General features: G+C 37.8%; 20 protein-coding genes and 2 long non-coding RNA genes across 27 annotated transcripts; 9 read left to right on the top strand and 13 right to left on the bottom strand.

Annotated features, from left to right (window-relative positions):
- Positions 1-16,128: 16,128 nt before the first annotated feature.
- Positions 16,129-19,021, bottom strand: LOC116299807 (uncharacterized). The gene is made up of 2 exons (XR_004197519.2): positions 18,833-19,021; positions 16,129-16,565 (listed from the first exon to the last, which is right to left on the bottom strand). It is a non-coding gene; the product is annotated as an uncharacterized LOC116299807 (long non-coding RNA).
- A 12,696-nt stretch (positions 19,022-31,717) lies between these two features.
- Positions 31,718-43,912, top strand: LOC116299795 (next to BRCA1 gene 1 protein). The gene is made up of 16 exons (XM_031708503.2): positions 31,718-31,952; positions 32,068-32,133; positions 32,215-32,233; positions 33,174-33,196; positions 33,752-33,850; positions 34,280-35,449; positions 36,557-36,677; positions 37,332-37,398; positions 38,014-38,343; positions 38,466-38,541; positions 39,080-39,139; positions 39,568-39,701; positions 40,174-40,256; positions 40,455-40,817; positions 41,252-41,934; positions 42,381-43,912. The coding sequence occupies exons 1-16, from the start codon at positions 31,857-31,859 to the stop codon at positions 42,567-42,569; spliced, it is 3,579 nt and encodes a 1,192-aa protein (XP_031564363.2). The 5' UTR covers positions 31,718-31,856; the 3' UTR covers positions 42,570-43,912.
- A 1,752-nt stretch (positions 43,913-45,664) lies between these two features.
- On the top strand, positions 45,665-55,139 carry LOC116299802 (vesicle transport protein USE1). Its single transcript, XM_031708509.2, has 8 exons — positions 45,665-45,788; positions 49,111-49,160; positions 49,561-49,639; positions 50,043-50,205; positions 50,886-50,922; positions 51,318-51,480; positions 52,481-52,603; positions 52,683-55,139. Exons 1-8 carry the CDS (start codon positions 45,675-45,677, stop codon positions 52,752-52,754), a joined length of 801 nt encoding a protein of 266 aa, XP_031564369.1. The 5' UTR covers positions 45,665-45,674; the 3' UTR covers positions 52,755-55,139.
- Positions 54,666-56,014, bottom strand: LOC116299803 (uncharacterized). The gene has a single exon (XM_031708512.2). The coding sequence runs from the start codon at positions 55,788-55,790 to the stop codon at positions 55,359-55,361; it is 432 nt and encodes a 143-aa protein (XP_031564372.2). The 5' UTR covers positions 55,791-56,014; the 3' UTR covers positions 54,666-55,358.
- Positions 56,015-58,406: 2,392 nt separating this feature from the next.
- On the bottom strand, positions 58,407-67,503 carry LOC116299800 (activin receptor type-1). Its single transcript, XM_031708507.2, has 5 exons — positions 67,354-67,503; positions 63,746-64,027; positions 61,560-62,513; positions 60,945-61,075; positions 58,407-60,276 (listed from the first exon to the last, which is right to left on the bottom strand). The coding sequence occupies exons 1-5, from the start codon at positions 67,418-67,420 to the stop codon at positions 60,058-60,060; spliced, it is 1,653 nt and encodes a 550-aa protein (XP_031564367.2). The 5' UTR covers positions 67,421-67,503; the 3' UTR covers positions 58,407-60,057.
- Positions 67,504-69,871: 2,368 nt separating this feature from the next.
- LOC148909143 (uncharacterized) lies at positions 69,872-78,149 on the top strand. Its single transcript, XM_089034027.1, has 7 exons — positions 69,872-69,989; positions 70,909-71,052; positions 74,213-74,290; positions 75,248-75,356; positions 75,663-75,987; positions 76,584-76,805; positions 77,901-78,149. Exons 1-7 carry the CDS (start codon positions 69,872-69,874, stop codon positions 78,147-78,149), a joined length of 1,245 nt encoding a protein of 414 aa, XP_088890153.1.
- LOC116299805 (small integral membrane protein 15) lies at positions 76,541-82,131 on the bottom strand. Of its 2 annotated transcripts, XM_089034688.1 has the most exons (4): positions 82,009-82,131; positions 81,320-81,418; positions 80,247-80,311; positions 76,541-76,742 (listed from the first exon to the last, which is right to left on the bottom strand). In XM_089034688.1, exons 1-3 carry the CDS (start codon positions 82,106-82,108, stop codon positions 80,259-80,261), a joined length of 252 nt encoding a protein of 83 aa, XP_088890814.1. In that variant the 5' UTR covers positions 82,109-82,131; the 3' UTR covers positions 76,541-76,742; positions 80,247-80,258. The 2 variants fall into 2 exon arrangements, with proteins under 2 accessions (XP_088890814.1, XP_031564374.1); XM_031708514.2 differs by lacking the exon at positions 76,541-76,742 and having other exon boundaries at positions 78,747-80,311.
- Positions 82,132-85,784: 3,653 nt separating this feature from the next.
- LOC116299794 (E3 ubiquitin-protein ligase NRDP1) lies at positions 85,785-87,829 on the bottom strand. The gene is made up of 2 exons (XM_031708502.2): positions 87,713-87,829; positions 85,785-87,099 (listed from the first exon to the last, which is right to left on the bottom strand). Exon 2 carries the CDS (start codon positions 87,090-87,092, stop codon positions 86,121-86,123), a length of 972 nt encoding a protein of 323 aa, XP_031564362.2. The 5' UTR covers positions 87,093-87,099; positions 87,713-87,829; the 3' UTR covers positions 85,785-86,120.
- Positions 87,830-91,739: 3,910 nt separating this feature from the next.
- On the bottom strand, positions 91,740-92,661 carry LOC116299804 (E3 ubiquitin-protein ligase NRDP1). The gene is made up of 2 exons (XM_031708513.2): positions 92,502-92,661; positions 91,740-92,391 (listed from the first exon to the last, which is right to left on the bottom strand). Exons 1-2 carry the CDS (start codon positions 92,549-92,551, stop codon positions 91,818-91,820), a joined length of 624 nt encoding a protein of 207 aa, XP_031564373.2. The 5' UTR covers positions 92,552-92,661; the 3' UTR covers positions 91,740-91,817.
- Positions 92,662-97,164: 4,503 nt separating this feature from the next.
- Positions 97,165-115,435, top strand: LOC116299796 (uncharacterized; the record flags this gene model as incomplete). Its single annotated transcript, XM_089034028.1, has 12 exons — positions 97,165-97,303; positions 97,661-97,891; positions 99,081-99,404; positions 100,437-100,690; positions 101,554-101,713; positions 102,237-102,335; positions 102,957-103,161; positions 103,640-103,980; positions 110,237-110,493; positions 110,937-111,057; positions 112,863-113,093; positions 115,350-115,435. Coding segments are annotated over 12 exons (2,448 nt in total), but the record flags the coding sequence as incomplete, so codon positions are not given.
- LOC148909144 (uncharacterized) lies at positions 104,248-109,575 on the bottom strand. The gene has a single exon (XM_089033578.1). The coding sequence runs from the start codon at positions 109,010-109,012 to the stop codon at positions 104,519-104,521; it is 4,494 nt and encodes a 1,497-aa protein (XP_088889704.1). The 5' UTR covers positions 109,013-109,575; the 3' UTR covers positions 104,248-104,518.
- Positions 115,436-120,569: 5,134 nt separating the features above from the next.
- On the bottom strand, positions 120,570-126,716 carry LOC148909145 (uncharacterized). Its single transcript, XM_089034029.1, has 6 exons — positions 126,645-126,716; positions 126,511-126,555; positions 126,377-126,421; positions 126,243-126,287; positions 121,011-125,943; positions 120,570-120,610 (listed from the first exon to the last, which is right to left on the bottom strand). The coding sequence occupies exons 1-6, from the start codon at positions 126,714-126,716 to the stop codon at positions 120,570-120,572; spliced, it is 5,181 nt and encodes a 1,726-aa protein (XP_088890155.1).
- A 559-nt stretch (positions 126,717-127,275) lies between these two features.
- LOC116304639 (uncharacterized) lies at positions 127,276-128,497 on the bottom strand. The gene is made up of 3 exons (XR_016120414.1): positions 128,408-128,497; positions 127,457-127,501; positions 127,276-127,338 (listed from the first exon to the last, which is right to left on the bottom strand). It is a non-coding gene; the product is annotated as an uncharacterized LOC116304639 (long non-coding RNA).
- Positions 128,498-129,433: 936 nt separating this feature from the next.
- LOC116304632 (uncharacterized) lies at positions 129,434-133,422 on the bottom strand. 2 transcript variants are annotated; one of them, XM_089033602.1, is made up of 7 exons: positions 133,201-133,422; positions 132,197-132,330; positions 131,837-131,990; positions 130,856-130,916; positions 130,466-130,618; positions 129,790-129,960; positions 129,434-129,697 (listed from the first exon to the last, which is right to left on the bottom strand). In XM_089033602.1, exons 1-5 carry the CDS (start codon positions 133,364-133,366, stop codon positions 130,576-130,578), a joined length of 558 nt encoding a protein of 185 aa, XP_088889728.1. In that variant the 5' UTR covers positions 133,367-133,422; the 3' UTR covers positions 129,434-129,697; positions 129,790-129,960; positions 130,466-130,575. The 2 variants fall into 2 exon arrangements, with proteins under 2 accessions (XP_088889728.1, XP_088889727.1); XM_089033601.1 differs by lacking the exons at positions 129,434-129,697; positions 129,790-129,960; positions 130,466-130,618; positions 130,856-130,916 and having other exon boundaries at positions 131,045-131,990.
- A 209-nt stretch (positions 133,423-133,631) lies between these two features.
- Positions 133,632-162,922, top strand: LOC116293281 (uncharacterized). The gene is made up of 12 exons (XM_089033755.1): positions 133,632-133,821; positions 142,555-142,790; positions 143,852-144,094; positions 144,567-144,800; positions 145,127-146,703; positions 149,235-149,319; positions 151,196-151,474; positions 153,829-154,071; positions 155,212-155,445; positions 157,698-158,210; positions 158,675-159,176; positions 159,965-162,922. The coding sequence occupies exons 2-12, from the start codon at positions 142,586-142,588 to the stop codon at positions 160,032-160,034; spliced, it is 4,185 nt and encodes a 1,394-aa protein (XP_088889881.1). The 5' UTR covers positions 133,632-133,821; positions 142,555-142,585; the 3' UTR covers positions 160,035-162,922.
- Positions 162,923-166,571: 3,649 nt separating this feature from the next.
- On the bottom strand, positions 166,572-181,016 carry LOC116304635 (uncharacterized). 2 transcript variants are annotated; one of them, XM_089034615.1, is made up of 23 exons: positions 180,874-181,015; positions 179,423-179,479; positions 179,312-179,350; positions 178,743-178,819; positions 178,486-178,529; positions 178,310-178,359; positions 177,832-177,915; positions 176,880-176,954; positions 175,091-175,174; positions 174,091-174,178; positions 173,633-173,695; positions 173,254-173,291; positions 172,956-173,054; positions 172,488-172,570; positions 171,782-171,866; positions 171,399-171,437; positions 170,666-170,785; positions 169,577-169,639; positions 168,862-168,933; positions 168,335-168,388; positions 167,948-167,997; positions 167,634-167,850; positions 166,572-167,262 (listed from the first exon to the last, which is right to left on the bottom strand). In XM_089034615.1, exons 1-23 carry the CDS (start codon positions 180,898-180,900, stop codon positions 167,134-167,136), a joined length of 1,737 nt encoding a protein of 578 aa, XP_088890741.1. In that variant the 5' UTR covers positions 180,901-181,015; the 3' UTR covers positions 166,572-167,133. The 2 variants fall into 2 exon arrangements, with proteins under 2 accessions (XP_088890741.1, XP_088890740.1); XM_089034614.1 differs by having other exon boundaries at positions 166,572-167,850; positions 180,874-181,016.
- Positions 181,017-181,109: 93 nt separating this feature from the next.
- On the top strand, positions 181,110-230,974 carry LOC116304640 (putative aarF domain-containing protein kinase 5). Of its 2 annotated transcripts, none has more exons than XM_089034528.1 (15): positions 181,110-181,438; positions 182,291-182,354; positions 182,627-182,803; positions 184,369-184,392; positions 184,985-185,137; positions 185,983-186,096; positions 186,627-186,758; positions 204,257-204,340; positions 205,278-205,359; positions 206,172-206,250; positions 225,681-225,772; positions 226,115-226,298; positions 226,594-226,668; positions 227,624-227,719; positions 228,404-230,974. In XM_089034528.1, exons 1-15 carry the CDS (start codon positions 181,167-181,169, stop codon positions 228,675-228,677), a joined length of 1,902 nt encoding a protein of 633 aa, XP_088890654.1. In that variant the 5' UTR covers positions 181,110-181,166; the 3' UTR covers positions 228,678-230,974. The 2 variants fall into 2 exon arrangements, with proteins under 2 accessions (XP_088890654.1, XP_031570259.2); XM_031714399.2 differs by having other exon boundaries at positions 184,997-185,137.
- Positions 207,256-208,167, top strand: LOC148909146 (adenosine receptor A3-like). Its single transcript, XM_089033579.1, has one exon. It carries the CDS (start codon positions 207,256-207,258, stop codon positions 208,165-208,167), a length of 912 nt encoding a protein of 303 aa, XP_088889705.1.
- Positions 209,902-210,813, top strand: LOC148909147 (allatostatin-A receptor-like). The gene has a single exon (XM_089033580.1). It carries the CDS (start codon positions 209,902-209,904, stop codon positions 210,811-210,813), a length of 912 nt encoding a protein of 303 aa, XP_088889706.1.
- LOC148909148 (uncharacterized) lies at positions 214,649-216,691 on the top strand. The gene is made up of 2 exons (XM_089034438.1): positions 214,649-215,073; positions 215,397-216,691. The coding sequence occupies exons 1-2, from the start codon at positions 214,859-214,861 to the stop codon at positions 215,812-215,814; spliced, it is 633 nt and encodes a 210-aa protein (XP_088890564.1). The 5' UTR covers positions 214,649-214,858; the 3' UTR covers positions 215,815-216,691.
- On the bottom strand, positions 216,639-219,521 carry LOC148909149 (THAP domain-containing protein 2-like). Of its 2 annotated transcripts, none has more exons than XM_089034437.1 (2): positions 219,130-219,521; positions 216,639-218,719 (listed from the first exon to the last, which is right to left on the bottom strand). In XM_089034437.1, the coding sequence occupies exons 1-2, from the start codon at positions 219,457-219,459 to the stop codon at positions 218,468-218,470; spliced, it is 582 nt and encodes a 193-aa protein (XP_088890563.1). In that variant the 5' UTR covers positions 219,460-219,521; the 3' UTR covers positions 216,639-218,467. The 2 variants fall into 2 exon arrangements, with proteins under 2 accessions (XP_088890563.1, XP_088890562.1); XM_089034436.1 differs by having other exon boundaries at positions 219,130-219,518.
- Positions 230,975-237,234: 6,260 nt separating the features above from the next.
- LOC116304633 (forkhead box protein O-like) lies at positions 237,235-238,804 on the bottom strand. The gene is made up of 3 exons (XM_031714393.2): positions 238,725-238,804; positions 238,110-238,373; positions 237,235-237,655 (listed from the first exon to the last, which is right to left on the bottom strand). Exons 1-3 carry the CDS (start codon positions 238,797-238,799, stop codon positions 237,308-237,310), a joined length of 687 nt encoding a protein of 228 aa, XP_031570253.2. The 5' UTR covers positions 238,800-238,804; the 3' UTR covers positions 237,235-237,307.
- Positions 238,805-242,614: the final 3,810 nt, after the last annotated feature.

Here is a 242,614-nt window from a genome sequence, read left to right on the forward strand (position 1 = left end):
AATGCAGTCAGCCACAGATCTTTGTAGGTGGTGTACAGGTCATAGTTGTTTAAGTCTAAGAGGGATTCCCCGGCGAACTTTACGCGCATCTTAGAAACAATGTTGCGACCAAGGTTGTTAACGATAATCCTTTCATCTGTGGGGCTTGACTGCACCGCTAGGTCGAACCTTAAAGCCAGGGTACCAGGAACCAATACTAGGTTATCCGTTAGGCGGGGCACGCCTACATACAGCGTCTCACCTGGCTTAGCGCTAGAAGGCGTGAATGTAACCCGGTGAAAGGTGCGTTCTGCTTTCAGTCCGCCAACCTGCTTAGGTAATACGTTGGGGTTTAACTTTGAGCTTATCATATATAATGGAAGTAGAAGGTGATTTTGATCCCCTTACCGAAGAAGGTCAAGTCGACATTAACGACGAAGAATACGACGCATGGACTAAAGGCGCGGAAACCGACCCCCTAATCTACGACATGGCTCTAGAAAACAAGTATGGTAATAGATGGAAAAGCTTCAAGGCCGCCTTGAATCGCATGTGGCAATCAAAAAACCACGGCAGCCCCGTCCCTGAGTACTTGGAGCTTCAAAACATAGAGCAGCCTGAGGCAGCCGCGCGGGAAATTGTAGAGTGGGCAACGCAAGAGCTAACGCAGCGCTATTCCCACTTCGAGGCCGACGACGTAAGGCTCACAGAACGCGGAAACAAAGTCCTCATAAGCGTCCAAGACTTGAGATTTCCTGACAAAGACCGCTGGACGAAACCGCAACCCCTTTTCGACGACAATGGTGAAGTTAGGGGTGACGTGGCAAGATTAAAAGGCTTTCAACTAGCTACCCGAAGCGCGTTAGAAAGGTTGGCAGCCTTGAATGAAAAGGTTGCGTTAGAAACACGCGTCGAGGAACTGCAAGAAACGTTGGAAGAAAGGGAGGCAGATTACATGAGGCAAAACCGACTACTTCTCGATGCTCAAAAGAGAGAAGTTGATGACAAAACCCAAAGAATAATAGAAATTAGAGGACAAAGAGACAATGCCCTACGCGATAGAGACCAAGCCCAAAGGGCTTTCGACCTCACCTTACAGGAGTTAGACCTGACAAAAGAGGAAGCTAAAAACTTGCATATCACCATATCCGGCTCTTTGGAGGAACGGCGGCAGTTGGTTGCCGAAATCAACACTAAAGAGGAGCAAATCCGGCAAAGAGATCAGGCTATCGAAGACCTGGAGGGGCAAATAGAGCGGCAGCAAGAAGTAATCGAGGACCAAACTCGTACCGAGGAAGAAAGGGAAGCAGCTCAAAAGGAAGTGGAGGCCCTTGAAATACGCCTTGCGGAATTGCGGGCTCAAAAGGAAAACCTGGAAAAAGAGCTGGGGCTTACCACCAAGGAAAAGGTAAAAAGAGCCCTTTTGAAGTATGGCGTTCCGCTGGCGTTTGCGGTCGCTATTAGCACCGTAGTAGGAGTTATCCTATCCGCGCTTAAGGCTACAGGCGCGGGCGTAAAGAAATTAGGCAATGGGCTGACGGACTTGGGAAAAAAGATGGCGGCCGGTCTTCCTGGGCTGCTGGGTTCGGTTGTTTCCTTGGCACTTAGGGCCGGCGGAGAACTGCTAAAGTTTGTGGGTAACAACATTTGGATCTTGGTCGTCGCTATTGGGGTGGTATTCTTGAAGAAGATGAAGGGCTAATCTTATCCTTGTGTATTACTGGGGGCTTATCGTCGTCGGGTACCCGAGGTGTTCTCGACTTGGGATAAGTAAAGATAGTATTCGCGCCGCCTTGATAATGTGGAACTAGCGGCAGCACGCTCATGGTGCTAATGGGCTTAAGATTCCAAATAGCATCCGGCGTAGGTTCGGTTGCCTTACCCGCAGCATTCATTCGGACAATGCTGGGCTTGGCGCTGGAGGCAGTGGCATCGCTGGGGCGAATCTGAAGCTTCGCATATTGACAATTGGCTATCATGTGAAAAGTTAATGGTACTAGGTCTTCGAAGCTATATAGGTTAATCTCAGATGAAAAATGGGTTGGGTGCCTATTATTATTTTTCGTCCTGTAAGGCAACAATGGGGTGTTGGTCTCGTCAACAATCCTAAATCCAATATTACATGAATACCGCTCCGACATACTAATAGTGCATACGATTAATCCTAGCCCCCCAACATCCACCCACAGTCCGGTGTCGTACCACTCGTCGCCCGTGTAGTCCTTTTCCTCTAGGTAATGAAGAAACCAGTCCTCTTTCGTGTGTGGGTTCATATATTTAAAGACTAAGCACCGTAAGAGTGCTAATGGTCGCGTGGTTAAAAGGCTTATCTCTTTGATCCTCTATGCTATTCACGCAAACGCGCCCAGTATCGTCTACACGCATTTGCAGCTTTACCTTCCCATGGCAATCAGCAACCATGTGTAAAGTCCAAGTCGTAAGATTCTCAGCACTGCTGGGGTACGGCTCTACGGAGAAATGCACAGGCTCCCTGTTGTTCGTCTTCACGCGCATAGGCTGCAGTACGCCATTCTCATCCAGGAACCTAAAGCCGACGTTGGCATGGCTCTCTGTGCCAATGCAAATAGTACAAAGGATTAACTTCTTTCCCGAGTAGTTCAAATTCACGGACATGCCCTCAACGTCGACCCAAGATGCCTGGGTGTATTTTTTCTCGCCTGTGTAAGTCGTATAAACACAATCTACTCCAGCTACGTAGGGGTTATTCATCGCCATATATAATAGCTCAGACCAATGCTTGCAGCTGCTAAGCCGGCCTTTAGTAAGTTATGGTCATATTCCTCAGGTATCGCAGGCAGGACCTTCTTCGATGGTTTCTTAACTACGGGTAGCTTCGTTTCGTGTGACTTTTTTGGCTTCTCTACGAAGTGAGGAATGTTCCTAAGAGTGTCAGAGTTCACGTCATTCGCCCCAAACTTCATATCCTTAGTAGCTCGCTGCAGTTTATTGTTGTATCCTACTACAGAACCAGTATTTATAGATAAATTACTAGGCATTAACCAACAACCCGGGGCTACTGCATAGTCCAACCTCGCCTTAGAATTTTGTATGGCTAGTTGGTAACGCTGTACGCCCTTGCTAATGTCACCCTCCAAGATTGAACTTTCGAATAAGATCAAGGCTTCGGCTCGCGTTTCTTCTGCGGCGCCAGTATTTCCGATTATGCTGGATCGGGTGTTTACCTGAGCTCCAAGGATAGAATACACGTAAGCTTCTATGCTGCGGTTTAAACGGGCAAGGCCGGCTTTGGTTAGTCCTTTACCTTCTGGGGGTATGAAATTAAGATATTGCTTTGTTTGCTCGTCGTTGGTAATTTTGATAATCAGTGGATTAGCCCCTGCATACTTACCACCCTCGTCTTTGAACAGAGGTCCGTCTCTGACTTCCTTAGTGGTCTTAGCGTTTGGTTCAAAGAAGGTGCTACTGTCGTGAGTTTCTTTGTGATACCCAGTGTTCCATCGTAGATTCAACGCATGAACTTCCTTATCACTTAGCTCGTGTCCACCAATCCCCCAATAAACCCAAATATGCCCCAGACCATTGTTAGCGCCGGCAGTGCATCGGAAATCCTTCCCTACAACGTCAAACTCCTTACAAAGTCTGTCATAAGCCGGCACGCTGTATTTATTATCTCTTGGATAAAACGTGGCATCTCCCGGCAGCGCAATAACACCCATTTCATGCAGTATTCTTCTAACCGTGAAGTGAAAATGAAACATAAATATTGAATTCTTCATCAAGCTTGCGCTTACACCACAGCCGCTAGTGGCACACCAAACTGCAAAGTTTAGTTGCTGCGGCCAATAACGCATGTTAGGACCGCTTAACCATTCATGAGATTCCTTAGCGGTGGTATGAACAATGGGCACGTTTTTGAAGATATCTCGCACCTTTAACAGAAAGGAATGATCGTTAGAGACCCGCATGTTCAACATTAGGTCCAAACTTGGGTGTTCATCAAATGACATCGCGGGTATTGGATAAGTACTGGTACCAAGCAATAATTCCTTTGACCAACTGGGTTCAACATGCGTTGGCGCTGGCGTTGGCTTATGCATTGGCGAATGCTTCAGTTGATCGTCTATTTGATTAACCAGCGTAGGCTTCAAATCCTCGTTGCTGTACATCCTAGAGCCGTTATAGTAAATACCATCGGGTCTTCTTTCGAACTTACTGGGGTCTGCATGTGGAAACATCTTCCTAAATGCTCTCCAATTCCAGTAATCCCGGTTGTCGTGATGTGGCTGCTCCTCAATATCATTCCCAAAAGCGTCGTATATTAGTATATATAATGGATGTTATACCATCAGCACCTCCACTTTATCCTGAACTTCCTAAGGAACCTAACGAATTAAACGCTGAAAACTTTAGGCTCAACAAAGCAAATTTAATCCTGGCTTACTTGGAAGGGCAGGCAAAACACTACGAAAAAGTTAGGAAGAAATACGTCAGAGCCCGTAGCACGCTACATAAGATTGCGATAACTTCAGGATCCATATCTGTTGTGTTAACGGGCTCCGGCGTTGCTACTTCGCTTACTGGGCCGGGAATAATCGTTGGAGTTCCTTTGGCCAGCGTTGGGGCAGCCTGTGGTATTATTTCGGCTGTTGCTACGGGCATTATGAAACAGTTGTCAAGCAAAATATCAAAACACGACACGACAATAGCTCTGTCAAGGGCTAAAGTAAATACGATCACTGACCTTGTCTCAAAGGCTTTGCGTGACAGAAAGATAGACGACGTAGAATTCTCGCTTATCTTAGCCGAAGAGGAAAAGTACGAGAAATTAAAGACTGACATAAGGAATAAAAAAACAGTCGTAAGAGATCTTTCCGAGGAATCTCGCAAAAAGATCTATCAAGAAGCGAAAGAAGAGCTTCAAAGAAAGCTTGCTCAGTAAACACCTGCTTCGAAAAGAGCGTGACGGGATTCTATTTACATATCGAACGTCAGTCTAGAAATTATGCAGATTAAATATAATAATTTTCACATACATAAGCGTCCAGATGTGTCTGGCGTTCGCTCGTGATCGTGGGACTTTGGAGCTGGGGAGGCCTAAAGTCCCGAGTTCGAGCCTCGCTGTAGACGCATTTGGACCGGTTGCTGTGAGTGAAAAAAAAAAAAAAAGCCTCCCCACACTCACAGCAACCGTGGGGGGAGGGGTAGAAAGTGCGATTCAACCCCGCGATGGGGGGTTTCGCGATTGGAAAAGTCAGGGGGTGTCTCGGGACGCTGTCCGGAGTTCACCCTCTGGTGGGTCGTAAGAAAGATATATGTGTACGTACTAGAGGGCCTCTGGCGCGGGATGAAATAAGCCCCGTAAGCCCAAAATGCAAAAAACCCCACTGGGGATAGCTTGGTGTTCTGCGCGATGCATTCCCCAGTGGGGTTTCTGGCAAAATAAACGCCAGTTTTGCATTTTTATTTTCTCGGAATCCATCCTAACAGGGGGTGGTTGGGGTCTATTTTGTAAAATATTTCGTAAATTACATCAGGATAATAAGGAATATCCTTATTCAGCCGACAAAACATCCACTCGGCTTTTGTCATATCAGAAACCTCGGGAATAGACTTACCGGTAATTTCAGACAAAAGATAGGGAATAGCTTTGTAATATTTCCCTAGCTTTAATTTTTTCAACGTTTTCCGTAGACTTTGTGGGGTTGGCTCTTCTAAATGGTCTATGATTTTCTTCCTTACTTCGTCGCTTAAATATATCGGATGTAAACCTTGGATATGACTCATCCAGTCTCGGAAGTATTTTATTCTTTTGTATGGGGTCTTCTTACGACCTCCATTGGCGTAATATTGCTCTTTGGTAGCATTTGGTACGGCATTACGAATATTCTTACCACATTCGTAACACTGTGCTGACGTGTCGTCTTCTATTTGCATTTTCTTGTCACAACAAATATACTTATTTGGTTTAGTAGGTACAAACTTGGGTTTCAAGCACTTTACACAGAAATCATAAACAAACTCTTTACAATCTTCGCACTCCATATATAGACTAACATATTTGCGCTGTTGCCCCCAACCACACTTGGAGTGGGTTGTTTCCGTAGGTGGATTTTTGACGCGGGTCTTACCCCGTGTTGAGATTGCGCTGGAACCCCCATTCCCTATACTACTTCAAAGATTGAATAGAAATCTTAATAAAAGATTTCAGAATTGATTATCCTTACGAAAGTGATCAATTAGTAGATAACTGAGTGTCACTGTGACTGGAATTCTCGGTTGAAAGAAACGTGGTTTTGCTCAATTTGACAGCCAGAAAATATGGCAGCGAAGTTGAATGTTTCGTCTTGCTTCGAGAAGATATTTTGTGGAGCTGAAGAGCTATCGCTGGAAAAAGTTTGAAGCTGCTGACTGTTTCCTCGAAATAGTTGTATTCCTTATCGGGCGCGGTGCATTTAAATCATGAGAAAGCACGTCGCTGAACAACCGAAGCTGTCCTGACGAAGGACGTGTGGGGCCGTGTTGTAGCTCCTGAGGGAATTCTCTTTGCGGTGACCAACGAGAGATTGTCATGATATTACGATCAGAAAGACCTGCATGAGACCATAGGGTTATGCCTGTGGCCCTGACACAAGTCAAAATTTGGAACTTCGTCTTCAAAATACATTTTTGGGGGCGTTTTTTTCCTCGAAACAAAAACTGTAAATTTTTGAACTTGTACCGGGAAAACACGAAGGTTGTGACGTCACAACTGTGTTTACATACCCTCATGCAAACATGGCTATCAACCAATCACAGCGTGCGTACTATTTAATTTATTTTATAAATAATAATGATACTATAAATCTTAAAAGTGCTACTATAATCAAATTTTAATGTCTCCAATGTTAACTTTAACACATGATAAAGTACTTTACGAAAGAAGAAAACTGGCATTAGCCATCCAGTTTTTGTGAGCATTTTTGGTTCGAGCGACTGATTAAAGTTAAGTAATGCTAATTAGAAGGTTGATGACGTCATATTCTCAACACATTTTGCTTCAGAATAGATTACAGCATATCTCTAAGATATTGATAAAACACACTTCAAATAAGAAAGCTATGCTTATTTTCAATCTGGCCCTCTTAACTTAGTCAACTGACGTTTATCAGTTGTAGGCAACAGCAAGCTTTATGATGGATGTTACACGGCACTAGTCCTTAGGAAACTCGGATCTAGCAAAACGCCTTTCACCAGAAAAACCTGTGAAAAACACTGAGAAAGTGAAATCTAAAGCATGCTCTGGGCCGACCAACTTCAGGGCACTTTGAACTCACAGATTGAATTGCAATTTAGCTTGTTAGGTTTTGGAGGGAGCAAAACCAATGAACATGGAGAAAAACAACTCTACTCCACAAGTCATGCCGAGTCCAAGAATCGAAAATGGGCTAGGTTGATCTAATTTGCTAGTTTTCGTAACAAAACCCCGAGAAAGTTTGACAGTAAGTTACAGGTATACATCTGCCATGGAACCTGATTCACACATATTTCTGCCAAAATGATCACCGCGCGTATCAGGGCCCTCCTGATTTAAAATGGAAGATTTAAGTTTGCGTTTAGAATTGTTTGCAAAGAGTGGAAAATGATGATAATAAAGTACCTCCCTCCCCCAAATTCAACCTCAAACACAGTGGTTAAACAATTTAAGCATGTCCAGTGCTGTGTTTACTACATAGGTACTTCAGAAGAACGTAGTGCGCATGCGTCCATTTCAGTTTGTTTTCCAACAATTCAATTGAGAGAGTTTAGGTATAAAAAGTGGAAAACCAGTACTTCTTGTTTCCTTGATTTCCAGTGTTAAAGTCAAACTTTTACCTAAAATCTGAAATTTTTTTACAATGGATTGTATATCGCAAAGAAAATCCGGCCTCTTGAAATAAGCTGAACTGATTGTAGGAAACATCTAGGTACTTCACCAATTGCCTCACCGTATTACTTAGAAGAGCGCCGAATTTTGCGTTTTTTGTTAAGATGTTTGCTATTCTTGGAACAGCTTTTGCCATAAGTTGTGTTTGATTTACTGTTAAATTAATTTGCTAACATCATAAGCTTTAGAATTTGTTACATAATGTTTTTACTCAGTTCAAGCATATGGAATAAATAATAATAATCAGTAAACACAACAAACTAACCTGAACTAATGTCTTTTCCATCGAACCATCGTTGATATAGTCTTCGTATCTATAGCCTCTTTAGCTAGTTTGGCTCCTTACTTTGTCTTATGCATCTTTGAAGTAAATTATGCAGCACTATATTTAAAGAATCTCAAATATCTCATAATTAACTAGAAAGATTTTTTCAAAAATCCCTACAAATGGAGGCATCTAGTATATAATTATGTGGTACGAAGCATTTTAGTGTTGAACACTCTGCAAGGCTAAAATTGTCCCGGTGGGGGGGGGGGGGGTACTCCCCTATATTTGATATACGGGTATGTGCCGCCCTATAGGGTATGGTTTTTCGGCTTTTCAGTCTGGGGTAGGGTATCATTTTTTGACATTTTGTCTAGGATAGGGTATCATTTTAGTCTGGGATAGGGTTAACGATTTGGTCGTTTTTGTCTGGCGAATAGGCTACATAGGATAAAACACGTTTATGCACCAGTCCAAACGTGGAAGGTAGCGGTCAAGCGTGAGGGGGTCCAGCCACCTTAAGCATTCCGAATTTGAGGGTGAAAACCGAGTCGAGTTGGCCATTTTGGGGCTATTTTAGGGGGTGCTCTAGGTGACAAAACAGACACCATCTTGGAAATATTTCCCCTAAAACAGTTCCAAAATGCATTGCAATGCCAAATCAACCCAGTTTTTTTCTCGACCTCGGAACTTACATAGGAGGACAAAGATACGCTCGCAAAAGAAATGTTCAAAAATATCACAGCAATATAAAACGCCTGCTTATGTCTCTGCAATATTGTGGAAGCTGTACTCGAATAGCAAGGGAAATACTTAGCGTGTACGCTTCGTGTTCCTAAGCTTGCTTTTCATGTGCTCTACAGCATCCATCATGTTTATATCACAGTACAGTATACACTTTAAGATACTGCTATTCGCATTTAAGGCCATTCATGGTCTCGCGCCACCGTACATAAAAGAATTGATTTCAATCAAGAGTCAAGGCAACTACAATCTGTGTTCATCTACAGGAATATTGCTAGCTTATCCTAGTTTTCGCACACGGGCCACCTTAGGGGATAGAGCGTTTGTTGCAGCTGCGCCTGCACTTTGGAATGACCTTCCATTTGAATTGCGCGCAATAACTGATATTAACACATTTAAGCGTCATTTGAAAACTTTGTTTTTTAGCCTGGCATCCAATTAGGTGATTTGAAATATATTATGTAATCCAGAGAGCATCCACAAAGTTGGGACATGATATTATTTTATGTATATAGTTATATTTTTATGATTTTTATTGGTATTTCGTTTAGATTAGTTCCTAATATTATTATATATGTATGTATATATATGAGTGTGTGTGTATATGTGTATATATATATATATATATTATTATATATAATTTTGATTGTGATTACAATATTTATTTATATTATAATTTTAGTGAATTAGATTAGATTTATTTTATATCATATATATTGTAATGCGCTGCTGATAATTTTATTGAAGCAGCGCAATATAAGTCAATAAATTATTATTATTATTACAGAGACATGCACGTTTTATATTCCTAAATAGGAGTACTGGTCTGTTGTTTATACTTAAAGCTGGCCGATTATTTGATTACAGTTATCTTATTCTTCATTCTTGGAGTTCTACAGGCTTTAGATATGTGGATTAGGATGTAAGAATCAAGTATAGCGAGGCATTCTGTCCCCCTTTTCTTCCTGGAACTATCGTTTATGATACATATACTACCGTGCTCTGAATGGACGGAGTTTATACCAGAGATTTCCCCTCCTCCTAGCCTTGCTCTATTGTTTGTTTTCATTCAAAGGTAAAAGTTTTTTATCCGGGCATACTGCTCCATTGGCATTTGAGCTTTTGTTACACCATACCACTCGGGCAACACCTTTTGCGCAGTAGTCATGCGGAAAAAGATTTTATTTTATACATACTGAGATTTTCTTATCAAGTTCGCGACTTTTTTTAGCCAATCAGAAAAGCGAAACGATTTGTCACACGTGAAAAAAGCGTTTCGTCCAATCGCAAACCACTGTCGAAGCGAATCATGTTTTCGCGGTCATCGCGGGTAGCTTTGTCGAGCAGCTTTCAAATACTTTCAGTGTATTGTAGTTGTTCGTAGTTCAAATTAAACTTATCTAATCAAGAGCTAGGAGATATTTGTGAGGATGGCTGAACAATCAAGAAGATTTTGGTGTCTCTTGACAAATCTATAGGCAAGTTTATCGAAGACCAAAAAACAAAAAAACAAAAAAAAAAAAAAAAAAAAACAGAAACACTCTGGCAAAACACGAAGAGATGCAAGTTTGCTGACTGAATTTCTCAACTCCAAAAATGAAACGAGAAGAGTCGAGAAAATCCCGCCAGAAGAGCTTAATGGGTATATCAGTGAATTGCAGCACTATCTCAAACGAACAATAGAAAAACATGTCTTTGATTCTGAGTGGAAATACAACAAGTACGTCTATAGAAAAAAGGCCAGTTTACAAAGCAGTGGGCACCGAGTGCCGTGAATCTTCATTCATGAAAAGTTCAAGTTTCCCTGCATCAGGTCCATTCAGTGGAGCAGTTTTTCAATGAGGACAGTTTGACATGACAATAAAAACTTTAAACAAGTCGCCGACTTTCACCGATAACTCATTTAAATCAACAGAGTCAACACGTAGCTTCATGACGCATCAAGCGTGTGTTTGAATCGTCGAGACGAAGACAGCCCTCCGCTTTGACAAACTAAGTTTATAAGACTTCATTGAGCACTGATTTTGGTTGCTTATTTCGTTATTTTCTAAAGAACAGTTTCATATTTGCTTTAGAATTTAAACGCTTTGCTATTTACTTTGTACCAGATATGTTTTTTGATTTAAATAGTGATATTTTTACATGTAGCAAGCTTTTAGCTTTTCGGAGGAGAATTTTAAAATACAGCAGTTTTGTAGTTTTTTTAGAGAACCCATTAAAGGTGAATGAATAAAAACAACAAAATCTCAGTATGTATAAAATAAATAAATTACAGCATGGAAAGCGCTTTGTACGGGATTTTCCCACTCGTTAGTTTTGTATCTGAAATCTCACTCGTTCGCTTCGCTCACTCGTTCGATTTCAGATACTTCACCAACTCGTGCGAAAATCCCGTACGCGCGCGCTTTCCATGAAGTAATCTCCATATGCTCTGCTAAACGGGATTTGCGCAATGATTTTTGGTTGAATGATTTTGATTTTTGGAGCAAGGATATCAGTGACCAGTTTTGCGCAAGAAGCTGATGTTGCGTAAAATGCCAGCGAAACTATAAGAAAGAAACCATAATTTAAAGAAAAAAGATTTTAAGTTCTGCAACTCGAGCAAGTATTGATGGTTTTCAACCATCCCCAAGAGAATTAAATAACAAAAGGCACGGCGGCCATGTTGGAGGATATAACAGAAGAATTCATTGGTAATTCTTTTGTTAAGTTCCTCCAACATGGCCGTCGTGAAAACCATCAATTTGAAGCTAAATAAAAACTCTCCTACTGTAAATGGTTGTAAATCATGCGTCTGACATTTTGCTTTTACTTCTTGTGCAATATCGCTAAGCCAAAACTGTATAACCTATCCGGTGCTTTGCACTTTTAATATTATTATCACAAACATGCAGTTCTCACTGACCAGTTCACATTTGCATCGAGTCTGCAACAGCCGGTCATGACAAACACTCGCCTCCTCGCCTCCACTTTTATACTACTGTGAGGTTTCTTAAGTAATAATCGATGTTGATTCGCATCCCGGTTGTCTTTGAAATAGTAGTAGCCAAGATTTACGGTTGCAGTTGGGTCCATGTATTATTGCTTACTATCAATCACGTGACTTTTTTGGAGTTGACTGGGGGGCAATCAAGCGGTTAACTGAGGGGCAACTAGCGGATTCTAAGTCAAAACATATCAAAATAAGTCCTCAAACTATTGTATTTGACTATTTCTACGACATGAAACCAATAAACAAGAGATCAAAACGACCTCCAAGATTCTACAAGCCATCAAAAAAGAGCTATTACCGAAAGTGACGTCTATTGATAGCAAACTATTGTCGACCTCATTTTTAATTGTGAGACTCATCTGAAAGGAAAGAAAATTGATTGTGTTTACAACCTACTAACTACCTAAGCGTTCTTAAATCTTCTACTCTGTTATAGAGGAGTTTAACAACGGCTTAAATTCTAAATATTCTTATTTAAAAAAACAGTGTCTACTCGGTCTAGCTTACGCAATGATTGGGGACACTTCATTACTTACGCTTAGAGTTTGTGTTCGTTATGAAAATAAATAGTGACCAGTGACGCATCGTTAGTTCTTCTACCATCCTTCTGCTAGCCTTAGCTTGTGTTTTGCTTTTGAACTGAATATTAGTCAACGAATTACAAGATACCCTTACCGCCCGAAAAAGACTTGAATGCCTTAAGAAAAGACGCTACAGAGCCCAGTTTAAACGTGCTGAGTCCAAAAATTAGATCAAATTAAGAAAGAAAACCTTTTGAAATAAGTAGTGTTTTGCAATGCATTCAACATGAGAAAATTTCTAAGGTTTAGCACTGAATTGAGAGGTACCAACAAGCACTCGCACACAGAGAAAAAGATGACCTAAAAAATGTGCATTGTACGATGCATACACTTATTTCAATAAAGTTAGTCACCAAAAACCAAGAAAGCTTAGATCACTAAGCATCATGGGAAACTTTTCATATCAAAAAAGCATATATATACAAAGCTTTTTTTAATACAAATTGCAGCTCGATGATGCTCAGAAGAGGTGAGACTGTAACCGGTAAAAGATTCGCAAGTCCGTAAACCGTTATCAGGCCGTTGAACGTGTAAAATGAATCTACCCGTAATCCTGGTCGGCCTCAGCTTTATGGGTTTTCAGTTGACTAACTTTATCGAAATAAGTGTATTCCTTTTGTTAGTCAATGCCCATTGTTTAAATATATATCTTAGGGGAAGGGGAATGGGTTAGAAAATGGTGCAGCCCGATTATGCAGAGGTAGGCTACTTTGGTGAGTGGATTGTGATTTCTCATCCGGGAAGGGATATTTTTAAAATATTCAGTTTCGCAAAAAGGAAAATTTCGCGTATAAAATTCCAACATATTTCTACTTCTCGTAAATCATCGCAATTAAATTACGCGTAAACTTTTCAGAGCAATCACAACATGTAAATGTGCTTTACCTGTGCAAGGATTCTTTGAAGTGGTCTACTAACGCCTAAATTAGTTTAGTAATGAAATGCTTATGGTGTTATATGGTAATAAATCCTTCTCGTTTTTTTTTTTTTTTTTAGCCAGAGGCTTTTAGCGTGTGATTTCGAATATCGAATCGGAATTTGAAGTTCATTCTTGCGGAGGGTAGGAAGCCGGAAAACTTTGAAAAAAATTCTCAACTAAAAGTGCTGTGAAAAAAAACAACTCAGCTCCATATAACCCACAACAATGCATAAAGTAGCGCTGAGAGGTGGCGCAATAGCAGCGCGCAACATGCGTGCTTTCCTAATGCATGATAAAATTAATGAAATAATAAATACGATTTTTACACTCCTCTTCTTCATTTTGGGAGGGGGAGCCTGATTTTCACAAGCGACGCAAGCACAAGCGCAAGCATAAGAGGGATTATTTCATCGTGAAAATTGTCCAACGCAAGCATAAGCACAAGCGCAAGGACAAAAACAAGGATCAAAATTTGTCCTTTTCGTTGTGCTTGCGCTTATGCTTGCGTCGCTCGTGAAAATCAGGCTTTTAGAGTTTTGGATTCACATTTTTTTATTCCCGGCATTTTATTTTTATTATGACGGCAAACGTGACCACGTTTTCATCGTTTTCCTGTATTTTACTTTACCTTTTTCAAACTTTCTCCCACCAGTATTCTTTTGTTTTCTATACTACTTGTATTTTTCGCGATTCCTTTTCGGTAATTTATAACGTAATTTATCACTAATCAACGACCTCCAACGTTTGCAGTGCCAACGTAATTTTGAGAGTTTTAGAATATCGTTTACGACAAACGTGAAAAGTCAGCTGACCAGTGAAAACCTCTTTAAAATTAGTGAAAAAGAACCTCCAAGTAGTAGAGGAAAGAAAGAATATTTGTCTTTGATAAAAAAGTCAAAAGGTAAAGTGCAAATATAAGAAAACGATGAAAACGTAATCATGTTTGTCGTTTGAGGGAGGAAAAATCGTGAGTCTAAAACTCTCTAATCCGCAAAAAACAAAGCTCAAACCCAAATAAATTGACTGCACGCGTCCTTTCTTTTCAAAAAAACCCAAACCGTTCATTTCTCTGTGGGAGGCATCCAAACAACCGCGGTTAACTGTTGGTGCGGAGTACTCGTAGGTCGTTCATAAAACGCTCGAGGGGATAACAAGAGAAAACAAGCGAGAAACAGTGCCAGTTGAGGAATCTGTTTATCACCTGCCATTGTGATGTTCAGTACTAAGTCAGGTAAACGCCGATTTCATATTTATTTTATAGCCTAGAATTCAACTTTTCCGTTTTTTTGAGGTAACACAATTCATAAGGTACAGCACCCTTAGTGCAAGTATTCCGTATTTATCGGAACAAATACTTTTTCTTTTTTTTTCTGCGTTGCCTGAGTTGATATTGGTCAGTTCAGTACCGCCAGACGACCAAAATACGTCACTACCGGCTGTCTTCTGAATATCACATTATTTACCAGACGAAAAATGACAATTTTGATAGAGACCTAGCATGTGAAACCTGCAAAGCGTTTCCTTTGATATATTGAAGCAGTTGTATATTTGCGTGAATTCATTGACGTTTATATTTTAACATGTTCTCAATAGCCGCAATATAGACCAATATGCTAGCCCTGGAGGGATCTATATATGGTAGAGAAGAGAAGATATAAAAGCTAGCTTACAGAAAGTCAAGACTGTCTTCTTTTGAATGCGGTAAGGTTTCTGAAATAAATCATTCTTCGGATATTCACTTGCGCCTAAGATGGCCTCATGTAATTTTTGAAAAAACAAATAAAATCTGAACAAATATTACACTAAAGTACCTCTCTTAATACCCCACCCTGCTCCTCCTGTCTCTCTCCCTCACCTCTCCCTATGCGTTTTACTCTGACGAACAAATAAAGGTAAGAATATTTTTCTCTATCGTGCTCGTGTTTGTCTCTAAATCTCTTCAAGTCTATTGAGACAACGCCCTTATTAACGAGAAGCAAGATAACAGGTTATCATGACTTTTGAGATCATGTTAAGAATCCAAAACTAAATACAAAGAAAAAACTCAGTATTCCTTATATTATATGATTTGATTGTTAATTTAAAAGGAAAAACGATAGCTAGTGTCAACATTTGCCTATATAAATGTTATCAATGTGATCATCGCAAGCAGGCACGACTTAACAGAGCATGAAACAACAGGCGACAATTGGTAGTAGAGCTTTTACGTTCATATTAATGATCGACTACTTAAGTGGGTATCAGAACTTATCCAGCCTAAGTACAACATGTAGGCAATAGATGTTCAGGAAAAATACATTTGAATTGACGTGTGTGGCTCCACTCAGTTCGAGTTCCACTATGCAAATATGTTAGTCCAATATAATCGATATTGTTATTCATATCAATTTAGCACTCTACTTCTATAAAACACGGCAACCTGAAAACCCACATGCTTGACCTTTGAACCTTTAAACACAGTGCGTGCGTCTGAACATGGTTGTGTTATAAACGTTGTTTTTTAGGGACGGTTGGCCATAACTGAAATGAGCAGCTGAGCCGCACGCTGAAAGCCTCCATAAAAAAAGTAAAAGTACAGGTAGGATAAGGTAAGGTAAGAAAGTACGAATGTACTTGTAGTCGCACTTACTATCTGTTCATGACATAAGGGAAATAAGGCATTTTCATTGGCTGACAGAGGCTAGCTTTACGTTTTCTAGTACTAGTCAATATTGGGTTTGCTCTTCATTTCTCGCGCGCGCCGCACTGACTGATAAACTGATAAACTGTGCACTAATATAAGTGTATTAATTCTCCATGGAATCTGCTCACAATACATCATAAAAAAGTAATGTTAACTAATTTCACAGGTATTGGTCGAGTGGGTTTTATTACTTTGTCGTGTGTCTGTTTCAAGCACCATTTTCTACATTTTAAGGCGAAGTACGTAGATGCTAAGTATTATAATACGTAATTAGATTTCATTAACATTTCTAATTCCATTTCAACTTCCATAAAGGAAGTACATCTTCTATTTGTCATCAGTTGTATTAACTATTTTAACATCGGTGAACAATTCGCCATTTTTTTTCTGTTTCACTTTCATTCCAATTTTGATAAGACTAAGTGAACATCCATATATTTTGTCATTGTTTCAGTGTACATGGCTTGAGTTTTCATGAACAGTCTACCACTTAGTTACGTGCTTCTGGAATTACGAACTGAAATTGTAATAAAATAGAGTTATTCAAAAAAAGATTTATTCAAAAACTAATTTTTAAGATCAGTTTGCACATTGTGACGGTAGAATTTACAGAGCTTCTCTATTAGGGATATTTCGTTTATTGTGTTTTTATCGTGGAAATTATTTCTATTTTGTATTACTTAGTATATTGCTTTTATATTCACTTTTGCTATTATTACTATAGTGTATAATTCCTATAAGAAACTCAAATTCTTATAAGAATTATAGCAAAAGTTATGTACTGTTTAATAAACGAGCAGGAGTGTTTTTAGACCCGATAAAACACGATCTGCGAGTTTATTAAACGGCTTAAAAACTCCTGATGTATGTTCTCATACTGCACCGAATTCTTTACGAAATGAACCAAGTTTGATAGAGAAAATCCAAGTTAAAGTTTATGCAAATGAAGACGAATCTATATCAGATATAAAACCTCCTTCATGGTCATGATTTCTATTGTGTTTCCTTCATGAATTATTAATGAGTTTTTTAAATAAATAAATAAATATATATATATATATAACATCGCTTTACAAAAATTGTGACCGCTTCAAATATACAAAGACGTATATCAAGAGTATATCAAACATTATGGTATATCATTCTCTTTATATTTGTTTTTTCAGGAAGTTCTAGCGATAGTCAACTTAAATATATATATATATTTATATTATGATATAATATTTTTACCATCACTATTATCATGATCACCATTATTATAGTTACTACATAAGTGAGGGTAGGAAGAGATAACTAGCTAAAAACTAATGTGAAGGTAGGTAAGAAAAGTTGATGAAAGTACAGTTAGTAATGATTTTTGAAAATTCACACTGAAAGTATTGTATCAAGGATTATGCCTAGGTACACTTTAACATAGACGAGTGTATTCTAAGCCTTCGAGTCTACCTGTTAGTGAACGTTTTAGCTAGTGACAGTGTTGCATGATTTTCGTGCGAAGTACGTTGTCAACAAGTCAAGTGCCATCTTCAAGACTTACAATGATACAAACTCAGACGACTGCACGATTGATTTTAAGAGACGGCCTAGAACAAACGAAAAATTCATAGCTTGCACTGAATTCTATGGTAATTATTATTCTTAGCACGTACCGCGTGGTTGTGAGTCTTTACACTGGTCTTCAGTGTGTTTGCCACCGTTGTTCTATCCTACGCATTATATAGCTTAGTTTCAGTATTGATGCTCAAACTTTAAGGTGAGACAAATGATTTTTTTTCTCCATGGCCTTTTCATTTTTTTCTTTCTTCCTTTCTTCTTTACACCTTTCTCTCATAATTGCTTTATAGATTACTTTCTTTTCTTCATATTTTCTCGTTCTTTCTTCCTTTTTTACTTTGTTTTATCTTATATTCTTTCTCAGTTATCTTCTCTCTTTTCTTCCTTACTTCGTTTTTTTTTCTGTCTTTCTTTTTGATTCATCACTATCTTTCTCGTTCTTTGTCACGTGACAAAATCCTGGGAACTGAACAAAGACGAATAATTATATTGACATCCTATAGCAACTTCTAAGATAAAGCTGATAAACTGTAAAAAGGACAAATTTATAACAGAAAATGAATTTATCAATGGCACCCACAGTTAACAATAAAAACACAAAAAATGTGAAATACTTTAGGATACCGTTTACGCCGGATAAAAAGTATTGAAGGCGAAACCGAAAAAGAGACGGCAAAGCATAGAAAGTCTTTCGAATTAAGCCTCATTTACGGCAAACGTAAAAAGTCACAGAGTTACAAGCAAAAATCATTTAGAATTTGTGAAATGTGAAAGAATCGAAAACATCTTAGTAGATATGGTAGATAATTAAAAGAGTACTTTTCAGTTGGTGAGAAGGTTTGCAAGAGGCGAACTTGACTGAGAACGTGGTGATGTCTCCGATAAATTTTATATTAAACTTCTTTATCCAGTTTCTTCCAATGTTCAATTCAGTCTATTATTACTAAGATTCAGTAACAGGTTATCAGTGACCATGTTCCTGTTTTATATTTCAAGATGATAACTTAAAAATATTAGTTTGGTTTCGGGTTCATTTCATCGATCACGTAAAACGTCTTGCCCGGGTTGATCTAAGTCATGGCTGCATGAGCTCAAGAGACCATAGTCTCTTGCTGAGTTATATAGCTCACAGATGTAATAAGAATTTAGTTTATTGGGTTTTTCGGAGGGGAAAAATGGATCCGGAAAAAAACTTCGAACCAAGGGAGAAACCTAACAAACTGTACTCACATGTGATGCCGAGACCAAGAAACCGAACTCGACATCCAAGAGGTGAGGAGCGAGTGCATCCCCGGCGCTACATCACCCTTGATGTAACAAAAGACACACGATTTATCAAGGATCACATTATTCTGACAGGTGGTACACAGGAAACAAAACCACATTTCATCGGTTGAAGAAAATCCGTAACGATGCAAACATTTTAGCACGAGATTTAATTCAAGAACAATCGGTTGTAGTTCAGTTCTACTTTGATAACTTTTTGGCCGGCAATCAGCGCACGGAAAGTTGCATAAGTCGAAAAACTCATTCAGACCACTAAACCGACAACAACTATCGGGATATTTTCGAAAAAAGAATCTTTTTTCTTTGCAGATTGACCTTACGTCTACAAGTATATCCGGAGAATACCCCATTTTTGACAAGAGCAATTTTTTTCCAAAATGGACGAGCGAAAATGATTCGAAAACGCTACGTGCAAACAATAATGGAAAAAAAAGAATAAAAAAAAGTGCCGTTTAAAAAAATTTCCGGATACATGTGGACTGGACCTAAGAACAAAGAGTTATTGAATGGAATTTAAAAGTTATGCCAATTTGAATCTGGTTTCTAAAATTTCATCGTGGAACTAGCAGTACTGCTGTTTCTTACATAGCAACTAAACAAAACAGTTGACAGACCAATGCCATTTTGTATTGGCAACTAACAAGCATACTGTTGCATTGAAAAGGTTTAACTTTAAGTGTTAAATTTGCTAGCCAATTTACAGTTGAAGAGGCCAACGTCTGGTAATGAAGGCAAAGATATTAAATGACAAAGCTGGCTGAGCATTTATATAGTAAACTGATCGATCTTGCTCCATAATAGTATTAACTATGATTCAATGAAGAGGATCCAAAATTATTAGCAATCTCACGAAATCATCGTTATTTAATTCAAATAGTATTTCATATTAAATATTTCAGTATGAAACTCGTAAGCTGAAATCCACAATATCTATAAGAGTTTAATAATCAGAAACTGAAACTGATTAATAAAACATCTATGTGTGGGTGAATAGGATTTAAGATATGTGTAGTGATACATCCTAGGGCGTAGACAAGTGTTGAATGCATTTAGCAATGTTTTTGAGAACCGAATACTTTGATACTACTTTGAAAAGTGACTTGTCATGCTCAAGTGACGAAAAGGTTACAACTGGACTGTATGATTAAACTAAATCTGGAGAAGAATTTTGAACCTAATAATACATAAGTTTGACCGTGCAATGTATTGCCGTGCCGTAGTATAGTGCTGATTAGCACTCACCTTGATTCCTTGACTCGGGATCGCATGTGATAGAGTCGATATTTGTGTCTCACCAAAGCTTGATTCAAGAATTGTTTGAAAATTTGCGTCGCCCATCCGCAAAAACATCATCCTAAACGATTCCAGTTTGTTGTATGAGCTAACCGCGCCCCGACTTAAAAATCAGATCAGAGGCAGTTCCCGAACTAGGATACTTCATTTTAAAAATATTTTTCAACTTGGTAAAAAAAAAAAAAAAAAGAAAAAGAAAAAGAAAAAAAAAACAGTTATCACGAACATTCTTACATGGACCCAGAATATAATGTGCGCTAGATAAATAGAAAACGTTTTTTAAAGTGCACCTTAAATAATTGAAAGTTTAAAAGTTTCTAAATCTTTAATTTTCGAATATTCTAATACATTTTTGAAAGTGCTTGGTCGTTTTTTTAAATCACTTATTATAATAGCTCATGGTCTCTAAATCATTTTAAAACTCTCAATGGTGGTACTTTTCTCGGGACTCTTTCTTCAGACTCTTAATATATAGTAACTATCAGCATATTAAATTAATTGTATGAAATGGTATTTTGTTCAACAAATTGAGTAAAAATTCAAACTACGACCAAAGTGACTTCTTTTCAACAGTTAGTATTGTTTTTCACATCCTCGTGGTCTTAAAATGTTTTGTAACAATTAGGTGCTATCAAAATTTAGTATTCAAAAGGCGGCCTCTCTTGGGAACTCTACTGATCGGCTTGGAGAACCGACAATACAGGTGATTTCTTGTCAAATAACTCTAGTTTCATCATTTATAGTCGTCCAAAAAAATTTATCAATACCTTAAAATCCTCGGAGCTAAATACTTTGCAGTATTTCACAGTGTTTAGTGCTCGAGGGATTCTATTAAACTCCAGTGGTTACGACGACTTCTTACAGCCAAAGACACAGTTTTGTTTTTAAGGTGTTTTTGTGTGTGTGTGTGTGTTGTCTTGACAAAACCTGCCTTTGTTACCTTGAAGTTGTTGGTTTTGAACTCAATTGGTTGTCAAAAACAGCCACGTAAAAACCTCAAATCAGTGGAAATCAGGCTTATCAAGCCTCTACAAACAATTATATATAAACTTGATTTATTTTCAAATGATAGTTTTAATATCTTTTCGTTGTCTCAGTCTCAAAACGTTTTAGACCCAAATTCGACTTCACAGTGCTCACTGTTTTAACCCCCCGTGTGGCCGATATACCATTATGCAGGTCTTTTTATCCACAAAGTTAAAGAATGAACCACATTAAAATAAAAGTGCCTTACTTTTTAAACAATTATTTCCATTGCCATATACTGTGCTCGCGGCATCAGTCTCAGTAAGAAATGTAGCGAGATTGCATGGTTCAATATTATTTATTGATATTTAACCATGCAATCTCTGTTCCAGAAGATACAAAAAAGTCGAATCAAAAAAATAAATTTCATTACTATTCAAAGAACTAGAAGAGGTAACTAGCTAAAAACTAGTGTGAGCTGCATCGGTGTTTCTAATGAAACAGTAATGATAAAAGGGTAAATTATACACCGTGAAAAGATGAACAAACTTACTGACGTCGGAGTAAAAGAGAACGTCAGTTTTTTTCATCTTTTCACGGTGTATAATTTACCCTTTTATCATTACTATTCAAAGAACTGTAATGGCCTCCCGATGATTAAGTTGAATTCGGCTCCTTAAAGAAGTTAACAAGTCATCGCCGGCTACTCTTAGCAACTATATCAGGTTGCTGGTCAGTCCCAATGCGAACAATAGTGTACGTACGGCATGCATGTCGCACTATATGCATTCCAGTATACGCTGCGTGTAATCATAGCAATTTAAATAGATATCCACAATAACCATGCATGCACGTGGACTAGTCTACTTGGTTAGTATTCAAACCTTATTGTTTTTTCAACCTTTTGTTTTTGTTTTTTGTTTCTTTTCGAATATAATATTCTTTGGATATCATCACTGTCTTAACAATGGCCGTCATGTTGAATAGACTTGATTGTGTGCAATTAATTTAAATAATTCTTCTTATTTGTCGTGAGTAAATGTAACATCTTATTTTAGAGATTTGTGAAATTAAGGTTTAGGATTGACCAGTGTAATTATCTTTCTGGGGAAAAAAAAGAAAGAAAGAAAAGAAAGAAAATTTAAAAAAATATTATCAATCAGTTTGGACGATACTGAGACGTTAGATATTTTAAAAGCAGTAAACTAAAATACATTTTCCAAGTAAAGGAGTTTCAGTTTTTCCCCTCTGGTATACTAGAGCAACTAGAGCTCCTTTAACTGAAAACCACTAAAGTCTGGTTCTCACTATCCGGGCCCCGGCAACGCAAGCCGACGCAATTCTTAGTTCTGACTATATACTAAAAGAAGCGACGCAAGCTCAAAGGCAAACGCGTATAAGAATTTATTGTGTAGGCTTACGCTCGTGTTTACGTCGGTTTGCGTCGCCTGTGACACACCAGGCTAAAAGGAAATTCGAATTGTTTCCTATCAAGGAAAATAAATAAGTATTCGAAAGGTAAAACGAATTTTATAATTAATTCTGTTGATTTTGGACTGGTGTTTTATACAAACGCTAGGTAAAGCAGCCAATATGACTATTTTATTGTTGTATTATCTTTTTGATATAGAATTTAAGAAATTTTATTCTTATCTAGATTTTCCAGGCAATTTCTAATGTCCAGCTAGGTAACAGGCTTGGACAATGACTAAGATTGCTCAATCAAGTGTATTCGCGTGAAACTTATTATCACCTTTTTACTGTAACCCTATGCAACAAAGTTAGTTTTTCAATGTAATGCATGGTATTGTCTTCTGATAATGCAACACATGCATGCCACTATAAATACCTGGCTGCAATGACTGCAGTAGCATCAGTCGATCAAAGACAAACAAATCAGCAAAACTACCCAAAGATTCCTGAAGGATTTTATAGAACAGAAGAAAACAGGTAAAAACTTTTAGTATTTTTAATTTGGATTCAAGTTTTGGAAAAATTGCAAAAACTATTAAAGAAATCTTTGAGTGATAGAATCCACAATCATTAGAATTAGTTAAGGGTTTTTTTACTACTAAAGCACAAGTTATGTTTTTATTTCCTTTATAGTTTTCAAACTAAATTAAACTAAATTATATTATATTATTTCGAAAAAAAAAAAAAATTATAGACACCATCCTGCTTAACATGCATCTTTAAGCAATTTAATAATCTTTTCAAAAACATTTTGAGTATAGAATTTGATGCACTGACATTACATATACGTTTCGAATACTTGAGCTGTTCAGTTGCCATCGAATACTAGTCGAAAACTGAATAAGGTCAATATGGCATTAACCCTTGCGGACAAGGTACTATCAATTTATACTAGACTATTAGTAATTTGGCGTATTTTGCGAACTATTGATGATAATATCGAAAATGCGGTCAAAAATCTTTGTCGCCGAAGAAAACTATTTGTTGATCTGTAACCTTCAGTCCACGCCCATTTAATTCGAGCTCCGATCAAGAGACGCCCCAGAAATATTGATACTATCAAATTTTTCTATTCCTAAATATTAAACGTTGAGAAGTTAGGAAATTACAAATATATGTTTCAATACATATTTCGAAATTACTTCACTGAGTTGCAAAAAAAGGGAAGGATTCAGAATTATTATTTTTTATTCCTAAAGATTGAGTTTTCACGATGGAAAACTAGTTACAGTAAAGTTTATGTTTTGTTGATCTGGTTAAACTACAGCTAAGTAATGGTAGAGATTCTTAGATATTGGGGAATAAAAAGCTTTAGCATGCATCACTCACCTTTTGGTTCAAGTAAGAACTTCGTTAGTTTTCAGTCCGATTTTTCTCCCTTCGCAAAATGAAATTATATCACCTAAATTCCAATTTTATCATGAAACGAGGGCTTAAAGTTAATATATATATATATATATATATATATATATATTATAAAAGGACTTTTTTAAATTTAAAATGATTTACGTCAATTATTGAAAGTTGTCTTTTTCCATAAATCTATACAGCTCGGTCTCATTACATTAACTTCTTTTTATAATAACTAAAATCTGATCTTCTCTAAACCTTATTTCCACCGCTGACTTTCGAGAGTTCTACCGTAGCGAAAGGAGTCGTTTTTGGTCAGTTCTGTTTACTTCGTGCATTACAGAATAACCTATACTGATTTTAGTGTGTTTTAAACGATTTCTAACCCAGGGTGTCGTTTCTCACTAATCAACTTACGTACTTATGAGGGAATCTACTTGCGTGAAATTCCTTGATATTCATTTGTCTCATTGTTTAAATCTTTTTGTAGTATATTCATTATTGGTCTGATAAGAAGTTTATTAAATCCTGAAATTAGGGGGAAAAGAGGTTGCTGAACGTATGGGGAGTCAAAAAACACGAGCTATCGATTTACACCGTCTAATGCTTGGTTAGTTTAGATTTATTCCATGTGCTCAGTTATGATACGGCAGCAAGGTCCAAAGCTTGTTACTCAACGATCATTTTTCCGGTCAGTTAATTAAACCTCATATTCTAACCAATAAAACATCATTTTGCACACAAAATTATTTCTCCATGATAAAAACATTAGTAAATGTATCTAGTAAATGTATAATGTCCATTTTCACCGCTGTCAAACAACTAGATAAGTGGCTTCGGAACTGCATCCGCAAAAATGACTTGCGATACAAAAGACATCTAAGACAGCTGTAGAGGCAGTTACTGTACGATGCGCAAACAATGTTTGATTCGTAGATTTACTAGCTACGACCATAGCAACTGATCAGTTACAGGATCGGAATGAACTAACAAGCTATAGGTATGTCGACAGTGATCGTCTCTTAATAACTGGCAGAGCCAGCCTTTTCCGTAACAAAAAAAAAGTATTACTTAGTAAATAACCTTCGCTGACCTATCTAAGACCTTTAAGCTTTCTTTTTAGGGGGTTAGAATAATCAGGTTGATTCTTCGAATTTGCCACCCGATGAATAAGAAAGCCCGAATCATGTCAGTGTTCTATATAGCATTGTTTTTTGACCTTCGCATTTTCCAACCAAGCTCACACATGTCAGCTAAGATCAAAACTCATTGTTAGCGCCATGTGTCGTTAAGAGCATTCCTATTCTCCTTTCGTGGGAAAAGCTGCATTAGATTTAGTTTGAGCTGTCAGCCAATCAGCGAAGAGATTGCCACCTGCCGGCGACGCTGTGACGTCACAATCATAACAAACTAAGGCTGGATTTGCACAAGTGTTAACATTTAGATATATAAATTATATGAATTATAGCGCGTTTATTGATTGATTTATCAATCATCCTGTGATACGATTTCAATTGATTGCCCTTTGAAAGTTACTTTTGTTTCAATCAGAATTCTTGAAAGATATTTAGGTTTTTTTCTTCATCACACCGGATTAATCGATTCGATCAATTACTAACAGCATTGATAATAGTTAGCCTTTTAGGTTTTATCGCATACTTGAGATCTCTAGAGTTTAGCCGTTGCGTTGGGTATTTATCAACTTTTAACCTTACGGCAGCAGTTAATTTCCATGATCACTACTCATGTGCCAAGCGGTCCTAAAGGCTTGCTCGCACATTGAAATCGCCCTGCAGGACATCACCTAGTATTCTAGTTTTCATTGAGCATTGGTCATTAAAAAAGAAAAGCCACATTTCTGTATGAAATAAACCTTGGCCTTTTAAAAAAGTCAAGTCACGTGATGATCGCCTAGCCAATAGAATTCAAAGCGATACGTTTATGTTGTTATCGTCCTTCTTCCGTGCTGCAGTAGTAAGTAAAGCAAGAGCGATAGTAACTATCTTCAAACCTTAATATATCTTTACTGAATTCCTCATGAACGTTTACTGACTTTGTTTACCGCAAAACTTAAACATTTGGAGTTGAATGATATAATTTTGTACTTATCAACGGAAAGGTACATTTTTTAATTCTTTTTTGTTTACATATAGTAAGCCCTTTAATGCTCTTGAAAACTAAGAAGGTAAACTGTTTAAATAACTCTTGACATTTCAATTCATCACAGATTTTTACAAGACAACGAAATGAAAAGCTTTACAAGCGCTGAAGTTCCCGATGCAGATGACATAAGATTAAATTCCATCATTCTACACTCTCAAAGTCCAGTAGAGAAGACTTCACCCACTTCTTCGTCAGTGCAACCAGTCTTGCCCAAAAACAGTGCGTTTGACATTGAGGAAAGGCTAGCTAACTCTGAAAAAAATTCAAGAAAATCGCCTCCTTTGGACGTGCGTTTGAGACGACTGAGAGCAAATGACCGGGAAAGAAGGAGGATTCAATCCATAAATGGTGCAATGGAAGCCCTGAGGAGGGTTATACCAGACACCAAAAACGACCGCAAGGTCACTAAGTTACAATTGCTTAAACTAGCACAAAATTACATTCGATATCTATCAGGAATTCTGACGACAAATAACAATATGGTTCCTGCAACGATTCACCAGGAGACAGCCTACAGAGACCTTGGCTCTTTTAGTTTTACAAGCCCAACATGTGACTTGGTACAAGCTGATATTTGCTTCGCACAGTAATCACACCGCCAACTATCAACAACTGAAAACCATTCTGATGATATGTGCTAAAACTCATGATGGACTAAAAGTCTCAGTAAATGGTCAAAGCTGTGTCGTCTGGGGCACTTATTGTTGGTTTAAGTTAAACCTAGATTTAAAGATCGAACGCTTGCATCGAGCGTAAAGACAAATGTACATAACTATGTATATATGATATGTAGGTAATGGGACGGACAGTGTTTGAGGTTCATCTGTAGAAAGTTCGCGTGTAGGAAAAGCACATTGATCAGTTTTGTATACTATACTGCCCATCAAAGGTGGGCAGTCTCTGTATGGGGCTTTTGCTTACAATAGGACAAGGTCAGAACACTTTAAAGGTCAAAAATGGCGTATAGACCACTTATTTAGATAATTTAAGAAAATAAAAGTAAGGACCTTACTCTTTCCCATTAAGTCTTAAATGGATCAATGTATATATTTTTTCAATTTCCCTAGTATTTTCCTTTCATGGGAATCTGCACGTGAAGCCATGGAAGTGGCTTTTAGCTATTGTTTACAGAACTTACAAGGCATAGAAAACGTGGGTTATTGTTAAAATTGTATAGACCAATTGTCGTTTTATTACCGAGTCTACAGGCTCTTTACAAGGTTTATATATCTGATTAAGGACAGTACAGTCTTAAAGAATGGCTATGCTCGTGTGGGCTTAGGTGGTTTTGAATAGCACTTAAGCAATATTGGAAGGATTCCGGGCTTTAACTGAAAAACTGCCCAACATGTCAGCGTAAAAAAGTACACCAAAGTCAAAATACTATTAATTCAAACCTGAGCCCAACCAAGAAAAAAAAGGCAGTGTTGTGTTTACTAGATTGCGGTGGAGGCTGGGTGATCTGGCCGTTGGCCAACTGAGCCACGTGCAATTGTTCAATAACCGTTCGAGAATAGCACTGGGAGATCAGCTTAATCTGTGTATAGCAGAATATGCCTTAAGAATTGATTGTCGCTGTCCTACTTAGTAACTCGTGATACGACGGGATCGCGCAGACTAAACGTATAGCGCAGACTCAGACTAAACACTGTTAGTAATAAAGAACAGGATAATCTAATCCACGAGTGAGTTTGTTATTTTGTTTTGGACAATATTTTTTCCATATCAAAAGTGACGGTACTAATGTTATAGATAAAGACTAACTGAATTCTTAATTAATTCTGGTCTCTGTGCATGCTCTTTTTAATTCAATTTTTATGAACTAGAACAAACCAAAATGACACCGTACGTTAAAACACTGCAAAAGTAAATAAAAGCAAAAACAAGATAGGAAAATCAAATAGAAACATGTAAACTATACACCAAAAAGGGCAACGCGGTTTTTTCCCATTGTTTTTTAGAAAAGAATCGATTATTTAAGAACACTAAACTTAGCGTTAAAAACACTTTTGACAAATAGATAACAAAACCAATGGAAACTTGTAAACTAAAGCAATTAAAAGAGGGAGAGGGAGAGAAAAGAAACAAAAATAAAACTGGGGTTTCCGAGATAAAAAAATTGACAAACTTTTATTCAGGATAGGAAAACTCAGTGAGCCTAATTCAGTAGATACAGCGAATGAACGACTGAGAGAATGTGAAGTATTTTGAATTTAAGAGAAGAATTTTCCATATAAAGTTAAAAAAAAAAAATAGTATGTTTGTACTGTAAGCCGATAGCCCGCATTGTCATGGGCTGACTGAACGACCTATAAGTCCGCGTAACCGGTTAAACCTTAAGTGCTGTAGGTGCTTGTACCACTTTAATGTTTAAACCATAGTTAATGGAGCGGAATGGTTTGGAATCTCCATAGAACAAAGCTATTGTTTTGAGTTTGATGTTGATCCGTACCATCACGTGATACTGACGGTGCACAATGAACCAAAGCAAGTATGGCTAAAAATACTCATTTCCTTATTATTTTCATGTATGAACTTTTTGAAAGTGAAAACGTTCATACGATGACCACAAACTATGCGGATAAATATTTCCGCGCAGATACATGTACAGTTAAGTTGCTAGATGATAAATAAGAAAGCATGAAATAAGGCAATTTTCTTATCAATGAATAATTTGTATTAATCATATAGGATTAATTAACAAATAATATATATTTTAAAAGGTTTTTTTTAGGGAGAAAAACTCATATTTCCGAATACTATGAACAAACGGAGCAACTTTTCCTTCTCTGTGCACGGTCAACATCATATAACAATGGAACAAAATCGAGAACAATATAATAGGTTTCCCAACCATTCCGCTCCATTAATGCACCAGTCATTTGACATCCCCCGTACCCCCCCCCCCCCCCCCTTCCTGAGGCATACCCGGGGGCATATATAGTGGGGATTTCACCCTATTTTCACATATATTTGGTTCCCTGGTGGTCGGGGGAAAGCGCTTCAATTCACAGCTTCGGCTGCAACCCAGGGACTGACCGGGGACTGCACCTTTCCGTTTTGGGGACTGGGACAGAGTGAGCTCCTCCTGTGAGTTTACGTAGTCATAATGGATGAGACGAAGACGGTAAGATTTTGGGTCGTCCTTCACGAATTTGGAAGATGTGATCCTACACACTTGTAGGACAATAGAAAACAATGCCCTTTCCCCAACCCCGCCCCTAAACCTAACCAATCACAGGGGACGTTGCAAATTCGTAAATCCCAACCGAAGATTTTCATCGCATTTAATAATTATGTTTTTCTAAGCCATCGATCGGAAAATGGCTTTTCATTCTATTCTATGATAAAGAAAAAGACAGAAAAAGAAAAAGACAAACAAAAAGGGAAGCAAATAAGCTGGTACTAACTGGAATAAATATTGAACACTTAAATCTATTTCTTTGTCGGGGAACACATTTCTGTTGCAAAAGATATGAATTATCCAGTTGACATTAAAATAAACTGCTCAAAAGATGACGCGGGAACTTCACTTTTATTTTCTTCCCCGTGGGGCGGGAGTAATTCGGAAAGCAGCCAAGCGAGATGAGACCGTGCATGGTGCGAAAGAATTTAATGTTATGACAGTTTAGCAAACAATAGAATTATCAGAGCATAAAATCGTTGGGAAACGATCAATGTTTTCTGTATCTCCCGTTCGCTTTAGATCGCTTTAAATGAGTTCAATAGTCAATTTTGTGTAATATTAGTTTAAGTTCTAATTCTTATCCTGACGTAGTTTTGAGAGAAATTATCAGTGAATTTTAGAATAATGGAAGATCTAGTAAGATTGACTAGAAAACTACGATGAAAAGTGCGCATCAAATGTTTACCCCGTCTACTGCACTATACGTTTCCACAAAATCGCGTAAGTCGATTACCTTCAAAATATTCTTTTAAAACTAGATACAGAGTAAAACTAAATGAGCAATGACTTTTGTGAATATATAGCTCTGAAATATTAATTTCATCCATTGTTTAGTTTTGAAGTAGATTATGCACTATATTTAAATAAACTCAAATATCTCATAATTAACTAGATAGATTTTTTCAAAAATCCCTACAAATGGAGGCATCTAGTATATAATTATGTGGTACGAAGCATTTAAGTGTTGAACGCTCTGCAAGGCTAAAATTGCTCTCTAAACGAAAACAAATATTTCATCATAATCACGTGTTATGACGTCCTATCTCCTTAAAAACTGCATCAAACATTAATTCAATTTTTATGTGACTTATGTGCAAAAAATAATTGCAATCGGATAAAACACGTTTATGCACCAGCGTTCCAAACGTGGAAGGTCAAGGGTATCCAAGCAGTGAGCGCCAAAAACTATTTTCTTGAAGAAAGGCTGTTGTACAAGGCTAAAATCTTGTTATTCAGAAAGTTTAATTTGTTTGGAAATGAAGATATGACCGATGAAAGTGGAATCAAAGTGTTAACCCATTAAGCAAAAATTTTATAAAGCACGCGGGGGTTGGCAGAACACGAGAGAAGTGTTAGGAAAAGCACGACGCGTAGCTGAGTGCTTCTGGACACTTCTTGAGTAGTGTTCTACCAATCCCCAAGGGCTTTATAACGGCACACAGCACAGCAAGCAAGTTTTTTATTTCTTTTATGAAATACAAATTACAGTAACCGTTATTTTAGATAGGAATGACGCAACGGAAATTGCGCGCATGCAATGTGCTCTCATAAAGCACGCGCTCCAAGCCAATCAGAACGCGACATTCATAACAGTTATTTTATAATTTCCCATATATTTTCTATAAAAGAGCCAGACAAAGCAACATTTTAACACAAATGCAACAAAACTTCTTTGTACAATTGAAAATACCGCTTCAACAGGCATTTTATCATAGTACATCAGTTTCTAACTGTTTAAAAAAGGTTTTGTTAACCCAAAACGAAAATTGGGATCAAAACTCATATGAAAGTCTAGTTTTTGGCGCTTTTTGCCATCATTGCTCATTATTGAAAATAATTTCCTCTTAATTTATACGTACCTAACCGACCGCCGATAACACCTAGTGGACCACTTGGACTTAAAAAAGAGTACCCCCCCCCCCCCCCCCCCCCCCCCGATCAAAACTACAGTAAAGAAAGTAATTATAGAAAATAATGAAAATAGTATTCTTTTAAAATTAACGTCTTCCCATTAGCTCAAGAACTTGGGACTTGTGTTAATCCGCAATCATTAAATAACATTGACTCATACCGATACGTCATTTCATTCGATTGTTTCTCCCACATGACGCCGTCTTAATATAAACTTGTGATGATCGCAAGAATTAAACGACATTGACTGATAAGCATATATATGGCTGAATACGAATATACTTTAGTGCTGATTCAAAACTAAACTAAATTTTGAGAATGATAGAGTGTACTACGTGCTTGGATCGAGTTCTAAATTCGACTTCTGAGGAGTATGACACAATACACACGATGTTCACACGATGGGGTTCCTGTGGATGGAATTAATTTAAGACTTACGTCATAGCTTTATATTTCTGTGAATAACTACCGAAGCATTCTGGGAATGTTGTTGCGCAGGCAGGTAAAAGTGCTGAGTTGCAACTGTTAAATTTCGTTTGCTCAGTATATTCTACTTTTATATGACAAATCTCTTCGACTAAAACTAAAAGGTTAGTACTTTTAGTACTTGATAAAGTGACCAGGATGGACAGTGAAGTGAAAGTTAAGGCCAAATTCAAGGGGACAAGTCGTCGTTTTGGGATCCATTCGGGCATAACTTGGGAAACACTGTCTAGTAAAGTAAGTAAACACGAAATGTTTTCTTTGTTTTGCTCGTGCTTTCGATTTTGTTTCTTCGTCAAAAAATTACACTCATGAGCTGAAATGATTCTTATACGTGTTTTACTATGGATAGATATCCACTCTCTTCAACCTTGGCACAGATTTTCGTTTAAAATATTGTGACGACGAGAACGAATTGGTAAGCGGACTTAGCTTCCTTATAAGATTCAATATCAAATTTTTGATTATCTAATTTTCGTTTGGTTTGAACTCTTCCTAGGTCCTGATCAGCAGCCAAGGTTAGTTTCACAAACATTTTATTTATAGAATATGTTCTGATTATGTTTATAACCCCTAGCCCTGCAACTTGAAATCTTTCTAAACCAGAATAAATTGCAAGTTTGGGGGTGTAAGCACATTTGGCCAACGCAAGAAAATAGTAGCTAAAAGGTTAAATAATAGATAAGGGACGGACCACTAGATTTTTGAGAGGGGGGGGGGGGGGGGGATTGGGCAATTTATTTTGTGCAGGAATTTTTTTATGCCTCATGGCTCTGCAGGAATATCTTTTGGACATAATTTGGAAATTTTTTCTGGCACTTTTCTTATGCACGATTTGTTTTTCAATCTTTAAAGCTGTGCCCAAAATTTGCCCAACCCCCACCCCCAAAACAAAAATCTAATGGTCCGTTCCTAAATCAATTTTCAATTGATTGCAATGGAACATTGTAATGATAGTTGTGACTGCTTGCAACTACTGTACATACTTGCATGCCAATCACAGTATGTAGCTTTGCAAGCTGTCACGAATATGAAAAATAAACTTGAAATAGATGGTAAAATTCACTATAAATATGTTTGGTGACTCAACTTATGAACTGCTGCTAAAAAAACATATTGCTATGAGTATATTGGTGTTGGAGGAAAGATACTCTACATTTTTATTGAATATTTCATGTGTTAAGAGATGATATTTTTCTCAGCTAGTGTACCTTATTTTACAGGACCTTCTTGAAAATCACCTTAGTGAAGAAGCATCCTTTAAAACATTGAAATAAGAAATAACCATATATGAAAATTAAGATAAGATAGAATATACCAGTGAAATAAAAATTCTTACAAGCTTTTCATAGCTGCAGTAGTTTTTTGCTGACTCAGGTCATAATTACATGTATCAAAATATTGCATACAGAAAACTGATAATTATATTGTTTTCTTTCTATTCTTGAATTTTAATAGAAGAACTAGAAGAAGCACTAAAGGTTGGTGTATTTTATTGATATGCAACATTTGATGACTGTTTACAGCCATTCTTGATCACACTGCACCACTCTAGCAATTGTTTCTGTGGCGACGAACATTGTCGGAAAACACAAAGCTACTGTATAAGGGTACTTGCTTATAGAATGTCAACGCCTTGTGATTAACGGCCACCAAAATCTTCTTCATTGAGACAGAACAAACCGCTGGAGGGTGCATGTGATTGAGAATGGCTGTAATATTACTCACTGGATTGGCACAGGGGTTTTGTGTGACACACGATTTGGGCTAAGATATGTGTGTGAAACCAGTAAAATGTAAAGCATGATTTCTGAACTCCAGGTTGTTGTGATGCTTTTCAAAATGTGTGTGATTCGTGATTGATGGAATATTTAGTTTTTCAAAAGATTTAAACTCCATTAAAATCCATGATTAGCTGATGTGCCTCAAAATAATATGTGAGGTGCAAATCTTAGAAATATCGATTCCTGACTCACTGTATAAAGCATAGATAAATATATATATTTACTGTGTTTGTCTTATTTTATTTGTCTCAGGTATACCAAAAGAAGCAAAGGCTACTAAATCTGTTTGTTGAAGATTCTTCAGCTCCACAAACTACTGATAGCACCTTGTTAAACCTTGAGAACAGAAATGTAAGTTAATATCTTGTAAAGTTTGAATTTACAGTGTAGTGTCTGAATAAAGGTTGGCATAATTGTGCACTTGCCTCTTACCAATGGGACCCTAGGTTTGAACCTTGGACTTGGCATCACATTGGCAGTTTTTTCCTTTACAGTAGGTTCTCCAGTTTCCATCCCTGTCTACATCCTCTAAATAACATGCTAAATTTTAATTTGAACTATGTGTTAGCCAGTTGCCAGACTTTGAAGAGGTTGTTTCAGGGTTTTAGATAAAACTTGAATTTGAATGTTCCCCAATGAAACGTTCTCACCCTTTTCTTCATCATACTTCTTTCACCACTAGGTATACAGTACATGTAGCTCTGTCTAGGTAGCTTATTGTCAAACCTCAGTTTAATTACTCCAATTAGCATTAATTTTTTAAATCTCTGGTTTTTATAGCGGATTCATTACCAAGGAGAAAGTAAAGGCACAGATTCATGCTATGCTGCAGCTGCAACTTTAATTGCACCAGAGTTTTCTGCAATGAATGCAAGATTGCAATCTAAATGCAATGAAAAGGCCATGCAAACCAATAAACAAGCTGTCAGCAGTTATGATGAACAAGAAAGTCCAAGATCTGAGGGTTCAGCATTGATATCCATACAAGAAAAGAGTGTTCATACAGAGTATGTAGACTTTAAAGAAGTCATGGCACAGTCCAAGAGTAAAAGCCAAGCTGAATCAGCCAATACCAAGTTATCAAGTTTTGGAAAAGAGCAATCTAATCAACAGAATGCAAATGAAAATGTGACTTCTAGAGGATGGTTTGGTCACTTTGAAGACCAGCGACAAAAGCAACCATCCAACTATGGTAATGGCAAAACCAAGAAGAATAGAAAGAAGAAAGGGAGCTGTTATAGTGAACTTGCCAGTGCTGTGGCACCACAGCTTGCAACCCTTAATGTCAAAGTGCCCCAAAAGAAGACCAGAGAAGCTCTTGCAAGTGAAACTGATGACACAGATATTAGTGAACCAAGCGAACCCACCTCAAATGTGTCTGTTTTCAGTCCACCTCCAAAGATTTCTGGAGGAAGTTTGAATAGTTCCCCAGATCTTAATCAACAGCAAACAATCCAGGATGGACAACAGAGGAAGTTTAAGAGGCCAAGGTGCCCTAAGAGGCGTGGCAAGAAGAAAGGTTGTTATGCACAGGCTGCTCTTGATATAGCACCTCTCTATCATGCTATGAATGACAGATTGAAAGAGCAACAGCAACAACAGCAGGATTCTCAGGAAACTGTTTCCCTAAATGATGATTCTGAAGATCTGACTCCAGAAGACTCTCCTTCAAATGAGTCTTCCTTTGAGCCATTTGTTTTTGTGAACTCCCAAGACGGACAGCCATCACTGTCACCAACCTCAATGGAAACTCAGCAGACAGAGGTGGTTGATGACAATTCTAGAGAAGGTTTGCCAGATGATGTTGTGGAAGATGGCGCACTTGGTCACAGCTCCCAGCTACCAGAACAACAAGTGGATCTTGGATCTAGTGGAGATGACAGGGGAATGAAGGAAAATGTTGCTGAAAAGAAAGACATCAATGTAGTTGTGAAGGAAGTACTTGATAGAGTAAGTCACAATTAAGAATGTTACCTTCCAACACATTTTTGATTAATACTGATCAGTCAATTGTTGTCCAAGAGCCCTTGCATGTGACATCAAAGCAGCTCAATTTGAAGGACAAAACAAAAGAATTTCAATCTCCTGAGAATTGAAAACTTATTGTTGTGTCCTCCAAATTAAGCAGTATTCAGTCATTCTGCAAGAGGGTCTTAGGGTGCCTTGGCTTCTTATCAGTTGACACTTCACCAACACTCCATTGGCTGACAGACAGCTAATGATTGGCGAATAGTTGGTTGTGTGTCGATCAACATGTGCCAGCTTGTCACAAAAAAAGAGTTTTATTGAGATATTAATATTTTAAATCATAGAGGTGATATCATATTTATTATTTCAATAAAGCCAGTAAAAATGATGGAATGACATGTACATTGTACATGTAGAGAATTGTACTAGACAATGTTTTGTATGATGAATTGGATGTGAAATAAGAATGTTAAAGAAAAAAGCAAAGAAATACTTAATTTAATTTTATAGCATTCACCTTAGGCAGTATAACTTTAGGTATAACTGAGGTAAGATAGGTTAGACCTAGTGTCTTTGCACAGTCATGTGATGGCAGCCATGACAGGAGACAGGAACAATTAATTTTTTTAAAATTGATTCAGTGAGAAAGAATTCAGTTTTCCTGGGGAAAAAGGCTCTATTGTTGTGCCTTCTGTCATGGCTGCCATTTATGTGATGGTGCACAGCTTCTATACTATATATATAATTGGTTATATTTATAAAATATTTGAGATATAACTGTGCATGCTGATTGGCTAGCTACTGTGCTTATATCAGAGGAGAGAGGCAGCTGCACAAATTCATGGACAAATATTTTAATAATTAAAGCAACATAAAACAGCTTGCTTACGTCTCTGTACTGTGAGCTGTAGAGCACTCAAAAAGCAAGAGAAACACTTGCCTACACCTTGTGTTCCTAAGCTTTCTTCTCTTGTGCTCTAAGCCTCTAGCTCCCAGAGTGTTTATTTCACAGTACATAGACATGCTCACAAGTTTTATATCCCTTAAGTTATTGACTGAGAATTTGGCTCACAGTAGTTCATTTTTTAGTCCATGGACTTCATTGTGGAAAAAACTGCACAGCGTTTGCAACAGTTGGCCCTGAACCCATCAAAACAAGTTTCAAGTGATGAGGCTTCTTCATCCACTGACGTTGACGAGATATCTAAAGGTTACTGCAGCAACTTTGTTAATATTATAATGAAAGGATGAAAATTAAAAATTATGGATAAATAGCGCAGCGCAGTCGTGATGTTATAAAAATGAAGACAAAGGCGAAATTCGGACAAACAAACTTACAAGTTTTCTTTCAGCAGATAATTTTCACAGCCAATCGCAGTTGATCTTAGTTTACATGGGTTATTATTGTAACTTTAAGTAAAAATAATAAAATCGGTTCGTAAAATCTTCGTAGGGGATGTTTGTCCGAATCTTCAAGCTATTTTTAAAATCAGTGCGCTGCGCTGTTAGACTGAGAATGACACATTACCATAAATTTACTTCTGTAATAATAGGAAGCATGGGTGGTATAGCAGTGAGAGTGCTCACCTCTCACCAAGGCAACCTGGGTTTGTCACTCCCGTCTGCCTTTTCACAAGGTGGAATAAGATTTTGTTTATAGGGTATAGTAGTCCTTTCCTGATTTGCTTTAATTTTACACAAACAAAGACTCTGAAGCTTCAAGAATTCACTTTCATATTGTCTAGCTTTTTTGACATTTTTGCTTTTTTAGTTAGAATCTATTTGGCCAAGTCTAAAAGTTGTATCTTATAACTAAGATAGAAATAGGGTCACAATCTCAATAAAACTCTTTGTGCATTTTCAGTGTTGCACAGAGGAATAACATGTGATAATTGTGAGAATGAAATCCAAGGTATCAGATACAAGTGCTGGTAAGTTAGTTCTTCACTTGATTTTAAATTTCTCAATGATCATGTATAATGTCACACAAGTAAATTCATTAATTAACAAAGGATAAAATAAAAAAACCTCCCCTTTCAAGGTCCTAGCAAGGCCTGACAATAAATATAAAATAAAATAGTCAGAGTAATTCCTTCAGACAAGAGTAAAAACTCTTGAACGTGCTTGTAATTATCTGTTGATAGAGCATTAAAAATGTAGTTATACTTCAAGGTCATAGTATTGTTTCTAAAGATGTGATTTATTTTTCATGAAGCATTATTTTTCTTACAAAAAATAAACACCTTAGTATCGTTTCTGTTACAGAACTTCTTGGTGATGGGTGACCCAAACAGTTTCTGTGGTGTAGTTAAATATTAACATAACACATTGATTGTTCAATATTTTGAGCTCACAAAAAATCTGCAGAGTAATTGTTGAACGTGGGTGCAAATAATATCGAATAAGAAAATGTCATTGCTCAAGCTAAATTATCTATATCTTTAGTTAATACTCATACATTGACTAATTAAATTTACTAAATCGATGTTCAAACTGATTAAGGGAAATACATGTGATATAATCAGTTGTCCTTGGGTACTTTGCAGCAATTGCCGAGATTTTGATCTTTGTGAACCATGTGAGTCCAAGAATGGTAATCATGACATGGACCATGTCTTCTTGAAGTTGAAACTCCCAGCACCAGGAATAGGACGCAGGCATGGTGAAATGGTCCCTATCTTTAAGAGCTCTGTGTACAAGAAACCCCATGACAAAAAGCTGAAAAAGGCAGAGAAAAAAGCAGCAGATAAACAGTTAAAACAAGCCATAAAGGCACAGGAAAAAGAAAGGAAAAGAGAGGAGAGAAAAGAAAAGAAAGAAACAAGGAAGTCTGAACAACAACCAACTGACCCAAGAGCACAGAAAATGGCTAAAGTGTAAGTTTGTTCTTTTACAGTTTTTGCCAAGGAAACTATTTCTTGGTTACTCACAGTTATGATTTTTAAAAATCAAAAATATTCACATTGCTAATTTTGTCTTATTGTTAATATCTCAAAAGGTATGAGAAGCTCAAAATGGAGTATGTTCATGATGTTAGCTTCCCAGATGGCAGTGTCGTCTTTCCAGGACAAAAGGTAAATTCTGTTGCTGAGTATTTACAGTGAAACTACTCCAACCAACTCCACCTGAACAAATTTTCTACAAATTAGCTGATCAAAAGTGGCAATCTAAACAATAGAATTGCTATAAATTGGACAAATATCCATGAGCTCACTCGGTTTAGAAGACTGCATGCAGGCACCTTTGTTGTCCAATATAAACGTGCTGTTGCATAGCAACACGGTGATAAGATATAACAGTGTCAGCCTGATAATATTGTTGTCTGGAAGAAACAAACTGTAATCATAAAGACCGTGTTTTATACGGTTTCAAATTTGCTTTCCTGTCGTATTTGAAGTTATACTTTACTAATTTTCTTTTTGGTGACACAAATCACTATTTGACTATTGTACACTAACCAGTAATTTTGTGTTTCATGGGGTATAGTAAAATCACTACTGACAATAACTCTGTGCTATGTAAATAGGTTGTCATATTGAATAATGTAGGAATGCCTTGATGTATATGCTCTGACAGTGTATCATACGCTTACATATGGTATATCTCTTTCAGTTTCTCAAAACATGGGTCATTCAGAATACTGGCACAATTGCCTGGAACCAATGGATCAAGGTTTGTTCAATTTAAATGATTCTATCCAGTTCAGAAGTATGTCTTCAAACATGTTTTAAGTGCAATTAGTAAATTTTTTAAGGTATACTTTAATATTGCATCTGAGCCAAAATATCAGTGCTTCTTTTTTCTAATTGCTGGGCTTAACATTTATTATTTACTCCAAATGGGGGTCAAACACTGATCGCCATGTGCTGTCAACCAAAAAAAGAACATTCTGCATAAGACAGAGAATGAGCAATAATAAGCAACTGGTTAGCTTACATTTCATTGACAGAATACCCCCTCCCCTCCCCCCCCAAAAAGAAGAATCAAAATTAAAAATGGAGAAGCAGGTTTTTTTATGATTTTATTGTTAGAACAATGAGAGTGTTACATGCAGTTTTGGGTGCTAGGAGTCTTTACTTTTTTATTCCATTCCACAACAGTTGGAGTGCATCGAAGGAGACATCATGGTTACACCAGGAAAAGATCAAGGTCGTGTCCCACACCTTATGCCAGGGGAACAGGGAGAAGTATCGGTTGAATTCATTGCACCAGAACTACCAGGAACTTTTTCCAGGTACAGGTTCCAGCCGAATTGTACTCATATTTTGCAAATAGGAGGTTTACATTATTAATAATGTCATGGCAAGCATGTTAGATGCAGGAACAGTTATTTGTCACGCATGAATACGAATTGAATTATGATTACCAAGAACTTATTCCAGATAGTTTTAAATGCAGGAACAATTGAATTCTTATACATTGAGATACACATGGGTCTCCCTCTCATTTGTGCCCCCTTTTAAACGCATGTCCAATAATGTCTTTTAAATACCACGGGTGTAACGTATGCTATATTCCACCCAAATGAAATACCTTTTTTACACGTTATTCAATCAGATTTCTTTACCTTGAATGAAATGGTTGAACCAGTCATTGCAAGGACCAAAGGCTTTGAACCGGCAATAAGGGTTTTATTTCTTAGAACAATCGGCACTATTCGCCTAAATGACCTTTACCGTCATCTATTTTTCCACTTCCTTTTACAGCAAATGGCATCTCACCTACGGGTTACACACGTTTGGTCCTCACTTGTGGTGTGAGATACAAGTAGCAACACCAAGCAATGCAGGTATGGTATAAGAAAATATAAAGCATCATATGCAGAAAATACCTTGTAATGTTGCTACAAATTTTTATCCCGAGGGACAGGAATGGTTGAAGGTGGATAAAGAGAAGGAGAAAGAGAATTATTTAAACAACTTTCAGTACACAGTCCATAAATATATAAATTGTATTCACAAGCTAAACTTGAAATGGTCCTTTCTAGATAAAGAAAAACCAGCCCAATATGATCAAACGACCCTCGTCAATTCTGTTTTCGACAACGAGGCTCCACCAGTACCAAGTGTTGCTCTGGTTGAAGATACAAAGCTACAAGCATCATATCTTATCGAGGACGATGGTTCTGGTTCTGAGTACCTCAGCTCTGAAGAAATACCAGAAACACAGCAAGGCAGAGAGCTAATCAACGTAAGCTCAATGGAAGCTCAACAACGTCTGGACCTGGAGTGGGATGCTGGATGTGTATGTGATGTTGAGGTTTTGGACGCATCAGCTGATAATGAGGAATCTTTCAATCTGATCAGTTTTTCTGGTGCTGAGGACATGGCCAGATCCAACTACAGTGAAGGTACAAAAGTAATGTGATATACAGATAGTCCCTAAAAAACAAATATTTGGAGTAAAGTCATCTTATTACATCATCGTACCCATCAGAGCTCTGTTGGCTACTGAACAAAAGATATATATTTTTTTAGTGGTTGGAGAAATTTAAATGATACTGAATTTGACCAATCAAGCTAAAGGCGTAGACACACGGTGCAACATCGCACGGAATATTGCAGACAATGGTCCTGAGATAGGATTGCTTTCTTCTTCAGAAACATTGCGTGCAACAAACTGCGTCGTATTACGTGGCTCGCAAAATGGATTTCGAGCAATGTTGCACCGTGTGTCCGTAACTTTAATCAAATTCTGTCCTTTCCAAATAATTTAGTGCACGAAATTGCACTCCAAAATAATCCAAGGAATGAAAGGAGATTTTCGTGTTTTGTCTCCTCGTAGATTCAGATGATGAAGAAGACAGCGTTTCCTCCCTGGATGAATTCACGGTCCTTATTCCACCTTGTTTCCACCCAGACGTCCCTCTTTCCGCAGACCCCATGCCCGTGAAGGTTGAGTTATCCAAACGAAGCAGCAGCTTCAGTTCCAAGCTCCTTCCGGAATCTTTTGAACAGTACTTGAACCTCGATGATACCAATGAACCCTCTAGCTTGCCCATTATGTCCAGTTCAATAGCGAGCTTTGAGAACATGGCAAGGAATAGCAACGAGCCCACAAAGGTACAAAGCCCACCGGTGCTTGCCCCTGATGTTGACGCTGACCAAGGGGAAGAAACCCCGAGTGGACGTATCTCGCCAATCGAGCATTCAGTCCAGACATCAACACAAACCCCAGTATCAAGACATCCTCATATTACTCCAGAAGAAACTGTTCCACATCCTCTGACAGTTGCGGACAGGACTCATTTTGATGATGGAAGAACTAGTATTGGCGACAACCCAGTGCCTGCTAACGTAGTCTCTGGAGTCATTTCTTCTGCGATTGATGTTGTTACTAATGCAGGAAAAGTTGCCATTGCTACAGTGGACAATTTTATCGATGGCGCTGTTCAGGCATCGGCTACTTACGAGCCAGAAGAAAACTGTAACGTCACAATAGACAGACGATCTAACACCTCTTGCTTTGTAAGTATTGATGGTTTGAAACTATTCCCAAGAGAGTCAAAAGACATGGTGGCCATGTTGGTGGTGGTATTTTATAGGAAATCGAAGGGGTTCACGTGCGGTTTGAAAATCTTGATTTTACACTGCACTAGGGGTTTTTTCCCTTCAATAATAATAATAATATGACCAAAATATTTTAGATCAAAGATGCTTTGATTTTTTTCTCCTTTTTTGCACAGTGATTTAAAGGAATCCACAAGAAGCAGACCAATGACAATCGAGAATTTTTGATGGCCATATTGTTTATAATAAAAACCCAAATCACCACCAACGTGACTGCGGTGACTTAACTTGGAAACAAAAAAAAAAAAATTAAATTGATAAACTGCCCCCATTGATACCCTAAGACCTAACTCGGGGTAATTAACAGGCTATTTCATCTAACGTTGATTGTCGTCTCACCACAGGATGCCCCACCTCCACCTCTTGTTTCCCGCGCACCTGGGAACGATCTAATGTCTCGTTTAATTGAGATGGGATTTGCCGATCGTCGACTGAACGAGCAGCTGTTACGTAAGCATAATAACGACATCAGGGCGACAATTGATGAGTTATTAAGTCACACAGAAAATGAATGGTCTTCTCAGAGGCACTAAGCACCAGAGCAGCCATGGCGTACAGCACATTTTTGATTTTCGTAGTCTCATTCTCAACGGGATTTTTACGAGACCTTACAATATAGCGATAATTAATTGGATTGAAACTTCAATATACTTTTTTTGTAAATAGATGCATAGATAGGAAAAAGATTTGTACACTAGTACCCTAAATCTACTCTAAACTAACCTAGCCTAAATATATAGGCTCTACTAAGCAATCATAACCACGGTCAGTATAGAAGGTTATCCACTGATTATCCTACTCGTATTATTGCATTTGTAGATAATAGGTAATGAGTAGAACGAGTAGAATATGACAGAGGTCACTAAAACAGATAACGTTTAAAGGGGATGAACTGTGATTAACCTACTATATCGTTAAAACTATATGGAAATAAATGTAGATGTATGTATATACCTATTTCAAAAAACGTTTGTCGAATATCTGAAATCAGAAATCTGACACCGATTGGATTTGTGGGGGACTGCCTGTTTTCTTGCTAAAAAAGCAATATGCACTTACCCAGACAGTTTGCCAGCGCAGGTCATCGCTCGAAGTTAGTATATCAAGATATAACTTTTTGCGAACCACTAATTAAAACCACAAACAATTCACAGCTTATAACCCACAATTCCTTTCGGTCTCAGATTTCAGATCCCCGACCGACAAGGTTTTTTGAAATAGGTGTATAAGGGAAATGGATAAAATGTTAACAGGAACTGACTACACTCAGCTTTTACTCACATAGTAGCATCTTTGATGCTATTAAACAGGAAAATACCAAAAAAATTCCACATATAGGAATGAGCTTTTTTCTTCGTATCTTTTTAATCTTGTAGCTTGACGAGAAAGTGCCTTACATTTCTCTATCAACGAACGACGTAATGACATGCATTCTCTACTTTCCCATACCCAAAATACTTTGCGGCACTGGAGAGTAACCAGATCGAGGGAAAAATTGCACTTGCATGCTTTGCTGAAGGCTGATCCAGGGTGCTTAAAATACCAGTTTGATATCCATATAATGAAACATTTAAAAAACGGAGATGAAGGCTTGATGAAGTTTAAATTAAATTTTTAACGTATCTTTGTAAGTCGATACATTTTCTGTAACACCAAACCTCTTGATGTTCTGCACGCGTAAAATTAACTCGGAATCTTATAATCAGTATTCTTTAAAAAGATAACAGGAATAGTGTATATTCATTGAAAAAAAAATCATTTTGGGAACAGTTTTTCGATTCGGTTACCCCCAGAAAGCAAAGCATAATAGGCTGTGTAAAAGTAGAGAATTAATTATAAAGGACAAAAATGCATTAATAAAAAAAATATCAATTCGTGTTATAAAAAAGAATTCTTGAACTATTTAAGATAAAGTTAAAGATGTAACTCTCGTCTTTCTCTCCCCCCCCCCCCCCAATAAAGTCGGGACACGGTTTAAATCATTACAATGCTGTGTTGGAGTGTAAACAATGAATCCAGTGATTTTCGTCACTCAGTTTGCTGTATTCCTATTCCGAGTCGCAGGGATAAGCCCCCCTCTCCCCTATTTTTTTGTCAAGAATCTGACCACCTATTTTCTCTAGTTTGAGTTCCGTAATAAAGAACTGAGCAGACTGATTGGCCCCCATGACCACTTTCAAAAGTGCTCCGCCGTCCCTTCCACAAGAAGAACTCTACAAATAAAACGTATAGACAAAAAAGTCTCGAAATTTCATTCAGTTACTGTAACATCAGTGACATGCAAAGAAATCAGTGAAAAAATGAACTTGGGCTGAGTTGCTCCATGCGCACGCTATCTCCCATTGAATAATGCTTTGCTCAAATAGTGACAAAGAAATGCTCAATGTTTACTCAAGCTTTAAATATAAATATCGTAGGATGCATTTGCGACATTTTCATTTTGATACGTTTTCCCGCTGCCCCATGGTTAACCGGCTACCCCGCCCGGCCAAACCACTATGTATTATTGAAAATGTAAGCTAGATGAAATTGAAAGTGCTTGTGATTATAAAATCCGGGAATTCGAAAATGCCCCTCATTTAAAGTATTGTCCTAGGCACAGGGAGCCCAATTTAAATAATTATTTTAGAGGAAAAAAAATTCCCTTCATTACATTACACTGCAAGAAATATTCGTTTTAATTGGACATAAGAAAGTGAGCTTACTAATACGAGCGAATTCAGGGGCGGATCCAGGATTTTTTCAAAGGGGAGATTGTAGCTTTGATTGAGGTACTTGTTTGGCGGGAAAGTAGCACAGGGTTCCCAAACGGAAGTAGGTCTTATGAAAATGATTATTTGCTGCAGGCCGGAGCATGGTTGTTTCAGGCCCCACACACGGCGTATGGAAAAAAAAAAAAAAAAAAAAAAAAAAAAAAGCGAGGGAAATGTGTTCGGCACCCCTGTTTTAATAAAACTCGCGATGCTGTTGGTGTTGACAGGAAGAATAATAATACATAAATCACGATGGCTCTCATAGGGGGGTTGCAACCCCCAAAACCCACCCCTAGATCCGCCACTGACTTGCACTAAATAATACATTTTCTACATATCATAAAGACAACGTAGGTCACCAAAGTGAAGAACAAAAGCGCGCAAAAGAATTGTAATGTATTTTCGCTTGATTTTCCTATTCACTTGTAATTCCAGTGGCGGATCTAGGGATGGGTTTTGGGGGTTGCAACCCCCCCTATGAGAGCCATCGTGATTTATTTTCATGACAAAACCAACAGCATCGCGAGTTTTATTAAAACAGGGGTGCCGAACACATTTCACTCGCTTTTTTTTTCTATACGCCGTGTGTGGGACCTGAAACAACCATGCTCGCCTGCAGTAAATATCATTATCATAAGACCTACTTCCTTTTGGGAACCCTTGCTACTTTCCCGCCAAACAAGTACCTCAATCAATGCTACAATCTCCCCTTTGAAAAAATCCTGGATCCGCCCCTGAATTCGCTCGTATTAGTAAGCTCACTTTCTTATGTCCAATTAAAACGAATATTTCTTGCAGTGTAATGTAATGAAGGGAATTTTTTTTCCTCTAAAATGATTATTTTAAATTGGGCTCCCTGTGCCTAGGACAATAACCTGATCCAAGATGGCGCCTTATTCAAGGCTTGAGATTGATCTTGTTCGACTTTTAGATCGATGTGAATCAATGGCTCATGAACAGCAAAATCAAAAACAGGGATTAAATTGGAGACTAGAAAAGGTAATTATCTATTGCACCAGTCATTCCAAGTAGACGATTTCAGAATGTCGTGAATATTCAGTTGATAGACGCCACGTAGAAGTAGTTTTAGTTAAAAGATTAATAATGTTTTCACGATGATAAGTAAGGGACCGTTCATTTTTTATCGGGAGGGGGGGGGGGGGGGGGGGGGGCTGGTGGTTTGGAGAGGGGGGGCCACCCGAGGAAAATTGCCAAAAAAGGGGGGGCCAGGCACAACATGAGGCATTGAGAGGGGGGGCTACGCTTTTTATAAACATATTTTTCCTTAATAAATCTTTATTGCAGTCGATATAGAAATTAAAACAGGAACAATGTGCTATAAATGTGTAAAAATAAATATCTATAGTATATATTAATAACGAAAGTGATAAAGCTATATCAGCAGTCCATTAAAAGTCTTCCTCCTCACTCTCGCCATCTTCATCAGTGCCAGCACCATCGTCACCATCGCTGTATTCATTTTCATCAGTATCATCATTGACATTGTCCTCACTGTCATGTAAACCAACTTCAATATGGGCATCAGTATTTGAATTGGTGTCCTGCTCTTCAGGATAAAGGTGAGAGAAGACTTCATCCGCTATCTTTGTTCGTAAATTTGTGAGCAGTCTACTAGCAGCTGCATTTGTGAGGTGATTTGCAACTATTTGAGCAACACACTTTGCTTCTATGCCGCCTTTCACCGAAGCAATGTTTTCGACAGCAATGAATAGTTCGGGGACCTTGATGGATGGAGGGTAAGAAAAGAAGTTGGAGAGTTCAGCATCTATTGGATTTGATAATACAAATACTGTATACTCGCGTCAAGCCAAACGAAGTTGCCATTGGCAATGAAATCTCTGATTTGCTGTCAGAAGTCACAACAGACCTAGAAATTTTAAGAGATTGTATATCAGGTACAACAGAAGCTGGAAAACAACTATGGCAGAAATATGAGCCTTGTACAAACAAAGTTGAAAAATTCATGATGGAAATGGCATCACGTAACCTTCCAAGTACCCCCAAACCACGATTTCTTATGCGCACAGACAAAGGACCTGGTGTTTCGATTACAAATTTCGAGGTGAAGTTCCGAGATGCAGAACTGGCTAGGCTGTTCAATCTTGACTGGCAGATGAGGATTCATCTAGCAGTAAATGATCCATGTCCTGCTGAAAGAACTAATGCTTGTATAGGAGATGCAGTATCAGATGGAGGTTCCCTTCCTTTTAATAAATTCCAGCCACACCAGGAAATCAGCGAAAGTGATTTGGAGAATATATCATCAGAAGAAATCAAAGCTCTTGAAGAAGAATGTGTTGAGCGTAATGTTTGGTACTGTTGCCAAGAGGTTTGTGACAGAATTGATGAATCCCCAGCAGGACCCCATGGATACATGTCAGCTCATGTGACTCCAAGACCAGAATGTCAGTTCTTCTATAATACAAAATATCTCATGGAATACCACACAGCTGGATCGAAATCCGAATTGGTACCTGGGCACTGCTACTTTAGAAAAGTAGAGCTGTTCATTGAAAATCATTACGAGGATGGGGATAACTACAGGGAGTTCATTAAATGTTCAGACCTGCAGCAGTGTTCAACTTGCCAAACATGGGTCGGACCGTCAATCACCAAATGTCCAAGACCATACCCAGACTGGTCAGCCCTTCCAGATTACCACTATGTATCTTATAGCGAGACCCCAATTAAGAACAGAGATGTGGATTACTGGCAACCAAGGACACAACTGATAAAGTGGTTTGAAGACAAGAAAGTAGTGACAGCTGACCCTGACAGTGTTGCCACATTCGCAGATAAACTGATCGTCAAGCCAAAATTGGTGTTTGACTACCTTCAACACCTAGAAATTAAAGAATACAGAAAAGAAAAAAGAAAGCAAGAAAAGGCAGAAGCAAAACAAAAAGCTCAAGACAAAGAATACTGTAATTACGATTGGGACCAGCTAGTCCAGAATGTCGATGATCTTAAAAAGCTACGAGTGGCAGAGCTAAATAAATATTTGCTCCACCATGATCTTAACGACCACTTGAAGAAGAGGAAAGACGAGAAAGTGTTGGTTATTCAAAACCATCACCTACGCACAGAAAGTGAACCGGCCAGTAGCAGGATACATACTGAGGATGAAGACACAGATGCAGAAGAAGAAGAATCCGAATATGAAGATGTTGATCAAGATGATAATGATGAAGATGATAATGACGAAGTCGATGACTTAATTCTTGCAGTCATTGGCAATGACGATGACAAAGCATCCCCCAATGTTTCACGTTCTGGCAGAAAAATAGTGAATAGAAATGAATTGGATTATTTTTACTTTTAAAAACAATTTCAACAAATTAAACAATTTTCCTTTTTTTGCATTGCTTGATGATATAAAGTCATCCCTGTGTATTGCCTACATTCCTGGCCAAAGGCTGCAGACCACCTGATATTCTCAAGAATGATTTAGAACTCAAAGACAAAGAAACAAAAACTGTATATAGAGAACAATAGAATGACTCAACAGAATGGTACGATACTCTAACCGCTCGTGAACTGATTTAAGCGACGTCTGACGTTCATAATTACGACAACCGGTAAGAAACTTTATACTTATACCCTTCGACTATCTTTAACGAAAGTAGATAATGTAAACATGAACAATAAGATAATTCCAATAAGTCTGTCATATCCCCATCGGTGTGTTGGACAAAGTGTAAAAATTTAAAGTAGACAGCTGTTGTAGACAATAGGGACGTCAACAGGAAATGCAACACCATATATTTATCTGAAGTATGGAATCTAACAACAAAAAGTATGCGGAGATATCATAGTACTGAGGAGACAATGATCGATCAATTAGATATTAACCCTATTACAATGGCAGTCTTGAAATGTATATACTTTAGAATGTGAGTACTCCCTGTTACTTTCATTATCAATGTAACGTTACAATTACAGAACTCACTGAATTGTACACAAACATATATATGTATTTTTGAGGAATTGGTAGAGGGGGGGGGGGGGGGGGCATCTCAATGAAATATGAACGAGAGGGTGGGCCATACAAAAAATTTGTACCAAACTAGGCGGGCTATACATTTTTTTCTGAGAAAGCTCCAAAAACCACCAGCCCCCCCTCCCGATAAAAAATGAACGGTCCCTAAGATAACTAATAAAATGGATTTTGGAGGGAGATTAATGTATGAATAAATGGATTAGCACCTAATAAGAATATCCTTGTCAAAAATCATATTTTTAAAAAAGCTTATGAAATAAATCCTAAAGTTGAAATTAACAGTTTGCAATCTTCTTCTAGTATGTCTGTACTCTGCAGAATCAAATAATTGAGCTGTCTAAAGCCGAGAGGTAACTGCTCAAATAACAAATTTACTCTTATGCAACCGATCTATGCATTCCATGCCTTCCATGCATCCCATCCACATATCCTAGATCTAGCGTCATTGATCCATAAGTTATGCTTCCCTCAATCCATCCATCAATCTTCTGTCCCTCCATCCCTCCATCCATCTTTCCAGCCATCCATCCTTCCATCCGTCTGTCCATCCGTCCATCCTACCATCCATCCATCCATCCATCCCATATTATTCACCCATCTATTCATGCATCCATCCATGCATCCATCCATGCATCCATCCATGCATCCGTTCCATCCATCTATCCCATCTAACAATTGATAAATAAAACATTTGTAAAATATACTATAAGTCTTACGATACGTTTCTTTCCAATATTCTTTGTGGGATAGGAAACCAAATCAAGATACAATGAATGATTATACAAAGAGAATAAACTTTCTAAAAGGAATTATTGAGACTGAAAAAAAGGTGAGTCAGAAGATGAATACTTTAAAGAAACATTACACATCTTACAAGTAAGGGTAAAACAAGCAAACCTGTGCCCTTGGCATGATCATCACATAATCATTTTGTAATTTAGAAGTTGACTTCAAATTGCAAAGGGAGGGACTTAAAACTAGAACCAGAGAAAAAACTTCAAGCCATGTAAAATAATTAAAGCAACTCAATTAGCTTGAGAACCACGGATACTTTCACTTTTTTTACAGATAATTTAAAGGATTTAAAAAATCCTTACGACTATACCTATACTTTCCAAAAGCCAATCTGAAGCAAGCAAGCTAGTAAATAAACCCAAGATATTAACACTAAAAACCTTATATGTTAATCAAAAAGTCAAGTGAATGATTTGAGTCTGTGTTCTGTATCTTAGGGTTCTCTAACAGAAAAAGCTTTAGCAAGTCAGCAGTTACCAAGGCCTCTAAGCTCAATATCTGCTACGTCAAGAACAAACAAATCTCCAGCAGAAAAGGCACAAGAGTTGCACATTAAAACCAAGGCAAGAATTGAGAAGGAAATGAGAGAGGAACTGCTAGGTAAGAAGTTAGAAATTGCCCTATAACACTATGACGTTAAATCAAAACAATCTATTGTTTTAATGCTAAGGATCATGGTCGCCAGAGGGGGCAAAATAGCAGCAAAACGAATTAAATCACAATAAAAAATGGTTAATTAGATGGGGAAAGGTGATAACAGATAAATGTTGTACTAAATATCCCGAACAAAAGAAAATTTCACCTAAATTCCTATCATTCTTGCCCATGTAAACAAGCTGTGACATCATAATGTTATAGGCTAATTAATATACCTTGCTTGTTTCTCAATTCAGACAAGTGTCATTCCCTAGGTATTATTTCTTTGTTTAATGGCCACACATGAGAAGAGAGTAATATGGATGCAATTTAAAAAAAAAATCTTAAAGAGGATTGCATGGGATTTGAAATTATGTAAAACGTTATGCCCAAGCTAAAGATTTACGTATGATAAAGTATGTGTACTGCTGAGGTGCAGTAACTGCCTACTATTGAGATTTCAGTTTGAACGCATGAGTATCCCGGTGCCACTGAGATGTTATACCGATAATGTTAATATGGACCCTTTGACTGGAAGGGATTTTGTCCCTCTTAACCATATTTACTGTAGCTATCATTTTTACTATTTATTAAAAGCAATATTATTATTGCAATATAACAATGTTTTTCTTTCCATTTCTTAGGTTCAAAAAAAGATTCTCAAGGTCTAAGAAACAGGAGGTAAGATCAATGCCTTTGAGAAATAAGTTAATTTGTAGCATCCTGCCCTCATTAAAATTGTCCTCTTAATTTTATGAATGATGATATTACAGTGCTATTAAAATAGTGATTTAGTGCTTTCTCTTACCCCTGTTAGTTCAAGCCTAGGGCTGTGGGTTTAATTCCCCACTGAACCACATAATGTGAGTAGCCAATCCGAATGCACAATTTTTAGAATACCAGACCAGGGAAAAAATAATTTTTTTTATACAAACCTTTTGAAGGTTTAAAGATGCATAGATCTGCTATCAACATTAGATGAGACAAAATTAATTTAGTTGTTTGATACCAAATAATTTTTGTGTCTTCTTTAAATAAATTGGGAGCAAAATAGTCTGACTAAGATGTTGTTGCAGACCTGGAGAAGAAAGCACCAAAGAAGATGAGGAAAGCATCGATTCTGTCTTGCAGTATCATCAAAATATGCAAGAAAAGATTGCCGAGGACATGGTCAGGATGGCTCAGAGTTTGAAGCATACATCCATGATGGCTAGTAATATCATCAAGAAAGATCACAAGGTATTGAGTGATTAATATAAATTAAAACAATTACATTCCAGTTAAGGAGCAGTATGAGCATGAAAATATATGTTTGGGATGCACCTGACTGCATCTCCTTGTAGAGAGATTGCAGTAGATCTACAACCTTCAATACTCTGCAATAACCTTGCTCTCGACTGATGAAAGGCAGGGCACAGCTAACTTACGAATCAAATGCATTTGAAACAAGGTAGCTTGCGAGTAAAAAAACACTTTTGCCAATTAAGTAGGCAATCAAATCATGTGAGTTAAATTATAGAATTTTTCCAAAATATTGATATTTTTATGACAGTGGTAAACTGAACAGAAAATGACATTTTAGGACAATATCATGACAAAACTTGAAAAAGCTAGAGCCAATTCCATGCTACACCTAAGCCAAGGAAGGCAAAAATCATAGACTAAAACTTTTTTTTCACTTGTTTAAAAACACAGATTAAAAGGAAAAATCTTGGTGCCAATTTACATAAATAAACATCATAGATTATTTAAGCAAAATAGAGTACAAAACATAGCCGAGCTTAAAATGATGACCAGACATTGGACAATGTATGTATTGCCAGAACTAGGACCTGACTGGTCAAATTTTTGCCTAACTGGTCATTTTGACCAGAACTGTTTAGCCAGAAATGAGGTATGACTAAGCTAAAACTAATTTGGTTTGGAATCATGATCAGTGACTGATTGACTGTTATATTAAGCCCTGAGACACTAAATTTCATTTATATTTTATTCATCAATATTTTATTATTTATCATTATTAAAAGTGTGCAATAGAACTACACTATTTAGCACTAAATGGAACTAACTAAACAATAGAAAAACAATATAACTAGCATAATTTAGTGCTATTTAGTATTATTTAGGTGGTATATATATGCTTTTAGTGTTTGTGAGAGAATAAAAATTGCCAACTGCTTTTTAAGAAAGTACTGGTTTATTTGGAAAATATTTGAATTTGTCTTATTTTTCATTTCAGAAACTTGAAACATCAACTCGATTAGTAGACTCCAACTTTGTCAAGTTAAAGCAAGAATCTGATCGTATAGAAGAGATTACTAACAGACACTGTGCTTGTTGGATGTGGATTGCCCTGGCTATGGTAGTAATTGTATTTATAATGACTATATTATTTATAAGAGTGTTTCCTAAAAGGCAATAATAATTATTTATCCATTCAGATAACAGACACCTGGATATTGCGGACACCTCTTATATGTGACAGACAGACACTATCAAGGGCACATCTATAATACTGGCCATTCGGTGTCCCTATTATAGAGGTTCCGAAGTGTAACTTTGTAGAGAGCCTTGTAGTGCCTCTCTTGATCATGAGATCCATTAGTGACTGAATTGGTGGTAATAAATTATATTTTTTTAAGCGCTTCCAGGTACTTGTATTTAACATGCAGGGTGTTATGACTTTGTTGTTGCTGCTGTTTATTGTTTTCTGTTGTTGTTTTCTGTTCATTTGCTGTTGTTCTTATTGCTAGTGTCGTTGATGTTGCTTTTCACTCTGTTGTTTGTTGTTGTTGTTGCTGTCGTCATTTTTTTCTAGTGTATTCCATTATCTCGATGACCTAACAATAAATTATACACATCAAATATACAGAATGAATGAAAGAAAAGTAATGCAAAATGTCTCAAAGTCCTTAGAATGCCATATGCATAAATATACAATATTCATAAGAAAAATAGGCCCTTCTAGAGCAATGCTTAGATTCTATTGGACCTGCAAGTCATTTGCCTGTTAACGTCATTTACTACAGTAACCATAACCCCTTGCGCATTATCTTTTATCAGTTAATGAACGACTATTTTTGTATTATTCTCATGACGCATTGAAAATAAGAAAGAAAATTAGCACAGCATTTTGGTAGTGGTAGTAAAATGACGCCATCATGCAAATGGCTTTTTTGCAAGCTATATATATAGACCACTCGTAAATAGAGGCTACAGTTCATGCATATCATACAATTACCTGTTACCCTTATAGAGGCTTTGCACCATCACCTGCCGGTGCCCATAATACAGCGCTAGCTTGTACTGCCTGTAGTTAGATGGCAGAACAATATAATCCCTTTGCTCTCGGAATTTGAATTCTTGCTCATGAAAAACGATTGTATTGTTCCTGCCATCTAACAAGGCTGCCAGTGACGTGATGGTGAAAAGCCTCTATTGCGTCTCATTAATACCACTAGCATATTTATACCAGAATCGTTTTCATAGTTTCTTTTTTTGCCCATAACTGAATAGCATTATCTTGCGACTCCTATAACAAGGAGTTAAAACTATTAATCGTTTATTAGAAAGCAAATGATTCTGTCAAAACTCCTTCGCAAGGCGAAGCAACATTTATGTTGAATTTTTTGCTCCATGCAGTTAACCAACTAAATTTTTTTATTACAGCGCTTTTCAATAGACCTCCCCGGCTCTGACGTAATGTTGTCCCATTTCAGACCACGTGTCATTCCCTAGAGCATCATTTCTCGGTTGCACATGAGAAGACACATGAATATGGATACAACTCAAACAAAGAATATTATTCTCAAGGGAATGACACGTGGTGAAATGGGAAACATTACGCGGAGCCGGGAAATCGTTTTGGTGGACGCCAATCAAAGCGTTGACCAGCACTGTTGGAAAACGCAAAGCTTTATAAGGGCACGTGCCTGTGGAATGTCTTGGAAACGCATTGATTGACTTTCACCAAGACCTACTTCGTCACGATGGCAAATTGTACGATTTCACGTGTCTGATTGAGAAGCGCTGTAATATCGTACTAATTGACACTAATATTTTGTCTTGTTCATACAATGCAAAGTAGATTTCTAGAACGTTCTTTGAAATTGCATTAAGAATGTCTTGATAAATACACCGTTCTCGTAATGGCTGAATAGGGCACGAAAACGAGGTCACCCAATCATTAGTTCACAATACAAGATATAAAAAGACCGTTAAATGAGTTTATAATAGAAAAGTATAGAAAATTAACTCTCGCTTTGACCTGTATTCGCGCAATCCACCTTTATTCTGAATGAGCAGCCTTGCTCAGCCTTATAATGTGTATAATGTTAAAATTTCTGTCCTTCAACACATTACCATTGAATTCGAATTCATGAAAAATCAAGAATAATCGGGGACTTACAGCTACGAAGCGTTAGTTTAAAAAATGCAGTAACATTGAATTTAATGAATCGCATCGAGTTTCTATATTACAATAACATTGCCTTGTTTTACCCTATTTAGTATCAAACCTGCTTAATTTACTACGTTTCTCGTTGCATGCATTTGCCGTTATACAAGTTTTCATTTGATTTACGCCTAGTTTTTTCAACTTTGATTCTAAAGTTGAACAAGCAAAAAGCACACGCATGAAACCATGCAAACTTAATTAAATGTACGAAAATGTACAATGGACTGATAATAGAAACACATTTACTTGTCCAGAAAAACTTTCTACCATAACCTTCACATGCGTTGTTTTTGTAATTATTTTAGTTAATAACAATATATATTAATATTAATTAAACTGCTGGGATTTCTTTTCGGCCCGTTGCAAAGATGGCGGTATGCCACTTATTGCATCTGTCATTTCTCAAAAGCTGTACTTTAAGTAAACATTTTGTGTTTTTGTCGCTCCATCTTTTCTTTGTTCTAAAGCCTCGCACCAAAGGAATAATGGCGCACTTTTAGGTCCTTAAACGTCCTTAGACCGTATTAGCTTCGTTCTAAATCTCATCGATCTTGCTTGGGCGTGCGGACGTCCCGAAATGCGACAATGTCCCAATCATCATAAAGTGATTAAGCGCAAAAAAACGGCAGGACACCGGAATAAACGCGATCTAAATGCTGCATCACTTGGACATGCTCTTTCGTCTTTCTTCTGGCGAATACATCATGAGTAGTTCAATCATATCAAAGTCTTCAGTCAAATCCACTGGAGTACGGCCTTGGTGATCAGTCAGGTCAGGGTTAGCCCCTCTCTTCATCAGAAATTTAGCCATATCGAAGTTCCCTGTGTAGGCACAATGGTGAAGTGGTCGAAAGCCTTCATCATCCTGCATGTTAACATCAGCTCCAAGATTGACCAGGACACGTACACATTTTAGATTTCCATCTTTGACGAGTTGGTGTAATGCCGGGCCTGACTGATCTCCTCTGGAATTGATAATACCTTGGGGATCGACACTCGGACGTTTTAGGAAATGCGACATCTCGGAGGAGTCTCCATCTTTGACCATATCATGAAACACTAGCTCATGAGGAAACTTGACTCTGCGATCCATCTCGATCCACAACGTAAAAAAAAAAAGCCCGAAACTCTTCCGCAATTCAGAGAAAAAGTATCTGTAACACGCCGAAGTTTAATCTCCTTGCATGTGACGAAGAAAATGCTGTTTGATCCTATTCGATCAATCCACGATTTATCTGCTCCAGAGTCTCTTTGATCTGTTGATAATGAGGTGTTAACGGCTTTGTTCTTGAGAATCCCAGCAAGCGGCTACTCAGACTACTTTAATTATGTTACTGTAAACAAAGCTTGAGTTATCTTCAAACTATTGGTAGTTCAGGTCGGATGTTTGTTTTGCGATCAAACTACGTGATTGATAGGCCTTACTTTTTGCGTCAGCTGAGATAATACCTCTGTATTGATAAATGCGATCATCTCTGACGTAATCCACACCAGTGCGCTAGCTTCAAATGTACACAAATCGTTGCTATCTTAATTTTTCAACTCTGTCCTGTATGTGTTTTCAATGTTTCTTGTGATGCCTTTTCGAGATAACACTCGTGAACTTCAATTACTCCCATCAAAGTCACACAGACAGTGTTGAGTTTAGGCTCTTCAATCTTCAAAAAACAACGAAGATTGGAAATAGTTATTAAAAGCGCCAGAACTAATTTGTTTTGATAAAGAGAAATGATAACTTAAAATGACAAGTCGCATACCGAAGTTTTGGTCCGGTATTCAGTTGTTTTTTTTAGTTTATTAGCCCATGGCGAATAATTATGGTAAAAAGCCCTATAATCATCTATGATTCGCCCTCTCCTCCCCTCTGTTCTTCCCTTTTGTTTAATTTTCCATGAATTCTTTTCGACGTAAAAATCTTCAGATCAGTCCCTTTAAGCCCCGTTTACACTAGCGATTTTTGCTGCGATTTTTTTGCGATTTTGTCCTTAATAGATAATGGTAAAGAATTTACTTGTAAAGTTTATTTCAGGATACCAAGATTTTCCTAGACGAAAATCTCTTTAGAAGGGTGAGACAAAAGATTTCATATTTCCGAAAGTTGCCACAAAAATCGCAGCAAAAATCGCTAGTGTAAACGGGACTTTATAAAGGTGTAGTTTCGTTAAATTATGGTTCTGGTATTTTCATATATCTAACCCTCGTCCGTTAATTTGCACAACTCAGTCCGTGCTAACTGATTGACCAGAAGCCAAAACTCCAAACGTCTGAAACCATCTAGTTCTTGTAACTTTGAAATGGTGTAAAATAAAATATACTGCCATTATATATATCATCTGAAATATTCATTAGTTTAATTATTGCTAAACAAAACTTTACGTCATCACTGAAAAGCCATTAACGTAAGTTGGGCAGATTTTTGTTTGAGTGTGAAATCACACGGCTCTAAACACAATCGATCACGGTACGGTAATAACGATTACCTCAAATAACGCAAGATCCCTTTAAGACCAATATGCATTGTCAATGCGTTACGACAAAGTCGGTTCTATCGAAACAATCAAATGCTATGGACTAATTATTTAGCGGTCGTAGTCACGCTGCATGGTAGGGTTGACTTGATTAACTGTTCTGGTGATGTTCACTGGTTGCTACTCGTTCACATATAACTATGATGTGAACGAGTGCTAAAAAAATCTCACGTATGGAATTGAAGTTTGTTGAACCAACAAAGACACGGCACTGTTAGGGCCTTCTTAATATACAGGATTGCCTCGAAAATGTGGGAACTGAATAATAAAGATTGTAAAATTGTTTGTGGGGTGGTGCGTAACTCAAAATCATAGATCCGCCCACTTAAAGGGGTTTAAACCATTTTTCCATGTAGTCCTGTTAACAAAACTCCTTATATTTGTCAAGTATTTTTTCCTTGGCTCAATGGTTATTTATGATATCTTATAATCTAAGGTAAGAATGGACACGAAAACCTTTTAATATGATGTTATAAATCTACGCCTTTTAAATAAAAATGGGCGGAGTCCTTCATTTCCAATGTTTTGACTCAAAGATTACTCAATAGGTAAATACTGCCCTTCACTATCGAATCTACATTCAATGCAATCTCGTACCCAGAGCCCTTATTTCTTACTGCGCACGCTCGACGAAATAATTGGGCTCTGGAAAACTCCAAACCGGATGACCCAGATTCTGGGTTTCTCGCACATGCGCATTATGACAGACTAGGTAAATTCAAAATGGCAGGCGATGTTCAACGAGCATGTGAATTTGCGCTTGGAAAATTAGGTTTTGAAGATGGTTTTCAGTTAAATTAACTCCGAAAATATCTATTGGATGGACATCAATACAATTTCATTACAAAACCGGCAAAACTTTTGAAAAATCCAGCCCTACAGGCTTTTTTGGTGTACTTCATTAATTCGAGACGTCATCTTGTTTATTTTCCCTAGTACTGTAATTTTTACTTCCGGTATCTTCCTTTGTTCTCGAGAACCAATCACAGCACAGGAAATATTAGAGTTTTCCAGAGCCCAATTATTTCGTCGAGCATGCGCAGTAAGAAATGAGGGCTCTGGGTACGAGATCGCATTCAATGTATTTTCTTACACAAAAAAATACAATTTTTCTTTTAAAAAATCTATTTATTATTCCATCCTTATCTTTTGAACTTTGCTCAAGTTTACATATTGTGACATAGGACTTAATATTCTATATTTCAGTCGCTTGAATAATATGCGTTACATTTTAGCTTTTTTGTTGTTTTTTTTCTTTCGTTATTTTTCTACCAGATTAGTCTGCGTGGGGGTGGTATTCGTACTTATCACGTGTCCCATGCACTAGTCTATTCAGTGACTGTCCCGAGACAGTGTGGAGAATTAACGCAGAGAGACCGGATATTTAATGCACATTTAACATCGTGAAAGCACGGCTACAAGGGAAATTTAAGGCGTACTCCAACAGTTTAACTTTTTTAACAGAAACATAATTCAACAGCAAATTTGGCCACAATCAATACACACATATATACAAGTTCAGTTTGGTATAAGTCAAATCTTTCTGCGTCAAGTTTAGAGACTTTGAAAAGTCTGGCCAAGTTCTGTTATCCAGACAAGAATTTTTGATTAAGACTAAGTTTTGGAAGCAAAGACAAGGAGATTACGAACTTTGAAATGAATGACAAACGTCAAGTGACTCTTCTAAATGGCTTCCAGGAATTTAAACAATGTGATTGGTTGTAATAGCTTTCCTCGCGTTATTCACTACATTTTTAGGGCTACACGGTTGGATCAGTTGATTAAAAATTGATCTGTCGTGCGTGAAGTCGTCGGTTCAATCCCCAGCTACACTACAACTCTAGGTTAAACCTACACATAGTTAGACCGTCTCCTCTTCAGACACAAGGACGTTCATCAGCCTATCCCAAGTGAATGCACAATATACTAATCTGATATAATAATCTGGGTTTAGAAGTTACCTAGTGCAACCTTTGAAGTCCTCTACTGATAATCATCAATTTAAAGGGATAACAAGTGTTGCGCTTAGGAAAACTTCCACTCAGGTTATATGCTGATGTGAATATTGGCTGAAAGTCTTGATTTTGAATAAGGACACCGACCTGAGAAAAACGAGGGAAGCAACATTGATATATCTCTACTAACTATGATTGTGCGGGATGCAGTATGACCTTTACGCTGTCGGGCTGCAAGCAGCCTAGTCTAGATGAAACTCAAAAGCCTGCTAAAAGGTAGCGCACTCAGTACTGAGCAAAGCACGAGCACATCCACACATCAACCGTGTTTTTAAAGCCTGGTTCTCACTAGCGGAGCATGCCGACGGAACTCCAGCCCCCCACTATGAATAGAAGTGACGCAAGCGCAAACGCAAGACAACGGGATATTTTGTTCTTCATGCGTTGCTTTTCGCTTGTGCTTATGTTTGTGTCAACGTGCGTTTGCTCGTGAGAATCACCAGGTTTAAGTATCAAAGCGCTAGCCATTTGAGTCACATTCTAAGTTTCTCACTCATCGAAAATCTGTCTTGTCATCAAAATAGATGCACAAATGGTCTACTAGATCAATATTGATCTTAAGCCCTAGGATACCTAAACAGAAGTTCGATGTCTAATGCGCCCATGACATACGTTTATCTCTACCAGTTGCATTGTTTAGTCCTAAGACTTGTACTGTAGGATCTACAGTCCCGGTAAGGAAGTTTCCAGAAATTTGCTGAAATACCCAGTTTTACTGGTGAACTTGGTACTAATAACCTATTCTTGGAATGGGGTCCAAAAGAGTGTACGATACATATCCTCCTACATCTCCATCGGGATTAAAGCCCACGTGTCATCAAATCATTGGTAGAGTTTTGCTGTCTTCAGATTCGATGTGAATATTCACGTTATTTACGTCTTCGATAAGTGGGGTGCTGGTGTTAAGCGAGTCGTTTCTTGGCTTCAATGTATCCATTAACTTGGAGAGTGTTTTTTTCACCCTAAGTGCAGTCAGTCTGGCTGAAGGATTTTCATTCCAACACTCTCTGATAACCTTGGTCATGACATTCAGCACCTGGAAACAAAAGTATTCACCATATTTGAAATTGAAGTACTGATACCACATAACCTAAATATCTTTGAAATCTTTATCCTCGCCTCTACCATCGCTTAAACAGATTATTGCTTCAGACAGACCCTATCTCTACCCTCGAGACAGGGATTTTCCCCCTCTTTAATATCTTGGTATCTACAACTACCAGTCTCACCAGCAGCATTAAAAGAGGATCAAAACCACCCCCACCCCTTCAAAGCTTTAAGCAATCTCTACCACCGTTTTTGATTTATTTGTCACAACATCAAATCACTTAGCCTGGCATTGAAAAATAGTTGGACCCAGTCTTTTTTTCTTTCTTAAGTTTCCCAGAATTTATGGCACTATCTTGGCCCTACTTTGCCCTTGAACTTAAATAATGAAACTTTACCCAAGTTTCTGATGAACTTATTAACACTATACAGACTTTTCACCACTTTCCATACAGTGGTCCTTGGTCAAACACAAATCATTCAATCAAGGCTGAAAGGTTCAATTAATTTGAATAATCCTCTAAAACTACCTTGAATTTGAAGCATTGATTGAATGTTTTGAGTGACCAATGAACAGATGTGTGGAAGGTGGTGAATGTGTATTCATTGTCTAGTCCATTGACCCATTGAGTGTAGGTTGATTGATATCCCACATACCGGGTCTCCAATCCATCTATTTGGTAGAGAGGGTCTTTTGTTCTCTGTGACAACAACTTTCTTCATCTCCTCTACGGTTGGGTCATTATTGACCATGTCATAGAATGGAGGTTGGTATTCCTCAACTAAGCCTGTTGATTAAAGTAGACAAGTGATGAATGTCTAATGAGTAATATGCTGTCAAATTTTAAATGTGTATTTTTTAAATATTACACTGCACTTATTTAGTGTGGGGTCAGCTTGTAATTTCTAATGCAAACTGAACTTCTAATGAAAGTAACTCAGTGAAAGTATTCAGTTATTGGTGGTGGCAACAAGGGTGCAGTAGTAGTGCACTTTCCTCTCATCACTGGAGTAGACCTCTAGTTTGATTACTGTAATATTGCAAGAGAGGGATCAAAAAAAGAAGGGAAAAAAACAATTTCCACTCTCATGCAATGCCAAGTCCAGAAATGTAACCTAAGACACCAGAGGTAAGAAACAATTACACTCTTGCTACACCTACCCTCTGACGATAACGAATAACAACCATCTATATTTATTGATGGTAAACAGTTATCAATAATAAACTTTGCAGTGGCGCTCCAAATAAATTAATACTAATAACAAATATACCTCCAGAAACACATCTGCGGGATATCTCCCAAAGAACAAGTCCAAATGCATAAACATCTGCTCTCTTAAAGGAAGAAATACACTTTGTATAAAGTTTCTCTTCAAGTACTTCTGGTGCCATGTATCGACGTGTGCCTACACTGATCTTCGTGTTCTCGCCCATGTCAACACTGTCCTTCTGTCCTGAGTATAATACAGCAAGACCTAAGTCCCCAACTACGCAGGTATAATTGGACTTGACGAGAATGTTCTTTGATTTAATATCTCTGTGTGCAATAGCTGGTTTACTACCATTCCCATTTGTCCCATTCACAATTTCCGTGTGCAAGTGTGCTAGTCCACTTGACGCAGATAGGGCCAACCTTACCATTGTCTCGGCATCAAAGGTTGATCTATTTAAGAAATCATAAAGGGAGCCTAACTCATGGTAATGCATTATGAGCCACATGTAAGTGGTGGATTTGCGTGAGTGCACATCGGCAGCAATAAACCCCAAAATTGATTCATGACGTAACATTATAGTGTTGTAGATTTCAGTTTCTCTTTTCCATGATGCTTCCTCAGTACTGTTGAATATTTTCACAGCAACGTATTCACCCTGGTACTGGCCTTTCCACACTTCGCCATAACGTCCTTTTCCTATTGTCTCTATAAGCTGGGTTTCTCTAGCCACTGTTCGTTGAACCAGCAATGGTAACCCAGATCCACTTCCAGATGATATATCAATGAGATCTTGAAGTGTGCTACCTGGAGCTTTAAAGGCACAGTGGATATGCCCAACAGGTTCTGACTCATGTTGTGGTACTGCCTGGTGCCGTACATGGTATTTAATAAGTCTATGGAATATTATGTACACTACTATAATGCAAACGATTAATGCTGCAACTGGAGCACAGATACTTATTACTAAGAATTCTGTGTCATACTTTTTCTTGTGAGTGGTCTGTGGCTCACCTTGAAGCAAGGAAAAAAATCATAAGTTAGTTGGAATATCAATTATATACATTATTGATTATGTGATACTGAACAGCTACACAGCACTCAGAGCTTTCAATATTTTTTGGAGTAAGCAGTTATTCCCAAATAGTAGGGGGCAGTGGCACAGGCAGGGCCGGAAAGCCCTGCTATCTAGGGAGGTCTGGGGGCAAGCCCCCAAGAAAATTTTTAGATTTAGAACCTCAGAAATGTTACCACAGAATTTGAACAGTGATTTCTGAATTTTTTAATGCATTTTTATCAAATCTTTAAGCAGTTTATGTGAATTAAAAAACTAAATATTACCGTTTTCGCTAAATCGGAGCACTTGGGTTTTTGGCATTTTGGGGGATCATGGATATTTTCTGGAACTACACATTAAAAAAAAACTTACCAGGAACACCGCTGGTCTTAACTACCACAGGAAGCCCGTTATATTACCCAGAGACCTTTGCGCTCTAAAATCAAGATGGCAACTACTTGTTTCGAAAGATGTGTATGTGGCGGGTTTTGTTGCATCGAAACAAATAAAAATAAAGACGTTTCTGAAGAATTTTGAATCCACTGATGTTATTATATGTCTTTATTTGGTAATGAATGGATTTTTAGTCCCCTTTTTTATTAATTATGTGTACTATTAAGTATAAAATAGCCGGCAGTTTAGGCAGAAGTATACGGAGATAAATTGCCGGCTGCCGCCTTTTATTGAAAGCTCTGAGCACTGCAGTACACTTGCTTGAATAACAGACTAATTTACTCATATAAACTCCTTACAAACACCTCTGTATTACTTAAACTCAGGATCTAAAAATAACTGAGCAACTGTTGCCTTGTAATTCCATCTTAAAATATCAGTAACTCCCACGTCTTTGCACTTCCTCATCCATAACCAATAAAAGTTACTAATAAAAAGCCTCTGGGGTCATAAAGAAACACTGAAAGTGACTGCAACCTGGTACCTACGCTAAAGTTATACTAAGCAACTTTTATAAATTCATAACTCACTTTAAAGTGCCTATGAGTATTTGCTATATATTAATCATAAATCATGCCATTTTCCTTTATTTAACTTAAATAAGACATTTTAAAACTAAATGGGAAACTTATAGAATCCCTTTAAAATATTACTGTAAATACTATTTACGACATCAACTCTGTTCAAAGCTCCGAGTAAAGTATTGTTCAGTAAATATTACGAGTATAAAACTTACTTGGAGGGAAAGTTGGGTTGATGAGAGCATTACACTCATCCTTTTTGCAACAAACTGTGTAGTGCTGTCTTGACGACTTGTTTGATTTCCCCCAACATGTCATCTGATGATGAACATTGTTGTTGATACAGCCTTTCTTGATGACAGCAGGTTTACCAGATTCTTTAACCAGAGATGAAAAACATGCTATGGTAGACTGACACTTTTTGCCACCAGAGCATGTATTGCATATACAATTAAATGTGGACACACTTGTACTGTTGATTGCACTGGCTTTTACACCTGAAAATATAAAATCACAGACATGATGAATTATAGAAACATTACATATATATCCCAAGAAACATGTATTCACAATGTTGGCGTACTGTAGCAATAAAATCTAAAAAGGAAAGTTTTAGTAACTGTAAACTTCAATGTTACTGTTGAAGTTACCATATTAGTATATTCTCAAGACATGTGCCTCTTATAAATTGAAGTTAAATCAACAAAAGTAAAGTCAAAGAATAGATGCAAAATTTAATATATTTTTTATCTTTAAAAAAATGTTTAGGAGCTCTATATATTTTTTATTTTTTCAGACATGATTTTTAATATATACACTGTAAAATGACTTCCAAATGAGTATTTGGGAAGCATTGGTGGCATAGTGGATAATGAGAATGCTCTCCTCATACTACTGCTATCCTGGTTTGATTCTACATTTGTGAGCTGAGTTACTTATTAAATAAATAGATAAATCAAGTAGTATTTACACAGTAATATGCATACAGTAATTCATAAAGATAGTAATGCAAGTGATGAACTAATGTCCTCTTTTAATGGCTCAAGTTGATTAGTGACTGGTCTACCATTAACGTGGCCATCAAAGCCATTTGAAGGTCTAACCATTTGCAGATGTAATTACAAATTCAGCATTTAAACCTCCTTTATTTATTTACTGAATTTCCAAATCTTAAGAATAATAAGAACTTAGCCATTGAAGTATTAAAATATGTATCCTTAACTTTTTGTAAATGACTTGATGCAAAATGGATAAGAATATTGTTATCGTAATACAAAAAGTTTTTAAATGATTAGTTCAATACAAAAGAAAGCTCTTTTGGTTCTTTGTTTAGTCTATTGAGAATGGTTAACTAGAATTATAAGAGTGCTTGCTCAGCATTTTATATGTTTTAAAAGTCTTGAACCATTAAGATGTTATTAAAGATGTGAATTGAAACACATTTCACATATCTTTTGAACCATTTTAACCATTATTGAACTCTGACTTCAAGGTAAATATAGTTGTTAGGAACATTTTTGACTTTTAAGGTTAATATGTAGTGAATTAAAAAAAAAAAAAAAAAAGATGAAAATAAAAACAACAAGAACAACAAAGCTTTAAATGGACAGCACTAATTAAAACATTCTGGCTGATAACCTTGATCGTTTAAGATCAAATCTGATCAAATGTGAACAAAAATTTTGAACACCAAAGGGTTGAAAATAAAACTTTCCTTTGAAGTCTGAGAAAGGGTTTTTTCAATTGACCACAAATATGAGATATAGGCAGTATTATCAAGAGAATCATTTGTTTTGAATGTAAATTCCTTTGCAGGAGGCCAAAAAGTAGACACGAATTCATTATGTTTGTCAATGAGTTATATATTTTTTCAGAATTTAAACTAGTTCCGCCCTTTTTTGCTTGGGTTAAGAACAGCAGGCCAGAAAACATAAGAATTTAGAAACCTCATTAAAAAATTGAGAGCATATATGCTAAAATTTTGAGCTAGTCTTGACCAGTTACTTAAAATATGAGTTTTTAGGTACGATCGAACATAATAGATGAAAATATGTCATTTTCCTACTCTTTGTGACTTAGCTACTTGTGACTCAGGATTATTTCATTCTGTAAAATCACAAATAGCTTTTGTTTGACAAAGGTCTTAAAAACACAAAGAATTAGAGCCTATACATACGAATAATCACGAGCCTTGTCTGATATTACTTTTTTAATCTCTGGATGAACAATAATAGGCACAATTAATTCTTGACCAAGTTCCTTATATACAGCCTCTATTATGTGAAGGGCACATATGCGCACATAATTAGGTATACAGTTAGAACATTAATTTACTGTAGTTCATAATTTTTTTAGAATACGAAATTCGAAAATAAATTTTAATGTTTGAAGGGAAAACCAGAGTAACACCCCCAGTTGACAGGATAAAATCAGCTGTGAAAAGAAGAAAATAATAAGATAGCTACAAAAGCACAGATCAGGAAAAATATTTTCAAAACAGTTTTTCTTTGATTATTCTATTTTGTTTTGTACTCTTTGTGTGCTTATTCAAACTTGTATATTCATTAGACAAAAGTGTAAATAAAAAGTGGAACATGGATAAGAACTACACTGCAGTCAAAACACGTTTCTTTGAAGTATTGTCAAGCATGTAAAATTGGGTTTTGCCATCTGGGGTAATGTTTGACTAAAAGATACACATTGGTCGAAATAAATAACATCGTTAATGGAAAAAATCAACAATCTGTCCTGAAACTGACCAGACAAAATAAGAAAAATCAAATATGGAATGCAAAAGCAGTAATTGTAAAAATACTTCTAACCAACACACAATAAATTCCAAATTTCGGATTTAAACATTTGCAAAGCTAAGAAATTGTCTCAAAATTGACAGCGAACATAAACGTCTAGTCGTATGTGATAAGCTGTTCCCTCAGGAAGAATAAATTAAATCATTACCAAAATTTACAAATAATCAAAGATTTTAGAATAAGAAACCGAGGAATAAAATAAGTTCTTGGTTAAACGGCGGTATTATAACGGTGCATTATAGCGAAGCATGGATTGCTTTAAGTATGAGAGCTTGATCGATGTTAAGCTTATATTTTCAAGGCGCAAATTGTTTTAGGAATTAATCTTCCAAAATATATGAATTCTAAAAATAAAAATAGTTCAGTTAGAGGCCCAGCTAAACAATAAAAAGAAAAGGCTATGGTTCTGGTGCGCAAAATATTTAGAAAATGCGATCCTGATCGCTTATAATGTTTTAATGTGAAATACAGAGGACATAGATTTGAAAAAGTCAGCCAGACAGACTTCGAGTTTTCGTTTATATAATTAGTCAGAGCCTCTATGCATGAATTCTGTGATGAAACTGCTTGAAAGCGTCAAAATCAGTTTTATTCACACTTCGAAAAGAAAGGAGAAAAAAATGACCCTAAAGCATACTAATATTAGGGACAAAGCAAGGATAATATCGTAGTTAAGGGTTGCGTGCATAGAACTATGAACGTCGATCATTTGTTAATCAGTCAAAGCCAACATTTCTAGCTGCTTGGCGTGAATACCAACAACACTAAACTACCAAAAAAGTTTGAATTTTACGCTACGACAAGACGCAAGTAAGACTGTGAGGCCTTCGAAGATTATTTGAGCTTTCAGAAGCCTCTTGAGCCCAAACAAGGCAAGGATCTATAATGAACTTCTATAAAGAACGGCGCGACGTTTATAGTTTTGGGCTCCATGTAATTTCGATTCGTTCGCTGAAGTCTGTTCAATATGTCGAACAACGAAGCAAAATATCCCCAAAAGCACAAGAACATACCTTCTATAGGAGCTAAGGCAACACAGCATGCACAAATAAGGCAGAAAATAGCTTGGAAAGAAAGCATTTCCCGTTTTCTTTAGGTGTATCTTCACACTTTACTGTGTGTTCGACACCAAGTCGCCTGTGAGTTTAGGAACACAGGGCTCCAGACATTCTAATCACCTGTCTCGTGGACTCGTCGTGTTATCATCGTAAGCTACTCGGAAACCAGAATCCTTTCGGCAATCTATACAGAAAACGAGAAAAAGAAGTAGTAGGAGAAGAGGAATAGAAAGAAACAACAACAACAACAGCAACGAAACACAATAATTATCATTGAAACCAGTGATTTTTTTTCCTACGGATAATTCGCTATTTTTTGGAAGCTAAAATTTCGCCTGCATATTTCTCAAACTTCACGCATGAAAACGATGAAAATGGAATGAAAATGAAAATGAAAGCGATGACTCTTGAGCGGTATAGGAATATTTGGAATAAACCACTTTATCAGTGTTCCCATCTATGATATCACTAATGACAAGAACTGGTGGTGACGATGCTTTGTAAACTTGCGGCCGGTCGTCATATTATAGGCTGTTATCAGCAAAATATCATACTTCGTCACGTCGTTGCCATGCAATGGTTACGGGCTTCTTTAACTAAGGAAGAATAGTGTTTTGAAGAAAAAAAATAGACGAAAGAAGATTAAAATAGCAATACTAATGAGAACTGAAGAACGAAGAAGAAAAATAGCAGTTGTGACAGTAGTGTTGCTTGGCACTAAATGAAATCTGCCATAAAGCAATTCAGTGAGCGCCGCCGATACGATACCCCATAATGCAGGGATTTCATTGCAAGAATTAGAATTATTCTTATTTTGAAAATTTCACCATGAGTTTATTTAAACAGCTATACTTTAAGCTTCGGGTTCCAAAGCCTACATATAAACATTTGAATTGGCCTGGAGGAAGTAATTATTGAGTTTCCTCTCCAAACTGCACTGCAAAGTTGTTTACAGCGACATTGACTGCGAGCAGAGTATCCCCTTAACCTCCTCTACGGGTGACAGAAGGAAAGGAGAATATGAATACAACAAGGCTGAGTAAAAAATGTTCTAGTAAATTCGCTATCATAAAACTTTAGTTCAGCTGGATCGAATCTCATCAGTTGTGTGCGCCGTTAACGTTGGAGAGCCAAGAGTTCAGTGTTCATAAAATGAATCCAAACCGCTCCAGCTGCCTCATTTGGTATCTTCAGACTTCACCCTCGCATACCAGGTGTTTTATAACGACAGCAATTCACCACTTGATACTGAACCAATTGTTCATTGTTCAAGGACGCTGATGCATAGAATAAGCTCTTGACAAAAAAAGTACTTTACTTCAAACATTTATCTAGGACAGATTTGTTCAGCATATTTTGCAATTTTTATTGTCGTCCTAGTCGACTTGGTCAGAAGTCAACTTCTGACATAATAAATTTAGTTGTTTTTGTTTGGGCACAATGTTTTCCCATTTCAGACTCAAGTTATTCCTAGAGCATCATTTCTTTGTTTAACGGCATGAGAAGAAGCATGAATATGGATACAACTCAAACAAAGGAGCCTTATTCTCAAGAAAATGATACGTGAAGTAAAATGTGAAAAAGTTATGCCCGAAGTAGATTTGGTCTCCATAGTGATTTAGTACGTAATATTATAAACGCGTTTATAGTTTTTGTGCGCGAGGCTGGCATGGGTATATATTTCTAAAAGTTCGAGAATAAGGCGGAAAAAGGAATATTGACAAATACAAAGCTATGGCCTAAGTGTTTATTGCAATAAGCACTTAGTAGTAAAGAGAGAATGTTATAATATTTTCTGTTATAACGATACGACTCTAACCTCTGGGGTCGGATTCGGCATCCTTATTGAGTAGAGTTTGCCAGGTCTTTCCGGCAAAGCCTAAAAAGCTTAGATCCAATATTGATCTGTTCGTTAGCCATGCCCTTACTTTGATCAGCGCAGAGGTTCTTTCATGGTGTCGATAAAAGTTGAAAGCTTTTTTCAAAGGATTTGACATGACAGCTAGCATAGAGTTGTTATGACGGTAAGATAGCCACAGCGGAGGTCGTTCCGATCCGAGTATGAAGTACTCTTTGTCGAAAAGGGATTTTGCGCACGGCACTGTGCGATTTGTACCCTGGGCTCAGTGAATGATCTCGTAATTATGGATTTTTATGTCATACGAGAATTATTTTGAAGCAAACAGAAGGAAATCTCAGTTATCTTAGTTTTATTGTTCAGTGTGAGTAACACTGATATATGACGTACTTTTATGACATAGTACTATGACGTCATAATGACAACGTATGGTTAAAAATGAAATAATTAAAATCAGAAACGTACTGTTAGTGACGTTTCAGACGCACAGTGGAACACATCGCGCGCGCTTGTATAACAAGAATCCATACAATGCTTTGATGGATGTATGTAGACTGAAGAATGAATCCCCCCAAAAATGTCAGGCGTAATGCTTTTGCCCATGACTTCTTACATATGGGCAACACTGTAGTCGAAGAACCGTCCGGAAATTCCCTCCAATTACAAGATGAAGACGACTCCAATGAGTTTGTAACACAACTTGGAGTCACCGTTACAAACGATGTCGTCAACGGTAAACTGTAACGATTATCATTCTTAAACGTTTTTAATGTAGCGATTTAAATGCTGCTTCTGGATGAGGCTGGGCATGGTATCGTAAAGACTTTGTTGGCTACAAAGTCGTATTATATAAGCCTGTCCGGAATTGTTAAAATGCGCCACCTTTTATAAAGCAGTAATGATGAAAAGGTAAATTATACGCCGTGAAAAGATGAACAAACTTACTGACGTTTCGGACGCTAGTCCTTCGTCGGAGTAAAAAGAGAAAGAAGTGGTAGAAAGGAGTGTATATATGATAGAATAAGACAAAAGAAACCAATGAGAGCAAGGTAGGCAAGGAAACAAAAACAAACAATTAAAAGACAAAAGAAAAGGTTAGTTGAAAGTAAAGCTCTCATTAATCCCGTTGGGACTAAGAGTGCCCAATAGGTGAATAAGCCGCATTTCTTTGGTCTTGCGACAATCATTGTTGCCGTTAATCAAAGAAAGACCGAAAACAATGAAGTCAGAAAGAGAATGGTTAGCTAGATTAAAATGGCGGGAAACTGGTTTGGTGGGATCGTTATTGCGAATGTCATAAAGATGATTGCAAATGCGATCACCAAGACGGCGGCCAGTCTCGCCCACATACAAAAGATTACAGCGGGTACATTTAATACAATATACAACATTAGAAGTGGTACAAACAAAATGGTCAGTGATTTTAACAGTTGATTTAGGACCGACAACAGAAGTCTGTGATACGGGTATAAAGAAGCTAGAGGAGAATTGATTGAGGGATTACGGCAGTCCGCGAATGAAAAATATAGACCCTTATCGATCCCTGACCGAATGAAACAGAGTTTACTGAGAAAAAATAAAAAATAAACTGCAGAGGAATATATAACTGCAGATGTTTTTACCGTTTATAATTCTTTTCTCTGTAAATTTAGCGTTCAAAGAAGTATTCGACCTGTTTGACAGCAATGGAGGAGGCACGATAGACGCAGAAGAACTGGACCTTGCCTTGAGATCTGTTGACATCCAACTTTCACAGGAAGAAATTATTGATGTATTGACTACTATGGACAGAGATGGTTAGTAAAACGCATTTACTCTCTCCCCTGATTCAAGGGTTTGTCTCCGGTTTTTTTGTGCGGTTTTCTAGTCCTTGAAAATTTGTGACCTAAACTATAATGACGGCTGCGTAGGAGAGACTACAACACTAATATATATATTTAGGCACTGCCTAAAAGCGGAGCTCCAGTTACGGGAAGTCGCAGGGAGAAACAATTTGAATGAAACTGAAAGGTAAAAATAAGATCGAGGAAAAAATCTTCAATTATTTTTTATTCGAGATGAAGATAATTTCTCCCATACTAAAAACCATGCAGTTAAATCGAATCGAAATGCACTACACTGTTGTTGTTGTTGTTTTTTTTTGAATTTTGTACACAGCTCACCACCACCCCCAGGGGCTAGTTTTGTTCTTTGAAGATTCTTCGACTAAATTTTTCCAAGGCCCGACAGTTTTCGGGCTTTGAATCTCTTTTACTTAAAAAAAAACCCAAAGATAACTACAGATAATCCAATACAATATCAAGTTTAGTGAAATTTACCTCGGATGTCTTTCATTGAAATCGAAAATCTGGAGATTTAGGACAAATAAAGACCAAAAAACAGACTTGAAAACTGGTTAAGGTGAGCAAAAAATAAGGTTCACTTAATTAGGTCCTTTAAAGTTTTCCAAAAACAAAGCTTACATTCATTTAAACTTGACAAGAACAACTGAGACAAAATAGAAAATAATGCAAAAGGCAATGCAAAATACAAAATGACTAATTCCTTTGTCAGTAAATTGGCGTTTGTAAATGTTTTTGAATATTTTCTAGCTTTTGAAAGTGAAAGTCTAGGTCTTTATACAATAACATCTCTCAACAACATAAATTTAAGATCATTTTTATAACCATACTTAATCGAACACCTTAATAAACAGTTGAATATTTGGTAAAAAATTATATTTCATTCAATAATTAAATAAATTATCTGTAGAAAGATATAAAATTCTTGAATGAAAGTCTTCATTGATTGTTTTGCCGATGGGACCCCGCGATAGGAGGCGAACAAAGCTGCATTTTTTTTTTTGAACGAAAAACATACGATAGTTGGTTAAAACTCATCGTCTACATAAGTTTGGGGTTAGGTACCATTGTGCGAGCTGTGCGCATCAATTAGACTACGCCCTACCACGGTGGTAACCATGGCGACCGGGCCACAGCTCACCACCTGGTACCTGTCACACTGACCACTCAGTGGAATAATACTCACCTGGCTCCCACCAAATGAGGAGTGGGCGGGCGGGATAAAAAATGTTTTGCTGCACGCTCACAGCTAGCCTACTGTGCAGACGCTTTTAGTGTTGGCTCGTTCCTTTCCCTCCCCACAAAGGAATGAGCCGACTCTAAAAACGTCTGCACAGCAGTCTAGCTCACAGCCAAAGCTACCAAGACTGCTGGCAAAGCTGCCACTAGTCCTTAGCAAAAACGCGCCCCATCCCCCACCCCCACCCCCACCGCATATTATTGGGGTGGGTAGCCGCTGGCCGCTACGACTCGGCCGAGTTAACTTGCCTGAATTTCATTCATGCTCATTTAAAAACAATCGAATTGTTAAAGATTTACAAAGCTAAATAAAGGACAAATATTCGTTGTAATATGCTCTTCGTGTTATATTTCATCCAGCATTATAATAAATTAAGCTTATCTATAGAAATATAAAAACGTTTTGAGAGAAAGTCTTTGATTTGTCGATTCGTCGAGAAAAATGCTTGTCAAAAAAAAGCGATTGTTTGCTAAAAAGCACACACCTGAATTCTTGAAGAACACTTCTTGATCCACCTTTGACTACATAAAAGCATTTTTTAAATTGTTTTTGGTCTATAACTTGTCCTATAGCGATTTTTTCTTTGCATTTGAGAGCCCGACAATAGTGAGTAGGTTTGCTTTGACATCAAGCGGGATTCCTGTGTCGTGTACCAGATACTCTTCAATCAATAGGACGTTTGCACGATGGCGTCATTGACCTCTACTACCATACTCCCTTGCACGCTATCTTTTGTTCAGTTAATTAGCACCAATTGTCTTACTATTCTCATGAGGAAATACAAATTTAAATAACAAAGAAAATTCGCAAAGCATCTGGGTAGTGGGAGTCAAATGACGCCATCATGCAAACGTCCTATTTTCAATCAATACATAGTGATCAATAGACCCTTTCACGGTTTCCGACGCCATATTGCTCAGGAGGGGCAAAATTTAGACTCTTCCACAGTCTCTCGCTCGTCCGTTCCGTCTCCACGCTTAGAGACCGTAACGGTACAATGACCGAAATGACTTATTGGTCCCGAAAACTTGGACCCAGCGTGCTTTGGGAACCAAAATACTCGTCCACAGTCTCTCTCGTTTTCGCAGCCATCTTGAAAATATTGAAACGGACGAGCGAGAGACTGTGGAAGAGTCTAGGGCAAGATTACTAAGAAGCGACGGGGAAAGAGATACGCTTTTCGTTATATTTCCATTCTGAGGTAAATTTTCGAGACCAAACTTTGTCTGTAGACTGGAGAATCTTCTGTTCAACGTTTTGTGCTGATCGAGTCATTGTTGTCGAGGCAAGATTTTTTTACGGTCAAATTGAACCTAGTATGATCGCAAAACTCGCAAACCCCAAAGCCTCCGTCTCTCTGAGAACCAGTGTTATGTTGGCTCCATCGGCTCAAAAACAGCACACAAAACATTGAACCGAGGATTCTCCGTCTACAGAAAAAGTTTGATCTCGAAAATTTACCTCAGAATGGAATTTCAACGAAAAACGCATCTCTTTCCCCGTCGCTTCTTAGTAAACTTGCCCCCCAGCAATATATGGCGTCGGAAACCGTGAAAGCAGTAGCGTAGCGAGGGGGGGGGGGGGGGGGGGGGGGGGGGGCACGGGGGTGCCCCCCCCAAAATTAAAAAAAAAATTTTTTTTTGAAAAAAGAATAACAACAAAAAAAAAAAACATATTATCTTGAATTTTTGTTTGAGCGTTTATTTTTATTGGGGAGGAGTAATTTTTTATATTTTGGATCAATGCCCCCCCAGCTCCTAGGTCCTCGCTACGCCCCTGCGTGAAAGGGTCTATTTAAGTGCTGGATTGTTGTTACTGTTATTAATGATAGTATAAACAATTGCAAACGGTTTTATTTTTTCCCCTTGAAAATAGGAAATGGCGAGATTGACTTTGATGAATTTCTAAATCTGATGACCAACACAGAAAGATTTCTCGAAGGATTGGGACCAGGTATGGATCAGAAAATATAATTGTAAGAACTTTAGCTTTTTATTTAGATTGTATTTCTTGTTCAGTCCCATATCACACCCCCCCCCCCCCCCCCCCCCCCATCCACCACCTAATCAGTGGCATAGCGAGAGTATCAGAGATGGAGGGGCGAGCATGCGCGCTTTGGCGCAAAAATTCCTGGCCAAATCTACAGGTAGCCCGATCGGGAAAAAATAGAAAGAAAAAAAGGAATTAAAAGTCAAACTTTTAGGCCAGTCGTCGCTAGCTAAGCCCCCACGCTACGTATGCCCCCCCTGTCCGCGATACTAAAACCACATTCCTACTTCCGTGTAAGAGCTACCACATGTTTAGAGCGCATGCAGTAAAACCATGAAATAAGAACAAAGTTGATAATGAAAAATAGCGCTATTTAGTGAGAAATAGTATATTATTCTGCCTTAATCGTTGTTATTAATGAGATATGGATGCGCACTCTGACCGGAAACGAATCCAGCACGAAGTACTAAGGATGTGCTAGGGTCGACATCAACCCGGCTCAAACAGGGTGGGTGGGTGGGTGCCACACATAGTTTGGCTATCTTGTTCAACCACGCCAAAGCACGCGTCCTTTACTTAAATATCAGTTCCCAACCAATGAGCAACCTCTTCCAATCCCCCAGGGACCGGAAAGTACGTGGGAATGCTATTAATTATTATAATTGCGGCAGAATATTAATATCCAATGACTTTGCATAGCTGCTATATCCCAACCAGAACATTCATTACGCAAAAGACAAGTACACAAGAGACCATTTGTGTCTTTTTGTTAATGAATGTTCTGGTTGAGTGATAGCAACTATAAGTCACTGAAGAACTACTATTTGTCAGTATCATTTTTGTTTTTATTTCATGGTTTTACTGCATGCGCGCGCTTTAATCGTCGATTCTCTATATCTGTGCCAGATAATGCTCAACAAGAGGACGACAAAAAAAGTGCTCAATACCGCAGACGAGAAACGATGTTATTTGAAGCCTTGACAAATTTTATGAAAAAATCGGCTCTTCATTCCATCGACGAGATTGTTGGGTAATTAGTAACTGATTAGCCTGCGTAGCGGCCGAAATTGGGAAATGGGGGGGGGGGGGGGGGGGGGGGGAGGCACCTCCATAGGCCCCCCCACCCCTTCCCCCTCTCCCCCCAATTTGTGCCGCTACGCCGGCTATTACAGATATACAGTAGAACTACCATCTATTAAACAGCCAACCTCTTTTAAACGGCCAGCTACCTTCTATTAAACAGCCTTCCTTTATTTAGCGGCCAACGTCTACTGACATTGAATCTGCTTTGACTTTTAAAATTTAAATATGTTTTGGTTTTTGGGGGGGTTCACAGGTATTATCACACAAAGTACAAGCGTGCGCAAGCACCCCACGTTGTAGGACACTATGCAGCAGGGGCTAGAGTAATAGGACTGACAGAATTCCAGATGCGCAAGCACATGGAGTCACTCCGAGAGGCCAATCATGCTGTGGGACATGAAAATTCTCCATACGCTGAGCCCCTTCACATCGTTTTTCAACACATCCCAAAACAAAAGTCGAAGAAAAAGAGGTTACCTCCCCCCGGTAGAATTAGACTGAGGTTTAACACAACATGCTTTAATAATGGATTCCACCGGCCAGAGTCAGTGAAAAATACAACCGATATTAATGTTCAGGTGAGCAAAACTTTATGATAATAATATCTAATAATAATTATACTCATAAAGCGCACGTTAGCATAAAAATGTACATCTGCGCTGTTTACGAAAATATAAGCAAATATTAATAATAATAATAATAATAACAACAACAACAACAACAATAATAATAATAATAATCATTATCATCGTCATCATCATCGTCAGTCTGTTTTGGTTTTCTTACAAAAAAGTAAAATTCAATAAATGGCACTTATTCATTTATCTCACGACTGAGGGTCATTTGTAGAGGACCGCGACGTAAGTAAAATCCAATTTAATTTCTAGCCAGGGTGTCCCAGCCATTTTGTGTGAGAATGCAGCTTAGCTAGTTTCATTATTCACTAATGACGGTGGGATGGTCGGTGGGGTGTGTTTGCGCATGTAATTGTTGGAGTTCCATTTCGTCAAGATAAAACACCCTTATGATCTCTTGATATCGTATAAAATCGTTGAAAAATCATGCAGATCACATTTACCATCATAACTCCAGAAATTTCGAAAATCATTGAAGTAGCAATATTTATACAGTGATTTGTTTTACTGGTATCATTTTTTTGGTTTCCTGGCAACAGAATCGTGGTCACTCGCTACCTGTTCCTCTTACTCGTCTTCTTCCTTGCCCACCACCAGAGGAACGACAAATAAAGAAGTTTCGACGTTTAGGTTGGAAATCCCAAAGAATTCAACCATTCCCTGTAGAGCTGACGGTCAGATGTAAAAGGATGAATAATCTGCCAGGAAAATTAAACGCCAAAGTGATGACATTTGACTACCTCCCTGCTATCAGAGATAAGGTATGCTAAATATTTTGAAATCATTTTGAAGACAACAACAGCACTATATTCACGCAACAACAACAATAGCGCACAAAAACAACAACACCGCGCAACAAAAGCAGCAGTAGAGCGCAACAATAACAGTGCTAGTACTTGTAAGCAATACCAACAGCAACAGCAACTACGGTAACAGCAGCAGCAACGTAACAACAACGGCACCAAAAATACCTTCGTACATTTTTTTCAGAGATGGTAAAATAAAGCTCTTTATTATTATTGCAACAAAAGCGACAGCAACAAAAACAAGAGCGCACAACAACAACAAAAATTACAACAGCAACAATGCGCCAACACAACAAAAGCAACACAACAGCAACAGAAACAATAGCGCACAACAACAACAATAGCAAGAGCAACAATGCTGAAACACAACAAAAGCAAAACCAACAGCAACAAAAACAAGAGCGCACAAAAATAATAATAACAACAGCAACAATGCTCAAGCAGAACAAAAGCAACAGCAACAACGACAACAAATTAGCGCCCAACAACAAGAATAACAAGAGCAATAATGCTGAAACACAACAAAAGCAACGCCAACAAAAAAAAAAAACAACAAGAGCGCACAACAACAACAATAATAAAACGAACGAGTAAAACGAACGCGCAAAAACAAATAAACACAACGAAAGCAATAGCAACAAAAAACAATAATTACAACAGCAAGTACACTAAGTCTAGTAGTACTTTGTTGCTGTAGTAGATCATGCAAAACAATGAATGTTAATAACAAATAAGCAGCATGCTAATATCAAATATTTTGCATGAAAAGTCCAATTTGATCTGTGAGTTAGAGATGCTCTGAATTTTGTAGGTCAGTCCAAGAAATTAATTTGTTTCAATATTCCATAAAATTGGTCTTGTGTAAAATGTATCTATACTGACAACTTTGTGAAATTTACTGCCAAATATCAATAAAACAAGTTTTTCACTTCTTCAAACTCTTATAGCTCTAAAACGAAGTTGGTGAACCCCATTTATCTTTGTCATAAAATTAAGATACTACCAAAATCTACGACATGTTAATCAGAAAAAATGACTATCTTCTGGCAGGTCGCAAAGGTAAAGGAGGACTTTTTAGTGCATCTTCATGACCAAAAAAGAAAAGAAAGCCAACAGCATTGGAAAGAATTACAGAGTGACAACATCCAATCAGAGGCGCTGAAAAATAAATTTCGCATGGCATTTAACGCCTACACTCAGTTCTTGCAGATCGATGAATCTCAAACTCAAGGCAATGAGTACAAATCTAATGCTCAAAATAAACGTTCAAAATCTGTTTATAGAAAGAAATGTAAATAAGATTATAAGAAAGGAAAGAAGATCAAATTCTACAGTATGAGATAAGTCTCAAACTTTATACCAAAATTAATATTTAAGAGCTCAGTACGAAGTCCATAAATTGAGATATCAAAAATAAAAGATTGATTTGTGACTAGAGAATAAAAAGAGTGGAAACTTATTTTCTATATATTAACTTGACAATATTATAAAAGCATAACCCTGCTTCCAAAGGCTCTGGTGAAGTAATTTTCATTTGTGATTTTTAGCCACATAGTGGTGAGACTCTGTCATCAGAGACTCTGCAACCACAGTTGGAAATGAAAGGGTAACTCCTCATATGTAAGAACTCTGATCAATGCAACCCTTGGGATCAAAAGTTTCTCTAGAGGCTCCAGTCCTCATCCCTGTGCATTTATGTCTAACACTATTTATTTATCATTCCTGAAGTTACATTAGCCAAATACCCAATATGCACAAGCATAAATCTCTAGCACAAAGCACGAAGGGGATACTGAGTACTAACGCATTTTCCAACTCCTCTAAAAAATCATCTGATATTTTTCAATTTAACATTTTCTATGAAAATGTTTTACAACAGACACAAATAACGAAGTATTTTTTTCCCCAATAGTTCCTTTTATTTCGTTGTTCTATTTGTGCAGTATTTGATTCTCGAAAGTGCATTGTGAGCTTTTATACACATTGCGCTAATCACATTGCAAGATTGAAATATACACCTAATACATTCTTTTAAGCATCATGAAATCCCAATATTTATGACCAAAAGACAAAGACTTCTAAAGGATAAGACATAAAAAAGTGATTTGTCCTTTTTTTGCTAGTTCTCTTCTTTTTTCACTTGGTATGAGCCTTTGGATATCATATGTATTTTTCAACTAATTTGACCAGTAACACTCATTATTTGACCAGTAATCATGCCACTGGGTGATTGATCATCCATTATCTTAAGTCCTTTAAAACTACAATGCACTGTGATACATTTGTAACTATAAGACAGAAAAGATAACTAGCTAAAAACTAGTGTGAGCAGTGTCGGTGTTTCTAATGAAACAGTAATGATAAAAAGGTAAATTATACACCGTGAAACGAGTAAAAGAGAATTAAAGAGGTGGTAGAAAGACAGTTTAATTGTGGATTAGCCAAAATGATATGAAGATAGAAGTTTTTTTGTAATTCTTAAATTTTTCAGGAGAGCTATGACAAGATTAAGCCTATGTTTATGTTAATATCAATCAATAAACTTTATTGACAGCACGACATGCAAAAGTATGACCAGCCATAATGTATTATCATATACTTATGCACAAGCTTTTGTATGTTAAATTAACACATTTCAGTGCAAAGTTTGCTGGTTTTACCAAACAATATATGTAAAATCTCCTTTGGTAGCAAAAGCCTGGCATAGATGCGTGAGCATACATAAAATGTGGTCATATACTTTTGTTCAGCACATTAGGAGTGCGTGTTGACACTCAATAGCAGAGCTAACAAACATGTCCCCCTCTACATATTGATAATTTGAAAAGGTTTCCTTAAAGTGTATATGACACGAAAAAATTTTAATGTTAAGAATGTGTAGTTTATTGGCATTAATAAGAATATCACGGTTAAATTTGTTCCAAAAACGTATTTCTCTAGAAATTCAAAAAATTTTAGCACGAGTTGTGACGCCATTTTGTTTACAAGTCTCCAGATTTAGTTGCAAATACATGAAATATGTTTGAATATAGAATCTTAATTTCAAGTAGTACACTTTTCAATTTCCCAACATTGGAAGAGTACTACGTAAGCTATCAAATGAAGCTGACTAAAATATGTCTTTTGTTGTTAATTTATATGAATTACAATTTATATTTAGTACATTACTACTGAATCTAGAGTACGTGTCAACAAAATGACGTCACAAATTGGGATTAACTTTCGCAAATATCTCAAGAAATAAGCTTTTGAAACAAATTTTGTTACGATATATTTATTATTACTAACAAACTATACATTTTAAATGATGGAATGTTTTCGTGTCATATACACTTTAAACAAGGTTTTTAAAAAAAAAAAATAATTAGACAGATAACAAGGTCTTGATCTTCATACCATTGCAAGATCCTACTTGACTTTTAACTTTTTCTTTGTCTTTGCCATATTTGATTGTCGGGTAGCTATGTCACGATAAAGAAGAAAAAATGCTCTTGAATCTCTAGAAAAACTTTGATAGCTCAGCATGGGCATACCATCCAAATAACTTTATCCATTTTTTTATAGAGGAGGGGTTCAAAGAAAGCTACATGGTCTAGAGTATCATTTATGAATCAACAACCCTCTATCTCTTCAAAGGATTGGATATTGTTAGCCTACTCATGTTTGTTTGTTTTTTGGCACAGAATTTTGGGTTGAATTAAAAATACTAATTGACTGTGTAAGTGAGACTTCATGACCCTTAATTTCAGTCCTTGAGTTTATCTTAATAGCTGAAGTAGAGCTATTAATTCATGCTACAAACCAAGAATATATAAAATAAATTAAACCAAAAGAAACTGCAGTGATAAAAATAACAGCTTTGTGAGTGTTAGAAGTCGAGTATATGACATGAGTATATTTATCTTCTATAGATTCCCCTCTTATTAAAAGTGTAAGTCAATTTTACATGTAGCTTCCTAAAATGCTAGTCAACCAGAAATTGACAGAGCCATGCAACCTTTCTTTACATAGCTAAAGAAAAGCTAAACTCCATTGTGATACTTCCCAAAGATAAGACTTTGGATTGACAGGGAACATGATGAAAAGTGAGGCATTGGTGTAACCAGGATTTTCTGAAGTAGAGGCCCAAATTCAAAAATCTGCCAATTCCTTTGAGTCCCCAAAACCCTGAACCAAAACCAAAACAGCAATACATGTTATGAATTCTATGAATTCTAAAATAACCCTCCATTTTGTTGCCATGCAGGGGCAGTGGGGCCTGGCCCCCCTGGCTCCCCCCTGCCTATGCCCCTGGGCCGGGGAGGAATAGAACATTTTTTACCTCTAAATATTCACTTTTACAAACTTTCAAGTCTCCGTCAATCCCCAACCCTAATTAATAGCCCTTTTTGTTTCATTCTCCTAATTGTACTCAGCTTTGATTACACCTCAAAGTTATGAGAAAACACATGGAGAAAAAACTAACTCACCTTTCTTTTTCTTTTCTTTTTCTCTCTGTTCTATATGATGTGCTAGTTTCAGGGATAAGATCCCACAGATTACCATCAATGGAGTGAGAAACACAAATACTAAAAGTGAAAATGTATAATTCTTTAATTGAACTAAACATAATTAGCCAGCATTGTTGGTAACGTTACCTTGCATATAGGGGCGCCTTGCATATAGGGGCACTTTCCATAAAAGGCTATCAGTTGAATGATATATGATATGAATTATATACCGCTGCAAACTTATACATAGAATATATCGAAAAGACTGTGTGAATGTAAAAGATTGAAAAAAATCGAACTAGAAAATGTGCGATTTACGAGAGTTTATCGTGTTCATAATCTTGAAGACCGGTTTTAGCGAGAGTGTCTATAGCGATCACTGCCTATTAATTTAGCAATAAATCGTGAAAGCAATTCTAGCATTGTTCTTACATGCTCGTTTCCCAAATGTTTGGTAGATTCTTTGACAAAGTTCATTTATTCATTACCTCGCAGTGCAGTAATTTAAACAGAAATAATTTAACACTAACTTTTTAAACCTTAAAACAGTATTGCTGAAATTTGCCTTAGAAACCACCACCTAATCACTTTATCAAAAGCCCTATAGTATAATTATAAACTTACTCGTTGGAAAATAAAAATATATAAAGTGGAAAGGCTTATCTTACCATATATTAGGAAATCTTTGGGGTTAGTAGCTGCGTATTTTAGAAATTCTTCAAGCTGGTAGCTCCAACTCGAGTTGTTCGTACTAACTTTGTCCGCCATTTTGAATTGTAACACAGGAACCCCATAACCTAAATTAAATATTGTAACAAAGGAACCCCATGACCTAACAAAGGAAAAAAACTAGAAATAATATGGCTTTTGCTTAGTGTATTTTTTGATTAATACCAATTTCCTAGGTCGTAGTTTTTTTCTCCTTTGTGATTTGTTGTCACCCACTAGCGACTTATCCCTTTTATGCTATTTTGCCATATTTCAATTCTGTGTATATAATGTATTTTGTTATTTTCATGAGGAGAATGGCATGGACCGTAGCCCATAGTTTTTATACTGGGACATTCTTTGAATTGTGGTTGTCGTGATCTATTTCTCCAAAATTATAATCAATAATAATAAAAAGATATAACTAGCTAAAAACTAGTGTGAGCTGCGTCGGTGTTTCTAATGAAACAGTAATGATGAAAAGGTAAATTATACACCGTGAAAAGATGAACAAACTTACTGACGTTTCGGACGCTAGTCCTTCGTCGGAGTAAAAGAGAAAGAAGTGGTAGAAAGGAGTGTATATATGATAGAATAAGACAAAAGAAACCAATGAGAGCAAGGTAGGCAAGGAAACAAAAACAAACAATCAAAAGACAAAAGAAAAGGTTAGTTGAAAATAAAGCGTTCATTAATCCCGTTGGGACTAAGAGTGCCCAATAGGTGAATAAGCCGCATTTCTTTGGTCTTGCGACAATCATTGTTGCCGTTAAGCAAAGAAAGACCGAAAACAATGAAGTCAGAAAGAGAATGGTTAGCTAGATTAAAATGGCGGGAAACTGGTTTGGTGGGATCGTTATTGCGAATATCATAAAGATGATTGCAAATGCGATCACCAAGACGGCGGCCAGTCTCGCCCACATACAAAAGATTACAGCGGGTACATTTAATACAATATACAACATTAGAAGTGGTACAAACAAAATGGTCAGTGATTTTAACAGTTGATTTAGGACCGACAACAGAAGTGTGAGAGACTATGTGAGGACAAGTATAACAACGTTTACGAGAACAGCGAAAAGTACCAGGTTCTTTGTTAGAGGGAAGAATCCCTTGACCAAGAAAGAACGGAGATTACGATCACGTTTATAGGAAAAGAGAGGGCGGTTGTTGAAAATAGCAGAAGTGCGAGTATCAGAGTCAAGCAGAGAAAAGTTGCGGTTAACAATGGGTTTAATGGAAATGTTAATAGGATGATACGTAAGAGTGAAAGGAATGCGGTCATTAGAGGGACGAGTGTGAGGAGTGAGAGCGGTGGTACGATCAATAGTAGAAACTTTACGAATGGCGCGATCAATAACATGAGCAGGATAATTACGCTTAAGGAAGAAGGAACGCATCTCAGAACATTTAACAGAAAAATCAAGATCATCACTACACAAACGACGAAGACGAAGAAATTGCGAGAACGGAATAGCGTTAAGAGTGTGCTTAGGATGAGAAGACGAGTAGAGTAAATAAGAATGAGAGTCAGTAGGTTTGTAATGGACACTAGTGCTAAGACGGTCGTCATTAACACTAAGCAAGATGTCAAGGAAAGTGACTGATGTTTCACTAACCTCCCACGTAAAGTCTAAGGCAGGGTGAAAAGAGTTAACAAAAGAGATGAAAGAATCTAAGTCATTACGCGAACAAGAAGTAGCACCAATACAATCATCAATATACCGTCCAAAAAACTCAGGTTTAGGTCCAGTATATTGTTGAAAAACAAGGTTTTCGATATAACCAACAAACAAATTGGCATAACTAGGGCCCATCTTAGTACCCATAGCAACACCGTTTATCTGCCGATAATACCGACCACCGAAAGAAAAACAATTAAGAGTAAAGAACAAGTTCAGCTAAGCGTAACAAAGTGGGAGTGCTGGGCTCGAGGACAGGACGAAGATCGAAAAAATGCTGAAGAGCACGAAGGCCCTCATCATTAGGAATAACAGTATACAAAGATTTGACATCCATAGTAAACAAAAGCTTAGAAGAGTTTTCAGGAAAGCGAAAATCATTAAAAATACTAAGAGCGTGATTAGTATCCTTAATATAAGTAGGTAAAGACTGAACAATAGGCAGCATGAGAGAATCTAGATAGCTAGAGATGAGTTCGGTAGGACAACTACAAGCAGAAACAATAGGACGGCCAGGGTTGTTAGCTTTGTGAATCTTAGGAAGAAAATAGACGTGAGAAGTACGAGGAGTAATAACAAAAAGGTTTTTAGCAGTGGAGGGTAAAGAGCCATCAGAAATGAAAGAGTTAACAGTGTCTTTAACTAATTTTTGATTGTCAGGGGTAAGATCCTTATCCACTTCACAATAAAAATTAAATAATAAAAATTTCCATTAAACCCATTGTTAACCGCAACTTTTCTCTGCTTGACTCTGATACTCGCACTTCTGCTATTTTCAACAACCGCCCTCTCTTTTCCTATAAACGTGATCGTAATCTCCGTTCTTTCTTGGTCAAGGGAGTTCTTCCCTCTAACAAAGAACCTGGTACTTTTCGCTGTTCTCGTAAACGTTGTTATACTTGTCCTCACATAGTCTCTCACACTTCTGTTGTCGGTCCTAAATCAACTGTTAAAATCACTGACCATTTTGTTTGTACCACTTCTAATGTTGTATATTGTATTAAATGTACCCGCTGTAATCTTTTGTATGTGGGCGAGACTGGCCGCCGTCTTGGTGATCGCATTTGCAATCATCTTTATGATATTCGCAATAACGATCCCACCAAACCAGTTTCCCGCCATTTTAATCTAGCTAACCATTCTCTTTCTGACTTCATTGTTTTCGGTCTTTCTTTGCTTAACGGCAACAATGATTGTCGCAAGACCAAAGAAATGCGGCTTATTCACCTATTGGGCACTCTTAGTCCCAACGGGATTAATGAACGCTTTATTTTCAACTAACCTTTTCTTTTGTCTTTTGATTGTTTGTTTTTGTTTCCTTGCCTACCTTGCTCTCATTGGTTTCTTTTGTCTTATTCTATCATATATACACTCCTTTCTACCACTTCTTTCTCTTTTACTCCGACGAAGGACTAGCGTCCGAAACGTCAGTAAGTTTGTTCATCTTTTCACGGTGTATAATTTACCTTTTCATCAATAATAATAATTGTCAGGTGCCCTTATATTTAAGGTAAAGCACCAATTCCCTCCTCTTCACCCCATATTTCAGGCACCCTAATATATTGGGTAAAATTGTTTGGAGACCACCCCTCCCTTCATAGTTCAGGTGCCCCTTCACGTAAGGTAATGTATATTGTTTGGAAACGACCCCCCCTCCTCCTCACCCCTGAGGGCAGATGCCCCTACATATCAGGTAACTTTTTTTTAAGACCACCTTTGTAATAGTCACCCCCCCCCTTCCTGGTCTGCCCCTGCTATATATAAACTTATATTTTACAACCAACACTCCCAGTTCTGGGCTCTTCTGTGAGGTTTGCTTCACATGCACTACCACTACATTCTATATTTACAACACACACCTCACGTGTTGATTTTTATGGACAGTAAAACTGGAGAATCTGGAGAAAACCCTCCTGTTAAGGAAGACAAGAAATCAAACTCAACTCACAAAAAATTTAGTATAGACTGAGCTGGGACTTGAATTAAGACCACAGCGGGGAGAGGTAAACTATTATGCCATCCACCTACTTAATCCATGCAAAAATGGATGCAAATACTTTCTAATTTTGAACATTTATTGTTTTGAGGCATGGAAGAAACGTCTAATTGGTTAGTGCACTGAGTTTGAGGCCTGGGGCCTAAGAATTGTTGGTGTCCCACAGGAGAAACACCATTAATGGTTGGTTATATACAAAGTTGAAGGATAATTTAACTGACTTTCTATAACTAAAAAGCATGCAAACACAGGGTATTGGTATATTTTAAGGTACTGAAATTGTAACTTAGAACCTTGGTATTATTGGCTGCACATACCCCCCCCCCCCCCCTCAGGGTATGTGCAGCTAGTGCAGCTCTCTACTTCTTTCAGAGTTTTTTTGAAAATTCTGGTGTCATTCTATCCCATGTGCAAAAATCATAATAATACCAGGATCTAAAGTCAGAGCTTCTCCCATATGTTCATTTTCACAAGACATGATCACCACAGCTTGTTTTCCAGCAATGCGCCGACAGACATACTGTTCATACCTCCTTCTATTAAGCTGTCTAGTCTCAAGAGTGCTCAGCCCCGGTGGCCATCTCCGTTCGTGCGCATTCTCCATTAGTTCATTTATAATATTTGAAGGACAGCCACTGTCTGACAGAGCTCTTCTTATAACTGCTTGAAGAACTGCATCTGGGGTAGAAATCATGCCTCCCCATCTAGTAACTCTTGCTTGTTCTAAGCTTGAAACCCATTCCCGTAGTTCATCGCTGTCATGTGAAACAGATGGTCTTTGATTGTTGGGCAATGCAGGAAGAGCTTGTGGCATATTAATGACTCGCATAGCTCTCATCATGTCTTTGAGAACCCGAAGTTCTCGTTTTTGTTCATTAAGTTGCTGTCTTTGGTCATCAATTTGAGATTGAAGCTCAACTATTTTCAGATTTTGATTTTGGATTATTACATTCAGCTCTCGTACACAGTTATGCTGAACTAACTCATCAAATGGAACAACTAAACCACATCCTTTTTCACACTGGACAGGTCTTTTGGGGTTATGTTGACAATTGGATAAATGAGAATACAAGCCATCAAGTCTTACAATAGCCTCACATCCAAAAGAACTGTTATCACAGGTAATTAATAATTTAGATAATAGGTTCTTTAAGATCCTAGGAACTTGCTTAAGCTGTAATGGAGTTAGATTTCTTCTGTCTATTGGACAACTTTGTTGATGATTTAGCCATTCATGGATACAAGATGCACAAAATGCATGTTCACAAGCAGGGGCTTGAAGTGGATCTTCAAGGACGCCTCCACAAATGCTACACATCAGTTCTTCATCAACCTCTCCTTGGAATCTTCCTACATCATACCCCATCTTACCTCTGGTTGAAAAGAAGGAAAATAACTTTTTTTGATTCTACTCATGCCTCTAACGACTATTTTAAATAATGTGAACTATTTAAGAAAAATACATAATAAAATTTCTATAAAGCATTTAAGTTAAACGCAAGACAGAGTGAATATACAAACCGTAGCTAGAAGAAGAAAAAACATGTAAAATGCGAGAAAATTCTAGTTGACATTATACAAAGATCAAAGTTCTCATGTTCCATGCAACATCAACTACTTCTATTCAATTTGTTTGGTACTAAAAGTTGCGAATGACATCGAAATTTCAAGGAATTTTGTTATTATTTACGTTGCATTCGCGTTGCATAAAGTTCCCTCACTAAAAATAATTCGATCTTTGAAGATATAAGAGATCCATTATCGAAACTAAATTTAAAAAAAGGCAATGGAAAAAAATAGCAAGACTGCCAACGTTTGATGTCCAAGTTAAGTTTCAAAGGAAATTTAAAAAGTAAATAAATAAATGGGACATGCATGGTTGTTGCATGGTTGTGTCCCAAAAACACAAAAAAATTAGCGTTCACAAAAACACCAAGGTAAATAATCTAAACAAGTGGAAAATAATACTTCGTGATTCGTGCTTACCCAAGGAAATCCAAGAGGCATCAGGACTAAGGAATTAATGAGTTTAGGTATAATCAATCGGTGGACAAGGGAAATCCCGAGAAGTTTTCTTGGACATATTTTTTTCTTCATTTGCATTCGATTAGAAACAAATAAAGCTCGCTAACGATGATGGGAGATCTACCTCGCACGCATGATTGACACAGGGTTCCCAATGCTTATTTTTGTGGGTCCATGCCCATACTGAAGACTAAAACTCTTTGGATTGGCTCCAAATTGCGTACCGAGACACATAATAACAAAAAAAAAAAAAAAAAAACAACTTTAAACAAAGGAAATTTAAAAAAAATTTTGTAGCATTACTTATACCTTCCTTTATTTAGTACCTTTCTTGGGCTTCCTTTGTCCTGATCAAAACAGTATAACACAGGGCTCCCAATCTAAAATATATTTTTGACACAGGGATCTAAAGGAATCATGGGGAATATCGAAAAGCGGGAAGATTAAAACTTTATTCTTCAACGGCTATGGATTGCTTGGATATGAGTTATTTGTTAGTCCTTACCACCATAAGGTAAGTAGCTTTAGATGTTAGCAGGTATCAAGTGCATCTATCCTTTTGACCCTAATTATCTATTATCAATATTATTATTTATTACAATTTGTAGGTTTGTAGTACTTGAATTAAATCTTAGCACTAGGCCCCTTGGATGTTTTGTTTTCCTATTCCAGACCACATGCCATTCTCTAGTAGAGTATTCATTCTTTGTTAAATATTCTTTCCTATGCATGAGCAAACACATGCATATGGATACAACTCAAACAAATAATCTTATTCTCAAGGGATGACATGATATTTTAAATGTAAAACATCATGCCCAAGGTATTAAAAGAGATCTATTTACAGTGGTGCAAATTAAATGAGATCATTCTTATGATATAAAGTTAAACAGCTAGGCCATAGATTCAAAACAAGGCAATCAAGCTTAGGCCAATCAGAAGCAAGCAATGAAGTCAAGATTTGATTGTTCATCTGAAAAAATATCTAATATATTAACTTAAATGTTTTCAATAACTTGTGGGGATGAAATATTAACTGAGGTCAAAATGCAATTGGCTAGAGTTTTGATTTTTTTCTTGTGATTAATTGCTTACTTTATCAGGGGCTTAGGGAGGTGGGCATTGCTTAACTTTATCAGGGGCTTAGGCAGGTGGGCATTGCTTAATTTTATCAGAGGCTTAGGCAGGTGAGCATTGTTTAACTTTATCAGGGGCTTAGGCAGGTGGGCATTGCTTAACTTTATCAGGGGCTTAGGCAGATGGGCATTGCTTAACTTTATCAGGGGCTTAGGTAGGTGGGCAAGGGGGCCAGGGTGGCTTTTTAGAATTTATGAGTTGATTTTTTAAATTTTCTTTTTTTTCATTAAAAAATGAAGCGTAAAACTTAATGCAGGCTTCTTTAAGTTTTCATTTTTTATTTGGCATCTTAATTGGGAGCTCAATAAACAATAAGGCATTTTTTTGAATTTGGTCCTCCCTTCAGAAATTCCTGGCTATTCCCCTCTGCTTATTCTGTTATATCTCATTTTTGGCACTTTGAAGCATGGAAATTTTGCATATTATCATTATCATTATCATTATCATTATCATTATTTATTATTATTAGTTATTATTATGGCAAGTTTTATTTGTCTGTATATATCATGTTTACATTGACCAGCGGACTAAGTCTAGGCTGGTTAAGTTCATCATTTTTACGATCCTTTCTTCAGTTAATAGTCTCCCTTGCATCCGTTTTTAGTGTCGGTCGTCACGCAACGCTCCGTTGAGTGATGACCGACACTAAAAACGGTTGCGAGGGAGACTATTCAGTTAATGCATATTCATAAAACTTCTTGACCATATTAATGTTCTGGCTTAAAATCCATTTCTGGCATCGTAGTAGTGTCCAAGCAATTAGTTTCTTTATGTTCTATGTCGGGTTTATTGGGTTTATTTCTGGAGCTTTCTCAAGTTGAAAGGGTACATTCCATTGTATTTTTGCCTTTTCGTTTTGAAGTACTGCTGATGGTAGACTTTGTTGGTACCATGGCTTTCCATTATTGCTTTCTTGAAAGTTGTACTTTTCCAGCAAACACTGGTATATCGGTTTCAGCATTCTGTCGTGTCTGGTATATATTATTATTATTATCATTATTAAATTTATTATTACTAAATTTATTATTGTTATTATTATTATTATTATTATTGTTATTATTATTATTATTATTGTTATTATTATTATTATTATTGTTATTATTATTATTAAGATGGCCATCATCAAATGATCAGTTTATGATATGACCTATTCAAATATAATTAAAAAGCTGAAAAGACAATTTCAAAACATTAACATTATAACCATAAAAGTCTAAACCCCAGTTTTCAAGGAAGATTTACTATGACTTGATCACATTTATTACCATGCTATAAGTTATACACCAAATCTATATATGGTAAAATTGGTAAAAAATTATATGGTAAAATAGAAAAATGGCAAAAAAAGTAAATATAGTAATTAAGATATGCTAAAAGGTGCATTGGAATGCACGTCTGATGCTGGTAAGTTTATGTACAACATGATAAGATTTTTTGTGTGTCACATGAGAATGAGCACAGTTGGTGTGAGTGGCAATAATTACGCTTGTCACTCATAGAAGGAAACACTGCTTTCAACGAAAAATGTCAGTTTGAATGGACCAACTTAGTTGATGTAGTCTTCAGATAATCCTGGCAATAGTCCAAGTTTGCATTTTTGTGGGATTGCCAGCTCACTAGATACACCATGTGCTGACAAGGCCCAATACAGGCTGAAACAGCTTTCCACGGTTTCCCGTTGAGCTGGCTCATTTTTTTACGCAACTTGAAGTTGTAAAAGGCGTGTATGGCACTCTTCTTCAGTTGTTTCATCTAAGGCTCGTAATTTACCTTTTACGCATGCTCAAGTTTGCATTAGTAAACTTATTATTAACATCTCTGCTTATGTGCATCAAAATCCATTTCCTCTATTAAACACTACTACAAATGCATGCTACTCAAACATGATACACAAATGGTACACAAAAATCTCATCACATGATACATAACTCTGTCAACGCAAGATGTGCATTCCAACGAGTGTTTTACCACTCTTAGTGATCTCCATAGTACAGTGTATGGGCTTTACAAGGTTGACCTTTAAGGCATGCAGATCAGCCTTATATTGTATATATATACTATTACTTTAATTTTGCTCAGTTTATTATACTGATACTGATCATCAGTGATACTGATCATCAGTTTTTTATTATACATGTATTTACCTAAGAAAAGTATTTTCACAAAGTTCCTCGATCCAATCCAATCTCAATATAACAGAATTTTGCTTTACTGATTACAGAGACAACAAGTCACCGAACATTACTACGACTGACAACATTTTTTTACTAGAGTTCTCTTTGGGACACACTTTGTGAGTCATTAAATCAGGCATGAATAGTAATAATACTTAGGGAAAGTTCATTTTAATATGCGGGGGGGGGGGGGGGGGGTACCAAATTTTTTGGGGAAATTAAATTAAAACCACCCTCTTATATAGGCTTAGGAGAAATATTGTAAAGACAACCAAAGTGATCCTGATATTGATCGTAAGTCAATTGAAAGCTTGTTGAAACAAAGAATAAGGGATGTAGAATTTCAGACTTGGCTGGGTAATGTACACAATGATTCAAGAAAGAAACCCCAGCACAAGAGCAAATTAAGGACTTATCGCATCTATAAAACAAACTACGTACTTTTATGAAAATTACCTTAGTCACGAACTTTCCCTTATCATTTTAAAATACATTCACCTCTACCTACCGTAGGTTTCCAATCTTTATGTAGAAACTACTTTTTACCTTATTTAATGTAGCCAGTGGATAGCCAGTGAAGTATTCCTAGATCACCATTATCCACCATAGGGGGATAATATAAGCAAATAACAATGTTTTACTTCCGGTTTTAGGAATGAGTTAGTTAAACAACGCTATAAGATTTTAACCCTTTTTAATCATAACCTAGCGAATCATAACGGTAAAATATAAAATGCCATGAGAATTTTTGTCTTTTATTCGAGGAGTTCTTCTAGCATTTTTTCCTGTTTATTTGCCTCGTGCTTTATTTCTTGGGTCTTCTTTTCGACGTCAGCATATTTTCTCAAGACTCGGTCATTACAAAAATGATCCTTTAAAGATGAATATGGAAGTTCTTTGTTACAATCAGTGCATGATACCTTTCGTTCCGGATTCCACTCGCAACCAAACTGATGGTGAAGCATATTTTCCAGTAATATGACTTTTCTGCATTCTTCAAAGGAGCATTTTATACGCAGCTCGTTCAACAACGTCTTGAAGTTTAAACAGACATCATCAAGCTTATTTGCCTCAAATTCTTTTCGACAGAGGGGGCACTTTAAAGTTTGATAATTCGGGATTGCTAAGCTCTGTTGCTGTAGATTATTGCCTTGGTCGTTTTCAATATATGGTGTAGAATTCTTGATACAAAAATGGCAAAATACTTGGCCACAACAGGGTACTTTCTTTGGATTATTTAAAACACCTTTTCCCACTGGACATATGTATTCTTGCTTTATGTCATTCTCAAACCTCGATTCCTCGAAACAACCAGGTGAGTTGTTACAGCTGATTAAAAAAAAGGGAAAGAAATTAATGAAGAACAGATTGCCTAATGATTGAAAACGAAAGTGAAAACATTTGATGATGGCTAAAGGTATCTAATGTTTAATACGAACCCGTCGAATCTGTTGACAATATCTTCCTCGGAAGGAGTAGCAGAAGCCATGTCTTTTTACTGGGGCTTCGCTAGTAGCTTATCTTTGTGAATTTCAAGGCGATAATAGGTAACAAGTGCACTTACTCGGCTTTTTGAGATGTATCGTTGTGAGAAGTTGTTAGCTGGGGGTCCCTTGGGAGTGAAGCCTGGTACTGGTTAAGGACGGACCGTTTAATTTTTGATTCGGTGGGGTGGGGGTGTGAGGCAAAATCTCCAAACGCCAGCAAGCCTTTCATAATGAAATTTATGATGGGAATTGCATTTACAAACTTCTAGATTTTAATATTTTCTAGGAGGAGGAGGAGGAGGAGGGGGGGGGGGGGGGGGGTTGGGGTGGGGGGCATGCAGATGAACCCCCCTAGATTAAAAGGGGTCTCATGCCCCCTTCCCTGTCACGGATGCTTTTACAAAACTAAACCAACCACTTATTTGAAATTGTCAGACGATCGGATGATTTGTGCATCCAATGCGGCAAAACAGTTTTTTGTTTGTATTCTGGTATGAGATAGGAACAACGTACATCAGTGGGCACAAAACCACCACCGCCTCATTATCAACTCAGTATCAAACAGTCAAATAGTTGTGCCGTAAATAAGTATATAACGGCAGTATTTTTTCTAGCATAGTGAACATTGCATGACAGTGAATTACAGAAGTTTGCCTTGCGTGCGAAACTAGGTTTGGAGCCAGCTGCCTGAAAACGTGGCGTTTAATATTGAGTTGTATGCAGAACCATTCTTGTTTCCTCAAAATGTAGTGTTGTAACTGAGTTTGAGTTGTACGCATAACTAAAGTTTAAGTTCTACAAAAGAATTACAGCTTGAGTAGTATTGAATAGGTGAAGATGTGCGTCGGACCTAAGGTGAATTATTGCATATGTTGTAGATGTTGGTTGCGGTATGCAAAACAAGACTCTTTTTTAACCGCTTTATCTCATTAGGGGTGATGTCGAAAATTAGTAAATTTAACATTTGAGATTCCCCTCACCTCCTTCCATTATATTTTTTTATAAAATGACAAATTTCCTACTCTGTGTGTCAAATACGGAAAACTGTTCTATATTTCGTCAGTAAAAACAGGCCCAGCGTAGTGCAAGCACAAGGTTAATCTTTCCTTTTCCTTGTGTTGCTCTTGCGTTAATGGCTGCGCTTATAACTGCGCTTTTGGCTGCGTTTATGTCTGCATTCCTAGTGAAAACGAAGCTTTAAGGTGTTTGAGTTGGAGGCCCTAGGCACGTTGTGTTGCTAGGTTTCATTAATGTAAAAAGTGACTGCTGGATTATCTGCTAATAGGTTGGCCTTGATTTTGGCGAAGTCCAAACTAAAAGCTCCTTACCTAACTTTGGGAATGAGAATTAACAATACGTAGAATACTTTTGTACATTAGTGCTTGCATACCCCTTTTTATTTCTCTTTTATTTGTTTCCTCTGGATAATAAATTATTAATCGCAATTATAACCTTGGCGATGGAAGTTTCTAAATTTTCCTCTTTTTTTTTCCTTCTCAAATTAATTTCTTGAACAAAAAACCGGAAGAACTAAATGGCTTCAGGAAGCATTCTGATATCGTTGTGATTTTTTTTTAAAAAACATTGAACGTGTGTGTACGTACTCTTTGAAGATTCCAGAAATTACTGTAATGTCAATTCATCGCGTCATAAAATAATTGCTTATTAGTGTGTTTACTGCACTGGGCAGGAAAGGGGGAGGGAGGGAGGGAGGGGAGAGATAAGGGGTACGTCACTAAAATGTTTGGTACAGATTAAATAAAGCTAATATTTTTGAAGGGAATTGAGACTTCTGGAGAACAACCTTAGAAGCATACGGGGAAAAACCAAAGAAAAATTCAAAACACATTTGATGAAGGATCCAATATAATCTACATTTGATATCGGATTGCCTATTTTTAGGATTTGTAATAATATTCTTAACAGGGGGTAAGGAGTAAAAAAAATTTAAGATATTCAAATTCAGTTTATTAGGTATTCATACCACCTCAAAATGAAAGTTTTAATTACTCCGAAATGCTGTTATGATAAAGTCTTTATGGTATGTTGATTTTAATTTCATGTTAATATAAAGGATTATGAGTTTGTTTTCGTCGAGATTTTGCATAATAGAAGACTATGATAATGATAATAGCATCGTAATGTAAGATCCAAGATCCATCCATCCATCCATCCATCCATCCGTCCATCCATCCATCCGTCCGTCCGTCCGTCCGTCCGTCCGTCCGTCCGTCCGTCCGTCCGTCCATCCATCCATCCATCCATCCATCCATCCATCCATTCATCTTTCCTTTCAATTATCCTTTCTTCCATTATTCCTCTTTCCCTTCTTTCCATCCGTCCATTCTTTCTCCTCTTTCTATTCATCCTTTTTATTTTTCAATCTTTTTGAAAAACTAGCTAGGAGCAAATATCTCCTAAATTAAGCATCCTTTGGTCACAGCTCTTTCCATCAGCCCTGGATATTACTACTTCTAAATGTTAGAAGTCTTGCTTTCTGCGTGCATTTGAAAATAATCACAGCATCAGACCAACCCTATTTGGTTTAAGGAATAGTTCTCAAAACGAAAAACGTGCTGCGTCTGGTGTTTTGAATGAAAAAAACATTAAAAATTTATCTCTTTCTATTGGGCAGATTGTTATAATGATTCATTATTTACAACGTGACTATTCTCTTGAGCACAACTTGTACGAATAAACACGAAGTCAGTAGAAATACTTAAAAGCTACAAAGTTTATTGTAGGTACTTTGAACTTGGATAACGCAAACAAGACAGATCGAATAAGTATCAATCAAAGTTTGGACTTGTACAGCAATAACGAGCAAAAAAAAATCGGACTTTTTAAAGCTGGGATTGGCTGGAAACAAAATTGAGTCATTGACATTGGGATATTTTCGTAATTAAAAAGAAATAGAAAGAATAGAAAGAAATTCAACTTATGCGACAAAGTTATTTATTGAACACCTGGCTACGGGTGTGAGGTGCTTAAAACCGTTTTTATAAACCTTTAAAAGTGTTTTGCTTGGCGGTGGAAGAAATAGCATTTCGACACGTCTTTCAGATGGGATTGCGCTGCTTCCAATGACGAGAACGATCATGGCCAACCATAAGGTATAGATTTTTTAAAGATGCACTAATACCTCATTTGAATTTAAGTACGGCCAGAAAATATCTTTAAGAAACAAGTGTTTCGCCATAGCACCACTGAAAAAAGAAAGCAAAGCTATTTGGGTTCAACCTTTACAAAGAACCAAAAACCTCAGTTTTATTTTGCTAAAAAGAAAACTCCAAAACGTTTTCCTGCAAATAACGAAAATAACAACTTGGGAATGATTAGTCAGAAACTCATTCATTTTCGATTTGTCGCAAAATGACTAAATGGTTTTTCAGTCAGTTTTAAAAAGATTTTATCTTAACTCTAGCATTTACCTTTATATCATTTAACTTTTTTCATTTGTTATTTTTTGGACACTATCAAAATTTATGGGGAAAATGTTGTATTGATGTAATATATTTATTACACAAGCTTACACATTTAGGGTCGATATCCTAGTGATAAAGCCGTGAATAAAAACCATATCAGTAAAGTGATATGATATCACCTCACGGTAAACTGGAAACTCGAAATTTTGTCCTTTGATCAACCTTACTTGACGGGTTGACTAAGTTGACGGCATAGTTGACGGGGGGCAGATCTGTTGAATTGCTAAATTGCAATCTCATCGAGAATTGATTTTCTTTTTCGACTTTGAAATGACTTCTCTAGCTACAACATCATGATCATGATCATTATTATTACTATTATTAACATTACTATCACCACGAAACTCTCTGGCCTGTTTAATATCTTGCGCGTGGCGAGAGATGCGATTTCATCTTATTCAGAGAAAGCTGCTCCTTATTAGTAATGATGCGCATAAGATACCGAAAAAGATAACATTCATTTATTTTTATATTCGTAGATCCCTACGTGTATCTTGGTGTTTTTAAGTCTTTTCTTCTGCTGTGCCACAGCCGCCATTTCAATAGAAGAGATACCAATTGTTGAAGAGTGCCCAGGTGAGGGGAAAACATGATTTCATTTTACAAATTGCCCTATTTCACTATGACGTTAACAGCTTGATAAGGGGGACAGGATGACAAAGAACAATAAGAATTTGAACTAATTTTACTGCGCAGCTGAATTGATAGCGCGGTGTTTATCCTACATAATTTGCATAATATGCATAATTTGTTGACGACTATTCATTACTTTTCTAAGTTTCTAAAAAATGGAATTCTCAATATCAAAGAAATTTTAAATTTGTGGCTTTTTTGAGTTGCCCTTTTCAGCCTTTTTCGTTAGAATAAGCCGTGCCCTGATATAATTCAGCCCAGGATACGGAGTGGTTTCACTCGGACACAAAAACACGGACCCTCCCCCTCTCCCTCTCCCTGTCCCCTCAACTGGTCCCTCCAACCTCCGTATTTACTGCGTTTAACTGTACTTCTTTTAACTCTAACTCTGTTTTTCCTGCTGATGTGAAGGTGATAATCACTGGCCCTTGACTCAGATCGAAAGTGGAAAACTGAAAGACAGAGCCTTTCTTAAAGATGGCGTAGTATCCGGTGCCGGCGTCAACGATGAACTTGGCGTCCTATCTCTAAATGGCAGTGGCCACGTGATATTTGATGGCTTTGGGGAAGACTGTCTTACTAAACCTGACCGATGCCCAAATGGATTCACTTTGTCATTCTGGTTCAAATATGGAGGTATAAATAAAAAATATAACTTTTTGTTTTGTCTTCAAAAGTTCATAAAATTGTCGTAAAATGTGGGAGGTAATTGAACCACTGTCCTTGGAAAAAACCTCTACTTGTAATCGTTTATCTTGTTTCAACAGGATATTGTTTTTGCAATGCAACTGTAGAGATTGTTGTCGCATTGCCTGCATTAGCTCACTATACTCATCCTCGTCATCATCACCTTCATCTTGAACGTTTTGGTATTGCTGGCCGAGCGCCACTGAAACATTGCGGACAGTATCCTTCCATCTCGTCAAATAGATGATAGCCAATTAAAATTGTTTTAAACATTTTATTTATTGTAATACGTATTTTTTCCCGTAGGATTGATTTCCAGTATTCTGGGTTTGAATGCTACATATCACGCAGCACTTGATTCGTGGCTTTTACCCCTTGTCCCAAAGAAATCAAGATGGCTTCCGTGTTACCGGGCATCCCAGGACGGCTGGACCGGAGCAATTTTTCATCAGAAGTGCGATGGCAAGAGTTCAACTCTAACTATCATCAAAGTTCAAGATTTCGTGTTTGGAGGATATTTGTCTGAAACTTGGGGACGTAAGTAGCTCTAAATACCATCGAATGTTATCGATACTTTTAGTTATGCAGGGCATGGTAACTCACAGATAAAACCCTGAAACAACGTCTGGGCTGATAAAAGTTAAGGCAAGGCTAACTCACACTTTAAACCTTGAAACAACTTCTGGGCTGATAAAAGCCAAGGCACATCTTTTATAACTTATATGATTAAGCCCTGAATAAACCTCATTGTTAATGAAAGTCTAGAATAATTTTCTAAAAAAAATTAAATACTAGAAACAACGTCTGGGCTGATAAAAGTTAGGCAAGGCTAACCCACACTTTGAACAATGAAACAACTTCTGGGCTGATAAAAGTCAAGGCACATTTATTATAACTTATATGATTGAGCCCTGCTGAAAAAACTTCTGTGTTAATGAAAGTCTAAAATAATGTTTTAAAAATAATGAAATAGATAGTCGAATAGTTGGACGTATCTCTCACTTTTGTTGATATATGTTGATTTTTTGTTTTCGTTTTTGATTTTGTAATGCAGTTTGTCGTAAACTACCTGTTGTGCGTTAGCTCTCTTGTATATACTTATTTCAATAAAGTTAGTCACCAAAAACCTAGAAAGCTGTGATCGCTAAGAATCATGGGAAATATTTCTTATTCAACAAGTAAAGCTTTTGACACAAGCTGCAGTAGTTGAGGATGCTCAGAGGAGGTGAACTTGTAACTGGTAGAAGATCTCAAGTCTATCAACAGTTATCAAGCGATTGAAACATGTCATCATACCCATAACCCTTGTCGGTCTCAGCTTTTCAGGTGACTAACTTTATTGAAATAAGTATATTAATTATTATTCGTAACCTTTGCAAATATGTCTCGTAAAGTTGATAAAAAATTAATAAATTACTAAGTAAATAAATAAATAAATAAATAAATAAATAAATAAATGAATAAATAAATAAATAAATAAATAAATAAATAAATAAATTTAAAAAGTCATAGATCGAATGGGAATTTAGTGAGTTTTCGGAGGCAGAAAAACCGGAGAACTCTGAGTAAAACCCTTTAATCAAGGGATGTAATGCCAAGTTCAGGGATTAGGCCCGAGACCCCAAAGGTGAAAGGAGAGTTCACTACCGCTACTTACAACACCCTTGATTTCCTATTTCATTTAGGCAAATGCTCTATTGATAACCGTTATCTTTTCTCTCGGTAGCTTCAAAGAATGGTTCTATTGTTGACTCAAAGGCTTTTCTCTTTAGCCTAAATAACCCTAGAGGGACGGCTCCACGAAAGCTGACCCTAATCCAAAGTATGTTTGGTATAGTTAACACAGCAGCAACTACCACACCTACCTCGTTGCCAACATTTGGAGATAGTGACTTGGTGTTAAAGGATAACGCCAACACCGTTGCCCAATCGTATTCGTCCCCGGGTCAGAATTATAAGCTGGAGTCGGGTTTAGCCTCCGTGTCGCAGGATTTATTCACAGACACTAAATATTTTATTGTCGATGAGATTGAAGTGTTCTACAACGAAGGTAACATTTGTGATTTAGTTATTTTTTGTGATTTTTAAGACTTGGCCAATAAATGTTACACAAACATCATAAGGAAAACAAAAGAAAACAATGGGTATAGTGTCTGCTTCTACGTATTATGACTTTTGATACTATTTTTTTATGGGCCAAGTAAAATCAATCTGAGTTGGAGCCAGCCCGTACCGCTCGGAACGAGTTACATGATTGGATTAAAAAACAATAGATTGGTCATCCAAACAATGGCACTAAACCTAACCTTTACAAAAGCGGTAATGTACTTAGGGAGCAATGAAAATCCAGCTTTCGAGCGGTACTGGATTACTCCTGACTTGTATGCCGGATGTGATGATAGGAGGGAGAGGAGGGGCGGGGTCATTAGCTTAGCTGGTCGCAAAGGATAATAAACCCTTTTAGCTTGGGATTAATGTTTTCCCATGTCAGGCAACGTTCATTCTCTTGAGAATAAGATTCTTTGTTTCAGTTGTATCCACAACCCGTTAAACAAAGATTAAATAGTACTTCAGGAAGTGACGCCATGGTATAAAATGGGCAAAACATTACGCCCAAGCTTAAAAAAGGTCTATTGCTAACGTAGCAAGTTGTTAAGTAGAAGCTTTAATTATTTGTTGCTTTTATTTCACCGGATCTCTCTTTTTTATTTGAAACCCAAGCATAGGCAAAAAGTCAGGGTATTTTCTTGTCCCGTTGATGGGAAGAAAAAACGGCTGCTTCTATTAACATGTATATAACAGCGTCTGCGTATGATGCATATTCTTTTGATTGCGTTCCAAGTAAATCGCTGGCTTAATTTTCCGCTTACATGAACCTGATACGCTAGCTTTTTTTGTTTGAATATTCCAGGTGATTTCGTTTGTATCCGCCCGAACGAATTTTCTAGACAACAGCTAAACAACAGCTTTTACTCGAAAATAAATAAAATACTTGTAAACTTTTGCTATGATAATATGCATTATGCGCGCCTAATTAAATTCACCTGGATTTTATACTCTAAGATCAATATTTCATGTTTAGAGCTAACTACAGATCAAGCTTACATCTTAACCACTGGGGCCGAAAATCCAGAGACAACTGGTTTTGCAATCTTCCATAATCAAACCTTGTCAAACGGTTCAGGTGACATGGTGGTCAAACTCAGTACTGAAGCAAAAACCTGGACACTGAAGGCAACAGACAAGTCAAAAGATTTTAGACCCATGACCGTCACGTGGCATCCTACGCAAGGCTTGAAGCTCTATGAAAATACACAACTCATGGCATCCGGATTGGTATGCAATAACATTAGATTTTAATGCAATATTCCCTTGTTTGCTGTCAAACATCAGTGCTTGCACGAAAGGTGCCATTTGTTTTTGACAAAACTAGGGCTTGGCAGAATGAATGAAAGTTTGAATAACATATAGTCAGTTATTTTTTAAATTTGCATTGCATATCTGCCGGGTGAAAAATTGTATCGTTTTCCTCACCAATTTGATAAACAAATTTTTCAAGTGTTATAGTTAGCAGGTCGCTCGCGCGTCATTCTCTTGAGTATGATTTCTCTTGAGCATCATTTCTGTGTTCGCTAATAAGGCTCGGGTTCTTACATTAGAGAGTTTAAGCATCTCGTTTACGGCAAACGTGAAACTTCAGTTGACAAGTATTTTTCAAAATTTAAATGAATGAAAAAGAATCGAAAAATTTCCAAGTGGTAAATATATAAAACAATATTTGTCTTTGCTGGTATTTTTTTTGAAAAAGGGAAAGTGAGATGCAGGGAAACGATGAATACGTGGTCATATATATATACCGTTTGTAGGGAAGAAAAGCCTCATTGACGTTTAATCTAAAAACTTTGACTTGGAGGTTCTTTTTTCGGTGATTTTAATCAAGACTTTTTGTTTTGTCGATCTAGTACAGTCGTATTACTGAAGTTTACTGAAGTTCCATGTAAATTTAGGTGGGGAAACAGACGTGTCGACTATCGACTGTATTTGTGTGTTATGAGTAAATTAATATTAATAAGTAAATTAATAGAATAAAATAAAATAAACGACCGTAGGAAGAAAAGAAAAACATAAATTTTATATACAAAATATATCTATAAATTGTTATGCTAATATCGTGATAAGATTATTCCTTTATTTACAAGGCTGTACCTTCAAGTAATACAAATAAGAAAACAAGCATACTACTTGGCCATTCAGAGTCTACTTCCAACCCTCACTCTGGTCAAAATATCCAGATTCGTGCATTAGCAATATGGCGGACTGTTATCACTGTAAAGGATATGAATACATACAATAACGTTGGTAATGTTTTTTTTTTTCTTGGCATATTTTTCTATTTGTAATCGAATGACTAATATCGATCTCACTAATTTCTTTGATTCATATATACACCGGCATTCACTCATTTATTCACCGGCATTCACCCATCTATGCTTCCTTCATTTTTCATTCATCCACCCACCTGTTATCCATCCATCCATCCATCCATCCATCCATCCATCCATCCATCCATCCATCCATCCATCCATCCATCCATCCATCCATCCATCCATCCATCCATCCATCCATCCATCCATCCATCCATCCATGCCTCTTTTAATACGTTATTCTATCCATCCATTTATCCGACCAACCCGTGCCACTCAACCTTCGAACTATCTATACATCTACTATCCATCCTCCATCTAATAACCATCCATCCACCCTTACATCTATCTATACATCTATCCACCCTTACATACCACTCCCCACTGCTATATTCAAAAAGCTCAAAAATTTGATTAGAAAGTTAGGAATACTATGATTTTTTTTATACATCTTTTAGCTTGTGCTCCATTGACTGACGATGCAAGCAATAGCTTTAGTTGGAATCGAACAGTTTCCGGAACACCAACACCACTGACAGGGCCAAATACCGTTATCAGTAAGTTCTACCTTCCGGTTGAATGCAAGTGGTATCTGATGGTTAGTAGTGGATGCCAGTGATATCTGAGGGGTGACAGAAGATGCCATTGGTATCTTAGGAATGGTAGAGAATGCTAGTGTTATCTGATGGGTGGGAGAGGATGCCAGTGGTAACTGAGAGGTAGTAGATGATGCCAGTGGTATGTTATGGGTGGTAAAAGATGCCAGTGATAACAGAGGGGTGGTAGAGGATGCCAGTGGTATCTGAAGGTTGTTAGAAAATGCCCGTGATATCTGAGAGGTGGTAGTGGATGCCAGTGATGATGGAGGAGTGGTAGCGGACGCCAGTGGTAACTGAGGGGGTGGTAGAGGATGCGAATGGTATCTAAGAGGTGGTAGAACATTTTAGTGGCATCTGAGGGTTGGTAGAGGATACCAGTGATTACGGAAGGGTGGCAGAGGATGCCAGTGATAACGAAGGGGTTGTAGAGGATGGTATCTGAGGGGTGCCAGAGAACATAGGGGGTATCTGAGGAGTGGTAGAGAATTTCAGTGGTGATTTTTGTTATTTTTCCAATATTTTTGTAGTTTCTCGTTATGCAGCGTTTATCAACTTTATTGATTCTTTTGTTTCTTTCAGGTCCCGCAAGATGGTTTTCAAGTGACAATTATATTAATATTGCATCTCAGTCATGCTTTGCAACGGTTAAATTAAACCTTCCAAGTCTAAACGTGTTTACCGCCTGTTGGTGGTTCCGCCATGACTCAGCTGTATCCAAGTATTTGTTTGCAATTCGAAGTTCCTCAGGAATTCAATTGGATGTTGGTGCTGCAGCTACAACCACGTAAGTGGCTTTAAACCTATTCAGTCAGTGAAATACTTGAATATGAGCTTCAGGTTTTCCTTGCCAAACTAGAAGCACATGTAACCTGCTTCAAATAAATAAAATAGCTACAATTTCCCTCGGGTCTTAGGTAGACCTAGGTAAGATAGACAAGTACATGACCATTATAATTTGAGTAATCTCAGTATCAGAGTTTTGTTATGAGGGAAAACTATTTTCTGTAACGGCCTTGCGTGACAGGCTTTACCAGAAATTGTACTCGCCTTATTTAGGGGCGGTACGAGTAGCCTATATTCATCCAATCACAGCGAGTAGTTATGGTAACGGTAGGATACGATACGGCTAAAGTACAACTACAAATTTACTCCCGCAATAGTTTGTTTTATTTTGCAGTAGTGTTGCACGAAAGTTGCTCGCTTTATTTGCCCGTATTGATAGAATATTAAGAAGCTAATAATAGGTTATTTTACCTTTACAGGTGGCAGCACTTCTGCCTAAAACACACCTTCGAACAAAAGACTGGTTGCCATAAACAACTTTACTTGAATGGTCGGTCCACGTCCGATAATTCTTACACATCATCATGTCAAAGTATGGCTGGTCCTCCCATTACAGTTCTTATAGGACTTTATACGACCAAGACGTTTGATGGACTTTTAAGTAATTTCAAGCTCTGGGATCGTCATCTTAGCGCGTCGGAAATCTCACTAGTATCAAATGGTTGCTCCATGATAGCTGGGAATCTCATTGTCTGGGAAGTCCTCCTCAGCAAGTTTGAACCTCCAGTATCGATGGCCCGAGATGGTCTATGCAAAAGAGGTAAGCCAAATATTGACCTAGCTACGACTAAGTATTCCGGAACCACAAAACTCTTTCACCCTTTTATTAGTCCATGGGCCAGGCCCCCAAAAATAAGGTCTTCGGTAACAGTCAGGGGGACAAATGCTATCATACATTTTTGGAAAGCTTGCACCCTCTACTTTATGGTTTTCAGTGATAGCAATGTCAGAAGAGTAGCTTTAGTGCTGAAATCACGTGATATTATGACGTCACTCAATTAAAATCGAAATTTAGATAATACTAATATTCCAGCTATTCAAGTTTATTATAAGGCCTGAAATGTATATGCAATCATTTCAAAATGATAGACAAGGTATTCAGTAAGCTCAACATGAGCTACTCTAGGGAGTTTTAGAATATCGTAGTTACCATGGCAACAAGTTATTTTGTGATTTATGTGCTTTAAAGGGAAAGAATAGTTGGAAAATATATTTGATACATTTATATTGTTCTTCGCGTAGCCTATTTTTCAATATCAAACGTCTGACTCTATACAAACTTACTGTTAATGGCCTCTTTAATTGTCTTCATCATCCTCTTCTTCTTCTGAACATTCATCATCTTCGAGATCTTCATCTTCTACACGATTGTCACAGTCACGTAGTTTGCACATATCAGTGCACTTCAGGCCATTTATAATGCACATACAGCTTGATGGTTTACATGAGCGTGAGCAAGAGCAGGAAAGGAATTCTAGGACAGCTGTGGGGGCTGGTTCACCGCTCATCCATTTGATTACAAACTTGTTGTCTTCGTGAATCCACCCGTGTCCAATAGGTGATGGAACGTTAGGGCAGCCTTGCAGACTTCTTCTCCAGATGGCTGCTTGGTAGTTTGCACGTTGTGTATGGAGTTTTAAGCAGTCAGCGCAGGGCGGTAGCTGTTGCGATTCTAGTTTCCCTTTCTTCACACAGAATAATCTATAACGAAGCTCATTTACTTCTTTGGTTCCAGGATTGGAGCTGTACATTCTGCATGTGAATTCTTGTATCTTTGAGAACACGTCGTCTGTGAAATCCCACTGCATTCCAATTTGGTGAAATAGGTCTTGGTACAATTTGTTTGTTTTCAGCATTTTGAATGCAGCTAGTTTTCCTTTTCCCGCAAAAGCACTGACACTGTCACAGCCTGTAAAGGCGTGAAAACCGAGAAGAGACGTACATACCTGCGATCCTAACATTCGAGCTACATTTGAAATGTCAATGTACATTGTTCGAATCTTCTTGCCACATTTCACGTACGATGAGCATGGAATATAACTACTGAAAGCCAAACAGAGAACAAATACGTCGGTATCTTCTGAACTAATCACAACTGCTTCGTAGCCTGCCGATGCTGCATTTGCTGCATGGAATAGAACTCTTGTGTCAGCCTCTTCATGATTTGATCGAAGGTCCTCCCATTCTGCTGAACCTGATGAAGTGATTTCATAACAGTGGTCTTCTGTTGTTACAAAGATAGTCTTTGATTGTTCAGCTAATCTTTCCTGATACTTCTCCTTTCTCCATTCTTCTGAAATAAACTTAATAAGTTGGGACTTGTTTTTGGAACTTGCTAGAAATTTGGACCACTGACGAATCTTATGATCTGATTTGATGTTTTTAAACTCGTGTCCACTTTCAGAACCCCTCTTTTCTCTTTCGGCATTTTTGATCGATTCATCCTTGTAAACATCGAAGACAACATCGATACGTTCGCTTTCGTTTCCTTCATTTAGGATCATAGACATGAGACTTTCAGCTACGTCACCAAATGTCTTCTGGTCAACTTTCATTTTCTGAACAAAAAACATCCCATCAATAATTCGTGCACTTGGCTGTGGAATGGTATTTGCCGCTGGTATGTTCTTCTTCAGGTCGTTTAACAGAGATGATTTATTTGTTTTCCTTAACGATCCATCAGCAGATGCCAGAGACCAAGGTAGGGGTCCAAGTGGGTGACAAAGGACATCACTTATATTCAGCTTTCTGTTCTCAGCAATGATCAGCATCTGTGCAAATAAAGCTCTATCTGCCTTTATTATAACTTCCTTGCTTGTTCCTCCTCCGACTTTCATCTTCTTGGACAGATTTCCAAATGTTTTCAGTTGGAGCTTGGTCATTTTATCATAGAAATTAGACTTTGGTGGATTAGACTCCAGTCGGTTTTCTCTAAATGACTTGTATGCTTCCTCACCAAGAGCTTTGGCTTGAATCAAATCTTTGGCAATTTCTGGAGTCGCAAGTTTACCGGTAGATAAACAAACAAGATCCTGTTGATTACTGTTAAAAGGATTTATCCAGCTTTCTTCTAGCAATAAGAGTAATGCATTTACATCTGCTTCATCTTTTGCCATCCTACTTGGTTGAAGATCAGTGTGTTTTCTGCTTGCTGTGTTCAGATGAAGCATATCCTTAAGCTGACGCATAAATATGCTTCGAAATTCTGCAACTAAGTAGTACTTTCTCACAGCACCAGGTTTCAAGCTGAATCCCTTGGTTCCTCCAGCAGTCTGTGTATCTTTATTAACGGTTTCTTCAACGGTTTGATCTACGGGTATTCTTCCAAATGGATTGTCGTCACCAATCTGTACAGAAAAGCCACCGGCTCTAAAGTACTCTATTACATCTGGGTGATCTTCTTCGAGGTGGGACATTTCTAGCAAGTAAGCAGATAAATATCTGGCGTAATTTATATTGTCATACGCAAAGCACCACGAAACCATTCCCCTGATAGAAGAGATATGAAGCTCCCAGTTACCCTCTCTTGATGCTCTTAAAAGTCCCAGAAGGATCTCCATAATGTCAATATATGACATCCAAAATTCAGAGAGCTGACCATTATGCTTTCGTAGAAAGTCTATATACATGTCATAGAGCTTAACGAATTCAGCAAAACTAGAACTTCCCATTTGTTTATTGAACTCTGCCTCACAAACATTGTCGTAAAGTGTCTCAAGTCCATTGAAGAAAGCATCAACTTTCCTATTTGATTCCTTGTGGTTTTCCTCGATCCATGACCGAAAGCCTTTCCATATCAACCTCATAAGTGCTTCGTACATTAGTTTGTGGAATCTAACTGCACGGTTGTATCTACGGCCATCCATGACTCCTGAGACAGAACCTTCTGCTATCACACCTGCCTCGATGCATAGATCTCTAAGCCCAGCATCTTGAAAGCGTTTGCCAATGATAGACAGTAAGGTGCAAGCTGTATGGAACACTCCAATCCTTAGTACGATATCTTTAAATCGTTGGTCATGTTTCCATTGAATTTCAGTTGCTTTTGCGTACAACGCTTGGTCAAACACAAGGACGATACTTTTCAACTTGAGCTGGTTCTTTATCTTCAAAGATTGTACTAGTACTTCATGGACCGTTGCCATGTCTGTAGCAGGTGAGTTGATAGTTGGTAAATATCCTATGTTGTCTTTTGTGACTTCTACTTTATTGCGGATGGAAATGTTAAAACCAGTCCAGCTACTTGCTCTCTGTCTTTCTCTTGCATGGAGTCGTACTAAAATCCAAATCAGATTCTTCTTTCTTGCATTTGCCATCAATTCTTCAGAAGTGACTTCAACATATTTCCTTGCTCGAGGGCCACAACGATCTCCGGCGTTATATGGAGGAATCTCAGCGCGCTGCAGAGGCTCAATGCTTCTTTTCTTTGTTCTTGCAATCTCAAATTCTGGCTGTGCAGGAAGATTTGGACCAAAACGTCTGGCCTGAACGACAATACCATTTACTCGATGAGAAGTTCCTCCTCCAGATAACGTTTCTTCCAATCGATCAATGTTGTCCCAGCCAAGTGTTGTCTCAATATACGGCTGTATATCTTCGGGCAGCGGAACGTCATTGTTGGGCGTTGATGCCATTTTTTTAAGACAAAGTGCTGTGTTTATTTCCTCGACTTGCGAGTAGGCAATACCATGTCCGCATCTGTTTAACATCTGTATGACCTCAACATTGTTAGTCAAAGATTTGACTGCATAAGGTAGCAATATCTGTTTAGGGGGTTTCTCTTTTCCACCGCTCACACCATAAATAAGATCTTGTCCATAAGAACTGATTAGGCGCTCCAGTCGTTGAGGGTATTCAGTTGGAATCTCAGTATTCCCAGTCAAAACAGTGTAAAGAAAAGTCTTGAGTTCTTCCGGTATGTTTACTGCATTCTGACAGAGTTCTGAAGGTTTTGGAGGCCACGACACATCTGTATTGTTATTTGACAAAATACCATTCCGAATATATAGACTAGCTTCCTGAATTTGTTTGATCTTTGATGGCATAGTTATATCTTCTTGTTGTTGCGCAAGTTTTGCCAGTTCCTTAGCCAATTCACGTTTTGAGAGACTTTCAGGAATAACAAACAGCTTATTGTTGTCAAGAAGGTCCTCAAACTGCAAAAGACTGCCAAACTCAAATTCCAATTTTCTGCGGACGTATTTCTTGGTTGACTCAGTAATTTCGGTAACGCCCATTGAGTTCATGTGGAAAATTAGTAAGTTTCTAAGGTCAACCAACTTTATTAATCTTGGATTCTCTAGTAAAGAACGTATGAATTCGAAAAGCTTTTCGTAAGCTTGAGTCTCAATGTCCTTATACCAATCATCAACATCAACAACTTCATCCCCGTCTTGAAATTCATTTGAATTGCTCACTTTAGCAGGGCGAGTATAATCTCGATAGCATGAACGGTGGTAACAAGCTTCGGCGGCTACTAGTTCACGGCTTACGATGGCAATTATCTTAGTGTCATCTTTAGCAATAGCAGTTGTTCTAATGGAGTCATCAGCACGCAAATCTCTACACTGAATCAAACGCTCTCGATTTCTTGAAGATTTTAAATATTTACTTTTCTTTTCACAAAAAATGCATATCTCCTCGTATGTCCTACTCGAGCTTGATGGTTGTCTATTAGTTGCGTATCTCTTTTGCTCAGGCTCTTGCACATCATCAGCATCTTCAGTTGATCGAGAAAGGTTTTCAAGATCTCTTTTCAGAGTAAAAATACTTCGGCATTTTCTATGATACATAACGTTTGCCGGTATTTCTCCTTCGTTAGTATCCCTAGCCACATCAAGAATTGCTTTGTGATTACGAATTTCTGCAGCCTTTAGCAATGTTTTCCAAGATCCGAGGTCTTTGGGGGAAGTTAAATTTTGACTATTATCATCAGTACAATGAATAATACACTTTTTAAGATCTGTTGTACAAGAAAGAAAATCAAAAATGCTTTTACGTCTCTTTAAGGTATGTAAGGACTATAAAATCGACAAGACAAAGCTTCAAATCTGTTGAAAAAATGCAAATTCCGATTTCTAACATTGTTAGAAATATCTGTATTATCAGTATCTTCATTTTCGTAGTCTTTAAAAGTGTTTAATTGAGCTGATTTTGCTGAAAATTCTACTCTACTTACCACACAAATAGTCCGCCATCTTGAAAATTACCCAAAATGCTTTGCGGATCAGCAAATATATTTTCTTCCTTTTTTAATCATTTTTATAAGTAATTTCAAAGTAAGCCAGCTTTTAAATGTAATAATATATAGTAGCTCTATTGTTTTAACATGTGATAAATAAATATCGAGCTTAAAATCATGCAAAGCTATTTTTATAAATTAATCTATCCCAGCCTCGTTTTCATGCTAAATCGATATTTTTCAATAATTTGATGTTACAAAAAATGCCACAAAGCTACTCTTTTAGGAATGCTATCATATAAATTTTGAAACAACTTTAGGTGACCTTTAACCTGGCATAACTCACAATTTGTCCCCCTTAGTGTTACCATGGTCGAGCCCTGGCCCATGGACTATATATATATATATTTAAATTGAAACGATACACTTTTACGCCAAAATCTCCCTTACCCAGACAAAGTTGTGACCTCCACACCCTGCAAGGCATCATTGGTTATGATAAGCGGGGTTTTTTGAGGCATTTTGCAAGATTTTGTCCAAGATTGCAGTCGTTGGCAACTAAAGTGTTGGAGGCAAATAGGCAGGGGGTCTTGGGATTCCAGTGATCTCTTTTTTCTTTTTCCTTTGAGTATACAATATAAGTGCATGGGGGAAGGAGGGACTAAACCCCTTCCCTCCCCCCCCCCCTCCTCCACTCCACATGAAAGTATCAACATGGTCTGAAAGTACACAACAAACAACGAAGCTAAAAAGGTCTATTATAACTAACTCTTACGTTGTCTTGGTCGCGTAATTTGTGAAATAAATTGATTACATGTTGTGTTTTTTTAAATAGAAATTTCGTACATCGAATCATCTTACCCGCAGAAAAAAGGCCAAAATGTTCGTTTACTCACGTCTGAGTACGTTCCCGTCACAATCAACTGTCTTTACTTTCAATATAATTTCTACGGTAAGGATATCGGGAGGCTCAATGTATACTTACTTAAAGGCAACAGCCACGAATCACTTGTATGGTCACTAGCTGGAGATCAGGGCACAAATGAGTGGAGATCGGTTTACATACCCTTGAATAATACAGAAAAAACAAAGGTAAATATGTTTCTTTAATATTATTCTTCAGTTTCGCATTCTCCCGTTTAAATTAGTAACAGGTCATTTGTATCTTAGCATTTTTACTAACATTTTACTAATGTGTTCCTTGATAGCAGACAAAAATTCACAAATATCAATAGTAAAGAAAAGTAAAATGGTTTTAAAATAGCATCAAACTGTGCACATGATGGTTACAAGGCTGTATAGGGGGGATTCCTTCTCTTAGTTCATTTTCTCTTGGTCAAACCAATTTGTTCTAACGGCTGGTCCTCAAGTGGTTAGCGTCAGTTCCTAAAACTGGTTCGGGCCACGTTGGTCCAGTTTTAAGAACTGACGCATACCATTTAAGACCGATCGGTTCGAAAGTGCCCTAAGACTCGTTTATTCAGCTGTAAATAATCATTACGTGGATCTAATGATAGTGAAATCTTTTCCCACAGGTCATTTTTGAGGGTATTGTCGGTGATGGCTACCTTGGGGATTTATCGATTGGTAATGTTGCCTTGACAACTACAGATTCTTGTGAAGGGGGGACAGGCAAAAACTACATCGCTGTAACAGGCAAGAAATTTTATAAAACAGTCCAGCCTTGAACCAATCTCCTTTCGGAGCACGCTCCGTTAGGCCTCAAACACTTATACGGTGCAAAATTGTGCGCAAACATTGTAGAGGTAGACGCGCGGTGGCTTTTGTTTTCGCGCTGCTGCTTTAATGCGTATTCAGGCTTGAGGTTAAACCAGATTAATGCGCATGCGAACAAATCGTACAAACTATTTACAAAACAGAGAAATTTGAAGACTGAAACCAGTTGCACCCGTTTTAATACTAGTAACCTAAGTGTATCGACAAGGATCTAACAAATAGATCAGGCTTAGCTATGTTCTTTTTTCTGATAAGACACGACTGGAGCTGTAGGACACGAAAAAAGTTATAGAAATCACGAGCCGTAGGCGAGTGATTTCTATAACTTTTTGAGTGTTCTACAGCTTCAGGAGTGTTTTATCAGAGGACAGAACATAGCTAAGCCTGATCTATTCGCTTTATATAATAGATTTTTTACGAGAAAAATAGCGTAAAATTACAAAATAAAAGGTTTGTTTACAAATAGAGCGCGCGTCTGTCGTCAAAATCACGTAAACAAATTTGATCTATATGATGATTGGCTAAAAACTCGACACATGGCTATCTGATTGGTCCAGTTTTGACAGGTAATGACAGCTCTATGCAGGCTAGCATACAAATGGTTTATCGCATTTGTTCAACAGGAAAGGAGAATGTGCTCGTAAATCTTAAAAAAAGTCAAAGAAAACAAGCATTTAGCTGCTAGGAAAAAAGAAAATTTAAGTACTGAAGTGTTTGAAAAACATTTTCAATGTTCAGTTCGTTAAATGAACATTTAACCTGTGCAAACACTCAAGAAAACCAGCCTATGAACACTTTGAATGTACAAGGAGTCGAGAGACTGAAAAATATCTTGATCTTCGATCGAAACTGGAAGAAAGCTAGCAGTGCAGTACTTGGAAAACTGTTTTTTAGTTGATCCTGAACTGTAAGTGAGAACTTTGTGCCACTTGTCGTAGTATTTTGTATTCATAGTTTCGGGCTATTGGAAAACAAATTTCGGTAAAAACTTTACCGTAACGGAAGCGTAAAATTGCCGATGCTCGTTTGTAAAGTAAGCTTGAGTTTCTTACCACAGATTTGTTCATTCTTATACTATGAAAAATGTTTAAAATCATTTTTTTGACTTCTCTAACACCATCAAGGGTCAAGCAAAAAGAATGTTCTAGTTTAGCGAAATAAGGTATTTGTAATAGTTGCAGCACAAGCGAAAGAAAGCTTTACTCGTCGAAATGTAGTACGAATCAAATGTGCTTCAAAACGACGTATTTTCCTTTTTTAGAGGAAAGACATATTTTTAATAAAAATAAATAAATAACTTAAATTTAAAATGTCAAAATGCTTTAAATTGAAAACCGAATTCCTGTGACGTCATTTCTATGTTTAATTTTGTATAGAAAACATGGTTTTGACGTCATATCTATGTTTCTATACTCTGATAAAACATAGCTCTTCAGCCAATCAGAGCGCGCGTTCGTGAAAATCTATTATATAAATTTAGTTTTACAGTTATGAAATGGTTGCTTTTTTAACGCATACCCAGCCAAAATCAAAAACATTGCAATTGTTTCTCACGGGACGGTAATTTGAACTGTCGTGATTATTATTGTACTCTGCCACTAAGTAAGAGAGTTCGTAGTTTTGATTGACGATTGTAAAAAGAAATGTTAACGGACATCTGAATCGACAGCTAAATCTCCGAGTGTATAGCATTTAATTTTCTATTTTTGTATTTGATGTATTAGGAATAAGATCCAACATTATCGGGCATCTCGGAGACTACATGCAAGCGCTTCAAACATGGCTGGCATCTGCTGGACTACCCAGCTCATGGAAAACTTGTTATAGATTGTCTCGTACAGGATGGATCACTTCGAACGTTCTTCACAAAAACTGCGCAAATCGAGGGCCCACTATAACTATTATTCGACACTCAGATAACGTCTTCGGTGGAGTGTTTGACCAATCTTGGTCGGGTAAGTTATCAATTTTCGAGTTTTAGTTTTTGACTGTTATAATATCTCAATAATAATCTTTGTGTCGTGATATATTTTTTAACCTCACCTATTTTATTTACACACGATATAATGATAGAAATACAACAAGAACGCGAGAAATATATTTACAAACGAAAAGTAAAAGAAAGACAAAGTATTATTAAACAATTTGGAATCTGTAGATGTGTAGGTGGCTAAAGTAGGTCTTTTCGCACAAAAATGATATTGCAGTTGCACTGAAAAGTGTTGTTGCACTAGCCAATGCTTTATGTTTTATCTCATGTCTGCATCACTGATTTTGGCTGTATTATTTGTAAATATTTTGACACTTCAGCAAGGCTAAACTTGTTGCCGTAATGACTGCAAGTACTGATTAGAACTCGATTCTGCCTTCTTTAATTCACCGTTAGTTTTTGCAAAATTTACAAAGCAAGAGAATATTGAGACTAACCAAACTCTGATTAAATAAATCTATTCAAGGAGTGCTAAAGATCTGTCTAACCAGCATTACCGTTATGCATATATGAATACATAATTAATTCACCAGGCTGAAGTTAGCAGCCTGTTCAGCAGCCAGTTCGAAAATCGTACCAACCCATTTTTTTGCAAAGTAAACAGCATCATCTATCTCCAGACATTGTAAAAGATATGATATAACCATTTTCTATGCAAAAATTAACTTTTAACAAGCATTTTATGATAGACTATTTTCAATACATTTTTTGTCTGTCTGTCACACGATTTGACTTATCATCTGCTTACAGCCGACCGAATCCAAAAGCCCGACACTTGACAATAGTCCAGCCCCTAAAAGTAATATATGCTAGTGTTATTCCGACAGCTTAACGGTCCGGTCACAATAGTTAATTATTAACTTATTGACCATGATATTGCAAAATAAATAAATAAAAGAAAGTCAGATCCAGGGTGAAAACACATTCAAAATATTAATTGATACAATAGAAAAGTTTAAAACAAATAATCCTACATGAAAGTGAACTTATTAAACCGAAGCGTTTCAAGGCCCAGGTTCCTCGACACATTACCATAAAATCAGTGTTTTCTTGTTTACTAAAAAAATATGCCCAACAGTTGTAAGCATGGCAATATATGCGTCAATAAAGTTCAGTTCAATATTATCTCGAAAATTTATGTTTTAAAAACTCATAACGTGTGTCACATGGCAACATACACAATATATCGATCACGAAAAATCAAAGGTATAATGGGCCGGCCATAAACAAAACATAATCTAAAAGCGGATGTTTCGAGTAAACTCTTTCATAGACATAGATATGGAGCCCAGACTGCCTTTTTAGCTCTAACAATGGAAAACGATAAAAAAAAGACTAAATGATAAAGTGAGGTCAATAACTTGAAATACTATGCTTCCAAGTAAACCACCGCAACCAGACTTTCTTTCGCACTCTCTGTCCTCACTCTATAGCTGACACGTGATATCAGGGAAAACCTTAGTCTTGATGTTCACTATCGAGCTTTGTAGATGGGAAAACCGTACTCTTTGTGTTCACTATCGAGCTTTGTAGATGGGAAAACCGTACTCTTTATGTTCACTATCGATCTTTGTAGATGGGAAAACCGTACTCTTTATGTTCACTATCGACCTTTGTAGATGGGAAAACCACACCCATTATGTTCCTTATCGAGCTTTTAAGATGTGAAAACCGTTGTCTTTATGTTTACTACCGAGCTTTGTAGATGTGAAAACCGTACTCTTTATGTTCACTATCGAGCTTTGTAGATGGGAAAACCGTACTCTTTGTGTTCACTATCGAGCTTTGTAGATGGGACAACCGTTGTCTTTATACTCACTATCGAGCTTTGTAGATGGGAAAACCGTACTCTTTATGTTCACTATCGAGCTTTGTAGATGGGAAAACCGTACTCTTTATGTTCACTATCGAGCTTTGTAGATGGGAAAACCGTTGTCTTTATGTTCACTATCGAGCTTTGTAGATGGGAAAACCGTACTCTTTATGTTCACTATCGAGCTTTGTAGATGGGAAAACCGTACTCTTTATTTTCACTATCGAGCTTTGTAGATGGGACAACCGTACTCTTTGTGTTCACTATCGAGCGTTGTAGATGGGACAACCGTACTCTTTGTGTTCACTATCGAGCTTTGTAGATGGGAAAACCGTACTCTTTGTGTTCACTATCGAGCGTTGTAGATGGGAAAACCGTACTCTTTATGTTCACTATCGATCTTTGTAGATGGGAAAACCGTACTCTTTGTGTTCACTATCGAGCGTTGTAGATGGGACAACCGTACTCTTTATGTTCACTATCGAGCTTTGTAGATGGGAAAACCGTACTCTTTATGTTCACTATCGAGCTTTGTAGATGGGACAACCGTACTCTTTGTGTTCACTATCGAGCTTTGTAGATGGGACAACCGTACTCTTTATGTTCACTATCGAGCTTTGTAGATGGGACAACCGTACTCTTTATGTTCACTATCGAGCTTTGTAGATGGGACAACCGTACTCTTTATGTTCACTATCGAGCTTTGTAGATGGGACAACCGTACTCTTTGTGTTCACTATCGAGCTTTGTAGATGGGAAAACCGTACTCTTTGTGTTCACTATCGAGCTTTGTAGATGGGACAACCGTACTCTTTGTGTTCACTATCGAGCGTTGTAGATGGGAAAACCGTACTCTTTGTGTTCACTATCGAGCGTTGTAGATGTGAAAACCGTACTCTTTGTGTTCACTATCGAGCTTTGTAGATGGGAGAACCGTACTCTTTGTGTTCACTATCGAGTTTTGTAGATGGGAAAACCGTACTCTTTATGTTCACTATCGAGCTTTGTAGATGGGAAAACCGTACTCTTTGTGTTCACTATCGAGCGTTGTAGATGGGAAAACCGTACTCTTTATGTTCGCTATCGATCTTTGTAGATGGGAAAACCGTACTCTTTGTGTTCACTATCGAGCTTTGTAGATGGGAAAACCGTTGTCTTTATACTCACTATCGAGCTTTGTAGATGGGAAAACCGTACTCTTTGTGTTCACTATCGAGCTTTGTAGATGGGAAAACCGTACTCTTTATGTTCACTATCGACCTTTGTAGATGTGAAAACCGTACTCTTTGTGTTCACTATCGATCTTTGTAGATGGGACAACCGTACTCTTTGTGTTCACTATCGAGCTTTGTAGATGGGAAAACCGTACTCTTTGTGTTCACTATCGAGCTTTGTAGATGGGAGAACAGCCACTTTAAATAAGAAGAACGTGTTGTGGAGATGGGAGAACAGCCACTTTAATTAAGAAGAACGTGTTTTGGAGATGGGAGAACAGCCACTTTAATTAAGAAGAACGTGTTTTGTAGATGGGAGAACAGCCACTTTAATTAAGAAGAACGTGTTTTGTAGATGGGAGAACAGCCACTTTAATTAAGAAGAACGTGTTTTGTAGATGGGAGAACAGGCACTTTAATTAAGAAGAACGTGCTTTGGAGATGGGAGAACAGCCACTTTAAATAAGAAGAACGTGCTTTGGAGATGGGAGAACAGCCACTTTAATTAAGAAGAACGTGTTTTGGAGATGGTGGAACAGGCACTTTAATTAAGAAGAACGTGTTTTGGAGATGGGAGAACAGCCATTTTAATTAAGAAGAACGTGTTTTGTAGATGGGAGAACAGGCACTTTAATTAAGAAGAACGTGTTTTGGAGATGGGAGAACAGCCACTTTAAATAAGAAGAACGTGTTTTGGAGATGGGAGAACAGCCACTTTAATTAAGAAGAACGTGTTTTGGAGATGGGAGAACAGCCACTTTAATTAAGAAGAACGTGTTTTGTAGATGGGAGAACAGCCACTTTAAATAAGAAGAACGTGTTGTGGAGATGGGAGAACAGCAACTTTAATTAGGAAAAACGTGCTTTGGAGATGGGAGAACAGCCACTTTAATTAAGAAGAACGTGCTTTGGAGATGGGAGAACAGCCAATTTAAATAAGAAGAACGTGTTTTGTAGATGGGAGAACAGCAACTTTAATTAAGAAGAACTTGTTTTGGAGATGGGAGAACAGCCACTTTAATTAAGAAGAACGTGTTTTGTAGATGGGAGAACAGGCACTTTAAATAAGAAGAACGTGTTTTGTAGATGGGAGAACGGCCACTTTAAATAAGAAGAACGTGTTTTGGAGATGGTGGAACAGCCACTTTAATTAAGAAGAACGTGTTTTGTAGATGGGAGAACAGGCACTTTAATTAAGAAGAACGTGCTTTGGAGATGGGAGAACAGCCACTTTAAATAAGAAGAACATGTTTTGGAGATGGGAGAACAGCCACTTTAATTAAGAAGAACGTGTTTAGGAGATGGGAGAACAGCCACTTTAATTAAGAAGAACGTGTTTTGTAGATGGGAGAACAGGCACTTTAATTAAGAAGAACGTGTTTTGTAGATGGGAGAACAGCCACTTTAATTAAGAAGAACGTGTTTTGGAGATGGGAGAACAGCAACTTTAATTAAGAAGAACGTGATTTGGAGATGGGAGAACAGCCACTTTAATTAAGAAGAACGTGCTTTGGAGATGGGAGAACAGCCACTTTAAATAAGAAGAACGTGTTTTGTAGATGGGAGAACCGCAACTTTAATTAAGAAGAACTTGCTTTTGAGATGGGAGAACAGCCACTTTAATTAAGAAGAACGTGTTTTGTAGATGGGAGAACAGCCACTTTAAATAAGAAGAACGTGTTTTGTAGATGGGAGAACAGCCACTTTAAATAAGAAGAACGTGTTTTGGAGATGGGAGAACAGCCACTTTAATTAAGAAGAACGTGATTTGTAGATGGGAGAACAGGCACTTTAATTAAGAAGAACGTGTTTTGGAGATGGGAGAACAGCCACTTTAAATAAGAAGAACGTGTTTTGGAGATGGGAGAACAGCCACTTTAATTAAGAAGAACGTGTTTTGGAGATGGGAGAACAGCCACTTTAATTAAGAAGAACGTGCTTTGTAGATGGGAGAACAGGCACTTTAATTAAGAAGAACGTGCTTTGGAGATGGGAGAACAGCCACTTTAAATAAGAAGAACGTGTTTTGGAGATGGGAGAACAGCCACTTTAATTAAGAAGAACGTGTTTTGTAGATGGGAGAACAGCCACTTTAATTAAGAAGAACGTGTTTTGTAGATGGGAGAACAGCCACTTTAAATAAGAAGAACGTGTTTTGTAGATGGGAGAACAGGCACTTTAATTAAGAAGAACGTGTTTTGTAGATGGGCGAACAGGAACTTTAAATAAGAAGAACGTGTTTTGTAGATGGGAGAACAGGCACTTTAATTAAGAAGAACGTGTTTTGTAGATGGGAGAACAGCCACTTTAAATAAGAAGAACGTGTTTTGTAGATGGGAGAACAGCAACTTTAATTAAGAAGAACTTGCTTTGGAGATGGGAGAACAGCCACTTTAATTAAAAAGAACTTGCTTTGGAGATGGGAGAACAGCCACTTTAAATAAGAAGAACGTGTTTTGTAGATGGGAGAACAGCAACTTTAATTAAGAAGAACTTGCTTTGGAGATGGGAGAACAGGCACTTTAATTAAGAAGAACGTGTTTTGTAGATGGGAGAACAGCCACTTTAAATAAGAAGAACGTGTTTTGGAGATAGGGGAACAGCCACTTTAAATAAGAAGAACGTGTTTTGGAGATAGGGGAACAGCAACTTTAAATAAGAAGAACGTGTTTTGTAGATGGGAGAACAGCCACTTTAAATAAGAAGAACGTGTTTTGTAGATGGGAGAACAGCAACTTTAAATAAGAAGAACGTGCTTTGGAGATGGGAGAACAGCCACTTTAAATAAGAAGAACGTGCTTTGGAGATGGGAGAACAGCCACTTTAATTAAGAAGAACATGTTTTGGAGATGGTGGAACAGGCACTTTAATTAAGAAGAACGTGTTTTGGAGATGGGAGAACAGCCATTTTAATTAAGAAGAACGTGTTTTGTAGATGGGAGAACAGGCACTTTAATTAAGAAGAACGTGCTTTGGAGATGGGAGAACAGCCACTTTAAATAAGAAGAACGTGTTTTGGAGATGGGAGAACAGCCACTTTAATTAAGAAGAACGTGTTTTGGAGATGGGAGAACAGGCACTTTAATTAAGAAGAACGTGTTTTGTAGATGGGAGAACAGCCACTTTAAATAAGAAGAACGTGTTGTGGAGATGGGAGAACAGCAACTTTAATTAGGAAAAACGTGCTTTGGAGATGGGAGAACAGCCACTTTAATTAAGAAGAACGTGCTTTGGAGATGGGAGAACAGCCAATTTAAATAAGAAGAACGTGTTTTGTAGATGGGAGAACAGCAACTTTAATTAAGAAGAACTTGCTTTGGAGATGGGAGAACAGCCACTTTAATTAAGAAGAACGTGTTTTGTAGATGGGAGAACAGCCACTTTAAATAAGAAGAACGTATTTTGTAGATGGGAGAACAGCCACTTTAAATAAGAAGAACGTGTTTTGGAGATGGTGGAACAGCCACTTTAATTAAGAAGAACGTGTTTTGTAGATGGGAGAACAGGCACTTTAATTAAGAAGAACGTGCTTTGGAGATGGGAGAACAGCCACTTTAAATAAGAAGAACATGTTTTGGAGATGGTGGAACAGGCACTTTAATTAAGAAGAACGTGTTTTGGAGATGGGAGAACAGCAAATTTAATTAAGAAGAACGTGTTTTGTAGATGGTAGAACAAAAACTTTAAATAAGAAGAACGTGTTTTGGAGATGGGAGAACAGCCACTTTAAATAAGAAGAACGTGTTTTGGAGATGGGAGAACAGCCACTTTAATTAAGAAGAACGTGTTTTGGAGATGGGAGAACAGCCACTTTAAATAAGAAGAACGTGTTTTGGAGATGGGAGAACAGGCACTTTAATTAAGAAGAACGTGCTTTGGAGATGGGAGAACAGCCACTTTAAATAAGAAGAACGTGTTTTGTAGATGGGAGAACAGCAACTTTAATTAAGAAGAACGAGTTTTGGAGATGGGAGAACAGCCACTTTAATTAAGAAGAACGTGTTTTGTAGATGGGAGAACAGCCACTTTAAATAAGAAGAACGTGTTTTGTAGATGGGAGAACAGCCACTTTAATTAAGAAGAACGTGTTTTGTAGATGGGGGAACAGGAACTTTAAATAAGAAGAACGTGTTTTGTAGATGGGAGAACAGGCACTTTAATTAAGAAGAACGTGTTTTGTAGATGGGAGAACAGCCACTTTAAATAAGAAGAACGTGTTTTGTAGATGGGAGAACAGCAACTTTAATTAAGAAGAACTTGCTTTGGAGATGGGAGAGCAGCCACTTTAAATAAGAAGAACTTGCTTTGGAGATGGGAGAACAGCCACTTTAAATAAGAAGAACGTGTTTTGTAGATGGGAGAACAGCAACTTTAATTAAGAAGAACTTGCTTTGGAGATGGGAGAACAGGCACTTTAATTAAGAAGAACTTGCTTTGGAGATGGGAGAACAGCCACTTTAAATAAGAAGAACGTGTTTTGGAGATAGGGGAACAGCCACTTTAAATAAGAAGAACGTGTTTTGGAGATAGGGGAACAGCAACTTTAAATAAGAAGAACGTGTTTTGTAGATGGGAGAACAGCCACTTTAAATAAGAAGAACGTGTTTTGTAGATGGGAGAACAGCAACTTTAAATAAGAAGAACGTGCTTTGGAGATGGGAGAACAGCCACTTTAATTAAGAAGAACGTGCTTTGTAGATGGGAGGACAGCCACTTTTTTAAAGACAATCGAGAGATTGGTGAAGATTTCGTAATGTATGATAAGGTTTTTGCTTGTATTAAATATTATTTAGTTTTCTGATTTTTCTTGGATTTCCTTTCCTTTTTGATTTTCGTTCCTGGCCTTTGTTTGTACCTTCTCTTGTGGTTTGCTTTTCTTTCTGCTGGTAGCCAAACGCTATATTATTTGCTTGCATATACGTACATTCTTCTCTGTCCATGATTAATTTAATAATGATTTCAGGGAATAAGACTGAAACGATGTAGTCGTTCGTTACGAAACTGTATTTCTTAGTTTCTGGTATCAACACATGGGGCACCGACGCTAGCAAGTCCTCTACTGTTTCTAATGTGAAGTAGTACAAACCAGGCATCCCAAGCTCTCTTTTACGAAATCGTTTAGATATTGTAGAGTTCAAGTATGAAATATGACGTCGAGTCTCTTCACGCACATTTTTTGTTGAAGGTGGTGTTTGAACGATAGATAGTATAAATGGCTTAATTTCCTCGATGACCAGTTCAATATTCTCTAATCTTGTGTAGGAAATATGCCATGATCTCAATATTTCCCCTACCCGATCCATAACTGAACGACTTGACTCCATGGCTGTTAGTTTGCAGGCCTTTGTTGTAACAGTCTCCCCTGATTGATCTGTGATCTCGCAATAGTAAGAACCTTGGTTGGCGATGTCCACAGTTATTATTAGCATACTTCTCTTCTCCTTCAGGGTTACTAGGTCGCCATCTGGTGTTTGTATTTTCCATATGTATGTCAATGCACCATGTCCTTTTGCAAGCACACGAAAGGTACAGTTCGATCCCCGTTCACACAGCCTTCTTTCTGGTAAGTCAACCTCGATTCTCAAGTAACCAGTGGACGGAATAAAGTTGTGATGAAGACTACCGTTTAAAATTTCTGCAATCATCGATGCGCGGTCAAGGTTATGAGCAGCTAAGTCAAGGGTTAATTTTTTGACAAATTCTAAGCAGCAAACACCACAACTAACACTGTCATCTTGCTTTGGGTATTGACTGTCCACTGAGATTTCATATTCATCAAAGAAGTCACAATATCCTCTAACAACAGCGACTCCTTTAAGATAGCACTTGATCATCTTGGCCTCCTTTTGACACTGCTCTTCTTGATGATCGGGCAATGGATCATACATTATGATTACTTGCTTGTCGATATCAACGATGGCAACAACCCAGTGTCGCGCAGCGAATCTATAAATAGGAATGATAATGTAATCAAGTGCTGTTAAATCCAGCTTACGCCGGAATGACTTACATAGAGATAGAAATAGCTCCGCTTTGGCTTCTGTGGTGTTGCCAAGCACATCGGATAGGCGTGACAAAAAGTTTGTGTCGTAGATTACGCAATTTCTGTCCTGCAAGGCCAATGCGTCCTCGATTAAATGAAGATATGCCAATATAATTGTATCATTTAGTTCACCTGGTTTATCAATTAAATAAGAGTCATTTGTTAAAGGGTATTCCAACGTTTTCAGGTCACATCCGTATATTTTCAACGCTCTCACCATCCCCACTGCTTTTTCCTTGTTGGTTATATCAAGTGCTTGATATGTTTGAATAGGCGCCTGTGATTCCAGGTTAGCTTCTGTAGGTTTCTCGTCCATACTCTGTTGATCAAAATCAGATTCTTCCACTTCGATACTAGGCACATCATCATGATCTGCATTAGGACTTGACATGGCTATACCGTTATTTTTTAAAAGAGGACTACTATCATAAGATGAATCAACAGTTTTTGCAAGTTCATTGTTAGAACAGGTCTCGGAATTACCACCAATCTTAACATAAAATGCCATATAAATTTCTTTTTTTGTGGACCTCTTTGAAAGAAAGTCTAAACTTCTCCGCTCGACCTTTTCGTCGTCGAACACTAGAACAGTATCAAGTTCTGGAAGTATTTTGAGTGCTACATAATGTCCTGAATTCAGCATTTGACCTTTGTGCAAAATGGCAGCAAGTAGCTTGTATTCTAAAGGCTCGGATGGACTGGGTTGGACTTGTGAAACATCCATCTGTAGATCTAGCCGTACAGGAGAATGATCTTTTTTATTTCCAGTTGGATCTTTACGATTGATAACACAAACTATGTTACGTGGAGGATTTTCCAAGAATCCCTGCCGAGTTTGATTGGTTTTGCACTGACAGGATCCACATTCTAATTTATTCTCTCCCGTTAATGCTTCCTCCTTGAAATACTCTTTTAAACAATCAAATATCGAAATCTGTTGCCCATTTCGTGGCAATTCCACAGCGAGAGAGTGAAAAGAATCCGCCATACCGTCACGTTCGTTGCCACATGCCAAACAGGAGTTTTTGTACGTAACTGTTCCCCAAAACGTAGAAAAGGAAGGGATTGGTGCACCACCAAGGTCACAATAGCAAACTTCCAATATTTTAGAGAAAGCTTCATGTACGTCTTGCTGTTGCCCCTTTCTAAGACCCTCTGTATGTAATTTCCCAATTAGCAGTGAAGGATCCAATGGTGTTCCTTTATCATCGCTTCTCTTCAGTTTATTAAAAAAAGAAGCCAGGTAAGAAAAAAGGAGTGGGCTGAGAGCCGTATCATCCTTAGCCGTTATGTCCCCTAAATTGGTGACTGAAAAACACTGGAGTAGAGAGTTAAGCCAGCAGTTGTTATTCTTGTTCTTAATTCCTTTAAGAGAAACAGGCATGTTCGTGTTATCTGTTGTGCTAGTCGTGGCTGTTTTTGTTTTACTAGCAGGACGAACAGTGCATCGCGGTGTTTTTTGTCGTGTTGCTGGTGGGGCTGTGCAACGAACACCATCTTGACCATAAAATTCTTTTTCTTCTGCAGCAAGTTTGTTCCATTTTTTAGCTGCCACCTTTGCAGCCTTACGCATACCTCTCGCCTTCTTATAGAACGAATTGAAGTTTTTCGAGTAGAAATGTACATAGGGAGTTTTTTTCTGCTTCAAAACTTTTTCTTTATCTATTCTTTTTGCCTTTGTTCTTGCCGTACCTGGAGATTTTGGCATTGAGAAACTTGGTGGTTGCTGGAATATTCCATGCCTTTTGTTAGGAGACGAAGTCCTTTTCATTTTTTTGCTCCACTGTTCCGTAGAACCAGGGTATTGATCTATGTCTTCGTCCGATATATCTTCTCTTTTTCGTTTCAGCCTCTTGACAATTTGCTTTTGGACTGTGTCCCCGAATACACGACACCTTGCCTGTATAAACCCCTTTTGCATGGCTACAAACTCGTCGATCCTAAGGTGGTGTTTTCCCTGGAAGTCATCGTGTTTCATTAACTTCATATAATTTTCTATAGTGCCTTGTGTCGTTACGTCCTTTGTCTTTTTTGTCTTCATCAGTGTTTCGGATGTCTTATAAAGGAGAAAGTTGCTCCATAAGGGCGCAATTGGCAGCATCCGTCTAAGGAATGGAATAAACTCTGGAGAGTAGCACATGTTATAACTGCCATCTTCACCCACCAGTGTTAAAGATGCTTTTTCTGCTTCGTCCACAATTTTAAGAAGCCTGGTTGCAAACGGTCCGTTTGCATCTAACTTCAGAGCAGGCTCGTTATTCAGCTCGTCATTAGTAATATTTTCCTTAAGATATTCTGTTTTTTTCTCTCCTTTTTTAACAAACAGGGCCTTTTCTTCGTTATTTAGGCAGTCGATTTTATTTCTTACTCGTGTGTATGCATTTTTAACTTCTGAACACATCTTTGGAGTAAAGAGTAGAAGGGATGTATCGACTAGAATTTCTTTGAATTCTTCAAACGTGCGAGAATTCACAAGAAGAGAAGCCGAATACATCATAAAAGAAAACCATCGATCGCCATTGTCTTTGCAAATTCTTTTACAAACCTCGCTTGCTTTCTTCATGAAATGGCTACAGCACACGTGTGGTGTCATCAGATCCGGCTCGTTGTCTTTGGATTTTAGATGGACAGTCTTCCAAACACGGTCTAGGAAGGCTCCCATCGTTTCTTTATTACATTCTTGGAGACAGGCCATCAGTATTGCTTTTCCTTGGTCGCTAACAATTTGGCATGGCATTCTTACTTTGTTGTGACCAAACAGCAGTCCCTCGGCGTATCTAAAGCAATGTAAAAAATGTTGGATCGTAGGAACATTATGGCGGCTGGTTATTAGTTCGGCAACAGGTAAAGGTGGCTTTCCGGACACAGGATTAGGAACAACCAACGCATAGTACAAAACACGGTTCTCCCCCCAGTCGGCAATGATAGTCCCAGTGGCATCCAAAAAGGCCACGTCATTCCTGCAAATGTCATGCCAAAGACGAACTTGACCTTCTGTCCAAAGGTGAACAACTAAAGGGCTCGCGGCTATGTATTGAATGTAGCCTTTGATTTTAGTAGTTTTGGACGCCTCATCTACAAACTGCGTTTTCATCATTTCCAATGAGGTTATTGGATTATCATCCAGTCGCAGAGAACGTCTTGCCTCGCTTGCAATTTGCTGTACGACTTTGGGGCTTGAACCAACTCCCGTCCAGTTGCCAGCGCTAAACAAACGCTCATCGAGATTGTTGATTTTTTCATTGAAATATGTTGAAGGTTTCTTCCCTGAATATTTGAAATCATCTACAACTTGTGTTCTCAGTTCTCCTGCAATTGGCCGAGCCCGTCTTTCACTCATGTCGTGCAGGACGTTCCCCATGTAATGGATATGAAGAATTCGCTTGTTCTCCTCACTCGAAAGCATATATATTTTAAATTTCAGTGGACAGTGTTTGGATGAGCAAGAACCCTTTGCAATAAAACAGAATTTGGCTGTATTTTTTCTCCCAGAGAAACATTTGGCTTTGTGCCATTTAAAGACAAGTGGACAATATGGGTTTGACTTCTTCAGGTAATTGTACAAAATGTCAGTCCATCCCTTGCAAAGTTTATTCCGTCGTAATCGATTCGGTTTGAGTTTATTCCAGTCACTGGCATCAATCAAGGTGGTTGTTTTTTCAGGCAGAATCGTGGTGAAAAAGGTTTTGTTTGCACTCAGAGTAGATCGGGTTAGCTTGGATAAGGTTTCTTCGGCAATGTCACTCTATAATACATATGAAAAATAGCAATAAGCGACCTGACATTATGGATTTATTGAATGATGTCAACACTATTAGTGATCTCCATTCGATTCCATGCAAACTTCATGAGCCGCACAAGCAATGGATGAAAGTCAAAAATCATTATTTCCATCTAAATTTTCGCTTAAATGGGGCCGCGGCAAATTCAAAACAAAACAAAAAATGATGACATCAATTATACATCATTTTATCGAAAGGCATTTTAAAGCACTTTTTTTGTAAAAAAAATTAAATTAAATGCTGCATCACGTGATTTACGTACTGAAATCTGGTCCTCAAGTATGTTCAATTCTTCATTCTCATGAGTCTGAAATAACAAAGAAAAGACATGCATTAATATTTGTCGTATATCCAAAGACCATATTTAAATTATGCTGCATCACGTGATTTACGTACTGAAATCTCGTCCTCAAGTATGTTCAATTCTTCATTCTCATGAGTCTGAAATAACAAAGAAAAGACATGCATTAATATTTGTCGTATATCCAAAGACCATATTTAAATTATGCTGCATCACGTGATTTACGTACTGAAATCTGGTCCTCAAGTATGTCCAATTCTTCATTCTCATGAGTCTGAAATAACAAAGAAAAGACATGCATTAATATTTGTCGTATATCCAAAGACCATATTTAAATTATGCTGCATCACGTGATTTACGTACTGAAATCTGGTCCTCAAGTATGTTCAATTCTTCATTCTCATGAGTCTGAAATAACAAAGAAAAGACATGCATTAATATTTGTCGTATATCCAAAGACCATATTTAAATTATGCTGCATCACGTGATTTACGTACTGAAATCTGGTCCTCAAGTATGTCCAATTCTTCATTCTCATGAGTCTGAAATAACAAAGAAAAGACATGCATTAATATTTGTCGTATATCCAAAGACCATATTTAAATCGTTCTTTACTTACTGCAGTACACTGGCTCTCAATGACGCCCATCTCTTTATTTTCTTTAACCTGAAACGAAAAATGAATGAAAATAAATAAAGAGAGAAAAATGTATGAAAGTAAGGATAGTATTCTGAATTTCTATTCTCAGATAAAGGCGCATATAAACGTATTCTCCGCAATATTGTTTACTTGTTCAACGTTTTTAGAAAAAAAGAAGGAAAGAAAGAAAGAAAGAACGAACGAGCGAACGAACGAACGAACGAACGAAACAAAAAACAGACAGAAAGAAAGAACGAACGAACGAACGAACGAACGAACGAACGAACGAAAGAAAGAAAGAAAGAAAGAAAATTTTTGTGGTTCTGGAAATAGCCTTTCTTTACCGATACTTACCTTTCTTTTTCTTCTTGGAAAAAGCAATGGAGTGACAATAAAGTCTCGCAACCGCAGATTTCTCTGATAATGAGAGTTAAAATATTAAGTAATTAATTGCCAGTCAATATTTTGGGTATTGCACATTGCCGTCTATCAACACCCACGTTATAAAATGTTTTGATTCGAAATGACGGCGTACCTCTCGCTTTTTCCTTAGATTGTATCTTTGTCCTTCTTGGCAATCCTAGTGATAATAAAGAGATTCAAATCTACATATTCAAAACCAATAATAGTTTAGTTGGCCGGTAAATAACCAGTTTTGGTCTCAAAGAAACTGAACATTTAAGGGCTTGTGAATTTTATTTTTCTTTCAATACTTTCATCGGTTAAATTGACTGGTCCACTTGTATCAAAGAGCCAAAAAATGTTGTCACGGCGCTTGTTCTGAAAATACCGCTGTGACATCATTTAGCAATACTTTCTATAGAGACCAGGATGTATAAAACTTGTAGATAAACAGACATGTAGAATGAATATAGCCGTGAAGCAGGCGCGGATCCAGGAATTTCTTTAGGGAGGGGTGCAACCCCCAAAATTGACTGCAAATCACTCAGATCAGGGGGTGCGCATTCCCTGTACCCCTACACTGGTTAAGCCCCTGCAAGGGTTCTCAAACACATACCTACGCTTTTATATTGGGGGTTTTCATGTGACGTCCCATTTCAGAACAATTGGTTTCATCGATCTCAAAAAGAAGTTGATTCTTAAATTGCCCTGCAGATATTAGTTAAACTGCGAAGTGTCGTGAAAATAACATGAATAGTCCTCAAGATATGAAGACTTCTCATCCGATTTTCACAACGTCGCGGCAGTTTTTCTATTGAATATATGTATGGCGATTTTAAGAATGAACTTCGTTTTGAGATCGATGAAACAAATTTTTCTGAAGTGGGACGTCACATGAAAACCCTCAATTTTTACAATCCAACACGCTTTGGTTTTCGCTCAGTGACTGATCCAGTGGAGGGGTGGGTGCGCAACCTTGAGTTGAGTGATTTATAAGTAAGTAAGTCCAAATATCTATTAAAGTAGTTAGAAAAGTGATACGGTGGCAAAAAATGATCAATGCGAGAGGGCATATTTATATTACCTTACTAGTTTTCCACAGTCCATCGCCATCTAACTCAGCTTGGTCTTCCATAAGCAATTCAAATGGGTTTGCCGTAGCGATGCCATCAACTGCCTTAAATGGTATTGGTTAAGTTATAGTTGTATAAAGCATATTTCGTGTGGGCGTCAAACGGCCCTACCGGAACAGCGCAAAAAATGATTTTTACGATTTTGTAAAAATAGATGGTAGTTTTTACATCGCTGTTTTTGTCAACCATGGAGAAGATGTAGGGAGTACGTACTACGGTCGGTAAGGTTGTACATTTGAAAACTGTAGTGTAATTTCCTTGTACTCCACAACCATGCGGTAAAAGAAGGAGCGGGACTAGTGACTGAGGCATCCTAAAGTAAATACACCTATTGCAAAAAAGGTTGTCATAGGCGAAAGTTCATTCCAAGAAGGAAACCAATCATCGGAAGGTGTTTAAACACGAATAACAATTGGTTTATCAAATAGTTATTGCGATTACAAGCAGCCCTGAGTATTCAAACAGTAACCTCCGTGTTCTTGATAATGACGAGAATAATAATGTTAAACACCTGGATTATTCACGATTAGAAGTACACCCTTAATTCCTTTCCTTATTCGAATTTTTTTGTTTCAAGGTCGCTAAGAGATAATATGATTGTGTGATGGGTCTAGGTTTTGAAACATGCATTTGACCTGGTACTCTCGACTATCGACTCTCAACTCTCGACCAAAAACCCCAGACTCTTGTGTGATCTGATGATATAGATAATACATGCATCGTGGGTGATCGGAGCGTGGTTGGTAAAGGGAGATTCAATAACGCATGCAATATTATAGGAATTGCAAGTTGGCGTTAATAGACAACATTTACTATCTTTTTTTCTTTTTCTTTTTGATTTTATTGTTTATGCAAGTTCGCCTGGTTCACCTCCAAAGGAAACTTCCCTAAATTTTGTATCAAATTGCAATTCTAAATATTGATGGGAAATCAAAGATTCTTATTGCACAATCATATATTATAACACATACCTTGTTTTTCAGGGAAACGTTAGTAACACTACTTTTGAGGCGTAGATTTTCGGCATAGCTTTTAGCGCCACCGATATCTTTTTTCCACGCATTATACACGGCTTTGATTTGTCGGCTTGAAGGTTTGGCACTGAAGTATTCAGTTGCCGAACGGATTATAAATCCTTCTTTCCTTGTGACTGAAGGCTTTTCGTTCTCTGAATAGAACCAAGCAAATGTTGTGCCAAGCTTTAAATAGTCAATACTGTGACTTTTAAGATGACGGGTTGCCTATAAAAGCATTTCAGGGTTCATAATTAGAGGCGTAATTACTATAATCATGTATAATTTGAATTCAAATCAACTGAAAATCAAATAATTACCTTGAAGTACTTTTTGTCACCAAATTTCCTCATTGTAACAATACGATTCTTTAAATTCAGTAAAAATCAATAAGCTGGAAATCGCTACCACACTGCTAGCAGAAAGTAGTAACTCGCTTTTTCTAACACAGGTCTTAATGAGCCAAAGGTCACGGTTGTCATGAGCGTGTGCTGTGATAAGGTGATAAGTTAAAAGATAACTACGCAGTAGTATCTTATTTGAACTTAAATGTCTTGAATATACTCAAAACAATGTCAGTATTAAAAAAGTAAATAAACCTAAGGAAGAAAAACACCTTAGAATAAACTAAAAAATAAAATTTAAAGTCGAGATTGTTCTGGTAAACGGTTCTTCTTGCACTCCGGCCTCGCTTGCTGTTGATGTTGTTGCGACTAGCGGACAGACAGACCAAAATGTATGCGATCATAAAAAGCTTAAAATCTTCTTGTACTTTGCGTCATTCGCCAAAAAAATGCTTAAAACATTCAAGTAAGCACTGAGGGATAATGTTTATAAAGTTTTTAGTAATCAAAAATGGGTTGGTACGATTTTCGAACTGGCTGCTGAACAGGCTGCTAACTTCAGCCTGGTAAAAATTAGTATTATATCATGGTATCTTTTAAGATCACTTCTTTGATGGTACATATAACTAGATCAAACTTTGATTTTACATACCTTGGATGTTGTGTAGATATCCGGGCTCAGCAAAAAATTTGTAAGCTCTTGTGGTGCTTGTGCACCCAGACATGGTTTTCGCATATCTCTCAACCTCAGCAAAGGAAAAATCAGGAAAATTTCTCAGATCTTGAGTTGGAGTGTCCGTGGAAGCTGATAATAACACAAATAACCAAAGTTAATTCCAGCATACGTGTATATAAAAGACATGAAAGTAGAGTACATTAGACATCTGAAAAAAATTAATATGGAACATCGAACTTTATCGTTATTCATAGACAAACAGCATACTTGTTTCTCACCGAACGCTCAAATGATATAAGTCAAGATAAACAAAGGTTTCAGAACACAGAAAGCGCTAAATAAAGAATGAATAATAAGGTTGCTTACCTTGACCATTGTTCGCCATGCGGTCCACTGCTCACTTCGGGTTTAAACGTCAAAAAATCGTCTTGATGTTTGAAATATAAACAAAAAATTCGAAGAAAACAATCCAAGAGACTAATAACTTTAAGAAAATTGACTAATACTAAAACAGATTCGAACAGATCGCAAATAAATTGAATATAAAACTTCAAGTATGGCTTCGTCACGCTATAATTTCAATATGGCGCTTGGGACGCTTGCGTCCCAACATGGCGTTGCTACGCGGTAACCAAGCACGTGACCTAATCCTGCAAAGGGCCTATTACATCCTCAGCTGCTAAGCCAATCTATAAGCATTTATCTATGAACACGTCATTCAAATCCATATATGGGTACTCTTGCGCAAGAATGCACGTTTCGCGAGGAGATCGACTGCAAAAGAAAACCACAGGCAACCCAGTAATAACCTCTTCCTTGATATCGATGCCGCGCGTTATGGACAACAACGCACAAAATGCAAAATGCTCATAAAACTCACTTTCAGAAGCTACTTCTGACGAAAAATTCTAGTCCAAAAACGAATACTTTTTGCATCTTATTCATAATCTGGCCTTAAAAAGCACAAATCCATTTTAAGCAGTTCTTTAGAGCGATCCGTTTTGTTTTAGCACCGAAAAAGATTTAAATCTTCATGCAAAATGCTGTCCTATTAGAACGTGGGACTCTTTTAGGGGACAAAATCAGTACACTCAATTTTAGAAATATGTCTCCTAAAACAGTCCCACGATGCAATGCAATGTCGACTAGACCCAGACCCTCTCCCCTCAATCTTGCACTGGCTAATTTTTCGATTGCACGTTACGTCATCGCGGCCATGTTGGTGCCATTTAACAAAAGATTTCTCATTAGCATCCATCGTTAACGGCACCACAATGGCCTCTATGCTTTTGTTTTTAAACTCTCTTGGGAATGCTTGTAACCCAACAACAACATCAGTCAACTTACCATTTGGAGATTCGAACGTAACGACAGCTTGATTGTCATTGAGTTCGACGTTTATGATGTCACCACCGTGAGACCGACGAGAATTTTCAAAGTACATTTGTATGGCGTCCTTTGTAGTGTTACTAGATAAACCGCTGACCAGAACGGAAGCACACTAAAATAAATCATTGACGCTTATTATTTTGGAAATGCCAACATTTCAGTACGAAAATGTTCTCTAACTTTTCAAACAAAATAGCAATTTCAGTCCTCCTGAGACGTTCTATATTTTTAAAACCAAATTAAATTTCAATCGTATCCGAACAGAGGAAAGGATAATTTCTATGTTACTTGAGTTATTTTTCGTTTAGAGACAGTTACCTCAGAATCTTCTTCCTCTTCTTCATCGCCGGGTCTTTTACTTGTTCTATCTTCTCTAGACTGCATTTCTTCGACCACAGTTAAACGAGCTCCTTTATATTCGTGTTTTGCTTTAGTAAGGACCTTCTCGGCAACTTTAGGGGGTGGGATAACAATTGAATTAAACAAATTAAAAAATAAGATAACATACATCAGCACACAAGTAAACGAAATAAATCAAACTGATGTTAAAAAAACCTTTGGCCAAAATTTGGAATTCTTCAACACTGTTTTTAGAGCTTACTGACAAAGTCATACGTTTGCTTCTGAAAAGGGATATTAATGCTCTGAATGCTGGAACACCTTCATTGAAAATCTTTGTGTGTAATTTATCACACAATTAAGTAAAGAAAATTGTCGTCACGCATAGTGACGCTATTTCTAGATATCGAAGTTCATTAAACCATCAGTATCACTTTCTTCAGCCTGTTGAAAAGGCTAGGACTTTTAGAAATAAAATTTCAGCTTTTTAGAATGCTGAATTTAATATCAATAAATAATAATAATAAAGACATTAAAATCGAATATACTATGAAACGCTCTTCTATACGTAGTAGCCATTGAGAAGCCGAGGAAATTTCCCCAACGCTAGCTTGGAGAGCGTGTTCATTGACAAATACTTTCACTTTCGATTCTATTGTTATGATTTATACAGTTTTTCCCTAGAGAACCGAGCTAATACCAACCGAAGCGTGAAGTGAATTCAATACAAGTAGTTAGGGAAAGATTTCAAAGAAATCTACTCGTTAGAATAAAGTCAAATGTGTTTTTACGTTGAACTTGTGGACGAGGAGTGAAGCCGGAAATGATTACAAGCTTCGTTCATGTTATATACTCGTCGTGATGGCACGTATTAAGAATTAAAAGAGACATAATTATTTCTTTTCTATTCTAATATAAATGCAAGTCTTCTTTTGCGGTATAATAAGCATTTGAACTCAAAGATAAAAACGATAAAATTATACCTGAAGTTTCCTTAAATACGATCCTTGCTTCGCCTCGGTCTCGGTCAACCTCAATCTTGTCTATATCTCCACCATTAGATTTCTTTCTGCTTTGAAAATAGATCTCCAAGTCGGTTTTAGACAACTCCTTTGGCACACCACGAACACGAACGCTACACCCAGACATTTCTGAGTATATACAATCGAAGGTATCGTGGAACTGATACCTAATTATGTCCCACAATCCCGTGAAATCTATTTCTTGGAAATCTGTTCGGGGAAATTATATGATGTCAGACGTCACGCTTCGAAGGTAAATTCCCCTAATTATTATTCACTAGTCCTGAAATTCTTTAATAATTCCTTACCAAGAAAGCCAAATTGCGCAGAAAGATGAACAAACTGAATTTTTATTTGAAATAGCGTGAATAAATCCGTAGTTCTTTATTTTTTTAAGCTTGGTAAGAATTTGGTAACGGTCAAAACGTCAACGCGGGATTGTGTGACATGTTTTCTTGGAAATCAAGTATTCAAGTTCCATTATTTCCTTGAAGCAGCAGGGAACTTTTTTCCGGGAAAACACCTATTCGAGTATCATACTTATGCTGAAGCTAAGAACATCAAACTCAGGGTAATTCAAAGGTAAGATATTCGAGAACTTAGTTTATCAGTCGACCTAAAAATTTTGCTGGTTGTAAAGTACGAATTGGCGAAACCGAAATCAAATCCCTAAAAGCTTGCGACAATAAAACTTGAAAATTTGGTCGCATTTTAGACAGAATATGAAAGGAGAATTGTAATTTCAAATAAGAACATTTTGGTTAAAGCATTTTATTGCGAAGTTAAGCCATACATGTAGACGACGTTTCGACGTTAGGAGCGTCAATTGATCCGAAGTCAAAAATAAGAGATCGAACATTGAGAACTATATATTCTCTTGTCTCCTTCGCAGCCGTCATTAGTTTCGGCTGAGACCGAAACTAATGACCGCTGCGGAGGAGACTATATATTTTCTTTGTACATAAGCTTATATAGTTTTCAAGTATTTTTTACTTCATATAAGGGTGGCTCCGTGGGATTTTCTTGGCTCGCTACCTTCCAACTTCAAATAGCAAATACGCGGACGCTTTGGACGCTAACAATACATTAGGGGGGGGGGGGGGGGGGGGGATCTTTTGGAGGTTTTTTAAAAAATCGGACTGTAATATCAAACAGCTATTAAGTATTGGTGCGTTTGCTTTACGACTCATCATTTCTCCATTTTGTGACATAAGTTTCTAATTTGCTCACGGTTCAGAAAATTTGAAGAAAAATCTGTGAGAGCCGTTTTCGAAATTTGACCTTGAAGTTTTGAAGCATAGAAATTTTGCAAAAATAAAACATTTCAGTAACGTCGTGGAAAAGTAGTTCACTTGAATCTTTTGATTTCCTAATCTTATTTGAAGCTGCTGGTAAACTCCTTTGTAGTGATGGGAAAAGATTAGGAGAAGTCGTTGCATATTCAAAAATATTGGGTACTAAAGTCCGATGTGAGCTGTATTTTTTGACTATATTGTTATGACTAGCGGTTTCTATTGAAAGTGAAGTGCTGCGACAGGTGAAATTATATTGTAACGCAATAGACATAGAACAAGAAGACATGCAAAAGGGCTAATATATAACAACAATTTGAAATGTTTTCTTGAAACAATCAATCAAAAACTATTATTACATGAAACAAAGAAAAACGATGACCAACTAACAAAACATTGATGTGCCGAACTCAATGGTCACGGTAAAGAACAAACAAAAAATAGGCAGTCAAAGACTGCATGTGGCTACTGCTATATTACAAAATAATGTGGATGTATGAAAAGTATAAACGAAAATTAAGAAATAAAACAATACAAATATAGAGAAAAAAGGGGAATTTAATAAATATAAATTGTGATGTGAAACATCTACATGAGAAAATATATCTGGAATGTTTAAAATACCTGTCAAGAGCAGGCGCGCGTTAGCCATGGAACCTCGTTTCCAAACATTACCGGAAAGGTGTATTGGATCGTATTTTACATGACAAAACATATAGCACTAAAACGTAAATATCCTAGCAGTTATTTATGAAAAAGAACAAAAAAAAAAAAAAAAAAAAATCTGTACCCATCGTTCCTATAAATGGCAATAGCGCAGCGCAGCGTCGTAAAAACGAAGACAAAGGCGAAATTCGGACAAACAAACTTACAAGTTTACTTTCAGCAGATAACTTTCACAGCCGATCGCAGTTGATCTTAGTTTACATGGGTTATTATTGTGACTTAAGTAAAAATAATAAAATCGGTTCGTATAATCCTCGTAGCAGTTAAACATAATGCAATGTTTGTCCGAATATTTAAGCTATTTTTAGAATCAGCGCGCTGCGCTATTACTTGAGAGACATTTTTTCCCGGCCCAGAAGGAAATTATTCCACAGGAAGCCCAAGCAATGTATTTCTGTACAATTACAAAAAATGTATGGAAAATATTAAATAGCTCGAAATTTTTAAGAAGTTATAAAAAAATCGGCCTACTCTATATGGTGTTTTCATCTAGTTGTCCTTTGATTCTGTACAAGATTTCAAGCCATTTGGACGAGTTTTACCCTTTTTATGGTCTTATTATTATTGAGGACAATAAAAAGGCTATATAAAAAGCCGTCCAAATGGCTTGAAATCGCGTACGGAATCAAAGGACAACTAGATGAAAACACCATATAGAGTATGCCGATTTTTATTTATAACTTCTTAAGAATTTCGAGCTATTTAGTATTTCCCATACATTCTTTGTAATAATACAGAAGTGCATTGATTGGGTTCCTGTAATTATTCAACTTTATAAATCATTCGACATCACAGTCACAGAAGCTGCCTATGAACACCAATATACTAAAAGCTTCTCAGGCTGCTAAAATGCCTTAAAAACTCTCAACGAATAAGCATTTTACATCCTTAAAAGCTTTTCCTGGCTGTTATATTGATGCAAAATTAAGCGTAACTTATTGTAAATATTACGATGCATAACGTCAAGAGACAGTAGCGACCACAACGCTTCGAGCAAGGGACTCCTGACTGTCATTATGATCTGGTGGAAAATTTCTACAGAATGTCAAAATTCACTTTGAAAATCATATGTATCTTTTAGCGTTAATTTGCATTATAAGTACATATATATCTTCTTCGAATAAACACATTTTGAGTTTTTTTCTTCAAAGCTTTGGCTGGTTCTTGCATTAAATTCCATAAAAATTAGAATCCAATCACGACAAAAGTGTGTGGCAAGATGTCACAGGGGCGGCAGAACCGGGGGGCCGGGGGGGCATGTGCCTACTCCAATTGTTTTGGGGGGCCTGCCCCCCCCCCCCCCAAAATGTTGGTTCTTAATCATTGTTTTACGGCGCATGCGTCTGCAATCAAACAAAACATTGTCATTTATATCACATAGCGTTAAATATAATCTTCAGTGCCCCCCCCCCCCCCCCCCCCCCCCCAAAGATTTTTGCAGTGCCCACCCAAAGATTTTTAGCTTCCGCCGCCCCTGTGTCGTACAAAGATCCTGAAAATAGATAACGATGCATTGGACACGTCGCCGTCGATAAGACGATCTGATTGGCTCCGAACAATATCCGAAAGTATATCAGGATAAATTCGGTATTCGATTGGGGCTTCCTTTGGTGTTTCACTCAAGCACTCAACACGATGACATTATGGCTACGCTTCTGTCGAAGCAGTTAAGCCACAAAAATTGTAATGAAGGCCCAGTGGTAGATTAGTCTCTGACTAAACGGGTTACCAACATTAAATAAAGTTTATTATCATTATTATTATATTATTATTGGCAATGAATTGACTAAGAATTGAGCGAAATGGTTCCTGCATCTGGTATAGTGTACTAATTCTTCACCCCGAAGCAATTATATAATCGATCATGTCTGTCGTCAATTGAGAAAGAAGGCACGAGTGTGCACATAGCAAAGCTGAAAGCCCTCGGGCGAGGGAATCGTTGGATTTGAGCGAATTTCCACTGGAAACCCGCGGGCTCGATCCTGTAAATAAGTCAGCGATATCGTCTCTGTATCTGGTATAGTGTGTTCTTCAAAGGCTTTTACGTACATAGCATCTCCCTTCATCAATATATCATCGATCGTCTGTGTCGTCCATCGTGAAAGAAGGAACGAGTTTGCACATAACAAAGCTGAAAGATTCATAAAAGCACATTGTCTTTCTCTAGAAATGTCGCTAAAACGATCGTTACCCTGATCATAGTTAACTATGCCCTGATGAATACTTCCACTTACAAAAAAATTTGCATTCCACATTACCATTTATTTCAAACTTACCTCGAATTATACTACAAAAGAAGCACAAAGTTCAAGATTTCACCGATTCACAACAAATTAACCACGAGGGAAACAGGCCAATGAAACACGACACCATCAAAAGGCGTAACCCTAACAGCATATGATGACCGGTAGTGAAACCGCTGACCAGTAGACGATATACCAGCTAGAGACTGAATGCATCCACATATAAGTACTAGTGACCAATCTCTCACGGCCAAGAAACAACAGGATCTCCGTAACACTTTCGAGATTAATTAACATGTTCGTAAATTCAAAACTACTCGATGAATTTTTTTCAAAGTTTTTTAACGTTTACTGCGATATGTTGACAACATAATGTCAACAGTTTCATTTTCATTGAAACATTTTAGGTATTTTAATCTCGAGCCTGAAATATGAGGACAGTTCGGGACGTAAATGTTGTTTAACCTTGATTATTCATCACTATTGTCATCTGTCATCGCATTCTTCTGAATTCCAGCGTGCTGTGTGAGCCCGTCAATGCTTAATTGCTTTTCGAAAATTTTCCGGACTATTTGTATAGGAATGCATAAAAAAGATTAGTTCTTACGGTTTTACAAAATGATAGAAAAAAATTGTTTTGACATTGTTTTGGCCTTGTTGCCATAGCGACTTAATTCGGTACTCCTACGGAGTACAATTAACGCTATAATTGTACTCCTCTCGACCAATCAGAGTCGAGTAATTTTGAGTGTACTATAAACCAGTAAATAGCACTAATTATACAAAAGAAAACAATATAATTAGCATAAAATAACACTATTTAGTGATATTTATGTTGCACACTTTTAGTGTTTGTACTCTAACACTTAACAGTACATAAAGATAACTGATCAACTAGTGGCCCTCATACATATAATTAAACTACAAAGTACTTAAGAATTATAAAATAACACATAATACTAAAAGCTATGTACAAGATAAAATAAGTGATGAATTATTAAATCTAATTATTGAATCTAAGACACCATTTGTGCAGCGCAAAACTCAAAATGCACTGACGGTAGCAGAATACACCCGGGACCCGAGGCCCAAATCGGGCCAAAATAATTTCTAATTACTGATCTAATTTTACAAAAATTCGAAAGCCCTAATGAAACAAATTCTAAGAGATAAAAATAAAAAAGTAAGAAGCTAAATTGTTGGAATAAATTACTCTGATTCAGAAGCAGATACCAGAATCAAGTGTCAAGAAATATTTATATCCGAAAACTTAACTCCATGCATCTGCCTCTGAATCTCAGCGTTAAAAAGGCAATTCTTAAAAGATTTTTTAAAGTACAGGATTTCTTTAATCTCGTATCCATCGGGCAGAATGAGGCGACATCATCCGGGATATTACTATACCATACGCGCCAAATTCAAACCGTGTAATAAGATGCAAATTAGGGTCTACAAAGAACTTTCCTTGGAAAAACTCAAAACCCAACTTAATAAAACCCTAAATTGAAGAATCTAAAACATACATCGATTAGGTTTCATCGGGATTTTGTTGCTGAAATACCAAACAACAATTCTAGCTTTCAGCAAGAGTATTTCTGTAAATATTTTCCATGTAAAAATACGCTTTTTGGTAAGCCTTTTTAAGAAAAGATTTGTATGTGAAACATGGTTGTTCATATTCAGGATTTAAATTCTCTTCGAATTTCGAAAATATCAATTAGGTTTCATCGGGAAATGTTTGTTTGATTATTAAACTTTTTTTCATAGATACATTTTACTATCATTTGATAAATACATCTTTGGTAAAAATGACATTTTTCATAACCCATGTTGAAAGCCTTGACTTTTGCATATTTAGTGCCTCTGCGGCTTCACAGTAGAAAGATCAGAACTACCGAAAGCTCCGCCCATTAGGACAACAACACAGATTATCATAAACACACGACATGATAGAGTAAGCCTGGTTTCCATTTGATCACTACGTTTGTCCAAAAACACAACAAGTGATCGTTCATTGAAACTTTAACTCCCACCCAAATAAAGTCGCTTAAGTTTACTTCTCGATTTCGGTTGTCAAGAAAAACACAACAAGTGATTCCTTTGATCATTCATTGAAACTTTAACTCTCACCCAAATAAAGTCGCTTAAGTTTACTTCTCGGCTTCGGTTGTCAAGAAAAACACAAGAAGTGATTCCTTTGATCATTCATTGAAACTTTAACTCTCACCCAAATAAAGTCGCTTAAGTTTACTTCTCGAATTCGGTTGTCAAGAAAAACACAACAAGTGATTCCTTTGATCATTCATTGAAACTTTAACTCTCACCCAAATAAAGTCGCTTAAGTTTACTTCTCGATTTCGGTTGTCAAGAAAAACACAACAAGTGATTCCTTTGATCATTCATTGAAACTTTAACTCTCATTCAAATAAAGTCGCTTAAGTTTACTTCTCGGCTTCGGTTGTCAAGAAAAACACAACAAGTGATTCCTTTGATCATTCATTGAAACTTTAACTCTCATTCAAATAAAGTCGCTTAAGTTTACTTCTCGGCTTCGGTTGTCAAGAAAAACACAACAAGTGATTCCTTTGATCATTCATTGAATCTTTAAGCCTCACCCAAATAAAGTCGCTTAAGTTTACTTCTCGGCTTCGGTTGTCAAGAAAAACACAACAAGTGATTCCTTTGATCATTCATTGAAACTTTATGCCTCACTCGAATAAGGTTGTTTATGTTTATTTCTAGGCTTCGGTTGTCAAGAAAAACACAGCAAGTGATTCCTTTGATCATTCATTGAAACTTTAACTCTCAGAAACCAAATTGCATGTCTCAGTTACACAACTGAAACCGTTGGATAACTTTTTTTTTTAAAGATAACTTTCAATTTTTGAAAGCCGATATTGTCGTTGCTAATTCGTTAAAGCCTTTCTTTATCAAAACATAAAAACTGGGGGTGTGTCATTACCACACGAATACGATGACTTTTCTCCTGTAAATCAATAGAGGTAATTTTGAAGCGTTTGGATTTGAATCATTCGACAATCCTCCTTACGAAGAGAAAGTGTTTTTACTTTGCCGGGACGGTGTAGCAGAGTCACTAAGAAGTAAACTCTATACTCTATTTCTTTTGTTACATAGCCTTTTTAGTTCAAAATCAATGTTTTAAATAACAGCAGCATAGATCATCACTTTTAATAATGTGGTGGCTCCTAAAAGAGCCGTTGTTTAGTTTTAAACTTGACGAGTTATCCTTCCTTGGCGGTCGCACGATCTGAAGGTCCGAGCATAGCTCTTCTCAATGCTTCCCCGAATAAAGCATTCTGCCGAACAAGCTGTGGGACTTGCTCTTCGAATGCTCTATTCGGAGAAGCATTGCTTTTTTGTGTCGTTTCTTGGGAATATTCTTGGGATTTCTAGTATTGCTGTTTGTTGTTTGACATGATGACTTCTGTATCAAACTGAGGTGATCACTTCTATAGCCGATCGCGATATAAACACGAGTCTACCTGTTCAAGTGATGTCACTCAAAATGTTTACCCTGATATGACTCAAGGGAGTTCAATGCTGTGTCAATCATTTGCGTTTGACAGGTCTTTGTGTTTGGTCTAGCCAATCAGTGTTAGCGAAAATAAGTTAATGATGCATATCCTATAATGTATTCGTGAAATTATACCGATCTTTGAAAATCATTCAACTGTAAGTACATGTCGCATAGAACAATAGGATTCTGCCCGACGCTAGGCAGTTCCAGTCTTAGACATATCCTACTGAGAAAGTTCGCCCGCCTTCAGTCGATTTCTTAAAAGCAGGACAAATAAAATTAATCTTATTGAAATTTTCGTATGGCAGGACTTTTTTAGATTTAGATTCATAAGTTGATAGTTCTTTGCGGACTCTATGATCGCACAAATGCCGGCTAGTGAATCATTCTACAATGATACGCGGATATTTGTGACAAAAAGACAAAGAAAGACATCGATTTGTCATATTTTGTCGTTTTGGTGCTCTTAAAGACTCTCATTAAGTCGAGCAAAGTTCTTCAACAATCTCTCAGAGCATTTATTTCTTACTGCGCATGCTCGAAGCCAGATTCTGGATATGTCGCACATGCGCATTATCAGGTTTTAGCCGGAAGTTAAGCATGACGGACTGTCATGTACTGTAAATATTTACATTCAAATTAAACTATTTCATAAGATATTTTACTCCCAAAATAAATAACATCGAACCGCCAAATACGAGTTGTTGTTATAATATTTCTTCATACAATGAAGTTTTGTTTTTGGTTTGGTTTTGTTTTGTTTTGTTTTGGTTTTTTTGATTTTTTGTTTGATTTTTTGTTTGTTTGTTTGTTTGTTTTTTGTTTGTTTGCTTGTTTGTTTCTTTGTTTGTTTTTTTGTTTTTGTTTTTGTTTTTGTTTTTGTTTTTGTTTTTGTTTTTTTTGTTTTCCCGGAATCACCATTTTGTATCGAAAGTAATTTCTATTTCCGGTGTCAAACTTTATTTTCTTGAGAACAAATGACGAGGTCGAAAATATTGAAGTTTTCTAGAGCCTATCTTTTTCGTCGAGCATGCGCAGTAAGAAATAAAGGCTCAGGGTACATGATTGGTTCTTAAAATATCGTAGATTTTTCAGCGGCTTTTGAGAGGCATGCTTTTTCCTGAAAATCTCAAACTGTTTTTTTCTTCTTCTTCAGTCTCCTCCTCTTCCTCCTTCTTCTTCTTCTTCTTCTTCTTCTTCTTCTTCTTCTTCTTCTTCTTCTTCTTCTTCTTCTTCTGCTTCTGCTTCTGCTTCTGCTTCTGCTTCTGCTTCTGCTTCTGCTTCTGCTTCTGCTTCTGCTTCTGCTTCTGCTTCTGCTTCTGCTTCTGCTTCTGCTTCTGCTTCTGCTTCTGCTTCTGCTTTTGCTTCTGCTTTTGCTTCTGCTTCTGCTTCTTCTTCTGCTTCTGCTTCTGCTTCTGCTTCTTCTTTTTGTTTGTCTGATTTGAGTTTCCAACGTGAGGTCATTTCGTTTGAAGTCTATGGAATATATGTTGATCTGCGTTCATTTATTTTTCAGATATTTGCATTATATTAGCGCTACTAAAAAAATGGAAAGCGAATTGGAGGATTCCGAGGGCGCTGAGGAAGAACCAGACTGTTTTGTCAGAGTAACGGGAATCTGTAGAGAAACCACAGAGGATGCATTGCTGAACTTTTTCCTTAACACTCGAAGGTCTGGTGGAGGAGAGATAAAAGACTCCCATTTAAAATTAGAAGAAGGAGTCGCCGACATAACTTTCCTAACTAATGAAGGCAAGTGTTTGAAGGAGAACCACTTGAAAGTGTAGCAATTTACTGAAGAAGCATTCAACCTGCTTTTCTTAACGAAAAATGAATAAATTAAGTGTAACGGTTGAGGTGAAATGTTTCCTATGGCACTGATCCGCATAACCTGCTTTCCGGGTCAAATTGATGTCAGTTTTCAGGACTATGATTTAATGCTTAATGTTTATCCAAAGATTTGGTTGACGCTTCAAATACGTGAAAGCTATTATCTTGGGACGCAAAAATTTTAAACATTCTATGATTTATGAAACTCAAATTGACTCATCAACCTTTAAAAATAATTTCATATTTTCCTTAGCTTTCGACCGACACGGTCATCCTCAGAGGAACTAAAATACGTTACGATATTAACAAAACCTACGCGATCAAACGTTGTACATATTGTAACATATTGTTGTACATATTGTAACGTATTTTAGTTCCTCTGAGGATGACCGTGTCGGTCGAAAGCTAAGGAAAATATAAAATTATTTTTAAAGGTTGATGAGTCAATTTGAGTTTCATAATATGAATCCAACCTACAAAAACCTTTACGACTCATTCTATGATTTTTTGATTGCAAGTTTTTTGCTTAGAAACTAATGATAAAAAGGTTGCGCTGCTGTAGCCGAAGGCTAATTAGAAAATGGGCGATAGGAATTCCAAGAACCACAACCGGAGGGAGGAAAGCCGGAGAACCCGGCAAACCCTTCAAGCACAGGAGAGAACCAACGAACGACTCTACTCACATACAACACCGAGCTCGTCGGGACTTGAACCCGGGTCGCATTGGTGAGAGGCAAGCGCTCTTACCGCTACGCCATCCATGCTTCCCAATAACGTATAACAATAACGTTTCTGGTTGGGTTAAGAAAAATTCTTAACAATTGCTCTATCTCATTTGGTTCCGACAAAGTTTTTAATTGATTTGCATTTTTAGCTTATATATACATACATGTGTCACTCCTGGAGAAGCTGATAACAGCTGATAACAGCTCCATCGCTTTTATTTAGTATCTAATGAATTATTGACCTCACTACTTCTTTAGTTGCTGAACGAGTTGCACAGAAAGATAAATTAGTTCTCGATGGCTGTAAGCTGACCGCAACTCTGATAACAGCTCCAAAGAGTCTTCCAATAGACGAAAGAAGTGTACATGTGAAGGGGATGAGCGAGAACACGACAAAGGACGGGTTGGTGATGTATATGGAGGTGGTAAGCGGAGAGGAAGTAGAGAACGTGCTCTTTGGGGACACTTGTAATGCTATGGTCATGTTTAAGGAACCTCCAGGTAATTGCAGATCTTTAAACATTCACTATCCCAACAATTTAGCTGCTCACATTTTCTATCCATATTTCAGCCCCATAAAAAACGTCAGTTGTGATTGGGCGCAGAGGCGGATATAGGAAACTCAGAAAATAGAGAGGCGGCATCATTGATCAATTGATTACTTGTTGAATTCGAGATTAGACTTTATGCGTCGAGATTTAGACAAAATGTGACCATATTTATACGTGCAGAAACGCGAAAGCCTTCATTAAAAAATAAAATTTGTATTGGTAATCATATGACGACTAATGAAATTAGGAATACATTTCTCTCCTCGCTCCTTCCATAGGTTCAATTCCTATACGTATACCAAACTGGACTCAGATTTTTTTAAAATTTCCTTTTGAGCGACAACTCAGCGATAAATGACTTCTTTAGCGCTCCCTTGTTTCACATAATTTGTCATCAATCATGCTTTTTGAATTACCTGCAGACTTTGAGAAGTTAATCAAGATGTGCAGTAAGAAATCTCTAGATGGAAAAAGTCTTATTATGGAACAAGTCAACATGTGTGACTGCATTGAGGTTACTAGTCTCTCTCCGAAGACAACCAAAGATGCCATTTTGTACTACTTTGAAAACAGCAGGAATGGAGGTGGAGATGTGAGGAAGCTGGAATATGACGAAGAGGCAGGCCGGGCTGTGGTATTATTTGATGATCCGTCAGGTTAGTTCAAACTTAAAGAAACGAAGTTTTGTGTCAGGATTTCCCTTTAATGGTCGACCTTGCTTTCAAAGTGGAAGGGCCAAGAGGGAGCAAAACTGCTCTGAGAAAGTTAAAGGGAAAAAAATAAAATATATATTTAGATATTTAGATATTGATAATCTGTTTTGCCATGCTCATCCAACAGAAGTCTGTAAATCTAATACAGAATCGTTCTTTTTCGCGTCGAACTAAGAAATTTCTGGGAAAGCAACTGACTTAGTGAAGTAAGTCATCTGGCATATTAAGTCAATATAGCAGCAATAAAGCAAAGTATTTATCTGTTTCAGTTGTTGATGTTGTAATTAAGCAAGATCATGTGATAGACGGTGCACATCTGACAATCAATCACTACTACGCGTTCCTTGGCGAAATATCCCAAACAAATCCTAGTGGCGGAAAGACAGATAAAGTTATCAAAGTAAATCCAAATAACTTGCTGCTTATTAAAGAATTTTTTTCTCGAGAATTTGACCAGCTTCTCCAGGAACACCAAGTAATGTACAAATGGCAGGAAGGCTCAGGGGAGATTGTTCTTTGTTGTGTTGAGACCAAGATGGACGAGAAGACATGGGAGAATTCCTGTGAAGCTGTCGTAGCCTTCATTAACCAGATGGTGACAGAAAAGATAACTATATCGCAACAAATTTGGGAGAAGATGGCGGCTGCGGCAAAAGAAAAGTGCGTTGTATATGAAAGACAAATAAGTATACAACATGTATTTAACTTCAAAGCTGAGAAGGAAAATTCAATGATATTGAGAGGAAAGAAAACCGATGTAAGTGATCTGGCGAAGCAGTTGCAAGATTTAGTCTCTCAAGTTGAGGAGCAAATAATGATTGAAAAAAGCAAAATTACAGAAAAGATCAAAGTCTCTGACGTTCAAATGGCTTTGATAAGTTTTAGTGGATTTGTTGATGGTCTCACGACAAGACACGAAGGCCTTGAAGTGTCAGTGATAAGTGATTCCAATGATCAAGTAATTCAACTACGAGGGCTTGAAGAAGTCGTGAATGAATGCACTGCCTTTGTCTGGGAAACGCTCTCCAGAGTTAAAGAAAGTGAGATGAAATTTTCCAATTCTGTGATTGGTGTTCTTGGCTCTGAAAGAGGAAAGGCATTTATTCTCACAAGTTTCAAGAATAACAAAATTGAAGCAATCATTAGTTTTGACAGCACGTCTGATACGCAACTTATGATCATAGCTATGGATCGGGATCATATGAACAAGGCAGTGGACTTTCTCAAGAATACTTTAGCAGAAAAAAGCATTCCTCTTGATACAGATCAAAAACAATTGATTGGCTCGGATAAATGGAAAGAACTTAAGCATTCCATCCAACAGTCGATGCTGTTACAAGTTACAGAAGAACCAGCATCAAGCACAGTGTGTATAGCTGGTATCAAGCAAGAGGTTGAGATCGCTAAAGAAAGAGTTGAAGAGTTTTTCGACAACAATATCATCTCGAATCGAGTTATTGAAGCTGAAACTGGTCGCGTTAGGTTTCTTTTTAAATTTAGATTACAGTCCATGAAGAATGTTGAAGACTCTCTGAAGAAACACTCAGTTAAAGTTTTGACAAAAAGTGGTGAAAGCGATGGTAAAGTTGTTGTGTCTGGTACAAAGGAAGGAATCAAGCAGGCGGTTCCAAGGATTGAAATGTTGATAAAAAGTGTTAAAGAACACACTATAATGTTAGATGCACAAGGATCGAGTAAATTGAATAATGACAAGGAATGGCTGGAGTGCCTTCGCGAAGTTGAGAAGAAATACAGTAGTGTTATTGAGCAAAGCATTGAATCAAAGGGAGACGACGAAAAGTGGAGATTCGGGTCTTATTGCAAGGAAAGGAGCACTAATATCAAGGTTTCTTTTATTTTGCTATTTTGTTTTGTTGATTGAATAATCAGAATATAATGATATTCATAACTATAATTAATCATCATAATCGTAATCGTAATCGTAATCGTAATCGTAATCGTAATCGTAAACGTAATAGTAATCGTAATCGCAATCCCTAATCCTAATCCTAATCCTAATCCTAATCCTAATCCTAATCCTAATCCTAATCCTAACCGTAATCCTAATCCTAATCCTAATCCTAACCGTAATCCTAATCCTAATACTAATACTAACCGTAATCCTAATCCTAATCCTAATCCTAATCCTAATCCTAATCCTAATCCTAATCCTAATCCTAATCCTAATCCTAATCCTAATCCTAATCCTAATCCTAATCGTATCGCAATTGTAGTCGTTATCGTTATCATTATATCAGCATCATATCATTATCATTATCGGGCATTATTATTATCGTTGATAAAATCTCACTAAATGTATCAACATCATTGCGGGCTTAGCCTAGGCAATGTGGACTAAGTATAATATATAGTATTTACATTATTATAAAAGTAATAAATAAAGAAATAAAATGAAATTATTATTATTATTATTATTATTATTATTATTATTATTATTATTATTATGGTGAACTTTATTGATAAAATATCACTAAATGTATCAACATCATTGCGGGCTTAGCCTAGGCAATGTGGACTAAGTATAATATATAGTATTTACATTATTATAAAAGTAATAAATAAAAGAATAAAATAAATATATTATTATTATTGTTGTTATTATTATTATTGTTATTATTATTATTCATATTATTATTATTATTATTCATATTATTATTATTATTATTCATATTATTATTCATATTATTATTATTCATATTATTATTGTTGTTATTCATATTATTATTATTATTATTATTATTATTATTATTATTATTATTATTATGGCAAGTTTTATTTGTCTGTATATATCATGTTTACATTGACCAGCGGACTAAGTCTAGGCTGGTTAGGTTCATCATTTTTTTCAATCCTTTCTTCAGCTTATGCATATTCATAGAACTTCTTGACTATATTAACGTTCTGGCTTAAAATCCATTTCTGGCATCGTTCAATAAGAAAGTTCACTTCCCTGTCTGTATTTGTAATTGTTCTTAGGTCTTTTCTTAGCTGTTCGTGATGTCCTGCGAGAAAGTCAAACACTATGTTAATCTGATTTACACTTGAGCTTTTGCACTCTTTTTTGATGCCTGCACGTAGTTCCGTGTATTTTTCTTGTTTTTCAACAGTTCTCTCCGCAATCTTACCAACTTGACAAACTGCCTTCAAATAGTGTCCAAGCATTAGTTTCTTTATCTTCTATAACTATGTCGGGTTTATTGGCACTGTTTTCTGGAGCTTTCTCAAGTTGAAAGGGTACATTCCAGTATATTTTTGCCTTTTCATTTTGAAGTACTGCTGATGGTAGACTTTGTTGGTACCATGGCGTCCCATTGTCGCTTTCCTGAAAGTTGTACTTTTCCAGCAAACAGTGGTATATCGGTCTCAACATTCTGTCGTGTCTGGCTGTGTAAAGGCTTTGGGCGATGTTTGAGCAGCCACTCAGTACATGTGTTGTTGATTCTGTAGCCATATGGCACATTCTGCATTTGGTGTCTGTGATGGTCATCTGTGCTTTGCTTTGTTGGTATGTCTTTGTTGGTAGTAGTTGTTGGCGTATGCTCTTGTTTACGCTGTAGACAATATCGGGAATGTTTTTCCACTTCTTCAGGATCTGGTTGGCTGTTGGTGAAATATGTTTGTCTTGGAGTTGTTGGTTGGTATAGGCTCCGAGCCATGTCTGCTGTTTTGTTTCTTTTATATACTTCTCCGTGATCTTTGATCGCAGCAGCTCTTTTATTGATTTTGGTGAAGGTGAGGTTATCGCTTTGGTCTCGTTGGCAGGTGTAGGGTCTTTACTTGTAGGTATTTTAGTGCATGCCTGTATCATCAAAGTCGCACGTGATGTTATATTCTGCTGCGTACTTGATGGCCTGTTTGAAAATTGACCTTCTACCTTGCTCGATTCTATTCATTTCAAGCGTTCTTGCATGCTTGATCCTCTTGTCTTTGCTGTTGTTGATATAGTTAGCCATTTTGATTGTTGTTAATTTGAAAGTGTCCTCAACGCTTTTCATGCCGCTTCCTCCTAGTTCTTCTGGTAGGTAGAGTAGTTTGATGGATTCGTGATGGTGCATTCCTCCTTTATTTTCTGACTATCTCTCTTGTGCATCTGTCTATGTCCTTCAGTTGGCTTATTTTCCAGTCGCTTGTCCACATGTGGTACTGAAGACCAGGTAGGGCAAAGGTCTTGGTCGCGTGTACTTTTCTTGGCAAGGATATGTTACTTGACCATATTACGAATAAGCGTTTCAGGTATTCCTTACTTGCTTCATTATAGACTTGTTCCTCTAGTTGCGTCGAGTTTTCATATTTACCGAGAAATTTGTATAATCGTTATTATTATTATTATTATTATTGATATTATTGTTTAAATAGATACATATATTTGCTGACGACAACATCACTCTTCAGAAGGTTGAACATGAAATAAAATATGTTCTACAGGATGACAAAAATAAAGGTAAATTAATATTGGGAATATCCTATAATAATGTCAAACAGCTTGGAATTATGTAGACGCAAGCCAAAAAAAAAAAAAACGCTGGTCGAAGTGAGGCTCTTAAAGCTACTAAGAGTAGTTTTAATGAAACAGTTTATATTGGATTGAAGAAAATTAAAGTTGTTCATGTGTTTTCGGTGAAGAGAATGCTTGGATCAAGTACGTATTTACTTAAATAATTTGAAATAGCGACTTCTATATTTGTATGGGTTTATTTGCAAACTAATTTCGGTCGGAGAACCATGGGTGATGCACAGCTCGATTTTTCTTTAGCGTTACTAATTTACTATAATATAGTTGTCAAATAATGTGTATTTAACTTAAGATTTCGAAGAGAAAAACGTGAAATTAGTGTGATGAAAATTAAACAACAAGTTTTGGTCCCATTCGCCATTTTTTTAAACGTTTACATATCAAAGTTTTTACATTTGCTCCAAATAACCTTAGCTTTACCGTCTAGGTCTTCTTTTTATTCAATCATTTTTCTACATGGTTGAGGTAGTTATGGTTCTGTGAAAATTGGCCGTGTTCATGATATACACTCACCAAATACAATGCGTCTAGTTTTCATTGCATTGCATCGCGGGACTGTTTTAGGGTACATATTTATATTATTCATAGTAATTCCAAATTAAGCGACAGTTTAAGATAAGGATATCAGTTTTAACCTCAAGGACGTGTGCCTTTTAAGGCCAGACCTTGCATGAGATGCCGAGAAATTTTTCGTCTTTCAACATGGAATTTCGTCTGAAGTAGCTTCTGGGTTTTCATGAGCAATTTGTTTCGTGCGTTATTGGCTATAACGCGCGGCGTTCGAATTCACGGAGATTTTTTTTGTTTCATTTTTTTAGGAAAGTCATCGAGTCCCTTGAGATGTACGGAAGCCCTGGAGGGACATTTCATATTTCAGACTTCAGACTTAGGATATTTCAGACTTCGGACTTCTTCCAGCGCTTCCCAGCCTTATGTTTACATTTAGCAAAACTCAAACCTTTTTCTTTTCGAGTTTCAAATTCTGGTCGAATATGAATCATCCGGCTTTATAATTACATCCAGGTTCCAATGACTTCACTGTCATTCACTGATTTATAATTTCAGACTTCAGAGTTGAAGCCTAATTGTCAGACTTCAGAGTTGAAGCCTACATTTCATACTTCAGAGTTGAAACTTCAGATTTCAGATTATAATAAGTAAATTTCAAAATTGAAATTGCTTTGCTTGGGATTCCTGTGAAAAGCGCGTTGTCGTGCTGACCAAGAGGAACGGGACTCAAGGTCCAGGCTTTGCACTCGACTAGAAAGCTAAGATCTGTACCAGTTCAATGCCAGTTCAAATTGATATCAGTAGATTAGGATACAAATTTTATCAAACACTCTAAAAGGAATATCTGAAATATCCTAAGTCCGACGTCTGAATATCCTAAAGTCTGAAGTCTGAAATGTCCCTCCAGGGCTTCCGTAGGGATGAGATTTTTTGGAACTTCAATTATTTTCAATTTTTCAAAAAAAAAAAAAAAAAAAAAAAAAAAGCTTTATCTTCAGACTAAATAAAGTGGGGTTCACTGACTTTTTTTAGAGCAATAAGAGTTTGAAGAAGTGATAAACGTGTTTCCATGATATTTGGCTCATGAATACATTCAAATGATGTACTGCGCGCAAACAATTCCCCCGATCGTCCTTAATTGTCGAATATGAAATTAGTTTCTTTTATTTTTAATAATTGATATTAATACTTTATTGTTAATGGGTATTTAACTACTAATTTTCTTAGGCATTATGTGCATCTTCAAGAAGTTATTTCGTAGTCAAAAGACTTGTTATTTTGTATTTGCTTTTAGTCGCCAAGAAAGTATTGGAGTGGGGAAAACACACTTTAGATGGATGTCCGCTGACCATCCAGCCAAAGGAAACTCCTTCTTTGGACGAAGAAGAAGACCACGAACAACCTGTACAGCGGTCTAGAGTAGTTAGAGTTATAGGGATTTCAGACAAAACGACCAAAGACGCGTTGTTGAATTTTTTTGAGAATACCCGACGGTCTGGAGGAGGAGAGATAGAGGATATTCAGCATATGCCAGACGAGAGATTGGCTGACATCACATTTTGTTCTCCTGACGGTATTGCTTCGTTTGTTTGTTTCTTGTTTCTTATTGTATTTGTTATTATATATATATTTATAAAATAACTGTTATGAATGTCGCGTTCTGATTGGTTTGGAGCGCGTGCTTTATGAGAGCACATTGCACGCGCGCGCACTTTCCGTTGCGTCATTCCTATCTATTATTGTAATTTGTATTTCATAAAAGAAACTAAAAAACTTGCTTGTTGTGCTGTGTGCAGTCATGAAGCACTTGGGGATTGGCAGAACACTCGAGAAGTGTCCAGAAGCACTCCGCTACGCGTCGTGCTTCTCCTAACACTTCTCTCGTGTTCTGCCAACCCCCGCGTGCTTCATGACAGCACACAGCACGCGCGCGCGTTATCTATTTCTTCAATATTTTCGATTTTGTTTTGTGTGTTTGCTGCTGTGATTGTCTTGGTTGTTGTTGAAAATAAAAAAATACAATAGATAAAGTATTCCACACGTAAACCAACGCTGTAGAAACTCTCATAATGGTTATCATATAAAAACGTATAGATTTTGGATGCTAACTGCAAAGAATATTTCTGCCTATTTCTGTCATCTTGGTTGAATTTACAGAGAAAATCGTTGCATCGCGACCCGCCGTTTCAAAACCCTAGAGGATCAATATTCAGCATGTGCCAGACGAGAGATTGGCTGACATTATGCACCTTTTGTTTTCCTGACGGTATTGCTTCGTTTGTTTGTTTTTCGTTTTTGTTTGTTTTTGTGGATCTTTTGTTGCTGATATTGTTTTTTTTTTTTTACCTTTTTCTTTTGTGTGTTTGCTGTTGTTGTTGAAAATGAAACTTACAATAGAAAAAAACATCCCACGCGTAAACCAACGTAATAGTAATATTCTTATTTCAAATTCTCTGTTGCTGAGGTTTAGCTTCGATTTTGTGCAGAATATTCATAGGTTCCAGTTAAGGTAATTTCCTTGAAAGAAATGTTGCCAACAATTTTTCCTACAACTTTGCATGAACATTAATTATGTTATGGACATTTAAAAACTGCAATAAAAAGATGGGGTCACTATTATCGTTTTTTCGCCAGATGCTCTCCAAATATAATGTCAATTTATGGGATTTTTAGTGAAATGCGGTACCGACCGGAAGCTGTAATCAAGAACCTTTATTCACTGTTAAAAGTACTTTCATATAGAAAACGTACTCATAACTCGAAGCTTACTAGATAATCTATACTATTAAATCCATTCTTCTTCGATATGTGCTTCTCTACGAATGTCCAAAAATTGAATATGTCAACTATTACCAACAAAATAGTTCCTGAAAATCTATCCAATAAACTTTCCTTCATATTTTGATATATCTGACGAGCATCAAATTTCTGAAATAAATTGAAATAAAAAATGGGGGTCACCATTCTCGTTTTTGATTTATCTTGAAAAAACACTCTCAAAATAGTCGAAAACTAACACTTTTCTGAGGGGAGACTGTGGCGAGTTAGGTAAATATCGCAATTTCTCTACTTAAAAAAGAGAAAAAAGTGAAAATTGGTTTTGAACATGTTTCCTATTAGGTTTCCGAAAGAAAAATGCCTAAACTTTGTTTATGTCATGCTTTTAGTTGCATGCGCAGAAAAATGCGCAGCTCAAAACGAGGGAATTTCCTTTGTTGTGGAACTGACGACAGAAAACGCCTATTACAACTCAACAACTTTACTTGAGACGTTGACTTCATTACAAACATGTCAGCACGAAATTCGATTCCTAAGGGGTTTATTCCCCACCCGGGGAAGGGTACTAATATCCTAGTCTCTTGGGGCTTCGTACCACTCGTCCTCCTTTCGTAACGTATTGGGCTGTAACAACCTTAAGGTCCGTGGAATTTCAAAGTGTTTGTATTGTTGAAGCTGTGCATTCTTATCGTTGGTATTTGTGAATATTCTGAAACTGAAATTAGGCTAACCCTGTGTAAACCCTGTCTGTGATTAGCAAAACTAAAATGGTCTATCCTTACAATGCTTATCATATATGAGAACTTATTCACTATGAATGCTCAAAAGCATATTTCTGCCTATTGCTGCTATTTTGGTATTAACATGATGATCACGTCCTTGAGAACGAATGCAAACCTGCAATATATATATATGTTTGTACTATACTTGTGACCATTTGCCATTGAAAATGTTTGGCTTGGTACTTAGTATTGGTGTCATGAGCCTCAAATTCTTCATTTATTTTTGTGTTACTTTTATGACCTTTCCCCCCTGCCCCCCCCCCCCCCCCCCTCCGAGTTTTTTGCGCGTCTCCTACCCGACGTTACTATAATAGCTCTTATTCTCTGCAAAGAGTACATTTGTAACGGCTTTTTTCTTATATTATAGATGCGGAGCGAGTGTCTCAGAAAGAAAGCCTCGAGCTTGACGGCTCAAAGCTTACGATTACATTAAAAGAAATTCCTAAAGAAATTTCTAAAGACCCCAACAAGCTTCATGTGATGGGAATAAGCGAAAAAACTACCAAGGAATGGCTCGAATTATTCATGGAGGTGGTCAGCGGAGTGGAAGTACAGAGCATCTTCTTCGGAAGTAATTATAACGCTATGGTTGCTTTTAAAGAACCACCTGGTGAGTTGTATATTAATTGGTAATGTCGCATTTTTACTTAGTATACTATTATGTACAAAGAAACTTTCAGAGAGATTTTCGGAGGGTTAGTATATAGGGGAGAGGATTACAAGCTATATTATGATCAAGTAGTAAACTATAAGGTAACCAGTAACAGAACTGTGAGTTCATTCAGTCACTCACTTACTCACCCAGGAGTCCATTCTTCCATCCATCTAGCCGCAAGGAACATGAGATTCGTGCTCTTTGATAGTTATTCGATGCAATGGTTACTTTTAATATAAAGAACCACTATAGGTGGGTTTTTATTTGTATCTTATATCGGAAATTTTTAATTTGAAAACATTATTTCTAGATAAAGCTATTACATCACTTTAAAACAACAACCAACTGCTTTCAGTGTTAGAATTCGTTGTGGGTTTGAGTTAAATTAACGACGGAAAAACCTACAGATAATTAACTTTTTATCGTATTATGTTGTCATTCGCTCTCATCCAATGTAATGAAATCAAAAGCAAAAGTTAGTTCTTTTTTCTTTTCTTCTTTCCCGTGCTGCCTTTATGTCGGGGAGGAAAAACAGCTGTGCCCTGAAAAGATCTTTCCTTTTGAAGAAATCTTCTCCAATTTTTTGAAAGTAAAGCACTTGACCAACCGGTTTACAAACGGTTATCCCGAAAATCGCGTCACAGGAGCATGCAGTTTTGGCAGTAACACTCATCAGACGGCGCGTAATATATTTTAAGCTGTAAAAAAAAAAAAAAAAAAGATTGCTTTATGATAGATGTGCATGTTACCTATTGTAAAAGCTAGATATTTTCAAAAAACAAAACGTATATTTAAGCTTTAAGCTTAATATATTTTTATACTTGGAACAAAAACTTGCTTCATTTTCGGGTGTTTGATTGATTACTAAGGATACCTTACACTTTTGCAAGTAAACCCCGCGCATGTTCAACATGAAAAACCGAGATTGTTTCAGGGCAGAGCTATTTTTCTCCCCGACCGGCCAACCGCTCATACCTAACCGTATATGTCAACGGTACTTAAAATTCTTTCATTAAAAAAAGGAATAATATTTAAACGCATGCAAACAAACAAAGAAAAATTCCTCGAATATGCGTTTATTGTTGTTGTTGTCAGATATAGACAAAGTCCAGAATAAATGTAGCACAAGCGCACTTGACGGCAGCCACCTCAAGATCAAACAGGTTGACATATGTGACTGTATCGAGGTGACAGGACTCACTCAACACACAACCATGGACACTGTGTTATATTACTTTGATAATCCAAGGAATGGTGGCGGTGAAGTGGAAAACGTAGAAATGGATTCAGACAACACAAGAGCTTTGGTGTTCTTCGTGGATCCATCAGGTACGTACTGTTGTTGTTATTGCACTGGTAATACACCTTTTGCTGTTCATTAACAGAAAATGTACATTCATTTGTGCCAATAGTTGTATCAATAACGTGTAATGTACTTTCATCAACACCACAAGTAACATCATTAGCGCGGATCAACTTTCAATAACGACAATTGAATATGCGTGTACATTCATAGGCATCAATGGACAATCAATAGCGCGTTTGTACATTCATATGCGCGGAATGTATTTTCTTGTGCGCGAAATTCAACTTCAACTGACACCAAATGACAAACAATAGCATTTATGGACAATCATTTACCCAAAAGTGAAAATTCATTAGTGCTATTAGCATAACCATTGACAATCTATAATGCGTTTGGACAATCATGAAGGTCAATGTTATATTCTATAGCGTGGTTCAACAAACATTTGCATGATTCGAATGAACAATAAGAGAAATAAAACAATCATTAACGATTTTGTATTTATTTTAGCCTTTAATTTCTTCGCCATTTATACATCGTGGCAAATACGTTTGCATATAACTGAACCACTGACCACATTTAGCGATAGTGATAGTTGCCACATTTCTCTAGAACCCTTCCATTAGCAACTGCGTTCTGTAGTGACCTAGAGCAATCCCTTGTCGTCTTGCCTCAGCCCGATCGTTCGTATGTTATTGTATCTCTGGACGGCTGATGTCGTCTTTGATTGCTGCTTTAAGTGAGCTAATTGCTATTCTCCGACGCAGCCGCTATTATGGAAGCAGTTACCTGAGTTTTTTATATGTTTTAAAGTGATTTAAAAAAATCGCTAATGATTGTTTTATTTCTCTTATTGTTCATTCGAATCATACAAATGTTTGTTGAACCACGCTATAGAATATAACGTTGACCCTCATGATTGTCCAAACGCGTTATAGATTGTCAATGGTTATGCTAATAGCACTAATGAATTTTCACTTTTGGGTAAATGATTGTCCATAAATGCAATTGTTTGTCATTTGATGTTATTGAAGTTGAATTTCGCGCACAAGAAAATACATTCCGCGCATATGAATGTACAAACGCGCTATTGATTGTCCATTGATGCCTATGAATGTACACGCATATTCAATTGTCGTTATTGAAAGTTGATCCGCGCTAATGATGTTACTTGTGGTGTTGATGAAAGTACATTACACGTTATTGATACAACTATTGGCACAAATGAATGTACATTTTCTGTTAATGAACAGCAAAAGGTGTAATAAATGCAACTAAAATAGGTCAACGCATGTGCAGCCGACTAAAACACGGCCTCCTATTTCATGACTACTACAAATAATACCAAAAAAGCAGAGAAGCTTAAATGATACGAATTTTGAAACAAATACGTGATGCATAAGAATAAACCCCATGGATTCTTACAAAGGGTGATGAGACAAAGATTTAATAATTGCTGCTTTCTACTCGAAAAAAAAAGTTCTTGAAAATGGCTAGGTTATCTTTTTGTGTTTTAATTACCTGACAACAATTAATACGGTGACGTGCAGGAAGTCAACATCACTTGATGACTTGGTGATGCGCGTTGTTTTCATGACACACTAATTCCTACCCCTCTTTTCCAACCAAATAGTTTGCTTTCCTTTGATTGTCTACAGTGGAGTACTAGCTCCTTGTTGCAGTGCTGAGAAACCTTAACCATAACCATAACCTTAACCATTTGAATTTGTTGGAAAACACCTTCCCCTCATCGCAGGCCTACCTTAAAGCATATTGCGATTTTTACTCATAAATCGGTTATTACTTTGTCAGGTGTATACATAGAGGTTTACTTGTGAATGGACACTTCCACTCCCAGCAGAACCCCTTGAACACTTTCTTTTGTTCAGTTGATAAAAACCGATTGTCTCAATATTCTCATAAGGGAATACAAATGACAAAATTCGCAAAGCAATTTGGTATAGTGGTAGTAAAATTACACCATCATGCATTCGGCCTATTGATTACAAAAGTCAATTGCATTTCCCTTTTCGTTTCGTTTTGTTTTGCTTTGTTTTGTTGTTTTTTTTTGTTTTTTTGTTGTTTTGTTTTGTTTTTGTTTCAGTTATCAACACAGTTGTTAAACGCAATCACAGGATAAATGGAGGGAGTTTGATATTAGTTCCTGGTGGAATCAAGATGATATGAGTCACTTTAAAAGCACTCTTGTGTAAAGGGAAAACAAAAACTCGAAGTCTCACATGATTAGTCATTTTTGTACTTTAACTCGTTTCAGTTGTAAACACCGTGGTTCAAGGCAATCACACGATAAATGGCGCAAACCTGAAAGTGGTTCCGTTTTACCCCTTTCTTGGTGAGTCATCAGCCGACCCTGGAGGAGGGAAAAAGGAAATAGTTAAGAAAGTAGATCCAGAGGCGATGGCATTCATTAACAAGTTCGAGAATCCTAAACAAGAATTCGACCTGCTTCTGCAGGAAAGTCGAGTAAAATACACGTGGGAGGAAGGTTCAGGGGAGATTGTTCTTGGTTGTGACGAACCTAAGATGGACAAGAAGACATGGGAGAATTCCTGTGAATCTGTTGTAGCCTACATCAAACGGATTGTGACAGAAAAGACAACCGTGTCAAAAGAAGAAGTGTCGAAGTATAAGTGTAAAAAGGATATAAAAAAATGTGCAAAAAGAGACAAGATCACATGCAAGAGTAAAGGAAGTCAACGTTTATTCACGTCGAAAGGCAAGAAGTGTATCTGTATTCGCAAAGCGACTGAAGGTTTTAAACCCAACAGTAAAGTTTTGCATTTTTTCATTCAAAATTGTACTCTATAGAGTCCCAATTAAGTTACTCAATTTTGTTTAGTGCATTATTAAAAAAATCGCACGATCTCGAGTGCAATTTGAAAATAATAGATACTCGTGATGTTTTGAAAATTTTGAAAATTTTGAAACCATCACTCCAACCTATCATTTCCGAATAGGCCTTTTGCAGCAACAGGTCACCTTACCCTACCTCCCGTAAAAAGAGACGTTGTGTCAAAATGAAACACCAGATATCAAAAGAGTACCTCAATATTAGTAAAAAGGCAAAGTTTCAGCTATGATTCTATTACAGTTTTCGGATTCGTAAACTCAGTCATTGATATTCATACGTTGCCACATATTCAAACTCGTTTTTTTAAATATTAGTTTTATTCGTTTATTATCTAGTATATATCCATCCATCTATCCATCACTTTTTTTCTCTTTTTATAGGAAAGAAAGAAGATGATGATGATACATGCCCGATCTGTTTAGATGGATTCCATGATCCTACAGTTCTGCCGAAGTGCAAACACAAATTCTGTAAGAAGTGTATTGATCTAGCTTTCCAGCACCGCAAGGCTTGTCCTACCTGTGGAATGACTTATGGAGTGCACACAGGAAACATGCCACAAGGTACCATGCACCACTCTCTGGAACCTTACTTAAGACTTCCGGGATATGAAAGATACGGTACCGTTAGGATTGACTACAATTTCCCAAGTGGAAAACAAGGTCCTGAACACCCAAATCCAGGACAAAGGTATAGTGGAACTTCAAGAACAGCGTATTTACCCGATTGCTCAGAGGGAAGAGAAGTGTTAGATTTGCTCCAGAAAGCGTTCAATGCAAGGCTGACTTTTACCATCGGAAGGTCTGTGACTACTGGTGTTTTTAATGTCGTGACATGGAACGATATACACCACAAGACTAACCCTTATGGAGGAGCAAATGGGTAAGTAAATAAATTCATGTTTTAGGACGGAGCAATTAAGGTGGTTGGGTACAATTTATAGCCGACCGCATCAAGCTTGTTTATTCGCTTCGTTTATGATGTTGCTTTTATTTAATTACCATGAAACATTCATCAAATATTAGACAATAATTGAAGTTTATAATAGTTCATTTTGTTTTGAAATAGCTTTAAATAATTCAAAGTTATAAGGAAATATTGAAATTAAGGGGAAAAAAAATTCTGTGTGTTTCCCTCGTTTTATTTTCAAATTGCTTCATTTACACAAACTATTTAACGCTATTTCAAAACAAAATTAATTATTATAAACTTCAATTATTGTCTAACATTTGATGAAAGTTTCATGGTAATTAAATAGTAAAAGCAGCATTATAACCTAAGCGAATAAACAAGCTTGATGCGGTCGGCTATAAATTGTACCCAACCGACTTTTAAACAAACATGAACAACATTCACACTTTGGCCCGGACATTAGAAAGTATAGAAGTTTTGATTTGTTGTTGTTGTATTTGCTGTTTTTGAAAGTTTTATATACGTTTCATTCATATACGTCTTGATTTTCAGTTTTGTTTTTATTTGTTAATTATTTTGTTGTTGTACGATAATTTGTTATCTTTTGTGACATATTCTATATGCTGTGTTGGTTTCGTCTGTTTTTGTTTTTGTATTCCTTTGTACCGGTTCGTTAACTTGTTTATTCGATTAGTTCCTTTTTTGTTCTTTTCTTTGCTTTCGTTTCATCTAATGTGTTTCTTGGATTAACTTTACAGTTTTGGCTACCCGGATCCAACCTACTTAAAAAAAGTTAAAGCCGAGCTCGCTGACAAAGGAATCAACTGAATTTCATTTGGTAATAGATGAACGCATTGAACATTGTCTATCTGAATGTGACAGTAGAGTACTCTATTCAATTTTATATTGTTTTCAATTGTGTACATAACTTCGTTTTCCCTGTCAAAGTGATCTTGTAGATGTAACGTCCCTCGCACCCCATATTTCTTTGACTAATCCTCCAACATTACGGACGTATAGATTAAAATCTAAAATCTAGCTTTTCTTTGTTCTTCTCAAGCTCATTTATATGCTTTACCACTCAAATCAGCATTTTACTCCAGTAAATATTAAAGTACTACACAAAAACGTTAAGTTTGATTTAATTCAATTCGCAACCACTCTAAATCTTTTTCATCATTGGATATTTTAAACTGAAATACTTCCCAGTATTTAGCAGATACTGAAAAACCACGACGCCTTTTATTTATCTCATTATGAATTCAGTTAACTTTACGAGATAACAACAGTTATAACTCAAATATATTATTTCTTACTTTAAGATGTTTTATGTGGTTAAATAAAATATTTAAGCAAAGTTAGACTTGAACTAAGTTGCCTGTTATCGCAAGTATCTGTCATCAAAAGGCTATAGCTTCGCGGCCATCTGATAAGCAAATTAATGTCTCACGCAATGAGATGAATGATGAACAGATGGTATCTGGGGACGAAGCTTGCATCGGGTGCTATCCAATTTCGCTAACGCCACGTGCTATCCGATTTCGCTAACGCTATGCGCTATCTCATATCGCTAACGCTAGCTTACGCAGTTTGTACGCTACACCAACGCTATTTGTTTTCCCACCCACCCTCCACTAAGGTAAGTATAGGTAAGTATTCCACTGCCAAGTCAGTGTGACGGTGCTAGGTGGGAGGTGATAGGGTTGCCATAGTAACCGCTGACCTCCGCCGAGTTCCCGAGGCTCCTCCCACCCAAGCACCAACGCCAAGCTCATCTACGTGTGATGAGTTTAAAACAAGCTTTTAAGATGTTAAAACAAGCTTTTATTTGTAATTGTCTTCTTAGACCATTCTTTATTCAACGAACATTCATTCATTCCTTCCTCTCTCCCGTCCATTTGTTCATTCATTAGCTTATATTATCAATCCATTCATTCTTTATTTCTTTCCTATATTTATATCACCGCCAATGATTTTAATCATAGACTAAATGTAGTTTGATGTCTAAAACTAAAAAATAAAATCACATTAATGTTTTCGGGTTAACACTCGTGATGTAAAATAATTAGCTATAGCAAGTCAGAAAATGAAATAAGAGAATGAATCCTCGCGCTTCATCATGAACACTCCTCGATGCTATTTTTCCGAATCTTTGATGTTATTTTTAGAATCATCCATTTGAACGTTTGTTCTTCTGAACGCGCATCCGGGGGGGACTCTGAGTGGCAACGGGCGGGGATGCTCGTCGGAAATTTCCAAAATGACCCCTAAAAGATACCCGAGTCTTACAAAGGTTAGAGTGGCAGAATAAGATTTCTACCCCTAAAAGATACCAGCTGAAATTAAACAAATTTATAGGTTTTTTTGGCATTCTCATTAGTTCCAAAGACAAGCGTTACTAGCAATATAGTTATTAACATAAAAAAAATTAAGAACATAGATTATTAAAAAAATACCCTAAAAATGACCCAAAAATATTTTAGACACGCTAAAAGATACCAGATATGGGAATCCCGCCCTCCCCCGGACGCGCATACTGAGTGCGCTCTACGCTTTTGCTTGTGATTTCCTGTGACTTTTTTAACATGAAAAAAACAGCGTAAAGCGAGATGGCAAATGTGATTATAAAAATAGCATCAAACTGTTACAAGCATAAACACCAGAGATTCCCTCTCTTATTTCATTTTCTCATGGCTATAGTATTAGCTTAGTGGGTTACGGCCCCTCTGTGTGCGCTGGAGACAATACGAGAATATTCTGAAGCAATCCGGGCAGTTTCCTGTTTGGTGCTGTCCATCGTACTTTTCGTGCCTCCATGACATCAGCGCTTACCTAGTTCTGAAGACAGAAGAAGGGAAAAAACAATTATAAGTCATTCAGCATGTTTGTCATACGACAATATGTTTGCCAAGTTTGATTATTGTTGATTATCATAGAAAACAAATTATCAAACACGAAATTTAAGTAGGAACCAATTAAAAAAAGTAGGTCTGTTTGATCTCCTGAGTGTTATTTCTAGGATTACTGGAATAGGCTTGACATTTTGGTTCCACGTCTCAAAGGAGAACAGAAAAGCGTGTCAAAGTTAAACAGAATCAATTGATCGGTAAGCAAGAAACGTGTTCTCGGAACCGAAATGTCAGTCCTAATGGTTTGCTTGAGATTAAGGTCGACAGCTCTACACGTGGATTTGTTGGCCATCTGAGCAAACATTCTATTCACTTTTGACATCTCTAAAGCTTTTGTTCTCTGATAGTACTGCATAATCGGGTGTGTCAACAGTTTGTTGACGTCCCAACTTTAGTCTCAATAATCTCTTTTATTTTTAATTGTTTCAAACTTAAATCATCCTCAGGTGGTAATTAGTTAAGTTAAGTATATAGCGACTCCTATATGATCTATGCGATTTAGAATTGAGTAAATCAGAAATTTGGGTTAGTTCAAATTCCTCCTCGGGAATTGGGAACTAGCTCATTAACTCCTCTGAGTCGCATTGACCAATCACAGTTAGCGTCAGGTCATTATCGGCTTGACATCACTTTCAATAGACCACAACTAATACTTAAGTGCTTGTAACACACAATGTAAGACAGACGAAGTAAGACAGACGAAGAGAGAAGCAAGTAAGAGCGAAGTAGAGCAAAGAATTAACAACACAACTACCACCCGTGTAAGAGAACACAACCGAAGCGAATAAAAGATCAGTAAAGAAAGTTGGTGAAAGACTCCTTGTGATTACGTGGGATCGAGCTAGTCCGATCCATCCCATCCCATCCAGTGTAAGGGAAAAACCTTCCACGTCACATTTTGGTGAGTGAGGGAGGAGGAGGGGAAGGGTGCTCGTAAAAAAAGTCGAAATATCTGGGAAACTTTCAAGAGATCTCTCTACCTTGGGCATAATGTTGGGCCTGTTGCAGACCACGTGTCATTTTCTAGACCTCTCCCCTTTACATTGCAAGCGAGAATATTTCTGAAGTACCCTCTTTTGACAAGTTTAATCTACTGAGCCAAGACGATGTCCGGAAAGTCATTGAGGCAACGACCAAAAGGTCTTGCTTGCTCGACCCTATACCAGCAACACTTGAAATCGGCTGTATCGATGTTTCGGTTGCCGGTAATTACAAAGATCATTAATATATCGCTACAGACTGGAGAATTTGCTGATCAATGGAAATGTGCATTGGTTCATCCGTTACTCAAGAAGCCCGGGCTCGATTTGATACTCAAGAACTATCGCCCTGTAAGTAACCTGCAGTACATTTCTAAGCTTACGGTGAAGGCTGTTTTCCAACAAACGCATGGCCACATGGTAATCAACTCGTTATATCCTGATCTTCAGTCGTCGAACCGCCAACACCACAGTACGGAAACAGCCTTGCTGAAAGTGATGAACGATGTTCTATTACACATGAACTCTCAGTATGTCACACTTATGGTGTTGCTCGATCTCAGTGCGGCCTTTGACACCGTCAACTACGACATTCTGTTGGAGAGGCCTGAGAAGGACATTGGAATGCGTTACACACTTGACTGGTTTCGTTCATATCTCTCTAATCTGACAAGTCTGTATTACATTATTTTTATCATAAAACTAATCATCGTCATCCATTATTATCATATTCTTTGTCACGAGGATTTACAGTATTTTGTGGGGGTTTTTTCTTTGCCCAGAATTTCACCACGTGGGTTTTTTCAAGGAAAGTGAATGAGGCGACGACTCCGCATTCCCTATCTACGCTGGAGATTTATCTACCAAAGAATGTTCTGTGTTTGCCGTTACGAATGATTTCAAGGCGTTTAGTATGCAAAACGAGGGCGAGTGCTGGGTAGGACCCGTCGAAGGATATAAGGAAGAGGTGTACAAAAATCATGGAACTGACTCCAGTTTTACAGGTGGGTTAGGGAGTGAATTGACTATTAATGTGTACATCATTGATGGTGAGTTGTAAGACATATACCTTTGATAAACACTAAATCCGATATACATATTTCAATAAAATTAGTCACCTGAAAAGATATAAAGCTAAGGCCGACAAGGATTATAGGTAGATACATTTTACATGTTTCAACCACTTGATAACCGCTTGATGAAGCGCCATTGAACCTCTGGAAATGGCGCTACATAAATGTTTGTTATTATTGTTATTATTATTATTATCATTATTATTATTGTTATTATTGTTATTATTGATAACTGTTGATGGACTTGCATATCTTATACCAGTTACAGTCTCACCTCTGAGAATGCTCAAGCTGCAGTTTGTATCAAAAAAGCTTTGTTTGTTTGATATGAATTGTTTCCCATGATCCTCAGTGATCTCAGCTTTCTAGGTTTTTGGTGACTAACTTTATTATAATAAGTATGTGAAATAAAATCAACATCGCTACTTAAAATAGTAGATACTGATTAGAGTTGCTTGCTATCCATTCATTATGCCTTCAAACAATTGTTTTAAATCCAGACATCCGGGTCAGTTTTCGCACATTTACTGCTTTGTTGACCAAAATACCTCGACTTAAAATAGTTGTTTGAAAACCCCGCTTTCGTGATTTAGTAGAACATTAATTAGGTCTGTTGAACTAAGCGCAAGTCCTACATCGATGAAACTCTACGATTAAGGCCTCCCGCTCTCTCAAGGCCTGGGATCGATTTTTTAAAAAACTTTTTTCCTTGGCTTTATTAGCAGGAGCCCATGATATACAGTCAATTCAAAAAATGTTGTCGTCGACCAACTCAAGCCTGCGCGACTGGACCGAAAGGAACTCTGGGTGGCAATCATTGAATTAAACAGAATAACTCCATAATTTTATCTTATTTTATTTTATTACTAGTTAGTATAGTTTATTTTATTTTATTACTAGTTATGCCTGGTTTACAGCACGAACCTTCGTAGGCGAGCGGGAAGTGTTGAAGGAGACGTTTTTTTAATGCCTTCATATTTTCGGAATTGTGAACTGAATCATAATTACTTTGTTTTTCTTTCACTAAACCCGAAGACATGCATTTGATGGATTGTTTCTCGCCATTATTATCTTATTACTAGCGGGAACAATTAATTCAGAACGAATATCTAACCCCTTTGTGATTTTTACCCATATTCCTTTCGGTCCAGTCGCGTAGACTTGAGCCGGTCGACGACAACGTTTTTTGAATTGACTGTATGGCGTGTACTCTATTTTGAGGCTAGCACTTTATATAGTCAGTGGCTAACAAAACCTATTGCCCTTGTTTAAAGATCAAACTGGAATTTAGAATTTGACTATATTTTAGGAGGGAAGAGCCGGAGAAAAAATCTCAAAAAGCAGGAGAAATTTAAAATCAACTTTACTAATGATCCCAAATGATCCCAAGAGATGAGCTGTGGCGCATGCGCAACAGAAGCGCCCGCTGGGCACCCTTGTCTCCCAAATTGACTCGATTTGTTCTTACTACCTATAGGTTGTGAAGAGCGTTGCCGACAAGTGTTACGACTATGCACCAGACCAAATCAAATTCGTCGCCGCTGGCAGTCGTGGAAAAGACTTGGGACCTGACCTGATCCGCACGTCTTCCAAATCAAGACTGAAGGAGTATTACTACCTTGATGGAATTACACGAACCAATTGGCCAACTCACGACCCTTCTGGGACAAACCGATGCAACCAACTCAAAACGCGTGGCTGATCCCCATGGAAATATCTATATTCGCTAAACACACTTATTCCACGCACTAGAATATAGTAGCCAATTTCTATTTCTCCACTACCACGCACAGCAGCTTTTGCATGAAAAAAATTGGAGTTCATTCCCTGAGGATAAAAAAAAGAGTAATGTTTTGGTACACTAACATGGCCGCTGTGCTGTCACGTGAAAGCGCTCTATAGCACGCGCGGAACATCGTCTTTACAAGGTAGATTTTGGTAGACGCCAATCAAACTGTTTCTATGACATCGTCGGGGAAACTCGATTTGTATGGGCACTTCCACACGTCGCAAAGTTGTAGGCTTCTGAGCGTGCTATCGAAAACAAGTGTACTTGAGTGTATTTTGAAAATTCGCTCCTTTTTTCTACAATGTACCAGTGTTTGTCAGTGCGTGTGAAAAATAAAACAAAACGAGTTTTTAAAAAAGTTCAATCATTTATGTAATATATAAAGAAGAGAGAGCCCGAGGGTAGGGCAGAATATCAATAGAATCGAATCATAGTTAATGGAGCGGAATGGTTTGGAACAAAGCTCCATTAACTATGGTAGAATGCGGGCACCAAGACCAGGAATGTTAGCAACCGACGAAGACAATTACAGCAATCTTTTTAACTGATGGAAATCTAAATTTTTGTTTAGATGCAGACACATGGTTGATCAACAGGTAATTCAAATATAGTAATTCTTTGTTAACAATCTTTTATTTGTACTGAATATTCCTTGCTCCCTCCTCCCCTCCCGTCCATTTGTTCATTGATTAGTTTATCAAGCCATCCATTTATTCATTATTTCTTTCCTATATTTATATCACCGCTAGTGATCTTTATTATAACCTAACGGTAGTTTGATGCCTCAAATTTAAAAAAATCACATCAATCTTTTCGTGTCATTACTCGTGATACAAAATAATCAGCTGTGGCAAGTCAAAAAATGAACTAAGGGAATGAATCCCCACGCCTCATCATGAACACTTTTTGATGCTATTTTTAGACTCACTGGTGCTATTTTTAGAATCATTTATTTAAACGTTTGTTTTTCTGCAAGCGTATACTGCGCGCACTATACGCTTTTTCTCATGTTTTCTCTTACGTGAGCAAAATGCATAAAGTAGCGAGCGCGTGCAGAAAAAAATGACGGCAAATGTTATCCTAAAAATAGCAATCAATACATGCATATGATGGTGACAACCATAAATAACAGAGATTCCTTCTCTTAGTTTATTTTCTCTTGGCTATAGTAATAGATTAGTGGGTTACGGCCCCTCTGTGTGCGCTGGACACGATACGAGAATACTTCTGAAGCAAACCCGGCAGTTTTCTGTTTGGTGCTGTCCATCGTGCTTTTCGTGCTTCCATGACATCCTCAGATACTTCCTGATGACCAAAGAAGAAGAAAACAATAATTACAAGTCATTAATTTTTGGTGAGGGTGGGGAGGGGAGGGTGTGTAAGAAAACTCGACATATCTGAGAAGCTTTCAATGCACCTTTCTACCTCGGGCGTTATGTTGTCGCATTTCAGACCACGTGTCATTCCCTAGAGTATCATTTCTTTGTTTGACGGTTGCACAAGAGAAGACCCATAAATATGGATGCAATTCAAACAAAGGTCTTATTTCCTATACAAATGACACGTGGTATAAAATGCAAAAACATTGTGCGCGAAGTAACTGAAAGTATTATTATCGCAATTTTTCTTTTGGTCTTGCCCCGTAGGTAACAAAGAAAAAAGACAAAACACATTACCAAGTTTAGAGTTTTCCCTTGTGGGTCAATGGTTATCACGTCACCATCCTCAACCAACGCAATAGGACCTCCCCTCTGCGCCTCCGGCGACACGTGACCAATCATGATTCCATGGGAAGCACCGCTGAATCTGCCATCAGTAACCAAGGCAACGCTTGTTCCTAGACCTGCGCCTACGAGCACTGCTCCCGGCGACAGCATCTCTGGCATTCCTGGACTGTATAAATGATTGCAAAAACGGGGTGTTAAAAATATAACAAATGATGCTAAAACTTCAAGTCCAAGCATGGCTCTAAAATGTTGCTGTGACATACCTTCCACTGGGTCCTTCATATCGTATAACAAGAACATCACCAGCCTTGATCTGCAGCAAAGATTGGAAACAAAAATAAAACAAAAATTTTTTTGCCCTTTTTTTTCAAACAAAATACAGGGATATTGATGGCACAGTTTTCCAAGCCAGAAACTATTGAGTAAAGCGCTAGACGCCATATTAAATTGGAATTTATAAGTTGATTTCCACAAATGAAGGAAAACCGGAGAGCCTCCAGAGAAAAGAAAAAAGAAAAAAAAATTCAAACACGGCAGCGAACCAATAAAATTCTAACCACATATTTAAGTCTCGGACAATGGAGTCCACCACCACAGCTTTAAGATAGCCCAATAGCATCGCCGACGAGCAATGAATATGTAATTTTTACCTGTCCACCCATGACAGCTTTGTAGGCTTCTTGTTCACCATTAAAAACTACAGCCTGTTTTTTTTTTATAAAACAAAAGGTAACGTTATTTTAAAATCGCGAGCATTTCTGTTTCTTTATTCGTCTCCAAAAGAGCGGGCGTTTTCACTCACGTCACAAGGCAGCCATATTGGTGTACCAAACAATAGAAACTTTCTGCACAGTTTTTGCTTAAAAATAGAGTTCAATTCCTCGCGAAAAGAAAATGTAATCTTTTGGTATACCAACGTAGCCGCTGTGACGTTACGTGAAAACTCTCTTATTCGTTTTTTTTTTCATAAAAATCATAAGTATTATTCAAAAACCGTGCGCGCTGTCCTGTGTGCAGTTATAAAGCACTTAGGGTTGACAGAACACTCAAGAAGTGCTGAAAACCACTTGGCTGGATGTTGTGCCTCTCCTAACGCTTCTCCTGTACTTTATGTCTTGTACACAGCACACACGCGCATTTGCTGTTTGTTAAATGAAAGAGTTTGAATAATTCATACCGGGCCGCGAAATGCCTTGGTGACGTCCTTTCCGCTTAGCTTGAGTACAGCGCTCTCTGGTGCGAGACTACCCTGGAAGATTAGGTAACAAACAAAACAAACATGGAAGCTAAAATGCTGATAACTATAAATTCTAGGGATAAATAAATTACCTTTAGCGGTAAGTTTGGTTCAATAGTAATTGATCGAGACAAAGCCAAGTGGACCAATTACCTTGTAGCTCATGGGGATTGAACGTTATCTACATATCATTATTCTCAAGCACTTGAATGCAAGACCACGCGTGGGAAAATCTATTGCTCCAGTTAACGTTGCTGCCGCTTGAGCAAGGCCCGTAGTAACAGTTTTATATAAGAAAAGACATACATTGATTATTCAACCCAACGTACAAATATGTTGGCGATTTTCTCTACCATGCTCTGTGATAAACAAATCACTAGAAGCTTAGCCAATCAGGATCGATGCACGATTTTCAATAGTCTTCACTTGGTTATTTAGACTGCATAGAATTATATAGACCCCTTGCATTGAATTCCTAGAGGAATCGTTCTGGGGACAAAACAATAGGGCGTCTTTTCTTATGCAAAAAAAATCCATTGTTTCGTTTTGTCCCCCAGGACAAATCCTCTAGGGACTTAGTGCAAGGGGTCCATAGGGCGCCTCAAAGTCCTTTAGGAAAGAAACTCCAAAGGGTTGTTAAATTGATATGAAGTACCTTGAGGATAAGGATATGACGGCCTGCTGGTGCTACTGGTGAAGAGAGCGGAAAAATTACATCCTGAGAACAAGAAAAATCAAAAAACATATAAACTAAAAAAATAATATAACAATAGACCTCTTTACCTTGGGCGTAATGTTTTCCCATTTCAGACCACGTGTCAGTTACTGGAGTACTAGTAGTATTTCATTGTTTAACGGTTGCACATGAGAAGACACATAAATATATGGATACAACTCAGACAAAGAACCTTTATCTCAAGAGAATGACATGTGGTCTGGAATGGGAAAACATTACACCTAAGCTAAGGACTATTAATAGAGAAAAAGAAAAAAAAGATAGAGAAAAGAAAATTGCCAGTAAGAACAGTTATACAATAACATTTTATAACCCTTGCTTTTGGATTAGTTGGGACTGATGCGCTACGAGGGCACACAGAACGCGAGCGCCTATTTTTCATCTCCTCGATGGTACCCAAAATAACACTTATTCTAATTTGTATTCAATTCATGCGATATAAAACGCGCGCGCATGTCTATGTAATGGGATATAAACACGCTGGGAGCTGTAAAGCACAAGAACGCCCAGCGTAATCGAGTATTGGGTGCAGATGTAGTATTTGGAGATTGGCAGAACGCTAAGGTTTTTTAAAACATTTAAAGCGTTGTACGTCTCCTAACACTCCTCTTTTGTGTGGCCAATCCCCGCAGCAAGCCCGCGCATCTTATTCATTAAAGGGTATGTATATTTCTTCATTAAAGCGCATGTCTACAGAACATAGGATTATAGACGGAAAGCACGGGAAAAGAACAATTGAAGTGATATTTCTTTTTCATTCTTTTCCTTAGTCGATTAGAATGAAACAGCTACAGTTAAGGAAATATGACACATTTCATCTTCTACGTCATACACAATCACACACAATACTCGCCAGGAACAACATTATCCCTGTACCTATAATAATAATAATAATAATAATAATAATAATAATAATAATAATAATAATAATAATAATAATAATAATAATAATAATAATAATATTTATTTATACACGATAAGTTATATACCTATGATATCGCTTCGTACCTGTGTCTTGATGCTTCTTAGAGACGGCGTATTCTTCATGTTTTCATCTAGAGTCTTGCCATTGACTGTCGGTTGATCCCCGTGGATAAACCCTCCATCGAGAAGCTCTTTGAGAAGAATCTAAAGAAACAAAAACGTGTAAAAATATGCAAGACAAACTAGATACAGTGCAAGCCAAAAGTTAAGAATTACCAAGAATCAAGGTCGGTGTAGCATTAGTACACTCGCCTCTCACTTTCGATTTCTGGACTTGCCATCACATCTCATCGTAGAGTGTGTAGGGCCTCTCTCTTGATGCGAGGATAACACGCTAAACGGCTAGACTCTATTAGACCCCTTCACAGTTCCCTGTGCCGTCTTAAAAGGTTGAGGTGCCTTGGCATCAAAGCGGCACAAATAGTGAGCTTGCAATGAAAGAGACATGTGAATACTTGCTGAAGGTGTTAAAATACGGTCTCTATCATTGCAAGCTCACCGCTCGTCTCACTTCAATGCAAAGGTACAGCTACCTTTCAAGATGGCGTAGGGAACTGTGAAAGGGACTATTTGATCTGTGGGTTAGCTGTGCCCTGACTTAATTCAGTCCTATCTTTTTCTATTTCGCCTTTTTTCCCCTGTGCCATCACCGTCCTCTGCGCCACTAGCGCAAGACCTGTAATCCTCAGCACCAAATTCGTTTAGCTCCCGCACTGTTTTTTTTCTTTTGGAAATACTAGGTGTCTGTCATACTTACTGGTAGACCGCCAACTTTGTCAATGTCAGCCATTTGGTACTAAAAACAAACACAGCAAGGAATGATAAGAAAATGCACAACATGGCGCGGAATCAGTATTTTTCCAGGCTTTCGCGAAACGTGTACATGTAATGAAGTTTTTGCTATATTTGTGACGGTTTACTTCACAATATGATGCGCAGTACGGTAAAACAATTAATAAGCAAGTGCCGCCAGTTAAGGCTATATTGTTTTATAAGGAAAGTGATAGAACATTGGCGGGGAGAGGTAAATTTATCTGATGAAAATGTTGGAGTCCCTTCAATATCTCTATCAATTCTACTACCCACACCCTCGATTTTCAAGGTGTTTAGTTAGTAATCGAAATGTCTTTATTCTCTTACCTTTCCATGAGGTTTGACGTTGGCCAAGATAGGAACGTTGCCTCCAATTCGATTAAAATCTTCAATTTCAAGTTTGACCTCAGCTCTGTAATGAAGCAGACATAACACTATACATTCATTTTTTAATGGTGTATTCGTAAGTTTTCTGCTAGGGAGCTTTCCTTGCTTTTGGGATATTCTTATTTTTTATTGATTATAATAAGGACCATACTTCCAGACATCGAATGCTGAACCGTCGTATGGCAGCGCGAAGCATTTACGGCTACGCCGGAGATTTCGGCCCCGACACCGCTATCCGAGTACTTACGGACTGATCAGGAAGCTCGGCCGAAGCCTAAGGGAGAGGTTAGTCGGCCCCTAGACCATAGATGATTAACCCCTTGCTATGACCAGCTGCTAAAACATAATAAAAATAATAAAACATTTCTGGCACAAATGGGTAGGTATGTAAGTTCTCTCCACTCAGTGTGGGACCCTTAAAAACTAAACAAAAGTTAACTTCGCATGCGCATTAGCCGTAAATCATGTAAACGATAAAGGCCAAAAGCCTATACCACCATGATAATTGTGAGTTTAAGCATTGGTTTGGCTTAATTGACGTGGAGTTTTTTTTTTTTTTTTTTTTTTTTTTTCCCTTTCCAATTTTTCTTCTGCTTTGTTTGACTTGCTGCTTAATTAATTATTAATTTACTTTTTTAAAACTCACTCGTGTGCAAGACCAAGGAGATGAAGAACGCCATTAGTCGAACCACCCAACGCGTACATTACCGTGATAGCATTTTCGAAAGCCTGAAGTATTTAGATTGGAATGGCTTACATTAATCATAAAGTGATACATGACAGCAGCTGGATTACTAGTCGGGACTGCGTTTGGTGTCCCGAATGCAATAAGTGAAAGAAGGAAACTTAAACCCTGTGCAAAAACGTTTGTGACTACAATATACTGACGACTCGGACGTTTACGCGTGAAGAATGTGTTTTGTCTCAAAACATATCCAAAGGAAGATGGGCGCAAATTAAAATGACTTACTTAACATCAAGGTCACACAAGTTTCTTATAAATTAGCCATTATTATATAGCGTTACTCTTGACAAAAGCTTGAGTACGACCAATTTATAATATTATTCCTATTTACTAATGCATATGTTTCATAATGTTTTCAGTGATCATTACCTTTCTGCTGATTATATCTCGTGTTTTTTGTCCTTTTTCCATCAGGGCGAACAATGCTTTAACTGCCTCCTCGCACTCTACTTTCTTTTTGTCTGTTACCTAAACAGAAGAAGAAAACAAGAAAACAAATAATAGAGCAGAGCAGAGCAGAGCAGAGAAGACTGCAAAGAAAAGCTTCATGAGAGGTACATTTAGGAATGAATTAACCACAACTTAGGTTACTCTAGGCAAGCCAAAATCATTCTGATTAATCACAGTAAAATAGAAAACAGATAGCGTATCGGCAATCAATACTAGCCTTGTTTCCCTCTACTACGGCAACTCCAGATGCACTACCTGCAACACAGAAAACGGAGTTTGTTAGGTATTTCCGTTGATTCAAGATTCCTTTCCTTTGGTCTTTGGGTTTTCCCTTATTCGTAAAACCTTCAGTGAGTTCCAATTCGATCTGCGAGTTAGCCGTTCTCTGACTTTGATACTTTGAACAGCCTTGAGTTCGTTCCGGAATTCGCCAATTTTTTTTTTTTTTTTTTTTTGAAGAAAAGGGAAAAAAAAAAGAGATTATAATGTATTTCATTTTGAACATGCACGTATTGAACATAGTTACTCATCCTCAAAAGCTACAGGGCCATGACATGTAAAGATATGTAAAAGTCCATTTATCCATATATACTCACCTGGGAGGGTCATCCCTAATGCTTCAGTCACAGAAGACATGGTATTGGCTGTGAACATACCACCTAAAAGTTAAACACAATCACACTGTTATCAAAACTGATGCAGGTTGATAAAGGTTGATGATAAAGGTTGCAGTCAGAATTCATTTTGGCTTACAGCACATGGTTGTCGGTGTTTGACCACCATTTGAAACTTTGGAGCAGATAATGAGAGTGAAAGGCTTTTCTTATCTGATAAAAGACAATGCAATGCGAGAATGGTGCGACACAGCTTTATCTTTGTTGATGTTCTGTTTTGTTTTTTTTTTTGTTTTTTTTTTCTGTTTGAAACCCAGTGAATGTAGAATTTCTTTTGGCTGACATCATACGGTGGTCAGCGTTTTAACCTCATTTTTTAATGGCATCAAAGACTTTTATCAGCTGATTAAAACCCTGCAGTAAACTAACAAAAGACGTACCACAAGCACCAGCACTGGGGATGGAGTGACACTCGATGTCATTCAGGTCTTCGATGTCCATCAATCCTTTACTGTAAGCACCTTGAGCCTGGAGAAAGAGCAAACTTCCTCAAAATAGATCTCTTTGTAAGATTATCACATGCCCGTGCTGAATTAAAGTTAACAGCTGTATGTAGCTACTTCAGTCAAAAAAGGTTGGTGAAGGATTTTTTGCATGATGCATATTGCATGTTGCATACCAAGCGCGAAAAAAAATAGGCGATATGAATGCAATCAGGAAAGGATTCACAACTTACAATATTTTGGAATTTTCGAGATTTTCCCTAATTTTGTCTGCGCGTGTTTTTGGATTTGTTTTTCTTCTGTTCAACCGTTATTTTCATGATGCAAAATGTAATTTAACCTGTAGCAAAACCTTCAACAGCCTTTTTATTAAATAGCTGTAAATGGCTACAAGGTGTACAAGAATGATTAGGTGACTGCTTAACTGTCTACGTTATAGTTTGCTTTTACACTACTACTATTTGTCCAGCCAAACGACTAATGGGCCTCAAATGACCTTAATGTATTCTCATAGCAGACCACGTGTCCTTCATAGAGCATCATCGTTAACGGTCCGGCGCACGAAAAGACACATGAATATGGATGGCTATACCCTTTCGTGGCAGAGATTCCTTGTTTTCGAGGAGCGAAGCGATACAGGCCTCTCTGACATCCAGGGTAGGCTGGGTACAACTTAAACAAAGATACTTATTCTCAAGAGGATGACACGTGATCTGAAATGGGAAAACCGATGATCACGCCCAAGGTAAAGAGGTATATTACTATTTTAAAGGGGTCTTTCTTGTTGTAGCAAGCTTTATTTTATTCTGGGCTAGGTTTTTGTTTTATTTTTTGCAGGGTATAGTTTAGCTCCAAATCTGTCATCCTCGTTTTATTGTCTTCATGTCTGAGGTGCCTCGAAACACCAAGAAATAATAAAGAGTTGAACAAAAGTCACCTCGAATGGACTTCCAGCACTCAAGTTTTGACGTTTCTTGCCACAGCCTGGAGGCATCGTGCCACCATAAATAACCACTCCTGTCTGGTGAAAAACAAGAAAAAGAAAAAAACAAATTCAAGCTAACACAGAACAGAACAGAACAGAACAGAACAGAACAGAACAGAACAGAACAGAACAGAACAGAACAGAACAGAACAGAACAGAACAGAACAGAACAGAACAGAACAGAACAGAACAGAACAGAACAGAACAGAACAGAACAGAACAGAACAGAACAGAACAGAACAGAACAGAACAGAACAGAACAGAACAGAACAGAACAGAACAGAACAGACAGAACAGAACAGAACAAAACTGAAGAATAGAACTATCCCGAATTCGCTTGACTGACCACGAAACAATGGTTTGAAGTCGAGACTGAACTTGATTCTTTTATTCATCAAGTTCAACCTCGACTTGAAACCATTGCTTCGTGACCAGTCAAACGAATTCGGGATAGGTCTATTAAATGCTTTTTTAATGTTTTCCGTTGTGTTGACGGAAGAAAATCAATTAGCCCCCACCCTTCCGCCCTAACATTTTGGCTGGATCCGCCCTTGGGATGGGGTGGAGGAGGAGGAAGAAGGGAAAGAGGAAAAGGAAAAACTAGAAGTTTGCAAGAGGAAGAGCAGGGGAGAAAATGTGTCATGTTGGAAAAACTGATACAAGAAGGAAAAAAGAAATAAGATAAGCGATGCAACGGGGAACGAGGCGAAGTGGTGTTGGAAGAGAATAAAGATGTTAGTTTTATTTTATATATGTTTTAGAATATTCAAAATAAGAGGTTTAGTAATTATTCCTGATTATTTCACACGCTTATCCAATCAGATTCATGATCACGGTATCCAATCAGCTTCATGATCACGGTATCCAATCAGCTTCATGATCACGGTATCCAATCAGCTTCATAAACACGGTATCCAATAAGCTTCTTGATCACGGTATCCAATCAGCTTCATGATCACGGTATCCAATCAGCTTCATGATCACGGTATCCAATAAGCTTCTTGATCACGGTATCCAATTAGCTTCATGATCACGGTATCCAATCAGCTTCATGATCACGGTATCCAATAAGCTTCATAAACACGGTATCCAATAAGCTTCTTGATCACGGTATCCAATAAGCTTCATGATCACGGTATCCAATAAGCTTCATGATCACGGTATCCAATCAGCTTCATGATCACGGTATCCAATCAGCTTCATAAACACGGTATCCAATAAGCTTCTTGATCACGGTATCCAATCCGCTTCATGATCACGGTATCCAATCAGCTTCATGATCACGGTATCCAATAAGCTTCATGATCACGGTATCAAATCAGATTCATGATCACGGTATCAAATCAGCCTCATGACCACGGTATCCAATCAGCTTCATGATCACGGTATCCAATCAGCTTCATGATCACGGTATCCAATCAGCTTCATGATCACGGTATCCAATCAGATTCATGATCACGGTATCCAATCAGATTCATGTTCACGGTATCCAATCAGCTTCATGATCACGGTATCCAATCAGATACATTATCATGGTACAGCAATACATCATAGCATGGCACAGGGGCAATCCCGTCAGGAAACGTTGCAGGAAACGTTGGTGAAAAAATCGACAGACGCTTTTAAAAATTATAGATTTGAGGAACAGTCACAACTCGAGCGAGTGCAAAACATTTTATGTTTTTGTTTTTGTAGTTGTTGTTGTTACTGTTGTTGTTTTTCGGCACGACTATAAACTTACCGCATCTAGTCTCGCAAGAGGCATCAGTACCCCAGGTATTGTCTTGTCACAACCAGCAAGACTAATTATACCATCCTGGAGAAAAAGAAAACAAAATTGAAACAAATAATGCTTAGTATTAGACCAAGGTTTCGTTTCAGCATTCGTATCTCCGATCCATTGAAACCGATAGTTGTCCCGGGTTTATAGGGACAACTTCTTTCCATATAAACGCTTGATATAGTTGGCTTGAGTAGAAAGGTGTCCCTGCTACCAGGAACAAGTTTTTTTCCCGTGTTTCAAACGACCCCTGAGTGATTTGTTGTATTTATATACAGTCAATTCAAAAAACGTTGTCGTCGACCAACTCAAGCCTACGCGACTGGACCGAAAGGAACTCTGGGTAGCAATCATTGAAGCCGAGTTGACTTCATAATTTTATTTGACTAGTTATGCCTGGTTTACAGCACGAACCTTCGTAGGCGAGCGGGAAGTGTTGAAGGAGACTTTTTTTAATGCCTTCATATTTTCAAAATTGTGAACTGAATCATAACTACTTTGTTTTTCTTTCCCTAAACCAAAAGACATGCATTTGATGGACTGTTTCTCGCCATTATTATCTTATTACTACCGGAAACAATTAATTCAGAACGAATATTTAACCGCTTCAGTGATTTTTACCCATATTCCTTTCGGTCCAGTCGCGTAAGCTTGAGCCGGTCGACGACAACGTTTTTTGAATTGACTGTATGCAACAAGTGTACTCATTGCGATGTGTTCCTTCGCGAGTGCTGACCTATGTCTCTTTATAACCTTGAACAATTCTTCGTTTGCACGTTACGTCATCGCGGCCATGTTGGTACCATTTAACAAAAGATTTCTCATTAGCTTCCATTGTTAACGGTACCACAATGGCCGCCATGTTTTTGTCTTTTAACTCTCTTGGGGATGCTTGAAACCCAACAATGCTTACCCCTGAGTAGCCCTGGTGCATGATTTCTACGCAGTCCGCAATCCAGTCACGTGATATTAGTGAATATTTCATCCCGGCCGTGCCCTGATTGATACGAATAAACACATTGTCAATACTGATTAACACATCAGGGCTGTACAAATACAGATTGAGTGAAGGAAGGAAGGAAGCATGAAAGGAAGAAAAGAAGGGACGAACCCACGATCGACGATCGACCCACTGAACGGAATAGCGATCGAACACACGCATGGAAAGAAAAAAAACCCATGCAACACGCACGCATGAACAAATGAACGTACGCATGAACGAACGAACGAATAAATAGAAATATGGATAAATGGGATGGGATGGGATGGGAAAAAAACATGCATAATATTATACAACAAAGTAATGACACAGAATCAAATAAGACACGTTCGTCTGTTTGCACCCATCGATCGCCCCTAAAATACTTTGAAACAGTATGAGCTAGGCATACCATTGTTTCTGCATCACTTATGACTGGAGTATAACTCAAACATGCTTTCCCTATGAGCAAGAAATAAGAACAGAAATAATTGAAAAATATCCTTCAATATATAAACATGGCATTGTAAGATCGAACAAAAAAATCCTACAAATATCTAAAAAATCACTACATCAATAAAGAATTACCTCCAAGAGCCTCGATTACTTGAACTACATGATCTGCAAGTTCCCTGTTTGAAAAACATGCAAATTCTTAAATGATTATTCATGGAATTCAAAACGTGTGTGCATATCTCTGTACTGTGATAATTAACACACTAGGAGGTAGTGTAGAGCATGAGAGAAGCAAGCTGCATAGGGCAACACTTTTTTAGAGAGATATATGTATATTCTATTTTACTCATATATTTATTTATTTACTTTTTAATTTAAAATCAGTTTACCTGAAGTGAAAATTACAGGGCAAGATGTTGCTGTAGGGACAGGCCACAGTTATTATTGGTTTGGAGAAATCTTCATCCTATAAATGTATATGCTGTATTAATTACCTAATAGATGGAGTTGGCTGATTTTAATAGAGGAAAGTCATTATACCCGTTCAACAAAATCAACAAAAAGTATTATGTCATCGTATATATATATTGGCAAATAGTAATTATCGCTCAACCAGAACATTATCAATTGTATTGGAGGTATTGAACCAGCACCTGATATTTTCATCAATATATTTTTACAGGGAACTCAGTAATCAAGGTTTATTCAGGTGTGCATCATCATAAATATTCATGTGAATTCCGAATCAGCTTATTGTTATTATTTTTTGTTTATTTACTAAGTTTGCATTTAGCTGATATTATGGCAGTGTTAAGTTAATGACTGCACTCTAAAGGCACAAGTGTTCTGTATCAGTAAAAAAAGGTTGCTACATTTCTTGTAGTCAGTGCTCATGCTCTGCAGCTGGGTTTCCTGTGGAAATTATCTCATATAATAAGCCTGAGCTCAACTGATATACCTTGTATCCTATTGATCGCAAGTGTGCTCTTGCACCAATCTGAAGGAGAAAAATATCAAATAAATGATTAACAGATATATTGCAATCGGTTTACAAAGAAACACAGATTACCGCTTTAATCCAGCTTTTCTCGTCATTCTGGTCACCAGTCAGGACCTTGCTGTTGGACTAAAAGAACATCATCTGCTTACATCACGATCATTCATATGCTTAATAAATTATCAATGCATAAAGAAGTTAAAATCTTTTCATCTTTTCAAAATAACTCACAACCACAGGTATCCCAATGCATGGAATAACAATATGACCAAGAGGGGAAAATTATACACAGAAATATCCAACAGAAGAACAGCATTCTGCTTAATCACATGAATCATTCTTAATCATTCTTGAATCAATTATCAATGGATAAAGCAGTTAAAACCTTTTATAACTCATGACCACAGGTATCCCAATGGAATAGCAATGTGGTGGAGTACAAACTAACCACACTAAGAATTAGAGGTTGAGGATTTACTGCATTTGGGATCCCTGTGGCACAGGGATCATTAAATCAAAATAGTTTAAATTTTGCTTCTAAATTCTGTCCTGAGCAGTCAGTCTTCAAAAACACAGGGATCCCTAAGATTAGCCTGTGGGTGCATGAATAAGGAAAAATACATTGAACTATCCAGCTGATCTGAAATAGTGAAGTAGAAATGATGTCACTGGAAAATTAATGTGTCCTAGCTGAAGCAAGTGAAAATTGACCAGCAAAAATGAATATAAACATGCCCATCATTGCAATTTTCACAATAAATTAACTCATTAGTTGTCACTGTTGTCAACCTTTTATCAACATTTTTGTTTTTCTCATTTGATGGCCTTATTTCAAGAGGAAAAGTGACACCCAGTTTTGCAAATTTTCTTGATCCTGATTGGCTAACATTCTCTCAGGTCAGCTGATTCCAATTTTAATCTTTTTCTCAATCACTGGAGTGAACACATTTGCCAGGTCTCAAAATGTTTCTTTTCTTTTGGGTGCATAATGCTTGAATTTCCATAATTTGAATATTTTTTGTGCAAGTTCCAAGTATTAAAAAAAGTGATGAAATCATATCATTCATTTTTGTAAGCTTATAAAACAATTGAGACCTCTTGGTTTTAAGCTTCCAATCTCATCAATCTACTGTTCAACATTCTTATAGAATTGTCTAAATTGTTTTTAATGGCAGAAGCCAAAATACAAAATATTTTGGGCATTGGGCCATGTAATTATGAAAATGAGTCAAAATGTATATCTTATCGATTCTCAAATAGATAATGTAAATAAATCAAATCATACTTCTCAAGGGAATTACATAAGTTAACTGGAATGGAGAGTTCCATCCAAATACCTAGAGTTTAATTTATCCTAGAGCAGCAACAAAATACAAAATACGTTACTATTTATTCCAGAGGATATTAAGTACAGTACTTTTTGTTGCTCGCTCTATGTAGCTCTTGCTAATCAAGGATGCAAACTTGAAAGTGTACGTATGTTTGCATGAACATCTCTGTATGTGATAATGGGTCATACTAACCTTCAAGTGGCTTAGAGTTTTGGCCATCTTATAACTTGGAGAATGTCTGCTCAGAAAATAAAATAAACTGTCCAATTCAAAAACTAATAATTAAAAATACCCTTTGCCCTTGTCTTCAATCACGAGACTCATAAAAATATAACACTTTTGGTTACCCTGTGTTAGTATGTTAGAGTGTGCCTGTGAACCAGTCCAGGAACGCCTGCTTGTTTATCACATATATGGCATGAGATGGTGTGATATAAACATGCTAATATTGTCACGGTTTATTGGACGTTAGAAATGACTCAAATATGAACAAGGCTTTAATTTTTACGAGGTTTAACCCAGGTAGATGTGCTGGATTTTATCGATTGAGCCATTTATGCAGAGCAAAATCCAGTGTAAGGGCTGTGAGATGGAAAACTTCACAAACTCAAGTTAGCAAAGGAGTTTCAAGAGTATGGTACTGGTCTCTACCTTTTGCTGTTGGTGTTGGGTATTCAGTATATATTGCAAAGCCTTGGGATGTTGTGAGAAGACGAAAACTAAGAGTCGGAGTTGAAGGAATTGGTCGATTTTTTAGGTAATTTGTTATTTTTGACAACCTTCAAGCTTTGTATTTGATAGGCTGTAATTTTGTTCGTAAGTACTATTTAGCAGTAAATAGCACTAATTAAACAAAAGAAAACAATATAATTAGCATAAAATAACACTATTTAGTGATATTTATGTTGCACACTTTTAGTGTTTGTACTCTACTAGGTTTTTTTATTTTTATTTTTATTTTTTATTTTTTACGTTTATCGCATTTTCTGTTCTATAGTATTTACTGTTTTTTTATGCTGTGCCATAAGACGAAAAAATCCTGTTATCGTTGACCTTAACAGCGCTTCTCAATCACACACTTGAAATCTTTCAATTTGCCATATCGTGACGAAGTAGGTTTTGGTGGACGTCAATCAATTGATGCATTTCCATGACATTCCATAAGAACGTGCCCTAAAAAGCTTTGTGTTTTACGACAACGCTGGGAAACACTTTGATTTGGGTCCACCAAAACTCTATTATGTCTCAAAATCATTTTCATGATTTTGCACATGTAATTGAGAAGCGCTGTAGAGTGCTGTGGAATTTTATGATCTTCTATGTATCTATAACATCATAAAACTGTCCTCCAGCCCTATAGCCCAGTGGCAAATTTCCAGGGGGAGGTCATAGGGTGCCTATGCATCTCCTTCTAGCTTGGAATTAGTTGGTCAGCTTAAGCATTGAATGTTTTTAATTGCTAATAAAAAGGTGCATCGTTCTTGATTTATTTAGTGAACCCTACTAGCTTCAAAATCCTAGATCTGCATAAATAGAAATAGCATATGTATGTATGTGTCAGCGATTAATAGATATTGAAAATAAAACTATTGTTGTTTTTTTTTAACAGATCATTTTACATTGGACTGTCAATATCAATAGACTACTGGTGGTCACTGCATGGATTAGACCCTGTAAGCTTTACAATATTGAAAGCAAGAAATAGGAAGCTTTTTCTGTGCTTATATTTCAATGATACAGCACACAGGAAGTGACAAACATTCCTTGCTTTATTACTGAATGGAGCAGGAAAGGGGGGAGAGGGTTTGGGAATCGCCCGTAAGCTGTTAAATTGCTAATGCTCTTTTTTTTCCAATTCTTTTATTTTTTTCGAATTTGATTTAGGTTTCTTCTTCTTCTCCTCCATGTTATTGAACATAAGTTGTCTAAATTATTTTTTTCCTAGGAGGGAGAAGCATATAAAAAGGCTATCAATGAGTGCCATCAAAGAGCAGCTGATCATATTGTCATTGGTGCTATACTAAATGGGGGACTTTATGTCAAACTTGGACAAGGATTGGCTTGCTTCAATCATATTCTGCCCAGCCAATATACTGATACTCTACAGGTCCTTAGAGATCAGGTAATTGTAATAATGAACTAAAAAAGAAATTCTTCCTTCCTTCCTTTCTTCCTTCCATCCTTTCTTCCCTCCTTTATTTCATTCCTTTCATTCTTCCATCCCTTTCTTTCTTTCACTTATTTTTCCTGTGTACAAAATTGGTATTTCCCCTCTACTACTTTTGAACCGCCACCCGGTTAGCTCAGTTGGTAAGAGCGTCTGTCTGTTGTGCGGGAGGTCGTTGTTCAAGCCTCACCCGGACCAACACTCAGGGTCTTTACTCAGGGTCTTAACTGAGGAGAAGGTGCTGCCTTTGTAATTACATCTGCAAATGGTTAGACCTTCACGTGGCTCAGATGAACACGTTAATGGTGGTCCCGTCCCTATAATTAACTAGAGACGTTAACAGAGGATCACAAGTTTATCAGTTGAATTACTGTCTATTGCGTAACCGGTCATGATGCCCCCTTGTCATGACGCCCCCAGCCATGACGCCCCCAGTCTGTACTACCATAACGCCCCCAGCGTAAACCATAACGCCCCTAGTCTTTATTAACACTTATTTAATAAGAAGTTTAACGATGATAATATAACGCTACGAACCCGCGTAAATCGAACACTATTGGAGTTGTTCCACGATCATTACGGTTTTAAATAACTCGTTTCTACGCTTCGCGTATCCACGAGTTAAAAACGATACCAACAAGTTGGCGAACACTAAATCTCTGTAGTTAAGCGATGTACTTCTTGAATTTTGTCATTGATAATTAGTTCCAGAACATGATATAGCTGAATTAGGAGTTAAAGAACATCATTCAGATGCATTAGGAATCCAACAGCAAACTACCTGATTTTCGTAAGAAATCTTTGCTGATTTACCAAAATATTTAGCAAAAACACACACGTTTCAAAATTACGAATAAGTCAAAAACTTCCTACGTCAAAGAACTATTAGGTTACAAGTCTGCGAACTACAACTGCTGAAAACAACTCGTTCGTTCGAAAACAACTCATTATTCGTTCGTACATAGTTTAATGGTCGTGTCAAAGGTTTTGATTCTTTCGCAATGTTTTTCTTACTTTATTCACTAGCACTCTCTTTCTTTTGTGGTATATTTTCGGTGTCAAACTTTTAGGAGAAAGGTTTCAGAACTTATGCGTAAGCGAAACAATAATACGAAAGATCACTAGCGTTCTTACGGCAACTACGGGGTACTAACTTGAATTACGAATAATTTATCGGACTTACAAAATTTTGTTGTCAACTTTTTTCCTTTTCGTTATTTTTTTTGTTGTTCTTGGATTTATACTATGAAATATTGTTAAACTTCTTATTAAATAAGTGTTAGTAGAAACTAGGGGCGTCATGGTTTACGCTGGGGGCATCATGGTAGTACAGACTGGAGGCGTCATGGTATACGTGGGGCGTCATGGCTGGGGGCGTCATGACAAGGGGGCGTCATGACCGTAAACCGTCTATTGTTATCCACTATAAACAAAGTTAGTTTATTTATTTATTAAATTCTGCTGTGTATAAGTAATTAATCTCAGAGAAAATGATACTAGCTAATTGCCATCTTTTTTAGGCACTGAGACGTCAAATAGGAGAGGTAAGCTCAATATTAAGTAGAAAACTCTAAGCTCTTGATTTTTACTGACGTATATTTTTATTAATATGCAGCAAGTCACAATTTAATTTAACTTTTCAATTTGAACCTATTAATCATTTTCTGGGTCATGTGTTATTCCCTTAATGATCATTTGTTTCTTAGTGATAACAATAGGGAATTGACCGATTTAGATAATACTCCTGACATATACCATGAAATACCCCACTTGTCACTTATCCTATATTCTTGATAAACTCACGTGCATCATACATGGCTAGTGTATACATAATAACAATACAAGTGAGCAGTGTGATATTCTTTGGTACCATGATAAAAATGCATGGTACAACTAGTGCAGTGTGTGTATATACAGTACCATTTTTCTCATAATCGCAAAGAATCAGGAAATCATATTATGACATAACCACAATATAATACAATTCGATATGTTAATTAATATATTTTACTTTAATACATATAAATGTACACAAAACTTGATGGAAGCATGCTAAACTTCAACTAAAATGAAAATAGGAAGTTTTAGATCATATTTATTATGATTGACTATGACATCAATTAGAAAATTACTTAGTTTTCGTTTCAGGTGGATCAGCTGTTTTTAGAAGATTTTGGTAAAACAGCAAAAGAAATGTTTGCTGAGTTTGATGAGAATCCATTGGCTGCAGCAAGTCTTGCCCAAGTGCACAAGGCTAAGACTCATGATGGGAAACCACTGGCTGTGAAGGTAAGCTAATATGGACTAAGATTAAGATGTCAAGGTATAGTCTTGCTAAGGTGCAATAGCATGTTATTCATTAGTTAATGCGAACTGTAAAGGGAGTTAGTGTTTAGGAATTTTTTTTTCTCATGACACATAGTACCAACTATTTCAAAAAAAGGTGGTGAAGGCTTTATCAATGAAGTTATTTGTTGCATATTTCATCCGGAATTTGAAATCAGGGCTCGAAATAGTGGCCTGCCAATGGCCAAATGACAGGCCAAATTTCAGGTTTGGCAGGCAAAAATAACAATGCACTACCAAATGAATAATACAATGATATGCAAAATTTACATGCTCCTTTACTATGGCTGGCTGAAAGAAAATTCTATTTCAAGCCCTTGAAATGTAACCCTCGCAGGGCTTAAAATAACAGGCAACATTGCACAATGACCACCCATAATTAGAACTTGTTAGGTCAAATCATTGCCTTGCCCTTCATCTTTACCATACCGTTGAGCCAGAAACGAGGTATGGCCGAGCTAAAACTAATTTGGCCAGCCATCATGACTGTTGACTTGTCTGCCGTTATTTTAAGCCCTGCTTGGACCATACATAAATTATGTTAGCACAGAAAGAAAATATGCTGGGAAAATGCGCAGATAATTTTTGGGAAAATTCCATTTTGTTTTCAAGACCATTTGCTGATTGCATTCATGCCACCCATACTGCATTTCGGGCTTGGTATGCAACAAGCAATATGCCACACAGGCTTCTCCAACATTTTTATGACATAGCAATATATTTTCGAGTTTTTGTTTTCGGTCGACACAATTCGTCTTCCTGTTGATCCTAGATTCTCATCTCCACAGGTGCAGTACATAGATCTAAGAGATCGTTACGATGGCGATTTATGGACACTAAAAGTTCTTCTTGATGTGATTGGGTGGATGCATCCAATGTTTACTTTTGCTTGGATTTTGGATGTAAGTACTGAATATATCTTATATCTTTCTGAAGTGATTAGAAACTAGCGGTGGTGTTTTTTTTGGGAGGGGGGGGGGGGGGGGGGTGAGGGGGATGAAGCATCATATCATCGGCTACAGTTGATGGCAGTTGAAAGTGTCAAAGTCCATTTTTTCTCTCTTCTCATTGGCTAAGAGGACGCCACATGGTAGATCTGCAACATCTCTAAGCAGGCAACAATACATTTGTTCGCGAAATCGAAAGTGATATTTCTGCTTCACCTCAGGAAAACACCATCTTCTCTGGACCATAAAATGGATATTTCATTTACATGAGATGGCATTGCAGTGCACTCTTTCGGGGCTGTTTTAGGTGATATATTTCCAAGATGGCGGCAGTGGCGGCCATTTCGTCCCTTTTTCCTCCTAATATTGCCTCGGAATATGGCTACGAATTCAAATAAAGCCAGGGAATCAAACCCGTGTCGCATTGCCGATGAGAGGCGAGAGCTCTCACTACGCCAAGCGGACTAAAATTCTTTGTTTGGCAGGATATGAAAGACACTCTCAGACAAGAGCTGGACTTCGAGCTCGAAGGGCGGAATGGAGAGAGATGTTCCAAGGAGCTTGCTCACCTTGGATTCGTACATGTACCCAAGATATACTGGGATATGACCAGTAAGGTAAGTACTGTACTATAAATAAAGAGACGACCCGTCAGCCATACATACATACATAGGCATGGACCACACAGTGGAAGTAGGTGGGGTCTCATCTCATTGCTACTAACACTTCTTTTATGTCCTGCAAACCTTCGGGACGGGACCTCTAAAACTTCTCTTTTTAAAGAATAATAAAATAATTTACCCTTTAAAAAACACTGCCTACAGCAGCAGCAGTAAGGGGGACTCGCGATCGATGCCGTATATTTGCGGGTTTTACCCGGGGAATTACGAACGCGGGTACAGCAGATTTACGGGATTTCCCGCGGTGTGTCCTTACTGCTGCTGTGTTGGGTACTGCAAACGAAGGTTAAGGTATTCTGTTGGATATACAATGCATGAATGTAAAGAGTTCGTAAACAACTTCTGCATAGTTTGCTTAGCACCTAAAATTAACATACCCAAGCCCAAGGGTTTCTGGTGTTGTGGTAAGAAAATGCAAATAGAAGACGACACGTCAGCGCAGTGTTACGAATGTGGTAAGAATATTCGTAATGCCGTACCTTGTGCTACCAAAGAGCAATATTACGCCAATGGAGGTCGTAAGAAGACCCCATACAAAAGAATAAAATACTTCAGAGACTGGATGAGTCATATCCAAGGTTATCGACCGGTATATTTAAACAACGAAGTAAAGAAGAAAATCATAGACCACTTAGAAGAGACAACCCCGCAAAGTCTACGGAAAACGTTGAAAAAATTAAAACTAGGGAAATATTACAAAGCTATTCCCTATCTTTTGTCTGAAATTACCGGTAAGTCTATTCCCGAGGTTTCTGATATGACAAAAGCCGAGTGGATGTTTTGTCGGCTGAATAAGGATATTCCTTATTATCCTGACGTAATTTACGAAATATTTTACAAAATAGACCCCAACCACCCCCTGTTAGGATGGATTCCGAGAAGATAGTGGACGATTACGTCACATGTTTTCGGCCAATCAAAACCTTCACAATTTTCCTTCACATTTGTGAAAACGTTTCACATTTGTGAAATAGATTTGTGAAACTAATTTGCATATGAACCAGACAGCCGGCGTTCAATATGCAAATAAAATCCTGTTTTGCTTTTTTCGAAGCAGATGTTTACTGAGCAAGCTTTCTTTGAAGCTCTTCTTTCGCTTCTTGGTAGATCTTTTTGCGAGATTCCTCGGAAAGATCTTTTACGACTGTTTTTTTGTTTCTTATGTCCGACTTTAGTTTCTCGTACTTTTCCTCTTCGGCCAGAATAAGCGAGAATTCTACGTCGTCTATCTTTCTGTCACGCAAAGCCTTTGAGACAAGGTCAGTGATCGTATTTACTTTAGCCCTTGACAGAGCTATTGTCGTGTCGTGTTTTGATATTTTGCTTGACAACTGTTTCATAATGCCCGTAGCAACAGCCGAAATAATACCACAGGCTGCCCCAACGCCGGCCAAAGGAACCCCAACAATTATTCCCGGCCCAGTAAGCGAAGTAGCAACGCCGGAGCCCGTTAACACAACAGATATGGACCCTGAAGTTATCGCAATCTTATGTAGCGTACTCCGGGCTCTGACGTATTTCTTCCTGACCTCCTCATAGTGTTTTGTCTGCCCTTCCAAGTAAGCGAGGATTAGATTTGCCTTATTCAAGCGGAAGTTCTCGGCGTTTAATTCGTTAGGCCCCTCCCTAGGTAAATCAGGATAAAGCGGAGGTGCTGATGGTATAACATCCATTATATACTAATGTACGACGCTTTTGGAAATAACATAGAGGAGCAACCACATAACAGCCACTGGAATTGGGAAGCATTTAAGAAATTGTATCCCAAAGCAGTAACCTCGAAGTTTGAAAGCAGATCTGACGGGATTTACTTCAAAGAGTATAATGACTTAGTTTACAGCAATAAGGATTTGGAAGAGGGATTGGAAAAATTACACCCAAAAACACCCGTTCATAAGCCCGTTTATAAAGCACCTAATTTTCCAAGGAATCTATTATTAACCACGGAAGATTACCCATTTTACGATGCTGAAGGTGGTGTAAACAACTTCGAAAAATTGGTAACGCATCTAGAGATTTTAGTGGGTAAGCAATCATTTAACGTAGTAGTAAGGAATATCTTTAAAGAGACGATGTTGAAGCATACGTCAGGTAAAGAGGCCAGGGAATGGTTAGCAGGACCCAACATGCGGTATTGGTCACAGCAGTTAAACTTTGCTATTTGGGCTGCCACTAAAGGTTGTGGTGTTGCCGCGGACATGTTCCACATTTCATTTATGCGGTTTCACGTTGCCTTTACGGTAAGGAGGTTGTTGAAGGAGCTTAACGTACCCCTACCGGGAGATGGGGCATTTAATCCAATGAATAACCGCTACGACTCCGCAGCCCTGGAAAGGTTAATTAATGAGTTCAAACCACAGCAAAAAGATTTTCGTTATAAGGAGGGTAAGACGCATGGGCTTGGCATTGTTTATGTTTGGGGTGCCAACGGCGAGAAGCCAGCCGACTACGGGCATCAGGAATATCCAAGTGATGAGTTAGAGTTTAGCGATATGGGTGGTGATAAGGGTAATAATTCATTAATTACTAGAATTCAAACAAACTACCCCGGCACTTGGGATCCGTTTGTGTTAATGAAAGGAAAAGGCTTAAGAAACCTAGCCAGGATTAACCGTAGCATTGAAGCATTCGTGTACTGCATCCTGGGGGCGCAGGTAAATACCCGCAACCCCATTGTTGGATCCCAAGGCGCTTCACAGGAAACGCAACAGGAATTCCTAACTTTATTTGAGTCTGCAATAATAGAAAATGACATATCTAAATCGGTGCAGAGATATCAATTAGCGGTGCAGCAGTCTAAAGTGCGACTAGATTACGCTTTGTCGCCTGGTTGTTGGTTAATGCCAAGTAATTTGGTTATTAACACCAATTCCGTTGTGGGTTATAACAATAAGCTGCAGCGAGCTACCAAGGACATGAAGTTTGGGGTGAATGACGTGAACTCTGACATGACCAAGGGCATTACTCACTTCGTAGAGAAACCAAAAAAAGAGGTAGAAAAACCATCGAAGAAGGCGCATGTAGGAAAACCCGAACCAAAGAAACCAGTAAAGAAGGTTATGCCTGCGATACGTGAGGAATATGACCATAACTTACTAAAAGCCGGCCTAGCAGCTGCAAGCATTGGTCTGAGCTATTATATATGGCGATGAACAACCCCTACGTAGCTGGAGTAGATTGTGTCTATACGACTTACACAGGCGAGAAAAAATACACCCAAGCATCTTGGGTTGATGTCACAGGTATGTCTGTAGATCTGAACTACTCAGGAAAGAAGTTAATCCTTTGTAGCATTTGCATTGGCACGAGCAGCCATGCGAACGTGGGCTTTAGGTTCCTGGATGAGAATGGCATACTGCAGCCTATGCGCGCGAAGACGAGCAACAGGGAGCCTGTACATTTTTCCGTAGAGCCCAACCCAGCCAGCGAGGAAAATCTATCGGTTTGGACTTTTCACATGGTCGCCGATTGCCATGGGAAGGTAAAGCTGCAAATACGCGTAGACGATTCTGGGAGCGTTTGCGTGAATGGCATAGAAAATCGAAGAGACACGGCTTATAACCACAAGACCATTAGCACTTTTACGGTGCTTAGTCTCTAGAAGCAAACTATGTTTGCTGAAATATATGAACCCACATGTAAAGGAAGATTGGTTTCTTTATTACTTAGAGGAGAAGGAGTACGTAAATGATGAATGGTTTGACACTGATCTTTGGGTGAAGGTTGGAGGCGTGGGATTACTTGTGTGTACTATTAGCCTTAATACGGGGTATTCGTGCAATGCTGGGTTTAGGATCGTTGATGAGAATGACCATCCATTACTGCCTTACAGAAAAAAAAATAACAATAGGAACCCAGTTCATTTTTCCTCGGAGCCCCCTCCAGTAAGCGGAGAAGATCAAAGGCCGGTGACTTTTCATATGATAGCCAATTGCCAATATGCAAAGCTGCAAATTCGTCCCAGCGATGGAGGTAAGACCATAGCAACTCGTGGTCGCATAGGAATAAATACTGTGGGACCTTCTCCACCGGATGCTATTTGGAATCATAAGCCCATTAGCACCATGACCGCCATACCGCTAGTTCCGCATTATCAAGGCGGCGCGAATACTATCTTTACTTATCCCCAGTCGAGGACACCTCGGATTCCCGACGACGATAAGCCCCCAGTAATACACAAGGATAAGATTAGCCCTTCATCTTCTTCAAGAATACCACCCCAATAGCGACGACCAAGATCCAAATGTTGTTACCCACGAACTTCAACAGTTCTCCGCCAGCCCTAAGTGCCAAGGAAACAACCGAACCCAGCAGCCCAGGAAGACCGGCTGCCATCTTTTTTCCCAAGTCCGTTAGTCCATTGCCTAATTTCTTTACGCCCGCGCCCGTAGCCTTAAGCGTGGATAGGATGACTCCTACTACGGTGCTAATAGCAACCGCGAATGCCAGCGGAACGCCATACTTCAAAAGGGCTCTTTTTACCTTTTCCTTGGTGGTAAGCCCCAGCTCCTTTTCCTTACCTTCTATTTGCGCTTGTAATTCCGCGACTCTTTCCTGAAGGGTTTCTATTTCCTTTTGGGCTGCCTCCCTTTCTTCTTCAGGGCGCGTTTGATCTTCGATTATTACTCGCTGTCGATCTATTTCGTACTCCAAGTCTTCGACGGCCTGTTGAAGTTGCCGTATTTGTTCCTCCGCCACTGCCTTGTCCACCATTACTTGTCTTTCTCTGTTAACAGACTCCATTAATTCTTGTCCTAAGCGCTGTAGTTCTACGTCTTTCCCCGCCGCTTCGTTTACCGCAGTCTGTAACCTTTTTACCACACCGCTTTTTTCATCCAACAGCTTAGTCAACCTAGCTCTAAAGTCTGCAATTTCAGCGGCATGACTCTCAGTGGTTAACCTACTTTGTTTCATGAATTCGTCTTCCAATTCTTCTATTCTATTTTGTAATGCTATGTTATCCTCCTTAAAATCATCAAGGAGCTTAGTGATGCCACCCTCATCTTTGGTTAGCATATCGAGTTGTCGCGTAAGGTCATCGATGGTTATATTATTTTCCTGTATTTCATTCTTAAGTGCTTCCCTTTCAGCCCTTATTTTCTCTAAGTATCTCATTAAGCCTCCAGTCGCGTCGCTATCTTTTGGAAGTTCTTCAAGTTGTTTGCTTTTTTCCTCTTTGACGGTCTCTAATTGGTTGAGTTTTTCCTGGCGCTCCTCTTGCAGTCTGATTGCGGATCTGAGGGCATCTTTGTAGCCAGGGTTCGAAATACCTCTAATAAAGGCCCTTTGAGCAACTTTTGTTTCCTCTTGAGTCAAAGTGCTTAGCATCGTCAAGTTGGGCGTTCCCAGCGCATTTGTGACTCCTTTTGGAAGCTGGTTGTTAAGCAGGCTGGTATTTCTCCTTTGATACAGGTTGTGCCATTTTTCCCTACCCGATTCTCTAACTTGAACCTGCCCTTTGTCTCCTATTTGGAAGTCCAAAGTAGCCAGGTTTATGTTTGGGTATCGCTCTCTTAGGTCATTGAGGAGGTCCGCTGTTAAGTCCGACCGCACGCCAAGGGATTCCATTTGTAAGTATTCTGGAATGGGCGTGTGGGGGTTCTTAGACCTAAATTTATCTCTCAAGGAACACATAGCATCGCGGGCCCTGACGCCATACTTGCTCAGCAATTTATCAAAAAGGCCTCGGGGGTCTACATTGTCATCAGGAAGCAGGGTTTCATATTCTTCATCGTTAATATCGACTTGGCCTTCATCGGTGGTGGGATCGAAATCCGTTCCTTCTACTTCCATTATATATGATAAGCTCAAAGTTAAACCCAAACGTATTACCTAAGCAGGTTGGCGGACTAAAAGCAGAACGCACCTTTCACCGAGTCACCTTTACGCCTTCTAGCGCTAAACCTGGAGAAACGCTGTACGTAGGCGTACCCCGCCTAACAGATAACCTAGTATTGGTTCCTGGTACCTTGGCGCTAAGGTTTGACCTAGCGGTGCAACCAAGTACCGCAGACAAGCGCTATACCGTCAATAACGTGGGTAGGAACCTCGTTTCTAAGATGAGAATCAAGTTCGCAGGGGAATCCCTCTTGGATTTGAATAGGTACGATTTGTACACCACGTATAAGGATCTGTGGCTAACAGCCTTTGACCGTGCACAAAAGATAGAGCAGGGAATTGGAAGCGTTATTATTCGTAAGCTTCGCAGTGAAACCAACCCCGCGCCTACGGACTCCGGCGGAGCAACCGCAGTAGCAGACGCGACGAGGGTAAAGACCGCCTATGGTAGCAAGTACGTTATCCCTTTGGATTTCGAAGTGATTACGAGTCATGGCGTGTACTACCCCAGACAGTTATCCGAGTTACAGTTTGAAGTAACCTTGGCAGACACTACAAACGTTATTGGAGGCATGGACAGCGCGATTAGCGGGGCTGTCGATCCTTATTCTATCACCAACTTAGAGCTGCAGTACGAGACCGTGTACAGCGAAGATCTGGCACGTAGCGCTGGCATGGAATACAGCTCCGGGAAGGCATTCCTTTACGACCACGTAGTGATGTACAAGACATTTAGTTTCCTGGATAAGACGGATGAGGTTATTAACCAAAGTATTAACCTCCCCCGAAGAAGTCTCACGGGGTTGATGTTGGTGTTTGCCAAACCCTACGAAGCCGGTAAGCGCGACTCCGAAGCCTTTCACAACCCTAACATTACTAACGTAGGGGTCAACATAAACGGCGTTCCAAACAAGGTCTACTCGCAGGGAATAAAGCCCGCAGACGTGTACAGGGAGGCAATGCGCAAGTTTGGCGACCAAATTAGCCCCGAGGAATTCTTTAATGATAAGTACGCGTTATGGATTGACATGCGCACCATTAACGACGAAGACCTACATGGTCAGGGTCTGCGGCTGGTAAACACCCAGGATGGCATAACATTGGAGATCAAGCGCACCAAAAATGCCTCCGCGGGCGACGGCGACAAGATAAACTGCTACGTCTTTGTGGTGTCTGACGCGCAACTGAGCGTAGAAATGAACCAACTTAAAAGTGTTGCCTATTAAGGTTAAAATGTTTCTTAGATATACAATGCTGCAAATATTTGAAAACAACGGTACGAAACTGCAATGCATAGTGCAAGGCGAAACTTTGTACTTCAAAGCGAAGGAGGTGGCTTTGGCGTTGGGCTATGAGCGCCCTAGAGATGCAATTAGAGCACACGTATCTGAGAAATACCAGAAAAAATGGGTTGATCTACAAGGGGCTGCGAATCACCGCTCCTTTACTACGCAACCAAATGCCGTGTTTATATCCGAACCTGGTTTGTACGAACTGATATTTAGCTCCAAACTACCCAAAGCTGTGGAGTTTCGTGATTGGGTCTTTGAGGAAGTCCTACCCACGCTGCGTAAGACGGGTAAATATGCAATAGACAAGCGCTTCGACGGTCCAAACAAGTTGGTATTCAAAATAGAAAATGAGTTCGACTTACATAAAAAGGTAGTGGACTACATCCGCAGGTTTTACCCCCAAATGCTCATAGCCCCTGGTCTGGGTGAACTGCAGGATTCGGTTGGCAAACGTATAAAGTGCTGGCAGAAAGGATATCAACGCGGTCAACCCGACTTAATGATCTTGAATGCGCATACACATTACTGTGGATTCTGCATAGAGCTAAAGACCCCGAAAGGCAACGGCAGGTTATCTGAAGATCAGCAACTACTCTTACAGAGGTATGAAGAAAACGGCTATAAGGTGCTCGTAGGCAGCGACTACGACGAAATCTGCAGGGAGATCACTGCGTATGCTGAACACCTACGAATTCCCTGCAGGTGGTGTTGTAAGGTCTTTAAAACCTCGGAGACTTTGGCAACACACTTAAAGATATTTCATAGAATATATGGACAAGGATAAATTTAACGAGTTAAAGTTCATCCAGACACGCTGGAAGGATTTAGGAATAGGGGAAATCTACGAGATAAAGAATTATGTGGTCTTCGAAGACTTGGACCGCCTGCGCTTGGTCTTAAAGAATAAAAAAAGAACATACACCCTTTGGGCGCCCGATAGGATAAGGTACGCCATCGAAGGGCAGGACGTTACCCATGTTATGAGTCATGGTAAAAAGGATGGCAGGTGGGCATTTGACGTAGTCAAGTATGAGCCTGAGAGTCCTCTGCATTCGTAAGGACGTCTGCTTTAGGATCCGCAGAGCACCAATGCCCCACAAAGGATCCTTCGGAGAATACCCTGTCGCAATGAAGGCAGGTGTATTTTTTACGTGCTTTGGGAGTCGTAATGCAGTCGGCAGGTAGTTCGCAAGTAATACAGTCCATATATTGAAAGGGTAATTAGAATGCCTCCCAGAAAGGCAGCTGCGTAGGCTAGCATATAACATACCTCGAAATAAAGACACCCAATAATGTTAACAATTAGGTTAAGTCTTTGTTAAGACACTGGGAACCTCGAAATAAAGACACCCAATAATGTTAACAATTAGGTTAAATCTTTGTTAAGACACTGGGAACCTCGAAATAAAGATGTCTGATAATGTTAACAATTAGGTTAAGTAATTGTTAAGGAATAACATACCTCGAAATAAAGATGTCTGATAATGTTAACAATTAGGTTAAGTAATTGTTAAGCAGTTGAAGATATGTTCTTCTTCTCTGACACAACCACAGCGATTACACTCCTGCCTCCAATACTCCCTTTTAGTCCACGGAACGCCTTCGGCGCGTTCAAAGGAGGGGAAAGTACGGACTATTTTCTTATGGTAATCTATGCGATTCCTTAAGTAATCCTCTTTATGCGGGCAGCGGCTCATCAAATCCGCACATTGGTAGCAATCCACGCCTTCTAAGTCGTAGCTCCTAAAGTGGAACTTATAACTTAGTTCATGTGTTTTCCGGTGCGTTTGAAGACGTTGTCGACTACTAAGTATCTTATTGCAGAAACCACACTGCCTGGTCTGATCACAAACTCCTCTCTTTAAGTGTTGCTGCATTCCCAAAGGGAATTCCTTATTGCAGCCCTTGCAAAGTATGCAAATACGCTTGTCCTGATGTTGTCGCATCTTTTGAACAGTACTGAATTCCTTACCACAATCCTTACAAACTTTACTCAATTTCTTTGTGCAAACACCATTACGGACATGGTATTGTAGTCTTTGCTTGGAGCTAAACTTCTTTTTACACGCCGCGCAGTCCATCTATACATAACAGTACGATAACCACTATATAACATCTTAACAAAGATCTAACCTAATTGTTAACATTCTAAGACATCTTTATTTCGAGGTATGTCATTCCTTAACAAAGATCTAACCTAATTGTTAACATTCTAAGACATCTTTATTTCGAGGTATGTCATTCCTTAACAAAGATCTAACCTAATTGTTAACATTCTAAGACATCTTTATTTCGAGGTATGTTATTCCTTAACAATTACTTAACCTAATTGTTAACATTCTAGGGTGCCTTTAATTCGAGGTATGTCATTCCTTAACAATTACTTAACCTAATTGTTAACATTCTAGGGGGGATATTGAATGAAGTCCTTAACGGACTCCTTAGCCCACGTCGCCATCGTCAACAAGGCGCCAAACCGTTCTGCACGCTTCAGGCCGCACATTTCATCGTACAATTCCTGCACGCGCTCTTTTAACCGATCGATCTCCTCCCTTTGCATTTCTATGGTGTCTCTTTTATCCTTTGCGTCGGCGACAATTCTTTGCATTGCTTCCACTGGTTCCATCTATATATGAATCCAGATCACATACCTTGCAATGCTCTGATAGTAGGACCCACCGGCTGTGGAAAGACACAATTCGTCGTGGAGCAGCTATTAGGACCCTTTAGATACCGTTTCGACTACATAGCGCTGCTCTGCCCCACCTACAAGAATAACCGTACCTGGGAAGGCATAGGCGCGAAAGACGATGACTTCTTTGTAGATATCTTAGACCCCAACGAGTTATCCAGCCATCTTAAGTTCTGGCACAAACAATTCCCTAAAGATACGCAGACACTCCTTATATTGGACGACATCGCCTGCGGGGACGATGTAAAAAAGCGCACGTCAGAGCTCGTTAAACTCGCCTTTAGCGGCAGACACGACAATATCAGCGTTTGGTTGCTCTCGCAGCAGCTTACCAGCGTCTCTAAGCCTTTTAGGGAAAACATAGGTTCACTTGTCGTATTTTATACTCCAAGTAAGTCTGACCTGGAAACCATCTTAAGCGACTATGGAGGCGAGATAAGCAAGGAACAGTTACACGAATACATGCGGCATCTAAAGACGCACCAACATTCCAAAATGATCTTCTCTTTGAGGTTTCCCTACACGGTTGGAATCTATGATTCCTAATGTATATGGATATTGAGCAGCTCTTAGATGAAGTCCCCACACAGTTAGATGAAAGTAACCTTAAGGAACAACTTAACATCCTTGTGTCTTCGGGGAAGTGCAAAGAAATGATAGGTAAGGAACTTACCCATGAGCAGGTTAATAAGTTGTCAGAAGAGGAAGTCAAAAAGTTCCATAAAAGGTACGAGGCCGCCCTTGCAAGTAAGACCACGGACGCCGTAGCAGACTCCGCTATCCGACTTGCGACTAAATTGCTTGGACTTGCACTGCCCATAGACGACGTGGAGCAACTACAGAAGGACATAAGAGATGACTATGTCATATCCCAAGAACTTAAGATAACCTGCGGGTGGTTGTCTTTGAAGTGCGGTAAGTTAATGGCAGTCGCCTCTGCGGCTTTGCACGTAGCTCAGCATGTCGACTTGAAGGAGGTACTGGTGTCTTGGAAGGACTTCAAGAAGGACAGAGAAGTCGAAAAGGTCTTTCAGGCAGCACTTACTGAGGTACCTGATCAAGTCGCCTCAAGTACTTAGTCAAGTCGTTGTCAAGTCATCGTCAAGTCGTTGTCAAGTACTTAGTCAAGTACTTAGTCAAGTCATCGTCAAGTCGTCCTTAAGTCATTCTCAAGTACTTAGTCAAGTACTTAGTCAAGTCATCGTCAAGTCGTCCTTAAGTCATTCTCAAGTACTTAGTCAAGTCGTTGTCAAGTACTTATCAAGTCCTTCAAGTCCTTAGATATAAATGAGTGAACCAGAGTCGAAGGCAGAGCAACCTCAGGAGGAGCAGAAGATTACCAAGGCTAAATCTCCAGGCAGAGTTGCCGCGGGGAAGAAGCTCGCGGAGATGAACAGGAAGAACAAAGCAAAGAAAGAGGAAAAGGTAGAAGAAGAGGAATCCTTTATCAATCCAGGCTACGTCATTGGCGCGATAGGAATTGCTATAGCAGCAGGCAGCCTCTACTTACAATGGCGGGCTACGAAGCCAAAAGTAAAGTGGGAGGCCGCAACATATCACGCACCTGTGGAGGTTAGAAAAAGTAAGATCCCTGAAATGGAGTAATAACCTTCTCGCTTTGTAATATAATGTCGACCGCGTTGTTGAAAACTGTTGAAGAAGCAGCTATCATTACTTCCATCGTTGCGGGTATTGGTTGGGTAGGTAAGAAAGTGCTCAAAGAAGACTTTACTGAAGACCCAAGCAAGAGCTTCGCTAATTTTGCTAAGATGACCGCTGCCGTTGGCGGGGCTATCATGCTAAAGGATTACCTACGGAAGGAAAAGTACCTGCCTAACATATAATGGTTAGCTTAGTCGCAGGTGGAGTTATTGCAGCTTTAGCATTTACAGGGGCTAATTATGGTGGTAGATATCTGGATAAATTAGTTAGCGGTGATAGAAACGCAGAATCTAACGCCGAAAGGAAAAGACACGACTTAGCGCTGGAGCAATATCAAAGGGACGTGGAGGCTTGGAATAAGAAGAGACAAGCCTACCGGGATTGGTTGGACAAGAACTACCAAGACAAGATGCAGGCGGATAAGAACTTCGAAAATACAGACTACGCCTTTAAACTTTATGCGCAAGCGCATCCCACAGTGGCGTTAAAGAAGCCTGACTTTAAGAATTACTACCAGCCTTCTAAGAAACAAAAAAATAGTGAGTTGGTCTTCGTAGGAGTCGCAGGGCTGGCAGGAGGCGTGGCCTTGGCGTATCTAATATAATGATCGTCTTTTTGGAAAGCGACAAGAATGACTTTACCACTTATCTGAATCCTCCCATCCGCGCGGAAAGGGTTAGGTTGGTTAGTTGCTCTTTGTACAATTCTTGGTATAATTTAATTAATGGCTTTGTCGTTGTGAATGCCAACAAACCAAAGTTGCCAGATTCCCATTACACCCCCATAACACTGGCTAAGGAGCTAGCAAAGCATGGATATACTCTTACCACAGGATTACCCCATGAAATGAAGTTCAAGAAAAATAGTGGAAGCGCTAATTTGAAGGACAGTTCATTGGTAGAACTCCTGGGTCTTACTAGTACCACGATAAATAGCGGCAGTACATATGATGTGAAATGGAAAGTCGCATCCTCTTACGAAGTCTATTGCGATTTAGTCCATAGTTACAACAATGGAGAAAAGTCTTCTCTTATGTCCAAGTTTCTACCTAAGGGTAATCCATTTGACCCAGTAGAATACACTCCCATTTCTTTGAGCTATGACTTGTCTAATTTGGTGGAAAGCATAAACATCACCATTAAAGTGGACGGAAAGACGGTGGATTTCAATGGACGTAAGATCAATCTTGTTTTATCCTTCGCTTGAATCAAGCGAAGCGCGATTCTATTCATATAATGGGCCGCGTAGAGGACAAACTCAAAAGGATTTACTATGGGCCTGAAGGCTATTGGAAAGGAGCGTCGGCTATTAAAAAACTCGCGACCGCGGCCAGGGTATCAGATGAAACGGCTAAGAACTGGCTAAGAAAACAAACCCTCTGGCAGGTCTATCTTCCCGTGCCCAAGTACATTCCCAGACCCAGCTTCACCGTAAATGCCCCCAATGAAGTTCATCAGGCGGATTTGCTTTTCTTACCGCACGACAAGGTGAGAAGAAAGACCTATAAATACGCTTTGACCGTAGTTGATATCGCAAGCAGATACAAGGACGCCGAACCCATAACCAGCAAGGATTCTGGGGAAGTCGCAGAAGCCCTAGGTAGGATTTATAAGCGCGTCTTGAAATGGCCTAAGCTGCTGCAAGTGGATGCGGGGACAGAGTTCATGGGCGTGGTTACTAAGACCCTGAAAGACCACAGCACTAAAATTAGGAGAGCCGAAGCTGAGTACCACAGGGGTCAGAGCATCGTCGAAAGATTTAATAAAACCTTGGCCGAGCGTCTCTTTGGGTACCAGTATTGGAAAGAGCTGGAAGATCCCTCCAAACGCAACAGGGAATGGACTCAGAGGCTCCCCCAGGTCATCGCGGCTTTGAACAACGAGGCGGCCAGGGCTACGGGAATAAAACCCAGGGATGCCATAAAAAAGAAACACGTGGAACACAAGTCCTACGTTAGAAGTTCGAGGGCGGTCGGACTGAAGGAAAAAAAGCTACCCCGCAACATAGTGGTCAGATACCTCTATCAGCCGGGGGAACTCGAAGGTGGCAGTAAGAGAGCCACGGATCCTAACTGGTCTTTGGAAACGTATGAGATTTCAAAGTCCGTCACCAAGGAAGGGCAACCCGTGTTGTATTACCTAAATGGCCCAAGTCGTGGATTTGTCATGGAAGAGCTGCTCATAGTCCCCAAAGACTCAGAGTAGCGCAGCACCGCGCGCCCGATTACACTCTAGGCATGTCAGTCTTACGTTACCTCTGCAATGCCCGCGTTTGTTGTTGATACGATCCACGGAGAACTGCTGATCGTCATTCGGGTCAAACCTCCATAGTAGAGGTATGTTACATTTGGCACACCTTGCCCCTTTCTTATAGACGTCGTCCACGCAGAGGTCGAACGTCATATTTTTTTCTTCGTCGTGGCGCTTGTAGCGAAGGAGTTTCTTCGTAATGTTCTCTTTGGCTACGTCTTCTGGGGTCTTATCGTAACGCAGTTGCGGACCCCAAGCTCTTTTCAATTGCTTGGCGTATTCTACGCGGCTTACGGCGGTGTAAATTAAGTTACTCCAACACAAACGCTGGTCTATGATCCACATCGTTTCTTTTACGGTTAATCCCTGGGCACTATGTACCGTCATGCAGTAACCAAGTCTCCAATCGGGGTGGGAAGTAATCCTTTCTACGTCTTTCATTTGCACCCAGGCTTTATCGTGGGTAACTGCGTTCTCTAAAGTAATGTCAGTGCCAGGTACCCGTACGTCTCTTTTCTGCATTCTGGTATCTCGGGGCTTATAGCAAACGGGTACGAGATTAGTGGGGAATCTTTCGCGGTGAATATTTAACAGATCTTTTTGAATACGGGCCTGAGAAGCACGCTTACTACTTAAGACAACATCTTTGGGGTTCCAGGCCTGTATGAATTCCTCATAGGACTTGGCTCGTACTCTCTTACGGAGTACTTTACATTGCTGAGCGTCTGTAAGGCCCCTTAGTTCCGCTTTGAGGTTCCTTACTTGATCCTTGCTACGGTAATCGGTGTTAATTTCCTCTGCGTAATCTACCATTCCTTTTAACCATTCGTGGGGCATTTCCCCTGCTATTGGGGGTGGCTGGCAAGGATCTCCTGCGAAGATTACCTGGCACTTACCTTTTAGGAAGTCTACGAACTCTTTTAGGATTTCTAAGGGCACAGTACAGATTTCATCCCATAAGATCACAGGAGGAATATCATGAATAGCTTCTGGGACCCATTTAGTGCCATTCCAACGAAAGAAACTATGGTAAGTTTGTGCTTCAAAGCCCATAGCGGTGAGTTCGCGTTCTAAACGATGTGTAGGAGTTAATACGGTTACTTTAGGGAATAGTTGCAGGACTCTGGTAGTCTTACCACTGCCTCCTGTTCCGTAAAGATAAGAGAAGCGGTGGTAAGAAATGGGGTCTGTGACACTTGGTAATGGTTCCTCAGTCGGGGTTACCGTTCCTTTAGTATGATTACCGTCGTAGGTTACTCTTGCTCGCCAGGCCTTTATCTCTTCGTCCTTGACCCTCCATTGCCCGCTTTCTGCTAATTCGTCGTCGGTGTAGAACTCTTGCATCTTTTCAAGCACTGCAGGTTTGACGTACAAAGAGTCAGTAGCTACTCTTGGAATGTCTTCCTTGTCAAACCGCAGCAACATCGCTAAGAGATTAATGTGGGCGTAAGCTAACATGCTAGCACGCAGATGGTAATACTGCGGTCTGTGGTCTTGATAGTAACACAAGGCATTCCATTGTTGCAGGGAATCTGTGAAATGATCCCACTTCTCTACTGACACCATTGAACCTTGGTCGTGAGCTCGTTGCACGAGGAAGCTTAATTCTCCTTTATCTGTGATTAAGCGGCGTTGCATGTGCTTCTCCCCTTCCTTTGCGCCCTGAGTGAACTTACCAATAACTATGCGGGCGGTAGCATTGTCTTCTGGCAGCCATTTGGTAAACTCCCGACGACATAATATTGCCTCATGAGCAGCGTACGTAAGGAGTTTCCGTTCTTCGAGGAACTTTAATAGCGGCACAGGGATCCATTCCTTTTCTTGCAGATGCTTCCCATACCACGCGTAAATTATGGGATGTAATCCCTCCTTTAGCTTCCAGCTGGTCAATCTAACGAATCCTGTTGCTGGGGCATCGTACGTACCATCCAAAGCTACCCTAAAGAATTGGCTGCCCGGATGTCCGTAACGGTCATAATACTCTTTACAATCTCCTAGGCCTTTGAAAGACGCAGGGTAACAATGTTTCATATCCAGCGAGACATACTCGTCCTCGTCGTATTCCATATTCCAAAGACCTCCGTGACCATGTTCTATGCAGGCTTTTGGAATTGGAAGGTCGCTAGGAGTCGGCTTCCAGCCATTACGCTTCTTTGCGGCTAAGAAGTCCAGGGAACGAGAACTTAATACTTCGGGAAAATCTTCACCCAGGTCTTCACAAACGCTGTCTATCTTCAGCTGTTCCATTTCGGGTCTATACAAAGTACCGTCTTGTGTCATAAATTGCCTACCTTCTGCGTCCATTAACCAGATGGAATTCTCATGAACCAAGTCTGCTAACGGAGATACTTTGTAGACTGAGGTCTTAACCTTCTTAGGAAACCTTAGTTCCCGCCAAGCGTGCCCATTATGTTGGTAGATAACAATAGGAGCTCCTCTACCTCCATATTTGTGAGTCCCAGAGTAAATAAACCCGTCTGTGATATCTTTAACGTGTATACGCCGCTCTAATGCCACTTCCAACTTCTTAATATTGGCTATGGTTCCTCCAGTCTTGCGGGTAGAATGCTCCCACTTTCGAATGGCTTCTCGGCGCTTTAAGGTTAACTTACCACCACGGGAAGCATCTTCAAAGAATTCCCGGACTAGCTTACCAACACAGTTACCAGGATGTTGCATTGGTTGTAACTTCTTTACATCTGGCGTGGGCATTTCATACGCCCCGTAAATTACCACTGTAACAGGGTAAGCAACCTCATAGAATAACATGTCAATTCCTTCTAATGCTCCCGGGTTGGTAGCCTTACTTAAGACGAACAGGTTCTTTTTACCAGACGCTCTAATGGGATTGCGGCCCCTTTCAATAATCCATTCCCCGTCCAGATACTTTATAAAGGTCAACTCCAAACGGTAATTACCCTCGGGCATTAGGTCGATTATCTGTTCTGCTCTTTCCTGCGTCATAGTCTCATCCGTATTACCTTCCATAAATGTCGTAAAGGCAAAGTCTGCGTCTAACCTGTCCAGAACCTGGGTTCTAAGTTTGCGCACAGTCTTGTTCTTGATACTTTTGATGGTATCCATTATATATAAAGGATATTTTAACCTCCGTTTGCGGTACCCAACACAGCAGCAGTAAGGGACACACCGCGGGAAATCCCGTAAATCTGCTGTACCCGCGTTCGTAATTCCCCGGGTTAAACCCGCAAATATACGGCATCGATCGCGAGTCCCCCTTACTGCTGCTACAGCACGTGCGCGCATTTCCAAGTTTTCACTACAGCTTTATGTTTTTCGATCTGTTTGAACTTTGTACCTTGATTTTACGACGAATATTACCGCTCAAGAATATCGTTTTTCGTATCTAATAGTCTATACAAAGTTAATCTTAAGTATAATTGTTGAGTGTGCTTGAATTGTGTTGTGCGCGCTTTTTTGGCTGATTTAGGATCGTGTGAGTCGTAAAATGACTTACCACATAAATGACGGTATGGTTAATTGCCTTCCCATTGTATTTTTCAAGCAACCACAACCCTTACAGTACTTACGGTTACGCCTTTGAGATACGGTATGGCTACATAACAGTACGACTACGAATTTACCATATCGTTTCCCACTCATACGAAAACCGTTTTGCCTAACGAGTAGCGTTTGGAATTTTGTAAGTTCTCTAATTTTTTGTATATGTTTATTATCCCCTAGCGAGTTCTAACAACCGAATTTATTGATGGATGTCGAGTTGATGAAGTCGATAAAATAAAGGCTGCTGGTCTTGATGTTAGTGATGTAAGTGTAAAGGTCCTCACAACCGTCAATATTAAGAACTTTAGGAATTGCAAAGTCTACGACGGGGACGTCAACCGGTATAGAATTTCGTCGTGGAATAACTCTTTAGGGTTCTGTTCATTGGAGATTTCATTCAAAACATTGTCATTTAAATCAACCAGACTCGTACCCAGTTGCTTCTCTTGTCTTATTGATCTCACGCTGTGGTTGATGGGAAGGATTTAGTGAGTTCCCGGTGCATACCGCGCCCAAAAAAGCCTAAAACAAATGACGACTGGGTACGAGTCTGTAAGTCAACTCGTCCACAGGGAAGACAGAATTTTAAGGCACAGAACCGCAGAGAGAAGTTATTTAAACTTCCGTTTGATGTAGCAGTAGTGTATTTTTTGCAAGTCCTAAAGTCTCTTTGTTACGCGTGTACGTGTTGTAACTCAATGTAGTAAGTATCCTACTCGTAACTACTCTAACTCGCGCGCATGCGCAATCGTACTAATTGTCAAAAACATGCAGATAATTCAGAATCGTTGTCACGACGAAGTAGGTTTTTGTTGGACGTCAATCAAAGTGTTTCCATGGCATTGTGGGAAAAAGTTTCAATGCAACGCCTAATGAATGACGCGGAAACGCCTTAATCGACGTCTACCAAAACCTAATTCATCGCGATGAAGGACACGGCTTAAGAACCGCTAAGCATGCGCGAAAATTCGAAAAACAAGATGGCGGACGTACGAGTGTTTTCCGTGCTTCAGAACACTCATATTTCTTTACCCCCAGCGTTTCAGTTTGACTGTGATTGGAGATAGAGAGCACGTATATTAATCTGTAGACCCTATTGAAAATGTCCGTGGCCTTTGGAAGAACATATCGCGGTGAAGACGATTCCCCTCGTGCTTTTGAGAACATGCATAAGATGAATTATTGGTTTTTCTTTTCTTAGGTTGCTGCCAAGATGATCAAAGCTTTTGGAGTACAAATATTCCATACTGGGTTTTTACACGGGGACCCTCACGCAGCTAATGGTTTGTTCAATTATTGAGGCTTTGCGCTTTGCACCATCACGTGATAGCAACCATGACAGGAGGCAGCAACAAATGAATCTGGTCTAGTCTGATTTACATGAGAAAGAATAGCTGTTGAGCCGGCAATGAAAAAAATCCTCTTGTTTTAAGAATCATATAAGTGAGGCTATCGGGTGGATACAATGCTTGATGTCTCTTTTGCATCTCATTTAATTTGCATGCATCTATAATAAGACATGGGTTCGAATCCTGCCAAGGGCATTTGATATTTTTCTCTTATTCTCTCTACTTCATTATATACACACCGAACGCATAATTTATTACTACTATACTATGTCTATTCTTTGCGTACATATTTACAGTGTTCAACTTATCTATAGAGAAGAACATATCGCTCTGGGATCCTCACGAATACCCTACATTTCATATTCTGGCTGCGTTATCAGGTGGTTGGTCCTTGTAGTGTAGTGGTTAACACATCGGACTAGAATACCGAAGACGTGGGTTCGAATCCTGCCAAGGGCATTTGATATTTTTCTCTTATTCTCTCTACTTTATAATAACTACTGTTCTGTTTCCCAAGGGGAAAATACCACTCTAATGTTGTGTCTCCTGTCATGGCTGCCATCACGTGATGGCCCAAAGCCTCTTTTGACTTCTTATTTTAGCTACTATCGTTACCAAACTGCATTCCCAAGCAAAGAGAGCCCACCTAGAAAAAAAAGGGATATGAAAATAAATTCAGGGGGGAAAGAATTTTTATTTACACATAGTCGAAGTCCAAAAACTCAGATTTATTTTTCTTTTTTTAGTTTTTGTGCGTCAAGGAAAGGACAAGAAGGCAGAACTAGTGATATTAGACCATGGTCTTTATGAACACCTAGAAAAAAGGTATGGTAAACTAATACTCTTTCCAATAAGCCAGTTATAGTTTAAGAATCTTTTTCAGTTCGCATGCGCTTTGATCCCAAACTTCTCACCTTCTTTTGTTTAAATCGTCTTTTTTCGGGTTAAATTCGCATGCGCACTGAAAACGATATTTAAGCTATGAACTGGTTTATCATTCTATTAATTATGAGCCAACTCATGGTTTCGCCTTATACATTAGCGAACCGCAATCGTTGCATCAGTTTTCCTAGTGACTGTTGCTACGTCGGTCAAGCTCGAATGTGTTGCATCAGTTTTCCTAGTGACTGTTGCTACGTCGGTCAAGCTCGAATATCTTATGAATTCGAGTTTGTTGGTCGGACATTCTGTATTCCATTGGGAAAACTATCTATTGATTAGCCGGAGACTCAAGCATACCGGGGATCGGTCAATTGTTTTTCTTCAATATATATCATATATAAATGACATAAATATATATATTCTTCTCCTTTGTTCTATTTGTTATTGATCACCGGGAGAAACTCAGTTGAAACAAATAAATCTTAATCGAACATCTCACCTGTCTAACAATATTAAATCTAGCAATAAAGTAGGTTTTTAATAACGATAATATAATATAAAAATAAGAAAGAAGCTTGATCTTTTTAAGGAATAAATTTATTAAATTATTACTTGTATAAGTGTTGGTCTTCTAAGGCTTCGTTTATTCATTTAAAAGAAGGACTGTTTCCTTTTGACTTTCTACGCATCCTCCTAAAAAAGCTAGCTCTTTCAAATAAACTTTTTTCTTCTTACGTGTACATCAATATATTGCTAACGTCATGCTGTTTCTGTTTATGTTAGTATATTAAGCCGGTTCTCATAAGCCAGGGTCCTTTATAAAGTAATCATGATTAAATCAGTTTTTCACAAATTTACTGATTAATTTCCCCCTCTCTCACACCTGCTAACATATCAAATACTCCAGAAAGAAATGTTATACCGATTTAGTTGATACTGAGAATAGCAATGGATCTCTCTTGCTTCAACAAAATATTAAACGGAACCCTATATTCTGCCAGAATCTTTGGTGTTATCGCCTGCACTACTACAGCCATTCCAATCACATTGCTGAACGCTTTGGTTCTTATTGGCGTATGGAAAACCCCTGCCCTTCACAAACCATCGCAAATCCTCCTCGCAAACCTTGCCTTGACAGATCTCTTGGTTGGTGTTTTTGCATGCCCTTACTTCACATATCTACACCTTGCCATAATCAACAAATGGTATACATCCTTTTGCTTTTTGTCGAAGATATTTATAGTCCTTATTTACATCCTCTGTGCGGTCAGTCTTTACACTTTAGCCATTATTAGTATTGACCGATTTCTAGCTGTCAAACTCAAGTTTACCTATGGAACAGTTGTCACCAACAAACGTCTTATCATTGCTTTATTGTTTTGTTGGCTCGTCAGTGGCACTTTGTATGTTGTCGCTATTATTTTTTTTGAAAACATTCCAAGTGATGCAGTTTTCATACTGTTTGCCGTGTATATTGCTGTGATCCTATGCACGATCACACTATTTTACTCAATGGCCTTTTACCATTTGAAGAAAGTATCTTCACAAGTATTTACGAGCGACCCCAACGACCCTGTTCCAAATGCAACGCAAGCCTTTGATGTAAACAAATATCGACGATCTCTGCATACCATGGTTATTGTTCTTCTTGCAATCTTTATATTCTTTTTGCCATACTGCTGTGTTTCAGCTTTACGAAGTGCTTTCGAAAGCGAAATAACTAAGAATTTGGGTGTTCTTACATCACTTTTGATAGTCTTTAATTCTTGTGCTAATCCAATTCTATATTTGTGGCGAATGAAAGACCTTAGACAAGCTGTTAAAAATACAATAAGAAACATTTTGAGATTACAGTCTTGATTTCAGCTTGCTATTATCCGGTTATTAAACGACATCCGTGATCGTCATCAACTTGAACAATCCCGCCCGCGCTAAATTATACGTATAGCTGAGAGCACGTCGTACGCATGGGTTTTAGGTGCATTCTATCTAGCATAAAGTTAGAGCTGTTCCATTTTCCTGAATATGTACGTTCTACTGTTCTGTTCACGTACTACAAGGATTAAGACTGAACTGTTGTGGGAAGCGAACCTCAGGGAAGAGACCTTTGCGAGAAGTGACGGTTGTAAAATATGTAAAAAAGAAAACAAAGAAAGAAAGAAAATCCTCAGAAACTCAGGGCATTCATTGCCAGTCTTCCTCAATACATCGATCCAGGATTCATAGTTCTATATCTCCCTAGTTACGGTTGCTGCGTCGGACAAGCTCGAATGTGTCGTTGCTATGCCGCAAAGAACAAACACCGATTGCTGAAAATTCTAAGTGTCTGTCTTAGAATCAATGCATTGTAAAGGTACATTGAGAGAAAAATCGATAACTATTCAAATGTCTTAAGAATTCGAGTTTGTTGGTCGGACATTTTGTATTCCATTGGGAAAACTACCCATTGTTTGGGTGGACACTCAAGCATACCGGGGATCGGTCAATTGTATTTCATCACAAATACCTTATAACTGATATAGAGGATATTACATGGGCGCGCGGAGATACGAAATTTATCTTCGAGTGTTGAAAAGATCTCTCACGGTGTTGAAAAGATCTCTCAGCGAACGAGTGAGAGATTTTCAACACGAGAAGATAAATTGCGTATCTCCAAGCGGCCATGTAATATTCTGTTTATTATATAATTATCAATGAAGTATGTTTTGGCTTTTTCAGGCAATTCTTTCCGTGTATTTTTTAATAGCCATCGCAATGGTGTTATTTTCACACGTGAAAATAACATGTTATTTTCACGTGTGAAGATATCAATTTTTCGAAATAGAGAAAAATAGATATTTCATTGGTAATTATATAATAAATAAATATATTCTTCTCCTTTCTTCTATTTGCTTTGATCACCGGGAGAAGCTCAGTTGAAACAAATAAATCTTAATCGAACATCTCACCTGTCTACCAATATTAAATCCAGGAATAAAGTATACTCTTAATAATAGTGTGGATCTTGATAAACATTTGATTAAGAAATTAAGCGCAAGAATTGCTGGACGTTTCGATCACATCCTGTCAACATTTTCAACAACATATAATGACAGATCAAGAGGGAATTACTGAATGACAAAGTAAATATATGTCCATATCCAAACAAAAAGTTTTGCTTTCACTGAGTGTGATTGGACGTTATAATCTTGATAATAATAGTATTAATATAAAAAGAAGAAAAAATATTGAACTTTTCAAGGGAGGAAGTTATTAAATTATTACTTGTATAAGTGTTGGTGTTCTAAGGCTTAGTTTATTCAGCTAATAGAAGGACGCTCGTTGACTTTCTACGCATCCTCCTAAAATAGCTAGCTCTTTCAAATAAACCTTGTTCTTCTGCCGTGTACATCATATCGCTAATGTCATGCTGTTTCTGTTTATTTTATTATATTAAGCCGGTTCTCATAAGCCAGGGTCATTTACAAAGTAATCACGATTAAATCAGTTTTTCACAAATTTACTGATAGATGTTTTCTCTCTTTCGCACCTGCTAACATATCAAATACTCCAGAAAGAAAAGGTATACCGATTTAGTTGATACTGAGAATAGAAATGGATCTCTCTTGCTTGAACAATATAATAATCAAAACCCTATATTCTGCCAGAATCTTTGCTGTTATCGCTTACACTACTACAGCTATTCCGATCACATTGCTCAACGCTTTGGTTCTTATTGCCGTATGGAAAACCCCTGCTCTTCACAAACCATCACAAATCCTCCTCGCAAACCTTGCCTTGACAGATCTCTTGGTTGGGGTTTTTGGATGCCCTTACTTGGCATATCTACACCTTGCCATAATCAACAAATGGTATACATTCTTTTGCTTTTTGTCGATGATTTTTGTAGTTCTTACTTACATCCTCGGTGGGGTCAGTCTTTACACTTTAGCTTTTATTAGTATTGACCGATTTCTGGCTGTCAAACTCAAGTTTGCCTATGGAACAGTTGTCACCAACAAACGCCTCATCATTGCTTTATTGGTTGGTTGGCTCGTCGGTGGCACTTTGTATATTGTCACTATTATTTTTTTTGAAACCATTCTAAGTAATGCAGTATTAATATTGTTTGCCGTGTATATTGCTGTGATCCTATGCACGATCACAATATTTTACTCAATGGCCTTTTACCATTTGAAGAAAGTGTCTTCACAAGTATTTACGAGCGACGCCAACGACAATGCTCCCAATGCAACGCCAGCCTTTGATGTAAACAAATATCGACGATCTCTGCATACCATGGTTATTGTTCTTCTTGCAATCTTTATTTTCTATTTGCCATACTGCTGTGTTTCAGCTTTACGAAGTGCTCACAAAAGTGAAATAACTAACAGTTTGGGTATTCTTACAGGACTTTTGTCAGTCTTTAATTCTTGTGCTAATCCAATTCTATATTTATGGCGAATGAAAGACCTTAGACAAGCTGTTAAAACTACAGTTAGAGGATTTTTGAGATTACAGACTTGATTTCAGCTTCCTGTTACCTACATCTTATTAAGGACATCCAGTGATTAATGACATCCGTGACCGCCGTCATCTGGACCAATCCACTACATAATGCGTATAGCTGAGAGTACGTCCTTTGCATATGTTTAGGTGCCTTCTATCTAGGATAATGTTGGAGCTGTCCAAGTTTCCTGAATATGAAGTGCGTTTTACTTTTCTTTTCACGTACTACGAGGATTAAGACTGAACTCGCGTGTGAAGCGAGCCTCAGGGAAGAGCCCTTTGCGAGAAGTGACGGTTGTAAAATATGTAAAAAGAAAGAAAGAAAGAAAAACCTCAGAAACTCGGTACAACCATTTTCGATAATCTTTTGATAACGGCATAACGCCTATATAGGATGTGATCGTGACTTTGACTTGATTTTCGAGCGTGGCTTATCACGATCCATTGGCTTTCGATAACGACGCAGTTCATAGAGGATTTTAAGGTGATTTGAACGTGGTCTTCGAGTGTTATTACGATCCATTGGCTTTCGATAACGGCGTAATTCATACAGGATTTGTTGGTGATTTTGAAATGAAATCAGGAATCGTACAAATGGATAATTAGATGCACGGATGCGTACAATCCGTACGGATCGTACGATCGGGTGAGGGGCCCCAGGTATGGGAGCATTAGAACAACCATAGGGCAACCATAGCCATTTTACACACGGATACAAAGGCACTTCATACCGTGAAAGGTTATGAGTGCGAACAAATAATGATATGCGTGTTTTATGCATATCAATAACTGTAGAAAATATTCTTGCATTTCATCGATCACTATTTATTAGGAACTTCATGAAACTCACATTCACAAACACATCTATTTATTTATCCGATTTAACGTAGATTCATTATCTCTTGCGTCGTTGTTATTCCATAAGATAAAAATTCTCGAATGTGTGCTGTGTTAATGAGTCGATTTGTAGTGTATCGATGCGGTTCACTATAGATACAATCAAAGAGATTCTCAGAATCAATCTGTGTGATCTAATACAAACTATGATAGACTTACCGAATGTGTCCCTATCGAATCCAAAAGAAAAACTCAATAACAACCTCCAATATTCCTCTTGATAACTAAAATTCATAACTAAAGTTCACGTGCTGTGTTAACTATCTTAGTTCTACCTTAATAGTACCCATTGTCTCTCGGACAAAACATCTGGGCCTGGTGACCTGTGGCGCACAATAACTTTCACGAATCGTACAGATCGTGAGCCACACAGACGATCCGTATCAGTTCGACAGTATGTATTGTACATGACTGTCGGGCTTCCTCAATACATCGCTCCCGCATTCCTTGTACTACCTCCCTAGTTACGTCGGACACGCTAAAATGTGTTTTGATGTAAACCATGTAACATATATCGATTGCTGAAAATAGCCAATGTGCACGAGCACGAATCTCTAGCACAAACCATGATGGGAAACCGATAATTTACACTTTTTCAGCTCCTCTAAAAATTCCTCTGACAATTTTTCCTTCGACATTTCCTATGAAACTGAAAATATTTCAACAGACGAAAATGAATGAGTAATTGTTTTGTGATAATTCTATTGATTTCTTTGTTCTAATTTGTGTAGTACTTGGTAGCATCATGCTTTATGCTAGAGATTTGTGCTCGTGCACACTCCTTATTGTAAATGTCTGTCTTAGAATGAATGCAGTCTAAAGGTGCATTAAGAACAAAGTTGATGACTACATAAAAATCTTATGAATTCGAGTGTGTTGGTTGGACATTCTGTATTCCATTGGGGAAACTGCCCATTGTTTGGGTGGACTCGGATATATCTGGGATCGGTCAATTGTATTTCATCAACAAATATCTTATAACTGATATAAATATATTCTTGTCCTTTGTTCTATTTGGTATTGATCACCGGGATAAACTCAGATGAAACAAATAAATAAATATATAATCAAACATCTCACCTGTCTACCAATATTAAATCCAGGAATAAAGTATACTCTTAATAATAGTATGGATCTTGATAAACATTTGATTAAGAAAATAAGCGCAAGAATTGCTGGACGTTTCGATCACATCCTGTCAACATTTTCAACAACATATAATGACAGATCAAGAGGGAATTACTGAATGACAAAGTAAATATATTTCCATATCCAAACAAAAAGTTTTGCTTTCACTGAGTGTGATTGGACGTTATAAAAAGAAGAAAAAATATTGAACTTTTCAAGGGAGGAAGTTATTAAATTATTACTTGTATAAGTGTTGGTGTTCTAAGGCTTAGTTTATTCAGCTAATAGAAGGACGCTCGTTGACTTTCTACGCATACTCCTAAAATAGCTAGCTCTTTCAAATAAACCTTGTTCTTCTGACGTGTACATCATATTGCTAATGTCATGCTGTTTCTGTTTATTTTATTATATTAAGCCGGTTCTCATAAGCCAGGGTCCTTTACGAAGTAATCATGATTAAATTAGTTTTTCACAAATTTACTGATAGATGTTTTCTCTCTTTCGCACCTGCTAACATATCAAATACTCCAGAAAGAAAAGTTATACCGATTTAGTTGATACTGAGAATAGCAATGGCCCTCTCTTGCTCGAACATTATAGTAATCGAAACCCTATATTCTGCCAGAATCTTCGGTGTTATCGCTTGCACTACTACAGCCATCCCGATCACATTGCTGAACGCTTTGGTTCTTATTGCCGTATGGAAAACCCCTGCCCTTCACAAAACATCACAAATCCTCCTCGCAAACCTTGCCTTGACAGATCTCTTGGTTGGTGTTTTTGGATGCCCTTACTTGGCATATCTCCACCTTGCCATAATCAACAATTGGTATACATCCTTTTGCTTTTTGTCGAAGATTTTGGCGGTTCTTGCTTGCATCCTCGGTGGGGTCAGTCTTTACACTTTAGCTTTTATTAGTATTGACCGATTTCTGGCTATCAAACTCAAGTTTGCCTATGGAACAGTTGTCACCAACAAACGCCTCATCATTGCTTTATTGGTTGGTTGGGTCGTCAGTGGCACTTTGTATATTGCCGCTATTATTTTTTTTGAAACCATTCCAAGTGATGCAGTATTAATATTGTTTGCCGTGTATATTGCTGTGATCCTATGCACGATCACAATATTTTACTCAATGGCCTTTTACCATTTGAAGAAAGTATCTTCACAAGTATTTACGAGCGACGCCAACGACCATGCTCCCAATGCAACGCCAGCCTTTGATGTAAACAAATATCGACGATCTCTGCATACCATGGTTATTGTTCTTCTTGCAATCTTTATTTTCTATTTGCCATACTGCTGTGTTTCAGCTTTACAAAGTGCTCACAAAAGTGAAATAACTAACAATTTTGGTGTTCTTACATCACTTTTGATAGTCTTTAATTCTTGTGCTAATCCAATTCTATATTTATGGCGAATGAAAGACCTTAGACAAGCTGTCAAAACAACTGTTAAAGGATTTTTGAGATTACAGACTTGATTTCAGCTTGCTGTTATATACATCTGATTAAGGGACATCCAGTGATCAAGGACATCCGTGACCGCCATCATCTGGACCAATCCACTACATAATGCGTATAGCTGAGAGTACGTCGTTTGCATATGTTTAGATGCCTTTTATCTAGCATAATGTTAAAGCTATTCCATTTTACTGATTATAATCATAATCATAATCATAATCATAGTCATAATAATGATAATAATGATAATAATAATAACGGTTTAAAGGACAACTGACCCTCCAAAATGACCCATTTTAAAGAGGAACTACATCATTTGAGAAGTCCAAAAATCCAGTTTTTAAAGGGGATAGAGCTTCCATTTTTCTAAAACAATTTTTTGAAAACATCGCATATATCGCTCTGGTGGCCGCCATCTTGCGCTTTTATCGCGGGCTCAGAAAAATAGCGTAATGACGTCACAACGTCACAAGAGTTCAAGCTTCCAGTTGTTTGCCTGACTTCTTCCTCAGTTTCTTATACGTTTTACTCAATATTTTGCGAAAAAATACAACTTGGTCATCAAATTAAAGGCATGTCAGAATCTAATTCTTCTTCCGAAGGCTCGGACAGCTCGGGAGACGATTTCGCTCAAGAATTTTTCGGAATGGACGACGAATTTGGTTTACGGCCATATCAGTTTGAACCAGAGATAGAAATCTCCTCAGATGAAGAGTTCAGAGAAGGATCTGACAGTGACATTATTGAAGACGATGAACAAGAGAACAATCGACTTACAAATTCAGATTGGTAAGTCGTACTTCTGTCTTATCACAAAACTGAACTACATATCCATTTTATATAAAATCGTATCTTGCCACTCGTGTTCTTGCAATCTGTTCTTTAGATATTGGTATGCATGAATCCAGTTTGCAACCAAAAGCAATACCAACTTTCACAATTTTAATTAAAAACATGTTTAAAAACATCGCTTGATAGTCAATAAGTTATATACTGCAGGATATAGATACAGGGATATAGTTGTGTCACAAGTTGTGTATGTATATTCTCACTTGGGACAATCGTTGATAATGTTCAAAGATACTAAGAATTGTTTTATTTCTGTTAAATAGGTGTACCTGTGGTAGCTGCCAAATTATGGATTCAATATCTGAATGCATTTGTTGCCAAGAAATCGAAAAAGTGGTTGCAACATGCCAGTCTGTTGTTGAAGATGGAGATGCTGATGAACCACCACCATGCATTACTCAACATCCTGGATTCTTACCTGTTTGTGCCAATAAGTATGTTCTTCGAACCGCATGGGCTCAGTACAAACAGCAGTACAGTAATGCGTATGAAGGCCCAGAGCACAAGCAGTACAGACACATTGCATATAGGCAACTAGCAAGATGGTGCTGGGGAGTTCTTGGAAAGGAAGTTCAGGTTGTTCTGCCCTCTTGTTCTGTCATGTGCATCAGAGCACACTTCCCTCCCCCTGGACTAGAGGAGGACTTTGAATTTGAAGGTTTTCACTATGCAGATGATTAGCTTGGCCTAAAGTTACATGGAGTTATTATATACATTTTATTTATTCCTTACTTCATTTCATATACACAGAGTGGATTTTTTTCTATCAGGATTTCTGAATTGATAAATTGAAAAGGAAAACATGGAAAGGCTGAGACCAAAATGTATAAGAGTAGTCATGAATTTATTTTTAGATGAAGTACATATAGAAAGTTGTTTATATAAATGTTTTGTAGGTTTTGCATATTTTATTATTTAAAAACAACTACACCTAGACAAAATATCCAGCTGAATAGAGAACCTAGTGTACAAAGCACTAGTGGACAAAATCATGAGCTAACCAAGCAAATTTTGCAGTTATACTAGACATGGATAACCAATATTTCCTGGGCACCAATTTGTCTGAAAACAAGGCTAGTCAGTATTGTTTATAAAGAATTTGCCTTGAAGTAGCATGCTATAATGGATTCAAAAATTGTGCTAAATGAAAAAAATATTCTCTTGGTGATAGAATCCCACCCCATCTTAGAATCTCGGTACTGACTAGTCTCATTGTCAGACAAATTGGCACTAGGAAATCTTGGCATCCAGGCTTGTCAGCCATTTATGGTTCATTTTTTTTTTTTTTCCAGGCAAATAGGCCCTTTGCAGCTCAGTAATCATGCACTGATTAATTCACTGAGCAAATGAATGAACATCTTGATTCCCATGAGTGAAAGCGAAAGTCACTATTCAGCTGGAATTTTTTCTATACTACATTCATACTGGGAGAGACCCCATATATAATGGAGCGTAGATAGTTAAAGAAAAGACCTCTTTTAAGATTTCATTTAAAAGTCAATTCGTTTCCTAAGTGGTAATGATATTTTAATAAAATTTTCATCTGAACATCTAAAAACTGCAAACTTATCTACCACTTTAATCAGGTCCCCTTCACATTAATTACATATTTTGTTTATAGCAGTTTTACTTGGGTCTGTCATGTACCTTCCCATTTGTAGAAGCATTGTAATTATTACCAGTAATGAACACAGCTGTTCAAAGATGAGGGGGATTGGGACGACAGGCTTACTTGACAGTTCTTTCAAAACAGCTATTCACTAGAGTACAATCACTAAAAGAGTGCCAATGATGCTTTGCATTATTTTCTACTAAATAGTGTTAATTAAAAATAGGAAATGGTTAGAATTAGCATCACTTAACACTACACATTTTAGTGTTTGTAGTCTCTACTACATTCCATTTAAATTAATTACCTAGAAAATCTTGACCGGTGTCGTTCAATCAATTCCTGTTTGTCTGGGGCAGGAACACTAGCAATGTTTCTTGGTAATTCAACCTCTTCAATTGGGTCAACCCCTGCAGCCTCCATGCCACCCTCACAAATTTCAAGTACTTTCAGTTGTAGCTCAGGGAGGAAAGCATAGCTTTTTCTTTGTAAGACTGGCTTAACAACCCAGCGCTTGTGCATCTTAGGGAAGCACTTGCGATAACGAGCTTCTCCACTCCTTGGGCCTTTTTGAACAATTGCGGGTTAGGGGAGGATGGGCACACTTTTTGAATACCTCTGCATCCTTCCAGGAATGCTTGTTCACGCAATGGTGAACAACAGATTTCCACTTCTCTCTCAAAAGTTGTACATCCCCATTACATGTAGCAGCACACCACCAAAGATGGTTTGAAATGGATTGTATCCAGGGTGCCAGCTCTTGGTTTTTCTTCAATTTTGCTTTCTTGTTCAGCTTTTTTACAATTGACTTGGAAAGATGCCACACATCATACTGGTGTTTGATGTGGCTAAAATCTTTTGCCATAGTGCTGGTGATGGATGTGTGTCTGTCAGTTGTGATACATTTTATACTGACCATGTCTTCTAAAGTGTTCAAACACCTTAGAAACCCCTCTTTCTCCATAGCATTGGAGCTGGTTACTTCAGAGACTTGAACAATGCTGAAGGTGGCAATTTTCCCTGTGCTTGTCTCCATCATAGTATATGTGCCATATTTAGCACTATGGCCAGGACTGTCACTTCGGCCATCACCATTGAGATTTACTATGTCCTTATTTGACAGCTCTTCAATTACAGCAGCCTCCTCTCTCTTCCAAGCATCATTAACAACAGGAAATAGGTAACGTTCCTGATGTCTGTAAAAGACCCTCTCACTCAGAAATTTTAGGCCAAGACAGGATGCAAAGTTTTGAAGTCTGGTAAAAGTATTACCAGTAAATAATAGTGATGAGGAAATCAACAAGTTCCCAATAGCTAAGCGATTTAACATTGGCTGTGAGTACCATGTCAAAGCATGTTTCATACATGTAGTTGTCACAATAAGTAGGCTGCCTTGACATACAAAGTTGACATCAGCGACAGGTGCTCCACAGCTTCTACAAAACTTGAATAACTGCTGCAAACAAGAGTTAAATACCAAATATTTAGGTTCTTTGATATGGTTTTCAAGAGTTTTATTGCAGTCTTTGTTTTCTGGCTCTAATTCACTGTCCGTTGTTGAAACTGTCTCTTGCGATGAAACAATGAAACCATCATCATCGTCACTTAGTGGGAGTCCCTCTTCCTCTGAAAACGAAGACTTTTCTGACTTTTGTGGAGACACTGTTGGCATTGACTTTACTGGTGAGGGGTGATAGCTAGTACTGTAGCTGTGGTCGTGGAAGCTCACACTGAGTATTTCATCTCTACTGATGTTTGGTGAAGGGGAGGGATTGTAAACTGTTGTTGTGTCGGCATCTTTATAGTATCCAGGCTCTGTCTGTGAGTTGATGCAGTGGATGTTACAACATATCTACAACCAAGGCAACACTGAACACCAATCTCCTTACAAAGTGGTTCAGGAGAGAACTCTGGTGTTTCCATACTTGGTGGATCTTCACACGAGGGATTTATTGTGGCACATAGCTGCTCCACATTCTTTGAAAATACAAAAATAAACAATGTTTTCAACAATACTATAAACCATTCTTCGAGGCCTACTTTACCTTAAATAATACAAAATAAACATATTAACCAACAATGCTATAAATTATTCTTCCGTGGTCATTTATCCAAGCAAATTTGGAATATTACGGCAACATTGTTATGGTTTACGAATAAATATCAAATGTAAACTAAACACGTGCAAATAACCATTTTGAAAATTTCAAGTATCGATCAAATATTACTAGCTATACTTATGATTTTAAGCAACATTTCATCTATGAAAGCATAAATAGCTAATGATTGATGACTCGCTTCGGTATGCATTAATAAGTCTTTTTCATGAGTGATTATTTCGAAAAACAATGTAAACTATGTTATGTATAAATGACATGTTATCTCACCTCTTCGTTTTGTTTGCGTTTGAGCCGGTTCTCTGATGTAGTTCTTCTTTTAGCTGGCTTGCAAAAATTGAATACTGACGGAACAGCATCGCTCTTTAATCTCCTCTTCCTTTTTATCCCGGTTAACTGCTCCATCAGATCCACTTCAAAGCATGAATCCTCGAAGTGATCGCTGCAAACGTAGCAGTTCTTCAAAGGCGGCAGGTTCTCTCTCTTTATCCGCGCTATCCATGCCTTCTGAAGAGCTATTTTGTTAGGAATTTTGTGGTAGCTAACAGACTCAGTTTTGGAAGAATGGTTGGTGCATTCTGGCACACAACAATGGACCATCTGGATTAAGAAACTTACTCTAACTTAGACTATTAAAAGATCGACTAGCACTCGAAATATACAAACTCAACAAGTTTGGAATGCAAGCTTCACGTTGTGACGTCACGGCATTAATGCGGTAATTTATTGCGGGCTCAAATATGGCGCTCTTCTATTGCTATTTTTCGCGAATTGATTATTTCTTTTCGGCGACATAGAGGCTGTATCAGAGTTCAAAGTTGAATTTATGTGATCTATGTACGTTGTAGTTTTATATGAAAAACGGCAATTTTTGGGGTCAGTTGTCCTTTAATGATGACATATCTATAGAGTAGCTTTACATTATCATTAAAACGAAATTTTAAAAATCATATAATCATCCCATTATGACATCCCATAATTTTTGATATAGTTTTGAAGAAAAAATATATGTCTATATATATATTACCTCACACTCATTAACATACTAGAAATATAAGCCTTAAGAGAGAATTCTTTTCAAATTCAAGCAGTGAGCGCCAAAAACTATTTTCTTGAAGAAAGGCTGTTGTACAAGGCTAAAATCTCGTTATTCAGAAAGTTTAACTTGACTTGTTTGGAAGTGGAGATGACCGATGAAAGTGGAATCAAATTGTTAACGCAAAGCAAAAAATTTATTCGAAAATGATGTTTAGGCCTTCATTTGCTTATTTCCCATATATTTTCTATAAAAAAGCCTGACAAGGCAAAATTCTTGCACAAATGCAATAAAACATCTTTGTACAATTGAAAATACCGCTTCAAACAGGCATATCATCATAGTACAACAGTTTCTAACTGTTTAAAAAAGGTTTTGAGTGTTAACCCAAAACGAAATTTGGGATCAAAACTCATACCAAGGTCTAGTTTTTTTGGCGCTTTTTGCCATTATTGCTCATTATTGAAAAACCATGATTTCCTTTTGATGTCTAACTCCAAGATGCCCCACTCAAATCATATAAAAATATGTCTCCATTCAACTACTCACTTCAAATAGAATCAAGACTGAAAATATTGAGTTAGGGGTGAGGGGCACATTTAAAGAAACAATTTTAAGTTAGCTTCTTGTGAAATATGGTTTGAATTGGTTACTTTCCACGCCGTTTAGTGTTTATTGAAGTTGGCTTTGGATCCGTGCATATTGATGAGGAACATTAATAATAATAATAATAATAATAATAATAATAATAATAATAATAATAATAATAATAATTACATGTTTTACCAGGGTAAGCTCGTCAGCAAACAGCTGTTATCAAGGAGCGCCCTGGGGGCAACAAAAATTATCAACAAAATAATAAGATAATTAAATATATATATACTGTAAAATACTAAAATGTTAGTAAAAATCAATACAATTCATTAAAACATTTAAAAAATATCTTTGAGATTAGACTTAAATAATAATAAAGAATTAATCTCTTTAAGAGAGCTAGGTAGACTATTGTAAATGATAGCTCCAGAATAATAAAACGTTTTCTTGGCTGATTCAGTCCTAACTTTTGGTATGATAATATTTAAACCATTTTGTCTAGTATTATAGCCATGTGAGACATAATTAAAGTAACCATTAAAAATCTCAGGTGCAATGCCATTTAAGCACTTAAAAATAAAAATAAGCTTATGAATTGAACATCTATTTCGAAGACTCTTCCAGCCCAATTTATCTATCACCTTATCATGGTCTAAGCTACAATCCTTTAAAATTATTATTATTATTATTATTATTATTATTATTATTATTATTATTATTATTATTATGTTTTAATTGATATTTCAAACTTCCATAAATTTCACGTGGACTTTTTGATCTTGTTTTCTGAAATACCTATCTATAAAAGTTCTTTTGGTACAATAAAATCAACTTTGATTTTTCTCAACTTTCTTTGGTTTCTCGACGTTACAGACATGCGCTCTTAAACAACCAAGGTTTCAAGGTTTTTCAAGGTTTCAAGGTTTTTTATTTCCCTGAATGAAAATTTTATACTTTACATCACTGTTAAGAAATTTAACTGGGAGGAGCAGAAGAAAACAACCCAAAAGGGTTAAGAAGAATAATTCTGCACCTTGAAACTATATAATACTTTCAAATAAGAACTTACAAGGGGGAAAGTAGCAAACTAAAATAGATTCAATACACATAAAAAGTTATAATAAAGTGAAGTTTGAAATAAATTAAAGTAGGAAATAAAGTTACATTAAGGTAAGACCTAAATACAATCAAAATCCTAAAGCAACAGATGTTTTTTAAGCTTATTTTTAAAGACTTCATGTGAAGTACTGGTTTTTATATGTAGTGGTATATCATTCCAGCTTGTGACTGCTGCATATTTAACCATTATAACATAAGATGTAACGCGCGCTCTTATTGGCTCCGCATCTATGAAGGAAAAAATTAATTTGGTGAAGATTCGGTGAAAATTTCAAGTATTCTAATAAAACTAAAAAACACTAACTAGTCTACCTTTCTGTACATTTAATTAAAGATAAAATATAATTATTGAGTTCCTTTCCATAAAAAGTTCATAGCGTATTTGTTTGAACTCAAGTTTGTTTCGCTACAACACTCGCTCTTCCATCGGCCAGCTTACTGCAGCGAAGTCGAGAAGTCTTGCAGGTTTGGAAGTCAATTAGTTCAATTTTTCTCGCTCAATCCGCCGTACAGGTCACCACAGCAGTCCAGCAAAACACCACGATGGTTACTGGAGTCCAAGTAAAGCCACTGGTGCAATCTTTCGACTCAGGCCCCGTCCACACTATGCCGGATAAATTTCAATCCGAATTTTTATCTATTCGGTTAGGCCTACCGTCCACACTAGTCCGGGCGAATCAGGAACAATTCTTCACCGAACACGATTTTTCGAATACGGTCTCCAGAGTGGAACAATTTGAAAACGCCGGCTAAACATATTAGTGTGGACGGAGAACATTTCGTATCCGAAATTTTTCGAATACGATGACGTCATGATTGTCATGGGAGCATGGCGGGAAGGCTAAAAATTCACCCCGGAATCAATTTCAGCTTCGATGCACATGCTCAGATGTGCAATGAAGCGTTTTTGCCGCCTCTGATCGAACTAGTGTGGACGCGAAACATTTTATCCGTTTTCTTGTGTGGACGGAAAACTTTTTTTTTCGGTTTCGGTGTGAAAGTTGCGTATTCAAATTTATCCGGCATAGTGTGGACGGGGCCCTCAGTTTTCAAAAAATATACGGTTCAAATTGCTCAGATTGTGATGCAGCCAAGCTTCAACAAAGGTCGCTAATTTGATTTCTCCTCGGTCACTGAAAAACTGTCTTGTGAATGAAAACGATTAAACTTCATTTATGAACTGCTTCCCTTGCATGAATTTTCCGCGAAAAGTTTTAAAATTAAATTTACAATACAAATTGAGCTTTTTTTGCTCCAAACACGAGACTTGACTGATTTCAAATTTTGCTCGAAAAGTATCATGCTCGCATCTTTGGAGAATCTGTGATTTGATCAGATCGAAATAAACAGTTTTTTATCGTTTAAGTCGTTCATTATGTTATAAAAGCAATGACCAATGATCTAGCAGTGCGTAAATCTATTTATGGTGCACTTGGATAGTTGGGAGAGCACTCTGGTAGCTAGAGTTACTCTTACGCTACTATCGTGCTCTCCCAACTATCCGCGTGCACCATAAATAGATTTGCGCAAGCTAAGCATTGACCATTGCTTGATTCGAACTAGCACCTGCAATTTAATATCCTTTGAAGACCTAACAGTCTTGTTTCGGAGAACTAAATCGTCTTTGCCTTTTAACTGAAATTATGGTGATCATCTGCTCCTATGGTCTGAAAGTGAAGACACTTTTTTGGACACGAATATTTCTCACTTCAGCTTATGCAATTTTAGCCATACCGACAATCTTGCTGAATTCATCGGTTCTTGTAGCTATCTGGAAGACTCCCCCTCTACACAGACCATCACAAATCCTTCTGGCGAGCCTTGCTTTCACAGACTTGTTAGTTGGAATAATCGTTGAACCATCAGCAGTATTTGCCAATCTGGCAATAGTCAACGAGGGAATTACAAGTGATTCTTATTGTCTTGGTTGGATTATACTTGGCCCTTTACCCTTTTTCCTTGCCGCCTTTAGTCTTTTCACGTTAGCGATGATCAGCATTGACCGACATCTGGCTATCAAACTCAAGGTTACCTATAGGACAGTTGTCACTTTCAAACGTCTCATTTGCGTCCTCTGCGCTGGCTTATTCATTCAAAGTAGTCTTTACGCTATCGCTGTAATTTTAATCTTGAATAAAACGCCACCAAATACATTTATATTCTTAACCGCACCATACATTATCGTCCTACTTTGCATCATAACGTTGTTCTATTCCATGGCATTCTACCATCTGAAAAAAGTATCTTCACAAGTGTCTACGAGCGACACCAGCGACCCTGTTTCCAATCCAACACCAACCTTTGATGTCAACAAATATCGACGATCGTTGCACACCATGGTCTTTATTCTTCTTGCAATCTTTTTTTCCTATCTACCGTATTTCTTCTTCGCAACTTTGGAAAGCATATTTAAGGAAGTGGCTCAGTTGACCCATTTAACTCGAATTGGAGAGCTTTTCCTAGCAATTAATTCGTTTATTAATCCTATATTATACTTATGGCGAATGGGAGACCTGAGACAAGCTGTTAAAGATATAGTTAAAAGACTTCTTAAAATATAGCACGATTTTCTACGAACATACTTCGCTGGCAAGTTTTAAAAAATTCAACTTCTTTGACCACATAGAAAAAAAAACCAGGATGTTATGACTTGTAAGAAGAATTCCTTTTAAAAATTCTGTTTCTTTTTCCTACAAAAAAGAAATCCAAATCTCATTGGAAGATATCACGATTAACAAATGGATTGAAGTAATTGAATATGAAATTCATTGGCTGAGAATAACAGATAAAAAGTTCCCAGATGTAAGCATTCAATTAATAATTAAATAAATAAACGGCCAATGAACCAATCAAAAACAAGTATCTCATGTAGATGTGGCATTCAACGAGAAAACCGACAGCGCGCGAATCACAAAGACTTAATAGAAATTTAACATTGGATCCCTGATTTTTCATGCGATCCAGGTGATTTCGATTCTATCGACCCGATCGAATTAGCCAATCAGCAAACATTTTGTTTGTAACTCAATGTTTCCTAGCTCCAAGTTTTCGGCTCGATTAATCACTTTAATTTCTTTTACTCATACGTGTAAACATTCATCAAATATATTTAATGAATTCCCCAATGTTGGTGGAATATATTTCGTTTTTACGAGAGATAATAGAAAAGTAAAAAAAAAATGGACTTTTTTTTATTTCACAAAAATTTTAGCATTTCTAGATAGCAAAATGATTGAAATCCGAGTGTACATAGTGAGAAAGTAAGTCATAAAAACGTGAAAATATTGAACTTTGCTCGAAAATTTGCTCATTTTGCTACAATTTATGCTTAAAATTTGGGGATATAGCAACGGTAACTAAGGAAATTCGGGACCATGAATTACTTCCCATAGGTTATCTGTATATTTAAGAGTATCCTTTTTTCAAATGACCGTATTTAAGAGTATTCTTGACCATATTTAAGAGTATCCATTTTTCAAATGACTCTAGTTAAAGAGTATCCTTTTTGTCAAATGATCATATTTAAGAGTTTCCTTTTTTCAAATGACCATATTTAAGAGCATCATTTTTTCAAATGGCCATATTTAAGAACATCCTTTTTTCAAATGACCATATTTAAGAGTATCCTTATTTAAGAGGATGCGTTTTTCAAATGACCTTATTTAAGAGTACCCTTGACCATATTTAAGATGATTCTTTTTCCAAATGGCCTTATTTAAATGTTTCCTTGACCATACTTAAGAGTATCATTTTTTCAAATGATGTTATTTAAGGGTATCCTTTTTTTTTTTTTTTTCTTCAAATGACCATATTTAAGAGTATGCTTGACCATATTTAAAAGTATCCTTTTTTCGAATGACCGTAATTAATAATATCCTTTTTTCAAATGACCTTATCAGAAGGCCTTAAGACTTGGTGTTCTCCTGATGGCTACTCAACACCATAGCAAGGGCGGCGTAATGGTAGTGCACTAGCAAGGGCTGATCATAGAATTCGTAGAATTCATTTAGCAAATTCAATAGAAGTAGTTAATATTATGCTGCCCATGACCTCTCGATCAAATTTTCCACAGGGATCGCATCTCCCTCTGCAAGCTATGGAGATCAATTCTTCTGAATCAACAGGATAAAATGAAGTATTATAGTCAAGAGCTTGGCGTAGATGGTGAGTTTTTTAAATATTAGGATGTTTTTGTTTTTTTGTTGTTTTTCTCCCCGATAGACCGCCTGATCAGAATTCTTCCTACGCGATGATTGGCTGTTTTTTTGATGGGCTGTCAAAACGAGATCACCTGGTTATTGAAGGAGCAGAAAATGCCCACGCGTGCTGTGTGTAGTTATAAAGCACACAATGTTGGCAGAACACAAGAAAAGCGTTCAAAGAAGAATGACGCTTAGGAATTACACAATAGAAAGTGCACACGTGTGCTGTGTTCTTTCATAAAGCAATTTCCTCTAACAAATCAAAATGCAGGATTTATAGCAGTTTTTTTAATAATATGTACAGATTATGAAAACTTCACGCAGATCTTACTCCAACGACCGTTCGCTTGGGGTAGTGCAGGTGCACTCTTTACAACAAAGGTCACTGAAGAAGACTTCAAGATTATGACTAAACTGGCGCAGGGACACTTTGAAAGAGTAATCAAAATACTGAAACAACTACCAAGGACAATGTTACTAGTGTTCAGGTAATGCTTAATATCTAATCATTACTATTAAACTAGTCTACTGAAAAGCTACAAAGCTGAGATCGTTATGGGTTATGTGTATTTTACATGTTTCAATCCCTTGACTACTATTGATTTACTTGAGATCCATTATCAGTGTGTTAGAGTACTTTCACCTCCTGTGAGGATCCTCAAGCTACAGTTTGTATCAAAGTGTTTGCTCGTTATGAAGCATTTCCCATGATCATCAGCAGTCTCAGCTCTGTCGGTTTTGGTAACTAACTTTATTGAAATAAGTCTATCTTTTTAAATACAGGAATCTCAACACAGTACGAGCAGTAAATGACGATCTAGGTGCACCGGTCGACCGCTTTGTGATCATGGCCAAATGGTCAGTCGTATTTTTCAGTGTTGTTTTTAAGTATTATGTTTACACCTGAGAAAGTATAGAGCAGGAGCATGTTACGTCATTTCCGTCATCGTGGTTGACGATTAAAAAGCATTCCTCATTAGCTTCTCTTGTTAAATCAACCAAGATGGCGGCATTGTTATTCATATCTTAAGGGATTTTGAGTAACATGGTTGCGCACACGTTTGCCATTTGTGATGCAGTCTTTGTTTTCGTAAAATTTAGTTTACCGGGTCCAGTGTCACCTATTGTCACTTGGCGTCTCCGTGTTTAACCCCAAGTTAGGTCTATAATGTCAAAACCCAGCAAAATTATATTCCTATTCTATCTGAGAGGTAGTCGTGCCCTGAATGGACTACTTCGACGATACGGCGGCCATCTTGAAACGCAAGGCATCATGGGTCATCCAGAGAGCAAATACACAAACCTTTGTTACAGTAATGGTATCGATTGACATTTATGGTTCATAACAAGATTGAGATATCTTCTTTGCTGAGACTTCAAAAGATTTAGTTAAATTCGTCATGATAGTATTGATAAGGTTAAATTCTTTTCTAAAAACATCTTTCACGCACTTAAAACGACTCAATTAGTGAAGACCGGTTTCGTTTATCTAAACATCTTCTGTCCACTTACAGGTTCATAACAAGACAATTTGACAAGAGATGATTTTTTTTTAAATGGACATTTCCGCAACTAAGGAGATTCCTCAAAGATTGGAGAGTCTTCATTTCAGCATATTTCTTTTGTGTTGCCCATGTGTGGCCCATAATGCCTTGCGATTCAAGATGGCCGCCGTATCATCGAAGAAGTCCAATGCATTACCCTGGGTTATTTGAAATGTTATGGATTGAATAAAATGGGTTTGTCTTTTTAAAGTCCGAAATAAAATTAAATTAAAACCGTTATTGATTTTATTTATAATCTCTTTTTACAGTGCCATATGTGGATGCAATGAGAAAGTAGCTGACAGGTCTTTCACAGCCAAAATAAAAACGTATTGGGAAACTATTGCATTCGATGTTAGAATACGGTAAGCTAACATTTATTCTATCTATCAAAAATACCTAACAAAAATATACCATCCCACTCTGTCTCAAAGTTTACTCTGATTTTTGGAAAATGTTTCCTCGAAAACCACAAACTATAACACACAAACTACACAAGTAAAGTACAATTATATATACACATCTTTCAAACGAACAAAAAAAAAAAAAAAAAAAACGCTGTCGGAACCAAAGGATGGTGAATGGACTTTCCAAAATCGAAAGGAGTAATGGGCATACATGTGACGATTGTGTAGCACCAACATTCGAGGCGCTGAAATGATTTTGTCTGCAAGTAATCATAACTGGATCTCTTAATGCTTTGAAGAGAGTCATAGTAAGAACCAGCAGCCATTCCCGCTATTCTTGGAACTTCAATGTCATATCTCACATCGCTTGTCGCGTCCCATTTACTGTAACAACCCTTTTTTTTAAATAGGTGTTTAGGCTAGCGTGAAAGCTGTTGTAGTGTTAAGACGAAGCTTAAATTTCAAACTTTAATGTCGCACTAAAATGTTATTCAGCATAGAAGCTTTGCACCATCACGTGATGGCAGTCATGACAGGAGAGGCACAACAATAGAGTCTTTTCTCCTGGGAAACTGAGCTTTTTTTTGCCATTACGTGATGGTGCAAGAGCCCCTTTTGCTACCATGTTATTGTCCATTTCAGGTACCTGAGCCTAAGAGCGTGGTTAGTAGAGCGTTACATTCTGTTTCTTCAGTATCTTGGTCGAGCTCCAATTGAAATGACAGATCTCACATCAAAACTTAGAACTTTAGAAGACTTAGACCGAAAAACCGCCAAAGAAGAAGAGATCTCGACCCGATTAGGGATAAAATTACAACTAAGTGAACGGTGGAGAATCCGAGCCGACACAGCGAATGTTTGGTTCTTTCACATAATGGGAGGAGGTTACACTTTACCGGCACAAGACATCGAGTAAGATTTTATTTGATGATGGTTATGGTGGCGTTTTTCCTTGAAGTGCAAGATAAGATGGTGAGATCACCTAAAGTCCATTTTATTAAAAGATTATAAACCCTGCAAAAAAGCATAATTGTAAGAGATACAGTCAGTGTTATATAATCAAGGTGAATGCAAATAATGGCGATCCTGTTTCTGATTGGACGATTTCAATTTTGATTTTCCTCATTAGTTACTTATACTATTTAATAATGCGTATTGATAATTGATAATTGCTTATGGTCTACCAGTCAAATGAATGTTCGTGTTGTTTGTTTTTTTTTTGTTTTTTTTTTTATATTTTTGTTGTTGTTTTGTTTTGTTTTGTTTTTTTGTTTGGTTTTTAATTTAACCATATATTTTCTAATTGTTTACTTTGGTAGTCACACAGTATGCATGTCGTAACTTGTTATGGATTTGCTTGTCAAACTACCTGCTGGTTTGCTAATCCGCCTTAACATAATATATAAATGTACTGATAGCGGTCCAAACTAATGGCCATTCAACTGACAATGTCTGACAAAAAGTAACATTTGTCCAACCAATCACCTCTTAGCTATTCAAAGTTGATCAGTCCTAAATGTTTATCTTTCTATCTTCATTCTTTTGAGCATACACGCAAGGCTACCACTTGGACAGTCCTCCGGTTTTTAGGAAATGTGGTCCGGTATTTTATTTACTTGTTTAATAAATATTTTTTTACGAGGGGGAAAAATGATTCTGAAGGTAAAAGGTGGTGTGGTTAAAACCGGGCCAACCGTACTGGTTGCTACGGTCCTGACATGCGACTTTCTCGTTGACTGATTTCGTTTATAAAGCTAAAACATAAGACAAACGTCTTCGTTTTTTTTTGACATTTTTATCTCTTTATCCTTAACGAAGCAATAGCAATGTACGTCTCGTCGATATCCCTCGAAGCATTCGTAAATAAACAACGAAATAATGAACGAAACTACTGTAATGTTTGGGTTTCTTAACCTTTTTGAAGTATTGATAATGCACTATCGTCGTGCAATGTTTCCTTTTCTTTGTCGCTTGGTACTGACCACTTTCAGAAAGAATTTTACTTCTTTATCGCCTCTTACCCAGAAAAGGGCACCTCCCGTTAATGTCTTCAATGTAACTTACATTGTAAGAAACAGCTCGGCACATAGATTGCAAAAAAAAAAACGATGGGAGGGCTATGTATTGCTCTGATTTCTGTTCCAATGTGCCTTTTTCACGCGGCAGCCATGTTGGTTTGAAGAAATAGAAAACGCGCGCGCGTGCTGTGTGCAGATATAAATCACGTGGGGGCTGGCGGAGCACGAGAGACGCGTAGCGGAGTGCTTCTCGACATTTCTCGAGTGATCTGCCAATCCCTAAGTGCTTTATAACTCCACACAGCACAGCAAGCAAGTTTTTTATTTCTTTTATAAAATACAAATTACAGGAATGACGAAACTGAAAGTACGCGAGCGTGTTGTGTGCTATCATAAAGCACGCGCTCCCAACCAATCAGTGCGCGAGATTTAGAACAATTATTTTATAACGAACAATAGATTCCACCACACGTAGCCTCGCATTCAAGTGCTTGAGAATGAATTTATGCAGGTGAAAGAATGGTTTTTATTCTCATGAAAATAAACATGGTTACAGTGTAAAAAGGTCCATGGCAAGGATTGCTTAATATGAATTGACTATGCTATATACGCACTCGACTGAGCCAGGTAAAAGATATGCAAAATACTCATCTTTCAAAATCTCTCGCCTCCCCTTTCACTCTTGTATTTTTGAAATTCCCAACAGAATGATGTGCAAATTGAGTTCATACACATAAATTAGTTTCATTTTTTGAGGTTTACTGAAATTTATAAAGATTTTATACGTGTCTTCAGCATATATATACTATTGAGCTATTTTAAATGTTCAAATCCAACCTAAGAATATATATGCCAGTAGAAATGCTTTGGTTTTACTTTTATACACAAGACTTCCGAGTCACTTGCCCCATGTAATTTGAATCCCGTTCCCAAAGGCACCTTACCCATTGTAAATTAATGTCAAATAATCTCAGGGGTGATCACATTCAACTCGATCCAAACTAAGAATATATTATATTCCAGTAAAAACCCTTTGGTTTTCTATATACAAAACATCCAAGTCATTCGCCCAATGTAATTTAAATTAAACAAAAACACCGAAAACACGAAAACACCGTCCCCATTGTAAATTAGTTTAAAATAATCTCTGGGCCAATCAAATATTGGTGCGCTCATTACATAAAATATTTCAGTATTTTGGCTTTGCTCTTGTCTTTATTCTAGATCTATAACTCTATGTATTCTTATCTACGGCACATTACCCCCATTTAAATTATAGTGATTTGAAAGAATCTCTGAGACACACTCCCCCATTTCTTTAAGAAATCAATTTTGATACCCTGAAACGTCTTGAGTGAACGTGTCCCCGATGTTTGGGTTTAAGCTCACTAGGTGCCTACAGTACGGGCACGGCGTGTTGGGAAACTCGGTCTGCGTTGCTCTGTCAAGAGGCCGAGAGGTCCACACCCTCAATTGCTGGCTCCAGTCGGCCACTTCCATCCTTGGGGATTCAGCTTGATAGTTAAGCGGGTAACTAGATGAGTTACGTCTCCTTGCTTCTGCATATGGGTCAACCATCCAAAGACTTTTATAATTTAGACTGCCAAACGCAATGTTTGGTAAACGCATAAATCGCTTTCTTATGGAAAGTGTGTGGCGGACGGAATTCTAAGGATGAAAGAAACTGGTGTCAGGGACCATTGAACCAATATATATATATATTCTCTCTCTCTCTCTCTCCAGACCACGTGCCATTCCCATGAGAATAAGATCATTTGGTTAAGTTGTATACTCATGTGTCTTCTCATGCTCAACAGTTGAGCAAAACGTATATATACTCTAGGGAATGACACCAGTGACACGTCTGAATTGAGAAACACGCTTTTTTACTACATTACGATTTTTCCCCATTTCAGACTACGTGTCATTATTTAGAGTATAAATTCTTTATTTAAAGTTTGCACACAAGAAGAAACATTACTATGGATGCAACTCAAACAAAGAATCGTATTCTCAAGAGAATGGAACGTGGTGTGAAATCGTAAAACATTACGCCTAAGCTGGCGTAATGTTTTACTATTTCTGTCTACTATTAGGGCATAAACTTCCCCATAAACTGCCGATTACGGAGGATGCGTTATCACCTAGCTTGATCTGTATCATGGGAAATCATTCGCTCAAAAACCATGGTGGAGTTAAAAAGGAATATGTAGCTCGAGCTATTTTTAGAAGAGTATAAAATGACCATTCTCACCTTCCATCCAGTTGTGGTTGGACCATCTTTCTTGTCCATAAAATACGGGATATTATCACTTATCCAGGTGTAGATTCCTTGTAGGGTCATTCTCTTGTTAGGAGAGGACATTATGGCTCGTGTGATGAGGTCCGCATAAGAGAAATTCCCCCAGGCGTTTCGTTGGGTACAGGAAGACTTTCCGCTTTGCTTTTTCCCGATCGCATGATTAACAACAACGTTGTTGGGTTTTTGTGGTTCTTCTCTTTCTGTTGTAGTTGTTCCTTCTTCACTTGACACCTTCGTTAAACAAGAAACAGAAATTTTGTATTTATTATAATAATAAGTTTATATTTTTCTTGATCGACTAAAATTACAATTGATTACTAGTTGCTTGGTTACGTTATTCCCAAATACATAGTCAGGTAATTACTGGTTGCTTGGTTACATTTTTCCTAGTTACGTAGTCAGGTGATTACTGGTTGCTTGGCTACGATATTCCTAGTTACGTAGTCAGGTAATTAGTGATTGCTTGGTTACGTTATTCCTAGTTACATAGGTGATTACTGGTTGCTTGGTTACGTTATTCCTAGTTACGAAGTCAAGTGATTACTGGTTGCTTGGTTACGTTATTCCTAGTTACGTAGTCAGGTGATTACTGGTTGCTTGGTTACGTGATTACTGTTTGTTCGATTACGCCTTTCCTAATTGCATGGTTGTGTAATTTCTCGTTACACCCATGACTACGTCATAACTGGTTTCGTGGTTTATACGTACTTGCTGATTGCTTGGTCTTACATGAAGAAGGTTTCGACCCAAAAAAATACTTACTTCGTACGTTGCCTCTTTGAACTCATGTCCTGAGATTGGATTCTCTTTTCTTCCGTTGTCAAGAATCGATTCGAATCGCTTTTCTGAAATTAGGTTCAACACTGAAAATTTTTTTTCTTTCAATCTTACATTGTCCATTAGTTCATTTATACATATCAAATTTATCTGTATTTGCTATCCCTTATTAATTTCTAACTAAAGGTAACTTAAAGGTGACGCAGTTAATAATACATATTACGTACGTCCACCACCAATTATTGTAATAAGTATTTAGCAAGCATTCAGATATTATCACAACTACTATAAAAGTTTGCTATCATCAATGCTCTTCTTTTCTGGAAAATGGATTTTTTTCTGATTCTTTTTATTTGGCTGATTGGTTGGTTGGTTTGTTTGTTTGTTTGTTTGTTTTGTTTGTTTGTTTGTTTGGTGGGCTGGTAGGTTGGTGGGCTGGTAGGTTGGTGGGCTGGTAGGTCGGTCGGTTGACTGACTGGTTATTGGTTGGCTGATTGTTTGGTTTGTTGTCGTTTTTGTTTTTTTGTTGGTTTTTTTTTTTTTTTTTTTGGTTTTTTTTTTGTATGTTTGTTCGTTTGGTTAGTTTTTTATTTGATTGGTTTGTTCGGTAGGTTTTTGGTTGGTTGCTCGTTTTTCTTTTTTTTTTTTTTTTTTCAGTACGTCAACTTTTGCGTTATTTTATTAATTCGATGGAAATTAATGAAAGATATCGATCATCCTTACCTTCCTGACTCGAACAATCATTTGTCGCGGGTTCTTGCTTGACCATCTTAATCACTGACGGTGTCATGTACTCTGAAACAACAACAACCCTCGTTCACAACAATGTAACTGGTACGTTATTTAAAGGTTAATCTTTTTTTATCACATAACAGGTTGACCTTAGTCTATGATGAAATCTTGGTGCGAGATAAAATTTGCTGCTATTGTATATCTTGCCAAAGACAAAATACTTAGCACACTTGGACTATTTTTACACAAATTATGGAACTTAGATAACGAATTTGTACAAGAAAGGTAAAACAAAAACATAAATGGGCAAAATAATTAAGTTTGCCCAAATAAATGTAGCCAAATATCAAGAGAAAAAAATAGCGAAAAGCTCTCTAACCATGTACCAATTGATGTGTGTTTTCCCTCTGTCAGATCCTTATTGATTACTGGAGTTCACGATTAGAACAAAAATGTGGTTAAGTAAAAATAAAAATAAAAAACTCGTTCTGATTGAATCTGTCTTTGTTGAATTCAACTGAAGAGATGTGGGTAATATTTTGCTTACTTGGCGAAGAGACAGTACTGTTGTAATTGCTACTCAGTTCTTCGTGTGCTAGTTCTTGGTTACTGTTCATATCGTTCAATCTTCAAGCGCTACTCTGTCATCAATCAATCAAGCTGGTGTAGAGTATGGCTTTGATGTGGGACAACGCTGCTCTTTATATAGGTCACCATCATCCTTTGGTGTAAGAAATAATGCTATGTACAAACAAATTACATCACCTAATGACATCAAATAAAGGTGTTTTCCTCTTAATTACCTTCAAAAGTAATCCATGTTTTTCATCTCGAGCAACAACTATCTACGTTTGGATTGGATGTCCCATACGATAATGTTAATTGGTGACGTAAGGCGATTAAGATGACGTCATGACAAGGATTTATTATGCGTTTGGTGTGTATCTCCAATCATTTAACTCATTCTTAAGATTGTTTTTTGTTTCGTTGTTAATTAACTTTTTTTATATATAGATGTTTCATCATAAATATTTTTTTCACTCGCGGCATGAACAGCGTATTCATCGAAAACGCATGGATTTGAAAACGCTGTCCAAAGTGGAGCCAAATGAACAGCAGATCCCCCCGGAAAGCGGTAAAGCTTATATTAACTTGCTGCTGTCATTTGAAACCAACTTTAGGGGTACAGATATAGACAATTTGTAGGCAAATAGATTCACAGTGATTTGATGACTTTGCCTTTATCCTTACTGGACTTTACTTCAGTGCAAAGATTGTAAATCATTTGTGCATAGTTTGAATGAAAAATTTAGGGACTGCGTTATTTTTTCAACCCGGAAAAGTAAGGGCGGTGAGATTTGAGGGGAGAAGGGGGTAGTCATTAAAAAAATGAGGCTAGGCTTGACGGTGGAGGGGAGGGGAGGGGGGAGATTACGCAAAAGCATCGGAGAAGCGTAGCACCTACAATAAACAGAATGGAATTAAAACAATGGAGGGGCCATATTGTTAATGCAACAACGGATCGGAAAGGTGGCTAAGACCCCGTCCACACTAATGCGTTTTCGTTTGAAAACGCGGACATTTCGATGCATTTTGGCCTTCCACACTAAAACGCTCGAAAACGATGAGCGTATTCATCGAAAACTCATCAATTTGAAAACGCTGTCCAAAGTGGAGCCAAATGAAAACGGATACGCATCGTTTTGATGTTGGAACTAAATATTCATTGCTCAACCATTTGTTGGCAACACATATGGGGGGAACATCCATTCTAAGGGCGTTAGTATTTTCGAATACTTTACAACGTGGCTCGGGCAACTAAGCCATATAAAAGGCCGAGAAGACTTTTGATTCGACCAGGACCAATGCGGATACATTCATGTACCTCGGCCAGAAGTTTACGTATAACGAGCCATATACTCCTAAATGTGAACTTCAGACAAGAAAATTTTCATCAATAAGCAGCTACTATAAAGATGAAAATTTCAAGAACCACGCAGTTTCACTTTTGAAATTAAAACAAACATAACAAAAAGAGTATAAGATGTCGTGTCAAATGCTCGTCACTGTATTCTATTGGGGTTTCAAAATCCTCGTGGAATTTCAAATGCCTCTCCTACGCCTCGTTGGCATTTGAAATTCCACTCGGATTCTGAAACCCCAATAGAATACAGCAACTCGTATCCGAAACATCACTCCTCACTTCATGCTGTTAAAAGAGCTACTTCATTTACTATATGATAAATGATATTATTTTAATAATTTTTCTAGCATAATGTCCTAGGACTCTATTACACAATTTTTAATTTTTTTTATTACATATACTATAATGAAGTAAACATAAGGTGCATACAATTCGTTCGATTATATGATATTTATACAGAATTACAGTGCGACTACTATAACTGGGGCCACTTAGACAGCAAAAACCAATCGAATTGTAAAATGAAAACAATACATTCCAAGTTTGGGAAGTAGAGCCAATCAAAAAGCAAGAGAAAACAATTAGCCTTTCAACGGTTTCCACGAGAAAATGACGATGATCAAAAATGACGTTGTTGACATTTAACGCAAGGATGAAATTGCCATTCTCGTGCAGTCTAGGTTTCTGATTGGTTTACGTTTGAACTGGTTCTATTATCTAACTGGTTTTCAATCATTCCCAAGAGAATGAAACAACAACAACAAAAGACACGTCGGCCATGTTGGATGATAGGGACTTTATTAAGATTTGCAAAATCTACGACGGCGACGTCAACCGAAATATAAATAATTTCTCTCTGGGGTTTTGTTCATTGGATATTTCATTTAAGAAATTCATCAATAAAGTCAACTCATCGACAGGGAAGACGAACTTTAAACGGAATCGAAACCCAAAGAGCAGTATTTTACACTTCCTGTAGACGTCGCCGTCGCAGATTTTGCGAATCTTAAAGTCCCTATATAACAAACGAGACTAATGATGAATCTTTTCAATAAAACAATTTCACAACAAGTCGTTGAAAGGTCTGAGTTCGCAAAATATGGAAACCCGCAGTAAGGTTAGAAATATTAATTAACAATTATTCGCCGAAAGCGAAGTGAATATCGGGGAATATTTACCGAGACGCGAGTCTTCGAGCAGCGAGGTAAATATTCCCCAATAATCACTGAGCCTGAGGCAAATAATTGTTTTGGTACACAGGTGATTCTTTTAAAAAACGAAAAACAAGAAGGTAAAAGGCAGTTTTTTCCGGTGTCGGCAACAAAGCGGCTGGCCGCCATTTTGGATTATCGCTGGAGGTGATTATCGTGTGATAGTGTGAGTTTCTCGACCAATCAGCGAGCGAGATTTTCTACAATCACCTGTGTATTTTTACTAAAGGCTATACAATCTTAAGCAACGTAATTTAAAACAGTTCCAATCTTTAATATTATTACCGGCAAAGATTTCTTAATAGAGTGTCATAGCAAGGTTTGCCAATCACATTATGGAGTCAGTTACCAATCAGGAAAAAAGCATTTAATCATTAGTACATACATCGACCAAAACCAATTACATCGTTTCCTTCCCACAAATTGGTTCGTTTTGCATTATGTATCTTTGCCGGTTTATTTTGAAATAATGTGCTATTTCTAATTAGTTGATAATTACAAAATCCAGTTGCAAAACGACTCGGATAAAAATGCTTTTCCTTTTCAGAAACTAAGAAAACTATAAAGAGGCTCTTGGCCTTATTAAAATTGGTAACTATAGTAACTAAGACCATGTTGGTATGGTAACACGACACTCAATCTTCTATGCCCTTCACAATACGGACAACAAGACCCTGGTAATTCTATTTTTGGCCTCTCATATATCAAACCGTTTCTCATTATAGCTATTCTTGTGTCACTTGTTTGTGGATCACGAATGTTATTGGAGTTCATAGAAGGACTTCCCGCGGAACGCCGACCTCTGGAGCGCTTTCTTGTTTCTTCGTTTGGGTCGATCGTCCAGTAACTCTTGTAGTTGAAAGTACCATATTCGGTGTTGCGAATACGTACAAAGCGTTTTCTGATAGAAAGAGTGTGGCGGACGGAATTCTGTTGAGAAAGCAGAAGCTCTTTTGAGTTTTCTACCATTGACATTGAAGTGGGACTCACGAAGTTTGATCGGTTTCGTTCGCCGACGCCAAGCATTTCAACGATCGTTCATTATATAATATATAATAATATATTGACTGAGGAAGATGTTGGACTGAATTAAAGATTTTGGACCTCAAATCCGACCTCTAAAATATTAAATTTGTCCAAACTCTCACTCAACATATTGTTTGTTGTTGTTGTTTTGTTTTTTTTTCTTTTTTTTTTGTTTTTTTTCAGTTTTTCGATTGACGGTCGTTTGAAATATTTTTCGACGAACGAGACTTCAACTTCGCGGGTCGTACTTCAAACGACAACGGTAGTAAGTACTGTGCAATAAACCAGCAGGATGAATTTATGAGGTATAAAAACAGGAAGCGTAACCGAATCTATCAAACCTGAACATTTGACCTACCTTCCATCCAGTTGTGCTTGGAACATCTTTCTTGTCCATAAAATATGGGATATTATCACTTATCCAGGCGTAGATTTCCTGTAGAGTCATCCTCTTGTTAGGAGAGGACATTATGGCTCGGGTAATGAGTTCTGCATACGAGGAATTTCCCCAGGCATTTTTGGGACTTGATGACTTCACTATAGGGTTGATGGTTTGTTTGGAATCACTTGGACTTTTGATGTCTTTGGCTGTTGCTTGCTCAACACTTTTGGGGAAGGGAGTCTGTATTTGAAAAAAAAAAGTTTCTAGTCAAGATACTAAAATTCTAAGAGGTACCGTTGGTGTGAGAGCGCTCCCTCGTCACCAATGCAATCAGGGTCAATGCGATTGATTCTTGTACTCGGTGTTGTGCTGAGAGTAAAAATCCTTGTTGGTTCTCTGCTGTGGTTTGAAGGTTTTTCTCCGCATTCTCTATCCCTCCCCTTCCGAAAAATATATTTACCTCTACATTCCAATTTGTTCATGGAATGAGGGCCACAGCTTTAGTGCTATAAGAAGCTACCCTCGTAAATCAAGGAAACGTAATCGATTATTTAGTAAAAAAAAACTGGGATGGGCATATTACTGACTTACGTCGATAAGAAATTGCTTTTGCCGGTCGCCATCTTTAGCTACCGCTGCCTTTCTGACGTACTCTCCATCATGCATCTCACTAACTTCAAGTAAGAAAAAAAGCATAAATAAAATTGTAAGAACTAAGTGTTGTTAATTTATAGTTTTTCGATACTTTTCTTTTAGATCTTGATTAGAAGAATAGGCAGTACTCTACGGATTGCATGTGGAGCGTAAGATAGAATTCTTGAAATGCCAGAAAGCGAAAGGCCACGAAAAAATAGTTCAAAAGATGAGATCGTACTTGACCTATCCAACAGACTTTTTAGCTTTAATACTAAGTGACAACAAAGATTGTATGGAATGTGAATTCCGTTTGTTTTCTAGCGAGCAAAATCCGTGCATTTGGTTTTCTTTTGCCAGCTAATCATACCGGCAAAATAGGGTTTGGCAACGGAATCATTAAAACTGGAGCAAACTTTAGTATAGTGCGCCTATACTGACCATCCAGACATGAACTGACTAACGCCATCCATGTGATACATGTGTAACGACAGCAATAAAAGATAATGATCATATACATTTGTACATTATAGTATGAAAAGCATTTTTACAGAGGTCACACAACTAGAGTGCACTATAGTGGAATGCAAGAAACATTCGACATTTTCCATACATCGGTTCACTGGTCAAACACAAAGCACTCGAGCGAGGCACCAAGGTAGTTTCATAGGATTATTTAAAGTTGTACATTGTAATCCCACCGCTCCACATGTAATCCGTAATATTGCCTATTCTTCTTATATCAAGATCTAAGAGTAAGGTACCAAAAGAGTTTTAAGACTTACCTTGTTCATCCTGATATCTCGTAGGAGGATTCATTTCTAGTCAAGATAGAAAAACAAAAAGTAATATAGGAATATAAGCACAAAATTACCCTTCGAGGTAACTGATTTGAGAGGAATGGTATTTTCATATCTAGAGTCAAAGCATATTTATATATTCGTTGGTGTGATATTCTTTAAAGAAATTACGTAGAGAAGTCCTCCATAGAGTAATTTTTTATTACCGTCTTTACAATCGTAAAACCCGTCACACCCTATTTACCTCACAATCTGAATCTTAAGAGCAACCAGAATAAACCAATATCTTAATGCTTTTCTCATTGGAACATAACAGCATTAACGCTTACCTTATAAGGACATCAAACGTCATATCGGCCGCTCCCACTGTTGGGTTATTTCGATACATCACGTGTGTTGTCTTCCTTGTAAAGAGCGTTACTAGGTGTGTTGAGAAGACTAGTAAATATTATTTAACTTGCCGTAAGGCGATAAAGTGTTGACTTAATCTGTTCTGTTCTGTTCTGTTCTGTTCTGTTCTGTTCTGTTCTGTTCTGTTCTGTTCTGTTCTGTTCTGTTCTGTTCTGTTCTGTTCTGTTCTGTTCTGTTCTGTTCTGTTCTGTTCTGTTCTGTTCTGTTCTGTTCTGTTCTGTTCTGTTCTGTTCTGTTCTGTTCTGTTCTGTTCTGTTCTGTTCTGTTCTGTTCTGTTCTGCTGATCTAAGTCAGGACAAGGAATAGAGAAAAACTGGTTTTTTTCTAAATTTTTCCTCTTGTTTTGCGATTTTTTTATTATTTAACAATCCCTTTTCCCTTGCTCGCACTTGGATGACGTAGGTCCTAAGCACCATTAAGGCATGGCTCTTTTAATTTTTTGGAAAAAATACAAAATATTGTAAAAATTAAACTTAAAATAATTTCCAAGATATCCAATTAGATCCATATATGCATTGTAAATATGAATAGTAATCTGCATTTTCATGACTTTTAAAGATGTTTCGGTACGTTTACAAACGGCTTGTTTAAAAATCCAAGATGGCGGCCTTGTGGTCACGTGACTTAGTTTCCATGGTAACCAAGGCACTAAGGTTCCTTCTTTTCACAAAAGACATTAACTTGCCAAGTTTGGGGAAGATTCGTAGAAAACGGGCTATGATATAGCTAATCAGTTTTTCATCTGAGAGCCATGCCTTAATGATGCTGAGCCGTACGTCAGGATATATTATGTACTTATTGACTGAGTGGGAGGGCCGTACGGGAAAATATTTGGCTCGAGGTCATGCCGTACGGAGCGAGCGCAGCGAGGTCCGTACAAATGACCGAGAGCCAAATATTTTCCCGTACGGCCCGACCTAACTCAGTCAATAAGCATTTTATCATATGACCCTCACGAAAATAAAAATAATAAAAAAAAGAAAGCGCGTGGATTCGAGCAGGGCCGGACGGGTTTTTCCGGCCCGCTTACGTCAACCCGTCCGGCCCCCATCACGTGACTTTTTCCAATGGTTTTATTAGAGCGCGCGAGCAGGGCCGTACGGGTCATATGATAAATAGAAATACCGCCCGTCGCGCCGCTAATCAGAACACACAATTTTTAGCTAAAAATGGAATTATCTTTTTTTCTTACTCGGCCAATAAACCTAAGTCCAAAAAGGCGCACAGCAGAATGAAAACAAATTTACAGTATTTTCTTACAATTTGATGCCGCAAGATTGTTGTGCTCGTGAATGTAAGAAGAAAAGAACAAGTGAACAAGTGTATACTTTGCATTGACAAATATTATTGCATTTGGCCATGGATGTCTCGTTTTCATGCACCTCACTAAGCCGGGCGCCATTTTGAACTTAGGTGTATACATGTAAGATTTCCTTCTAAACATTTAATCAGTATTAATTCATAATTTGATATGTTATTTAATTTTTATTCTAATTTAAATGTCAGTAATGTTCTCAAGACATCTTATCCTCTATTTTGAAGTTGTGAACTGAAATTTGAATTTTTTTTGTTTTTTACCGATCGAAGTGTTGATTATAACGTCACTTGGAGACACTTGGACAACGTTTGCACATGTGCGTCGGGTTTCATGTCATTCAGAAGGTTTTTCCTACGAGAGAAGAAAAATATTCATGTTATCAATTTGTTTATGACGTCACTTGGACAACGTTTGCGCATGCGCGTCGGGTTTCATGTCATTCAGAAGGATTTTCCTACGAGAGAAGAAAAATATTCGTTTTATTATTTGTTTATGACGTCACTTGGATACACTGGGACATCGTTTGCGCATGCGCGTCGGGTTTTATGTCATTCAGAAGGATTTTCCTACGAGAAAAGAAAAATATTCATTTTATTAATTTGTTTATGACGTCACTTGGATACACTGGGACAACGTTTGCACATGCGCGTCGGGTTTTATGTCATTCAGAAGGATTTTCCTACGAGAAAAGAAAAATATTCATTTTATTAATTTGTTTATGACGTCACTTGGAAACACTGGGACAACGTTTGCACATGCGCGTCGGGTTTTATGTCATTCAGAAGGATTTTCCTACGAGAGAAGAAATATGTTCATTTTATTAATTTAATTGGGTTCAAAGAATAAAGATTGGTATAAATTCCTTCGAGCTCAAGATAAACGAATTGGGAGATTTTTGTAGTCAGAGCAATGTTTTCGTGCAAAATACGTGAACTGTATATATCCTGATTCACTTTGCTGCAACGAATGCAAATCATTTTAACCTTAAATTATTAAAGAAAACAAACTGACAAAAAAAATTAAAGTTTAAGCAGAAGCAAACCAAATATTACATAGAAAATACATATTTTGGCTCGTCAGCAAAAAATTTATTTTCCGCCGCTAGTATGCTGTTTTTATAGCCTTGCATTTTCACCATATATTTCTCAAAATCCAAAAAAGTTGATGATAAAAATACTGTTTAAATTCAAGTAATAAAACAGAAAAGTTCGAGAAAAGCTAAAAAACACTAACGGAGAACTCAGCACTTTAACGAAGTACACTTAATAACGTAAACACAAGAAAACTTTTTTTAAAATAAAAACGCTGGCAGTGTTGTT

Source organism: Actinia tenebrosa, unplaced genomic scaffold (genome assembly GCF_029948245.1).
Source record: "Actinia tenebrosa isolate PJP-AT-01 unplaced genomic scaffold, QUT_ActTen_1.0 PGA_scaffold2__45_contigs__length_23673736, whole genome shotgun sequence".
NCBI classification, from domain to species: domain Eukaryota; kingdom Metazoa; phylum Cnidaria; class Anthozoa; order Actiniaria; family Actiniidae; genus Actinia; species Actinia tenebrosa.

What these genes read in the sequence shown, in the direction of transcription:
- LOC148909144 (XM_089033578.1), bottom strand. Translation starts at nt 109,012, where the DNA reads ATGTATCATAGAAAATGCCGAAGTATTTTTACTCTGAAAAGAGATCTT.
- LOC116293281 (XM_089033755.1), top strand. Translation starts at nt 142,586, where the DNA reads ATGGAAAGCGAATTGGAGGATTCCGAGGGCGCTGAGGAAGAACCAGAC. An exon ending in AACTTTCCTAACTAATGAAG is followed by an intron (nt 142,791 to 143,851) that starts GCAAGTGTTTGA and finishes CTACTTCTTTAG; the next exon opens with TTGCTGAACGAGTTGCACAG. An exon ending in CACATTTTGTTCTCCTGACG is followed by an intron (nt 151,475 to 153,828) that starts GTATTGCTTCGT and finishes CTTATATTATAG; the next exon opens with ATGCGGAGCGAGTGTCTCAG.
- LOC148909147 (XM_089033580.1), top strand. Translation starts at nt 209,902, where the DNA reads ATGGATCTCTCTTGCTTGAACAATATAATAATCAAAACCCTATATTCT.
- LOC116299805 (XM_089034688.1), bottom strand. Translation starts at nt 82,108, where the DNA reads ATGGCGGACAAAGTTAGTACGAACAACTCGAGTTGGAGCTACCAGCTT. An exon ending in CAAAGATTTCCTAATATATG is followed by an intron (nt 81,419 to 82,008) that starts GTAAGATAAGCC and finishes TTTCACTTTTAG; the next exon opens with TATTTGTGTTTCTCACTCCA. An exon ending in AAAAGAAAAGAAAAAGAAAG is followed by an intron (nt 80,312 to 81,319) that starts GTGAGTTAGTTT and finishes ATCGTGACATAG; the next exon opens with CTACCCGACAATCAAATATG.
- LOC148909149 (XM_089034436.1), bottom strand. Translation starts at nt 218,414, where the DNA reads ATGCCAACAGTGTCTCCACAAAAGTCAGAAAAGTCTTCGTTTTCAGAG.
- LOC116299800 (XM_031708507.2), bottom strand. Translation starts at nt 67,420, where the DNA reads ATGCTTTCTTTCCAAGCTATTTTCTGCCTTATTTGTGCATGCTGTGTT. An exon ending in TGCCTTAGCTCCTATAGAAG is followed by an intron (nt 64,028 to 67,353) that starts GTATGTTCTTGT and finishes TTATATTTTCAG; the next exon opens with GTGTAAAAGCCAGTGCAATC. An exon ending in ATAGATGGATTGGAGACCCG is followed by an intron (nt 60,277 to 60,944) that starts GTATGTGGGATA and finishes TTTTGTTTCCAG; the next exon opens with GTGCTGAATGTCATGACCAA.
- LOC116299804 (XM_031708513.2), bottom strand. Translation starts at nt 92,551, where the DNA reads ATGGCTTCTGCTACTCCTTCCGAGGAAGATATTGTCAACAGATTCGAC. An exon ending in ATTGTCAACAGATTCGACGG is followed by an intron (nt 92,392 to 92,501) that starts GTTCGTATTAAA and finishes TTTTTTAATCAG; the next exon opens with CTGTAACAACTCACCTGGTT.
- LOC148909146 (XM_089033579.1), top strand. Translation starts at nt 207,256, where the DNA reads ATGGATCTCTCTTGCTTCAACAAAATATTAAACGGAACCCTATATTCT.
- LOC116304632 (XM_089033601.1), bottom strand. Translation starts at nt 133,366, where the DNA reads ATGTCTGGGTGTAGCGTTCGTGTTCGTGGTGTGCCAAAGGAGTTGTCT. An exon ending in CGTATTTAAGGAAACTTCAG is followed by an intron (nt 132,331 to 133,200) that starts GTATAATTTTAT and finishes CACCCCCTAAAG; the next exon opens with TTGCCGAGAAGGTCCTTACT. An exon ending in AAGAGGAAGAAGATTCTGAG is followed by an intron (nt 131,991 to 132,196) that starts GTAACTGTCTCT and finishes GATTTATTTTAG; the next exon opens with TGTGCTTCCGTTCTGGTCAG.
- LOC116299803 (XM_031708512.2), bottom strand. Translation starts at nt 55,790, where the DNA reads ATGGATCGCAGAGTCAAGTTTCCTCATGAGCTAGTGTTTCATGATATG.
- LOC116304640 (XM_089034528.1), top strand. Translation starts at nt 181,167, where the DNA reads ATGAACAAGGCTTTAATTTTTACGAGGTTTAACCCAGGTAGATGTGCT. An exon ending in CACTGCATGGATTAGACCCT is followed by an intron (nt 182,355 to 182,626) that starts GTAAGCTTTACA and finishes TTTTTTTCCTAG; the next exon opens with GAGGGAGAAGCATATAAAAA. An exon ending in CTGGTCTTGATGTTAGTGAT is followed by an intron (nt 204,341 to 205,277) that starts GTAAGTGTAAAG and finishes TTCTTTTCTTAG; the next exon opens with GTTGCTGCCAAGATGATCAA.
- LOC116299794 (XM_031708502.2), bottom strand. Translation starts at nt 87,092, where the DNA reads ATGGGGTATGATGTAGGAAGATTCCAAGGAGAGGTTGATGAAGAACTG.
- LOC148909148 (XM_089034438.1), top strand. Translation starts at nt 214,859, where the DNA reads ATGTCAGAATCTAATTCTTCTTCCGAAGGCTCGGACAGCTCGGGAGAC. An exon ending in CGACTTACAAATTCAGATTG is followed by an intron (nt 215,074 to 215,396) that starts GTAAGTCGTACT and finishes TCTGTTAAATAG; the next exon opens with GTGTACCTGTGGTAGCTGCC.
- LOC116304635 (XM_089034614.1), bottom strand. Translation starts at nt 180,900, where the DNA reads ATGGCCAAAACTCTAAGCCACTTGAAG. An exon ending in TAAGTGATGCAGAAACAATG is followed by an intron (nt 177,916 to 178,309) that starts GTATGCCTAGCT and finishes CGTATCAATCAG; the next exon opens with GGCACGGCCGGGATGAAATA. An exon ending in GAGATATAATCAGCAGAAAG is followed by an intron (nt 172,571 to 172,955) that starts GTAATGATCACT and finishes TAAATACTTCAG; the next exon opens with GCTTTCGAAAATGCTATCAC.
- LOC148909145 (XM_089034029.1), bottom strand. Translation starts at nt 126,716, where the DNA reads ATGCATGTCTTTTCTTTGTTATTTCAGACTCATGAGAATGAAGAATTG. An exon ending in TACTTGAGGACCAGATTTCA is followed by an intron (nt 125,944 to 126,242) that starts GTACGTAAATCA and finishes TATGTATTATAG; the next exon opens with AGTGACATTGCCGAAGAAAC. An exon ending in AAAGCAAACCACAAGAGAAG is followed by an intron (nt 120,611 to 121,010) that starts GTACAAACAAAG and finishes TCTTATTTAAAG; the next exon opens with TGGCTGTTCTCCCATCTCCA.
- LOC148909143 (XM_089034027.1), top strand. Translation starts at nt 69,872, where the DNA reads ATGGGCAACACTGTAGTCGAAGAACCGTCCGGAAATTCCCTCCAATTA. An exon ending in GACTACTATGGACAGAGATG is followed by an intron (nt 71,053 to 74,212) that starts GTTAGTAAAACG and finishes CCTTGAAAATAG; the next exon opens with GAAATGGCGAGATTGACTTT. An exon ending in TCTCGAAGGATTGGGACCAG is followed by an intron (nt 74,291 to 75,247) that starts GTATGGATCAGA and finishes ATGCTCAACAAG; the next exon opens with AGGACGACAAAAAAAGTGCT.
- LOC116299802 (XM_031708509.2), top strand. Translation starts at nt 45,675, where the DNA reads ATGGCGCCTTATTCAAGGCTTGAGATTGATCTTGTTCGACTTTTAGAT. An exon ending in TCATCAAGAAAGATCACAAG is followed by an intron (nt 51,481 to 52,480) that starts GTATTGAGTGAT and finishes TTTTCATTTCAG; the next exon opens with AAACTTGAAACATCAACTCG. An exon ending in TGTGGATTGCCCTGGCTATG is followed by an intron (nt 52,604 to 52,682) that starts GTAGTAATTGTA and finishes TTATCCATTCAG; the next exon opens with ATAACAGACACCTGGATATT.
- LOC116304633 (XM_031714393.2), bottom strand. Translation starts at nt 238,799, where the DNA reads ATGCATGATGGAGAGTACGTCAGAAAGGCAGCGGTAGCTAAAGATGGC. An exon ending in AAAAGCAATTTCTTATCGAC is followed by an intron (nt 238,374 to 238,724) that starts GTAAGTCAGTAA and finishes TTTCAAATACAG; the next exon opens with ACTCCCTTCCCCAAAAGTGT. An exon ending in CAAGCACAACTGGATGGAAG is followed by an intron (nt 237,656 to 238,109) that starts GTAGGTCAAATG and finishes CTTTCTCAACAG; the next exon opens with AATTCCGTCCGCCACACTCT.
- LOC116299795 (XM_031708503.2), top strand. Translation starts at nt 31,857, where the DNA reads ATGGACAGTGAAGTGAAAGTTAAGGCCAAATTCAAGGGGACAAGTCGT. An exon ending in GGGAAACACTGTCTAGTAAA is followed by an intron (nt 31,953 to 32,067) that starts GTAAGTAAACAC and finishes TACTATGGATAG; the next exon opens with ATATCCACTCTCTTCAACCT. An exon ending in TAAACCTTGAGAACAGAAAT is followed by an intron (nt 33,851 to 34,279) that starts GTAAGTTAATAT and finishes TGGTTTTTATAG; the next exon opens with CGGATTCATTACCAAGGAGA.